This window comes from Kogia breviceps, chromosome 19 (genome assembly GCF_026419965.1).
Source record: "Kogia breviceps isolate mKogBre1 chromosome 19, mKogBre1 haplotype 1, whole genome shotgun sequence".
NCBI lineage: Eukaryota > Metazoa > Chordata > Mammalia > Artiodactyla > Physeteridae > Kogia > Kogia breviceps.
The window spans coordinates 15,842,824-16,128,190 of record NC_081328.1 but is presented as its reverse complement, the minus strand read 5'-3'; the positions used below and the strand labels follow the sequence as shown (position 1 = coordinate 16,128,190).

Genomic DNA, 285,367 nt, shown 5'->3' with positions numbered 1-285,367 from the left:
TGCTCCGCAACGGGAGAGGCCACAACAGTGAGAGGCCCGCGTACAGCAAAAAAAAAAAAAAGGGGTGGAAATGGCTGGACTTCCCTGGTGGCACAGTGGTTAACAATCCGCCTGCCAATGCAGGAGACACAGGTTCGAGCCCTGGTCCGGGAAGATCCCACATGCCGCGGAGCAACAAAGCCCATGTGCCACAACTACTGAGCCTGTGCTCTAGAGCCTGTGAGCCACAACTGCTGAGCTCTCATGCCATAACTACTGAAGCCTGTGCACCTAGAGCCCGTGCTCTGCAACAAGAGAAGCCACCACAATGAGAAGCACGCCCACTGCAACGAAGAGTAGCCCCCGCTCACAGCAACTAGAGGAAAGCCCTCGTGCAGCAACAAAGACCCAACACAGCCAAAAATAAATAAATTGATTAAAAATAAAAATAAAATTAAAAAAATAATAATAATAAAATAAGTTTAACTAATGTCCAATCAGTATGCCTTATGAATGCTATAGTTTCCTGGGTATTCTCATCTTCCTGTGCTTAGTATAAAGGAAATTGCTTATCTACACAGAAATCATATCACCATACTTACCAGTTATTTTCCCAATCAAGAAATAGTCTTAAAGATAAAAGAAAGGACATTTACATACCCAGTTAAATATCTGTCTAATTAGACAAGAAGCCAAGAAACCTGACACTCCAGGTCAATACCAGACACCAGATAAACCCAATCAGATGGCAGTTGCCATATAAGCATAGTTGAATTTAATGTTCAATTGTTAATCCTTTCGGGGTGTTATTGCTTTACCTCAGGGGTTCCCCAAAGCCCTAGGCTCTGCCTCCCCATCCAGGTAAGATCTTTATCTGGCTGGCAGCTAGCTTTGACCCACTTATTGGAGCTCACACTGGCAGTATCTTGGTTGAAACTGGTGATGAGCTGAATCCTGCGCACAGGTGTGTTTTGTTGAGTCTGTACTGCATTTTAGGAAAATGTGAGCTATGTCCAGTTAAACAGAGCAGATGGATTATAAGAGATTTTCTTATCTTCTTACAGAGACACAACTTACACATTAGTAAAGGAATTAAAAAAAAAAAAGGACTTCCCTGGTGGTCCAGTGTGTAAGACTCCAAGCTCCCAAAGCAGGGGGCCTGGGTTCGATCCCTGGTCAGGGAACTAGATCCCACATGCCACCACTAAGTCCTGGAGCAGCTTAAATAAATATGTAAATAATTTTTTTTTTTTTTTTTTGCGGTACGTGGCCCTCTCACTGTTGTGGCCTCTCCTGTTGCGGAACACAGGCTCTGGACGCGCAGGCTCAGCAGCCATGGCTCATGGGCCCAGCTGCTCCGCGGCATGTGGGATCTTCCCGGACCGGGGCACGAACCCGTGTCCCCTGCATCGGCAGGCGGACTCTCAACCACTGCGCCACCAGGGAAGACCTAAATTTTTTTTTTAAAAAAAGCCTTAGGACAAAGAGAATAGGAGAGAAGACAAGAAATTTCAAGATGTTTTTGGGAAGGCAGGAGAGTGATAAAGGATCTAGCAGAGCAGAAGAAAATAGAAACTAAAATGCTTGCAGAGGGGAGACTGGTGAGAAGAGGGGGATTTCCCCCTAAACCCCTAAGATGTCAAGGCTACAAGGTACAGTACAGGGAAGGTCTGGCTGAGAGTGAAGACAGGGGGATTAACGCAAAATCTGTAAGACCACCCCCATCCCCAAAATGTAGACTAAATTAATTTAAAGGGCTCCAGGAAGAGGAGAGGGCAAGGATGGAAGCACAGGACTGAAAACAGGGGGATCAAATACTTGACAAGCGGTGGGACCCTCAGCTTCCCCTTCTTCCCCATTCTTGTCCGCTCCCAGAATGCCTGTAACCAGGTTGTTACATCTTAGGTAGTATATTAGGGATTCTCCTCTGGGAAACCAAAAAACCCCACAGAAAAACCCTTTATATGAGGACATTAGGGAACTTGGTAAGAAAAAAATCATCTCCTTCCCCATCAGGCTAAGGAGCCACCTTCAGTGAACAAAGCCTGTTCCCATATGTAGTTTCCAGTGAGACTTTTAAAGCCTCATTTTAAAATATAAGCAGGAAACCAGTGCACACCAGACGTTTTTAGACACCTCAGGCTGTAAAGGAGAAAAGGCAAACAAAATGCAGGGGAAAAAAAGAGAAAAAAGGATCTCTGAGGAACAGAGGAAACATAGAAAAGAGACCAATAATTAAAAGTTTTAATTAATATCTCAGCTAGGTAAGGGAAGATCTTATAATCATACAATGAGATTAGGAAGCTCCAAAAAAGGAACAGAGAACAGGTAGAAGTCCTTGAAAATTGACCATATGATGGAGAAATAAAACAGTCCAAAGAATAATTGGAAGTGAAATCAAGAAAATCTTCCAGAAGGTAGAACAACAACAAAAAAGAGATGAAAAAGAGGAAAGAAAAGACTAAGGAACAAATCCAAATATCCCAAAGCTCCCTCCATCCCCTGAAGTACACCGGGAGCACACTGACCATGGCCTTTGGGGACAGGGACACTTGGATCTTTCTAGTCCTCCTGAAAATGGCACCAGTCAGAGCTGTGGTGGCCTGTGCATCATAGTAGAGAGAGGGGCAGCAGTGACCAGAGATCCTAGAAGTCACCTTGAATTACAGAGATCACATTCTAAGCCTCATTTTAAAAATTATTATTTAAATATTATCAGTTTATTTTTTTATATAGGTACTACATTAAATATTCAAAAGGTTCAAAGTGAAAAGTCTCTTTCCCACTCCCATCCCCTAGCCCTCCAGTCCCCTAACTGGATCCCATATCTCCCAGTTTCCAGTAACATTTTCCTATAAGTCCACATTTTCTCCAAATACCACTGGGTTTGTATAAATAGTCTTGTTCAAGGTATCTTGAGCTTTCACAAACTCTCCCCTCAAAGTCCTTCCAGCTTCTGCCCACTGACCTGTTCCAAAGCAATTCCACATTTTTAGATATTTGTTATAGCAGCCCCCAAATCTATATTAGTTATCTAACACTGCATAACAAATTAACCCAAAACTTAGCAGCTTAAAAAAAAACAGTAAATATTTATTAGTTCATGTACTTTCAGTGGGGCAGGAATTTGGGCACATCTTAGCTGCTGGTTCTGTCTCTGGGTCTCTCATGAAGCCATAGTCAAATGTCAGCTGGGGCTGCAGTCATCTGAAAGCCTGACTGGAGCTGGAGGATCCTCTTCCAAGATGGGTCACTCCCATGGTTGTTGGCAAGAGGCCTCAGTTCTTCTCTACCTGGACCTCTCCATAGGGCAGCTTGAGTATCCTTATGACATGTCAATGAATTATCCAAGAGAGAAGAAGACAGAATCCACAATGTCTTACGTCCTAGTCTTGGAAGTCACACACCATCATTTCTGTGATGTCCTACTGGTGTGACTAACAAGTCAGCCCAAAATAGCCCATACAGGATGTGACTACCAGAAGGCTAGAATCTGGGGGGGGATCTTGGAGCCTGACAATCATACCTTCCCCAGAAGCAAACAATGTCACTAACCTCTTATATGTCCTTTCAGAGTTATTTTATTCAGAAACAAGCAATTATAAATATATGTATCTTTGCTTCCCTCCTTTAAACAAATGGTAGAATACTACATATACCATTCTGTACCTTGGTTTTCTCACTTAAAAATACATCATGGTGATCATTCCATATTATTATTTAATGCATGCCTACTTTTTTAAAATAAATGTATTTATTTTTATTTATTTTTGGCTGCACTGAATCTTTGTTGCTGAGCGCGGGTTTTCTCTAGTTGTGGCGAGGGGGGGCTACTCTTCACTGCGGTGCACGGGCTTCTCATTGCGGTGGCTTCTCTTGTTGCGGAGCATGGGCTCTAGGCGTGCAGGCTTTGGTAGTTGTGGCCCTCGGGCTCAGTAGTTGTGGCTTGCGGGCTCTAGAGCGCAGGCTCAGTAGTTGTGGCACATGGCCTTAGTTGCTCCGCAGCATGTGGGATCTTCCCAGACCAGGGTTCGAACCTGTGTCCCCTGCATTGGCAGGCGGATTCTTAACCACTATGCCACTAGGGAAGCCTGCAAGCCTACTTCTTTTTCACATCTATATAGTGTCCCACTGTATAAATGAAGGATAATTAATTAAACCAGTCCACTATTGTGGGATGTATAAGCTAGTTGGAATCTTTTTTTTTTTTTTTTTTAAGAGCAGAACCTGGCTCACATACTTCTAGTCATACAACTTTAGTCAAGTTACTTAACCTCTTTGAACTTGAGTTCCGTCATTTGTAAAGCAGGAATTTAAAAAGTCCCTCCTTCACACCTCACAGGGTCATTGGAAGAATTAAATGAGATCAGTATGTAAAGCAAATAGCACAGAGTCTTCACTGGGCAGTGCTTGGTCGTGTGTGTTGTCTTCCTTTTTACTGTAATGAGCCCCCAGAGCCTGTCCCTGCCCTGGGGAAGTGCTTTCCTATTTCCAGTCCCACATACTGGTGTCTGGCTTCACCTCCTGGCTCAGCAACAGGAGGTTCAACTGGAAGAAAGGACTCCAGCGTGCTCTCCAAGGGAGCCTGTAGGGGGCTCTCTGACTGCTTCTCACGCCCTTGTATTGTCACACATTTGCCACAGGGCCAGCCCCGGCTGTTTGCCTCTCTGACACTGACCTAGCTGGCAAGGACTGTAGAGAAAAGTCAGGGCTGAGGCCTGGCACATCCTAGGGATGTTACCGCAGAGCAAACGTGGGTTTGCTGGCTGGGTGGATCCCAGTCAACAGGGAGATAAACGGATTAAAGACAAACAGGTCAGAACTCCCTGCCATGGAAACAGGAAGAAGGCGGGCTGCTGTGTCTGTTTGGGGTTGGTTTATCACCTATCTATCTATTTAATAAATAAAACAGCTTTAATGACATATTCATATGCCATGCAATTCACCCATTTAAGTGTACAACTCAGTGGTTTTTACTATATTCAAGAATTGTGGGGGCTTCCCTGGTGGCGCAGTGGTTGAGAGTCCGCCTGCCGATGCAGGGGACACAGGTTTGTGCCCCGGTCCGGGAGGATCCCACATGCCGCAGAGCGGCTGGGCCCATGAGCCATGGCTGCTGAGCCTGCGCGTCTAGAGCCTGTGCTCTGCAACGGGAGAGGCCACGACAGTGAGAGGCCCGTGTAACGCAAAAAAAAAAAAAAAAAAAAAAAAAAAGAATTGTGGGGAATTCCCTGGCGGTCCAGTGGTTAGGACTACGTGCTTTCACTGCTGAGGGCCTGGTTTCGATCCCGGGTCAGGGAACTAAGATCCTGCAAGCTTTGAAGCATGGCCAAAAAAAAAAAAAAAAAGGTTGTGCAACCATTGTAACAATGTCATCATCCCCAAAAGAAACACCATGCCCACCAGCAGTCACTCTCCCCTTCCTATCCCCACCCCTCCAGTCCCAGGCAACTGCTAATGTACTTCCTGTCTCTATGAATTTGCCTATTCTGAAAAATTTCATATAAATAGAATCCTAGACTATGTAGTTTCATGATGTTTTCAAGGTTCATCCATATTGTAGCATGAATCACTGCTTTATTGCCAAAGAATATTCCTTTCTATGCATGTACTACATTTTGTTTATCCGTTCATCAGTTGATGGGCTTTGGGGCTGTTTCTACTTTTTGGCTACTATGAGTAATGCTGCTATGAACATTCATGTACAAGTTTTTGTGTGGACATGTGTTTTCCTTTCTCTTGGGTATATATCTAGGAGTGGAATTGCTGGTTCATATGGCAACTCTATGTTTAACTTTTGGAGGAATTCCAAGCTATTTTCCAAAGTGGCCGTACCATTTTACATTCCCCCCAATAGTATATGAGTGCTCCAATTTCTCCACATCCTCACCAACACTTGTTATTATCTGTTTTCTCTATTATAGCCCTCCTAGTGAGTATGAAATAGTATCTCACTGTAGTTTTGATTTGCATTTCCTTGATGAATAATAATGTTGAGCAGCTTTTCATGAGCTTATTAGTCATTTGTATATCTTTTTTGGAGAAATGTCTACTCAGAGCCTTTATCCACTTTTAATTGGGTATTTTTTAAAATTGTAGATTGTAAGAGTTCTTTACATATTCTAGTGGGGGGGGGTCTTATTTTAATCTTTTTTTTTTTAATCTTTTTGAAATTACTGTTTCCTCCGTCATATGCATAACACTAGAGCAGTAACATGTTTGAATGAAGAACACAAATAGATGGGTTTATCAGGATGTTAAAGTGTTTGCAATCTGGTGCAACATTATGGGAGCCCTAGAGACCACTGGAAGCCAGGAGATCCAAACAGCAACTTTAGAAGAATCTGTTCAATCTCAGTAAAGATATTTCCTTTGTGTGTTTCTGTGCCTTCCTTGAATGGAAGGAAACAGAACTGTTCTACTACCTCAAGTCCACATCCCCAAGGGGAAATGACTCTGCAGGCAACAGCAGAATAGAGGCTATGGGACATTCCACCGTGCAACGGACATCATGATCTAGAAAAGCTTTCATTATTTCAGGCCTTCTCATTTCATTTCAATAAACATTTAATGAGGATTTCTTATATGTCACAAATAGAGATACAAAGATGAATAAGTCATGGAGGGAGAAATGGACACAAACAAAAGATTTTTCAATACTGAGTGAACAGACATTGTCCAAAGCATGCTGGGAGTGTGGAGGAAGGGGCAATGCCCTTTGTCAAGAAGGGGTACTGGTGAGAAGGGAGATTGGGAATTATGGTAGCTTCACGGAGGAGATGGTGTTCAAGCTGGTCTTGAAGAGTGAGTATGAGCTTGTCAGGTGAACAAGGAGAGTTAACAGCATGTGCAAGATCATAGAGGCATAACAGCGTGGTGAACTCCTCCTGTGCCTTTATAATGAATGGCTTTTGGATGAATCCATGAATTCCTATAGAGGAGTTTGATTCCAGCTCACCTTTAGGTTCAGAGTGGATGTGTTGAACAGAAGGATAGGGCTAGGGAAGAGAGTTCACCCCAATGCAGGATGGGGCTGTCTGAGAGTTCAGCCTGATTCCTTAGTTTTTAAGATCCACGCTGGCTTGGATCCAGCCCATACAGAAACTCTCAGATGGAGCATCATTCTATCTCCTGCGAAAAAGTCAGGGACAGGCGCCTCTAACCGCAGAGAGGGGTGGGTATGGCACCATAAAGGGGATTGGTGAGTGTGGAAGGCAGGGGACTCAGAAGACACACTGTGTTTGCTCTACACCTGTTTGTCCTTACATCTAACCTAGTGTCTACAGACTTATAATGAGTAACTAAATCAATGACGTCAAAGCTGTACTCTTGGTGTAAAACAGGTGCTTTTCTTCAGTCTGAAGTGCCAAAACACATTCCATTGCCCCTGGACCCTTGTCCTCAGGAAGCTGGTAGGAGGCCAATCACAGTTTTCCAAGAAGTTCCAGGTGAGCTGCCAGCTGGTTGTGAATTTAGTCCCTGCTTCCCTTGTCTGGATTTGACCTGCTGCCCTAGGTGTGTGTTGCAGTGTGAGAGCCTGGTGTGTCGGTCAGGAAGCTTCCTGATGTAAGTCACTGAAAGCTCAACTCAAAATGGCTTCAACAATCATGAAAAGTATATTGACAGAACAAGAATTCTGGAAGTCAGGTGGTTTCAGAGTTGGTGAACTTACCAGTCAAATTGGGTCATCAAGGACTTAAGTTCTTTTGCCATTTCATCTTCAGTGTACTGGCCTGTCCCCTTCAATGTCATAGGTCAGCTCCCCTCATGGTCCTAAGATGGCTGCTGCAGCTCCATGCTTCACACTGCAGATATCAATGCCTAGCATTAGAAAACATCTAATTCTCGCCATTCACCTCTCTTTAGGAGCAAAGTCCTCTTTTTTAGGACTTTCCCAAAAGTCCCCAGCAGACTTTCTCTCACATCTTAATGCCTATAATGACTTCACATACCCCTGCCTATCAATGACAGGCAAAGGGGCAGACTACTTAGAGTCTCTGACCAATCAGGATTCAGCCCCTGAGGAGGCCAGCCTCCCTTGAAGCTACCACCACTTAGATACCCAATTAAAGCTGAGGTCTGTTGGGTAAGCAATTAACAATGCTTTGCCACACACAGGTCTCTGGTGGGCATTGCACATACTTTATAGGCTTTTTGAGGAGGACAAACTCTTCCACTGGAGATTTATCTGCATAAAGTAAATCTATTTTACTTCTACGAGTTCTGTTCTGTTCATTTTCAACAGCTCCTTCTCATTCCTCAGACTTTTAAGTGTCCCATTTTGAATGTCCCAGCTCTGATAATGTCAATATCAGTTGTTTTTACAAGTATGATTCTGCATTTGTGTCCTGTAGGCTACCATTTGTGATGCCTTGTTTCCTTATGTGTTTATTGATTTTTCTCAATTTTCTTCTAATTTATCTATAGAAATTCTTTGAGCCCAAACCTAAAAGTGGGTTCTTTCAGAAAGAATCTGTGCTTGTTTCTGTTGGGCACTGGGGAACACTGTCTGCCAAAGACCACTGTACAGGGACTTCCCTGGTGGCTCAGTGGTTAAGAATCCGCCTGCCAATGCGGGGGACACGGGTTCGAGCCCTAGTCCGGGAAGATCCCACATGCCGCGGAGCAACTAAGCCCGTGCGCCACAACTACTGAGCCTGCACCACTCTAGGGCCCACAACTACTGAGCCCGTGTGCCACAACTACCGAAGCCCGCGTGCCTAGAGCTCGTGCTCCACAACAAGAGAAGCCACCGCAATGAGAAGCCCACCCACCACAATGAAGAGTAGCCCCCGTTCCCCGCAACTAGAGAAAGTCTGCGTGCAGCAGCAAGGACCCAACACAGCCAAAAATAAATAAATTTAAAAAAAAAAAAAGATGATTCTTTAAAGAAAAAAAGATCACTGTACATCCTCAGTTTGAGGTTTTAAAGTTCAGGCTGCATCCCTGGATGAGAACCAGCTTGGGCTTCAGATTTCTTGGGGGGCGCTTAGGGAAGGAGTTCCCTACTGTTCTCAGTGCCAAGGTTTAAGACAGGCTATTTTGCTTGTAGACTGCTGGGGGCGGGGTGGCATTTTTAATTCATCTTTACCATGAGGGTGTGGACCTTTGGGACCCTGTATTTGTGAGGGGCTCCCTCACTAAAATCCTCACATTCTGCAGGCCCCAGAGCCTCGCTAGGTCATGAATTCAGTCAAGTTCAGCAGATCTGGCAAAGCCCTCAGGGTCTAAGCTGCCTTCAGTGCTCTTCTCTGCTCCTAGCCTGAGGATTTCTAGCTTTCTGGACAGTTCACAGATACTTTCCAAATGATACTGTTACTATTTCGTTGTGGTAATTGACTGCTCAGTGGGGAGAGTCAGTAGTTAGCTAGTCTGCCATGTTACCAGACACGCAAGCTATTTTTCTAACTCTAAACTCATATTCATCGGTTAACAAAAACTGTGAAAGAAAGATTTAAGGTGAAGGAGCCCTTTGGAAAACTCAATTTTCTCTTTTTAAAAATGTGTATTTTTAACAGGCAATTGGTCCACATAGTACAACACTCAAAAGGTACCATAGGACATTTAGTCTATTTGGACATTAAAGTTTCCTTTCCACCATCCCCTTCCCCAGCAGCCCCTCATTTCCCTCATCTTCCAGAGACAGTCTGTACACATATAGAAATTACACATATTCTTCCCCTACTCCATCTCCTTCTTTTAAAAAAACACAACGGATGGCAGGCTTTCACCTAACAGTATATCTTGGAAATTGTTCCCAACTACTACATAAAGAGCTTTTTCATCCTTTTGTATGGCTTCATAATATTCTGTTATATGGATAGTATAACCTACTTAAGCAGTCCTCTATTTTTGGACATGTAGGTTGTTCCCAGGCTTCTAAACAGTATGATAATGAATAACCCGGGGCATATATCTTTTTATGCTGCATGAATATATCTGTAGGATAAATTCATGAAGGGGAATTGCTGAGTCAAAGGGCAGGTTGGTAATTTTGATAGAGATTACCATATCACTCTCCATAATGGTTGTTACAATTTGTACTTAATTCCAACATCAACATATAACATGTGCTATTGATCTTTGTCAAGCTGATAGGTTAAACACAGTATCTAATAAAGAAGAAACAAGCTTCTTGGCATCCTAGAGAAGTAACTAGTAGGCAGGAGGCCTGAGAAAATACCGTGACCCCTGTTGACCCAGAAAGCAACTCCATCAAATCAACTCCTGGGATCTCCAAAGAGACAATAGACTGGATTAAAAATTGGAAGTATTGGGGACTTCCCTGGCAGTCCAGTGGTTAAGACTCCACGCTTCCACTGCAGTGGGTGCACACGTACAACCCCTGGTCAGGGGAACTAAGATCCCGCATGCCTCACAACGCAGTACATCCAAAGAAAAAAAAGAAAGAAAAGGAAGTAGCAAAGAATCTTGGCAAAGAATTCTCTCTGACTTAGTCAGATAGAAGATTAAAAAAAAAAAAAAAAATTCTAGTCTTCCTTCCTAAAACAAGTTCTGATAAAAACCCCTAAACATCCAAAGTCAACTAAGTACAGACACTTTAAGGCAAAAGAATTTCCCTGTGTCCTGCCAGGAAGAGGGATGTTTATAATCTCTGCACTGGCTAACATAGTTACCCGAAGAATTAGCTTCCTTTGTTTTAATTTCTATTAGGTGGGAGAGCATAAGGGATTTTCTAGACCACAGCTATCCCAGTAGAATTTTCTGTGATGCTGGAAATGTTTCATATCTAAGCCATCGATATGGAAGCCATTAGCCACGTCTGGCTATTGAGTCTTTGAAATGTGGCTGGTGTGACTGAGGCACTGAATGTTTAACTTTATTAAATTTTACTTAATTTAAATGTAAATAGCCACATGTGGTTAGCGGCTACCATCTTGGACTACACAGTTCTGGTGAGACAAGTTTAGAGTTTTCTTTTGCTAAGAGAGATGCCCATTTTTACTGGGTCAGGATGCTCCAGACTGCAACGTCTGGTAATAAATGGGGTTGTCTTCTAGACTTTACTCCAGATTTCTCTTCTCTGCTCAGGGCCTACTTTCTCCTCAACTCGTTGCACTTCTAGCCCTTCTCCTCAGACTCTCCCCGCATCATGCCCCTTCTGACCTGCTCCAAGCCATCCTGATTCAGGTTCATTTTCTTATCTCTCCATCTTCTTGTTCACCAGCCATCTTGGCTATGCCTAGAAGGCCTTCCTCTTCAAAGCCAGACATGCTCTGCGAGATATGTTCTTGAACAAAGACATTTCACTTCCTGTGAGAAACTATGTATTCAGCGCATAAAGGAATATATTGTTCTCCTCAGCACACTACACTACACCTTACTCAACAGCGTGGTTTTCCTCATGAGTGCTGTGTTCCCTTCCCTTTATGATACAAGAGGTTTTCATGGTTCCCATGTTGGCTTTTATCTACCTTTTGACCTTTGAAAATGGAGAGATTTACCTAAACGTCCTATAAGGCCCTGAAATGAGTAAAGTGATTCTCTTGGGATCCCATAACTCTCCCCCCCGCTCCTCCCCATCTCTCCCAGGTGCACCTTTGAGGCTCTTCTTTTTTTTGTTTGTTTGTTTTTTTTTGTTTGTTTGTTTGTTTTGCGGTACGTGGGCCTCTCACTGCTGTGGCCTCTCCCGCTGCGGAGCACAGGCTCCGGACGCACAGGCTCAGCGGCCATGGCTCAGCGGCCATGGCTCACGGGCCCAGCCACTCCGCGGCACGTGGGATCCCCCCAGACCAGGGCACGAACCCGTGTCCCCGCTTCGGCAGGCAGACTCTCAACCACTGCGCCACCAGGGAAGCCCGAGGCTCTTCTTAATTTGAAAGTCTCTTTGATCTTCAGCCTAAGGGTAGAAGGAAGGGCTCCAGGGCTATAAACTGATGGGCAGAGATTTTTTTTTTTTTAAAGAACCATTTTGGTTTTGTTTGTTTGTTTCTTTTTGTATTTATTTATTTATTTTTGACTGTGCTGGGTCTTCGTTTCTGTGCGTGGGCTTTCTCTAGTTTCGGCGAGCGGCGGCCACTCTTCATTGTGGTGCGCGGGGCCTCTCACTATCGAGGCCTCTCTCATTGGGAGCACGGGCTCCAGACACGCAGGCTCAATAGTTGTGGCTCGCGGACCTAGTTGCTCCGCAGCATGTGGGATCCTCCCAGACCAGGGCTCGAACCCGTGTTGCCTGCATTGGCAGGCAGACTCCCAACCACTGCGCCACCAGGGAATCCCTGGGCAGAGATTTTGATTCTGGGTGTTTGATGATGCACTTCTGCCAGCTTTCTCTGATGGGTGTGTGACTAGCCTGGGGGCCCCAGGCCCCAGGTAGAATCTAGCCTACTGTTGTGGCCACCAACTCAGGAAGGCACTCCCTCCACCTTCTTTATGAGGTAGTCACTTGTAACCTTGGGCCTCACGCACAACTGTTTTTTAAAGGTAAAAGAGGTGGCAAGTGGAGTGATGACTTAGGGCCAATTTTTACCTTTCATTTTCTGTTCCTTCTAATTAGGAGAATCAGTGGGATCCAGGATCTCCAATTATTGCAGGACTCTGCTTCCTGAAGGGAAAGAGTCAAGGTCAAGGTGTTTTGCCTTCAATGCAGACTATCTGCTGTAGTCCAGTAGAAATTCTTCAATGATAGCCTTTTCTAGCTCTGGTACTGATACTCTTTTACTTGTGTTTTATTCCTTTCTTTCAGGAACTGGGGTTGCAAGGTGGTATGGAATTTGATGTTAGCCTTCAAAGTCACCATCTTATCCAAAAGTACTAATACTTTCTTTCTTTTTTTCTCTAATTCATAGAAAAGCTCTTTAAGTTTAAATCAGATACTCATAACATTTTGAGTTTTGACCATGTCTGGAGAAAGGGCCTACTCAAATACATATACTATCAAAACCTAACTGCTATAGCACACAGGGAGACAGGGTAGCATTGCCTCTATTTTCAAGAAAATCTTTGGATTTCTTTACTCCTCTTCTGTTAGGGGGGAAAAATGGGTTTGGAGAAATCTGAACAGTTCCCAAAAATAATAACCAGTTGAAAATTCCTTTTGCTACAGTTTTCTCAGGAAGCCGAGCAAGCCTTTCCATTTCCTAGCTGGTCCCTCGAAGGTCAAAAGAACAAGGAATGTTCGCAAAGGCATCTTGTTTGCTTTTGTTCCCACCAGCCCTTAGATCCCCTGGGAACACCAGACTCTAATAAGCAAAATAATCTAAGGAGAGGAAGAAATAGCAAGCACCTTTTAGATGGGATGCACTGCAGCCAGAACGTTGACCTGGGGATGGCTTTGCACCACATTGGTATTTTGAACTTGGAAAAGTTCCATCTGTTTGGTAAATGCATAGATTTTTTTTTTTCATTTTACCTATTGACCCCCTTCATTTAAAAAATAAAAAGAGTTAACAAGATTTAACTAAATTTTCAAAACCCAATACACATTTTGGCTTTATATAAGTAATTTCCATTTAAACTTTTGATATTTATTAAATATAATTGTATTGCCTTTTAATTCTAATAGCTAACATCAAGTATTTTAGAAGTAAAATAAGGGACTTTTCTGGTGGCACAGTGGTTAAGAACTCACCTGCCAGTGCCCGGGACATGGGTTCGAGCCCTGGTCCAGGAAGATCCCACATGCCGTGGAGCAACTGAGCCCGTATGCCACGACTGCTGAGCCCACGTGCCACAACTACTGAAGCCCGTGTGCCTAGAGCCCACACTCTGCAACAAGAGAAGCCACCGCAATGAGAAGCCCACACACCGCAACGAAGACCCAAAGCAGCCAAAAATAAATAAATAAGAAGTAAAATAAGTACTTTGAAAGTTTATGAAAAGTAATTATTTTGATTTTATACTTTATCTATTTATTTTATTTTTATTTTTTACTTTTGGCCATGCCACACAGCATGTGAGATCTTAATTCCCTGGCCAGGGATTGAACCAGTGCCCCCTGCAGTGGAAGCACACAGAGCCATTGGACTCCCAGGGAATCCTCCTTAATTTATATTTTGATAAACTATATTCAAGTTTTTTACACTTTGGATACAATAAGAACATATTTTTTTAATCCTTTAGGTCATTACTGTCAACAGAACACAACTATGTGAAAAATGTTGATTATCACAATTTTGTTATACTTTTGCTGAAATGAAGGTACAAAGTACAAAAAATAAATTTCATGAAATAAATATAGAATAACTTACAAAGTATGCCTGCTTTATCTTATTACTCTCCCAAACATCCCTGACCCATCAACTGAACAGCAAGACAAGAGTTCCAACAGCTATTCTTGGTCACCTTTGATAATTTACTGATTTGGGCATGTAAAACTATAGCTTTACATGTATTTTTCAATAGTGCCATTTCAAAGACACAGTTGTCAAGACTGGAGAGTGGAACACATTTTATTTAGCAGTGTGTTCACCTGATCTATGATTTTTAACATTTAGGCATAGGGTGTGTGGGCCTCTGTGAGTGCATTAGTCCCAGGGCCTGCAAATGTCAGGGGTGACTCTAATCAGAGCTTCCCCAGGGATCATGGCGCGATCTTCTGCACTCAGCTTATCTCTTGAGGAGGAGTTCTTCTAGAATTCTAAGAAATATCATTTCTTCCACCACCTTACACCTCAAAGACGATCTATTTCAAGTCTCTTGACCATCAGGTTCTAGCTGTCACATAATTTGCCTTTTCAGTGTCATGCTCTCCTATCGAACCAGGGCTGGGACCTTCCAGACAACAAATTAAGAACAAAACCCAGTAAGAACTGAAGAGCTGGAAACAGGCTCTAGACACCTTGCTCTTTCAAGTGAGGTCCTGGGAGCAGAAGCATTGGTGCTCTCTGGAAGCTTGTTCGAAATGCAAAACCTCAGGTCCCACCCCAAACTGACTGAATACGAATATGCATTTTAACCCCCAGTTCATGGGTGTGCCCATGAGGGTGTGAGAAGCACTTCTCTAACTCTGGACTGAGAAAATTAGAGAAAAGGTGAGGAAGTCGGGGGGGGGTATGGGGGATGGTGACTCCGGATCAGCTAGATGCTTGGGGAGGGGCACCCATGGGAGTACTTTGTCCCGGGTTTCACTGACAGCAAGGGCACTCGGGTGGCAGCATAGGAACCCAATGTGATGACTGGGCCGCTGGGCCCCAGAGTGGGGAGGATGTACCAAAAGACATTTTAGGATGTCTGCCCACGCACTCTCTCTTCTGGGGGACTGCTGTCCCTAGATCCAGCTGCACTGGAGTGATCATGTCATAAACCGTGTGATCCTGAGTCCCCTGGTTATAACCCATATAATCAGAGATACATCTCAGGTCCAAAGGGAGCTAATTCATGGTCTGGTCAGTGACCTGACTTGTGGCCTAGCTGGAATATATAAGCTGGGCCATCAGATTCCTCTCTGGGGGGTTTAGGTTCGTTAAGGGCAGGGAGGTAGGCGTTCTGGCAAGTTATAAAGAATTAAGGTTGGGTGGCCCTAACAGGCCATGTGCAGGCCTAAAGTATGAGGCAATGGAGACACTGACTAAGCAGAGGAAGTTGGCCAGAAAAGAAAGTGGGAGAGGAATGAAGGAGATACGCACACGCGCAAGGGGACAGGGGGCAGCTGAGAAAGAGAAGGGGGTGAGAGAGCAGCCTGAGTTGCTGCTCTTCCTCTAACCCATGTTTAGTTTTTCCAGGTATAAGTCTTTGATTCTAGCAACCAACAGACCCTTGACTAGAAGAGTAGGTGAATTAATTCCTAGTAGTCTAAACCTGAGTATGCTGAGGCTATTGAACTATAATCCATCTGTTAGAGTTGGCTCACAAATTGGAAAGAATGAAAAGAGTGAACTTTGGTGGGTAGAGATTGACCTCTGAGGACCGACATCTAGGTGTTTGGGCACTCAGTTTAGTACTCATGTGTAGCCTAGAGATCACAACAGCGTGTCTTATTTGCCGTTACTTGGCCTGTCTCTCTGTTTTTCAAAATTGGAGGAAAATGTTCAAAAGTCCAACAGAAAGCTCAGATTAGGGATATTGCTGGTTAAGTACTTATTTCGAGCTTGGATTATCCAAATCATTTTTGTTAATAAGGTCTTAATATTTGAACATGTTAGAGGAGATTAATTAGGGAGGTTTAAAATAATACTTCAGTAGCCGTCTTGGCTTGAACCTAACTGTGTCCACCACTGGGCTATTTAGACATATGTGGCCGTGGGGGTGGGATAGTGCCAGTAGGGGCTCCGAAGGAGTCTGTTCTTGGGGCTCCATTTGTACAGAGTCGTTGAAGAAGGAGCATGACCTTTGCCCACGCCAGCAGAGGGGGTCTTGGGAGGGGAGTCAACACTGCTCTCTGAGCGCTAGGGAGAGCGGGGCTTCCAAAGATGCTGAAAGAGCTGTTGTCCCTAAGAAATCGGAAACAGCAGGGCACAAACAGCAATGTTTTGATGTCTGGGTGACCTTGAAATGCGACAAAAAAGGGAGGAGGGGTTCCCCCACTTCAGCAGCAGAGCCTCACGTGGGCCTCTGGGCACTGAGGGCAGCAGTATGACTCAGACACCCCAAGCCTGCTGGGCGAGCTACATTCTATTTTAAGTTGGCTCTTACATGTCACATGACCTTGCTTTGTTCATAGTCTACAGCAGGGGTCCCAAACCCCCAGGCCACGGACCGGTACCTGTCCACGGCCTGTTAGGCACTGGGTCGCACGGCAGGAGGTGAGCGGCAGGTAAGCAAGCGAAGCTGCCTATGCCGCTCCCCATCACTCGCGTTACCGCCTGAACCATCCTCCCCCTCCTCCTCCGTCCACAGAAAAACTGTCTCCCACGAAACTGGTCCCTGGTGCCAAAAAAGGTCGGGGACCACTGGTCTGCACATTTAAACTCTTGCCTAACACCTGTTTGTTGTTTTTGTTGTTGTTTTCAACTCCTGATGTCACGCATATCCCAAATCTTTACTTGTCTACTTGTGTCCAACAGGACTTACTATTGTGATCTCTTATCTGGTCTCCCTACTGCCATTTTTGCTCTCCTACATTCCATGTTCAGCAGAATAGCCAGCAGGAACTTTTACAAATGGAAACTTTCTCTTAATATTCCAATGTCTTCCCATCATCCTTAGCACAAACCAAATCCCTCACCCGTGTAGTCTGGCCCCTCCCCATCAGACAACCCCTGCTTCTGCTCTCCTTGCTGGTTTCACTCCACCCCTGTGGACTTTCTCAAACACCTTGGAGCTCCTCAGAGCATTTCTGGAAACTGGTCCTGCTGCTTGGGGCTCCTCCTTCTGTCAACTCAAATGCTACCTCTATTGCTAAGCCTTTCTTGACCCCTCTGTCTAAGATGGCTAGCTCTCTGCTGAAGGCACTTTCTATTATCTCCTTGTGTTTATGTTTTCATTGAATGTGTCACTATCTAGAATTTCCATGTGTCTGTTTCTTCTTTGTTTATTGCCTTACTCCCTCCAGTACAATGAAAGCTTCATGATAGCAGAGCCCTCATCTGCCTCATCCGCTGCTATATTGCTAGCACCTAGAACAGTTTCGGGGACACAGCCGGTGCTCAGTAAATAGGCATGGAAAGCACAATTTAACTCCCTCCTATGTCTGATCTCCCACTGGTTGCTTAGATCACATGCTTACATTTGCTCCTCTGGCTGTGGAGGTTCCCCTCTTATACCTGCTTATACCACTTATACATGCTTCTGGCAATTCTGATAAACTACTCAGATCAAGCCTCATCCCTGGAATTTTCTCTAGTCCCGGAAGACGAAAGCTAATGGATGGTTGACTCTGTGCATTTAGAGTTTTGGTGTTTGAAATTATTCCTATTCCACACCCACTTGACTGCAGAGAAATCCTTTCTGCCAGTACTTTGCTCTGTCTTGCACTTCTCTGCATGTTGACTCTGTTTTCTAAGATAGCAGACCTGCTTACTGGCAGCACCTGGGCCTCATATCCGAAGAGGTCCCCGCCAGCCAGATGCTGGTTCTCTCCTAAGTTCCCATTTGAAAACTCCTAGGGGAGGACTAGCCTGACTTGTGTCATGTGTCCACCCTGCATCAGCCAGCTGTGACAGGTGGACTGAGTCCCACAGCCCAGGCATGACCACTGGCGTCCACTCCTGAGTCTCAGGGCTATTTTTGGAGAAGGGAGGCTTGTTGTGAGCTGGGAATCTACCCCGGTCTCTGTCTCTTACAGTGGCCCCTCCAGCCTTGGCTGATAGGACTCACAGTGGATATCTTGACACAAACGGAGCCAGTAAGAATCCCTCTCTTAGAATTTTGAATAATAAATTAGTGTAGGGTAAATCAACTTCGTTGAGGCATAATGTACATACAATAAAACACACCCAACTTCAATTCAAAGAGTTTTGACAAATGTACACACCCATGAAATTTACCACCATAATCAAGATATAGAATATTTAAATTATCCCTCAAAGTTCCTCATGCCCCTTTGTAATCAACTCCTTCAAACCATACCTAGGCAAACACTCATCTATTTTCTGCCGCTACAGATGAGTTGGGCCTTTCCTAGAATTTGGTACAAATGGGATCACACAGCATGTATTCCTCTGCACCTGGGTTCTATCATTTGGCACAATGCCTGTAAGATTTCTGCATGTTGCCGCATCTATCGGTAATTTGTAGGACACCCAGTTTTGGTCACAAAGTAACAACCGATCAACAGACAGAGAGGAAAGAAGCCAAGATACGGAGGGAAGTAGAGATGGAAGGCCACAGGGTCTAGAAGGGCTAGAGAGTAAACTCAGAGCCTGGTTCTAAAACAAAAACTTTAAAAAACCACCACCACTACCCAGGAAAGTACAATACTATCCCATTTATCAAAACAAAGGGGAGGAAAAACAAGCCCATACATAAGTGTATTTGTCTAGGCAAAGGCTGGAAAGATACATACAAAGGGGTTAATTGTGGTTATCTCTGGGTGGTGGGATTATGGGTCTTTAAAAATATTATTTTTGCTTATCTAAATTTTAAAGTTGCTACAATCAACAAGGGTTATTTTTACTTTAAGGGGAAAAAGTATCTTTATTTTCAAACGTGCAGCTTTAAAAATCAGGCCGGGAAAGTTCTCAAATGCTTGACATTTTTAAATGATGCAAAATGTTCCTAGTTACATTTCAAACCTCTGATGTGGCAGTTACAGCTCTGCTGCAGTTGTTCAAAAGCAAACCTTCTGAAATAGGATCATTTCTGACCAATTATTCACTAAGCTCGGTTATGTTGAAGGCCCTCTTAAGGCCTCTCAAATTCTAACTGTTCTATTTGTGGGCTAAAACCTTAACCCAGCTGTCCTTGTGATCCTTGAGCCTGCGGTCAAGTGGAAAGGATTGTACTTCCATCATTCTCAGAATGTGGGCCAGCAGAATCACTTGGGCTGGTTATAAAAATGCAGAGTCCTGAACTGCACCCCAACATACTGACCCACAGGCTTTGGGAGTGGAGTTCAAGGGTGACTTTTAACAACCCAATTAGGCTATTCTGAGACACACTCAACTTTGAGAGTCAGTGTGTTCACTTCTGACCAAATAAGCTTAGTTCCTCCCCTTACACGGGCTTCCTAGGACTCCCACATCTAACCAGCTGATCTTCACCTCAGCTCTGCCTCTGCTCCTAGGACTAATCATAACCTCAGGCAGAAGAGAACAGACTGGTATTGATTCTGTTTTGTTTCAAAGAACTGTGTCCTTTGCTTTCGTGTGTTTACTCTCTCTTGGGGATACAAGCACCACCACCCCTACTCCTGAATCTTGGGCCTTTGTGGCGTTCTTGCTGTCTGGGGACCGCTTAGTGTCTAACTGGTTTGTTGCCTGCCTTCACGGACATCCTGTTATGTCCCAGCCAGGGCTTCTATTGTTTTGTATTACCTGTCTCCTGGGAGACCCTGATAATTTGATGACTGCCATCCAGACTTGACCCTTCTCTGTTTGTGCTCATATGGAGAAGGTTCAGTTCTCCTCCCCACCCATCCACTCCTACTCCTGGTCTTTGTTCTGTACTGGTGACTGTGCTAATTTCTAGATGCAAGTCCCATTCTGCTGACTGGATCCTAAACGATGACAAGAAGGAGATTGGCTATAATAACTTAGATTCCTCTTGGGCTCATCCTTCCAAGTGCAACAATGGATGTTGAGCATATTGAGTCTTCCTGGGTCTTAGTCAAGTTGTCTCTAATTATTCTTAGAAGATTTTCTGGGTGCTGCTTTATCTGTACTTGCCTTGTCTTCATTTCTTATTTTAAGTTTTAATGATGGCATACATTGAATTTGTCAAGAATAGAAATAGTTGGACTTCCCTGGTGGCGCAGTGGTTGAGAATCCACCTGCCAATGCAGGGGACACGGGTTTGATCCCTGCTCTGGGAAGATCCCACTTGCCGTGGAGCAACTAAGCCCACAAGCCACAACTACTGAGGCCGTGTGCCACGACTACCAAAGCCCACGCATCTAGAGCCCGTGCTCCGCCACAAGAGAAGCCGCCGCAATGAGAAGCCCGCGCACCGCAACGAAGAGTAACCCCTGCTCGACACAACTAGAGAAAGCCGGTACACAGCAATGAAGACCCAATACAGCCAAAAAAAAAAAAAAAAAAAAAAAAAAGAATAGAAATAGTCAGTAGAACATCAATGATCTATTACTATAATGTCTATATCACAGTTAAAATCCAACTAGTGTTGTTTTTTGTTTTTTAAGTCAACTCGATCAAAGTCCACTACTTCAGAATCAATAGCCTCTTTGAAATCATAGTAACACTTAAATATGGTTAAAACTCAAATTCAGAAGTTTGGTTAGTTGAAAAGCTTAATACATTTCAGACTTGTCCAAATAGAATTACCAAGAGCAAAATTTAGGGTTTTTCTTACAGAAATACAGTGTACTAGAATTACTAATACTAGACAGTTGTTAGAAAATCTGGAGTCCTGAGATGCAGAAGATTGTGTCTTTCAAAGATGGCTACACAATATCTCCCACCTCACATGCTCCTCTCCCCTCAAGGGGCATTCTTGAATTCCTCTCCCCTTAAATCTGGGCTGGTCTTCATGACTTCTTAAACAATAGAATTTGGCAGAAGTGAAGTTCTGGGATTTTCAAGGACAGGTCGTAAGAAGATTTGCACTTCTCTTGAGATGCTTGCTCTGGGGCAAGTCAGCCACCATGTAAGAAATCCCACTCTCCTGAAGCAGCTATGCTGTGAGCAAGCCCAAGCGAGGCAGGTGGAGAGAGACAGCCGTGGTGCCCGGCACATAGCTGCTCCAGCCATGCCAGCCCGGGTACCAGACACGTGAGCCAAGTTGCCATCTTGAGCATGAGGCAACAAGGAATCCAGGCCTATTTCAGACAGTTTTCCTGTTGTTCTGCTGCCTGGTTAGAGGTTTGTGTCAAATTATACCACCATTGGCCATTGTGGCCTTAACGAGAGTCCTAAGTCTCCACGCATGCCAAGTGTTTCCACTTAAGTGTTTTGATATGCTTTTTGCCCCTTCAAGAGCTCCTGTGCTGAGGGATTCCTGGTTGACTGAGCAGCAGCCATTCCCACATATCCATGGTTGGCTGTCAGGGATTTTCAGATGTTGATGAACATAATGGACTGGAAACTGCTAGGCAGCTTTTTGCAACAGGAATCCACCTTTTCTTGGTCCTCCTGGGATTCTTCTCTGCTTTACCATCAGCCGTATGGAATTCTGCTGAAGCTCAAACCACAAAGCAAAGGGCCAATTGCACACAGAAGAGATCGCATTGCACTAAGAAGATTTCTGATACTCTCATTGAGGTCATGGGGAAGCTGTCCTACAAAAGTAGCTGATCTGGGGCTGCCTCCTGAAGGACAGCTTTTAAAAGCATTTCTATCTGGCTTTAACCCTTGAGGCTACAGCTTGAGGATTCACCATGGCCACAAAATAAACACAAATGCTTATTTCCTAAATCAGAAATAACTACAGAGGGATTACCTGTTGGTCTAACACAGACTACTTTGCAAAATAACAGCCCGCTTTGGGGTTGGTTGAGGAGGTTGGACTGTTAAATTTGCAGGGGAGAGGGTGTTGTGACTCCTATTAGTATCTTCATCCTTTTGTTTCTTTTGTTATATTCTTTAGTAACTTCTTGAGGCAGTGGATGGGGTTAGCTAGTAATAGAAGGGGTTAGCTCAGGGTTACTTTTTGCTTCAGTGTGGGCTATTGTTGAAAGACCATCCATACCCATTTAATGCTATGCCAGGGCAGCAGAGAACATACAAGAAAGCTTTGTTCCTAGCTCCCACCAGTATTTACTGGGAAGACTGTGGCAACAGAGGCAATCTCTAGCCAATAGAGATTTCTTAGCTTGGGAATTCAGATGCTTTGAAAATAATGCAATATGGAGGAGAAAAAGAGGGTCTCGTTTTACAACTACCTAAATAATTTACTTAAAACAGACACCCAAATTTGCTCACCTTTGTATCTATGCTTTGCTCTATACATTGAAACTTCTGTTCATCATAACACGGGAGTACTAGTGAGTGAGAATCACAGTGGTGTTGTCTTGGTTTTCCAAAGACAGCACCACATTTTAAAGGCGCCGGTGCAAATATTTAAAACTGATTATACAGCATGTTCCCCTTGAGAGGTACATCTTGCATTAGAAAAGTCAGCTCAGGAAGTCTAAGGCTTCAGAGCAGAGAAAGATGTTGCTTGTATCATAGCGAAATATGGTCAGTGTATAAGGCACTGCTTATGTCAAAGCAACTGAGTAATACCACAAGTTAAAAAGAAAACAATTTGCTGATTCACTGCATCCTGAATCAGAATTGCAAACAGAGTTGGTTTTAGTGAGCACAATGAACCAACGGAGAAACATGGAGAAAGTGTTTGCTACTCTTTTGTCTTTTTTTTTTTTTCCCCAAGTAGGGATAAATGGAAATTCTGGCCATGGTATAACTTGTAGGTTTTCCCTGAGTGCTTCCCTACTCTCCCTCCCTCTGCTGAAGCCCAACTAAATGAGACTATCATTTTGGCTTTTATTGCCTGAAGAAAGCAGGGCAGCCCAGCTAGCCTAGGAGTCCAGCTCTGGGTGTTAATCCCCTAGGTGACCTTACATCTTGCTACTGAGACCCCACCTGCAAACTGCTCTGATCTTTGAGAGCCTGGATGTCATGGAGAGACGTGCTAAGCTTCTGTAGGATATTTGTAAGATTATACGTCAATGTTTCTGGGATATTCAGAAATTTTATTGGTGGTATGTTTTCTAGTTCACAGTGAAATCATAGCATCCTTTGCTATTTAACAATACAACCAATTTGCTTATTAAATTTGGCTTTCAGGGCTTCCCTGGTGGCGCGGTGGTTGCGAATCTGCCTGCCAACACAGGGGAAACGGGTTCGAGCCCTGGCCCGGGAAGATCCGACATGCCGCGGAGCGACTAAGCTCGTGTGCCACACTACTGAGCCTGCGCTCTAGAGTCCGTGAACCACAACTTCTGAGCGCGTGTGCTACAACTACTGAAGCCCACGCGCCTAGAGCCCGTGCTCTACAACATGAGAAGCCACCGCAGTGAGAAGCCCGCGCACCACAACGAAGAGTAGCCCCCACTCGCCGCAACTAGAGAAAAGCCCGCGTGCAGCAGTGAAGACCCAACACAGTCAAAAATAAATAAATAAATAAATAAAATTTATTTTTAAAAATTGGCTTTTAAAAACTCATATGCACTCCTTGAGGCATTGCAAAATAAAAAAAAAGTCACAGAAACACTTCTAATTTTCAACCACTTTTAACAAATAGGGGCACATACAGTGCCTTTGGAAGGTGAGCTCATTAAATCTATGCATCTATAGAAATCTTTGCAGTTAATGGGCCTCATACTCCATAAGGTGTACAGTACATGGATAAATGAAGACATTGGTTCTTATGACAATCTTGCTGAGTATAAAAAAACCATATAGTAAAGAAGTGCTGGAGGAAATCTCCACCATCACCAACCCCCCCTCAACCAAAGACGAATGCCCTATGGTATTCATTGTAAAAAGTAGAAACACTCTCAGAGGTGTGAGGTCTGCAGAATGACTGAGGCATAGAATAATTGAGGCAATACCCATAACACAGAAAGATGAGCTCACTGAGAAACTGAGCCATGCGGCTGAGCTCTGCCAGAACCCCCCCAAAACCAGGAAGGCAAGAAAAATGGGGCATAGCTTAGGATCCAGAGAAAAGAAGTCTGTGAAAGGGGTTTGATAACTCCTATTTGTCCGAAGCAGAAACACTTAAAAATTATTTTTAAAACTTCCTGTAGGGCTTCCCTGGTGGCGCAGTGGTTGGGGATCCGCCTGCCGATGCGGGAGACGCGGGTTCGTGCCCTGGTCCGGGGGGGTCCCGCGTGCCGCGGAGCGGCTGGGCCTGTGGGCCATGGCCGCTGGGCCTGCGCGTCCGGAGCCTGTGCTCCGCGGCGGGGGAGGCCACAGCAGTGAGAGGCCCGCGTGCCGCGAAAAAAAAAAAAAAAAAAAAAAAAAAAAAACTTCCTGTAATTTAAACTCTTCCCTCTCTCTACCTTTGTGACACAATCACTGTAATTCTTCAAGTCATCCAATTTTTATACAAAGTATTGGAGTGGTTGAATGCCATTTTATAAGTTAGATTGATTTCCTTCACATGGTTTACAATTTTGCTTGCTTTTTGTGTTTGATATGATCAACTTCTACTAAGTTCATTTTTATAAAGACATAATTTATGGGGCTTCCCTGGTGGCTCCGTGGTTAAGAATCCGCCTGCCTATGCAGGGGACACAGGTTCGAGCCCTGGTCCGGGAAGATCCCATATGCCGCGGAACAACTAAGCCCTTGTGCCACAACTACTGAGCCTGTGCTCTAGAGCCCGTGAGCCACAACTACTGAAGGCTGCGAGCCACAACTACTGAAGTCCACGTGCCTAGAGCCCGTGCTCCGCAACAAGAGAAGCCACTGCAATGAGAAGCCCACGCACTGCAAAGAAGAGTAGCCCCTGCTTGCCGCAACTAGAGAAAGCCTGTGCACAGCAACAAAGACCCAACGCAGCCAAAAATAATAAATAAATAATAAATAAATAAATTTATTTTAAAAAGACAATTTATTTTGGATGAGTTTTCCTGTAGTGGAGATTTTTATGACTATCTTTTGTTTCCTAACTTCTGTTGACATGGAGAAATCTGGGGAGAAACAGATACAATGGTTTTTGTTTGGGGGGGCTTTTTCTGTTCTGTTGCTTACATCCCATGTCGTACAGTGGAAAGAATGATGAACTTCATCTATGAATACCTTAGGAGAAAAAAGGGAGACTTGAACTTAATTTATAATTAAAATTTAAAATTTAGGTATAGTCCTTCCTTTTATATGACTTTCCCTGAAAAAAAAATAGAGAGAGAGAGAGTTATACTAAATGGAAACAGTTTGTTCATCTAAAAACATTAACTTCTGGGCTTCCCTGGTGGTTAAGAATCCGCCTGCCAGTGCAGGGGACACAGGCTCGAGCCCTGGTCCGGGAAGATCCCACATGCCGCGGAGCAACTAAGCCCATGCGCCACAACTACTGAGCCTGCGCTCTAGAGCCCGTGAGCCCAATGACTGAGCCCGTGCACGACAACTGCTAAGCCTGTGCTCTAGAGCCTGCGAGCCACAACTACTGAAGCCTGTACACCTAGAGCCTGTGCTCCACAGCAAGAGAAGCCACTGCAATGGGAAGCCCACGCACCGCAACGAAGAGTAGCTCCCACTCACCGCAACGAGAGAAAGCCCGCATGCAGCAACAAAGAAACAACACAGCCAAAAATAAAATAAAATAAATAAATTTATATAAAGAAACAAAAAACATTAACTTCTTGGCTCCACCATAGCACTTTTCTTAATACTCAAAATTTCATACGTGTCCAGCTTCACCTACCCTCTACTGAACAGTATGCATTGTTCTTGCTTGTTAAATAGTGTAAACAGCAATTCTTAAATTCCACTGTGGGGCTTCCCTGGTGGCGCAGTGGTTGAGAATCCGCCTGCCGATGCAGGAGACACGGGTTCGTGCCCTGGTCCGGGAAGATCCCACATGCCGCGGAGCAACTAAGCCCGTGAGCCATGGCCGCTGGGCCTGCGCGTCCGGAGCCTGTGCTCCGCAACGGGAGAGGCCACAACAGTGAGAGGCCCGCATACCGCAAAAAAAAAAAAAAAAATTCCACTGTGATAACAGAGAAACTTAAGCCTACCTACTTTAAAAAAAAGTAAAACCACAATTCACCTAAATGCCAAGAGGTAAGAAAATAAATCAGATTACTACAGAGATGATTCATTTGGAGGCCTTTCGTTGGTTTTCTTTTAAATGAGGTGGTGATTGAAAATGAGAAGGCTCTGAAGTAAAAGCCTAGCTCTGCTATCTTTTATTAAAAATTTAGGGAATACAATTTTAGAAACCTCGGTTTATCCAGCAGTTATCTTAATTTGGGCAGTAGAAAAGGAGTTGGGCAAATATCCCTGATGATGGACTTCTAGGTAATTTCCAGAAATGAAATACCACTATTCTTCTTTTTTTTTCCTCTTACAAGTCATTTTTCCCAAAGTACACATGGTCCCAGGATTGTTAGATGACTTTTCCATTGTTCTCTTAGTAAGGGGGCAGGATGCATACTTGAATCCTGAACTATTTATTTATTATTATAATAATAATTACTCAAAATTCCCTCCCTGTATGTTTCTGGCTAGGGTGAACTACAAGAGACATTTTTACACAGATCTGGGGTTTGGAAGCAAAGAAGCAACCACTTTTTTTCTTTATAAATTTTATTTCTGTATTTATTTATTTTTGGCTGTGTTGGGTCTTCGTTGCTGCATGCGGGCTTTCTCTAGTTGTGGTGAGCGGGGGCAACTCTTCGTTGCGGTGCACAGGCTTCTCATTGCGGTGGCTTCTCTTGTTGTGGAGTACGGGCTCTAAGGTGCACGGGCTTCAGTAGTTGTGGCGCACGGCCTTAGTTGCTCCGCAGCATGTGGGATCTTCCCAGACCAGGGCTCGAACCCGTGTCCCCTGCATTGGCAGGTGGATTCCTAACCACTGTGCCACAAGGGAAGCCCCAAGGAGCAACCACTTTGTAGTTCACATTATTGCTTATCTGCTGGCTTACCTTGATGGCATGGGACAGTGGCTGGACCTACAACTGCTCCACCTTCCCCTGAATCATTCTCCAGCTTTTTCAGCTCCTGGGCTAGATATATAATGAAGGGGACAGCTTCTCCCACAGGCTATCTATACCATCAAGGTTAGAGGCAGTGAGAAGTGACATGGTTTCAGTCTGTCCTCCTGGGGTTTTAGCTCATGCTTGTAGGTTCCAGGTTGTACTTGCTTTTCCCTACTTTATATCTATCTTCCCTTCCAGGCTGTCTTTGCTGAAGTCTTCAAGCTCCAGGATTAGGTGTGATCACAACAGCTTTACAGAGACTGCTTAAAGAGGCCCCACAATTGTGTAAGATTAGATATGATTTACATCACACACACATGCGTGCGCACACACACACAGCTCCTAGTGCGTTCTGATCCTTCTGTGCCTGTGGGCTCTGAGTCTCCGACTGGGTCCTGGCTGATTGTATTTCACTGATTTTATTATAGTTGGGTAAATGCATTATCTTCTTTGGATTTGCACTTCCAAAAACTTTATCATTCAGAATAGTGTACTGCAGGTTGGTGATGTACATTTTGTACTTTGAAGATGAACTAATCTCAATGCCTGAATTCTGAAGAACAATAAACTTGATCAAATAAACAGCTTGTTCACATCTTTAAGCTTTTCACAATTGCCTAACTTATAAACATTGCTCTGGGACAAAATAAAAAGATAATATACACATTCTTCTTAGAAATAGGGAGGTAGACATCAGAAGAGAACCATTTAACCAGTTGACCAGTTGCCTCTGGGTGGCAGGAAGTGATGATGAGCGGGAGCCAAGGGCCTCAGGAGATGTTGCTTTTGGTAGAAGACTTTTTAAGCATCATTTGACTCCCTAAACTAGTTGAATGGAATATTTTGATAAAAATAAGCATTGTTACAAGAAAGTTTTAATAAAAAGCCAAGTTCTGTCCACCTATTTGTAATAGGGCAGGCAAAAAGAAAGGAAATAGTGGACTTCTCTGGTGGTCCAGTGGTTAAGCCTCTGTGCTCCCAATGCAGGAAGGCTGGGTTCAATCCCCGGTTAGGGAAATAGATCCTGAGTGCCACAACTAAGAGTTCACATGCCGCAACTAAAGATCCCACACATGGCAACAAAGATCCTGTGTGCCACAACTAAGACCTGCAACAGCCAAATAAATAAATTAATTTTAAAAAGAAGAAGGGCTTCCCTGGTGGCGCAGTGGTTGAGAATCCGCCTGCGGATGCAGGGGACACGGGTTCGTGCCGCAGTCTGGGAAGATCCCACATGCCGCAGAGTGGCTGGGCCCGTGAGCCATGGCCGCTGAGCCTGCGCGTCCGGAGCCTGTGCTCCGCAGCGGGAGAGGCCACAGCAGTTGAGAGGGCCGCGTACCACCAAAAAAAAAAAAAAAAAAAAAACCACAAATAAAAAGAAGAAGAAGGAGAAGAAGAAGAAGGAGAAAGGAAATAGGAAAGGTTATCGTTTGAATTGGACAGTAGAATTTAGTTCTGGAGAGGTTCCAATACAAGTTGAAAGGAAGGTCAAGTTTGGGGAGGAATATGAAACAGTAAGATTTCAAGGGGTAAGACTTCCTTCTTTAAGACTCATTTGCTACAAAAAGAAAATCTTGGCAACAAGTGTCTCTCCTCCCCAGCTCTCTGCCTTCTCTTATCTGTATCTTGTGAGCTAAATGAATGAAAATTTAAGAAGTTATTGAAACAAGATAATACATTGAAGCAGCTCCTTTCAGAGCCATGTTTCATGGACTTGAGGAGCCTTGAGTTCTGGGACTGGTATAGTAACGGCCATAAACAATAATTTTCACTTAAGAAAAAACTTTGATTCCTCTCACGGCTTAATTATATTTTAGCCTCATTTATTTCCTTTTCGTGACTCAAGCCCTTGGATTTCAACTTCTTGCCAATTCTTCCACATCCTCAATTTGACCTTTCCCTTAGCATTTATTATTTTCCACCCAAGTTCACATATAGAAACATAATTTGGTAATATTAGGACTAATTTAAGTCAAGGCATTGGTGAAGAAAGTTAGGTAGTTTAACAATACCCTCCCCCAAAGGAGTAAATGCATGAGAGTTATTTTTAAAAGAGAAAAAAGATAAGGTTGGGAGGAAAACAACAAGAAAGACATAAAGAAAAGTTCATGGAAAATGGTTCCACTCTGGCAGAAGAAAAACAAATTGTATATTCAGCAGCTTCACTAGTCCTATTTCAAAGCAATAAAATAGTTAGGTTTTATCTTACTAATTCACATGTATCCATTTTAGAACTGCCTGCTCCTCCACCGTTCAGAGCTTATTCCTTAAATCATTTGGTAATTCCAGCTACATAAATTTCTGAGTCCAATGAGGCCTGAGAGCTGAATGAAAAGTATTACATTACTATCCGGCCTTTATACATAGTTTCTCCTTTTAGAGACATAAAGCATTTCACACATACTTTCTCTTTTATTCAGCAGGCATTTCTAAGAGTGGAACAGCAGGCTGCATACCCTAAGTCATGTGAACTGTCAGCAAGAGAGACTCAAATTCCAGACTTCAAATTCTGGACTTTTTCCACTGAACTCTGGCACCACTCTAGATCCAAATGATGTACTTTCCAGACTATGGTTCCTTCTGATTGATGACTGTTCATCTTCCTGATTCCTAATTCCCCAAGGGATCCCTCCTAGAGACCCTTCTCTAGGTCAATTTCATTCTGTTATCAACCCCTCTGGGTAAAAATCCTCCACTAGTTACAAATTCGGTTAATGTTTGTTCCTCCTGACTTCTCATCAAAGAGTTTCTACCCTGGCGTCAAGGGTCACATTTGCAGGTTCTTTCCTGGGATGGGAATTGTCTTGGCCTGAAGACAAGCTCTTTTACGAGACTACCTACACTCTTTAATTCCTTCTCACCTACCTCTACCTCAAGTTTTAATTCCCTTTGAGAGACGTTTGTTTGAAGTCACTTTTGGTTTGAAATCACTTTTTCCAAGAGAAGAAATCAAGAGCTTGGCAAACAGTGAGAGATTTTGTCTGTTGGCTTATTCACTGACTCAAGGACTTTCACTATTCCCTGCTCTGCGACTCTGAAAATAATTTCTTTGTGCTTTCAAATTGCCTGTCAATAAAACTGGAATCTCTCCGGTGATAATGACTAGTTTAAAAATATTTTAAAGCATTGATATCAGAGGGGGTCCCAACTTCTAAAACGTCATTTACTACCCACAATCCTTACATTTATTGACAAAGAAAATGATTAGAATGTGTGTGTGTGTGTGTGTGTGTGTGTGTGTGTGTGTGTGTGTGTGTGTAATAGGCTGTGCTGGGGGTGAAATGGTAAATGAATTATCCAAAATTAGTGATGTTATCAGACAAGCCATTTGGAAGAAGGATATGTCACTTGCTAGCTCCTCATGTGATATGGGTCCATTAACTTTTGGCTATATTTCAATAAATAAAATTGGAAGACAGAACACTTATTTCCCCATTTGAAGGTATTCCCCAGATACTTTACAAAACTTATGCATTAAAATATATGATACAATGGACCATGGAGATGGCAGCGCCATGGCTGAGGCAGTGTGAGAACTGTAGGGTGGGGCATCCATGGAAGTTGAAGGAGGAAATGTTTATGAATGACCTGCTGAAATGTGAAAAGAAGATTATATTCTCCAAGGCATCAGGCTGCTGGAGGACCTGCTGCCTAAAGGGAGCAAAAAGGAGCAATAGGTCTGTATCTTCTACTTGTCTGAGGGCACCGGCAGCTCAAGGAATGGGAAAAGACCCTAAGATATATACAGGGGCTGCTGCAGGCAGAGCAGTCAGGCTAAGGAGCTGAAGAGAGGAGAAAACTGTCTCTGTCTCTCCTCCCTCATCGTCTCCTGTCCCCCCACTCCCCGCCATCCCTCTCTCTATCCCCACCACGCTTCGCTCCTCATCCCAAGTCCCTCTGAATTCCTGCTTATTAAGATTCCTCCCCCTCCTCTCACTTTGGGCCCTTTCAACCTCCCTGTTAATCGTCTCCCTCCAAGCAGGTCACCCTCAGCCTCCGCTCACCTCCCCACCCCCTCACCAAAGGCCTTCCTGGTAAGATTTAGGAGCTGGCCAAGTCGATTTATAAATTATCTCTCAGCAAGGATTATTTCTACATCTGAAAAAAATTAGTTTACGTTGATTCTTAGCAGCATTAATTTGGGAATTTCAATTTTTTAAACCAATTTCTCAAACTTCGTCATTGCTCTAATCATGTCACAGTATGATGCAAAATAAAATAAGGGTCGAATGGTACATATGCAGGGAAGAGAGATGGAACAAGGGGCCTATAACACGAATCCACTTGTGTCCCTTTGTGAGGCGATGAGAAAACTAAGGAAACCCATGACTGGGCAAAGCAGGCAGAGATGGTAATGGCTCAGGATCCTATGATTTTTTTGAACGGTGGCAAAAATCAAACTAGAACCCAGGTCTCCAAATGTATAATTTCATGGTGTCAGGGAAGCACATGAGCTTAAGAAGTAGGAAGGGGAATTCACATTCTGGCTCTGCCTCTTAGGAGTGTGAGAATTGGGGAGTTACTTAGCCTCTTTGAAGCTGTTTCTCCTTCTGTGAAATGGGATACATTTGCTGCAGGATTAAATGAGCTAACCTGGCAAAGGCCAAACTGAGTTTAAAAGTCAGCCTTTGCCCCAGCCTCCTCCGCCCTTTGCTTGACAGCTGGAGCAAGCCACAAGGATTGCACAACTCCTGGATTCCCAGGTCACATCAAGGGAAGGAAGGTGGCCAAATCCTTATCAGGAATTTAAGCCTGGCTTGTTTGCCCCTGGCTGAAACTTATCACTGTGCTGGGATAATTCTCCAACCCTCTCTGGAACTCAGTTCATTCCTCTGTGGGATGAAGAAATAACAATCTATGCCTTTAAGACACGGATTAGATAAGAACCAATTAATGTTTATAAAATACAGTGTTACCCAAGGATGAGAGTACAGGGTCAAAATGCATTTTCAATACATGCTATTATAGGCCAGGGCAGTGTTTCCCAAATTGTGGAGTTTGAATTGCTGGTGGTATGCAAAACATTTTTTGGCTGCTGCATAAAATGACAAAAAATATGTAGAGAGAAAGTGACTCCCTTTCAATTGTCTTTAATTACATCAAGAAGTAATTCTCATTTGGAGTCTCTAATACTTGTTGTTTCTCTCTTTAAAAAGAGAGTCAACCTTGGGAGCCATGCCTTCGGCAAGAGGAGTAATTAAGCCGAATTTAGAAATATTTCCAAAGTTTTAATTTTTATGTTGGTGTTCTCGTTATAGCAAATAACACTGGTTTCCCATTTATGATAATGGCAACCTTTTTTCTTAAGGGTAAATGGAAGTGGTTTTTTAAAAATAAATTTATTTATATTTGGCTGTGTTGGGTCTTCGTTGCTGCATGTGGGCTTTCTCTAGTTGCGGCGAGTGGGGGCTACTCTTCATTGCGGCGCGGAGGCTCCTTATTGCGGTGGCTTCTCTTGTTGTGGAGCACAGGTTCAGTAGTTGTGGCTCATGGGCTCTAGTGCACAGGCTCAGTAGTTGTAGCACACGGGCTTAGTTGCTCTGCAGCATGTGGGATCTTCCCGGACCAGAGCTCAAACTCATGTCCCCTGCATTGGCAGGTGGATTCTTAACCACTGGGCCACCAGAGAAGCCCGGAAGTTTTAAAATACATTACGTATTAGAAAATTTTTAATTTTAAAAATAGGGAATTCCCTGGTGGCCCAGAGGTTAGGACTCTGCCCTCTCACTGCTGAGGGCCCGGGTTCAATCCTGGGTTGGGGAACTAAGATCTCACAAGTGGCAAGGCATGGCCAAAAAAACAAAACAAAACAAGAAAACTTGATTCAAATAAAAATATTAAGTAAATACTAACATAAATGATATGTGGATTTGGACAAATTGAAAAGGTAGTTTTCAAATGACTGAAGTTTGGGAAACACTGGCCTCATGGATGGGGAGTCCAGGGACCTGGATTCTAGCCCTGCCTCTGGTAGAAACCAACCTTGTGACTCTGGTGAAGCTGAGCCTCAGCATCTTCATCTGGAACTCACAGGGCTTGCTCAGTTGGTCCCTAAGGAAACTTCTGGCTCTAATATCCTATCTTTTTTTTTTTTTTTTTTTTGCGGTACGCGGGCCTCTCACCGCTGTGGCCTCTCCCGCTGCGGAGCGCAGGCTCCGGACGCGCAGGCTCAGCGGCCACGGCTCACGGGCCCAGCCGCTCCGCGGCATGTGGGATCTTCCCGGACCGGGGCACGAACCCGCGTCCCCTGCATCTGCAGGCTGACTCTCAACAACTGCGCCACCAGGGAAGCCCTAATATCCTATCATTTGAAATAGATGATTAAGACATTTTCTGTTCTCTGGTTAAGAATCAGTTGTCCTGTTTTCTCTCCGTAACCCCCTTCAGGCATTTGATACCTAATCGAAAAGAAATATGGATCTCCATTTTATTAACACTCATAAGTTTAACTTAACTAATGCATATGTTGTTCCAAAAATGCAAAAGAAAGGAAAGAATTCTTTGTAATGGAAAGAATACTGGATTTTGAGGGAGATGACATTCATTCTGGTCCTTAAATTTGCCATTTACTAAAAATGTGATCTTAGGTAACCTTAAGTTCCCTTTAGCACTAAAATTCGAATGAAATGCAAACAAGTCTATAAAAAGGAAATAGATCAGCTGAGAATTCACTGCCTTTCCTTTCTGACTGAGATATTTAATACCCCACAGTAATATTTTAATATAGACTCAGAGCTGAAAGGAGATCTTCATTTTTTTTTTCCCACTCCCCAAGGAGATCTTCATTTTAACTCTTATTTTGATACTAGCATTGTACTTGGTACATAGTAGGTAATCAATACATATTTAATGAATAAATAAAAAGTGGCTTCTCAGGAACATGAGGCCAAGAAGAAACACATTTCATCAGGTAAGAGTTTAATTAATTCAAAGGGAGTTAACTGAGCACCTACTATTTGGTGGCCATATTTGCCAAGCATTATACCTTTTATCTTCCATAAATAGCACGATGAAAAAGACATGGCTTCTGTCTTCTATTAACCAATGACACTTTGAGGGGAGATGGCATGTATACAAATAACCACAGTATGGTAAAAGAACTATAGTGCAATGTGAAAAGTGCCAGGCTCCTCATGAGCAGAACTGTGCCCCATCTTCATTATTTTACTAACTAGTTGTATGAATGTGAGACACTCGTTTGTAGAGTCAAATATCAGTTTCATCACCTGTAAAATAAGGTTACACTGTATGATCTCTAAGGTCCCTTCCAGCTATGAATCTGAAAATGATTCTATGCCTCTGAGAAATTAGTTTAAATGCTAGTCTCGAAGACTCCTAACTATACATTGGAGATGATTTCTTCAATACACTTATTTTTCCAGGTAAAAGTAAGAAGCAAAATCACACAATTTTTTTTTTTTTTTTTTACTGGCTTCAATCACAATTGCCTTAATCTTTGAACTCTCCTACCAGCAAACTTTCGAATTTGATTTCTCTTGATTTTTGTAAAGACAGTAATACGAACACTTGCTTTCTCAATTTACCTCAAATACCCTAGTGGGAAGTTAGATGAAAGATTCAATTCAATTCCATTCAACAAACTTCTATTGAATATCAATTATGCGCAAAATCCTAAAAATGACTCCAAGATAAAGAAAGGTCATGGCCCTCAGGGAACCTAAAACCAAGTAGAGAAAATGAAACATTTTCATTATAACAAGAGCATTCATTTCATAGAAAGGAAAAAACAAATTCAGAAAGTAAAACAATATGGAAGATTAAAAAATAACTTAAAAAGAAATGATGTGGAGGAGGGCTGGAAATCAGTCAGAAATTCCTCAGCCTAAAAGAAACGATGACCCATATGTTAGCAAGTAAAGGTATCAGTTGGAAGATCTTGCATTCAAACCCATTCCACCAGGGCAAGACTGGCTGGGGCCAGCAGCTTGAGTAGAGATAGCTTGTGAGCTGTCCGCAGGACTCTCTGGGTCCCCGGAGAAGGACTCAAATTCCAGCCAATGCTGGCACCCTCCAACAGAAGGGAGAAAGAAACAGCTGACTTAAAAAGTTGCCCCCAAAGTCAGGCAACTGAAGTTGAGAAGAGTACAGAAGCATTTCCCAAACAAAGAATAGAGGGGAGGACAAGGAAGAAACCCTTGCCTTTCATGCAGTCGGTAAAAGATAATTTTCTTCTCCCTCATAATCTCTACAGATGGTCACAGGCAGGAACATTCAGAAAAATGAAAATGCAAAGCTCTATCAGAGGAAGAGAAAAATGATTGATATGAGGAAAATCTCCATCACTGCATGGAATATTCCATTTTATACAGATTTCTCCTGAAGGTCCAGGACTGAGCTGAAGGATTGAGCCTGCGTGTACGTGCCCTTGAGTTTGGGGGTAAGGAAAGGAGAAGGGGATGGGGCTGAGTCAGCTCAGCAACAAGCTCTGGGAATCCTACAGAACACAGAGACAGGCTCTCCACTTACCCTTTTAGATAAAATACGATAATTTCCTATAGCCTGCCAGGAGCATTCTGGCTCAGACATAGATGAAGAAACATCTAGACTGGCTACCCCATTTTCCACACTTTGAGCCATTCTGGGTACAGTTGTAAACTAAGATCAACTTATACATCTTTGAAAACCTGATACTAACGTTCTGCTCATACCACACTGGCAAACACCCCACAAAAAATGTGAAATCAGGAAGAAAAGTGAAAAATAAGACAGCAGGATAAAAGTAGGGGCATTTCTAGACACTTCATCCCCAGCAAGACTACCACAGCCAAAAGGAGTTGCCTCCAGAATTTTCCTCTGAGCTCTATTATTTTTCCTGTATGTTCTACAACCATCAAGGTATCACTACTACAGTTTATTAATGCACATGTTTGTGTGTATAAATTATGCTTGTCCAGCTAAGTTCTGAGCAAATTCCACACTCTTCAATCCAGGATCCCAGACTTAACTCCACAAATCCCAAGATCCGAAACTCCTGCTCTAGGACCCAAGCACTGAATAACTTTGGGTGAATTCCTAGGCTTAGCCTGGGGGAGCTGTAGCAACAATAGCAAAAAGGTCCAAAAGGCAAAACAAACAGGCACACAAGCAACTTTCCTATTGCTTAAACAATGAGGCTGTTCTTAACATTTTTTTTGTTTGGTCTCAGTCAATAGTGAGTCAAAAGACTATGGCAATCTTTTTCATCTTTGAGATTTAACCACACTAGGGCACAATAAAACATCTGGGATTTTGGATGTTGGTTTGTTGTTCTGTTTTGTTTTGTTTTGTTTTGTTTTTCTGGTGGTGGTAGGCTTCAAACTCCTGTTGTACAATTATTAATGGGTTTCTTTTTTTTTTTTGCGGTATGTGGGCCTCTCACTGTTGTGACCTCTCCCGTTGTGGAGCACAGTCTCCGGAAGCGCAGGCTCAGCGGCCATGGCTCACGGGCCCAGCCGCTCCGCAGCATGTGGGACCTTCCGGGACCCGGGCACAAACCCATATCCCCTGCATTGGCAGGCGGATTCTCAACCACTGCGCCACCAGGGAAGCCCGGGTTTCTTTTTTTCTTTTTTTTTTTGCGGTATGCGGGCCTCTCACTGCTGTGGCCTCTCCCGCCGCGGTGCACAGGCTCCGGACGCACAGGCCTAGCGGCCATGGCTCACGGGCTTAGTTGCTCCGCGGCATGTGGGATCTTCCCGGACCAGGGCACGAACCCGTGTCTCCTGCATCAGCAGGCGGACTCCCAACCACTGCGCCACCAGGAAGCCCCCGGGTTTCTTTTTTTAAAGTCATGTTTGATTGTTATTTTAAGTAAACATTGCTTCCCTCTAGTTATAGGAAGGGAACACTTACTTTCTACTCTCATCAGGATATACATTCAGAAACAATATCCTGCAAGAATCCTTCCCAATTTAAAGCTAATTTAGAGGTTTGTCTGTAACTTCAGAGACAACCCACTTGAATTGTTCTAACTTTTGGTGAATATGGAGTCTCCTAAAACAGACCACAATTTTGAATTGGATAGATTCATAACATCAGGGGAATATACCTACACTGTCCATATGAGTAATGAGAGTTTAATTACAGGAGAAGCCCACTCTTCTGCACTATTAAATATTATGTATTCTGAAGAAGGAAAGGAAAAAAGCTCACCTCCAAATGAAGTTAAAATGACCTACAATGATGTGGTGAAAAGTTTATCTACATAGGAAAATATTATTTTATCATGAGAAAGAAAAAAAGCAAGACACAAAATTTTATATTGTATTCTACTCCAAAATTCTAATTATTTACATATAAAATGGTTATATTTATTGTCCTTGAACAAAAGAATGTAATAATTTTTGCTTCCCCTCTCTAATGCTTATGTACTTCTCTGTCAGTATAAGAAAACGGTGTAGAAAAATACATCCTTAAGAGATATAACTACAAATTGTGTTTGTAGTTATAACGACAAATTGTGTTTTTGTTGTTGTTTGTTTCTTTTTGGCCAAGCTGCGTGGCTTGCTGGATCTTAGTTCCCCGACCAGGGATTGAATCCACACCCTCAGCAGTGAGAGCATGGAATCCTAACCACTGGACCCCCAGGGAATTCCCAATGACAAACTGTTAATCCAACATTTTGCTGAGATGTGAGAAAATGGAATAAGACAGGATGTAAATTTTTTTAAAATTGTATTTCAAGATAGTAAATGTTGTTTCAAAAATTTCAAAAGAAATGACATCCACATAAAAAAATCATGACTAAATTACCCTTAGTAGATAGCCACACAGCAGCAATGTTTTCTGAATAACTCAAGAATGAGATTCAAGAGAACGGGTTTTTAGTGGTTGGATCAGCTTTGTTTTGGAAGTGAATGCTTTCCAGAACTTTTACTTATGATTTTGATTGTACATATACTTGATGTTATTTTTATGGCTCTTTGCCAATCCCTTACATTTTATGAGATTTTGATCTTTCACTTTTGCAGTTAGCTGGGATTATTATGTAGAAAAATAGTATCTAACACTTACATCTTACTCTCAGTATCTGACACTCTGTTGCCAGACCCTGTTCTAAATGTTTTTCTCATATTAACTCACTTAATTCTCAAAACTGTGAAGTGGGTAATACTACCATCTCCATTTTACAGATGAGAAGATTGAGGCATAAGGAGGTTAACAAATTTGCCCAAGGACACACAACTAGTAAAATTTTAAAAGCCTAGGAGGAAATGCACCAAGGTATTGATGGTGGTTTCTTGGGGTGTGGGGTTATAAAGGAGTGTTAAGAGAGATGATATGACAAGCTCTTGAATTAAGACAGTGGCAGCTGTTTTGGAACAGAGAAGACAGACTCCAGACCGTTTAAGAGAAAATACTGGCAGGGCTTGTGGACTGATTCATGCCACATGGGGTTGGGGGAGAGTGGCCTGAGTCTAAAAACACTCCAGCTTCTGGCTTGGGTAGGGGTAGGGAATATAACAGATGGAGCAGCTTTGGGAGAGAAGACTATGTTCTCAGTTGTGACATGTCAGGCTTTACTGTAAGTATCTGAATATGTAAATCTGAAGCTCAAGAGAGAAGGCAGGTCTGGACTTGAGAGTCTTCACATAGAGCTGGTAATTAAACCCCTAAGAGAGGTTGTCATAAGAGAGTGTGGAAGAAGAAAAACAGCTGTGGAACAAGAATAAAACTCTGGAGAATCCCAGCTTTATGGGATATGCAGGCAATAAGACAGCCATTCGGATTTGACATTATCATAGCAAATATAAATATGAAATGCCACGTACATATTTGCTTTTCATGGTAGGGTTCATTTATGAGAGACAAGGTAGCATGGAAGTAGGGCAGGGTAGTAGACATGTTTGGGTTCAAATCTAGCACTTTATCACTTCGGAGCTCTGTAACTATCGTCAAGTTACTAACTGTTGGTAAAATATAAATGATTAATACACTGCTCATACTGCTGTGGGTATTAAATGGGTTAATCCACAAAAGCACTTATATGGCACGGTGCCTGACATGTAGCATGGACCTAATAAATAGTACATATTATCACTAATGGGTATGCAAATCATACAATTATTTTTCATTCCATTGTCATACTTTGCCAGTTGAGGAAATGGTCTGGAGTAATAAACTAGCAGTAATAAACTAGAGTGGAATTAAACAATTGTACGAAAAAGTCACCCAAACAATTCACAGACACTCAAGAACTGGTATTTTCCATGAATTTGTTTGGTACAGTACATGTAAACAGAGGTAATAGCAGTTGGTTAGAAGAACTAGCAGGGACTGATAGAAATATTGGTATCTGAGCTACAAGACTGCATTAAAATTTTTCTTTTGTTCTACTATAAATATTCAACAACTAGCCCCAGTTATCTGGCACAGAGTAAGCCATCAATAAATATGGTGACTGAATGTAACAAAGTGATTTTTTTTTTTTAAAAGGAGGGGGGATGATTTCTTGTACCTGGTATTAAACATCTCACCATTGGAAGAATTATCCTTATGCAAAGTAAAAGATGAAGTAGCCATGCCTAGGTGCTGTCACTTGAGATCTCTCAAGAGTTTGGCTATGCAACTCCTCTCCCATCAGCATCTGCTGCATATTTGAAATTCCCAGCCTGTAGTCCTCCTTTGGAACTAGGTTTAGAGTCCACGGAAGAGCCAATTAAAATGCAAATATGTCATCTGTATACGGGAACCAACTTGGCTTCTGGCAGACACTGAAACGTTTATCAGCTCTGTTGTGTGAACGGTTAGCTGCCTCCCAGAGGCCTAGACCTTGGGCGCAGGAAGGGCTGCTTCTCAGCAGACACGGTGGGGTCTGCCTTGGCCAGTGGCAGGGACACTGCTGACCGCCAGCCTCGCTGCAGCCCCGAGGCAGGCCCAGCTGCAGGAAGCAGCCAGGACAAAGACAGCCCCGGGAAGTCTCATAGTGGGGTGGGACGCCATCATGCCCGGGTCTCCCTGTTCCTGAATTCGGGTCACCTCGGCCCTTCCGAAAACCGGCTGGCTCTCGTCAGAACGTTCGCGGCCGGACGTGTGGGTGCATAGCGATGTTCACTGTCTTCTCATTGTTTTCATCACTGCAACCTCCAGTTCCCCAGCACATGAGGGCCGGGGAGGTGGCCAAACCGAGTTAAAACCTGAAACGTCTTTTTTGTTCTTTACAGTTCAGTCAGTTTAAATTCCATGCAATCTTTACGCTGTGAGCTAATATGTATTATACAATTCTGTGTTTGCCTTTTCAAAGGCTCTTCAACTTACAAACACCATGCTGGGCTCCCGGCCGGGAAAATGAGACAGAATTAAAAAGCACAGTCGGTAAATTCCAACCCAGCGTTTGGGGCTGGACTGGGGCTGCAGCCTCCCCTTCCTCCTCCGCCCCTGCGCTCTTCCGGATCCCCCTTCGCGTCCCCAGGACAACGCCCGCGCGAACCCGGAAGGAAGGCGGGGCGCCGAGCCGAGGCCGTCACGTCCCGAACGTCGGGAGGCTGGCCATCGCTCTGTGACGTCACGAGGCACCGCCCCCGCTGCCCTGCTATCCCCCGCGGCACGCGCCATTTTGTCTCCAGTGTCTCGTTTGCAGTCGGTTGTGAGGAAGGAGGCGTCTTGGTCCGTAGGGGTGAGGAAGGGAACAGCATCTATTGTCTGTGTTTGACTCCGTAGTTTGGTCCGAGGCCTCCCGGAGCTTTCCCGGGGCAGTCGGCAGAAGCCGCCGCGACCGCCCCGCCCCTCCCCTCCGTCCCCGGGACCGGGAGGGACCCAGCCCGCGTCACGCCCCTCGGCGCTCGCCTTTCCCTTCTCTGTCGTTGCGTCCGCATCGCGCCCCCGGAATCAGACGGTGCCCCATAGATGGCCAGCTTTCCCCCGAGGGTCAACGAGAAAGAGATCGGTGAGGAATGGGACGATGGGTGAGGGTTGCTGGTGAGCGCGCGGGGGCTGCGGAGAGGCAGAGGCTCGGGAGGAAGCGTCTCTGAGTCTGAGGAAGAACAGTGAGCCGGGGCCAAGCCCTGGAGCGAATAGAAAGGAAGCGGCCCTGCGAGTAGGTGTCGCCGAGGGTAAATGGGATCTGCATTGATGCGGCGCCTGCTGTGCGCCTGGCACGGAGGCAGGCGGTTCGCGGATATTAGAGGCAAAGAGAACCTGGGCGCCGAGTGGCGAGGGTTGTAATGATTGTGTGGCCGGAGATGGACACGCTTCCCCGGGGACCACCCTCCCACCCCCAGTTTTCTCATCGGAGGTCCGCGCAGGGCTATTCTTCCGGATTTCTTCTGGCTAAGGGGCTGGGGCGTCGAGTGGGCAGGGGAGGGCTGGGCAAGTCTCCAGGACTCTTAAAAAAGTTTCCGGTGGGGAAAAGTAAACTTGTGTGATCTGAGCTGTTATGAAAGGATGGGTCTTCGTGTATACCAACAATTATAAGGAGAAATGCAGCCGAAGAAGTGCCATCAGCCTGGAAAAAGCAGTATTTTTAAAACTGGCATGGCGTTAAGAAAGGCAGCGGCTCTGGGGAGGAGACTCAGTTATCTCTCACTCAGAGGAGCAGGGAGGAGCAGGGTGGTTGGGTGGAGTGACCGGAGAAAAGCTGATCTACAGAAGAGCAGACTCTTGAAAAGTCTGTCTAGAAACTGGCTTAGTGGCCAGCCCTGCCAAGCAGAAGACAGGCCAATAGATGTTGAAGGTCCTGCGTCAGGACCTACCCACTGACTCAGTAGAAAGCACCTCACATTATTTAAATCCTCTCTCAAGGTACTATAACTGGAACAACTTTGGGGCGAGTTGCGGGTGCTGTGCATTGATCGCTATGCTTGTAAACCCTGAACTTATCAAGTGATGTTATACACCTTATTTAAATACATACAGTTCTTGGGACTTCCCTGGCGGAGCAGTGGTGAGGACTGGGCGCTTTCACTGTGGGTGCCCGGGTTGGATCCCTGGTCGGGGAACCTAAGGTCCCGCAAGCCGCGTGGCATGGACAAAAAAAAATATAGATAGGTAGGTAGATAGACAGTTTTTATTTAAAAAAAAAATAAAATAGATTTAGCATCTCCTCATACCTCCCCAGAGCCCAATACTGTGTGTTAATTAAATGAAAATTGGAGGTAGCTACTGAGCAGAGAGCCTTTGCATTTTCTTGTTCTTGAACTAAACGTGTGCCTTTATTGAGTCCTTGGAGGAGGTTTTCTAGAGAAAGGGAGAAGCTCTAGTATCCAAAAGGCCCTGTATCCTGTATGTGGGTGAATTTTTATACCTAGAGACAGCTATGAGTTAGAGTTCTGGACTTTTGTTCTCTTAGAGATAAGGTTGAATGGCAGGTTAGGAGGGGACTTTAACCCTGGTTTTAATGACTATTTTAAACATACAGTGAAAACAAAATTCATGTCCAATTTTTATTTTAACTGTGGAACATAAAACTCAAAAGTTCTTATGCTCAATTCAGTGCTATTTTTTTTCCTACTCACAGCAGTATTGCAGATGAGTGATCTGCCTTTCATTTATCTGTATTTTATTTCATCTTGATGAATCATTTTGAAAACTTTCCAATACTCTCTTCTAAGGGATGGATAGAGGTTCTTAGCATACCTGCATAAGGTAGAACCATGCACTAAATAGCTATTTTAATAAAAAAAATTTTTTTTGCATATTTGTCTGTTATTTCCTGGATATAATATAAAGTTACTATATAACTATATAAAGTTACTATATAGTATAAAGTTGCTATATTTAAAAGAACTTTGGCCTTTTGTAAGTTTTTTTTTAAACCCCAGGTTTTTGTTTCTTTGTTTCTTTTTTTAAAATATCATTTGAATACAAAGTTAAACACTAATATCTCTGCCTTGCTTTGTATCTATCAGTAAGGACTAACATTTTTTCTTGGGTATTAATTATAGCTGTTTGGTTTCTCAAGTAAGTACTGAAAGAGAAGGCAAGATTCCACGAATGATTAAAGAAGTCTCTGTGACAGGGAGTTATTGCCTAGAGCTAGTGCCCTCTTTCACAAGGTTCTGCCACAGATCCTCCCTTTCTAGTTATGAAATTGCAGGGAGGAATGTGAAGAAGGAGCTGAATCTGGTTTGCTTGGTTGAGCAGTGACTCAGATGATGTGTTACTACTGTGCGGATATTAATAATGTGGTGTTGTATCTAATGGCCAAGTTCCCATGGCAGGCAGCTTTTCCCTTATACAAGATCATTAAATCATAGTATCTTAGGATACTAACATTCAACAGTTACAGGTAGTATATAAAGGTTTAATTAAAATTTTTTCTTCATTATAAACCTTGTGCTAGTTTATAATAGTGTACCAATAAGTATTTAAATGAGTGTTTAAATTATTTGATTATAATGCAGTGATCATTTTATATGCCCGTTAACAAGCAAACACAAGGTAATTATTAGTTCAGTACTTGTTTGTATTTATTTGGCAGTATTTTTTTAGGGTGGCCCTATTTCTTGAAATATATATATATATATTCGAGAGTAGATTAGCTTATTATTTCATGGTATGTGTTATCTGAACCAGTTTTTTAGTTAATTTATTACCACCCTTTACACAAGAGGAGTTTTGTGATTGTGGTCAAGGTGAAAGAAGAAAAATACAGAGTGATCCTAGAATACGGATTTTTAAAAATGAGTCTTCTGTAGGAAAGTTAGTCTTGCTTATGCTTGCTAAAGGAGAAATGAGTTCTAGTCTAATTTACCAGATGTTTTTGAAGTTGAATGCAAGGGCCAGTCCTCTATTTTTTGAGATGGAAGTTATATAAGTATACTCATCTAGTTTAATCAGGGGCTTTCTCTTTTTAAGATAATGCTTGCATTTTTCAGTTGAATTTTAAAACTTGCTTCCCTTATTTGTGAACTTTGATTTTCTTTTTCTCCTAAAATTTGTGGATTTTAAAAGATAGATGTGGTTATAGAAACCCATGTTTTAAAAAAAAAAAAAGATTTAGGCATTGGTTGCAAATTCAGGGACCAGGCACATAAATGAAAGACTGTGGGCTTGGAGGAATATAGGGGACATGGGGCAGCAAGCCCTTTCAAAAATCATTTGTATGTGAGTATTTTTGTTTTTGTTTTGTTTTTTTTGGCTGCGCCGTGCGGCTTGTGGGATTCTAGTTCCCCAACCAGGGATTGAACCCGGGGCCTCGGTAGTGAAAGCCCAGAATCCCAGAATCCTAACCACTAGGCCACCAGGGAACTCCCTCATTTGTATATTTAAAAAATCATTCTACAGGCATAAGAGTGTCACCGGTTTGTGAATTTTGTATTAAAGTCATGTGATACAAGTGGGGCAGGGGTAGGTGGGGGGTTCTGCTTTGATTAAACCACACTTGAAGTATTATGTTTGGTTGAAAAAGTTCCACTTTTTTGAGGACCATTACTAACTGGAGTTTATTCAGAAAAGCATGAAGGTGTAGGTGGAGAATGGACTTGAAACCATGTAATGTAAGGGACGATTGAAAACTCACCAGATTTTATCCTGGTGAAAAGATTTAGTTGCTGATGTCGTGGCCGTCTTCTATTTATGAATATCATGTGAGAGCAGGATCAGGCTTATTCTTTTAGATCATACCCAGTACTGAGTGGGTGGAGTGTCACGGAGGAAGATTTTGAGTCATCAAAAGGAAATTTTCTGATAATTTCAGCTGTGCCAAAATAGATGCATATTTATATTTATGAATATCATAGGAAAACAGACTTCAGTTTTGCTTTGTTTTACTTTTTAAACCATAATCTCATTGTTAATGTATCAAAGAACTGGGCAAGTAAATATTTATTTATTTATTATTGTTTTAAATATTTATTTATTTTTATTTTATTTATTTGATTACACCAGGTCTTAGTTGCAGCAGGCAGGCTCCTTAGTTGCGGCTCGCCAGCTCCTTAGTTGTGGCATGCGAACTCTTAGTTGCCGCATGCGCGTGGGATCTAGTTCCCTGACCAAGGATCGAACCCTAGGAGCACAGAGTCTTATCCACTGTGCCACCGGGGAAGTCCCAAGGAAATATTTAAATCGCTTAAGAATGGGAGCTTAGGGCTTCCCTGGTGGCGCAGTGATTGAGAGTCCGCCTGCCAATGCAGGGGACACGGGCTCGTGCCCCCGTTCGGGAAGATCAGATCCCGCATGCCGCGGAGCAGCTAGGCCCCGTGACCTATGGCCACTGAGCCTGCGCGTCCGGAGCTGGTTCCGCAACGGGCGAGGCCACAACAGTGAGAGGCCCGCGTATCGCAAAAAAAAAAAAAAAAAAAAAAAAAAAAAAGAATGGGAGCTTATACATGTGCTTTCATATTCGTCCAATAAATATTTTCTGAGCCCCTGTCACATGCTAGGTGCTACACTCCCTGTTGGTGGAGCACACGTGGAGCCTGGAAGTGTCACTGAATGAATACATTTTTTGGGTTTGTGTATATATATCTGCTCTTGCAATAGGAGTATATGTGGTTCTCATTTGAACTACAGTACATAGAATATATTGATGTTTAGTTGTTGGAAACTTTAAGCCCAAAACATAAAAATAGACCATAGAGTTGAACACGCAACAGATCACAAAATAGATAATAGGGAAACTAAACTGAAGGTGACTTATAACTAAAAAGGAAGAGTAGCAAAATTTGAAATCAAGACAGACCCAAGACAGCAGTGGTGATAGACTGATTAAGATCCTTTCCCTGGTAGCGCAGTGGTTAAGAATCCACCTGCCAATGCAAGGGACACCGGTTCGAGCCCTGGTCCTGGAAGATCCCACATGCCGCGGAGAAACTAAGCCCGTGAGCCACAGCTACCAAGTCTGCTCTAGGGCCCACGAGCCACAACTACTGAAGCGCGCGCGCTAGAGCCTGTGCTCTGCAACAAGAGAAGCCACCACAAGGAGAAGCCCGCGCACTGCATCGAAGAGTAGCCCCTGCTTGCCGCAACTAGAGAAAGCCCATGCGCAGCAATGACGACCCAACGCAGCCACACACAAAACAAAAACAAAAACATCCTTTTCCAGTATTGAGGAAATAGCAGCTACGTTTGCATTTGCACATGTACAATAGGAATTTGTTGATTATCTTTGTTAAAGGAAGAAGAAAAATTCTCTGTACACTCATATGCCAGTTTAATTTTTTGATTTTATTTTAAAAGTAAATTTATTTATTATTTTTGGCTGCTACTGTTCGTTGCGGTGTGCGGGCTTCTTCATTGCGGTGGCTTCTGTTGTTGCGGAGCACAGGCTCTAGGCGCGCAGGCTTCAGTAGCTGTGGCTCGCAGGCTCTACAGCGCAGGCTCAGTAGTTGTGGCATGCAGGTTCAGTAGTTGTGGCTTGCAGGCTTAGTTGCTCCACGGCATGTGGGATCTTCCCAGGCCAGGGCTTGAACCTGTGTCCCCTGCATTGGCAGGTGGATTCCTAACCACTGCATCACCAGGGAAGTCCCAAATATGCCAGTTTTAGTTATGAATGCTAAGTTTAAGTCTGGCAACTAAATTTAAAATATATGAACTTGTTCTTTTTTTTTGTCCTAAAAACCAAAAGAATTACTTCCATTTTGGAGTCAGTTTGTGGCCCATTAGGAAGATGCTTGAGGACCACTATTTGAGAATCACAAATAACAATGCATTTTTTAAATTTGGTGGCACCGAGCAGCATGCGGGATGTTAGTTCCTCCACCAGCAATTGAACCCATGCCCCCTGCAGTGGAAGCACAGAGTCATAACCACTGGACCGCCAGGGAAGTCCCCAATACAGTGCATTTTAAAACACTGGTTGGGGAGGCTGGACTAAGTAACTTTAAGTTCCTTCTAGTTCTGAGGATTTTGTGGGGTTTGTGACTTGAAAAAGATAAGAATATTCATGTTTGACTTCATATTTTGACTAGACCGTTTTATAGTGCTTCCTTTTTTTTTTTTTTTTTTTAATTTAATTTATCGTCGGCTGTGTTGGGTCTTGGTTGCTGCTCACAGGCTTTCTCTAGTTGTGGCCAGCGGGGGCTACTCTTCGTTGGAGTGCGCTACTCTTCGTTGGAGTGCGCTACTCTTCGTTGGAGTGCGCAAGCTTCTAATTGCGATGACCTCTCCTGTTGCGGAGCACAGGCTCTAGGCCGCGCAGGCCTCAACAGTGTGGCACATGGGCTCAGTAGCCGTGGCTCGCGGGCTCTAGAGCACAGGCTCAGTAGTTGTGGTGCATGGGCTAAGTTGCTCCGCTGCATGTGGGAATCTTCCTGGACCAGGGATTGAACCCCTGTCCCCCCCATGACAGGCGGATTCTTAACCACTGTGCCACCAGGGAAGCCCCTATAGTGCTTCCTTTGAGTAATGATATAAAACTTTATTTTATAGTGGTTTATGGTTTTTGAAAGCTACAAACTTTTTGGAAGATACTTTTCCTGCAGAGCAACTTCAGTTTCTTGCATTTTATTTATTTATTTATTTGCGGTACGCGGGCCTCTCACTGTTGTGGCCTCTCCCGTTGCGGAGCACAGGCTCCGGACACGCAGGCTCAGCGGCCATGGCTCACGGGCCCAGCCGCTCTGCGGCATGTGGGATCTTCCCGGACTGGGACACGAACCCGTGTCCCCTGCATCGGCAGGCAGACTCTCAACCACTGCACCACCAGGGAAGCCCATCTTGCATTTTAAATGTTAGTAATTTGAGGAAAACATAAGGCAGTGCAAAAGTCAGGATTTCGGTAATTGCTAGCCCTGATTGATCATTACATTATTGTTATTTGACCAGTTTGGTTTTTTTTTAACTTTCTTAAAAAGCTCTTGATTTGGGAAATTTTAGGAAAATCACTTTATCAAAACTTAAAGATGTTTATTCTCATTACGGGGTCTTCACACCACACATCGCCGCTCAGAGGGTAGAATGCAGAACTCATTGTTCCTTGTCTACATAGAAAAAGGAAATACTTAGTGGAGCTGAGTGGATCCCAAAGTAATATGGATGCAGTCTCAAATTCATTGTTGGTTATATATGATATCCTTTTTTTTTTTTTTTTCCTTTTAGTGAGATCACGTACTATAGGTGAACTTTTAGCTCCTGCGGCTCCTTTTGACAAGAAATGTGGTCGTGAAAATTGGACTGTTGCTTTTGCTCCAGATGGTTCATACTTTGCTTGGTCACAAGGACATCGTGCAGTAAAGCTTGTTCCGTGGTCCCAGTGCCTTAAGAACTTGTAAGACTGTTTTCTTTTTTGTATCTATCTGTTTGTAGAATTTATTTTTTTCTCTGTGTGGAATAATAAGATTATTTTGATATTTAAGATTTTTCCTTTGAAGACTGTTGTAAATGCATTTTACTCATAAGCTGAATATATTTGTTGGAAAATTTGTGGGAAGAATTGTCTGGCCTTAATATATATTATAGAATACTTTCTCAGATACTTCAGTGTCTTTAAATTTTTCTTTTCCATATATCAAAAGGCAGGTTAATTGTGCCTTGGTAGTACAATTTCTAAAATGTATCTACTAAATTTAATCTTTCCCTGCTTTTGTGTTTAGTTCACCTTTATGGTTTTCGTCATTAATGTCCTTATTATGTATTACTTTGAGTCTAGAATGTATGGGAATTATGGGGTTTAAGATAGTTTTCTGGTGTCAGCTTCACAATATCTTAATGTTCTCAGAATTTTTTGTTTTTGTTTTTTGCTTGTTTATACTTTTGGGTTAATTAAAGGAGTCCTAATTGAGATAGGATTTCTATATCAATGAGGATATATTAAAACAAATTTGAAAATTTGAAATGAATAAATTATAAATTGCTTTATTGTTGAACTTTTTCTCAGACACTGAGGATTTCTTTTAGTCTGAATTTATTTGGTCATGCCCATGTAGCTTGTAGCAACTTTTCCTCTTCCCATCTATAAGGATTCTTGTTGTTATTCAGCATCACTATAATAATATTGAAGTTATTTTAACAAACACTTATCATTATCATTATTTAGTATTCACACGAGTCCAGAGTAAATAATAACTAGATTTCAATCTGACCTTTTTTTTCTACCCAGTCTCTTGCATGGCACCAAGAATATCACCAATTCAAGCAGTTTAAGGTTGTCAAGACAAAACAGTGATGGTGGTCAAAAAAATAAGCCTCGTGAACATATTATAGACTGTGGCGATATAGTCTGGAGTCTTGCTTTTGGATCTTCAGTTCCAGAAAAACAGAGTCGCTGTGTAAACATAGAATGGCATCGATTCAGATTTGGACAAGATCAGCTACTCCTTGCCACAGGGTTAAACAATGGGCGTATCAAAATATGGGATGTATATACAGGTATGGAGTCATAGTTTTGAAAGCAAACCTAATTATCTTATGATGCAAGCATAGCTCATAGGCACTGGAGGAATACATAATTTGAGGATTTTAACTCACAGAGAAGCAAGAATTGATGCTATGAATGTATCTTTATATTTGGCCTAAATATCATCTTCAGCTCATAGTTTTAATTTAGGAAAATAGAGTTCATATTGCTTGATCACTCTTCAGAGAATATTATAGTAGGAAGGGCATGTCTAAGGAATGTTTAGTTAATTATCACTTATAAACTGGTAATTTAGTTTATGACTCAAATTGCAAGGTGTTTTCTTATATACTTTTTCAATGATTGATAGCTTAGAGGCTTTCAAGGTAAATCTGGTTTTCAACAATCATTATCTAACCTCTGGAAAGTTTTAATGACGTTTTATCTAAAGTTTAACCAGATAGGTTGAGAAGTTAAAGTCTTTGGGCAATTAAAAGTAAATGTGGGGGCTTCCCTGGTGGCGCAGTGGTTGAGAATCTGCCTGCCGATGCAGGGGACAAGGGTTCGTGCCCTGGTCCAGGAAGATCCCATATGCCGTGGAGCGGCTGGGCCCGTGAGCCATGGCCACTGAGCCTGTGTGTCTGGAGCCTATGCTCCGCAATGGGAGAGGCCCACGTACCACCAAAAAAAAAAAAAAAAGTAAATGTGTTGTGGGAATTCGCTGGCGGTCCAGTGGTTAGGACTGCAGGGGACATGGGTTCAATCCCCGGTCAGGAAACTAAGATCCCGCAAACCATGCAGCACAGCCAAAATAAAATAAAATAAATTTTAAAAAAGTAAATGTGTTGTTCACTACCTAAAATAGTTTCTGGCTGATTGTATGTACTCCAAAATTTAAAAGATTTTTTTAAAATGAGCATTAAAACTATGTACATTAGAATACAGCAAGTGATACTAACACTGAGTGGGGATAATGAATCAGTAAATTTGATTGAATTCTGGGAAAACATTTAAGGTAAGCACATTGCTTTTCATAGAAAAATAAAACTATAATATTAGATGAATAAAGTACCTTTTTTATTGAGATTATGTTTAAAAATTTAGGCTGTTATAGGATAACATGTATCTTTGGGGGAGTTTGACAGTCCATTCGTAGTCTAGGCCAAGTAAAAGAAAAGGAAAATTTTGATTTTGTATTTTAAAATCATACTATACAGAGATTTTTAAATGATGTAGATTTTCTTGATATTAAATTGACTTGATCCAGGAGTTTGTTCACATTTCAGGAATTCCCTTTTAATTTTTCTAATTTAGGCTTTGGTACCTTGGAAATAATCCATTTTAAAACAATGTAAATAGTGAATCTTTAAAGATAATAGTAAAGGCACTAGTAAATAAGTCATTTTACACTTGGTAAAACTAAGGAGGTACCCAGATATTTCTTTTTTTTTTTTTTAATGGTGATCTCAACCCTATTTTTTTAATATGGAAGCTGATTAAAATTATTAACATTGTCTCTTTCCCGCCTTCCACTGCATTTAGGAAAACTCCTCCTTAACTTGGTAGATCATACTGAAGTGGTCAGAGATTTAACTTTTGCTCCAGATGGGAGTTTGATCCTGGTGTCAGCTTCAAGAGACAAAACTCTGAGAGTGTGGGACCTGAAAGATGATGGTATGTCTTCCTTTCTAGGCTGTGGAAAAGAATTAGTTTCTGGATATTACTACTGAGAGGTATTACGAACACTTGGGGCATTTGACATTAAAAGTGACATGATCAAAGTTTCCTTTTCTCTGCTTAGTCCTTTGGTCCCTTTCCCTGTACAGATCAAACAAAACCATAAATGTGACCCAGAATAGGAGCCAGCAGTTACTCTAAGTAAACAATCTGATATTACTCAGGAACTAACTACACATATCTGTATCAACTATTTGAGGACAAAATCTGGATCAGTCTTACAGTTTTATTTGAACTGGTCTGTGTTTTATTTCCTTTATATTGGGGAGGATTATTAATTTCCTTCATTTGCTTAGTGAAGATTTAAGTAGATCTTGACCTAACAAAAGATATAACTTAGTAATTAATAAAATGTAAATTCAAACATGATTTATACACCAGAATTTATAGGATGTAAAGACTAATCATAATAATAAGTTGGATAGTTTTAAGTAAGAATTATAAAAAGTAAGAGATTTGCCCTCCAATATAGTAAAAGGAATATCAGTGTCAAGTTTTAGCTTTTTCGGAAACATTGATAATTGTGATCCTTTTACAAAGTTTTGGAGAGTCTACCTTGTTTGAGAAGACCTGAGATGAGCATCTCTTCCCCCTTCTTAGCCTCTGATGAAAGAGTTTACAGTTTTAACTAAAACCATATATTTAATTAAGATCTGCTAGTGCTCTACCAGCCTCAAGCTGGAAGTTGACAGGCTTGTTTGGGGAAATATAGCTTAAATTGAATGTAGTAGAAAACAAACCCCTCAGATTTGGAGACTTGTTTCAGCTTATGGGTAATAACCATTGCCTGATAGAATGATACACTAATACTATTACCAAACTATGTGGCACCTCTTCTGCATTTATCAATTCTCTGATTGCTCAGCTATTGAGGGGTGAAGGGATCCCAATAGTTAAAACATTTGAAAATTAAATTTTATTTTCTTTTGCATATCATATGGAACTTGCTCTCTCAACACACTTTCAGTTGTAAATCAGCCGACCTTTTCTTAAAGGGCCAGATGGTGAATATTTTACACCTGTGGACCATGCTATCTCTGCAGTAGTTACTCCACTCTACTGTCAAAACAATGGGCATGCTTGTGTTCCAGTAAAACTTAGGTACAAAAATAAGCAACTGTTGTATATTGCCAACCCCTGTAATAGATTAATCACTGCCTCCGCAGAAGTTTGTGATTCTGCCATTTTTGAAATGCTGCTTATTTGAAGTAGATTCTAGGGTTAACCCAGGTATTTTCCTTTTGTTCAGGAAACATGATGAAAGTATTGAGGGGCCATCAGAACTGGGTGTACAGCTGTGTATTCTCTCCTGACTCTTCTATGCTGTGTTCAGTGGGAGCCAGTAAAGCAGTATGTGTCAAAGTTCTTGTATACTTACTGTGAATTGGATTATAATAATGTGTGCATAATCATTTTAAATCTAAGTAACCTATTAAGTCTGTGCTCGGTGTCTTGAATATCTTAAATGTGTTATTTCATGATGGGGGAGAATTTGCATGAGGGAAATTAAATAAGTATAGTTATTGATTGTAAAGTGAGAAATTGGATTGTTTTAGTTAGAGATGATATTCATAAAATGAGGGGTATGTCAATTTTATTTTTTTTCTAAGATCTAGGAGAGTTTATGTGCTATAGAAGAGATCTAGTCCAAATGTTAAGACATTCCCTTGCTAATTATTTTCTTCTCTGCTGTTCTATTTTTTTTTTTTTTTTTTTGGTCCAGTTTGCTGTTTAAAAAGTTTTAAGTCCCAGCTGGTCCTGGACATTTAACTGAAAAACAGTAACTTAAAAATCTAATAAGAATAAAAATAATAATCATGTGTGTCCTGGAGTAAATTTCATCTAGATTTGATATGATCTGTCTTGCATAGCATACCTGTAGACAGATTAATTATAAAGTGACTCTTAAGAGGGTTGTGCTTATTGATGAACCCTCTTTTAGTTAGTTATCTACCAGCTCTGAGTTATTATAGTTAAAGAGATCTTATTAGCTTCAGGTGTTTATGAAAATGATTGAAGTCCAAATACATGTGATGATCACAATACACTATGAATTAATGGGGGGGGGGTGGGAGGCTGGTTAAAATGCATTTTATTTAGCCAAGAAGTATGTTAAAATGATAGTTGCAAATGTTGGCAGTTTAGAAAAAAATATTCAGTTCTTTAAAAATCATAAGAAGAGCAAAGCTAGATGTTGACATTGCGATTTTAGGCTGTGTGTTTTCCATATGCTTCTTGCTTTCCCTGTCACAGGTGGTGGCAGCAATATTGGTGTGATTGAGGTTATGCTGGCACCACTCGCACACAGGCGCACAATGGTGTTAGCTGGGCAGAAAGAGTGGCATCTCTGGCTACCGGGCTGGGGGCGACCTTTACCATAGGATGAAGTAACCTTGCATTCGGCTGCAAGGTGTACTGTACGTACACAGGTGCTGGTCGATGTCCACTTTCTGCTTTTCTTTCTTTCTTTTTTTCTTTTTAAAAATAATTTTCCCCACAGTGAAACCAACTGACTCCTCCGATGTAATTGATCTTCCAGTCTGGTGGAATTGGGAGTCTAACATGTGAAACCAATTTAATGTAATGTAGTTGGCTTTCAAATGGTTTCTCTGTGCTATTTTTTGGAATTCTTTGAGATACTAGAGATACCTTAAGTCTTTGATCCAATTTAAAATTTGTATTTATTTTTCTTTGGAAATAATATATTGTGTCTGTGCAGAAAAACGTAGCAAAAAGGATTGCTTTACTCCAAGAGGAGGAGAGTTTGTCTTATTAGGATTGTAATAAACCTCCAAGCTCACGTTTAATATAATAGATTGAAGTAAACATTAGAATCCTGTTTAGAGCTATTCTGCACAGTACAACTACTGATCTTTAGAATCTAAAACTATGTGTGAACTTGTACTAAAGTAATTTAAATGTTTTCTACTTAAAATGACTAATGATTGTGGTTGGTTTGGGAAAAATAAGATTGGCAAATCTTGATTCACAGAAATGTTGTTAATTGTATTATTTTCGTAAATTAGCATTTTCATTTTGTAATGTGGTTTAACATCCTTGTTGTTTGCCAAAGAAATTTCATTTGGCTGTGAAAAATTCTCTTTGCTTGCAGTATCTGTTTCTCTTCCTAGGCTCACGTTGGTGACCCAAGCCTATTGTAAACAAGTGATTATCTCAAAGGGAGATGCCAATGGAGTAACAATTTGTTAACCTTATATTTTCTGTCTGTATATTTTTTAAAAATTTGGTAGTTTCTGGAAAAAAAAAAAAGAAGGGGGTTTGTAGTACTTAACCCTATTTATTTCTGTATATTTTAGTTAATTAGTTTTTGGAATAAATGGATGTCAGTATAACTTTGTGGTTAAATTGCATTGCCTTTTTTGTGTTTAGGCTTATTTTTAAATTAACATTTAACAGAAACATTTGAAATAGAATTTGCATGTTTACTTTAATTAACTTAAAAACTGATTTTAATCTTTGACTATGACACTGAGCATATTCTTTCATAATTATTCACAATTTATAATGTTTAATTTAATGTAATCTTAATTAAATTTAGCAGTTTTAGTTTAAGATGTGCCATTTTGTCCTCTGCATGTCTGAATGAAGCTATAACATTTGCCTTTTTTTGCAGGTGTTCCTTTGGAATATGGATAAATATACCATGATACAGAAACTAGAAGGACATCACCATGATGTTGTAGCTTGTGACTTTTCTCCTGATGGAGCATTACTGGCTACGGCATCTTATGATACTCGAGTTTATATCTGGGATCCACACACTGGAGACATTCTGATGGAATTTGGGTGGGTACAGCATGATTTATTTTAGTCTGTAATTCATCTCTACTATCAGTATAGCTTTTAAGAAGTCATGGGGATGATTAGAATCATTAACATGTGAAATCTAAAGTTACAGTCTGTCATAATTTAAAATTTCGGTATCATTTAGGCCCTTTAATAATGCATCTAAATTCTACAAATAAATTTGACTTTCTTGATACAGATCTTATTATCGTTACTTAACAGTACATGACTCTGTAGAAGTGGTAATTATATTTAGAGTTTCGTGTTGGGGAAACATAGTTAAAACTAAAGTTGGACTTAGTATTAAACCACTCTGTAAGAAGGAGATTAGTAATTAGGTTTAATCGCTTCATTTAAAGTAGATAGACTAGCTCTGCTCAGTCTTCTCAGTTGTGTTTGTTAAGGCCACTTTAAACATTATTCCAAAGACTGATGTACTTTGTACCTGGGTAGTTTTGTTTCTTGAAGTGACTCTCATTTCCACTGAAAACATGTCTTTGACCTCAGGCACCTGTTTCCCCCACCCACTCCAATATTTGCTGGAGGAGCAAATGACCGATGGGTACGATCTGTCTCGTTTAGTCATGACGGACTGCATGTTGCAAGCCTTGCTGATGATAAGTAAGTGTGTGAATTACAGCTTGAACTATTTATTATTGTAAAGATTTCCTTTCATTCTTCTACTTAATAAAAAACATTCTTAAGGATGAAAAATATGGCCTTTCTGCAGTTTGGGTTTTAATGGCCCTTTTTCTAGACAAGACCTTGGGAGATGCTGATGTGTCTTAAAGAATATTGGCCTGAACAGTATTTATGTAAACTAAAGATAATGCGTGCCTTTCCCTGTGTTCTTTGTTTGTTAACTGGTTTAGGCAAACTGGGTGCATTTTTAATTAGCTTTTTAGCTCAGCTGACAGATTTTCTTAGTAATATCTTATAAAGGTTGAAACAGAAGGACATTTTCAAAGTGAAATAAATGATTAAAACAGAGTCATTTGTATCCACTGAAACTGAGACTATAAAGATGAAATGTCACATGAGTGAGATGTGCTGCTTATTAGTAAGGAGAAACTAGATGTAGCCATTCCATTTTCTCATACTTTTATCAATGTGCGTGGATATAGCATTAAGCAATTTGGTCACATCAGTTCAGAAAGTGGCTCATTACCATCTTTCTAGAATGTTAGCAAACATATGGGGAGAGTTCTTTATTTGCCAGCAGTCATTGTTTTCTTATTTGTTCAGCTAGTTTCTGACTATCAGTTGTCTGCTCTTCCTAGACACACACAGAGAGAGAGAGAGAGAGAGAGAGAGAGAGAGAGAGAGAGAGAGAGAGAGAGAGAGAGAGAGAGAGTTTTGTGACTTTTAAAAGTTGCTTTTACCTACTAGATAATCAATCACTGTACGATTTATTTCCTTTCCAGAATGGTGAGGTTCTGGAGAATTGATGAGGATTATCCAGTGCAAGTTGCACCTTTGAGCAATGGTCTTTGTTGTGCCTTTTCTACTGATGGCAGTGTTTTAGCTGCTGGGTAAGTGATTTTTCTGTTTTCTTTTAAGAGGCAATTTAAGGTGGCTTTTAGTCAAAGCAGCCTGTATTTTATTGTCAGTAAATCTTCCATAAGGGCTGTTTATAATATTACTTTGTCATAGAGGGAGATCACTGGGCAGGTCTCCTTAATTAGGTTTTAACGTGCAGTTTGTGGCTCTAATTCACAGCCTCGGTGGTAGTTGTTTGAGCTGTGGGATGATGAAATACATGGATTTGTGTGACTGAGCTTGTGATTTGTTTGTTTCTGTTTAGGACACATGATGGAAGTGTGTATTTTTGGGCCACTCCAAGGCAAGTCCCTAGCCTTCAACATTTATGTCGCATGTCAATCCGGAGAGTGATGCCCACCCAAGAAGTCCAGGAGCTGCCGATTCCTTCCAAAGTTTTAGAGTTCCTCTCCTACCGTGTTTAGAGGATGCTGTCTTCCCTAGTATTAGGGACTGACAACACACTTTACACAAACCTCAAGCTTTACTGACTTCAAGGTTTAGGAGATTTATTTAATTTGATACATTCTTGTATTGCATTTTGATCAGTTGAGCTTTTAAAATATTATTTATAGACTTAGGAGAAATATTTCTGAACATATGAAATGTAAATTTTTTTCTAAAATGTAACTGTGAAAACATATACATAAATGTATATATTTCGATATAAGCTGCTGCGTGTTGAATGGACCCTTTTGCTTTTCTGATTTTTTTTTTTTTTTTTTTTTTTTTTTTGCGGTATGCGGGCCTCTCAGTGTTGTGGCCTCTCCCGTTGCAGAGCGCAGGCTCCGGACGCACAGGCCCAGCGGCCATGGCTCACGGGCTCAGTCGCTCCGCGGCATGTGGGATCTTCCCGGACCAGGGCACGAACCCGTGTCTCCTGCATCGGCAGGCGGATTCTCAACCACTGCGCCACCAGGGAAGCCCTGCTTTTCTGATTTTTAGTTCCAACATGTATATATTGCTTCAGTAGAGCCACAATATGTATCTTTGCTGTAAAGTGGAAGGAATTTTTTTATTCTGGGACAATGAGTTAGATGGTAAATACTGACTTAAGAAAGCTGAATGCCTCATAACAAAATGTGTATTTGGTTGGTGGGTGGTCAGACAACTGACCTTCAAGTAAAACAGCTTTTGTCTAGGGAAGGATTTTGTTTTCCTTAGGAGTGGCATCTGAGAGGTAGAATTTGAATGTGACATTATTAAATGAAAAATAGCCAGGATATAACCAGGAAAAAAGGGTGTCTTTTTTTTTTTTTTTTTCCTAACTACTGCTGTGGGCCTTAATTTTGGAAAGCAGCTTGCTACTTTAACCCCTGTGGTATAAATGAAATATTATAATAAATTTTAGTCAATTTGAAAAATCCATCTACTGCATTATTGCTAAATATTTTGTTGTTTGTACTAAGGGACAATTGTTTTAAGACCGTGGTGGGTTTTTTTGCTTTTTGTTTATTTTTTACACATATCCTATGTTTCTGCAGGGGATAATATTGGTGACTTGCCAAAGAGAAGCAATACAATTAGTATATCTGCTTTTGCCTTCTGTTATTTATCTTACCTGCAGATATTAAGAATGTATGCATTATGTAAAATGCTTGATTATATATTTTTGTTGAGTTTTTTAATTAAACACTTGTAAAAAAAAAAACCACTATCGCGAATGTTTCTTAAATATGTTGGAAGCACCACAAGCAAATTAAATAAGGGTAATGAAGAAATAGCACAACTGTAGGGCACTGCTTGAGAGTTAATGCTTCATGAATGCTACCACTTTTACTTGGTTTGTTCTTGGAGAACTGTTGCAGAAATGCTTACTTTAAAATAACTACTGAGCAAAAGAAAATTATGATCTTTTAGGGGACCTAATAGGCTTATAGTAAACCTTTCTGGCTAAAAGTAACCATAAGAAAAAACTCTAGTGGTGTGGGCCCTTTGAGGAGGCAAAATGAGGAAAACTTTTATTAGCCATGTGTACCATTGAAGACTTTTCTCCACTGAGAAACTGTTTTGAAGTTCTTACAAGTTGCCCTTTTTGGGGTGTATATAGTTGCAGGTTATAAATTTAAAAGCCAGTGGAAAATCTACCCAAGTTACTTCTTGAGAATCACCTGTATTATTTTACAAAAGCATCTTATCTTTAAACGTGTTGTGATTTTTTTTTTTCATTTTACTTTAATACATCTACTTTACAAAGCAATAAGATACCAATACTCTTCGCACCATTAAATTATTTACTCTCCAACCAACATATCCAATTAGGTAAAAATAGCATTTGGGGAAGATAACGTTCTCTGAGAAAGCCAGAATTGCTTGCCATCTCCCCATGAAAACCATAGTGCAAGATGAAAGGAAGATTGCAGAACATAAGTAGAAACACGCTTACATTTTCCGTATGTCTATCAGGAAGAAGTAATAGCAGGATGGTAATGCTTTAGACTGAGTGACCAAAGGAAGGTGGGGAAGACATGATTGGGATACTAACATGGGTCAGATTCTAGCTACATGATTTTAAAATGGTACTGCTGCTTTCTCTCATGTCATTTGGAGAACTGACAAGAGAGCCTTTATGTTCAGATTTCATTTCCTGTTTTAGGACCCCATAGGGGTGCCTGTGAACATAGGAAAATGCCTCTCACCCTCAGTAGCCAAGCAATCTTTTCACAACTTCAAATGACTTTTATGACCTGTAACTTGATCTGAGGTTGGCAAATCTTAAATTTAAGGTCCTTGAAATTCCCTGCCTGCTTGCAATTGAGGTAAATTTGGATTTGATTGGTTTGCCCTGCCTTCAGGGCAGCAAGACCAAAAAAGGCTGGACTGCAACTGTAGCATGCTTATGGGTTGAAGCAGCATCTGACTGGTACAGAGGACTTGGCTGTTGGCCAGCCAATACAAGGTTAAGAAAATATAAAGAATGAGAAGTAAAACATTGTCTCATAAGCCAGAAATCATAGAGATGGTGAATCCAATCTCCAGATTAACCGGAATGGCTTGTGGGTGACATTTTGTCCAAGTAATTCTGACCAAGTTCTGACCTAAGTCAATGCATTTTAACTACAGAATGTTTAGATAAAACACAAGCAATATCGACAGTAGAGGGACTTCCCGGTTTTGCAGTGGTTAAGAATCCACCTGCCAATGCAGGGAACACGAGTTCGAGCCCTGGTCTGGGAAGGTCCCACATGCCGCAGAGCAACTAAGCCCATGCGCCACAACTACTGAGCTTGTGCTCCAGAGCCTGCAAGCCACAACTACTGAAGCCCGTGCGCCTAGAGCCCGTGCTCCACGAGAGAAGCCACTGCAGTGAGAAGCCTGCACACCGCAGTGAAGAGGAAAAAAAAAAACCCTAGACTGTCAAGAAAAAAATCTACAGTAGAGTGATATTTGGGTTTACTGTCAAGAAAAAAAATCTACAGTAGAGTGATATTTGGGTTTACTATTGTATGTCGGTTTCAAAATCATAGATAAAGCATCAGTTGGAGTACTGGTTTTTTTGGTGGTCGAGTGGTGAAGAATCCACCTTCCAATGCAGGGCACGCGGGTTTGATCCCTGGTGGGGGAACTAAGATCCCACATGCCGCCAGGACCCGGCGCGCTCTGGAGCCTGTGCACCACAACTAGAGAGAAGCCCGCGTGCTGCAACGAAAGATCCTGAGTGCCGCAACTAAGACCTAACTAAGCCAAAAATAAATATTTAAAACATTATAAATCCTTTGCCCTGAGAAATGAGAGCTGTTGGTAGTGACAGTAAAGTGCAGCCAGGAGAAAGGTCATCATTACCACGGTTTATGGTAAAATGTTTGGGAAGAATGAAGATCAGTTAGCAATCTCAACGCGCTCTTTCCTCTGTAAAGCTTGCCTTTAGCCAAAAGCAAAATGTCTGGTCTGAATCAAGTATAAAATGACCTATTTATATTACAGATGTTTGGGTAGCTTTGTGTGGTTGTGATATGGCATTCTTAAAGGTTTATTTTAACAGTTGAGAATTCAGAAAATAAAAAAAAAAGATTGAATGAGGCTAGGATTGGGGAAGGAAAAATGAATTAATTCAATTTTGATGAACTCCAGCATTATTTTCCTTTTTAGAGACTGCAACTATGATTATCCTTGTGGTTTCTCTTTTAGAGATACGATAGAAATCTAGGAACTTTCTCCACCTGTAATACCACAGAGAAGTTGCTCTTCTGGTCTCAAAATAAACCCTAAACTTTGTTTAGGAAAATCTGTAATACAGTGATGATGGTGATTTTTGTTGTTTTGTTTTAAATAAGGCTGAAGCACTAATGGCTCTTTTTAAAAGTTGTTCTCCAAAAACAAAGCGTGGACCATAGAAATCAAGTGTAGGTCAGGAATAAGATGAATGACTTGCAACGAAGATAGATGAAGTGGCGACGCCAATAAGTTTTGTGTATAAGTTTCGCAATTTTTGATTAATAATGAAATGTTCTTACAGAAAAAAAAATAAGGATGAATATTCAAAGATACCTGAGAAGGGCTTCCCTGGTGGCGCAGTGGTTGAGAATCCGCCTGCCGATGCAGGGGACGCGGGTTCGTGCCCCGGTCCGGGAAGATCCCACATGCCGCGGAGCGGCTGGGCCCGTGAGCCATGGCCGCTGAGCCTGCGCGTCCGGAGCCTGCTCCGCAATGGGAGAGGCCACAACAGTGAGAGGCCCGCGTACCGGAAAAAAAATAAATAAATAAATTTAAAAAAAAAAAAAAAAGATACCTGAGAAAGATAATGATATGAAATAGAGCCAGGAATGAGGCTAGTATAAAATGGAAACCATAAAGACACATTTGCACTAGGTGAACATACAGATACCCACGTCTTTGTATTCCTCAACAATCTCCTTGCCTCTAAGACCCCCCTGCTAAGATGATTTGGCATGAATTCTATAGGTTTTGAGCTCCCTCTTCAGTGATACCAGTTGAGCTTAGAAACGGGAACTGTGGGCCAACTGTGTTGCAAGAGTCAGCAGCCACCAATTCAAAGGTGTCCCCACCACCTCCTATTTTTTATGACATGAGCCTATTTCACTCAGTTTCACGACATGCCCAAATCTTGTAGGTATGTGAATTTATGAGCCAGACGGTCTCTCTCTGGTGGTCACAGACAAGCTACCCCAGCCCAGAGTGGTCTTGCCCCTTTCTTTCTTGATTTCCATCCATCTTAATTTCCACACCATTTGCTTGGCTTTTCAGACATGCCCTATTGCTGGTTACTTCTTCTTAGGGGTTGGTGCCCCATTTAGAAATGCCTCACACTTAGTGGGGGCTCTCAGTGTTCTCCCACAGGGCTCTGCCCCTGGCTGGCATTTGGGTCACAGTGGCAGGTTGTTTGTGCCTTGGAAAGGAGAGACTGGCCCCTGATCAGCAGGCGTGGAAGTACCCCCGGGTTGGGGAGTTGGGATGGGAGGCAGAGCGCCAGCCCATCCAGCCTGTGCTGCATGGAGAAAGCAGTTCTCTCACACTGGGGCATGATGTTCAACACATGGCGAAGACTCAGCCCTTCTAGGCTTGGCTGCATCCAGCCTCAGATCAGGAGGATGTTCATATGGTAGGTTGGCCCAGTTTCTCACCCCAGGGCCAGCTGCCCAGAGGACTTTGCAGAAGTGCGGGCTAAGGCATCAACTCAAGAAACACTTGGGTGATTGCTGGCTTGACTGCTTAATAGCGTGTAGCTTTCGGAGTTTTGAAATTTAAAAAATGCTGTAATAGTGCCTCTCCTCCATGAGTGGTGTTTAGCTTTATTTTCTGCACAGTGTCAGGTATGCGGTAAGCATTCAGCATGTGTTACTACCATTTGTTGAGCATTGGCTGTGTGCTCATTGCTATTCTTGGTGCTTCCCAACGATTCTGAAGTATTATTATCCCCTTTTTATAGCTATGGAGGTTCAGAGAGACCAACTCACTCCCCAAGGTCATACAGCTAAGAAATGAGATCCAGGATTTATTTATTCTATTTTAATAAATTTATTTATTTTATTTATTTTTGGCCGGGTCGGGTCTTCGTTGCGGTGCGCGGGCTTCTCATTGCTGTGGCTTCTCTTGTTGCAGAGCACAGGCCCTAGGCACGCAGGCTTCAGTAGTTGCAGCACGCGGGCTCAGTAGTTGTGGCTCACAGGCTCTAGAGCACAGGCTCAGTAGTTGTGGTGCACGGGCTTAGTTGCTCCGCGGCATGTGGGAGCTTCCTGCACCAGGGCTCGCACCAGGGCTGGAACCCAAATTGGCAGCAGATTCTTAACCACTGCGCCACCAGGGAAGCCCAACATCCAGGATTTAAATTCCTGTTACTCTGCCTCCAGAGCCCTGTCTCTCTCCAAACTGGCCATGAACAGACACTAGACTTTAGGGAAGGCACCCACTCAGTCAACCTCAGACTCCTAAGTTAGTCCCTGCCTGTGCTGCCAACCCCCTGGGGTTAGCACGGAGGTCAGGCTTAACTTCTCCCAACACACTCCTCCTTTCCCTGGATCATGGAAAAAATGAACTAGAAGGAATGACTCCAAATAAAATTTGGTGATTGAAACCCACGCAGACAAGAAAAATGATTGTTGAGCCCTGTACTTTGCCCTGTGCTTTGCCCACTGCTTGGGGAAATTACACTGGACATTGGTTAGTTTTTCTCCCCACACTGTTCTCCTTATGAACTTATCTCAAACAAATCATTTTTATTGCCCATGGGAACAGTCCAACTCAGGCCAAAGCAGGAAGCAGTAAAGCAGTCACTAAAGGTGAGAAAGTCAGCTGATCTTGGGACTTCCCTGGTGGCGCAGTGGTTAAGAATCCACCTGCCAATGCAAGGACATGGGTTCGAGCCCTGGTCCGGTAAGATCCCACATGCCACGGAGCAACTAAGCCCATGCACCACAACTACTGAGCCTGAGCTCTAGAGCCTGCGTGCCATAACTACTGAAGCCCAAGTGCCTAGAGCCCATGCTCCGCTACAAGAGAAGCCACTGCAATGAGAAGCCCGTGCACTGCAACGAAGAGTAGCCCCCACTCGCCGCAACTAGAGAAAGCCTGCGTGCAGCAACGAAGACCCAACACAGCCAAAAATAAAAATAATAAATAAATAAATTTATATATATATTTAAAAAGTCAGCCGACCTTAAAACTACTGGCTTTAAAGATCAACACCAGGTCAGGTTACAAATTACCACATCCAGGGGAAACCTGAGCCCCTCGCACCAGCTGTGTGCACAAGGTTAGACACGCTTGCCTGGAGCTGGCCCAGTGGGAATACCAGCAACGAGGGTGGCGTTGGGCCATGTGGAAGAGTTATCCAGGTCAACTGACACAGATGTGATGGAAGGAGCAGCGACAGTTCACAGCCAGGGAGGGCCCAAGTCAGGAATAAAGGATCAGATCATTCTTACCATTCATGGATTGAAAGCTATACTTTTATCCCTCCACATTTGAACATCTCTGAAATTGGGATGTATTTTAAAATCGATCTTGTCTTTAAATTTTTTTCTTTCTTAAGTGGTACACATTGATGGTACAGATTATAATCAGTGGCATCCAGGATTTGATGAAATAAAAGTCAGTGGTATTTACATACAAGTAAAACATCCGTGAGATGTTATAATGTCAGGAGTAGAAGACACCAGAAGCCGATGGTAAATGAAGTGTGAGACTCAATGAGGCAGGTGAAGAGGGATCCATCAGCCCTCTCTGAAAAATGGCTTGACAATGAAATCCAGCTAACAAAAATCTATTAAAATCGCAAAATAGCTAACATTTATAGACATTTACTATGATCTAGGCATTGTCCTAAGTGCTTAACCTGCATAATTTGATCCTTGCAACAACCCAATGAAGCAAATTTTCTTACCCCCATTTTATAAATGAAGAAACTGAGGCATAGAGGGGTTAACTAACTTGCCAAAAAGCCACCTGATAGTAAATGGTGGAGCCAGGATTCAAACTCAGGCTTTCTGACTTCAGGTCCTGGAAAAAGGAAGGTAAAACACTCAATGTGCAAATTGAGCACAAAGTTCAACTTCAAGCTTCCTGGCAGGCAGAGCAAAATAGGATCTAAAAGTAAATATATGCTCAATAGAAATAAATCTCCACATGTACTTTTAAAGTGATGTCTTCATAACTTCACTGTTTTGAAAGACAAATGCTCGTGATTTCTTCACGTCAAGCTACATGGAAAACTACAAAGTTGACAAAAACTGCATACTATTTCTCCTCCTAGAAATGACATAGAAGATCCCATGCCTGGTATCTCATTTTGTATTGGACTGGCCAGAAAGTTCGTTCGGGTTTTTCCATACGATCGAACGAACTTTTTGGCCAGTCCAATAATTGAGAGGAAGAGGGGCAGGGGTCAGAGAGAGAGAGATGTGGAGCATCCACCTGGAACTTTTCTGTAGAAAGTGGGTCACTTTGGCCTGTTTTCTAGGCACTAAATAATTACTGAAAGGCCATTGACACATCCTCAGACAAGTCCAAGGCAGAGTCTGGTTATATACCTATGAGATCATAAGCTTCAGAGTCAAGAAATAACTTGGTTTAAAATCTTTGCTCTAATATCTAATTGATACTTCGTAATTGTGTGGCCTTGGGCAAGTCCCTTGACCTCTCTGAACTTCCTCTTCCTCACCTGCGAAATCATCCTAGTACCTCAAACCCAGGGTTGGCAGGATTATAGGAGAACAAGCCCCAAAAGCATTTAGCATGGGGCCTAGCCTTCAGATAGGGAACTGTTACTATGCCTAAAAGAGTCCACAGAAGCAGGGGCCTTGGGTGGTTTTGATTATGCCCTTCCCCCAGGCAAATTTGAGGCAAATCAAATTTTTTTTTAGCATGTTGAGCCATTGTTTTTAGTTTTTTTAGTTGTTGTTTTTTTCCTGAAAGAAATGCCAAAGGCCTTAAAAGCAGCCACACCCCACTCCAGGCCTCATGTGACCAGTCAGATGATCAGGGAGGGCTGAGAGGCAGAGAAGTGGAGCTTGGCTGCCTGCCCCCAATACACAAGCCCTGGAACCCAGGGAGGAGCCTCCTTCTACTGCAGGGGAAGGCAGAGCCTGGGCGTGGGGGTGGAGGGCGGTGAGGAGGCTGCAGCCCCAAGAGGCAGAGGGTTTTGCTGGAACCAGTACTTGGGCTGTGGGCAGAGACTGTCAGAGGACATTGTTTAGCTGCCTTGGGTATGGACTGATCAGGGCACAGAACCACCCTCTTGGGCCTGATTCCTGCCTCTGCCCAGGCAGTGGCTGTCCTACCCTGGCTTCCTCGACATCCTGGGCCTCCTTCTATCCCCGCACCTGTCATTCACAAACTCATTCATTCATTCTTGTCTTCCTTTCTTCCTTCATTTATTCACTCAGCATATCTTGAGCACTTGCCATATGCCTGACCATGCTGGTGCCGGGGATAACAAGACAGTCCCTGCCCTCCAAGAATCCTGGTCTTGAAAGCAGATGAAAACAAATTTGCAAAACTAAACAGCTAAGGAAAAAAAACCTCATAATTGCTTTAATTATGGGCCATAGGCAGGATCACTATTCACGGCCTTATTCAGTGGGTTTATCACTGGAAGCAACAAAAAGAGTTGGTTGACAGCAGAGTCTGCAGCCAAACTGCCAGGGTAGGCACCCCAGCTCCCTACTAACTAGCTGTGGGACCTTGGGCAGGAACTGAGATTCTCTGTGCCTCTGTTTGGCTGTCAAATGGGGATAATAGTAGTTATGAAACCGTGTATCTCAGACTGGGACTTGAACCAGCCAAAACCCAGATTGGGACTTGAACCCACGGTCTTTTAACTGAGATCACACATCTGGTCTCAGGACTCAATGAAGCTCAGTTTCTTGATGTCTCAGGGCAGAAAGAATTCAGTGAGAGACAAAGGGACAGGTAAGAAGTGGCTTTATTTAGAGAGAAACACACTCCACAGAGTGTGGGTCATCTCAGAGGCAAGAGCGGCCCGTGGTATGGGGTTGTCGGTTTTTATAGGGGTGGGTACTTTCATAGGCTAATGAATGGGAGGAATATTCCAGCTACTTTGGGGAAGGGGTGGGGATTTCCAGGAATTGGGCCATCGCCCACTTTTTGACCTTTATGGTCAGCCTTGGAACTGTAATGGTGCCTGTGGTTGTGTCGTTTAGCTTGCTGATGTGTTACGATGAGCATATACTGAGGCTCAAGGTCTAGTGGAAGGCGACTAGTCCGCCATCTTGGACCTATTTTGTTCTAATCAGTTTATGTCGTGTCCTCGGGTTATGTCATTCTTTTAAAGCTTGTCCCCTGAACCCTTCCCTCCGGTTTCAGTGACATCCTCATAGGGTTGTCATGAGGATTAAAGGATTTAAGACTGGAATAGGGGCTGCTCTCTCCTTCTGAGATAGCCCACACTCTGCCTGTGGAGTCTGTTTCTCTTTAAATAAATCCACTGCTTACCTAAAAAAAAAAAAAAATAAAAGACTGGAATAGGGCCTGACATATAGCAGTGTAAGTGTTTCAGTCGGTTTTCTTTACGACGCTGCAAGTTTTTCATATAGCAATGGGGTTCTACACCCACCCCTCCCAAGCTCACAGCGAGCATGCCCCATGGCCTTCCCCAGAAAATGAATGAGCTATGTTGACCGTAAGAGTTACTTGTGGAATTTTGGAAAAAGTACCTGCTAGGCCCCTTCCCTGGACATTCTGAGTTGGAACCACAACCCAGGTGTCAATGAAAAAATGTTGCCTGCCATATCAGTAAACAAAGGATGTTGCAGCTACCAAGCTATCACGTTACAGCCGCTGCCCGGATGGTGAGCCCTGAAGGAACTCAGAATAGAAACAGGATGCCCGCCAATCTAGCAGACAGACACTGCAGCCACCCCCAATGGTGCACCCTGAGGAGACTCAGGATGAGAACGCACAGACTACTGGCCCTAGAGAGCTAAGGTGCATATCAAAGGAATGATTTTAGTGAGCCCAGACTCTTGCCTCTCCCCATAAAGAGAAAAGTGCTAAATTCCTTAACTTGAGACATCTGGTTTTCTTTAATTAACAGTAATTGTTTTAAGTTCTGACTACCTGGTCTTTGTTGCAAAAACTCCTATATATCCTAGCTTCCCCGTTACCTCTTCGGAGTGTGATCTGAGAGTCCCGTCTCCTGGGCTTGAAGTCCACGGTATGTCTGCCGAATAAGACACAATTGTCGGGCTTCCCTGGTGGCGCAGTGGTTGCGAGCCCACCTGCTGATGCAGGGGATGCGGGTTTGTGCCCCGGTCCCGGAAGGTCCCACATGCCGCGGAGCGTCTGGGCCCGTGAGCCATGGCCGCTGGGCCTGCACGTCTGAAGCCTGTGCTCCGCGAAGGGAGAGGCCACAACAGTGAGAGGCCCGCGTACCGAAAAAAAAAAAAAAAAAGACACAATTGTCAACTTTTAGGTTGTGCCTTTTTTTTCAGTTAACACAGGCCACATAGAAGTATGTTCCCAGTTGAAAACCACTGATCTGGTTCAAACCCCTTAATTTTACTGAAGTCAATCAACTCTATCAAGGTGAAGTCAGCAGCAGAGCCGAGACCGGGAAAGTGAGGGGCTGTTTCCTTTCACTCTTGGTGTTGGAACCATGGCCCCAGCGGTCCTCACAGCAAATAGGACCCTCAAAAGGCGGGGCGCGTGGGCTTCCCTGGTGGCGCAGTGGTTGGGAGTCCGCCTGCCGATGCAGGGGACACGGGTTCGTGCCCCGGTGCGAGAAGATCCCACATGCCGCGGAGCGGCTGGGCCCGTGAGCCGTGGCCGCTGCGCCTGCGCGTCCAGAGCCTGTGCTCCGCAACGGGAGAGGCCACGGCAGTGAGAGGCCCGCGAACCAGGCGGGGCGCCATGGGGGAGAGCACCAGAAACCAGAGAGGATGCTGGGAAGCCACAGAGGATGCTGGGAAACCAGAGAGGATGCTGGGAAACCAGGGAGGATGCTGGGAAACCAGAGAGGATGCTGGGAAGCCACAGAGGATGCTGGGAAACCAGAGAGGATGCTGGGAAACCAGGGAGGATGCTGGGAAACCAGGGAGGTTGCTGGGAAACCACGTAGGGTGGTGCTGTTATCCTTCCCATGTCCTCCTTACCTGGCTGCCTCTTCTAGTTTAAAGCACACTCTCTGGCCCCCTTCTTCAGGGCTCCTTCCTTAGGCAGCAGTAGTGCCTGCTCGTGGGCAGAGCAAGGCCTTGGGACAGCAGCCTTTCAATGGCTGAAGGATGGAAGGGAAAGATCAAGGGGCCAGAAAGTCTGTGTAGGCACAGATCTTCTTCGACTTACGATGGGGTTACCTCCCAATAAACACATCATAAATTGAAAATATCCTAAGTAAAAAATGCATTTAAGGGCTTCCCTGGTGGCGCAGTGGTTGAGAATCCGCCTGCCAATGCAGGGGACATGGGTTCGTGCCCCGGTCCGGGAAGATCCCACATGCCGCGGAGCGGCTGGGCCCGTGAGCCATGGCCGCGGAGCCTGCGCATCCGGAGCCTGTGCTCCGCGACGGGAGAAGCCACAACAGTGAGAGGCCCGCGTACCACAAAAAAAAAAAAAAAAAAAAAAAAAAAAAAAAAAGTTAAAAAAAAAAATGCATTTAATACACCTAAACTATCGATATCACAGCTGAACCTAGCCCAGCTTAAACGTACTCAAAACACATATTAGCCTACGGTTGGGCAAAATCATCTAACACAGCCTGTTTTATAATAAAGTGTTGAATATCTCAGGCAATTTATTGAAAACTGTACTTAAAGTGAAAAAGTGAATGGTTGTCTGGATCCAGAATGATTGTAAGTGCATCGGTTATTTATCTTTGTGATCGCGTGGCTGGCTGGGAGCTGTGTGGCTGCCTTGCCCAGCATCATAAGAGAGCATCAGACCACATATTGCTAGCCTGGGAAAAGGTCAAAATTCAAAATTCCAAGTATGGTTTCTACTGAATTTGTATTGCTTTCACACCATCATAAAGTTGAACCGTGTAAGTCAGAGACCATCTGTATTTGTGTGCATGGCTAGAGACCCAGAGTAGGAGGGCAGGCAGGGCCAGTCGCCCGTTCATCTCTCCATCCAATTGTTATGATTCAGAAAGTGTCGGGCGTTTCAAAGAAGGAAGGCTCTAGATGCAATGCAAAGTTTGGAGGATGAGTCAGCATTCACCAGGTTGGGGTGAGGGGGGTAGTAAAGAAGCTTCTAGGCATTTTAGGAGAAATGAAGCAGTAAAAGCCCAACAGTGCAGTTACAGGGTTATTCTGCTTGTCAGCTATGTGACAGCTGAGGAAGAAGGTACCAGAGAGGCAAGGCAAGAGGCAGGGAGAATGGAGAGGAGCTGATGACATCATTAACATTTTTTCCACTTTGCTACATAGAATTAGTTATTATCATCTATAATCACTACATGATATTTCAGAATGTTTTGGCTTATTCAGTGATAATAATAATAGAATATTTACGCTCACTTATACTTCACATATTTTACCTTCTTTAATTCTTTTGTTGTTGTTGTTTTATTTTTATTTTTATTTTTTTGCAATACGCGGGCCTCTCACTGCTGTGGCCTCTCCCGTTGCGGAGCACAGGCTCCGGACGCGCAGGCTCAGCGGCCATGGCTCACGGGCCCAGCCGCTCCACAGCATGTGGGATCTTCCCGGACCGGGGCACGAACCCGTGTCCCCTGCATCGGCAGGCGGACTCTCAACCACTGTGCCACCAGGGAAGCCCTATTTTTATTTTTTAAATTCTTTGTGCCACACGGCTTGCAGGATCTTAGTTCCCCAACCAGGGATTGAACCCGGGCCCTGGCAGTGGAAGTGCAGAATCCTAACCACTGGACCACCAGGGAATTCCCTTGGTTTTTTAATTTTTAGATTTTTCTTTATTTAAAAAATTACTTTCTTAAAATTTTTTTTTAACTTTCTTTAATTCTTACAATAATCCTGTGGGAATGGCCCAACTCTAATCATCATCCTCATTTTACAGAAGAGGAAACTGAGGCATGGAGAAGAGACATAATTTTCTTTAGGTCACACAGCTAGTTAGTGGCAGAGCTGGGCCTTGAATCGGGCAGGCTGGCTCTTGAAGCTGTACCCCTAACCACTATGCTGCATCTCTTGGCTCCACTGGCCTTCAAACTTTTCCGGAGGGCCCTCTTTGAGCCTGGGCTTCACGCGTAGAAGGAAGTCCCTGTATCAAAGGAGCTTTCAGTCTAACGAACAATTTCCCTCTGGTTAGACATTTAAGCTTGCTCCCTCTTTTCTCCTATTAAAAATAGCTCCCAGAAAAACAAAGCTTTGATAATGCCGAAAATGGACTAACGGGTCAAAAGTTTTACTTTGCAGCTCTTTTGCATGCTGCCAGCTTGCTTTCCAAAAGTGTAGATTCCATTTAAACCACAGCAACAGCATGTGTGTGGGTATGATGACTTCACTGCAGCCTCACCAGCACTGGGCGTTATCTTGTCCAAAAAATGTTTGGTACCCAGCATGTTCAACAGGCAACTGCTTCCTGCTGCGGTCCGCATTCCCAGCGCATCCCTGAATGAAAGGAAAAACTCATGAAAGATTATTAGCCCATGGAGAAGACAGAGGACCCGTGCAGACCTGTGAAGAGAGCCAGACTCATGGGGGGTTTTGCCTTTAGGCTGCGAATATTACTATCTTTTCATTTGTCGAATATAAAAATGTATCCTTGAGGCAATAATGGGACTTCAAGAGCAAGAGGTACAGGCAGAGAACGTATAACCTCGAGCAAAAGTGTGTAAGTGAAAAAGGAAAGAAGGTGGATGGACAGATATCACATTTCCCCCAAAACATTTCACCAAGAGTAAATATTCCCCTTCATCTGATGGCACCAACCTCCCTCCTACCCACGCCTCCTCTTGCATCTATCTCATTGTATTGTGATTGTTTCTGCTCCAGTCTTGTGACCAGACTGTGAGGCTAGATCTAAGGGCAGGGACATTTTCCCACCTAGTTTCCGGGAGTAGACAGTGATACCCAGTGAGTGGCTCAAGGGTCCCCAAAAGAAGGTTCTCTGAGAATGATCCGTAAACTGTTCTGAACACCCTGCTTCCACTCCCCACCACCATAGATGATATTGATTGCTAACTCTCAAGGTATAGTCATTCTTTTTTTTTTTTTTTTAAATTTCTTTTTGGTTGCATTGGGTCTTTGTTGCTGCATGTGGGCTTTCTCTAGATGCAGCGAGCAGGGGCTACTCTTCGTTGCGGTGTGCGGGCTTCTCGTTGTGGTGTCTTCTCTTGTTGCGGAGCAGGGGCTCTAGGCACACAGGCTTCAGTAGTTGTGGTGCGCGGGTTCAGTAGTTGCGGCTTGCGGGCTCTAGAGCACAGGCTCGGTAGTTGTGGCGTGTGGGCTTTTAGCTGCTCCGTGGCATGTGGGATCCTCCCGGACCAGGGCTCGAACCCGTGTCCCCTGCATTGGCAGGCAGATCCTTAATCACTGTGCCACCAGGGAAGCCCCAGTATAGTCATTGTGAGAAAGAAGAATCACCTGCACTCATTTTTTTGTTGGGGAGGGGGATGGGCAGGAGGGAGGCAAAGCTCTTTAAAGCCATGCTGTGCTATCACAGGATCTGGGGAACACACAGTACTGGGGAGAAAGTGGACCCAGGTTCATGTTCTCTATTTTTCTTTTCTCACCCCCAGCGCTTGGCCCAGAGCTGAGTGGGCTCCATGAAGCCCTGTGGCTTGACTAACTCACATCAGTCACTCAAAGCCACCTGAGTGGACTGCGGACTGTGCATTAAGACAATAAGCAGGGCTTCCCTGGTGGCGCAGTGGTTGAGAGTCCGCCTGCCGATGCAGGGGACACGGGTTCGTGTCCCGGTCCGGGAAGATCCCACGTGCCGCGGCGCGGCTGGGCCCGTGAGCCGTGGCTGCTGAGCCTGCGCGTCCGGAGCCTGTGCTCCGCAACGGGAGGGGCCGCAGCGGTGAGAGGCCCGCCTAGCACGCGCACACACACACACACACACACACACACACACACGACAATAAGCAGACACACTCCCAGCAGAGCGCTGTGGCAGTGGGGAGGGTTTGATTTGCATTTGGAGACAAACTATGTTTCTCTATCTTTGTCTCTTCCTTAAAAGGAGGGAAATGGAAATGTGTTACCAAAGCTAGGAGGCAGGGCCACTAGGCTGCAAAAGGGAGGCTTTGTGAGCCCCTGGTGGTCCCCACGGTTGGACAGTTGTCAGTTCTGATGGCCTGAGGGAGGTGTTTGATGCCAAAAAAGAAATTTGGGGGAGGAGGTCAGGTGTGCCAGAAGGACCCCAGGGTCTGTGCACAAAGGCAGAAACTTTAGACGGGGCTGCTTCCTGGCTGGAGGGTGAGGGGCAGGCCAGGGAGCAGGGGAGGCCGACATCTGGAACTGCTCCGTGACTTGGCTCCGTGCAGCCTGCCCTGCGCCTGTCAGCTCTTTGCCATCACAAGCTTTTAGAGGGAGTAGCAGAAGCTTGCACTTCCTTTGCTATCACAGTTCCACTTTTAGAAAGTTATTCCCTGCAGATGTGCCTGAGTAAACCACAGACGTGTACTGTAAAGGTAAAACCAGCAAACTCCCTAACTGTCCATCTGAGAAGGCCGGGTTAACCATCTGTGGGATGTTAGGAGCCTGCACAAAAGGAGATAAAACTGTAGGAAGAGAACAGAGCAAGCTCTAGAATGGTATGCTCAATTTATAGTTGAAAAATCTCGGAAGGATTTACACCAAGCTGTTAACAGTGAGATGTCAGTTGGGGGGGAATTGGACTTTCATTCAGATTCTATTTTATATACTTCTGTCTTGTTTGGACATTTTATAGCAAACAGTTTTAAAAAGTCAATTTAGGACTTCCCTGGTGGCACAGTGGTTGAGAATCCGCCTGCCAATGCAGGCAGGGGACACGGGTTCGAGCCCCGGTCCGGGAAGATCCCACATGCTGCGGAGCAACTAAGCCCCTGTGCCACAACTACTGAGCTTGTGCTCTAGAGTCCGCGAGCCACAACTACTGAGCCAGCATGCCACAGCTACTGAAGCCCACATGCCTAGAGCCTGTGCTCTACAACAAGAGAAGCCACCACAATGAGAAGCCCATGCACTACAGTGAAGAGTAGCCCCTGCTCGGCGCAACTAGAGAAAGCCCACGTGCAGCAACGAAGACCCAACGCAGCCAAAAAAAAAAAAAAAAAAAAAAAAAAAGTAAATTTAGGGCATTCCCTGGTGGTCCAGTGGTTAGGAATCCATGCTTTCACTGCGGAGGGCCTGGATTCGATCCCTGGTCCGGGAACTAAGATCCCACAAGCCGCAGAGCATGGCCTAAATTAATAAGTACATGAATAGTCAATTTAAAAAATGCTAAAGACAAAATTCTGCCTTCAATTCTGTGAACAGGTCATCCTAGCCAGGGCGCAGAGCACCAAGCTGCTTTCCCCTTTATTCTGGCCACATTCCCTACAGTGGGGAACATGGGGGGCTTGAGAGCTAAGCCCTTCTGCCACTCTGCCGTGTTTCCTGGCACATAATTTAGCCCTTCTGTGCCTCATTGTGTCCACACGTAACGCAGGCAGAGGTGACACTGCGTGAGCAAAACTCAGTGGAAGAGAGGCCTTGCAGCAGCCTGACTTCATGGCCAGGGCAATGTGGCTTCAGAGTCAGACTCAAGCTCAAGCGGGGGAAGGAGGCAGGAAAGAGAGAAGGAGAGAGAGGAGAGGAAGAGTTCGTTTCTTCTGGACTCAGACCCTCCTCCACCTGACTCTCTCGCTGACCTCCCTGCTGGTATGGGAGGTCTTCGTGTCACTTGGGCCCAGAGCTTCCTTCCCTGACGCTGCCCCCAACTTCTCCAAGGTCCCGTCTTCCTGGGTCTCTCCAGCCATCTCCAGCTAAACAGACCTGGGCTGTACAGGCTGCTTCTAGCTTCCCTAAGACTGTGTAGCTCACACCTATGGACCAAGCGACAAAAGTGTCCTCTTTATCAGCAAAAAGTGAGAATTTTGGAGAGACAAAGAAATGCAGACTGCAGAAATCCCAGGGCAGTTTCAGAAGCAGAGGGAAGACTGGATGGGCTTGAGTGGGCATGGGAGACCGGTGGCCACTGCAGCCTGGGATACAAACACAGACCCCAATGAGTAGGATGTGGGCTGTGTGTGGGATGGTGGGAGGGGGGTGACAGGGTGAGAGGGGGTGTCAGAGCCAGTCAGAGAGGTGGATCCCAAGGGAATCCAATGCCAGGATGAGGTGTCCCAAATCCAGCAGCTGAACTTGAGATGCAAAGGGGAGGCCAGTGATTTGGGGACCCACCCAGGCAGGCCCAGCCTCCAGGGTCTGAGATCACACATTCTGAACTCCTGTGGCTGTGGCTTTAGAAGTTCCCTAGAAGCTGCCTGTCAGAGTGTCTCCTGACCTGCCTGGCACTTGAGGGACTCCTCAGATATCTGTCACATGAGCGCACCAGGAAGGAAATGGACATGCCCTTCCCACTCACATCCTGTCACTGGGCCACTGGTGCTCAACCGCAAACAAGGCCACCGGCCTGACCCAGTTTCCCCGCTGTGCCAGCCAAGCCCGAGGAGCCGCAGATGAGGCCAGAGCAGGAGTCCAGGGTGACTCCGAGGCGCCGCCCGGCGGCCCCGTTTGCCCTCCTCTCCCATCCCCTTGGACGCGCGGCGTTTCTGACTTTGGCCCCGGCCGTGACTCCTGTGACTCATCTCCGGGAGAAGAAAGGGGACTTTGTGGTCCTCGAGCTGGCCCGAGGCTGGCGCGTCCCTTGGGCAGCACCGCCCCCCGGTGGCCGCGTCGCCCCGGGGGCGTAGCCCAGCTTCTGCCCTGCGGGCCCTGCGATCGGGAGCCCGGTCCGCCCCCGTGAAAAGGGAGGGGGATCACCACCTTCCCGAGGGTGTGGGCTGCGTTCTGGGTGAAGCCTCAACAAAGGATGGAATTGTTCGTGCAGCGCTCGGGGAAAGGGCAAGCTCCGGCATCCCGGATCCCCGCTCGTGGGGAGCCCTTTTACAGAACGGGGAGGGGCCACTGCCCTTTTCTGGTGAAAGCCTGGCTTGGTTCTTGCTTTCCGCATCCCTGAAATCACGTGTCTTCTGCATTTTAAAAATAGATGCGAACATCTGCAGTTCCCCTTTTGTGAGTGGCCTATTCATATCTCTTGTCCATTTTTTCTATTTTTTTTTCTCGTATTGATTTTTAGAAGCTCTCCGACATGTTGAGTCTGTCACGTGCTGCAAATATTTTTCTAAGCTTAGAGTTTACCTCGATTTTGTTTTTAGCGATTTTTGACACATACACGTTACATTTTTATGAGGACCTTTTGATGTTTTGCTTTATTCTTTCCCCCTTTGCTTTCTGCTTACAGGACTGTTTCCATCTGAGTATCAGACAAAAGATTTCCCTAATTTTCTTCTAGAGTTCGATTTTTTTTTCCTTTTCTCCCCGTCCCCGCCTTCCTCCTTTTTTTCCCTGCTCTTCCTTCTCCTTCTTCATTAGCTTTTTTTTTTTTTTTTTTTCCAATATTTATTTATTTGGCTGCGCCCGGTCTGAGTTGCAGCATGCCGGATCTAGTTCCCTGACCAGGGATTAAACCTGGGCCCTGCATTGGAAGTGCGGAGTCTTAACCACTGGACCACCAGAGAAGTCCCTTCATTTGCTTTTAAATCCTGGAATTTATTTTGCTATAAGGGTGAAGTAAAGATCTAAGCTTATTTTTTTCCAAATAGTTAGCTAACTTTCTAAATACCATTATTCAGCCCTTCTCCTTTAGTAGAATATTTCCTTACTGTTTTGAAATACCACCTCGACTATAGAATAAATGCTTGGGCCTGTTTATGTTCAGGACCCCGAACCTTATACACAATTCAACGGGTATAGACTTCTTAAAAAAAAAAAAAAAAAGTACTAGACCACTTCTCATGGATTTAGGACATATTCACATTCTTTAAGATCCAGATAAAAATGCAGTCCTGAGTGAGACATCTGCACATGAAAACTGGATGGGAAATATTTCATGTAAAAGGACAAGAACATTTTGGGGAATTCCTTGGCAGGCCAGTGGTTAGGACTCCGTGCTTTCTCTGCCGAGTGTGTGCCCAAATTAAACAAACGGACAACAAAAGTACAAGAACATTTTAAATTCTTATAATTCAAAACGCCAAGCCTTCCTCCAGAATGGCTAGACTAATTTATATTCTACCAGAAGGGTATGAGAATGCCTTTTCCCTATACTCATGCCAAGGTTGAGTATTATTTGTAAAAAATGGGTCCCAATTTGAAAGACAAAAAAATACCACCTCGTTGTTCTGTCTTAATTTACCATTCTTTGCTGCTGGGGAAACCCTTTCAGCAGGACCACCTGGGCAGGGATGGCAACTGACCTGTTTCCTCACCTGAGGTTCACCTGAGACCTGCCTTTGCCTCCTCTCTCTACTCCTTATGGATAGGTGACCATGATATTTTTTTAAATTGAAGTGAAATACACCTAACATTAAATTAACGATTTAAGTGAACAGTTCATTGGCATTTAGTACATTCACAGTGTTGTGCAACCATCACCTCCATCTAGTTCCAAGATATTTTCATCACCCCCAAAGCAGACCCATATCCATTAAGCAATCACCATCCATTCCTCTCTCCCCACAGCCTGGTAACCATGAATTTGCTTTCTGTCTCTGTGGATTTAACTATTGTGGATATTTTATATAAATGAAATCATACATTATGTGACCCTTTGTGTCTGGCTTCTTTCTTTTAGTGAAATGTTTTTGAGGCTCACCCATGTTGTAGCATGTATCAGTACTTTGCTCCTTTTTATGGCTGAATAATATTCCATTGTATGGCTATACCATAATTTGCTTCTCCATTCCTCCACTGATGGACCTTTGGGTTGCCTCCATTTTTTGACTGTTGTGAATAGTGCTATGAGCATTCGTAGAGACGATGATTTTTATGAAGTAATAATTGGGGAGCAATCTGACAAAGCCAGTTTTCTAATCTGTGACGTTTTTAATACGAAAATTGCATGGTGTTGTAAACGTAAATCAAATTTTGACATACATTTAATGATATCAATTTTATTGATTTCCAGGAATGCCTGGGTAAAAAAGAAAAAAAAAAAACCCAAACCTGTAGAGAGTAGGAAAGTGAATGAAAAAAAAAAAAACAAACCTGTAGAGAGTAGAGAAGTGAATGAGCATTTGTTGAACACTGATGTGCTGGGTCTAATACTGTGCCGGTAGCAGAAGTTGCCCCTGGGCCACCTGGAGTCACCTGCAGATAGTAGGTTGAGGAGGGGAGCTTTGGCATCTCTGCCTCAGGACGTACCCCGGATATGGAGCCCACACAGGGGCAGCTCAGAAGTACCAAGGAATTGCCAATACCCCAGTTGTGACCCTCAACTAACGAGGAGCATCTTTACCCCTCTGCCATATCCTGATGTGTGTTCTATGCAGCCCCTCAGAGGGTCCCGATGGGAGTGACCCCAGTTGCCCACAGGGGTCACTTCCTCATGAGTGCAGACTTCAGGGGCCTTCCTCCCTTCCCTGTCTCCCCTCCCCTCCTTCACCGCATGTTGGATTTCCGACTCCTCCCCTTGTTTTTTGTGTGTTTGTTTTGTCTTTTACCTGGAGCAAATTACTCAAACCCTGTGCCTTAGGGACCTCATTTATAACATAGGGCTAGTCCTAGGACCTGCCAGGATGAGGACAAAGTGAACTAACACGTGTGAAGTGTGTGGATAGTGCCTGGCACGGAGTATGTGCTCAGAATGTCAATCATGATAATATAAATAGGACCAGCATGGGCTGTGGGAAATAAAACACACCTGGCTTCAGTTTCCTCATCTGAAAGGTGGATTAAAATGCCTCTTTTGGAAGATGAGGGTGAGGAGTTTTACATAACCTATGTAAAAAAGCACAGGGCCTGGCCCTAGGTGAGGCCCGTTGCTGGGCAGTCCAACCACGCCATCTTTATCTACTGGCTGTGCCATCGTGAGAGAGTGACCTCCACCGAGCTGGAGGAGCCAGTGCTGGGGCACAGGCGAGATGGTTTCAGAGTCCCTGGCCGCTTCCTCCTTTATCTCTGGAGAATGGTGTGACCTCAGGCGGGTTATGTCCCTGAGGCCCTTTTAGGGGATGGCTAAATGCCCTACTGGCTCTAAAGATCTAGAGAGTGTCCTGTCCTGGGATGGACACACACACACACTTGGCAGAGAGGAAGCATCTGCGTGTCTGCTGGGCCACTTGAGTCACCTCCTGGAGCTGTAGGCCCCAGGCTCTGTTGGCCTTGCAAATCACCCCAGAGATGAATAATGAGTCTGGAAAACTTTTCCAGGCATTTTCATGTGTGAAAAAGCTGTTTTCTTCTTAGGCCCCTCCTCCCTCTTTGTCACTTTGCAAATGTCTGTGGTTGTCTCGCCAAGTCCTGGAATCAGGCCACATCTCCCTGTTGACAGCTGTGTTGAGGGGTTGGGGGGAGCCTCGGAAGATCAGCCTGCCCCTTCCTTTCTCACTGCCCTCTCCCCAGCTCCTGCAAGAATCTAAGTAACCCAGAGGAAGAAGTAAACAGCTCACGGTGTTTTACAGGGGTCATAAAACGTGGCTCCACCCTCCAGAGAAAGTCGAGATTGGGAAGTAACCGCAGAACAGATGGGGCCTGGGGAGGGGGCAGCACCAAGTACGGAGACTTAGAGGAAAGTGGCGGCAGGGACTGAACGCGCATGCGCAGTCCATCCTCTGGGCTCCGGGCCCCAGATCCACGGGCTGGGTTTTCTCTCAGTGGCCAGGCATCTCAAGGGGTGGGGAGGAGACACAGAAGTTTCTTTTCTACAGCCATGCCTCATTTCTGAGTCCCTTTTCCATCAGGCAGGTGGGGGAAAAAGATATCACTTCTTCCTGGAGTTACATCCTAGTTCTGAGATCTTAATGCAATAACGCGTGGTAGGAGGATGGCGTTTTGGTTCTCGTGAAACAATTCCCAAGTCACTTCTGAGGTTCTTCCGCCCTGTCCACAGGCCCCCCGTCTGCAGGGCCCCATCCGTCACTTCCTCAGGGTCACTGTCACAGCCCAAGGGCATCCCCAGACCATCCCCCCGGGCTCTCACTGCCTCCTGGGGCCTCTGTCATTCCCCTTCAGGCCACGGGACCCTCCTCCTGGTTCTGGACCAGGGCCCTCTCCCCTCTGCTCTGGCCGAGGTGTCCCGAACAACTGCATGAGCCACATACATTAATATATACATCCTGTTTAATCTCACCACGATCTCCTGATACTATCCTCATTTTATGGATGAGGAAACTAAGGCTTAATAAGGTGACGTAAGTAATAAGTGTCCTTTCCACCTGTATACCCACACCACTTTGTGAAAAGGGGTGCATGAGTTGAGCAAACAAAAGCCTCAACTTTGCTGTTGTTGTTACACAGACGAACTCTTTATGCAAACAGAACTTCCACGGGAAACCTGAAAGTGTGTTTCTGCTCTGGTTGAAGGTGACTGGTCCGAGGCTCCATGTACAGCCTCCTCCTCCCCCTCCCCCCTGGGGGGGCACCTGGGGCATTTTAGTGATGTCCCAGGCCCAGGAGCCATCTGGTCTGTATGGCCTCCAGGCTGGCTCTATGGTCAGCCCACAGACCTGGATGGGGACATTTCTTGGTGCCCAGCCCAGTGGATTTCCTTGGAAGACATCAAGTTCATGGCACACGCAATCGTAACTTACCGCTTTGTTCTTCCTTTGAGACTGCCAGGCCCCAAGCCTTGGACACTGTGTCAGGGCCAGATCTATGGGCTTCTGAGAGGGTTTGGAGGCTGGCCCACCCTCGCTGCCCAGTCTCTCCACTGCATCCACCGCAATCAGCAGAGGCTGCATGGGGCCAATTGCCTTAAATAAACGTTAATCCTGCTCAGAGCTAGATTGACAGGGCCTTTGGGAAGGGCCAGAAGGAACAGGGCTATAATTTATCCCCTGAGACTGTTTCTGATTTTGTATTTTCCTTTTGGCAAATCTCTTCTTTGAGGCTGCTGCTATCTCATCCCATTTTATTCATAAAATGGATGTTTCAAGAAACACTAATAGCCCTTGGGCTTCCCATAGCTGGTCATTTCATCCATTCCCTCACTAGATAAACATTAGGTGAGCACCTACTGAGTACCAGGTGCTGTGCTAAGAACCGGGGACGCAAAGGCAAGGAAGATGCATCTCCTTCACAGTCCACAGGTCATAGGTCACAGGTCACAGTTCATGCCTCTGTGCTTTTCTAGCCCTGGGAAATTGTAGTGGACATTTGCTGGCCCTTGGCCACTCAGCATTCATTTCCCCTAACAGCTCTCTGGTTTCCTTTCCCATGACCTGCCCCCCTCAAGCACAGCCTTGCTGAGACAATGAATCACGGGAAACTTGCCCTCCCCTCGTGTAAATCAAAGGGGTGTCTGGAGGTTTTCTCAGCCACAGCTATTCCTCTCTCTGCCCCAATAAGACCAAAGCCTGGAGACACGGCCCAAGGCCTGCTAGTCAGACCCCTTTCCAGGACTTTGAAACAAGGTTGGGAGAGACAGTTGGTATATTCACCCCAGCAGCATAACCTAACTGCCAAGGAACTTCTCTTCTGCTTCCTATACTTCTTCCAAACCTAGTTCTCCAGCCTTCTTATGGATTTGGGGGACCTCCCAAGTTTTCTTTTCTTTTCTTTAAGACAGCCAGAGTTGGTTTCTGTTGCTTGCAATTGAAGAACCCTGACCAGTATCCCAGGTTCCAGCTGTTATGTCAATTGCATCTAACTTGCTTGCCACATCTGTTGCTGAGCACCTATTCTGGGCCAGGGATTGTGTATACATCGATCTGGAGGAAGACTGATAAGCAAACAGCTAGTGTTTAAACTATGAGAAGTGTCCTGGAAGCTCAGGGAACAAGGGAGGAAGAGGTCAGCTCCACCTGGGGGCAGGAGGAAGCCAAGAAAGCCGGTCATCCAAACGGAGTTCCCTGCTCTGCCCTCTCTCTCCTCCCCTTCCTCAACCTTCCCAACACAGCAACTGGAGGGATCTTTCACAAATCAGATCAAGTCACTGTGAGCTCAAAATCCTCACTCAGAGTACAAGCCAAGTCCTACGAAGGCCTACAGACCCTATATAACCTGGCTCCCCAGCAAAGGACTGTGTCTCCTAATCCTGTGCAGTGGGGCAGGGCCACAGGTTCAAGCTCTCTCCAACCAGAGGGAGAGAGACTGCCAGAGAGACTGTTTGTTTTTTACTTTTAATTACGGTAAAATACACATAACCTAAAATTTATGAATTTAACCATTTTCAAGTGTACAGTTCGGTGGCACTAAGTACACTCACATTGTTATGCAACTATCACCACCATCCATCCACAGAACTCTTCAGTTTGTAAAACTGAAACTCTATACCCATTAAACAATAACTCCATTCCTCCCTCCCCACTCTGTCCCTGGCAATTCTTCTACCTCTGAGAATTTGACTGCACTAGGTACCTCATATAAGTGGAATCTTATAGTATTTGTCCTTTGGTGACTGGCTTATTTCACTTAGCAGAATGTCTTCAGGGTTCATCAATGTTGTAGTGTGTGTCAGAATTTCCTTCCTTTTTAAGGCTGAATAATATTCCACTGTATGTATATATCACATTTTGTTATTCATTCACCTGCAGATGGACACTTGGATTGCTTCCACCTTTTAGCTATTGTGAATAATGCTGCTATGGGACTTCCCTGGTGGCACAGTGGTTAAGAATCCTCCTGCCAATGCAGGGGACACGGGTTCGAACCCTGGTCCGGGAAGATCCCACACGCTGCGGAGCAACTAAGCCCGTGCACCACAACTACTGAGCCTGTGCTCTAGAGCCCGCAAACCACAGCTACGGAAGCCCCAGCACCTAGAGCCCGTGATCTGCAACAAGAGAAGCCATCGCAGTAAGAAGCCCACGCACAGCAATGAAGAGTAGCCCACGCTTGCCGCAACTAGAGAAAGCCCATGCGCAGCAACGAAGACCCAACGCAGCCAAAAATAAATAAATAAATAAATAAATAAATAAATTTATAAAAAAAAAATAATGTCGCTATGAACGTGGGGGTACAAATATCTCTTTGAGTATCTGCTATCAGTTCTTTCTGGCAGACACCCAGATCAAATGAGGAAGCACCATACTGTTTTTATTTGTTTTGTTTTGTTTTTGGCTGCACCACACAGCTTGCAGGAACTCAGTTCCCTGACCAGGGATTGAACCCCGGGCCCAGTGAGTGAAAGCATCCAGTCCTAACCACTGGAGCGCCAGGGAAGTCCTGACCACCATACTGGTTTTGACAGCAGCCACAGCATTTTGTATCCCCACCAACGGTGCACAAGCGTTCCAAGTTTCTCCACCTCCTTTTCAATGCTTCTTGTTTTTTGTTTTTTGATAATAGCCATCCTAATGGGTGAAGTGGTATCCCACTGTGGTTTTGATTTGCATTTCTTTTATGATTAGTGATATTGAGTATGTTTTCTTGCGCTTATTGACCAGTCCTATATCTTCTTTGGAGAAATGTCTATTTAAGTCCTTTGCCCATTTAAAAATCATATTGTGTGTTGTTTGGTTGTTGATTCATAGGAGTTCTTTATATATTCTGGATATCAACCCCTTATCATGTATAGAATTTGCAAATATTTTCTCCAGTTCTGTGGGCTACCTTTCCACTGTGTTACTTGTGCCCTTTGACGTACACCATGGAGAAGATTTTAAAGGGTTGGTGGAAGTCAGCCAGTTTGGGCAGCAGTGGAGCGAGAGGAAGCTGTTTCCGTCAAAGGAAACAGCCTGTGTAAACACGAAGAGGAAAGAAACAGCAAAAAGTAAGTAGTTGAGTTTTGCTAGAACATGTGTGCAGGGGGTAGGAAGTGGGGAGAGGTGAGGCTGGAGGAACAATAGGCCAGCTAAGTGGCTTGGAGTCTATTCTAAGATGGAGCTACTCAAGGAGTGGTCCCAGGACCCCTGCCCCAGCATCACCTACCAGGAGTTTGTGAAAAATGCACTCCAGTTGCTCCAGCTCTGGCCTACACTGGGCTGGGGCCCGGGGATCTGGGCTTTAACAAGCCCCTGGCATTATTCTCACGTTCGGTCAAATTTGAGCGCTGTTCCAAGGGTAATGAGCAGCCACCGAGGGGTCAGGCTAGGCTGATGCAAAGATGACTTGGGCTGTAATTCAGTGTCCTCCAGCCACTCCATGTCCACCCCCACCCCGGCCACCTCCATCCGTCCAGCCACCCACCCCCCCAGCACCGTATCACCCCCTCTCCCCCTAGTCGCCTGACCCTCTGCAGGGTCCGGCGTCAGAGGCCGAGGGCACCCCCCCCCACCCTCCGCGCTGCCGAAGCCAGGCCCACATTCCTCTCACTTCCTGCCATTGTCCCGGGTTCCTGTGGCCGCGACTCTGCACTCGCCCGGGGCCTCCTCACGGCCCCGGGGAGCGATGACTCATTTCCCTTCTCCCCAGTGACATAGTCCTGCGCCCAGTTTAGCCGGCCCGGGCTGCGGCCCGGCACGCTCCCCGCCGGCCTCGATCGCCAGCACTGCGAAGCCCTTCTCGGCCCGCAGGGGGTGCCCGAGCCCGCAGCGCCTTCCCCGGGCGCCGGAGCCGAGCCGGCTTCCCTCGGCTGCCAGGACTCAGCTCCCCCGGCCGGCGAGGAGCCGGAGAAGCCTCTGACCCTGCTCTTCGCCGCCCTCTGCCCGGAATCAGACCCCTGACGGTCACGGATGGGGAAACTGGGACCTGGGGGAGGGGGTGTGCCTTGACTAAGGCAGCACAGCCCATCCTGGGAAGCGGGGAATGGAATTCAACACTCTCGCCCCACAGACCCGCCGGCATTAATTTTACCCTTCTCGCCCCCCCACCCCCCACCCCATGGTGTTTCCCGTGCAAAGTTTGCAGACAATAATATTTCCCAGATTCTGATCATTTGTGGGCCCTGAAACAAGGCCACCCCTGGAAGCAGCAGGAGCGGAGGGCAGCTGGGGCTCCGCTTGGGAAGCAAGTTGATCAGTGGTGGCTTTATGACAGTGTGGTGCCTTCATATCTCCTGTGGACACTGAAGATTTGTTTTTTTAAAAAGTCAGCATTTTTTTTTTTTTTTTTTTTTTGGCCTGCACCGAGGACATTCGGGATCTTAGTTCCCCAAGGAGGGATGGAACCCGTGCCCCCTGCACTGGAAGGGGGGATTCGTAACCACTGGACCGCCGGGGAAGTCCCCCAAAGTCAGCATTTTTGAAGTGGGTGGTTGAGTTCTGGGAAGCGTACTTCCAAAGGCGGAGCACCTGTGAGACACCTGCAGGGCATTTCCAGAAGGTGCGCAGGAGCTGCTGGGGACAGAGCTGGAGAAGGCCGATTCCTGTTATGTGTGGCCCTATGTCTATCAATGGACTGCTGGGGGCTTGGAGGGCTTGCGCTAACACAGCTAGTGGGGAGTGGGCTTGCTGTCCCTGGAAGTGTTCAAGCAGGTGCTGGATTAGCACCCTGGGCGGGTGGCATAGTTGGGGTTTACCTCAGGACGGGAACCTGGGCGAGGTGGACCTCAGGTTGTTGCTCGGAGGCATGAACAGCAACGCAAAGGGCATCTCTCAGACCTTCCATTCCTGGTCCTGCAGCCATGATGCCTTGAGAGCAGAGGCTCAGGGGAATGCAGTGTGCTCCGCTCCCGAGCCTTCTGGGGAGTTGTTCCTGGCTGGTCTGCATGTCCTGCTGAGGGGCGGGATAGCTCTGACCGGAGCCTGCCGTCCTGCCTGGCGGCCTGGCCTGCCCTCTGATGACACAGTGAGCAGCAGAGGAAGGGGCCTCGCACGCTCTGGAGTCACAACCAGACCTGAGTTCAGATCCCACCTCCACCACTTCCTCAGCAAATCCTCTGACTTCTCTGAACCTCAAGTTCCTCAGCTATAAAAGGAGAATGAAAATATTTACTTAGAGGTGGTGCAAGGTGAGGTGTATACAATGCCTGGTGCGGAGCAAGAGCTGAAAGAACATCCATTCTCTCTGACTCGCTTTAGTTCAGGGCCCAGGATGTGCCCTCTTGGGAAGAGATTAGAACATTCCCGAAAAGAATGCTGAATGTGGAAAGGGTCTACAGGTGACTTTAATAAAAAGCCTTGCACTTTTTCCCTGCCCATCTGAAAACTCTTTAACAGTGTATGTGGCTGAAACACAGCTGTCCTTGGGCAACTCCCTTGACTTCTCCAGTCCCAGTTTCTTCCCTTTTAATATGAAGACAGTGGGAAAGGGATTCTCAAACACCTGCTAGCAGGTCCTGTCAACATTCTTCAATGTGGAAGAACTTTGTAAACCATCTCAGCTTTAGTTCTCCAAACTAGCTGAATCTTTCCACCTGGGCAGCTTCCACCCTGCCTGGATTTCTTAACAAGTCAGGAGTGGTGGAAGGATGTAGGTTTTGGCATCTCACAAAACTCAGAATCCTAGCTTCGCCATTTGCTTGCTTTGTTTGCTAACCTCGGAATGAGGACAATAACAGCTCCTTTGCAGGGCTGCTGGGAGAGTTGAATGGGAACGCATGTGCCCGGTGCTCTCACTTATACACTAGGTGCTTAATAAATGGTAATTAATATTTGCATAAAGTGCTTAGAGTGCTGTCTGGCACATAGTTAAGTGCTTTATAAATGTTTACTAAATAACTAGAAATGTAGCTAGATTAAAACAGACATATATAAATAGATATGTGCATAAATAGATATAGAGATAGCAGCTAGGTCAAGCTCTTCCCTTCTATACCTCCCAGACTTCTTCTGAAAATTTGTCCACCAACCTCCTCCCCTCCCAGTCTGACCCCAAATTTCTCTGGTCGCGCCAGTGAAATTCAAGGTTTGAGGGCTGTAAAAGATGGTTCTTACTCACAAAGAAGTTGCAGATACTGAAAGAGAGGTCCTTCCGGCTCAAACCACTCATCCAACTGCTATCATTGGAGACCCCTCCTTTGTGATAGCATCTTTTAAGAAATTTACTCACATAAACTCTTATTTGTGTTCCCCCAACAGCCCCAGGAGGGGTGGTAAGGATAAAGATTAGGCACTTGATATCACCAAAAGGAACTGGAGGGACATGAAAAGTGCTGGGTTTTCCCCATCCAAGCCCCAACCAGCCAGCCTTGAGCCATGAGGTCAAATCATAATAATCACCACTATTTAATGGATGGTCAACACAGCTTATCTAAAGTTGATAATCCCATTAAGTCAGCATTAAACACCCATTTTACAGCTGAGGAAACTGAGGTTAGATGGGTAAAGTGACTCAAAGTCATTTAGCCAGTAACTGTCAAGTAGGGATTCTAGACCCAGGTCTGAGGACTCCAAACCCATTGCAACTGGACTCTGGCATCCTGACGCTCTGCTGGGGGATGGGGGAGAGAGGTCTGGTGCTTCTTCTGAGTGGAGCTCAGACCAGATACCAGGACAAGAATATGAACAAGGTCCACTTGGGCCCATGCACTCACTTTCCCCAAATCTGAATTCTGCCTCTGTGCCCTCGGAGGCTTGAAGGGCTGTGTCAGAGCAGCAGAACCACCTTTAGCTCTGTAAAGGGATTTGTTATGGCCTTTGATATTACATAACTAATTGCGTCAACAGTCTCTGTAAAGCTGCTCTCTTCTCATCTGATGATGAAGCTTTAGGTCCATAGGGCAGGCATTTGGGCAGAGAAGACAGATGTAAAGTGGGAGAGGGGGAGGATAAGCTGGAACCTGAGAGGATGGACTGAGACCAGTGCTAGTTCTTCTTGCCTCTGACCTTGATGATGGAGGTTTCCTACAGGAGAAGCTGACACTCTTTGTGGAGATGCTAAGCACAAACCTGGCCCAGGAGTCTCAGAAGCCACAGGATGGTCTTGGGACAGCTGGGCAGTGGCAGGTGGGACAGCTGCCTCACTCATCAGGGTCAGCCAGCAGATAACTAATAACTTGGGTAAGTTACAAATGTGCCTGTCTTGCCCTTCTGGGCATTAAAAAAGTTTTTTTTTGTATTAGTTATCTATTGCTATGTAACAAATTACCCCCAAACCTAGCAGGTTAAAACAATCTAAGGTCATTATCTTACACAGTTTCTGTGGGTCAGGAATCTGGCAGCACCTTATCTGGGTAGTTCTGTCTCAGGATCCCTCATGAGGTTACAGTCAAGCTATCAGCCAGGCCTGCAGTCAACTGAAGTCAACTGAAGTGGGACTGGAGGACCCACTTCTAAGACGGGTCATTCTCATGGCTGTTGGCAGGAGGCCTCAGTTCCTTGCCATATGGACCTCTCCACAGGCATGCTTGAGTGTCCTCCTGGCATGTCAACTTACTTCCCCAGAGCAAGGGACCCAAGAGAAAGCAAAGCAGAAGCCATGATTTCTTTTATGACCTAGTCTTGGTCATCACAAACCATCATTTCTGCCATCTCTTATCTGTTACAGTTCAGCCCTATTCTGTGTGGGAGGAGAATGTGTAAGAGCGTGAATACCAGGAAGTGGGGACCACTGGGGCCGTCTTGGAAGCCACCATGAGGGACATCAGAGTGTCCTGATGTCACGGTGTTGCTGGAATCAAGAGGCCCCAGGGAGGTTCACCAGAGTGTCCGGCCTTCCCAACTATCTGGAGAGTGCTTTAGGTTCATGGACCTCCTCCCATGTCCTAACTCCTCCCCACAGTCCCCAGCACCGTGCTGCCTCAGCATCTCCACTCGGAAATCCAGGAGGTATCTCAAACTAACATGCCCAACACTGAACTTCTGACTTTCCCCCAAACCACCTCCTCTCATGCTTTTTCTAGTTGTGGTGAGCGGGGGTTACTCTTCGTTGCGGCGCTCAGGCTTCTCATTGCGGTGGCTTCTCTTGTTGCGGAGCATGGGCTCTAGGCACGCGGGCTTCAGTAGTTGCAGCACGCAGGCCCTAGAGCGTGTGGGCTTCAGTAGTTGTGGCTCACAGGCTCTAGAGCGCAGGCTCAGTAGTTGTGGCGCACGGGCTTAGTTGCTCCGCGGCATGTGGGATCCTTCCAGACCAGGGATCGAACACGTGTCCCCTGGATTGGCTGGCGGATTCTTAACCACTGCGCCACCAGGGAAGTCCCTCGGTGCAAAACTTTGATATCATCATTGCTCTGTCTCATTTGTCATGCCCAATCCATCAACAAATCCTGTTAGCTCTACTTTCAAAATATGTCTGGGATCCACCTACTTCTCTGCACCTCTGTTGCTGCCACCCCGACTGAGCCCCGTCCTTTTTTTTTTTTTTTTTTTTTTAAATTTACTTTTGGCTGCGTTGGGTCTTCGCTGCTGCACGTGGGCTTTCTCTAGTTGTGGTGAGTGGGTGAGTCTGGTCTTCTCTTACCTGGGTCAGTGTGATGGCCTCCTGACTGGCCCCTCTGCTCCTGCTCTGTAGCGTCTGTCTCCACACACCAGGTGAGATGAAAAGCAGGTGAGGGAAGGCCCCACTGAGAAGGTGACCTTTGAGATAAAAACCCAAGGAAGTGAGGACGTGAGCCCTGGCTTAATAAATGAGTCCTATTAAACCCAGCAACCCTCACACCTCCTACACACCCTGCCTATCTTCCCTGATTTACTTTCTTCCACTGTATTTTCCATCTCTCACCTGACTTACTTCGGGATTTGTTCACTGTTTCCCCTCCGGAATGTAAGCTCAGCCAGGGCTGGGATTATTGTCTGTTGTGTTCCCTGTTGTGTCCCCAGAGCCTAGAGCAGTGTCAGGCAGGTGCTCAGAAAGTACTTGTTGAATAAATAGCAGGTCCTCAAGAAAAATTTTTCAAAGAATAAATGGAGCATGATAATAATGTACTAACTTGCCAGCTGTGTGGCATTAAATGAGTCACCTCCCCTCTCTGAGCCTTGGACTAGACACAGGCTCATCCTCACGGATGTGGTTGCCTTAGAGTGGGCTCGGGGCTATGGGGAGTTCTAGATGCAGTGGCTCTGCTGCTTGCCATGGTGAGACCTTGGGCAGGTCACTGAACCTCTCTGACCCTCTGTTAAATGAGGATAATCATAATAAACAGCCTAAGACATTGTTATACAGATGACATGGGCTTAGGGACAGGCCCAATAATTGGCAAAGAATAGGTCTTCCCAGAGAGGAAGATGACTTGTCCCACAAATTCCAAAATTCTTCCTGCCCTGGTCATGGGACAACTGTGCATCCAAGGCTCTTGGCCTCTGGGATTTTCCAGAACCTGGATCAAGACCTGCTATGATTGCCAGTATTTTTCCGCAATTAAAAACCAGTCCCTCTGGGGACTTCCCTGGTGGCACAGTGGATAAGATGCCGCACTCCCGATGCAGGGGGCCTGGGTTCGATCCCTGGTCAGGGAGCTAGATCCCAAGTGCACAGAGTTCGCATGCCACAACTAAGGAGCTGGCGAGCTGCAACTAAGGAGCCCACCTGCTGCAGCTAGGACCCGGTGCAACCAAATACATAAATAAATATTAAAAACACACCAACGAACCTATCCCTCTGAGTTCTGCCCCTGACAGTCAGGGAAAGATGCACAAAGGCTCCCAGGGTGGCCCTGTCTACTGAGAGACTCTGTCAGGAGACGAAGGAATTCAGAGGACGCTTTACCTTGTGTGACTGCATCACCCACACACGAAATTACTGAAATCACTCTTTAAATCTGGAGGCACCTTGGAAATAAGTTTGTCCAGAGGCTGCAAATTGGCAGCCACACGCTGGATGGGACTCAGGGACCTGATTGTTCCGTTTGTCCTATACCTCATTTTGAAAACAACAGAATCTGAATGCTTGTGGATAGTTCGGAAGAGTCAAGGCCTGCAGACCCCACCACACCCTACGGCCTCACACCCAGCCAGATGAGCATCTTTGCTTTGTTTTCGTGGACCCCTGAGGAGCCCATCTGTGTGCTTCACAGGTGCGAATGCAAGAAGATGACTTCTTGGAAAATCATCTCAGCCTCTTGGCTACCAGGATCATTTTGGGCTCCTATCCAGCCAGCGGTTAAGAACACAGTAGCCTGTATCATCTGCTACCATGGAGTTGTCCCCAGGCCCCTTCTCTATGGTTCTTGACCTGCCCCCCAATTTTTCATACTCACTTCCTACTCATGTCCACTTTGGTGTAACAGGAGTGGAGCCAGTCTGGCTCTTTCCTCTGCCAGGAGCATCCTCTCTCTGTAGGCTGCTTAAGGCCCCTGGTTCTGTATCACCTCCTTTGAGAAGCCTTCCCTAACTGTCCCCCTGCCTTTCCCTGGTCCCCAGGCAGCCTGATCTGGCCATGCTGTTGCCTGGACAGGGGCCTGTCGTGACCCCTTTCCCTCTAGATTGTACTGATTTCTTTATGGATCTGCTTCCCGCGTCGGACCGTGAGCTTCGTGATGACAAGGGCTGTATATTACTTAGCTTGTGTACCTAGGGTGTAGCTGATGTGGTTTCTCAATGAACGGGTCCTGAGACTGTAATAAAAGAGTGAATTAATAAAGGAAGGAAGGAAGGAGGGAGAGAAGGAAATAAAGAAGAGGACTATTAGTTAATTTGCCCTTTTCCTACCACCCATTTGCCTGGCAGGGTCCCACCGCTGTCAGCGTCCACCCCCTCTGCTGGGTGTGTGTCAGTCCTCCCATCTGAGGATCTGGGCCTGGGCCGGCTGTAATTGACATTCATCTCACCCCATCCCCGAACATAGCATTATACCCAGCTTCTGCTTGTTCTAGTTTTTCATTGTTTTTGTTGTAAATTTCATGATATAACCTACATGCCCCCAAATGCAAATTATCAGTGTACAGTCAGGCAAATTTTCAAAGTGAACACACCCATGTCAGTAGCACCCAGATCAAGAAAGAAGGTAAACAGCCCTCCTTGTGCCCTCTTCCAGGCACTGTTCCCCTGCCAAGGGTCACCATTATTCTGGCTTTTTTCACCATCAGTTTTCCTGCCTTGTATTTTATGTAAATATGATAATATATTATATGGTTTTTCGAGTCTGGTTTCTTTTACTTAGTACTGTATTTATGAGATTGATTCATGTTGTGGTTTAGTTATCCTTATTGCTATATAATATTTTGTGGCACAAATATGCCGTAATTTATTCATTCTGCTGTTGATGGACATTTGGGTTGTTTCCAGTTGGGGGCTATTCAGACTAGTGCTTTCATGAGCATTCTTGTACATGTCTTGGGGGGCATGTGTGCACCTTCATGTTGGGTATCTACCTAGGTGTTGAGTAGCTGGGTCACAGGCAAGGTGTATGCTCTATCGTAGTAGAGACTCGCCGTTTTCCACAGTGGTGGTGACAATAGTCGCTACAACCCGTAAGGTTTGAGAGTCTCAGTTGCTCCACATTCTCACCGATGCTTGGCATTACCTGTCTTTCTTTGCCCAGATATTCTGGTGGGTGGATTATTTCATTCTGACCACAGGCTCAATCTCACTGGCAGTCTGCTCCAGCTCTCTTCAGTTTGGGATGGATTCTGGAGAATGAGCTTCTCCGGTCCTCCACTCTCGTCCTGCAGTTTTGAGCTATAGCTCGTGTCTACCCCTGCAGATCTATACCAGGCTTCTCAGCTGTGTTTCAGGACTCTCTTCCATGAGGAGGGCTCCATCCTCAGATGATATCACCCCATAGAGTGTGGACTACCAGGGAGGAGGATGGGAAGGCAGAGGAAAGCCACAAGGAAACTTTGCTTCAAATCCTGCACGGGCCCTTCCCAAGTAGGCATGGCTGCAGCTTACTCAGTTGGCCACCTGTGGATCCTTCTTAGGTGTTATATTCAAAACACTGAGTAGGCATAAAAATAATTAAATATAAGAGCCAAAGCTATAACACTCTTAGAAGAAAACATGGGGTAAATCATGACCTTGGATTTGGCAATGGTTAGACATGACACCCAAAGCACAAGAGACCAAAGGAAAAAAATAGATAAACTGGACTTCATTAAGGTTAAAAGCTTTTGTGTTTCAATGGATACTATCGAGAGAGTGAAAGACAACCCATAGAATGGGAGGAAAATATTTGCAAATCATTTATCTGATAAGGGGCTTGTATCTAGAATACACGAAGAACATTTGGAACTCAATAATAAAAAGATAAGTAACCCAGTTAATAAATGGGAAATGGACCTAAAGAAACATTTTTCTAAGGACACTATACAAATGGCCAAGAGGAACATAAAAAGATTCCCAACTGCATTAGTCATCAGGGAAATGCAAATCAAAACTACAATGAGGTACCACTTCACAGCCACTAGGATGACTGTAATGGAAAAGACAGAGAATAACAAGTGTTAGTGAGGACATGGAGAAATCAGAACCCTCATATACTTCTAGTGGGAATGTAAAATGGTGCAGCCATTTTGGGAATCAATGTGGCAGTTCATCGAAAAGTTGAACACAGCGTTCCCATTTGATCCAGCAATTCCACTCCTAAGTATATACCCAAGAGAAATGTAAACATATGTCCATACAGCAACTTGTACATGACTATTCATTACAGCATTATTCATAATAGCCAAAAGGTAGAAACAACTCAAATGTCTATCATTGAATGGATGAGCAATGTCCATAGTTGCAAGGATGTCCATGATGAATGGATAAGCAAAATACTTATCTATACTTATCTATACTTGCCTATCCATACAATGGAAAATTATTTGCAAATATGAAACACTGAAACATGCCACTACATGGATGAATCTTGCAAACCTTATGCTTAAGTGAAAGTAACCAGTCACAAAATAACACATACGATTCCATTTATATGAAATGTCCAGAATAGGCAAATCCTAGAGACAGAAAATAGAATAGTGGTTTCCTAGGGCTGTGGGAGATGGGGAGATGCAGGGTGACAACTAAAGGGAAATAAACCATTTGGGGGATGGTGAAACTGTTCTTAAATTGTGGTGACTGTTGAACAATTCTGTAAATGTACTAAAACCCATTGAATTGTGCACTTTAAATGTGTTGAATTGTATGTTATGTGAATTATACCTCAATAAAGCTAATACAAAAAATAATAAAACAGTGATTTGAAACCCTCACTGTTGTTCCTTGAGGAAAGACTAGAAGGGAAAGTAGTGGGTTAAATGGTGGCCCTCCCATATGATATGTCCACATCCTAACCCCTGGAACCTGTGAATGTGACCTGATTTGGAAAAAGGGTCTTTGCAGATGTAATTAAGCATCTAAGGATGAGATCATCCTGGATTATCCAGGTGGGCCCTAAATCCAAGACAAGTATCCTAATAAGAGACACACAGAGGAGAGAGGTAGAGAGAAGACAAGGCCATGAAGATGGAGGCAGAGATTGGAATGATGCAGCCCAGGAACCTCTGGGGCCACCAGAGACTGGAAGGAGCAAGGAAGGATTCTCCCCCAGAGACTTTGGAGGGAACATAACCCCAGCAACACCTTGATTTGTCCTTCTTGCCTCTAACACTATGAGAGGATAAGTTTCATTGTTTTGAGCCATCAAACTTGTGGCAATTTGTTATGGCAGCCCCTGGGAAACCAATACAGGGAATTACTGTGATAATGCAGCAGAACTTTTAAGAGCTTGTTTCCCCAGCTGTCTCTCTCTTTCTCTGTCCTTCTGAACGTGCCTCTCTGCGTCTCTCTCTTTTTGTTCCTTCTTGTGTGGCAGCGGCTGCCAGTCCCCCCCTCCCAACCTCAGCTCTTTCCACGGAAACCTAGCTGGGCCACAGCAGCTGCCCTGCTTATCCCTAAAGCCCAGGATGGATACGGGCTGAGCCAGAGCTCTCCTCAGCAGTGGAAGGAATCGGCGATCGTGAGTGGCCATCCTTGTTTCTCCCGTCCAGATCTTTCTCAGGAAACAGCCACCTGGTTCCCCAACTGCCTTTTGAGTCTTCCCTTTCCCTCTTTCCCAACATCCTCTCCATCACTTCCAAACAACTGTGGAATCAGCCCAATTCTCTCCACCCCTTGCTTCTCCCTGGGTTCAGGCCACCAGCACCTCCCTCGGACCACTGCACCATCTTGGGTGTACTGCCCGGACGACCCATCCATCTCAGTCCATTCTGGCTGCTATAACAAAATACCAGAGACTGGGTGTCTTGTAAACAACAGACATTCATTTCTCACCGTTCTGGAGCCTGGGAAGTCCAGAATCAAGGTGCTGGCAGATTCAGTGCCTGGTAAGGGTCTGCCTCCTGGTTCATGGACGACCATATTCTGTGTCCTCACATGGTAGAAGGGGCGAGGGAGCTCTCTGGGATCTGTTCTTTAAGGGCACTAATCCCTTTGATGAGGGTTCTGCCCTCGTGAACTAATCACCTGCCAAAGACCCCACCTCCTGATACCATCACATTGGGGGTTAGGATTTCAATATATGAATTGGGGGGAGGGGGGACACAAACTTTTGGTCGGTTTTTTTTTTTTTTTTTTTTTTTTGACCACGTCACGCACAGCATGAGGGACCTTAGCTCCCCGACCAGAGATGGAACCCGTGCCCTTGCGGTGGAAGTGTGGAGTCCTAACCACTGGGCAGACAGGGAATTCCCAGCACTTGGTCTTTGACACCATCCTTTACACTTCAGCCGAGCAGAGTGTTCCAACACTGCAAGTGTGAACATGCTCCACCCCACCTCTTACCCCTTCAGTGCCTTCCTTCTGCTCTAAGATTATATCCAAAGTCTTTAGTATGGTTTGTGGGAGTGCCTCCTCCATCCTTTCAGCCTCATCAATGCCATACAGCCCAGGCTCATTCCTCACACATACGGCTATGACAGAGCTTGTCCTCAGAAAGCTCATAATCTGAGGATCTAATTCTGTTGAATCCTACAGTAACCTGCTGAAATGAATATTATTAATCTAAGTTGATTAGGATGTTTTTGTTCCAAATGACACGGGACCCAACTCGAGGCTTGAGCAAAAGAGGGAACGTACTGGGTTACATGACTGAAAGGTTAAGGGGGCATATCTGGCTTCAGGCATGGCTGGATCTAGATTCAACAATGCCTCCTGGACCACACTGCCCTGGCTCTTGTCTCTTCTCACCTTGAGGTTAGCAGCATGTGGTCACCCCAGCATCCCTGTGGGTCCTCTCACAGTCACCATCTGGCTGCAGGTTCAGATCCCTAGAGCTCTAAGGCCAGTGGGACAGCAGAGACCTCTTTTGGGGAGCTCCTGCAAAAGCCCAGCCACTCACCCCCAAAAACCAGCTCAGGTCACTTGTATGTCCTTGAGCCCGTCACTCCAACCAGAGGGGGGTGACGTCCCAATGGTCGAGGCTCTTACTAAAAGCTCCAAGCCCATCCAAATGTACCACTGAAATGAGGTGTGGTGCCCCCCCTAACCTCATGGATGAGAGCAGGGGAGGGGTGGACCTTCTAAGTGGAAATCAAGGGGTGTTGCTCTAAGATGGGGGCACAGAAGCCAGAGAGGCAGACAAAAAAGGTTTTCAATCCACTCTGTTTCAGATGTAGGGGCATAAGGTACACAGAGAGGTAACTGACACACCAGGTCACACTGCTGGTACCTGGAAGAGTTAAGGCTTGAATCCCGGTCTGCCTGGCTTCAAGTGGCTCCTTGCACAAAGCCACCTTGCCCCGGGGATAGCCTTACACACAGGAAGGACCATGCAGTCCCTACTCAGAGGCCCTTCTTTGGTTTTTTTATTAGCTTTTTTTAAAAAAAGTATTTATATATTTGTATTTGGCTGCGTCAGGTCTTAGTTACGGGGTGCAGGCTCTCTAGTTGTGGTGTTTGGGCTTAGTTGCCCCGTGACATGTGGGATCTTAGTTCCCTGACCAGGGCTCAAACCTGTGTCCCCTGCATTGGAAGGTGGATTCTTAACCACTGGGCCAACAAGGAAGTCCCCAGAGGCCCTTCTTTTAAATCATAAGGTGTAGGTCTGTCCTTCTTGTGAACTGGGATTTGGTCGGTGACTCCGTAAAAGGAAAACACTGCATTCTTTGCCCTGGGAGTCTTCCTCTATCTCTTTTCTTTTAAGAAAAATGCCTCAGGAGGGATAAATTAGGAATTGGGGATTAACATATACACACTACTATATATAAAATAGATAATCAACAACAAAGACCTACTGTATAGCACAGGGATCTCTATTCAATATTCTGTAATAAGCTATATGGGAAAAGAATCTGAAAAAGAATAGAGATATATATATGTATAATTGAATCACTTTGCTGTATACCTGAAACTAACACAACATTGTAAATCAACTATACCCCAATATAAAATAAAAATTAAATTTAAAATAACAAAAACTGATACCAAAAGAGAAAAAAAAAAAAGAAAGAAAAAGAAAAATTGCCCTCCCTCCCAGTCCTTCCGGCCCTTGCCAAGGATCCTTTGGCTCTAGACTGAGCTGCTGCTTTACCGATGAGGTCAATTCGGCAGCAGCTACAACTCAAGAGTGTCTTGCGGAGCAACGCTGTGACCTGAACAGAGTTCCTTGCAAATGATCAGGACAGGCCCAGGAGCTGCTGGCCTCCCCTCCTGGGCTTCCTCTTCTGCCTGCATCGCCATCTCTCCTACCAGCTGGAGGACAGACAGACGGAGCAGCCAGGAAAAGCACAAGACAGTCTGGTGACTGAGCACACACCAGGCTCCCGTCTCTGAGCCCGGGGCAGTTGGGCCTTCTCCATGGGACCCCGTCCAGCCCTCCATCACCCCCTGAGCATGGACAGCCTACACCCCAGGCACGGCAATTCCTGTTCAGCTTCCTCTGCTGAATTGCTTTCTACCACATTTGGTGGTAGAGGGGTTGAATAGTGTCCCCCTGAAAGATATGTCCAAGTCCTAACCCCTGGTACCTGTGAATGTGACTTCATTTGGAAGTAAGATCTTTGCTGATATAATCAAATTAAGATGAGGTTACACTGGATTAGATTGGATCTTAAATCCAGTGACTGGTATCCTTATGAGAAGAAGGGATTTGAGGGCAGAGACATACACAGAGGCAAGAACAATGTGAAAACACAGACACATAGGGAGGAGGCCCCGTGAAGATGGGGTCAGGGATTGGAGTCATGCATCTACAAGCCAAGGAATGCTGAGGGTTGCTGACAACCACCAGAAGCTAGGAAGAGGCTGGAAGGACCCTCTACCGGGGACTTCAGAGAGAGTAGGGCCCTGCCAACACCTTGATTTTGGACGTCTAGCCTCTGGAGCTATGAGAGAATAAATTTCTGTGGTTTTAAGCCACTTAGTTTGTGATAATTTGTTATGGCAGCCACAGGAAACTAATGGGGTAGAGAGAGTTAACAAAAAGGTACTGGTAGCTTAGAACCACAGAGAGACCTAGACAATCATGAGTTCAGAGAAATGGTTGTTTACATGTTAGCTGTGTGAACTTGGGGAGGTTACTTCACCTCTCTGAGCCTGGACTTCTACATAGTGATTGTCAGTAAAGTTTAGGAGCTTGCTAGAGCTCTTGGCTGGAAGAAGAGAAGATGGGGTGGGGAAGGGAGGGGAGGGTGAATACAGTCTTTAAACATTTGAAGGCTGTCATGAGGACAAGGCACTCATCTGTTCTGTGTGACAGGACCCTCAGGGGAGAAGTGAAACTGAGGAAGAGCAGGACTGAGTCAGGGAAGAACCTTCTATCAAGGAGATTGGCCCAGTAGTGGCAGGGGCTGCTGGGAGAGGTAATGAGCTCCCCATGACTAGAGGAGATGATGAAGAGGCCAAAGGACCGACCATCAGTGAGAAAGCCGCCCATCACCCAGAGTGACCCTCCGCTACGACACAGCCAGGATTTAACCCTGAGCTGCCTGACTTCAAAGCCCATTTTCATTAGCTATTAACCTCAGCTTTCTTACCTATTAAATGGTGGAGACATCATGAAAAGTCACTGTTTGAGGCCCTTTCTAGCCCTGAAGTTTTCTTTTTCTTGTAAAACTCGTCATGTTTTTTTTTTTTTTCTTTTAATTTACAGGGTAATTTTATTTGATTTTATTTTTTATTGAAGTATAGTTGATTTACAGTATTATATTAGTTTCAGGTGTACAACGTAGTGATTCAGTATTTTTATAGATTACACTCCATTTAAAGTTATTACAAAATAATGGTTATATTTCCCTGGGCTGTACAATACATCCTTCTCGCTTATTAATCTTATACACAGTAGTTTGTAGCTCCTAACCCCCTTCCCTCTCTTGCTGCTTCCCCCACCCCTCCCCCCACTGGCAACTGCTAGTTTGTTCTCCATGTCAATGGGTTTGTTTCTGTTTTGTTAAATCCATGTGTTTGTTTGTTTTTTAAATTTTATTTATTTATTTATTTTTGGCCACACTGCAGTGGCTTGTGAGATCTTATTTCCTCCACCAGGGATTGAACCTGGGCCCACGGCAGTGAGAGCGCAAAGTACTAACCACTGGACCACCAAGGAATTCCCTGTTTTGTTTTTTAGATTCTACATATAAGTGATAACACGGAGTATCTGCCTTTCTCTGACATTTCACAAAGCATTATACGTTTAGGTCCATCCACATCGTTGCAAATGACAGAATTTCACTCTTTTTTATGGCTGAGTAATATCCCATAGATTGCTTTAGGTAGTATGGACATTTTAACAATATTAATTCTTCCAATCCAAGAGCACGGGATATCTTTCCATTTCTTTGAATCATCTTCAATTTCCTTCATTAATGTTTTATAGTTTTCAGAGTAGAGGTCTTTCACCTCCTTGGTTAACTTTATTCCTAGGTATTTTATTCTTTTTGATGTAATTTTAAATAGAATTGTTTTCTTGTTTAAACTCTTCACGTTTTAACATCTTCTAGTTTCTTCCACAGGTCATGGGAAGGTTTCTTATAGTAGAAACTTAGATTATTGATTTTAGATCTTTTCTTTTTGTAGTGCATGTATTCAATGCTATAAATTTCCCTTAAAGCACTGCTTTTGCTGCGTCCAATAAATTTTGGTATTTTGTACTTTCATATTCATATAGTTCAAAATATTTTAAAATTTCTCCTAAGGCTTCCTCTTTGACCTGTGTGTTGTTTAGAAGTATGTTGTTTAATCTCCAAATACTTTGGGATTTTCCAGCTATCTTCCTGTCATTGATTTCTAGTTTAATTCCACTGTGGTCTGAGAACATAACTGTAAAGGAAAAGGATTGTATCTTGGGCATTGTGCATGTTTCATTGTAGGGGCTCTGGATTCTGTTATATTCTCAAAATGTGTTGATATTTTGTTTTATTAGGCAATTAACTTCAAACTCTGCTCTTTGGATGGCAGCCCAAATCTCAATTCAGTTTCTTTTTCCCCCCTCAGCTGAAGTCACTTCCATGCATGTGTGGTTCAGGGATCAACTGGAGGTTTGAACCAAGTTTATGCACAGGACCTAAGGCTCTCCCTCTTTGGCTAAGGCTGCCGCCTTCACTTTCTAGTACCTGTGGTTGATATGAAATTTGTCCTTTGGTTCTTCAAGCTAGAAAGACTGCAGATTTTCTATCTGTGCTGTTTTGGCTATGGTCTGCTCTCAAGTTCAAAGCCATAAAAAATGGTTAACTTCTCCCTTGTTGTTCCCTTTTCCCCGATGCTACTTGCTTTTATTCACTCTCCAGTGCCTTGAGTGTGTGTGTGTGTGTGTGTGTGTGATAACAACTGTTTTGTCAACAGTTGTTATCTGCGGGAGGGTCAGTTCAGTAAGATCTCATTTGGTTACACTGGAAGAGAAAACCCCAAAACCAAATCGTAGAGAGGTATCATCCCCAGGTCATGGCCACCCAGCCAGCAAATTGAAGAATCAGCATTCAGACCCTGGGCTAACCCGCTCCAGTCCCTGTATGCACTTTTTATTATACGGATCTGTTTTCCACCCCTTTTTTGCCAACCGAGTCCCAGAACTTCTTAATGTTCAGGTGACAACGGTGGGGCTTTCCAGAGTCACTGACTTTTCCTTTGCATAAAATCAATTCCAGTCAAGAAGGGGATTTTATTTATATGGGTTTGGGGTTTTTTATTTTTGTTTCTGGGTTTGTACATTTTCTGTCCAGAGAAAGAATTGTGATCAAAGTGTGTCAGCTTTGAAGTTAGAGCTCTCTTCCAATCCCACCACTGACTTTCATGTGACCTTGGGCCATCCCTTCAGTGTCCTCAGCTGTAAAATGGGGGGAAACAATAATATTGACCTCAAAAGGTCGTGGTGAAGGTTAAATGAGATACTTCATATAACGGTCAAAGCTCAGTGCCTGAGAGACAGTGAGCACTCATCTGTGAGACTCGCTAGAGTTTTCTCCTACACTGAGGTAGTGGTGGCCACAGTGGGATGCTACAGGAGGTGTTTTCCCAAGAGATGGTGCAATAAGGACCTGGCCCCTGAGAGGATGCTGCTGACCTCCCTGGTCGGGCAGGGCTTCTGTCACCTCAGCCTCAGTGGCACAGGAGCCTGGAGTGTGGTGATTGGGTCCACGTTTGTTGGAAAAGACACCCAAACCCAGGAAGATTTCACCACCACCTGAGACTGTAGCAGAGCTGGGAGGTCAGGCCAGCTCCCTGAGCTCCGCTCCCTAAATCAGCGATGTGTCCACTCTGGTGAGGTGCCCACTCCCCTCTCAGGCTGAGCCTCATGAGCAGGAGGTGGGTGCATGGGTGGGAGGGCTTCTTGGAGTCCAGGGGCCCAAGAGGAGGGGGCTGAGAGCACTGTCACAATAGGAGAATCTGAGGAAGAAGTTTCCGTTGTAGTCTTTTCCAGCAAGGGGGCTGGAGCCATGTCTAGAAGGGACACAAAGAGAGGCGGGGAAATTGCTGCAGGAAAAGGAAAGGCACGGATGGGGGAGTAGGGTCTGGTGAGTGGGAAGGGAAGGGGGGCAGGAAGAAAGCAAGCAGCTGTACCTGGGGCTGGTTTGGGCCTGGACACAGGCCCGCAGGCGGCAGCCGGAGCAGCGGTTGCCAGCCCCTCCTGGGGAGCTGGCACTGCATGGCAACAGGAAGAGAGAGCAGGGAAGGGTGCTGGGTGGTGGGGAGAGGCTCTGCCCACCCATCTCTGCTTTGCCAGGGCAATGCCCGTGCATGGAGCCCTGAACACGCTATGCTGTTTTATCCATCAAACTTACTTAATTTTCAAAAAACCTCTGCCCAGACAGCTACTTGGGGTCTCTTTTTTGTAGAGGTGGATCACGAGGCTCAGAGAGGTTAAATGAGGAGCCTGAGGCACCACCCAGCATGTCGGTATAGAGCTGGGATTCTCCTTGCCCTCCACCAGCTGCCTCTACCATCCTGAGCTGTGGCTTGGCTGGGTGTGGGGAGGGATGGGGACCACAGACCAAGGTCTTCTTGGTCTTGTTCCTCTGCCCACACCTGGCAGGCTCTTCCTTTTTTTAAAAAATACTTTTATTTATTTATTTTTGGCTGCGTTGGGTCTTCGTTGCTGCGCGCAGGCTTTCTCTAGTTGCAGCGAGCAGGGGCCACTCTTCATTGTGGTGCGCGGGCTTCTCATTGCAGTGGCTTCTCCTGTTGTGGAGCATGGGCTCTAGGCGCACGGCTTCAGTAGTTGTGGCACGTGGGCTTAGTAGCTGTGGCTCACGGGCTTAGTTGCTCCGCGGCACGTGCGGTCTTCCCAGACCAGGGCTCGAACCCATGTCCCCTGCATTGTCAGGTGGATTCTTAACCACTGTGCCACCAGGGAAGTCCGACTTCCTTTTTTAAAAATATTTTAAACTTTTTTGGCTGCGTTGGGTCTTCGTTACTGCACACAGGCTTTCTCTAGTTGCGGCGAGCCGGGGCTACTCTTCGCTGTGGTGAGTGGGCTCCTCATTGTGGTGGCTTCTCTTGTTGCGGAGCATGGGCTCTACTTGCGCGGGCTTCAGTAGTTGTGGCACGCGGGCTCTAGAGCACAGGCTCAGTAGTTGTGGCGCACAGGCTTAGTTGCTTTGCGGCATGTGGAATCTTCCTGGACCAGGGCTCGAACCCGTGTCCTTTGCACTGGCAGGCAGATTCTTTGCCACCAGGGAAGTCCTGGAAGCTTTTCCTGAAAACCACTCTCTCACATCATTTACTCATCCATTCATCGTTCTTGAGTTCTAGGCTGTGCACTGGACCCTGGGGAGACCACACTGAGCAAGCTAGAGGTGGTCCTTCCCTCCCAGAGCTCGCAGGCTTGTGCGGTCCCTGAGGAGATTCAGAGTGATCTGGAGTAAATTTTAAATCCAGTCTCCCCGGTGCCAAGTTACACACACGCGCGCGCACGTGCACGCACGCACACAAGAGTCCATCGTTCTTTGAGTGGCATGGCATATTAACCTACTTTAGCTCTCAGCCTGGGCCAAGCATCTCTCCCCAGCCACCAGGGGGCACTATACGGTCCGTGCGCAGGATTCCGGGGCTGGAGCCTAGGGTGATGGCAGGCCCTCCAGCTCTGTGAGCCCCGCCCCTCAGGGATTTGGGGGATTTCTTCCCATGTGAGCCTCACGTTAGCCTCTCGGGCCACCATGTCTCTCCTCTCCTGCTTCAGCCCTGTAGGGAGAACCTACCCACCTTCACGATGCCGGGTCTTGATGTTGTCACAAAGCCACCCAGAGGCGCTTGGATCAGGCCTGAGCCCCAACTCTTAGCTGAGGTCGTGTTTTTCTCCCACAAGCCTCCAGAGTTCCTCATGCAGACACCCTCTCCCTCTTCCATCCCTCCTTCCCAGGCCCGAGTGTCTGTGGTCACTCAGGCTCAGGCTGGAGCGGCTGCTGCCCTCAACCAACAGGCCAGTTTCAAATCAGGCAGTTTAGGTGGGGAGACCCCAGTCAGCGGAAGCTGAGGCCAAGGCTCTCTTCCTCAAGCTGATGCCCTTTTCAGTTGCAAACCTTAGAAACCATGAGGTGCAATGGATTCAGCTCTTCTAGCCTTCAGTGGTCCAGGGAATCTGTGTTTGAGGGGAGGTAAAAGGAAGACAGACCTGGCAACTGCATGCCAGACGCTGTGCTGTCGGAGCTCCTCAAAGATGTTCTCAGTCCTGTTAGTGACTCTGTCGTGGGACTATCTTTATATTTTACAGGGTAAGAAATGGAGACTCAGAGAGGTTGAGTAACTTGTCCAAGGGCACACAGCTAGGAAGTAGCAGATCTGGGATTCCAGCACCTGTGCTCCTGCCCCTTCACCACATTGCAGGGGCTTCTAGTGCCCCCATCCTGCTCCCTGGCACTGTAGACAGCACGGTGCCCTCCTCCTATCCCAACCTCCCAAGCTATTAGACGTTGCTTCTCATCTTCTCCTCCACTTCCCAGCAGGCAGTCAGGGCCGCCTTCCTCCCTGGTGCTAGGGAGGCTTTGAAAGGGAAGCATAGCACCTTCAGGCCACAAACAGGCCAGGACTCCCTGGCCCAGGTGACTCCAAAGCAGAGTTACAGGGAGGGCTGAAATGACCTCTTCTTGAACCAAATCACCCAAGTTACAGAGATGCTGGACCAGAGCCAGGGAAGGAGAAAGAAAGCTAAAGAGATGGCTTGGAAAATGAAATGCTCTGATGGGTGCCAGGGGCCTCTGGGGCTGTGCACGTGATGGGAAGCCAGATTTCTCACTACCCATTCAGCCCCAGCCATCGCTGCTCTAAGCCTGGGTTATAAATAGCTAGGAATATAAATGTTGGGTAGGGAGAGCAGAGTCCAGCTCACTCCTGGGCTGAGAAACATGGAGTGGGGGTGGGGGACAGTGGCTGGTCTGGAACCAGATTTGAGGTTTGCTGGAAAGATCTGTGTCCTCCAGCAATAGCTGTGAGAGAGATCTGGGGCCTGAGTGGCCCTAGGATGGAGGCCTCCACAGGACCCCGGGCTTCACGTGCACCCTGCTCTGGGTACCCAAAGGTGCTTAACTCCATCCTAGATGACCATGGACGCTTCACCAGGGTGAGGATGCCCCAAGGTCCCTGCTGACGAGAAGGAAACTCACACACACTGAGTACCTGCTAGGTGTTGGGCACTGGCATATCATGATGCCATAGCCGAAATGAATGCATTAATAACAACCACTTCTGGAGTAGCTGCCACATCAGGAAGTATGTTTAAGCACTGTACACACAATGATATTATTGTGTTATGATTGTTAATGTCAACAGTAACACAATAACAGAAACTAAAATCTCTTGAGCATCTTTTATGTTTCAGGATCTGGCTTAGGCTTTACAGAGTATTTACACTACCACAGCCAGCAGCATCACCAGGCTGCCACTGTTGTCTAAGTACAGCTGCTGTGTTCAGCATTTATTAAAGACTGTTGTCTGTCTAGTTTAACTTAATTCTTACAACTACCTTATGAGGTAGGTAGTCTTACCCCCATTTTGCACATGAGGAAACTGAGGCACACAGAGATTAAACGACTTGCCCAAAGTCACGTGGCTAGTAAGTAGCAGGTGGAGATTTGAATTTGGGTCTCTGACTCCAAATCTTTAGCTCTCCCCATGACACATCCCTTTCCAAGGGAACAGATGCTGAGAAATGCTTTTTGGATGAATGAATGAATGAATGAGCAAAGGAACATGTGTCTGCCAGAGGTGATGGGTGGCATTTCCAAGCTCTGAGAGGTTAATCAGGTTCAAGGTCACAGAGCCAGACAGCAGCGAAGTGGGTAACGGGGTGTGGCTCTGGGCTCTTGGTGTCAGTTTCCCTCGCAATCCTTCTTGCTGCTCCCAGCAGGAGCAGCCTCTTTTTGGCAACCCCTGTGTCCTTACTCATCCCTAGGGTCACGGGGGGTTCTGATTTCCAGACTCCATTCCCACCCTTCAGGGAGCCTGGCAGGAGGCCCAGGGCTGGGCCCGCCCCTCCCCACTCAAGCAATCAAGGGCAACCGGCCAACCAGTCACGGGAGAGTTGTTTTATTATCTCTCCCTTTTCTCGAGGCGCTTTCAGCTGGAGGGATCAGCGCTCCTGCTGAGCGGGGAGGTGTTCCCTGGGGCCTCCAGACTGGCTGGGCAGCCCCTTCCCACCCAAGCCTTCCAGGACATCTGCCACTGAGGGTCTGTGCAGTGGTGTGGGGACAGCTTTGTGGCTTTGGGCAAACCAGAGACCCTTCTCCGGGTCTTAGCTTTGACTCATCCCCCCAGAAGGGGGGATGGGGGAGACCTTGATGAAGGGTCAGCAGCTCCCCTAGCCTCACTCTTGCTTGGAAGTAGAGGGGCAGGGAAAGAGTCGGGGCCTCCTGCCAGGCTCCCTGAAGGGTGGGAAATGAGTCGGCCAGGAAATTAGAATTTGCTGTTAATCCAAGCATGAGTAAGGGCAAGACTGTTGCCAAAAAGAGGCTCTTTCTGCTCCAAGTAGCAAGAAGGTTTGCGAGGGAAGCTTGTGCTGAGAGGCCGAAGCCAGGCCGCCTTACCTGCTCTGCTGCCCGCACCCCCCCACACCCTGCTCCCGTTTCCTAGGGAACGGACCCCTCCTTCTCCCCTCTCTCAGTCATGCTTTTCCAAAGGGTGTCTACACACCCTGGCTGCACATCCTCATCATTTGCCTTTCACCTCTTGCCATAGAGCTCTTGACCCTTCTCTCCTGTCCCCTGTCCCTGGTTCCATCCGCTGTGACCTCTGTGGCAGTTGGCCTTTCTGACCACGTCATCACTATTGTAACGCCCCACCCTCCTGTCTTCCTCAGATCTCGGATCTCACTGGCTGCATTCTCTCCATCCCTTCCCAAGTACTCACTCTTTTTTTTTTTTTTTTTTTTCTTTTTCGCACCTCGGGGCTTGCGGGATCTTAATTCCCTGACTAGGGATTGAACCTGGGCCCCGGCAGTGAAAGCTCCGAGTCCTAATCACTGGACTGCCAGGGAATCCCCCCCAAGTACTCACTCTTAAATACTTAAATACTTTGTGACCACCTAGAGGGGTGGGAAAGGGAGGGTGGGAGGGAGACATAAGAGGGAGGGGATATGGGGAGATATATATATATATATATATATATATATATATATATGTATAGCTGATTCACTTTGTTATAAAGCAGAAACTAACACACCACTGTAAAGCAATTATACTCCAATAAAGATGCTAGAAAAAAAAATACTAGAGTTCGCCAAGACTGTGTTCTCATCTTTCTTTCCCAGCACTTCCCACCCTCTCCAAGTCTCTCATTCACTCCCAAGCCTTAACAAGACCCCTAAGACTCAGCATTCAGCCCAACATCTCTCTCCTGAGCCCTGGACCAAGAAAAACTCCAATCTCCCCACATTTTCTGAGGATGGCCCACAGCCCCTCAGATTCAAGATGTCACAGCTTGAACTCATCCTCTTCCTCCCCAATCCTGACTGCGTTCTGAAGGCGCCGTTGTGCACCTGGTTGCTAAGGCAGAAACATGAGATGCTCTAGGTCCTTTCTCTGCCTCCCACTGCTTCCCAGACCCCTCACCCATAGTCAGAAATGCTTGAAAGCCTCTGCTCTAGCCCCATCGTTGCTCAAACTGTGTATGTTTAATGACCAAAGGAGCAAATGAATGGACTGGCCTGGCAAGGTCTCCCAGTTTGCTGGATATCTCAGGATTCATGGCATTTCAGCTCAGAGAACAGTCCCTCCAGCGGCAGTAGCTGGAAGAGCTGGAATGCTTTCTATTGCCCACTTCCTTTCAGTTGAGATTCCAGGTTGGCAGCTTCTCTTCAGTCTGGTCTCTGTCTTCCCAGGTATATACCTTGACACATCAATCCCTGGGATTTCTCTGTGTGAAGGACTGTGAAGAAAGTCTGGTTACACCAGGTCAAGTAAAGATGAACAGTTGCCTTTATTGCAGGACTTCTCAGAGCCTTTAATATACTAAGGGACACTGTGAATCTCGAAGAGGGACATAGAGCTGGCATCACTCTCTAATTTGTTTGAACACCAGACCTTTCCTCAGTCATATTGGCCAAATGGTGGGAATAACTCAAATGTCCTCCAGCTGATGAATACATCATCAAAATGTGGGATACCCATACAATGGAATATTATTCGGGCGTAAAAAAGAATGAAGTACCAACACATGCTACAACATGCTGGACTCTGCAAATATTATGCCAGGTTAGAGAAGCCAAACACAAAATACGACATATTATATATGACTCTGCTTATGTAAAATGCCCAGAATAGGAAAACCGATAGGAACAGAAAGTAGAAGAGTGGATACCTGGGGCTTGGGAACATGGGGAATTAGAGGGTGATAGTCGCAGGGCAGAGTTTCTTTTACAAGTGATGAAAATGTTCAAAAATTTATTGTGGCAATGGTTGCACAACTTTGGATACACTAAAAATCATTGAATTGTACAGTTTAAATGTATGAAGTGTATGGTATATGAACTATATCTTAATAAAGCTGTTCCAAAACACAAAAAACAAAAAAGCCTTTCCTCAAGGAGCTTTTTGAAGGACTGGTGTTCTAAGGAACTTACTTGGGAAACAAAGATCTAAGTCAGGCCAGCTGGGTCCCCCTGGTGGCCTGGAGGACAAGGTTCACCTGCGGCTCTTTTTTCTTTTTCTTTTTTTTCTTTTTTTTGGCTGTGTTGTGGCATGGGGGCTACTCTTCGTTGCAGAGCACGGGCTCTAGGCGCGTGGGCTCAGTAGTTGTGACTTGTGGGCTCTGGAGCGCAGGCTCAGTAGTTGTGGCTCAGGGCTTAGTTGCTCCACGGCAAGTGGGATCTTCTCAGAGCAGGGATGGAACCTGTGTCCCCTGCGTTGGCAGGCAGATTCTTAACCACTGCGCCACCAGGGAAGTCCTCACCTGCGGATCTTGGAACTTCCCCAAAGGAAGTCAACATGGTTTTCTTTGTGAAGAGAGCCAGAGTCAGAATAAGTGCCCTGCATCCTTTCATTCCCTCCGGAGGGCGCAGGGACAGAGCCAAGGTTGATCCCCGTTTGGGACCTGGGCAGAGAGGACTGGCCCTTCGGTGCTCGATTACCAGCCTCACCTGGGAGCTGGCAGGCAGGGCCATGCTGTCCCATAGGCGACCTCTGTCCCGGTGGGGAAGCCAGCCCAAAATAGCACGGGCTGGGACACCATTTGGGAAACCAGGTGGGAAAGTCTGGGGCTTGGGAAGAAGCAGATGTGGATTTTGTTCCCAGTTCTGCTGCCATTCTGTGTGACCTTGGGTGCAGTGTTCAGTCTGGGTCTGAACTTTCCCACTTTGGAAAAGAAGAAATGAATTTCTGCCCTTCTCTCTCAACAAGTCTTCTGGGGGAATCCAAGCTGACGACTGTTAAGGTTGAAAGGGCCCCTGATGCTTGAATCTGCTCTCTCCTCTCCCCACCGAGCAGACCTGCTTGAAGCCTTGCAGTGCTAGGGAGCTCACTACCTCCCGTTTCATTGTTCAGTAGCTGTGAAAGGTCACTGGGCCCTCAAACCTCCCTTGGTGCCAGGAGGCTACTCCCCACTCAGGGCAAACTTGCCCATTCCGGCTTGTTCAGGACAAATGTCCTGCTCCATTCCAGCTCCTAGCCTGTCGCTTACCTCCCTGGTCTGGGCCACCTGTGCCAGCCTCCTATCACCTCTCAGGTGAGATGCCTTGGCGGCTCCCCTTCCCATCCAGTGGCGAACCCCAGGCCCACCCACCCCCTCCTAACTGCCCACCCTCCCCAGGAGTGCAGCACTTTGAGCTGAGCACAGGCCTCCAGCACAGCCTAACCAGGGCAGCCTGGCCACAGCAGGGCCAGGCAGGGCAGAGGAGCATTACCTGTCTACCTTCTAGAATCTACCTTCTATTGATGCTTAGATGTGTAAGGTCACAGGGAGCAGCATACCCTTGGCATCTAGGAATGCCATCCTCCTTAGATGTACCCCTGTGGCACCACTGTCTCCCTTGTTCAATGTCCTGATGGGTGTGAAGTCCTATCAGATGACACCCCCAGGATGGCTCCCTCTCTCACTGTGTGAACTCACCAGGTCCTCCTCTTCACTCCCTAGACCCCCAGGCCTTCATTGGCTCTTCTGTGCATTGATAAGTTGGGTTCTGCCACTGGCAAGCCTCTTTGGCTCTCCAGGGCAGCCCAGTGCCCAGGATATCCTGCCCCCTACACTGGACATCCTTGCTGTGTTGGGGGGTCTAGCCCACCACATCTCTTGTCTGGCTGGCTAGAAGCAGCCGAATGCCGCACCTGGCTGCTATCTCATGAGCCACTGCACCATAGCGTGTTTATTAGGACGGTGGGAGCTCATTTTGCCAACTTGGAACCACAGGAGCTGGCTAAGTTTAGAACAAGGCTTGAGCGTGAGGACGACCTGTTCCTTTTCCTTCTGGCAAAACACGAGACTTGAGCTATTCTTTTTATCTTCATTCTCCCAGACAAGTCCTAAGCTTCATTTACCTCTAGATCTGCCTTCTCCCAACACAAACTCCTCTGTAATTAAGTGGGGGGGAAACACCCCCGATCATCCTAAGGTTGAAAAGCAGCAGATCATTGGAATGTTTCAAGGAATATAACACAGGCTCTGAAAAAATAGATGCTTTTATACTTCAAGCAGATGTACCTAACCCAGTTCCTGTGGATGGGCTTCATGGAACACAGGATTCCCTGAACTCTTGGCTGAATGTGCTTTTCCCTGGGGAAATGGTTCACAGGTTTTATCAGATTCCCAAAGGGGTTCGTGACTCTTGCTAAAAATTACACATCTCAGATTTAGGAAAAGACGACCATCCTGTGCTTGCATTGCAGAGTCCTCCCTAGCTTTGGGGTTTCCGTTATTAAATATTAGATGCCCTCTCGAGATCAGCACTGGGAATGAAATCCCCAGGACCTGGGTCAGGCTTGGTTTGAAGAAACCGGACTGTTGGAGGAGAGAGGTCTGGAGCATTCGATCTGGTGGGTAGTGAAGTCACCAGTGAACTTGGGGAGTGGGTCAGATGGGCCAAGGCGAGTGATTCCAAATTAAGAGGGTAATAAGAGGAACTGAGAGGCCAGATGGGATGTGCTACCAAATCAGACACTGAGATGGGTCCAATATTAGCACTTACAGGGCCAAGTAATGTTGGTCTGTTAGCTTTCATTTATTCCATTCACAGTGATTTGCTGTTTTCCATTCTGGAGAGCATGTACTTTAGACTTGATGGCACACACTTATTCTTCTGTTGGCTGCCTTAAATCAACTGAGTTCTTTCATGTCCCTTAATCTCACTGCCCTAAACTCAAATGTTCTGCAAACATGGAGTACATGGCCTTGACCTGAAAATTCATGTGAATGTAACTGAGATCCTACGTAACTGGGAAGGTAAGCCTGCTGTCAAAAGAAAATAAGTGATTAAGTGATTTATTCAGGTGTCAAATGCCTGTGACTTTTCCCTTATCTACAGCACCACCAGGCCTCCCTCCTCCCCCAAGAAGTTAATAGAGAGTTACATGTATCCTGCCAAAGTCTCCAGGGTGTGAAACTGGAGGAGTGGGAGAGTTACCTAGCTAGTATCCATTAGTGGGCAGCAAATTAGTCCATGTGCTAATACCTCTGCCTTCCATTGTATAATCTGGCCATTTAACTGATGGCTGCTGTCTGCATTAAGGCCTAGACTCCAAACTGAGAGCTGCCATTTGCGTGACCTCGGGAAGTCACTAAACCATTCAGAACTTGATTTTCCTAACTTAAAAAATGGGGAGGGGGCTTCCCTGGTGGCGCAGTGGTTGAGAATCTGCCTGCCAATGCAGGAGACACGGGTTCGTGCCCTGGTCCGGGAAGATCCCACATGCCGCGGAGCAACTAAGCCCGTGAGCCATGGCCGCTGAGCCTGTGCGTCCGGAGCCTGTGCTCCGCGACGGGAGAGGCCACAACAGTGAGAGGCCCGCATACCGCAAAAAAAAAAAAAAAAAAAATGGGGAAGGTCTTCCCTGGTGGCGCAGTCGTTAATAATCCACCTGCCAACGCAGGAGACACAGGTTTGAGCCCTGCTCCAGGAAGATCCCACATGCCACGGAGCAACTAAGCCCGTGCGCCACAACTACTGAGCCTGCGCTCTAGGGCCTGTGCTCCGCGACAAGAGAAGCCACTGCAGTGAGAGGCCCGCACACCGCAATGAAGAGTAGCCCCCGCTCTCCACAACTAGAGAAAGCCTGTGCACAGCAACGAAGACCCAATGCAGCCAAAAATAAATAAATAAATAAATTTCTTTTTAAAATAGGGAAGATGATGAATCCTTGCCTGTACACCCTAGAGAAGAATTTGAGAGGTAAAAGAACTCACACGTATTGACAATCTACTGTGTGTCACGCGTTCTGCTTACAATTATTATCCTTTTTTAAACTTTACGATCTTTGAAAAAATCTCCCAGGATTGCTATAAGCGCCCGCTAAAACCAAATACTCAACAGATGTGAAGTGAGCACTTTATTCCAGGTCCTGAGGATACAGCAGTGAGCAAGACAAAGGCCCCGCCTCGTGGAGCTGATATTCTAGCAGAGGAGATAGGCAATAAGCAAGTAAATGTGTACAATGTCAGGCAGTGATAAGGGTAATGAAGAAAAATGAAGCAGAGGGGAAAGAGGGAAAGGAGGATGTGTGTGCTGTTCCCGGACAGGGGGATATTTGAGCGGAGAACTGAGGAAGTGAAGGAGCAAGCTGGACTCTGGGGGGAGACAATTCCAGACAGAGAGACCAGCAAGTGAGAAGGCCCTGAGATGGGGATGTGCCTGGCTTCTTTGAGGAACTAGCCGTCACTGGGGCTGGAGCAGAGCAATGTGGGGGTGAACGTTATGGGGGAAAATTGGTGAGAAAATAGAGACCCCAGTCAGGACTTCGAATACTAGGACCATGGATACAAAAATGCACGGTTGACCCTTGAACCACACAGGGGTTAGGGGCGCCAATACTCCTCTCCCCGCTGCCACACGCACTTGAAAATCCTCGTGCGCTATCTCTGTCTCAAAAACAAAGGGATTGACAAATGACTCACTCAAAGGCGAGAAGCTGAAACAGTTTGGATATTTTCAGGTCTCAAACTCTAGTTGTTTTGATTCCACATATTGTGATCTCTAATCAAACTCAAATTTTTCCCTACATTTAGTTAACTTAAAGATCTGTAAAACGGGGACTTCCCTGGTGGCACAGTGGTTAAGAATCCGCCTGCCAATGCAGGGGTCACGGGTTCGAGCCCTGGTCCAGGAAGGTCCCACATGCCGCGGAGCAGCTAAGCCCGTGCGCCAGAACTACTGAGCCTGCGCTCTAGAGCCGGTGAGCCACAACTACTGAGCTTACATGCTACAACTACTGAGGCCTGCAGGTCTAGAGCCTGTGCCCCACAAGAAGAGAAGCCATCGCAATGAGAAGCCCCTGCACCGCAACGAAGAGTAGCCCCTGCTCACCACAACTAGAGGAAGCCAGCCTGCAGCAACGAAGACCCAACGCAGCCATAAATAAATAAATTTATTAAAAAATAATAATAAAAGAAGAAAAGGCTTTAAAAAAAAGATCTGTAAGATGAAAATACAGGTACTATATTTATTGGAAAAAAATCCTCATATAAGTGGACCCATGCAGTTCAAACCTGTGTTGTTCAAGGGTCAATTGTACTGCAAATAGTTAAACACTGCGCGTAACAGATGCATCTCTCCATTTATCTGTCTTAGGAGTCTTTCAAACTTTTCAAACTTTTGTATATTTTTGAAGAGGTATATATTTCATACAGTAAAAACCTAGATTTTTAAAGTACCATCCAATGTAACCATCATGCAAATCAAGGTAAGAACATTTCCATCACCCCAGAAAGTTCCCTGGTGCCCTTTTTTCAGTGAATATCCTACCCCCCAGAGGCAACCGTTGTTCTGATTTTATCACTAAGAGATTAATTTTCCCGGTTCTTGAACTTCATATAAATGGAGTGGATTCATACAGAATGTGCTCTCACGTGAGGCTTCTTTTACTCGGCATAAAAGGTTTGGGAGATTCCTCCACGTTGCCACGTGTATCTGTAATTCATTCCTTTTCATGGTTGAGTAGTAGTCCATTTCCCAACACCTGGAATTGTTGGTCTTTTTACTTTTGAGTCATTCTCAAGGATATGAAGTGGTAACTCATCATGGTTTTAATTTCAGTTACCTAATTATGAAAGATGCCAGCACCCTTTTTATTTGCTTACTGGACATTCGTATGTTTTCTTTTGAGAAATACCTGTTTAACTCTTGTATGTATCTTTTAAAAAAATTGATTTAGTAAGACTTCTTTATATGTTCTAAATATGAGTCCTGTGTCAGATTTATCTGTTGTGAATATTTTCCCCCAGTCTGTGGTATGCTTTTTTACTTCCCTAAGTGTATCTTTTGCTGTTTTTAATTTTGGTCATGACAAGCTTACCAATTTTTTTAAATACTTAATCCTTTAGTGTCCTGCCTAAAGAAATCCCACGATCAAGAAGATATTCTCCTATGTTTTCTTCCAGAAGCTTTATAGTTTTATCTTTTACATGTTGGTATGTGATCCGTCTTGAATTAATTTCTGTATGTGATGTGAGGTAGGGGCAAAGTTTTTTTCCCCTATGGATATTAATTTGTAGAACATGGAAATCTATTTGATGGAGTCTCACACATAAATTGTCCTGGGTAAGTTATGCTTGTCCTACTCTCTGTCTCCCAAAGTTGATTATCCAGCTTCCTGTAAAGCCCCGGCTTGGAAGATAAAATGATGACAGTGAAAGAAGCAGATCCCTAGTTGGAGAACAGAAACGTCAGAAAAAATACCACCTGCCCATCTGTAATTTTGTCCAGCCTTTAGCTTTCCTCATTGTCCAAGCTGTGTTTGCCTTCCTATGGCCAGAGCCAATGAGGGCAGAGGTGAAGGGGAAGACAAACTTGGAGCTGGATGATAGGAAACACCGGAGCAGTGGCTGAGAAAGTCCCACAGAGCCGAGCCAGGCTTGCTTGGCAGCTGACTGGTTCTTTGGGGCCCTTAGCAGGAACGCTAACTGCCCATCCTCTCTGTGTCTCCCTCCTGTGATTTGCGGAGGCCGGGAATATGAAATCTCAGAGGTGCGATGCAGACGACTGGGTCTGTGGGCCAACCCCTCCTCCTACGAGGCTAGAATATCCTCTGCAGCATTGCAACCTGTGATCTGGGAACAAGGTGGGTGGGAGGACCAGAGCTAGCTGAGCATTGACTCCGCAGCAGTTATCTTCATCCTAGGGGCTGGCGTATGTTATTCATTCATTCATTCCTTTGTTTCATTTGCCCTACCGCCTTACGAGAAAGATTCCTCCTGATTTTACAGATGACGAAGCTGAGGTTCCAAGAGGTTAAGTATTTTTCCCAGGATTTCTCCACTCATAAGGGGGGAGAGTTAAGATTCTCTTTTCCACTGTCCCCTCCGCTGCAGCACATTTCCACTGTGCTCCAGCCCTTCCCAACCACTTGCTGCAAAGAAGTCAGACCACTGCATGGCCACAGTCTTTCATCCTGAGGAACTTGCAAACAAGCAAAAAGAAATACATATGGTGTATTCCCCATTGACGTTTTCCCCCCAAATAACCCCGGTTTCTTATGGCACCAAGAGCCTTTCAGGTCCAACGCAGGCATTTTGTTGTATCAAATAAAATCTAATATAAAATTATTTTGGACATTCCTTTGGACTTAATGGACTCAACCAACCCTCTTGAGATGCTACTGAAGAATCAGCAAGCTCTTTGCACACTGCCATACGTCTTAGTCCATCTGGGCTGCTATAACAAGAAGACCATGGATTGGGTGGCTTAAACCACAAACATCTAGGGAAGCCCCCATGTGTGCACATTCGCTCCAGAATAAGATCTGGTGTAGCCCCTGGTCAACCAAGGCCCACAGAAGTGTTTCCTCCAAAAACAAGAGGGGCTGGTGCCCCAAGGTCTAATTTAAGACATTTCCTTCCCCAACACAGAGAACAAGGAAACTCTGAAGTTTACATTTCTTTTCCCCTAAGAAGAAGTTTCAAAAAGTCTCAGATACATGTTTTAGACAAGGCTCAAGAGTAAAGCACTGGGCTTCGGGCCCCCTTCCCCTCCTTTCCCCTCTAGGGATCTCTGCACGTGGAAAGTTGTCCGCAAGCCCAGCCCCCTCGGGGGGAAGGCAGAAGAGTAGGAGAGGCCGCCCCCTCTCTGGGGCTAACCCCAGGGTGTAAGGTTTAAGTTCTTCCATTTGTCATTTTCCTGTTATACCCACTTCTGTGCCAGGCTTGGTAAAGGATTGCACTGCTTCTCAGATGCCAGTGGAGGCTCAGAAAGAAGTAGCGCAGGGTCACACAGTTAGTGGCAGGCTGCGCTGGCTTCCAACCCAGGCTGGCTGGCCCCGGAGCTTCGAGCTTTTCTGTTGAACCAGCAGCCTTTCCTGTCTTAAGTCTTTTCATCCAGCGAGCCCAGGGCTCCCTCACTCTTGCCCTGAAGGAAGCTTCCTCTTGTCTACCCTGAGTCTCTCTTGCTGTCCCTCTTGCTTTGCGTCCTCTGCCTTAGGCGGAGACGCTCACTCCTCGGGCACTCTCGGGAACTACTGACCACAGCCATTCTCTCTCCTTCCCAAAGCAAGAACTCCATCCTCAAGGCCAGCGGTTTCAGATAAACCCTTCATTCCAAACCTCTCCCTGCTATCACTTTGTGTTTCAACACTGGCTTCTCTCCACCTCCTCCCAGAGTCCTCCTTGACCCTGACCGGGTGCCGCCGTGCCCCCTACACTCCGTGTGGCTTTTTCCTCCGTCTTAGCAATCACACAGGCTTCATCATCTAATGTTTCAATCCTGCTCATGGAAGTCATGTAATTCAACCTGTTCCTTCCAACTGCTCTGTTCTAGTTCCCGGAGGCCCTGCATGGGCATGTCCTAGAGAGGTGATATTTTCTCTCTGGCTAGGGTAATGGCAAGAATGAAAGTTCTCAGGCCTGAAAGATGGGCATTGAATTCTGCTTTGGCCACTTACCAACTCTGTGGTTTTGAGGGAGTTTCTGACCCTCTTGGAGGGTCAGTTTCCTTGTCTCTAACTCTCTTCTCCTTGGACTCTTATGAGAAGTAATTGGTATAAGTGTTTCATTCATTCCAAAAATATTTCCCTTTTGAGCGAGTGACATGCATTGAGTATCAAGCACTGTGTCCCCACCTTTAGTTTAGTAGCTTACAAGTAAGCAGGTAAGGTACCTCCTGGCTGTGTCTGACATGCACCAGGGACTTAGAAAATGTGCGGTCCCTCCTACCTCTCCGGACCGGGAAAGATCTCTTTACATTTATTTCACTGGAAAATTTCCCATTTCTCTGCAGTTTCCCAGGAGCAAGCCATCTCCGGTGTGGTTTTGCAAATTAGTACATCCCTCTGCAGATGGCAGGCCTGAGATCAGAGAAGTACACCCCGGCTACAAAGTCACACGGCAGGCTGCTGGGTGGGTGTCAGGGATGGCACCAAATTGAGTTGGAAGACTCTGTTTCCCCTCCCCTCCCTGTCCCTCTCCGTCCTGCTTGGATAGTTCCAGGCCTTGCTGAGTTCCTGGTCTACCCTCTCATCTTCTCCATCCTGGTGTGCCTACTTTTCTCCAGCTTTAGTGAAAAAGAGAACTGATTAATCTGTGTATCTGGGAAGCCCAAGGGCAGGCAGGCAAGGCTCAAACATGGTCTTAGGGCACTCTCTGTCTTTTCTGCTGCCCTTTTACAGTCCCCAGCTGACCTTCATGTAGCAAGAGAGATGTTCCATGGCAGCCCCAATTCTGTCTCCTACTCACTTAACACGTCTGTGGGAAAGACCACCTTTCCCAGTAGATTCAGCACAAAACTCCAGGGACGGCCTCTGACTGGTCCTGCCTGATCACATGCCTGGTTCAGAAGCATCAGCTGTGCAGGTAGGGTTGGGTATTCTAATGGGGTGTATGTCTACCTTTGGGAGCTGGGGTGAGCAAAGGGCAGGGTCAGCTCCCCAGAACCTCACAGAATGCATTTCCTCCCGGAAAGAGTGGCGTGTTGCCAGAAAGGAGGAGGGCTGTCGGACAGGCAAAACCAGCAGATACGGCCCATCGATGCCTTGACTTTCAAAGCCTCAGTTCTGTACCCACAGCTGCTGGTGGTACCTCTGCCTCTTTTCAGAGAGGCTACAGGGAGAAAAGAGCGTGGTTGTTGAGGTCAGGTGGATCTGGGTACAAACTGTATTTGTGACAAATTCCCTGGTGGTTCAGCGGTTAGGACTCGGCGCTTTCACTGCCGGGGCCTGGGTTCCATCCCTGCTTGGGGAACTCATATTCCACAAGCCGAGCAGTGCGGCCCCAAACAAAACCAAACCAAGAACAAACAAACAAAAAACAAACTGTAGTTGTGTACCCCAAACTGTGGGTATGGAACTGTGTGACATGAATCAAATTCCTCAATTTCCTCATCTATAAAATGGGGATAACAGTTCCTACTTCACAGACTTCCTGTGAGTATTAAACAAGCCACCAACCACCAAGTCCTGCACTTGGTGTACATGAGATAGTTATTCTACGTCTGATCTCCTCGCCTTTGGTTCCTGACCTCCAGCTTGCCTCCTGGGTCCCAACTCCTGAACTCAGACCAGGTCTATCTGTACTTAGGGGCCCACCCTCTCCTCCCGCCTGGACTGAATTCACAGAGGCACTCCCTGTGATGAAGTGGCAGAAGTTCTTACCAGGACATGATGCACGTGGTTTTGTGTCTGTCTGTTGTTTCCATCTTGATGGAAAATGTGCCGGTTTTACGCTGTCTCCGAACAAATAGAATCTTGACGTATGTGAACCTATGAACATACATAGAACCTCTATTTATGTGCCTGATTTAATTAATTGAGTTTCATGTTCTATCATCTTAAGAATGCTGCATTTCTTAGGGATGGAACTTTCCCCTTCCTCTCTCTCTCTCTCTCTCTCTCTCTTTCAACCAATACTGCCTTAGTGCATGTTGTGCCCCTGGCTCTGGGCTAGATGCTGGGGGTCTGCTGGTGAACAAGATGGACACAACCCCACCTTCACAGAGCTGAATGGCTAGCAGGGGAGATATATATATATGCCTTTTAAGTGTAGCTGACAGGACTGCATTGGATGTAGGGAAAAGAAAGAGAGGAATCAAGAACGATTCCAGTTATACTCCAATAGAGATGTTAAAAAAAAAAAGAGTAATAGAAAAAAAAAAAAAAAGAATGCAATCAGGGACTTCCCTGGTGGCACAGTGGTTAAGAATCTGCTTGCTAATGCAGGGGACACAGGTTTGAGCCCTGGTCCGGGAGGATCCCACATGCCGTGGAGCAACTAAGCCCGTGCGCCACAACTACTAAGTCTGTGCTCTAGAGCCCGCGAGCCACAACTACTGAGCCCACGTGCCATGTCTACTGAAGCCTGAGCTCCTAGAGCCAGTGCTCTGCAACAAAGAGAAGCCACCAGAATGAGAAGCCCATGCACCGCAACCAAGAGTAGCCACAACTAGAGAAAGCCCATGCACAGCAACGAAGACCCAACGCAGCCAAAAATAAATAAACAATTAGTTAAAAAAAAAAAACTTAAAAAAATATATATTAAAAAAGGGACTTCCCTGGTGGCGCAGTGGTTAAGAATCTGCCTGCCAGTGCACGGGACATGGGTTCGAGCCCTGGTCCGGGAGGATCCCACATGCCGCGGAGCAACTAAGCCCATGCGCCACTACTACTGAGCCTGTGCTCTAGAGCCCATGTGCCACAACTACTGAAGCCCGTGCACCTAGAGCCCATGCTCCACAACAAGAGAAGCCACCGAAATGAGAAGCCTGTGCACCACAACAAAGAACAGCCCCCACTCGCCGCAACTAGAGAAAGCCCACGGGCAGCAACGAAGACCCAATGAAACCATTAAATAAATAAATAAATTTATATTAAAAAAAAGAATGTCAGTAGAAAAAGACAATAAACTCTTCTCAAATGGTGGCATTTCAGGGCCCACAGTTATCAGGTTGTGGGTTGTGCTTACGGGATGGAGGTGGCACAAGGGAAACTTTTCAAGTCTTTGCCTTCTGCCTGGGAGTAGGTCAGTGCTGTCTCTACTTCCAGTAAAGCAAGTCCTCCCGGGATATTAAATCCAGCTTGAGAAAGATCTATCTATTAATTAAATTGGCTCATTTAATTCAACAAAGAATCATACACCTTGGGAGCACTGGGCTGTGAGGCCTCCGTCCCTCCCTCCCTCCCTCTCCTCCTCCCTCACTCCCCCCACCTCCCTCCCTCCCACCCACTCTCTCTGTCTTTCATGAAGTAAGTTACTAGAACATGTCTGTGTACAAAAGAGAATAACAGGGCAGAAAGGGAGAAGATGCGAATGCAGAGAAAAGCAGGATACTTCCTGGAGTGGAGGCCACAGGCCTGCGGGAGGGGATGGATCCAGAGTCCACGCAGAAGGTGGCTGGCCTTAGACTGGTTACAGGAGGAGAGGCAGGGAGCATAGGGACAGGGCAGAAGGGCTGGTAGATTTGGTCTGATGGCTTCTAGCTTCTCAAGGAAGGATGAACCAAGGACACCCATTGAGGAGTGCAGGGTGGTTTGTGGAGATAGAGGAAAGCATGGAATAGCCATCTCTGAGAACAGGAAAATGAACTTTCTAGGAAAGGTTGGTAGGCTTGCCAGGCATGAAGAGTGCCAATTTGAGGTTTGTGGTCATGAATTTAAAGCGCAGCCGTCAGCAAGGCTGCATGCTTTTCCCCGGCACCCATCAGCTGCTCTGGCACAGGCTTGGAGAAAGTGCAGGGTGGGGTTTTACGAGGGCTGGGACTTGGCCAGGTGCGTATGGTGGGAAGGGAAGGGCACTTTATGGAGGGGGTTCGCTGGGGAGCGATAGTCGTGGGGGGGGTGGAATCTGCATGGGGTAAGGAGGGAAGAAAGGCCATGAGCAGGTGATAGTGGAAAAGGTGATCATGGAAATGGATGGGGGTTATGCTGAAGCACAGGGGCGGAGAGGAAGCCGGGGCCCACAACAGAAGACCTGAAGTGATGGGGAGATTTGGGTACAAGAAACCACAAGGTGGGGGAGCACACGGTGGACCCTGATGGCTTCAGAAGGACAAGGATTGGAAGTGGAGGAGGATAAATGGCTTGGACAAGGTAACTGGGGGCCAGGAGGGCACCCACATCACCTCGGGGCCTTCCCTGGACTGGTTTCTCCCTGCATCTCCCGGAACAGCCCTCTCCTGCCAGGTGGCCTGAAAAGCCCATGACAACTTGGGTGTCTTCAGTTTCAGGGCTGAGACGGCCATTGGTCAACTTGGCTCCTTCCTGTGACCTGACCCAGAGCTGGTTCTGACCACACGGCGCAGGTGCCGGTGATGTATCCTAGAACGAGCACCTAAGGCCACAGGGGTCAGTATCCCTCAGCAGAGGCCCTGGTTTCTTCACCTGTAAAATGCAATCCATCCTTTGCTTATTCACACACATATTAAGCACCGCTGTGTGCCAGGCCTATCTGCTTTATTTCATCTCCCTCTCTCGGCCACCCTGGAGGGAGACATTATTATCCTCACTTTTGCAGAAGAGGCAGTAAAAGCTCAGGGAGGTGAAAAACTTGCCCAAGGTCATATAGAGTCTGTTTGAGCCCAAGAAGCCTCACTATCCAGTCAGGGAAACAGGCAGAGAAAGAACCAAAGATATGTGAAGTTGCAAAGTTCGGTGGGAATACGGAAGTTAGAAAGATTGCTCCTATTGTGGGAGAGGGGTGGCGGGGCATGTGAGCTAGATCTACACGATGAACAGAAATGCATCTGGGGAGATGGAGAGAAAGGGCTGTGGGCACGAGTGACAGCCTGAGCAAAGGCACGGTGACATGACTCTCCACGGTGTGACCCAAGATTACTGAGTAAAGGCAGCAAATATCAGCAGTTGAGCAGGGTTCCTAACCTAATCTGCAGCCCAGGGGTTCAAGGATACGCTTAGCGGGACCCACAAACCTCCTGAAGCTGTATCACAATTGTGCGCAGATGTGTGTTACTCTTTTTAAAAGAAATTTATTTATTTATTTACTTTTGGCTGCTTCAGGTCTTAGTTGCAAGGGATCTTTGTTGTGGCATGCTGGATCTTTTGTTGTGGCACGCTGGCTTCTCTCTAGTTGTGGTGCATGGGCTCTGTAGTTGTGGCGCGCAGGCTTAGTTGCCCCGCGGCATGTGGGATCTTAGTTCCCTGACCAGGGATCGAACCCACGTCCCCTGCATTGGAAGGTGGATCCTTTACTACTGGACCACCAGGGAAGTCCCCTTGCATTACTCTTTTCTGGAGAGACAATTTTATTTTCATCAGATTCTTAAGTTGGGGGACATTGACTCAAAAAACCTTGGGTAGCAGATGGGCTTGGAGAGGTCTGTAGGGCCTGGGAATAAAGGACCTCATAGGCCTTCTTTCAGGAATTCATACTTTGCTCTGAGGTCACCAGCGGCCCATGGGGAGCAACCTGGGACAGGCCTCAGGAAGACAACACAGGCTACTACGAGCTCAAATCAAAGTCCTTTAATAAACGATAAAGCGATGTACTGTTTATTGCTCTATTCCCAGAGTCTGGCACAGTGCTGAACACATATTGGGGGCTCAGTAAATATTTGCTGAATGAATGAATGAATAAGAGCACAGGAGTATGTAATAACAGAGTTCATCTCTCCAGAGCAACTCCACAAATTCCCTGGACAATTTGACTGAAGGTGAAATCCAGGAATCCAAAGTTCCCCCTGCACTGTTCTAGGTTCTAAGACAATACTGCCTGAGTCCAGAGTTGTGGGTAGATGTGGGAAGGGGGAGTGGGCGTGGCATGTGAGGGCGTGGCCGCACCTGACTGAAGGGTAGGGCTCCTCCCACCCTTCAGTACTGCGGAGTATCTTTGGAGGAGCAGAGGATGGCCAGGATGGCCGAAATGATTTCTTTCCTCCTTCCACATTCAGCCCATCGGCTTGTGCTGTTGACTCTGTCTCCAAAACGTGTCCTCCATCCCCCCTCCTCCCCCTGCACCTCACCTGGGCCACTGCAGCAGTCTCAAATCTAGCATCTCTGCTTCTGACCCTGCCTCTTTACCATATCCACTCCCCTTGTGGTGGCCAGAGGAATCTTTTATTTCTTTTGGCTGTGCCGCGGGCTTGCGGGATCTTAGTTCCCCAACCGGGGATTAAACCCGGGCCACGGCAGGGAAATCCCGGCATCCCAATCCCTAGGCCACCAGGGAACTCCCCAGAGGAATCTTTTAAAACACTTCGCAAGGAATGTGGTTTTCTTTCCATGTACTTAGAGAGCTATACTTCCAAAAATTTAAAATACATTCAAGTTACGCGGAGATCTTGCTAAAATCCAGGTTGTGATTCAGTTGATATGGGGTGGGGCTTGAGACTGCATTACAAGCTCCCGGGCGATGCAGTAATCTTGGACCACATTAGGACTAACAAAGACTTAGAGAAAAATCCAAACTTCCTGTCCACGTCCTAATTTATCTGGCCTCTGCCCAGCATTCCCACGTCATCTCCAACCCATTTTTCTCTTGCATCATGCTGTAGCAATACCGGCAGGCCTTCATTCTGTTCCTGGAGTGTGCCAACTTGCTCCTGCCTCAGGGCCTTTGCATGTGGTGTTCCCATTGCCTAGAATGCCCCTTTCCGAGAGCTCCAGATGGCTGGCTCCTTTTCTTTATCTAGATCTTAGTTCAATGATCAGCTAGACAGTACTTCTTTGACCACTGCATCTGATGAAGCACCTCATCCGCTGGGAATTTGCTATCACTATTTGCTTTTTTCCCCCTTCATAGCACTTATCATTCTGTGAATTTATTTTGGCAATATATTTGCATTGTTAGTTACCTGTTAACTTGTTAGTTACCTGTCTTCATTCTCACATTTGTTTCACGGGAATAAAAACTTGGTTTTTCATGTTTGTCGGTCTATTCATGAATGTGCTTGTATGGCTGCTGGGGTGTTGAGATGCAGGTAGGGGAGTCCAAGCTGGGGAAACGTAGAGGGATGCTAACAGAGGTGCCTAAAGCAGAGGGGAGGGAGGAAGGAAGAAGCGAACTTCCTATACTGAGGGTGTCACAGAAAAGGTCTCAAGAGCTGAAGCCAAACCTCAGAATCATCACCTGATAGATGAATTCATCTCACTAGAGGAGACTCACTCTGGAAGGTGGGGAAGGAATTTATTATGAATTTATTTATTGAATAAATAAAAATAAATATGTGGAACCCTTACTTTGTGACCATCATTTGCATAACTATCTCTGTTCATCCTCACAACATATGATCTCCATCTTGCAAATGAGGACCAGGGCTATGAGTTAGGAGACTTGCCCAAGGTCATACAGTGATTCAGAGACCACGCTGAGAACCCCAGGCTCTAAAACAGCTCTGAAACGTCACACTCCCAGCCCCCTTCCAGGCTTTATGCTGTGCACAGCACCTGTTACCACCTAACCCACTGTGCATTCTCTTTATTTATTTTCTGTCTTCTCACACCAGAATATAAATTCCCAGAGGGTAAGGACCTTTGTTTTGTTCACTACTGTTTCCCAGAGCCCCAAACAGGGCCTGCCACATAAGTAGACACTTAGTGAATGCGTATGGAATGTTAAAAGGATGAACGAAGGAATTATTTTAAAATCCTTGCTTTCTGTATCTCTAAGAGGCAGTTCTGTGAACAGGTGACCGACAGGACACCCAAACCCAGTTGAGAAGGCTGGAGTGCGTCTGAGATGAAGTGGGAAGGCAAGCTGTGGCTTACTGAATGCTCTCCACCAACCAGAAGGAAGACTGTGTCCACAGAAGAGGAATGTCTGCATGCCCTGGTGGGAAAGTAGCCAGGGATCTGGGGCTTGTCCAGTCTCCAGCCCTGACACCATTGCCATAACGGCATGGGTAGGTGTGGATGCCACAGGCTGGCAGTGACCCTTCGCTGGATATGGCTTCCACGTAAAGTGGCCCTGCAGAAAAATGTGTTGACCAGGCCCCAGTTACAAGCCTGCTGTAACTGCATAGTAGGCATTTATCAGGAAACCTCTTGTGCATTGAGCGGAGTGAGCCAGTCACTCAAGCCTGGCAGCTCTGGCTGCTGAACAAACAGAGGTTCTGAACCAACCAGGCTGCAGCCTGGTTATGGATCGTCACTCGAGATAGTTCTCCCGTTCTGTGACCTCTCTCTGTGCCAAAGAGTCTCAAAGTTCAGCCCCCAGACCAGCGGCATCAGCATCACCTGAGAACCTGTTAGAATGCAAATTCTCCAGCCTCATCCTCGGCCTACTGAGTGGGAACCTCTGGGAGTGGGGTTCATCATTCTGTGTATTAACAAGCCCTCCAGGAGATTTTGATCCACTCTCAAGTTTGAGAGCCACTGTTACACAGTTTCTCTTTCAGGGCATAGGACCTGTCTTAAGAATTCAGGAATTGGATTGCACAGCTTTATGGAGGCCCTGCTGTGTGCCATGCTCTGTATTTGGCTCTGTGAAGAGGCTACCAAGATAAATTAGCCAGCTGCTTCTGTAGCCAAGGAGCTTAGGAGAGAGATTTCTTCTGGTTGGCATATGTTGGAAGTATGGATGTGTGGGACCTTTGATGAGAGTCTTGTCTATTCAGTTTAGGCAGATAATAGAGCTCAGGGGAAGTGGCAGGAGGTGGGAGGGGAGGGTGAGGGATGGGGTGGGGATGGAATGCTGAGTTAGGAGGCACAGAAAGGCACAGACAACTACCAGTCCAGGAGCAGTATTTCACCCATGCCCACTGCTCAGGTGTGGCGGCATGCTTAGGTCTGAGGTTGAACAGTAACAATTGCTAACATTTTATCTAGTGCCTACACGTGGCAGTAATCAATCTAGCTGCTGTACACACATTAACTCATTCTTCACATGAACCCTATCAGATGGGTACTATTATCACCCCATTTTGACTGATGGGGAAACTCAGACACCCAGAGGTGAGCCAACTTTGCCTAAAGTCACAGCTAGGCAGTGGTAGAGGCTGTTTGAACCCGGACCGTCGGTTTGCTCTAGAGTGCTCCCAAACGCACGACAAATCAAGGTGTCACCCCAAGCGTCTGGGCTGGCCTGCTGGGCTGAGGTGGCGAAGGGATGGGACCCTTATATTGGTGGGTAAATAGCATCTAGAAGAAAGCTCTACGTCTTTCCAAGCCTGAGCCTTTCCTCTGGCGTAGACAATTGAGAGTCCAGTACTTTGAGAACCACCTACAGGACAGACAAGTACCTTAGGCCCCTTCCCACTAGATGGCGGCCCCTAAACCCACACAGAAATTCTGAAACCTCCACTGTCCCCGTCTTCCAGAGTTCCGCTGCGGTCGAGGAATTGCAGGCTGCGGACCTTCTTCCCGTCCAAAGGCCCTCCGGCTCTTACCTCGCCTCATCCGGGGGGTCGCGGGAAGTTCCCAGCCGGCGGAGGGATGGGGAGGAGGCGGGGGGTGGGCGGGGAGATGAGGCTCCTCAGGCTTCGGGCGGCGGGGGAGGAGCTGGCGCGGAGCAGCCACTCCCGGGGCGCAGAGGCCGGGCGCTCCCGCACGGCCTGTGCCCACAGCGGAAGGGAAGGCCGGGACCTAGGGGCACTGGAGCCGGCGGGGACCCCGAGGGCGCGGGCGGCGGCAGGTGCGAGGCGCGGACTACAAGTCCCAGCATGCCCAGCTGCTCTGACCCGGCCCCCGCTGCCACTTAAAGGCTCCGGGAGCCTCAGCCGTCGGGTCGCCGCGGCTTTCGCTTTGCCGCCGCGGTTGGGCGGGAGGGAGCGGCGGGCTCGGTGGCCGGCGGGCTCGCGTCCTGGCTCCGGCAGCGTCGAGGGGCGCTCTTCGGCCAGCCCTCCCGGCTCAGGGATTCCCTTCCGAGGCGCCCGCGCCCCCGGGCTCCCCGCCTCGGCCACCCCGCGGCCCCGATGCCGAGGCATGGATAGAGCGGCGCTGCGCGCGGCGGCGATGGGTGAGAAGAAGGAGGGCGGCGGCGGTGGGGACGCGGCGGCCGCGGATGGGGGCGCCGGGGCCGCGGCCAGCCGGGCGCTGCAGCAGTGCGGGCAGCTCCAGAAGCTCATCGACATCTCCATCGGCAGCCTGCGCGGGCTGCGCACGAAGTGCGCCGTGTCCAACGACCTCACGCAGCAGGAGATCCGGACCCTGGAGGTAAGGGGCCGCGGCGCCGGAGAAACGGGGGCCTGCGCTGGGTCTGAGGAGGCAGGGGTCGGCGGCCCGGGAAGCGCCCCGGCGCCTCCCTCGGTGCTCCAGGTCACTCCTTACTCAGTTGCATCCTTGAGCCCGGTCACCTCCTTTGCGTCGGCCCGAGGACCCGGGACCAGCCCCTCACCTTGGGCGGGATTTGGGGGGAGGGGCGTAGTGGGACCTGGGAGGGAGGCTGGAGGAGCCCGCGGGCGGGATGGGCGGTGCACGGACATCCCCTGCCGCTCCCCCCCTCCGCCCCCACCCCATTTCCAGCTCGCTCGGCCGCAGGACTCATTCTCCCACTGAGTCACGTGCTGGACTTTTCCCTGGGTGACTGAGCCCAGCAGCTGTGGGCCGGGGTGACTGGGCGGGAGGAGGTCCCCCTGAAGTGTGAGCGCAGGCCCGTCGTTCTCTGCCTTCCCCTCACGCCCCAGACTTTGTCTCGTCTCTTCCTTTGCTCTCCTCCAGGTTCTTGTCTGCCGCTTATCAGTGTTTGATGAAACTGCATTTTTGCCTTTCAGACGTTGAGTGCTTCTCTTTCGCACTGCCACAGTATTTCACTGCTCTACCCCCCGCCCCCCCTGCCATTGGACTTTGGTTTAGGAACAATTATGCTGAGGACCAAAGGCTTTGATGGGAAGATGACACTATTTAAGGGGTTTTCTGGTGGAGACAGCCTCCAGTGTAAAGAAGAAATAAGATACGCGGGCCCTACTGTCTCAAATTATAGCTGGGAAGTGCAGTATTAAAAGCATTTGAAAGAATCAGCCAAAAGGGCTGTTGGGTTCTCAGAAGGGGGAGTCTCCCCCTCCCCCATACATAATAGAGGGAAACGAGTGCATTCCCAACTTGCTTTTGTCCAGAGGCTGGGAAGACTGTGAAATTCCAGGCACCACTTAGTAGCTGCTCTGCCTCTTTCCACCTTGCACTGTCACATCTGGCCTGCTGCAGATCTGGAGATGTTTTATTAGAACCTTAATTCCTCATCCTAAACCCTCCTCACCCTCTTATTGCTGATTGCCTCCGCTAGCAATCATAGGGCCAGCGGATGATTTGTGGCAGTTATTCCAAGACCCAGTCCTGTGTGCACACCACGAGCCTGAATCCCTGTTTGATCCAAAATGCTCAGAAGTGACTTCTTCTTTTTTATTAATTAATTTATTTTTGGCAGTGTTGGGTCCTTGTTGCTGCACACGGGGTTTCTCTAGTTGTGGCGAGTGGGGGCTACTCTTCGGGCTTCGCGTTGCAGTAGCTTCTCTTGTTGGGGAGCACGGGCTCTAGGCGCATGGGCTTCAGTAGTTGTGACTCGCGGGCTCTAGAGCGCAGGCTCAGTAGTTCTGACACACGGGCTTAGTTACTCTGCGGGATGTGGGATGTGGGATCTTCCTGGACCAGGTCTCGAACCCATGTCCCCTGCATTGGCAGGTGGGGTCTTAGCCACTGCGCCATCAGGGAAGTCCCCTTGGGAGTGACTTCTGTCCTTCAGTTTTATTTTCTTAAAAGCTACAAAACCAGGACATGGGAAGCATCGAATCAGTGCTGGCTATTATTATTTTTGTTACAGTCGCTATAGCAGTTTCGACCAGGGTTTTACTTAAAAAACAAACCAACCAGCACCCCCCCGCCCGTCCCCACCCCCCACCAGTCCCTCCTGCATGCATGCTGCTCTTTTCCAAGTGGTGAGAGAAACTGGTTTCTTGAACATAGCCGGGTGTGTTTGCCCAGCTAAGTTCAGTTTTTAAACGGACACAATAGGGGGCCTGTGTGGCTTCGTTCTGGGAGGAGGGGTCGTTGTCCGGCAGCATGTGTCTTGTTGGACCGCTATGTTGTTGGGATGAGAGAGCGTTCTCTGTTGCCTCTCTTGGATTGTCCCCATGTCGCTCTGAAGTGCTCTTGGTTTGCAGATTGGACCCGGGAGAAAAAGTGCGGCTCTTTCTCTGGAAATGGCTCCTTGCCTTCTCTGTACCCTGCCTTCCAAAGTCTCTCATTTGTACCAAGGTGTGGCATCAGGACACTCCAGAGCATCCCCTTATTTAGGTCTCTGACCTGGTTTATTTGGTAGCCTCCCTTCTGAGTGTTTATTGGATGATCGGCTCTGGCAGCCAGAAACCCATCCAAAGGTCCAAAGGGGATTTGCAGTGGGAACGGGAACAAGTACCCAGCTCCCTGTCCTCTCCACTATGCTGTAGGTTCAGGTCCACCCTACTCCCTGAAAAGGCAGGACCTGGGCTGTTTGGGGGAATGGGACTTTATACCCCAGGATCTAGTTCCCTAGGCCTCAGCCTCCTTACTTTGAACAGGGAGGTTGGAGTGGGTCTCTGTGGGCTCCTGTGGCTCTAAATTCTGTGGTTTAGTGAAGGGGCCTCAGTTGGGTTGAATCAGATGTTTGTTATACACACCGCTGTGTAAGAATATCCATGATTAAGAATTGTTCTAAAATCCAGATTTACCAGACTGATAAAATAGGGGGAAAGTTTATTACTCAAAGAATCCTGACCTGTGGGGCAGTGTGGCAGGCAGAAAGCCCATGGCTTGGAAATCTGGTCCTGGTTCTATCTGTCTGACCTTGGTCAAGTCCCATGACTTCTGAATCTCAGGATTCCCCATCTGTAAAATGGGCATGAGACTACTTAAACCCGCAACCTCGTCGTGAGTCTGTAAGTCCGCATGCTTTCTACCAAGAGATTCTGCCCGCGAACTTTCCTCATGAGGGTCCAATGCATTCATGCCACAGGCCACATTTAGGGGAAGGCACTTTGACAACTTGATCTTATTTCCTAGAGGCGGATGAGACAGGCCAGGAAACAATCCCAGCCGCCTGTGCTGAGCTCAGGCAGGGTAGTGGTGATGTCCATTCTGGCTTTCTTTCCTGTTCTGCAGGCTCCTCTCACATTCCAGGCCAGGGCCCCCAGAGACAGGACTTGCAACATTGGATTCCTGGCTTTTGAAGAAGGGGCTGACCAGAGGGCTTGGCTTACGCAAGCATGCCAGACTTACAGAATCTGAGGAACCCCAGCCCACCCTGGTCCTCATTGAGTAAGCACTCAGTGAGGTGCCTCGGGAAGTCCCTGACCTCCGGCGCCACTGCTGGAGCCTGATTGTAGGTCGGATGATGTCTGGGGGCCAGCGTGTCTGGCTGCCCTTCCCTCCTCCACGCAGTGGTCCAGCTTGGATCCAAAAGAGTGGAAGGAGCCAGGGTGTAATGTCTGCCTTCTACCTGCCAATCAGTGTGCTGGACCCTTCTCAGTCTCCGAAGATTTCCTGGAAATCCACCAACCTTCATCACATGTGTATTTTTTTCTCTTGATGTGAGAAGCAGAGGGGGGTAAACTCTGAACCCAGAGTCTAAATCTGGAAACAGAAGTTGGGAGGCCACACCATCCCAGCAGAACCTGCTGCCCTATCTCCATCAGGCCCTGAGAACTCCACCGAGGCAAGGTGGAATGTTCTCATTCCCCAGATGTGCTCACACAGGGATACCCGGCTGGCCTCACAGCTGGGCCTGGAGCCCCACGCCAGTTCATTCCCTCATTTGTGCATCCTCTTTGGGCCGAGTCTGTGCCGGGCAGTAGGGAGACAGTGGTGCCTCACGAAGATGCACGTTTTGTGGGCACTGTAACTTTGCCTTATCCTGCCAGCCTCCTGGTACTTTGCAGAGACAGGCCTTGCCACACCGAGTCTTTCCATCTGGTGCTCTTGTGGAGAAAAGTCCCTCCTAAGCAAGCTGACCTAGAGAAAGGGGTCCCCAAAGGGCCTCGACCTTTGCTCAGCTCTGCGGTGGCAGAGGTCAGAACCCTGTGGTGTGGAGGGCTTGAGCTCTCCCTGTGGTCCTCTCCCGTGCCCCTCGGAGCGCCTGGATGGTGGAAGTGCTGGGAAAGGAGAGGGGTGCCATGGGTCCTCACAGAGCAAGTACTTGGGGCATGCATGGACGTGCATTCACTCAACAAACCTGTAGTTATTACTGATTTGCCTGATGAGCTGCTCACTGCCACCCCCCTGGCAAGGATTCTGAGGTAGGTAGGATGTTTTCCTGGTGTTTGGGGATGCTTTCAGTCTAATGGGGGAGGCAGGCAGGCAAACAGTAGTGACTCCAGTACCGTGGCCTGCTGAGAGCGGTTTGCAATTGGGAATATGACCGGACGGTTGTCCAGTCCAATTCCTGCTTTTCTGGGAAATATTCCCAGAGTCTTGGTGGCGACTTGTCCCACGTCACATGCCCCTGGCAGAAATGAGAGTGAAGCCTGGGTTCCCTCTCCCCACCCAGCCCCTGCCTCCGAGTGGGGCTTTTCTCTGCTTTTGCTCTACCCCGTAGTTTTAACCTCCTGCTGAAGGCTTTCACTTCAGCTGTCCCCGGAGGGAGCCAGAGCTGGGGCACTGTTTCCCTTGGTGTCTGCTTTCGCCTTGGCAGTTTTTTTCCTGGTGAAACTTGCCACCGGCGATCCTCGGAGGCAGTCTGGAGAGGGACCTGTAGTTCCCGAGACTGGGGAGGCCTGCGGGGCGCTGGAGGGAGGCCTTATCAGATCTGCAGCCAAGGTTAGCCTGAGTGCCAGGAGGCCTCTGGTTTGCTGCCTGGAGACAGTGATGGGAATGCCTCCTTCCCCGCCAGCTTAGCTCAAAATCCAGGAAAGCCGCATTCCCCACTGCAGGTATTCTGCACCTGCCTGGCCGCTGTGGTCCCGAGAGGGACCGCAAAGGCCCTGGTCCTTGGTGGCAGTGTCTGCAGTGGTTGTGCTGGTGGTGGGAAGTAACAATGCCTGTGGCCAAGTCTCTCTCAGCTATGCTTTATAAAAAGGACATCCTTTCAGAATAGGCTGATTGGAATCTTTTTCTACATTCAGTTCAAAGGGAAAGCTGTGTAGAGGTGCATTCGGGGTCATGGGAAGGCCCTTCGAGCATAGTGAGGGCAGACGTGGAACGAGGAGCCCTCTCGGTCACCTGTTCTGTGCTAGGCTTTTGGCATATGTTCCCCATTGAACGCTCACGTGGACCTTGTGAGGTTTTCTCCCCATTCTGCGGATTAGGACATTGCGGCTCAGAGGGACTGAGAGACTGAGTTAGTAGGTGGTGGAACCTGGGTTGACTGGTCTTCGGTACTCATGTTCTGAACTTCACAACAGCTTCTAGAAACCATAGTGGAGGGGACGGTTTTTGGTCAGGGTTGTGACGGCTGAGCCCAAGGAATTGGCCGGTAACAAAAAGGGCTGGCCCAGGGCCACTTGGTGGCTCAGTTCCTGATGACCGGGCCTTCTGGTGGCCACGCCAGGCTGTGCAGCCTCTGAGCTTGGGCTGGGGGCCGCTTCCCTAAAGTGCAGGCCAGCACATCCTCAAAGATGGGTCCCTGTCAGCGAACTGTGATGCAATCGCTCTGTGTTGGTCTCATTCTGAGAAATGAGAAGCTGCCTAGAGATCATCTTACTCATAATTGTTTTAATGGATACCTGCCTTATCGTCTATGCGTAATTCCTCTGTAAGCACCACATTCTTTACCTTTCCAGTTGTATTAAAATATTTTAAAATACACATAATGATCTGTGCTCACTATTAAAAAGAAAATTCAATTGAATAAAAGAATAAAAACCACCCATAATGCCACCCCTCAGAGTTAATGTTAATTCTTGTTAACATTTGGCTATATAAATTCTTCTAGTGTTTTTATCCTCTACATTTGCATACAAATGTAGACGGATGGGGACTTCCCTGGTGGTCTAGTGGATGATAAGACTCCATGCTCCCAATGCAGGGGAACTAGGTTCCATCCCTGGTCGGGGAACTAGATCCCACATGCATGCTGCAGCTAAAGAGCCTGCATGCTGCAGCTAAGACCCAACACAGCCAAATTAAAAAAAAAAAAAAAATACACGAATGTATTCGTGGAACTCACCATGCTCATTGCCTTGTAAATGTCTTCTGTCTGCACCAGTACCCACAGATATGCACCGTCACTGGTCGTGGCTGCATCGGGTGGTCATATCATAAATTCATTGAACCTGTCCCCACTTGTCAGCCATTCAGGGTGTTTCCATGTCTTGCCATTATAAACCTTGCTGCAGTGAGTGCATTCCTAGAAGTGGAATTTGCTGGATCAAAGTGTATTAACACATTTAACAGCAGCCCTATTCTCTGAAATCTTTAGGGCCTGATATATTTCCCCCACCCCGCTCCCCAGCAGGAGTGCCAGGATTTACAAAATGGCAGCCTTCATGCGTTTACCCCTTTGCCGTTGGATCTGTGTCCCCCTTGAGGGCGAGGAGTGTGAACAGGACACAGGACGTGGGCCCCGTGGCTGCGGTTCTGGGTTCTGCGTCAAGGATTATGGATTCTAGTTTTGTGGTTACCCGTAGCAAGGGGGGGCCCTGGACTGACCATTTAGAAAAGGGATCTTTCCTTGCTCCCATGCAGCAGAGCGGGGGCTGGATGTCAGGGCTCTGTGTCCAGGGACTGGTCACCTCTGGGCAGTGCACAGCCATATGGTGAAGTTTTCGTCACTTGAGGCTCATGAAAGGCATCTCAGTGAACTGTAAGCTCGGTTTCATCACCAACCACAAATATTGATCAGAGCACTGTTTGGGGTGCCTTGGCTTTGAGGTTGATTTAATAGAGTCATGGGTTCCTAAGGTAAGTGGGCTACTAAGGTCTCGGAATTCTCCTCTGGTCCAGCCCTCTCATCTGCAGGTAAGGAAACAGCGCCCAAAGGGGAAGTGACTTGCCAGGAACACATTAGGTTATTAACCTAGTGGAGGAGAGACAGGGGCTTATAAAGGAGCACTGAGTGGGAAGTCAGACCTGAGACCTCACGCCCTGGAGTGAGACATTATACCACCTTCACCAACGGCAAAACAGCAGCCTGCTATCCCACTCTCCTATGTTGGGGGCAGGGGGAGGGGGTCCTCAGCCTCAAGGCATTTCCTGCAGGAGGAAGCAAATGGGTTTGTTTTCCCAGCCCCATCTCAGTGTCTTAGGGACCCTGGGGACTGGAGAGATTCTTGGGGAGCAGTCTGGGGTGTCCAGTGGGTGGGGCCTTTTCTGAAAGCCAGCTTGCCCAGTGGGCTGGCTCAGCCCAGGTGGCCTGTCCGAATCTTTGAACCTGACCTGACTGTACTTACAAGGGCTTCTCATCCTTCCAGTGAAAGATCCTCTGGGACTTGGGTGGGTGAACATCTTCCCCTATAAGGGTTGGGTTTATGTCCTAAATTTGTGCAGATTTTACATTCAATACCACGATACATTACACAGTGTTTATTTACCATTTTGCTTCCAGAAGATACAGACTTTTAATCCAAGGTCTTTGTGTCCTTATGACATTCTCCCCTGTTCCAGACCCCAGGTGGGGATGCAGAGCCATACCCTGGGGACGGATGTTGGGATCAAAAATGCTTTGTCATTTATTCCCAGTTAACGATTGTTTCTCATCCGCATTGAAGAAGTTTTAATTCAAACTGCCGCCACATACAAAACCTATATATTTATATATATCTGTATTTCTCTGTCATCCTGGCCTTGGTGGGCAACTGTGTGTTTTAACTGGGCAGATTGCCTTTGAAAATAATGGAGCTGAAGTCATCCTGTTTGCTTGCCGTTTTTCTCCCCCCTTTCATTTTTCCGCCTTCAGAATAATTGCAAGAATGAATTAAGAGTTGTGCTCAAAATTTAAAACAGGGCCAAGGGAGAAAGCATAATGCATTATGTGGAATAGACCAGCCATGGTTAGGAAAAATAACTTTTCATACAGCATAAACGGTAGACATGAATCTGCAATATATTGATCATGAGGAATTTGCTTTCTCCAAAGCTGATGAGATAAGCTGCTTATAGAGTGGTGGAGCTTTTCTTTGACCAGGCACCTGGAGGTATTGAGTCCCAATTGAGCCAATTCATTTGGGTTGGGTTTTGTTATGGATTAGCAGAACCAGCTTCATTCATGGTATGCAGAGTTTTGCTGGCCAGAAAAAGGAAGTTACAGGCCGTATTTAAAAAGTGACCCGAGTGTTCTCATGCGTGGGGCACGATCCCCTCCTCCCAGTCTAGGACCCTTGAAAGGGCTTGCAGCCTTTCTTATACTGTATTCTGCAAGATGCTCTTGTGAAAGAAAGCTTCAAGTAGCTGCATCAGCTATTTTCCTCCTGGTGATTCCTGAAGATGAAGATTAGTGTTTTAAAGGCTCTGAGAAGTCCTGCAGCAAGGATTCCCAAACTTACTTGTCCAGGGCATCTTCTCTCCTCTGAACATAGGTGGGAAAACATGAACGGGGAAGAGACAAGAAATGGTAGGTGTAGTTTCAACTACTGTTGTTTTTATGATACTGAGGTTCCATTTGAGGTTCCAGTTAAAATCGGGTAGGTTGAGGAGACGCTAGTGACTCCATACACTTATCTAGCTGTGCAAAGTTGCCTTTTGTCAAGGGAGGTACTTTCCAAAGGGAGACAGATTGTGTTCTGGGTACCACACTACCCACTTAGAGACAGATTTCACTTAATCCTCCCAACAAGATTAGGAAGACGTACCCAGAGAGGTTTATATGTCTGGAGTCCTCGAGTGCTACCTCTTCCTGACCCCACTGGCCAGTTAGCCCGGTGCCAAGGGCACACTCCCTCAGGGTCTGCCAGGAACCTCCTGACCCCAATGGTGGGCAGCAAACAATCCAGGAGAAATGCAAATGTCTGTGGGTGTGTTTGAGCCTGGGGCTGTGGAGGGCAGGGGAAGGGCTGGGCTGCAGACGAGGAATGCTTTTCGAAACAAAAAAGGAAATACTGGCTCAGAATGGAAAGGAAAGGAAGCAGCTTCCTGTTTCTGGTGTTGGCTTTTGAAAGGAGGAGCTCTCTCTAGCTCCTTGGCCAGTGGAGGCCTGGGCTGGCTGGGACCACTCGTACACTAGACAGACACACGGCTCCCACACTGCTGCCTGAGGGCTCCGAAATAGAGGCCGGGTCCACCCCTTTTCATTTTCCCCAGGTAACTGATCAAATGGATGTGTGGTTTTCAAAATGAATATCTATACATGTTATTAAATAGATGTGTCGCAATACCTGACATTTCCCGAGAGCTTACTGCATGCCTGGCCCCCTTCTTAGGAGTTTTATGTGACATTTACTCCTTGCAACGACCTTGTGAGGAAGGCTCTACTGTTATTCCCATTTTACAGATGAAGAAACTGAGGGTGCAGAGAGGTTGAGTGACTTGCCCAGAGTCATAGAGCCAAGGAGAGACTGAGCTGTGACTTGAGCCCAGACCGTTTTAATTACCCGCTGGCACAGCCTGATTTGCATTTACAAACTCCTCATCCACCTAGAAAATCTGTTTGCGCAGAATAATTTTTTTTAAAGACCCGTGGCTTTTGTCTGGCTCCAGAGGGCAAGCCCTAAAGCCTGGGTCAGCCCCTTGGTGATTCTTAGGTGAAATGCCTGCGTCTGAGTTTTCCATCTTTAAAAAAAACTTTATTATGGAAACGTTCAAACATGTACATTGTTGAGCCACCACTACTAAGCCTGTGCTCTAGAACTCACAAGCCACAACTACTGAAGCCCGTGCACCTAGAGCCCATGCTCCGCAACAAGAGAAGCCACCGCAGTGAGAAGCCCGTGCACTGCAACAAAGAGTAGCCCCTGCTCGCCACAACTAGAGAGAATGCCCGTGCGCAACAACGAAGACCCAATGCAGACAAAAATAAATTAAAAAAATTAAAAACTAAAAAAAATAAAATTTCCCCTGAAGCTTACTGTGGCTTCTGGCAGCCCACACATTACAGGAAGGTCATCTGGTTCTGTAAGCTGACACTCCCGCTGCAGTGAAAGCTGTTCTCATGTGGCAGAGTCAGGGAATGTCCACAGCCTTGCTTATTCCCACAGCCCCACCTGAGACTGACCCTACAGAGTCACACGGCGACAGTCTCGACTTCCAACCCACTCTTCTCCATATTCTAGTATCTCCTCTTCTACTTTTCTTAAAATATAAATTTATTTATAATATTTGTTTATTTTTGGCTGTGTTGGGTCTTCGTTGCTGCGAGCGGGCCTTCTCTAGTTGTGGCGAGCGGGAGCTACTCTTTGCTGCGGAGTACAGGCTCTAGGCACGTGGGCTTCAGTAGTTGTGGCACGCAGGCTCCAGTAGTTGTGGCACGCAGGCTCAGTAGTTGTGGCTCACGGGCTCTAGAGCGCAGGCTCAGTAGTTGTGGCGCACGGGCTTAGTTGCTCCGCAGCACGTGGGATCTTCCCGGAGCAGGGCTCGAACCCGTGTCCCCTGCACTGGCAGGCGGATTCTTAACCACTGCGCCACCAGGGAAGTGCCTCCTCTTCTACTTTTCCTCGTTGCTTTATCCACACGTCATGAGATGAGTGTATTTCAGCTAACATTTACCGAGCGCCACGGTGTGTGCGCCCTGGGAGGAGAGTCGGTGAGTACAGGCAGACCCTGTCTCCAAGGAGCTCCTGGCAAACCCTCATCTCTGCGATTCTGGTCTAAAAATGAGGTCCAGTAGCCACGAAGGGGCTTCCTTGTCCTTCATGGTTCTCATGGCTCTGCTCAGTCCTCCTGAAGCCTGGTCTTGCGCGCCACTCTTAACATTTCCCTCTTCTGTGGTCTCTTGCCCCCAGCAGATGTGGTTTTCTTTGTTGCTTTCTGTTGGTTTCATTTTGTTTTGTTTGGGCTGTATTCTCCCAAGTGTTTCTCAGTGTGTTGCTTTTGGCCAGCTGCTTCAGATCTTTGAGTTTGGCCTCTCAAACACAGTCATGATGTCATTATGGGAAAGCACGGTCTTGGGCACTTAGTAGGACATTGAGGGCTGCATCAGGACTTCAGGGTGTGCCTGGGTTCTGGGAAGAGAAGGTCACAGTCACCTCCTGACTCTGTTCCTTGCTAGCTGTGTGACCTGGGGCGAGTTCCTTAGCTCTCTGAACCTCAGTTTTCTTTTTCGCTAAAAGGGGATAAGAATAGGTTTATTTTAGACTCTTGTAGGAGTTACTGAGGTACAGAAAGTGTGCTGGATGGTACTTAGAAGGGATTCAGTATTCAGTATTTTTTTTAACCTCCTCTCACTTAGTATTATTCTAGAACACTTGTCCATGTTTCTCTGTTATCTTCCTTTTGGCCCTTTTAATAGCTGTATGATATCTCATCCAGTGGGTATGCTGTAATTTGCCAAAACATTTCCCCTGTTATTGGACATTTTGGTTCTTTCCAGATTTCTGCTGTTATAAACAATGTGACTGGAATCATCTTTGTACAGGCACCTCTTTAGTTTTGTTCCTATTCTGAATTCATTTCCTTGGGATAATTCCCAGGAATGGAATTACCGGGTCAAAGAGCATGGATATTTTTTGTGATGGGAGTTGCAAAACTGTCCTCCATTTTCTGTTTTTTGAATGATAGCTCTCTTAAAATTTGTACTCCTGGTTGACTACCTCATTTTTTGCTTTGTAATCCTTTTTGGTCTCTGTGCCTTTCCTCTCCTACCTGGCCATTTTTGGGGGGCCTTGTTAAATCATTTCCCATCTTCCTTTTTTTTAAAAAAAATCTTTATTGAGTTATAATTGCCAAATAAAATTGTAAGACATTTAAAGTGTGCAAATCATTCCCCATCTTGAATTTGCTATTTATTTCTATCTTCTGCCCATTCATTTATTGACTGTTTATTGAGCATGTACTGTGTGCCTGGTTTTAAGTACTGGGAAAAGAGCAGTGAAGAAGACAGAGCAGTTCCTTTAATGGAAAGAGAAAGATTAAAAAAACAGCCAATAGATAGAGAAAAGTGGCCTGAGCAAAAGAACACTGCAAGTGGGTTAGTGATGGGGTGGGGAGAAGGCTGCTGCTTTAGATTGGGTGGTCAGGAAAGCTTTCTTCCGAGAGAAGGTTTGAGCTGAGTCTTAAAAGATGAGGGGGCAGTAGTAGACTTGTGAAAACCCTGGGTGAAGAGTATTCCAGGCAGAGCAACCAGCATGTACGAGAGCCCTGAGGCAGAAATGAACTTGTGTTCAAGGACCAGAAAGGAGGCCAGTGTGCCTGGAACACAGTGGGAAGGGTGGTCCATGAGGGCTGTGGTCCGCCATTGCCTCAGGGAGGTTGCCTGGGGCTATGTCCCTCAAGTTGGGCCTCAAGAATTAATGCAGTAATTCAACAAATAGTTGTTGCACCCCCCAGTTATGCGCCAGGCACTGTTGTGGGATATGAGAGTGAATGAGAAAGTCAGCTCAGCGGGGGCGTTTGTAGATGAGTGAACTCATGGAAGGCACTGGTGAGGTGTAAACGGAGGCCCACTGTGCCGCCCGGCCGGCTCATCTCTGCATCCTGAGATGTGCGGGGACTCGGGAGATATTTCTTGATTTGAACCAAGCTGTGCTCTGCGCTTCACCGTGGCAACTGAAACTCGGTTGTCTGCGGTTAGGTCTGGCAGTCTCAGCCTGCCAGGGAAGGGGCCCCAAGAACTGAGGCTGCCAGCTCAGAAGTGGGGCTGCCGATATCAGGTATGAGTATCTAGGCACCCCTTATGGGAAATGAGCCTGCGAAATAGACGTGGGAAAGCCCCTGTTTACCGTGCTGCTCTGCCCTGCCACCCCTCCCGTCCCCGTCTTCCCTGAAGGGGGACTCTGATTTGTCTCTCGTTGGAAATGTAGACTTGGGGACTCTGCGCTTGTCATCATTTTCTTCTCTTAGGGTGGGGCAAAGAGAGGGGGTTCCCAAACTTTGGGACAGCCGATGCACCTAGTGAGCTGTGACCATGTGGCAGTTCCAGGAAATGGACCTGGTGGAAGACATTGGCTGCAGTTTTGTTTGGAGGTGAGTCATGAGGACAGGTGCTCTGATGCCATTGAATCGGGGCCAACTTTAACCAGGCCCAATCTGCTCCTTGGGCTCCTTGCATGTGAACTTGTGGCCAGATGGGGAGGGAAGGCTGGATCCTAGGAATATAATAACTCGGGCTCCCCACGCCCTCCTCTCCCAGTCATGGCGAATCTGAGATAGACTCGCCCAGTGTTTATAGGAGATTTCTCAGTTGGCTGCTCGGTAACGGCAACCTTATTAACCCACTCTGGCTGGGGGAAGTAAGGCCCAAGGTCACAGTCATCTGTGGAGCTGGGGTTCAGATCTAGAATCGTCTGATTTGACACTTGCGTTCATTTCATTGCATCCTCTCAGAAACCCGTTTGACCTTGGGTCTTGTCTGGAGCAGAGAGAGGTCAGCTTTGGTAACGCTCAGCATTTTGGAAGAAATCATGCTATGTGGAAAAGGGTCTGCAAATCTCTCCATTTGTATGCCGTTTGGACGGGTTTACCTCAAAGTTGTAAAGAGGACGAGATGACCACAGCATCAGAGTCCAGACTAGCAGGTGACCATTTGCAGAGGTGGACGCTCCTGGCTGGGGAGGAGGGGGAGGCAGGTTCAGAGTGAAGGCTCTTGCCCGATTCCATCTCAGAGAACTTGGCTTCTGTTTTGAAGCGCTCTGGTTAGAAAGGATAATGTAGTTGTTAGCACTGGGCAGTACTGGGGCCTGCGGGACAGGACGTGCAGGCACGGATGTCTTTTAAATGTTGGTGAATCTTAGGAGAAAGAAGGTGACGAGCCCCCGGGGAGATTCCCTCTGGTGGCCGTGACTCATCCTGGCTGAAGGGACTGAACAGAGCAAGGAAGAATCCATCAGTGAATGGAAACTTGTCTTTTTAGGGGACTGGAAACCTTTTCTGTTGTGGTTGGCCTGGTGGTTTATGAGGAGAGGTGACCATTTGAGACAGAGCGCTGGGCCACTCTTGCAGCTGCATCTTTGACAATTTTGAGAGTTTTAGGAAGTAGTTCTAAAAAGAAAAGAAAGGAAAAGAAAAGAAACCAAAAGCTAAAGACATCGTTACTTGCAATACCCGTGTGCAGACTGCCATGTGGGCTGTGAGTTGCCAGGTGATTAATGGAAACTGGCACATTGGCACCAGTTCACTTGGACCCTCCCCCACCTTTTGTGGCCCCTGAGCTGGAGGGGGCTTGTGACTATTCTCAGAAAAAGACTCAGGTGGCCTCAAATGACCAGACCTTGTCTTGGGTATCTAACAGCTAAAACTAAACTTCCTCTCTGGCCCTGTCTGGTTTAAGCAGTTTCCTGGCCTGGCAGGATTTGTTTTCTTAGCACCCGTCTCGTCAAAGTCCCAATCACACTTGTCACAGCAAACTGGCCCCTGCCACCCTGTGGCTGCCAGAGGAGGCAGTCAGACACGCTGTTCCCCTGGGGAAACGGAGCCAAAGCGGCCTACTGGGGTCCACTGTCTGGGCTTGCCACTCCTGTCTTCTCTTCCCCATTTTGATCACAGGATGGGTGCTTGGCCCTATTCTAGAAAGCTCTGCTGGTTCATGGGCTGCTTCTATTTGGAGGAAAGGCCAGGTGGGTGAGCAGCAGCCGGTAGCAGTAGGTAAGAGCACAGGTTCTGGTGCTTGATGACCTGGGTTCAAACTCTGCTCCTTTGCTGGCTAAGCTTGTGTGTCTTTGGGCAAATTGCTTAACCTGTCCCAGCAACAGTTTTCTCATCTGTTAAGTGGAGATTATAATAGAATTGTTCATAGTAAGTGAGATGAGCCATCTAAAGCACAATGCCTGGCACAGAGTAAAAATCTTTTGATATATTATATTACTGTTTTTATTTTTTCAACAGGTATTTAATTAGCATCCACTCGACACCCACTGTGGGGTGGCCACTCTTCTAAACGGGGAAGTAACTGAACAAAATTGACAAAAATGTCAGCTCTGTGGATTTGGTGTTAGGAGGAGACGTTCAGACCATAAGTCAATGAGTGAAATATGTTGTTTGTTAAATGGTGAATGTGCTATGGAAAAAACTGAAAGCTGGAAGAGGACTGAGGCAAGGAGTGGTTTAATTTTAAATGAGGGGTCAGGATGGCTTTGCAGAAAAGGTAATGTTTGAGTAAACATCTCAGCAGGGTGAGAGGGACTCTCTGGGGATGTATTTGGGGAAGAGTTTTGGAAACTGAGGTCCAAAAAGTGCAGAGGTGGAGGGAGTTGCCTGTGGTGCTGGGGCCGAGTAAGGCTGAGAGGTGCCCTGGGTGAAACACCTAAGCGGTGCAGCCCTCAGGTGACCTTGAGCCAGACATCTAGGAGCAATGGGGAAAGGGTGATGAGAACAGAAGGTTGTGAAAGGTACCAGGGCTACATGTGGGCTCCTCAATGGGCCCAGCCTCCATCCAGTAGAATCCAAAGGGATTTTGAAACTCAACCCTCATTTCTTATTAAAAAATGGCATTCGGGGGTTGCTACTCACTCACCTGCTACCAAAAGCCCTGTCGCCGACTTATTGAAGGTGCACTGCTTCTGACCACATGGGCGGGTGGCAGGGCCCTGACTGGGGCCCCCTGGGGCCCTGCCACCCATTAAGGACATTATCACGCAGGCGAGCTGCTTTCATTCATTTCACAGCATTTGCTGAGCAGCCATGGTGGTGGACCATGCCTGTACCTCCTGGTATTACCTTGCTCATTTGTAACCCTAGGACGACAGCTACTCCTGGAGTCAGTCCATCCTTCAAGGGAGCTTTCTTAAGTCAATCATTCAGTAGAAGAGAACAGCAACATTTATGAGGGTATTTGCATTATCTGTAATACAGAAAAAAAAAAGAAAGAAAACAAGGTGTATTTGCATTATCTGTAATACAGAAAAAAATGAAAATAAGGTAGATGTCCGGTGGCAAGGGGATGGTTAAACATACCGTGGTATGCAGCACACGATGGGTTGTTATACACACAGCCATTAATTATGAAGACTGGGTAGAAACATGACCATATTTATATTACGTTAAGTGAAAACATAAAGAGTGCAGAACTACAAATGCAGCCTTTGTAGTTATGTAAATATGTAAAACTATGTCTGCAGATGGAGAAAACTAGAAAAGAGTTGTGTGTGTGTGTGTGTGTGGAACTGTTTTTGGAAAAATTCCATTATGATCGTTATTATTTTCTTTCTTTTTAAAAATATTTATTTATTTTATTTTACTTTTGGCCGCGTTGGGTCTTCGTTGCTGTGCGCAGGCTTCTCATTGTGGTGGCTTCTCTTGTTGCGGAGCATGGGCTCTAGGCGCTCAGGCTTCAGTAGTTGTGGCATGTGGGCTTCAGTAGTTGTGGCTCGCGGGCTTCAGTAGTTGTGGCTTGTGGGCTCTAGAGTGCAGGCTCAGTAGTTGTGGCACGCGGGCTTAGTTGCTCCGCGGCATGTGGGATTTTCCCAGACCAGGGCTCGAACCCATGTCCCCTGCATTGGCAGGCAGATTCTCAACCACGTGTGCCTGCCACTGACCAGAGAGCCCTGCCCCCGAGGTCACAGTCTGATGGCTCGGCCCCCTCCCTTCTCAGTGGTCAGAATCAAAAGCTAGCCACGTGCTGTGATGCAAAACTCACACCTTCTGGAATAAAAATGAGACTCGGTCCTGCAGCTTCTCCCCCAGGGCCTTTGTGTAACTAGTGTTGGAGTTGGCTGAGAAGTAGAGAAGTTTCCAGAGCTGCCATGCCTCCTGAGGGAAGTGCTATTTCTAGCAAGCAGTCCCTATGGGAGCAGAGCCTGCCTGGTACCCGGAGGGCTCCCCACATCTTGGCTGCCTGACTTGATCCCAAGTCAAGATCCGGCCTTCGAGGGAGCACCCAGTCCTAGCTGCGAGGCCCTCTGAGGGCGGGGCCGTCCCAGAAAGCAGAACCCCTGCTGTGGGCTTTATCTTCCGGGTGCCACACACTCACAGCGCAAACACGGCCCGTGATCCTGCCCAGGAAGCCGGTGGTTGGCTCAGAGAGACCCGGGTGGCAATGTTGACAACCACTGATGACCTCACTGCCTGCACGCTGAGAAAAGTCCTCTGGGTGTCTGGAGGGCCATTGGTGGTGGTGAGGAGGACGTTTGTGACCGTAGCAAGCATTTACTGAGTGCTATCTGTTCTGGGCTCTTGGACAGCACCGAGAATGCCCTATTCACCAGTCCTTGCAGGGCCCCCAGGGTTGGTGTAGGTTTCACCTCTGCTGCATGGGGGGGGGCGGAACTGAGGCTCAGAGAGGTGGGTAGAGGTGGGTGAGCCTCCTGAGGTCACACCCATGGGTTCAGAGGTCTAGCTGGTTACAGAGCCCAGGCCTTGGCGTTTTCTGTGTCACTGCACACTCATCGGGGGAGAAGTGCCAAATCTGACTATGCAGTGAAAAATGCCACCAGCGCAGTGGTTAAGAATCCGCCTGCCAGTGCAGAGGACATGGGTTCAGTCCCTGGTCTGGGGAGATCCCACATACCGCGGATCAGCTAAGCCTGTACGCCACAACTGCGGAAGCCCGCGTGCCTAGAGCCCGTGCTCTGCGACAAGAGAAGCCACCGCAATGAGAAGCCCGCGCACCGCAATGAAGAGTAGCCCCTGCTCACCGCAACCAGAGAAAGCCCACGCGCAGCAACGAAGACCCAACACAGCCAAAGATAAATAAATACATTTATATATAAAAAGAAATGCCACCAGGACACCCGTCTGCCTCCCCCTCCCCCTCCCCGCCCATGCCTCCCAGAATGCCCTTGCCTCTCTGCTAGACACACCAAATGCTCTGGAACAGCCTCCGGTTCTGCAAGAAGGGTGACTGGCGCGCTTTTGCTTTAAAGGAAGGATTTCCTGTCTCTTTAAGGACAAAGACTGCGTGACCTCTTTTTCCAGAAGCTTCGGGGCCTCATACAGTGAGTGCTTGGCACAGAGTAAGTGCTGAGGAATTAATGAGGGTGTATTGTAACCTCACAACATTCCTAGAGAAATCATGTGAATCAATTGAAAAGGCCGTCTAGTGCCGGAGATGGGAATATGGCCTCTGGGGTCAGACAGCCTGGGTTTGAATCATGCCTGTGCCATGGACTGTTTCTAACTGTGGGCAAGTTATTTTGCTTTTCTGGGTGTCAGTGTCCTCACCCGTTCCGTGGGGACATCAGAAGACCCCGTGAGGGCTGCTGCGAGGATTAAATGAATCGTCACATAAAGTGCGTGGAACGGATCTTTGCCCACAGTAAGCACTTGATAAAAGCGAGCTGTCGTTGTTGCCTGCTCTTATGTTATTGTCATGCGTGAGAGTAAGGAGAGCCCCCCAGCTGGGGGTTTGGGTTCTTACCCTTCTCTGTGGCTTCAGGGTCCAGACTGAAGGCCATCAACCTACCTGCCCTTCTCCGCCCCATCACGGGGCTCTGCTGGTAGCGTGGATGGGGGTTGTCTCTCCAGGGAGATTAGGTGCGTGGCGGGGGGCGGGAGAGTCTTGGGAGAGCCAGACCCGAGTCCCGGCTGTGTTGTCACTCTGTGACCCTGGACGGGTCCCATCGCCTTCAGGGAGCCATTTCCTAACGTGGGAGATGAGAACGTTATGGAGTCATTCCCAGGGTGACGAGAGTGAGATCGATGCCGTAAGACGCAGGGTACTGCAGGTGCTCGGCAGACGTCCCTCCCCCATCCTGGAGGGCAAGGGCCCCTCTCACGCTGGCCTGAGTTCCCCAGAGCCTGGATCAGTGGGGACAGGATGAGTGGATGGCTGGTTTCTCTCTGCTCGAAGTGGAGCTGACCTCCACCCACCTCTCTGTGCTCTGTCTCTGCCCGTCCTGAGGCAAGTGTGGCGAGGTTGAACGGGGCTCTCTGAGTGCAGGTGACAGAGATGGCTGCTCTGAGCTGTGCTGGTCCTCACCCGGCCTTCCCTGTTCAGACCCCCTCCTTTCCCTCACAAACTCCCTGTCCTCAGGCTTCCCTTCAAAGGGGGTCACCCCAGGCCTCTGCTGGGGCTTCTCCTGCTGGGTTCCACTCGGAAGGAGGAAGGGCTTCAGGGGGACGTGAGCTGCAAGCCCAGGAGAGAATGGCAGCCCTGGTTTCCGAGGCCTCTGCAAGCACAGGTGCGGGGAGAGCCCAGTGCAGTCGGGGTGTGAGGATCACTGTCTGATGGAGGGGCAGCCACATCGTGCAGCCAGCCGCCTGACGTGTGGGGTAACTGCCGGCGCTTGGGGTGAGCTGTGCCGCTGGGAGCATCAGGGTCCGGCGACATTCTCTATAGGACACTGGCTGTGCAGGCAGGCTTGGAGGGTGTTGTGGAGAGGCATCCAGAGACTGGAAGCCTCTTTGCCTTCCTTGGTGTGTGTCCGTGTGTGTGTGTGTGTGTGTGTGTGTGTGTGTGTGTGTGTGCACACGTGTGCACCTGTGTGTGGGTAGGTCTCAACATAAATAAGACCTTGGTTGGAAGTTCAGGGAAAGATTTAATGATAAAAGATTCCTTTAAAAGATGTTTAAGGGCTTCCCTGGTAGCGCAGTGGTTGAGAGTCCACTTGCCGATGCAGGGGACACGGGTTTGTGTCCCGATCCTGGAGGATCCCATATGCCGCGGAGCGGCTGGGCCCGTGAGCCATGGCCGCTGAGCCTGCGCGTCCGGAGCCTGTGCTCCGCAACGGGAGAGGCCACAACAGTGAGAGGCCCACGTACCGCAAAAAAAAAAAAAAAAAAAAAAAAAAGATGTTTAAGTCAGCTCTTGTCAGCCCTCTGCTGAGAACCCTCCAGAGACTGTCTTATTCTACCTGGTGTAAAACCCAAAGTCCTAAGTGTCCATCAACAGGTGAATGGATAAAGAAGATGTGGCACATATATACAATGGAATATTACTCAGCCATAAAAAGAAATGAAACTGAGTTATTTGTAATGAGGTGGATAGACCTGGAGTCTGTCATACAGAGTGAAGTAAGTCAGAAGGAGAAAAACAAATACCGTATGCTAACACATATATAAGAAATCTATGAAAAAAAATGTCATGAAGAGACTAGGAGTAGGATGGGAATAAAACACAGACCTACTAGAGCATGGACTTGAGGATATGGGGATGGGGAAGGGTAAGCTGTGACGAAGTGAGAGAGTGGCATGGACATATATACACTACCAAACGTAGGGTGGATAGCTAGTGGGAAGCAGCCGCCATAGCACAGGGAGATCAGCTCTGTGCTTTGTGACCACCTAGAGGGGTGGGATAGGGAGGGTGGGAGGGAGGGAGATGCAAGAGGGAAGAGATATGGGAACATGTGTATATGTATAACTGATTCACTTTGTTGTAAAGCAGAAACTAACACACCATTGTAAAACAGTTACACTCCAATAAAGATGTTAAAAAAAAAAAAAAAAAGCCAAAATCAAGGTCCTGGTTTCTATCCTTCCCATCGCTCTCTCTGCCCCAGCCCTATTGGCCTCCTTTGTGTTCCTTGAACACGCCAGGCACATCCAGCGTTGCCCTGCAGCCTTTGTCCCTCTTGGAATGCTCTTCCTCGGTTGCCCATAGGGCACGCCTCCCCCTGCCCCCCCCTCCACCCCTGGGGTGAGTGAGGTCTTCTCTGACCACCCTCTCATCTGTCTGTCCCCTGCCCAATTTCATTTTCCCCATCCACACACACTGTGTGGTTTTACCTGTTGATTGCTGTCTCCCCTGTCTAGAACGAAAGTTCCAGAAGAGTAGGGATTTTTATCTGCTTTATTCACTGATGTATCCTAATACCTAAATAAAGTAGACTGGAATCCTAGTATTCAAATGAGTGAAAGAAAGAACAAAGTAAGTTATAAAGAAAACTGCCAAGGCCTAGTGCAGTTTGGCCATCAGAGCCCAGTAGGATCCCTTGAGTAATTTTCCAGTTTTGGAAAATTGGAGTCGTTGTACCACCAGTCAAGGACTCGAATCATCTCTTTGTGTGTGTGTGTGTGTGTGTGTGTGTGTGTGTGTGTGTGTGTGTGTGTGTGTGTGTGTGTGTGTGTGTGTTCTTCTTTTGTGTCTACCAGGTTAATGCTGGATGTGCCCCAGGCTTCTGTGATTACATTTGTATTAATCCTCTGATGTCGATTTACAAAACAAAACAAGCTTTGAAACAGTTTTCCTCACCTCTTTAGCTATTGTTGTGGGACATTATATCTTGGCTTTTTTGTTTTGTTTTATTTTGGTCAAATATACCAGAGATATTGGACTGAATCCTTTACCAAAGTCCTGTAGATTAGATCCTCAGTTTTGTTTAAAATCCAAGTAGGGGGCTTCCCTGGTGGCGCAGTGGTTGAGAATCCGCCTGCTGATGCAGGGGTCACGGGTTCGTGCCCCGGTCCGGGAAGATCCGGTCCGGGAAGATCCGGTCCGGGAAGATCCCACATGCCGCGGAGCGGCTGGGCCCGTGAGCCATGGCCGCTGAGGCTGCACGTCCGGAGCCTGTGCTCCGCAACGGGAGAGGCCACGACAGTGAGAGGCCCGCGTACCACAAAAAAAAAATAAATAAATAAAATCCAAGTAGGTTTTTTCTTAAACTGGATATTTTCTTTTAAGGTCTTTAATGGAATTCTCACACATTTTGTGTTCAATGTGCTGCTGTGATTTACTTTTTGGACCACTGAGCTGGGAGGCTGGAAACCTGGGTCTGCCATTACTGGCTTTGTGATCTAGCATCCTTGAGACTCAGTTTCTTCAATGTGTGCGACTGAGGGACTTGGACTGGCTGATTTCCTCTGAGATCCCTTTCAACTCTAATGCTATGTCTCATGGACCAAACTAATAGAGATCATAATGTAAGTTCATAGCACATATGCAGCTTATGTTAGCCATTGAAAGCATGCGGCACTTGGTATACATGATACTACTTATGTCCTGGGGCCCCTCAATCTTGGATCAGCCTCATGCTTTGCTGTCCACAGGGTTGGGGCCTGTGGAGCCACCATCCTCCTGCCTGGCTCCCGGGTAACTGGAAGCATGATGTACTGAGGCCATGAGCATTTGCAAGGCTGGTGTACCCCGTCCCACCCTAACTCACCCATGTGAGGGTTTACCTTCAGCCTCCCGCTTCATCCAAACTGTAGATTTTATCACCAAAGCTGATTTGGTTTGGATCCTGAGTGCTACCTGTGTGCATTGATTGAATTCCTTATGTTGAAACCTCAGTTTTCTCATCTGTCAAATGGGGTCAGTAATTTCTCTCAGAATGATTTTGAGGGTTCAATATGACAATACAGGTCCACTGCGTAGTTGAAAGCGTAAATATTACTGATGCTGATGATGATAAAGAAGAAGTACTCTGATGTGGGGGTAAAGACTATCTCCAAAGGCTGAAAAGATAACAGAAGCTTGGGAAACCTGTAATCTACAAAACTAATTTTTTGAGTCAGAACTGCGTTAATGCTACTTGGCTATAAAGCAGGTCAAAAGTCAGATGGGATGCCAAGGAAACCTGGGGAAAGCCAGGATTCATTTGTGTACGCGGGTGCCTCAGTGTACATGTGGGTAGCAGGCGGGGAGACACTGGCCTGGGGTGGTGTGGCCCCTCAGCCCCTCCTGGGTTTACAGGAGCAGGTCCTGCTGCCATACACCAGCAAAGAGAAGGCTCGTCTGTCTCTCTGGGTTGCTCAGGCTGAGAGGGGGCCGGGCACTTCCTTCTGGGCTGATTGCTCTAGGCTACAGGGACAAGGAACCTGTTATTTAGGTTCCTCAGATGCAAGTTCAATAAAGTTCTGTGAGTGTAGGTACAGGGATTTGGGGTTAAGGACCACTGAGGATTTTAAAAGAATTTGGCCCCAAGGATGTTAATTGCAACATTATATATACTGATGAAGAATTGCAAATACCTTAAACATCCATCATCCTAAACATACAACCTCGGGATATTGTGTAAGTGAAAGCAGAGGACTTTTAGTTAGATCTGTTGGCCTTTAATAACACCGAGAACTTGCTGTGAGGAATTACTGCTTGAAAAAGCGTTCACAATATACCATTAACAGAAAAAAACAGGTTACTAAACAATATGACTCAAATTAATTATTAAGAATGAAATACGTGAAGGAAAGAGAAGGCTGTGCGCATGCTTGTTAATGGTGGGTGGCTTCCCTCTGAATAGTGGAATAATAATTAACCTAATTTCTTCCTGGTGCTTTTCTTTTCTTTCCCATTTTTTTTCCCCAGTAAACATGCATTTCTCATGTATGTGGGAGGGGAAATCATGTTACAAATATAAAAATATTTTAGTTGGATTTTCATGTACTTTTAAACGTGACAAAAATTTCTCATGTTTCATTTTTATGCCCACTGTAAAGTTTTAACCATTTGGTTACCCAGACCTTGTCCCCAGCTTAATACAAATATCTGCTCAGATGATGTGGCTTGAGCCTACAGATCAAGAAATAGATTTTTTTTTTTTCAAATGTGTGAACTAGGAGCTTGAGAATGATGAGGGATAAATGGAAAAGTTCACAGAGCAGCTCGTTGACGGGTTCTTTGAAGTGAAATGATGGGTTCTTAAAAATAATCTAAAACCAGGAAAGAGAACGTTAGATCCTATCAGCTCAGTTATGAGTGACATAAAAATAACAGACAAGTGCTTTTCCCCTGTGAGTTTACGTGTCATTTCATTCTGAAATCATTGGAAGGAACTGGTTTAGGCGAAATTCTTCTTAAGGGAACCATTTTCGAAGGTTGAGATGCATCAGAAAGGCAGTGTTGCCCAAACCCCCCGCAGGGCTCACTCCCACAGTTCCAGTGGTCATGAGTGATGGCATATAGTCCACTTCCTCCCCAGGAATTGCCTTCAGCCGAAGGGAGCTTCCTCTCTCAAGGTACCGCCGCCCATCCAAAGATGGGCTACAGAGGCTGGCCCCTTGCCTCCATCTGGGGCAATTCCGACGGTTCAGCTCCAGAGTTCCGGGGTTCCCCACGGGTCTGGCTGGGGTCTCTGTTGCAGCCAAGTCATACAGAGCCCCACTGCCCCGGCCTGCTTCCCTGCAGGCAGACCTCCATTTCAGAGTCTGCTTCTCGAGAAACCCTACCTCAGGGCCCCGATTTTACAGTGAGTAGGTCGTGGAGAAGGAAGTAGGATGCTCCTCCCAAGCACTCCTGGCCGGCATTGCCTCTCAGGATTGTAGTCTGGTATCTCCTTGCCCTCTTGCCCCGTTTAGAGCAAGTGGCTTAGATTCTCGAGGTCCCCAGTGAAAACTGAAGGCGGCAGACATGGGTGGGGGCCGGGGAATCTGCTCACCTCTCCCCGTGCGCCTCCCCTGACATCTACCTCCTGGGCCTGTTGACAGTGGCTGCTCCCAGAGGCTGGGACAAACTGCCTAGCTCCCCCTCCAAGGACTTGTGGGTCTGGACCTGAAGGGTGTCCACCTGTGCCCAGAGCAGATCCGTGCTTCTGCTGAGGCCAGAATCTTTGGCAGCTCCTTGCCCGGGGCTATCCAAGCACCAACCTTTACTGCTGCATAGATCTCAAAAATGTTACCAAATCAAGTGGACTTCTCTTGATAAGCAGACAGACAAAAGGAGGACTGTTGCTTCCTTAGCATTTGGTTGGGGGCCACTCCTCCTTCCTGCAGGACCCAGTTCCACCTCTTCAGCATGGCATTGCCTGCCTCTTGAGCCTCCTGTCTTCTCCCTGTCCCCACCCCTGGAATCCAGTGCACATTGACCTGGGATCTCCCTGAGTGCCTTACTGTTTCATGCCTTTCAGCCTCTTCTCCCTGGAATGCCCGGAATTCCCCTTGTCTCTGACGGCCCCTCTCATCTGTTTCCTCTTTCCTGTCCTATCTTCCCCAACAGGGAATGTGCTGGGCCCTGAGCAGCTCCTTCTGGAGACTTCCCCTGTCTTTGTTGCTTCGCGGCCCCCTGCCCTAGGTACTCTGGAAACTTCTCTCCTGCCCTTTCCTTGCTGTATTGGCATGGTCCATTTCCTGGCTGGATCTCTGGTCTCCAGACTTGCTCTGGCATACGTACCAGGAAAGAAATATTGATCATGGGTTCCCAACAGAGGTATTTTCACGTACAAAGTATATACACATACTCTGTGCTATTATGGCACGTCTATTACAATAATACATCTACAAAAATAGACAATTGAAAGGATGAGATACAGAGTTCTATTTCCTTCATGCAGCCCCCTCTGGGGGCCTCTGGCCTGGAATTCTAGACTGAGAACCCTTGGTTGGTGGAGGGACGGTCAGGGGTTGTGTCTCCCCTGCATCCTCAGTGCCTGGTACAGATGGGGTGGACTCTACTTCACAGAGAGAAGGTAGTCTTTGGGTGTGGGAAGCGGACAGTGCAGGGCGGTTTGGATCTTCTGATTGTCCTGACCAGTCCCAGTGTTGGAGGCCTTTGTGGGGAGCCACTGCCCCTCCCCCGCCCCTGAGGGTTCTATCCCGTTCACAGATTCCAGAGGGTGAGAATAACAATACTGATACTTCTCATTTATTCGGTAAACATTTATTGAGCACCTAATGTATGCCAGACGGCATAGTTGTTTCTCCTACTCTACCGGGAGTGGTTCCTCGCATGTGTAAACTACGTCTCAAGATTTTTCAAGACGTTTACGTGACAATGTCCCTTTAATAATACTCCCCTCCCTGTGGGATTTAGGGGTTTACCCCACTTTGACAGATGTGGAGATATCCTAGCGAGGATAGAGAATTTCCCAAAGAGGGCTAGTGGCAGAGCCTAGATTAGAACCTGCTTTCCATGGCCTGCCCACTTTGCTAGCCCCATAGCACCGCCCCTGCCTGCTAGAAGGGCTGGCTTGGCCTCCACAGCAAGGTGAGTGGGGAGAAGGTCCACTGCCCCTCTGGGCCCTTGAGGAGCTGGCTCTCCGTCAGTGGGGGTGAGTGTGCCGAGTCCCTTCTTGCGTGTATCCTCCTGGCCCAGGCTGTCACCCTGGCTTGGTGTCAGCGTGTGGGTCACCGGGGCCCTTGGTCTGGAGCTGAAGCAGAGAGGGAAACTTCTCGGGTGGATCCTGGGCTCTTGATTTATTTGGAGCTCCTGGGGAGATTCTCTCCCTTCTGAGGTGGGGAGGGAGCAGGAAGTAACAGGCCTGATTGCCCCCTTACAGAAAGAGGAGATTTAGAGGAAAAGCCCAGATACCCCCATCCCTACCCCACCCCCACCTGCTCTAAGGGTCGCTCCTGTGGACAGGGCTGTGTCTCTCTCACTCAGTGCATGGTGAATGGGCTTTGGAGCCTCCAGACCTCACTTTGCCATTTGCTGGCTCTGAGACCTTGGACAAGGTTCTCCCCCCAAAGCCTTGACTTCCTCCTCAGTAAAATGGGCTAACAACAGACTCTCCCACAGAACCTCTGCGAGGGCTAAATGAGGTCCTGTGTGCAAAGAGTTTAACAGCATGCCGGGTATGTACATTAAGCTATAGAGTAAACGTTCTCGGGTTGTTAGCTGTTCTAATTACCTTCCGTGCTCCCGGGGTGGCTGGCTTACAGCGGGGTGCTATTTGTAGAACAGAATATGTGAATCAGGTTTGTTAGCATTTGTTAAATAAGGAAGTATTAAAATTTGGTTGGAGTTGTTTCTGGCCTTCAATAAGTGAAGCAGGCATGGTGGATTTTAGGATCCAGTTTTCCTAACTCCCCCTGGCTCTGAGGTTTTATGATTCTTCTGCACAGCCCTTAAGATTTCCTTCAATGTAAACACACTGACAAGGGTGGTATTTTTACAACCGGCATCTGGTTTGGCTCCTGGTGTCCACCGCTGGCTTGGGTCTGGGATCTAAGGCTGTTGAGCTGGTCGGTCTGGTGCCTGGTTGCTGGCGTGAAGACATCAGGGTAAGTGCTTTTTCCCCCCAGATGTGGTTATGACTGCAGCGTGGCCAGAATGTGGAGCTCCCCCAGCGGCTTTGCTGGGGGGTGGTTTTCCAGGAGGTTGACTGCTGAAGACACAGGAGAGGCCGTGCAGCTGACGGTGCCTGGAGTGTCAGCACGGGAGATGGGAACCTTGAAGTCCGCCCGTCCGTGTGCCCACAGGCCGCAGGCAGCTCCAGAGCTGGAGGCTCCAACCTTGACCGTGTCCATCACTCCCATCCCGGGCCCCTCCCCTGATTCTCCCTGCCCTGTCTGTGACTGAGGTGGGAAAGGGGGCTGCAGGAAGGTGTGACCGGGCCAGGCAGGTGGAGCAGCCTGGGAGCTCCTGGCTGAGAGAGCAGGGGTGGAGGACCCTGACCTGCACCTGGACACTTGGCTTGGCTTCCTGAGTCTGCCAGCCCCATGCTGTGTGACCATGGACCGGAGCTCTGAGCTTCTGAGTTGCAGCTTCTTCAGCTGTGAAATGGGGAAACTGGCCCCTTGGGTACTTTCCCAGTCTGTGATGCTGAAACACCCTGGAGAACTGCCAGTGACTGGTATGGGTTGTTTTTTGTTTTGGTTTGTTTTGTTTTTTTGATAGGCAATTCATGCCTGTGGTAAAAGATACTGAAAAGTTACAAAAGCATAGAGAGTCAAAGTAAACCTCCCTTGTGCCCTACCCTACTGGCTCCCTCAACCCCAGTTTCCCTTCTCAGAGGCATTCACTTTGAAGTTTTTAGAGATTTTCTGTGCATATGCACCCATAAGTGTACACACACGTTCCCACCTGTAAAATTTTTAGTTTTGAAACAGCATACATCCAAAAACATGTACACAATGTATGTACAGTCTCAAGAACGAACACCTGTGGACCCACCACTCAGGTTGAGCGTGCTATTTATGTTCTTCTGTATCTTTTTTTTTTTTTTTTTACTTATTTTATCTGGGGTATTGCTGGACCACCAGGGAAGTCCCTATCTTCTTCTTTTGAATAGCTGTATAACATTCCTTCTATATGGATGTGCCATTATTTTATTTTATTTATTTAACAATCCCTCTTGATGGATATTCAGGGTGTTTGCAATCTTTTGCCATTACCAACAATGCTGCAATAATTCTTCTGGCTTCCAGGAACTGACATTAATCAAAATATGCTGTAAGAGGTCCAATTGCATCAGCCTCCCTGACCTGTCACTCGTTTACAAAACAACATGGAAATACTCAAAGCAGGGAAGCTCTGCGTGGATGGCTCTGGTCTCCTCACACTTGGGTGGCCTGTGCCCCTCTCCCTGCGCCTTCCAGGAGCCAGCGTTGCCTGTCCGTTGCCACACTTTCCCGGAATCCCCTCGGGGTCGGGTCTCTGGGAGAGCACGGGATCCCCCGCTGGCTGGGGGCTGCCACAGGCGCTGGAGAAGTGTGCTAATGAGAACTCATCTGCAGGCTTCTCTCCAAGCAGAAAAGTTCCTTTTCTTTTGATTAGGCAAAGTCGCTGCGAGGGGCCAGGGTCTGTGCTTCTGCTTTTCTCCATCTTCAGGGTCTGTGCTTCTGCTTTTCTCCATCTTTCTGCAGATGGGAATGAAGCAGGGGAGCCGGTTTGGGGGTTCAAGGCCAGGCCACTTGTGTTTTTGAGGCAATCTTTTTCCCTTTCCCTTTCCTTCTCCATCTGCCGCTAACTCATTTCTTCTTTCCCATTTCTCTCTCCCTTTTTGCTCTTTTTCTGCACCCCCACACCTCCGCCTTTGGACCAAAATTCCGGGTAAGTGAGCTTGTGCCGCCATCCACACGTGCAAACTTTCTGGCTCTTCTTTCCTTTCTCTCCCAGTTCTGAATGTGGTCGGGCCACAGCGTAGAAGTTGAGGGGTAGTAGATGCTAAGGTCAGAGGTCACTGAATTGGGGGTAGCAGCCTTGGCTCCTTTCTGCTGCTTCTCTCTCCTGTTGAGTGGATCTTCTGCCCCTGGTCTCTTTACTTCCTCCTTCTTCAGGGTGTGCGGCCGTGAAACGGGGAGGGCAGACCTGCCCAGGAGGAGGCCCCAAAGAGTCAGGAATATGGATGATGACGGCCTTTGGGTTTGGGAGGCGAGGGGCTGGGAGGCGGCAGTGTCCTCAGGGAGAAGAGGAGGTGCAGGCACCTTCTCAGTGACACCGTTCCCTGGGTTCACCAGCCTGGGCAGAAAGGTGACGACCCAGAAGCTTCTCAAATAAAGTTGGTTCAAAGAGGCCAATGGGCCTAGTTCTGGAAGCACATTTGTATTTGTGGGTCCGTGTGCGTCTGTGTGTTCAGGCCCCTCTCTGGAAGGTAGTAAAAGTGCTGATCAGGTGTGTGGATTCCGGAATCGGGTCACCTAGGTCTGTCCAGGCTCCACCTCTTGTCAGCACACTGGAGGGACCTTATAAAAATCTTTTCTACGCCTCAGTTTCTGCATCCATAAAAGGGGGCCGTTGAAGCATTAAATGAGATTTTCCTTGTAAAGCATTCAGCACATAGTAAATGCTGCATCAGTGTTAGCAATTATGAATATCTTTTAGGTGGTTTTCAGACATTTCAGGCAAAGCAATCCTCCTTTCTTTCCCTAGTGAAATCTTCTGTGGAAAGCCAATTTATAAAGAAAATGGAACGGAGTGGTAGTGGTTGAGCGGGTGGGATGGGGGTGGTGGAAGGTGGGCAGCAGAGGCCCCGAGGTCTTTCTTCTGGGCCCCTGAGCCTCTTTCCTGTGATCCAGGGAGCGGCTTGCATCTCTTGGACGTAATCAAGTTGTGCAAATTGGCACTACCTTTTTGGATGGTACTTTTTGACAGTACTTATTAAAACTGAAAATTCCTCAGGATTCAGCAATCCAAGTCCTGGGAATCTGACACCTATAGAAACCATGGCGTGTACACATACAGGTATATGCACAAGGCTGTTCAAAGTAGCACTGTGATTACAAGTAAAAGTTTAGAGACGCCTAAGTCTAGTAGTAAGGGAAAGAGTGAATCAATTATGAAATCCTATATAACTGTAAAATAGACTGTCTCAGAAAGAGTTTCATGACATATGAAGTGTAAAAAACATCAGATGCAGAACGATATATCTGGTGTATTCCTATTTTTTAAAAGCGTGTGTGTATGTATTTATACCTCTAGCTGTAGATACACACAGGTGCACGAGAACCCCATCATTCCTTGGTATAGGAACCAGCTGGGAAGGGCCCCCACCGAAATGTGAACCTGACATTCAGGGGATGAAGGGGAGGCGGGTATTTCTCACTTTATGGAGCTCTTCCCGGTCCCCCAGAAGACTAGTACTTTGGGTAGGTTTGCTTTGTAGTTGGTGTCTTCCTCAGAATTAAAAAGAGGTCACCTTGGAGGTAAGAAAACGGCTCCACGCTAGGTGGTGGGTTTGCCCAGAATCACACAGGTCTTTGCAGGAGGAGCTGGGCTGCAGGTGCGGGCTCTGATGCTACGAAAGCTGGCCTGCTGAACGGGGCCCCCTGGCTCCTGCCTTGTTTTTCCCCTCGGCAGGCTGGCTCTGTGGGCCGCGTTCCTGATACACTCTGCTTGCCATCTGTTGAGGAAGCAGTTGTGAAGCTGCTGGCAGTGCCTCCCCGCCATGCCTAATTTAACAAGCCACCCTGCTCTCAGTAGGCCTCGCCCAGGCTAGGGGATCACCTTCAATTATTCACAGGGGTCAGCCACCTGATGAAACTCCTTTGCTGGAGACAGATGGTGCAGACGAGCAGATGCGTGGTAGTTCGGAGGAGAGGAGAGACTCCTTGCGTGCAATAGCAAGGAGGGGGTGGCCTCAGAAGAGAATTTCATGAAGCATCTAGGAAGGTAATTTTAAACGCTGATAATCTTGAGGCCGTGGTTCAGAGGTGAACAAAGCCGAAGACAGCCGGCCCCGTACACGGCAGGCACGCTTTGCTTTCCTGTTAGTCTGAGGAGGGAGGGGTCAGTTTAGCTCACCTTTGCATTGCTGAGATCTGTTCAGAGCTACGGCTGCTTGTTCCTGGTGCCGGCTTACTCCCCTAGGAACCATCTGTGGCATCCATTGGCCAGCTCCTTCTCCAGAGTCACTGGACCTGAAGCTGAACACTGGCCCTTCCTCTGCCCCATCCTGTAACCTTGGACAAGCCACTTCTCCTCCCTTGGGCTGAATTTCTAACACTCCTGTGATCTCTTATAGCTCTAGAACATTCAGCGAGTAACGTGCTGTACATGTCGTTTGCAGGGAGAGTGTCATGAGCTGGACAAGAGGCCCCGAAGTTGAGGCACCATGCTTTAGTGGATCTGCCAGGCGGATCCTGAGCGGCCACATCTGCACTGAGACTGGCCTGGAATCGGGAGGAGGTGGGACACGTTTTGAGCCTGAGTTCCCCACCTGAGAAATAGAACTAACAGTACTCGCCTTGCAGGATGATGAGGATTTGTGAAAATATGGTTAAGTTCCTGGCACGTGGTGGGTGCTCATTAACTGGTATTATACACTTAGTACTTGGCATTCTGAACCGCGCTTTTTCTCTTAGCTGGAAAATATATGCCATGGGGGGTGGGGGTGGGCATTCTCTTGCTTTATAGATGCATAGAAAGCATTGGCCTCACTAACCTTTCCCAAAGCAGTGTGTGCGCCTCCATCACTCTGATTATGGCACACATTGGGCATCTACTGTGTGCAGTGCACGTGACGACTCTGATCGCCTTTAATCTTCGTGAAACCCTATGAAGTAATAGGGAATCTTATCCCCATTTTATAAATAAACAGATCGACGCTCTGGGAAGTTAACTGATGTACCCAAGGTCCCACAGTCAGTAAAATGGTGAGGCTGGGAACGGAGCCATATCTTTCAGATCTTAGAGTCCTCATCCTTAACCATTACATGTGCTTTTCAGAACAGGGGGTGTATTAGGGGATCAAGAAAAAGCTCTTGGACTGTCAGACGGGAAGTCATGCCCTTGAATCCCTTCAGGTGGTAGATTTTCTAATCACAGACATTAACGATCAGCCCCATACAGCGCTCCTGGCTTGTCAGACCCTGAGGTGGTGGATCCCGTGTCCCACATGGGCCAGATGATTCAGTTTTGTCTTGTTTTTTTTGCAAGTGACCTTGAATTCCCTAAACCCCAGGGAAATGTGTTCTTAATTTGCCCTGTTCACAATGCTGATTTTTTTTCCCCCTCTAACTCAGATTTAAATAACCCTTCCTTCTGTGTTGTCATGCACTTAAAAAGCAGCATCATAAAAAATCCCAACCCTCAACTGTCTGTAATTATGGGGTACAGTGGTGAGGGAGGGGCACTGAATGGGAAATAATGGGATCTCCGGAGCATTTTAAGTTGCACTGGGCATGTTCAGTAGCAGGGTTGGAGACTTTTGCCTGCTGCTGGGCCAGTTATAAAGCAAAGCAGCCCCTGCTTCAGCCAAGATTGTGGCCTGTTGAATTTTCGCCCTTTAATTTGGTGCCCCTGAGGGTCCCATTCTGGGTACCATGGACGGGGGCTCTCATCGCCTCTTCCGCTGCCTGGCTGAGGCGACACTTGGGGTTCTTGGGGAGGTTTGGTTTTGTCCCCACCGTTCGAGGCGGCTGCCATCAGTCTCAGCCTTTGATGTCTGCCAGGGTTTGGAGCAGAGGCCTGGAAGCGCCCGTGGGTCTCTGTGGAGTGGAAGCCACACTCCTTCTCCCCCTCCTCTGTCTGACTGTGGGGTGGGGTACAAAGAGCTACCCCGAACAAGGAGGGATTTTTTTTTTTTTTTTTTGCGGTACGCGGGCCTCTCACCGTTGTGGCGTCTCCCGTTGCGGAGCACAGGCTCCGGACGCGCAGGCTCAGCGGCCATGGCTCACGGGCCCAGCCGCTCCGCGGCATGTGGGATCTTCCCGGACCGGGGCCCGAACCCGCGTCCCCTGCATCGGCAGGCGGACTCTCAACCACTGCGCCACCAGGGAAGCCCAAGTAGGGTGTTTTTTTTTTTAAGGCCCCCAAACAAAGACCTAAATTTTGAGAGTGAAATTGCCACGGGGGTTATGTGCGGAGTATAGAGAATCATTCCTGGGGAGGTGGGCTGGTGGGGGTGAGGGACGTAGGAAGCACATTTGCCTGGCTCTCCAGGTACGTGGGCCTGTGGGAAGGGAGGAAGGGAAGGCACAGGCAGGTGGCAGTAATTTGGACGCCCGCCTCTGAGTGAGGTTAATAGAATGCATCTATCCCGGGTGTTAAAGAAATGAGTGAAAGGGATGGGTTTCACTTGCCTGGGGTCGCTGTGCCTGGTCAGCGGCCTTAACTGGACCTGGGATTGCCACGTGTCCAGCCGGCCTCGACTCTACAGGGTTAATGTTTTCTTAGAGACCTGTTCAGGGACCAATAGATTAGATTCCTGAGTGCTTTTGATTTACGTTTCAAAGCAATCAAGAGCGGGAAGGAGATTTCTGGCATTTGCGTGCTGTTTAAAAGCTGAATGGCTAACAAATCCTGATGGAGCTGTTCCCTCCCGGAGGAGTCGATGGCCTTGTTATGGAGACTGCTCTGTGAGCACCAGCGGGCGGTGTCCCTTCCAGGTCGTCCAGGAAGCCAATTTTGGACCCTGGCTGCTGACTCAGTGTGGCCTGCTGGGTGGCTCCCTGCTCCTGGGAGGCGGCCCTGGCAGTGTCCCTGGGCCCAGCCCATGAGCAGGTGTCCCAGGTGATCCTGCCCAGACACGGCAGCAGGAGGGACAGAGAGAAGGAGCTCCGGGCAGAGCGGGACCGAGGAGGGCGCCGCGGGTAAGCGGGTGGCCGGTGGGGAGTGAGGGCGCAGTTGTGAGTTGTCTCCAAGTGGGGGAGGCCTGGTTGTTTCCTTTATCTGTGGGGCAGGGAAAGAAATTGGAAAAGCTGAGCTTGGTTTTGGAGAAAGTGTCTGCTGGGAGCTTGGTCTCAGCAGAGCAGAAGCTTCTGGCCTTTTGAAAAGAATGCGCAGCTTAGAGGCGGAGGGGATGGGGTGTAATCAGGGGCCCGATCCTCTTACTTATCCCCGCCGACCTGCCCCCGCCCAGGTCTCTTACTCCACTGGCCTTATCCAGTGTCTTGTTGGTAGAAAAACAGTCTATATGTGTCTGTGTATCTAACTCAGGAGGCCAGGGAGCCCCTCACACAGAGTGGGTGAGGTGCAGCGGTCATCTTGGACCAGGAGTTCGAGGACGTGGGGCTTCGTGTCTAGCCCGATGATGACTTAGGCCTGGTTCCTTGGTCTCCCTGGGACACAGCCCCCTTCTCTGCTCTCAAAGGTAGAGATGGGCAATGAGAGGGCAGCTTGGTGATTCTTTCGTTTTTGTTTTTTTATTAATAAATTTATTTAATGTTCGGCTGCGTTGGGTCTTCGTTGCTGCACACGGGCTTTCTCTAGTTGCGGTGAGTGGGGGCTACTCTTCGTTGCGGTGCGCAGGCTTCTCATTGCGGTGGCTTCTCTTGTTGTGGAGCCCGGGCTCTAGGTGTGCGGGCTTCAGTAGTTGTGGCTCGCGGGCTGTAGAGCGCAGGCTCACTAGTTGTGGCGCACTGGCTCAGTTGCTCCGCGGCATGTGGGATCTTTTGGGACCAGGGCTCGAACCCGTGTCCCCTGCATTGGCAGGCAGATTCTTAACCACTGCGCCACCAGGGAAATCCCTTGGTGATTATTTCTAACAACCCTTCTAGCTCTGAAATCCTATGAACAATGCTGTCTAGTAAGACTGCCTCCACCAGGTAACACATGACTGCCAAGTGGGTATTTTAATCAGTGTGACTTCAGAATAACAGGGCCAGTTCTCACAGAGGGCTCATTGCTTCGTCGATCATGCAATCCCCGTGGAACCTGAGTTGATGGCGGGGCTACAGTCGGTTCGGTTTTCTTGGAGCTGTCTGACACTGATCAGGCACAGACATTCTCTTCAAAGCCTAGAATCATCTTATTTATTTATTTATTTATTTATTTAATTTATTTTTTTTTAAATTTTTTTTTGCGGTATGCGGGCCTCTCACTGTTGTGGCCTCTCCCGTTGCGGAGCACAGGCTCCGGACGGCGCAGGCCCAGCGGCCATGGCTCACGGGCTTAGTTGCTCCGCGGCATGTGGGATCTTCCCGGACCAGGGCACGAACCCGTGTCTCCTGCATCGGCAGGCGGATTCTCAACCACTGCGCCACCAGGGAAGCCCATCTTATTTATTTATTTATTTATTATACTTTTTTTGGCCGCACTGCACACAGCATGTGGGATCTTAGTTCCCCTACCAGGGATTGAATCGGCACCCCTTGCATCGGAAACATGGAGTCTTAACCACTGGACCGCCAGGGAATTCTCTAGAATATTCTTAGTTTTTCAGGTGGGCTCATATTTGCCCATTATAGTTGGTGAAATTTTGTTTTCCTGTGTTGCTCCTGGAAGCCCAGAGGGAAGAGTTTGGAAAAATGTGTCCTTTTTGGAATGGGGTACCATTGCCTGTAAGGCTAATTTATGGCTGGGTCTTATGTGGGCCTATAGCAAATGTTTCTGGAACCTTCTGGGCTCTGCCCACTGTCCTGTGAGGAGCCCCAGGCTCTGGCTTATTGGGACTTCATGGGCCAGTGGTCAGGCTTTGCATTTTGCTCTCAGGATGGGCCTGTCTCTCCTTTAGGAACTGCAGCATGAACAAGTCTTATTCTGAGCCAGAGACTGAGGCCAAGGGTGGTGTTTTAGGTTTGTTCGAGGGGATGCGTCATCTCTAACCACCCAGATAGGACTGGAAAGAGACAGCCATGATGCTTTTGTGTGTCTCCAATTCTGTTTAATAAGATGTGGGGGGAGAAGGATACATATAAGAGATACTTGTGGTTAATGAAACCCCCATTTCTCCCCAAATAAGAAAACCTGATGCGTCGAGGCTTGTGGCTGATTCTGCTGGATTTAAATCTGTCACAGCCAGATTTCCTGGTCCTCCTTCCTTGTCCCCCTGGACAGAGGGGAGGCCCCGGCATGGTTTGGGTGCTGCCCAGCTGGGCCTCTGGCTGACAGGGCCCGAGAGCAAGAATTCAGGTTGAGACCTTGTGGGTGCCATGGTAACCAGCACGCGAGGCTTGGGGGACCTGAGATTAATGATTAAGCCCTTCATGCTATTTCAGATGAGTCAGTGGCCCTCAGCATTCCCAACCCCCAACCAAACTTGGGGACCTTTTACTTTGATAGACCTTCCCACTGAGTGAAGATGAAAAATGTCTTAGAGGGGGCTTCCCTGGTGGCGCAGTGGTTGAGAGTCCGCCTGCCGATGCAGGAGACACGGGTTCGTGCCCTGGTCCGGGAAGATCCCACATGCCGCGGAGCAACTAAGCCCGTGAGCCATGGCCGCTAGGCCTGCGCGTCCGGAGCCTGTGCTCCGCAACGGGAGAGGCCACAACAGTGAGAGGCCCGCATACCGAAATGTCTTAGAGGAATACTGAGGGGCCAGCAGGGTGGAGGTCGGGAGCGTGGCTGTCAGTGGGGCAGGTGAGGGTGCCGGTAGCCGCAGGCAGGCTGGGTCATCTTCTAAAGGCTGGGAACGCTGGACGCGGCCACCCAGGCCTGCCCTGAATTTCAGCTTCTGTTTAGAAAGTTTTAAAAGCCCATGTGTGTTTTCATTTTTCTGTAAACAGGAAGCATCAGATGCAGACTGATCTGGTATTTTCGAGGGGGGCAGTCGTAAGTGGTCCTTTCTTCCCTCCCATTGGGAAAAGGGGATGAGCAGATATTTAGTCTTCAGCTCTTTTAGTCACACCTTTGTTTTGTTTTGGCCGTGCCGTGCAGCGTGCGGGATCCTAGTTTCCCAGCCAGGGATTGAAGCCCGTACCCCCTGCAGTGGAAGCGTGGAGTCCTAACCACAGACGGCCAGGGAATTCCCCGCACCTTTGTTTTATATGAGGACAGCAGACATTCATCCGGGACTTGCGGGGTGCGTTCCTGATAATTCCATTCCATCCCTTAATATCTCCACGGAGGTGAAGGACCAGCAGCCCCCTGCAAGACACTGACGCGGGGAAAGGTTGAGTAACGAGCGTAGGGTTGGGCAGTGGGCAGCTCTGGCGTGTGGATGGGATTTGTCCTTTTGTCATTACAGGGCCAGCAATCCCAGTGTCTTTCAGGTCTCAATATGGCTGTCCTTTCTAGAAAACTCAGCTGAGAACAAAGTGCAGGGTGGGCACCCCAGACGATTTCAGGGGATGCCCAGATGTGGCATTAACTATCTTAAATCCCATAACAAAGCAACTGTCTCCTCAGAGCCCCCTTCCCGGCTTTCAGTGGCCTCCAGGCGAAGGTCTGAACGCCATCTCCGTTTTTAAAAAGCAAAGGGCCGGATCATGAGGAAACGGGCCTCTGGATCCCAGGCTTCCACAGGCAACAGGGTCTGCTAGATTTAATAATATTGTTTTGTTTCGATGAGACTTTTTTTGTGGAAATCTTCTCTGTCTGGCACAGATAATGGTGTCCCTTAATGGCAATAATAATAATTTTTTAAAGAGTGAATAGATTTAATAAAAGAAAATCAAATAAATAATAGCACTGGTGGTATATGCCGGAATTGAACAACATTTGAGAAACCCTGCTTGACTATAGCAGCATTTATGCCAGGAGGAAATTCAGTGACCGAGAGGGAAGTGCACCTTTCTGGAAAGTCAGGCACAGTCAACGCATGCATACACGCAAGACTGTCAGGGTGGCAGTTTCTTTCAGGCATGGGCAGACAAGTTTGTACAGGTTTTGCTGCAGGAGAAGGGGAGTGTGTGTACGTATGTGTACGTGCTGGTTTTTCCTTCAGCAGTAGTATTACTTTGCCCTCAAAGATGCCTCCTGACCGGCAGGCTCTACTTATACGCAGCTTGGTGTGACAGTTCTGTCTGGGTGATTTTTAACCACAGGGAAGCAGCCCGGGAGGTTTCAAGGAAAAAGCCCAGTTGGCCAAACCCCATTTTTAAACTGTGTCTGATGTCCAGTTTTCCAGACAGTCTGGTGGTTCTCAAATGTTAGTCATTACCAGTGTCACTTGGGGACCTTGGTGGGAGACAAAGGCTCTGGACCTGCCCTACCCACCCAGCGGGGCCTCTGTGTGCTGCAGGTAATCCCGATACACACCAGTGTCTGAGCTTGTGGTCCGGTCACAGGCTGTGGGTCCCAGCTCTGGCTGCCCGTGAGAGTGACCTGGAGAGCTCTTGAAGATTTGAGGCCTGGACCCCACCCCAGAGAAGCCCAACCAGAATCTGTGGGGCTGGGGCCTGGCATTAGGATTTTTAAAATGCTTCCCAGGTGCTTCTGCTGTATGGACCAGTGGAGTGGAGACCCACTGGCCTCAGTAGAGACTTTGGGGGCAACTTTTTTTGTTGTTTTTTATAGTTAATTAATTTATTTTTGGCTGCGTTGGGTCTTCGTTGTGGTGCGTGGGCTTCTCACTGCAGTGGCTTCTCTTGCTGCGGAGCACGTGCTCTAGGCGCACGGGCTTCAGTAGTTGTGGTGTGTGGGCTTCAGTAGTTGTGGCTCATGGGCTTAGTTGCTCCGCGGCATGTGGGATCTTCCTGGACCAGCGCTAGAACCCGTGTCCCCTGCATTGGCAGGCAGATTCTTAACTACTGCGTCACCGGGGAAGTCCTGAGGGCCACTTTTTTTTTTTTTTTTTTTTGCGGTATGCGGGCCTCTCACTGTTGTGGCCTCTCCCGTTGTGGAGCGCAGGCTCCAGACGCGCAGGCTCAGGGGCCATGGCTCAGTGGCCATGGCTCACGGGCCCAGCCGCTCCACTGCATGTGGGATCTTCCCAGACCGGGGCATGAACCCGTGTCCCCTGCATCAGCAGGCGGACTCTCAACCACTGCGCCACCGGGGAAGTCCTGGGGGCCACTTTTTAACCACACCTGGGAATGCTCATGATGAGGAAGCAAAGGGCTGCATGAGGCCTTTACAGAAATTAGTGTGTCTGCAGAGAAAACCCACAGGTCTGAGTTCAGGTTTTGGAGGACTTCTGCGAAAAAATGGAGATAGGAGGCCAGTAACCCAGGGTGAGAGGGAGAACACATCAACCTGTTAGAACTGGGTCAGGGGGGCTAACAGCTTCAAAAAATGGGAAAGGCATCGAAAGGGCTCTTGAGAATTTGTTCAGAGCGAGAAGAGCAAGGGCACGGTAAGCTGCAGCTCGGCCAAGGCAATGCAGCAGGGAGCCCCGGGAGTGGAGGGGAGCAGGGCGGCAGCTCACGTGGCCTTTCTGTTCTGTTAGGTCCCTGGGCAGCAAGGGTGAGCCAACCCGGAGTAAGAGAACTGAGGCAGAGATTGGAATGGAGACGGCCACAGAGCACTGGCTGCTTTCTTTTTTTTTTTCTTTTGGCCACACCTTGCGGCCCGCGGGATCTCCATTCCTGGACCAGGGATCGAACTGTGAACCCATTCCCCCCTGCAGTGGAAGTCCAGAGTCCTAGCCTCTGGACAGCCAGGGGAGACACCCCTCTTTTTTTTTTTTTTTCCCGGCTGCTTTCAATGAGGCTACCCCATCTCATCCTGGGCACTTGGGAACCTGGTCATCCATCATTGTTGGTCAATTTAAGGAGCTTTAAAGGGAGAGCCAGGTTCCTGAAGACTGGGTTGGGAGTTGGGGAGATTGTCCCTGCTTTTAAGAAGTTAGGAAAAAGTGAATTCTAGAAACCATAGTCCGGTGAGCTTGGGCTCCATTTCCAAGAAACTTCCCAAAACCATGACAAAGCAGCTGTTTTGTGAGCAGGTATTAGAGCCCAGTCTGGGTCAAGGTGATAGCCACTTTTTTTTTTTTTTTTTTTTTTCCCAGAACAAGGCACGCCAGGCTGGCCTTTCCTGTTCTGGTAGGTAGCTGACTGCCAGGTCGGGGAGCGCCTGAGGCCTCTCGACAAAGCATTTGGCCAAGCACCGGTGATGTCTTCTTCGTGGGCAGCCGGAGTCTAACGCATCAGTGAAAATCCTCGTGGAGAGATGCGGAAATGGGAACTGGAGGGGCTACAGCTGTATGTATGGCTTCAGAGTCAATTCATCAGCTGCCCCTCAAAGCAGAGGGGGCCCCTGAGATTCGATGTAGAAGGGGTCTGGTGAGGCTTTCTCCTTGGAAGGGGGGGCAAGGGGGATTTGAGAGTGTGACAAGCATCCAGTTCATTTAAGTTACCTGTCATTTGAGGGTAGTCTGGGAGGGTTGGTGGAGATGGAAGAGGCTGAAGTCATCTGTTGTGTCTGTACCACCTCTGCCCTCATCTTGCTGGTGGATCTGGGTCAGTCTGGAGGAAGGCACATTTTGCATCTTTGCAGCACTTGAATAGAGGCATGATTCCTAAAGGCCCAAGGTAGAGAGCAATGAGCCAGCGTGGGTGACCATCCAGCTTATAAGGAGTACAGCGGGCCTTCCCTAGATGTGGGTTCCATGTCCACGGATTCAACCAACCACAGATGGTGTACTGTGTTTTCCATCCCCGGTTGGTTGAATCCATGGATGGGGAACCTGTGGATTTGGAGTGCTGAGTCTGGAACTTGAGCATCCATGGATTTTAGTACCCACAGTGGGCTCTGGAGCCAATCCCCCGTGGATACTGTGGGACGACTGTATAGGGTCGGTAGGCTGACCTGCCTGAAGGAGGTTTCCTGTAGTGCTGTGAGTGTAAAGCTTTGCACTGTGTCAGAAGGCTCCTAGAAATGGTACCCTTGAAGCCTGCCCTTTAGCATGAGAGTCAGAAGTGGCCCTGGTGATCTTGGAGATGATGAAAGTTGAGGCTGGAGAGGTTAAGTGACGTTCCCAAGGCCACCCAGCCAGTAAGTGATGGCTGTGCAAGTGCACATGGAACAGTCTAGGTTTGACAGTGTGAACAAGACGGATTTCAGTTGCCGTGTGCTCCAGAGGCAAGGAGTGCCTGCCTGCCAGCAAAGCAAAGGTGGGGCCTTGGGCCACGCCAGTCAAGGTTTGATGTTCAGACGTCATCGAAGCTCCATCCACCTGGACCAGCTAGGCCTCCTCTGACATTCATGTTCTGTTTTGGGTACCACACTTTAATTTATTTGGTTCCAAGTTAGAAATTGTTTTTAAAAGACTATTGTAAAGTTCTAGTAGTAACATTGTAACAACTGACAAGTTAGGAAAAATTGGGGGCTACATTTTGGAAGGATGTAGACAGACCGGATGATTAGGGTTATGGAGGTATGAGAAACGGGAAGAAAAGGCCTAGATTGTCCTTCTGCAAGGAGGAGGGGAAAGGGGGCTGCTGGGTCATGGTTCTGACCCTGCCAGGTCTTGGCACCAGCCTCTTCACGTGGCTTAACTCTGAATCCCTGACACAACCTTACTGAGAGATCACACTTAATGAACCTCCAGGATGCAGAATGCAAACCAGAGGGTATACATATTATGTAATAATAGTCGCTGGCAGTTTTTTGAGTCCTTCCTATGTGCCAGGCATTGTGCTAAGATTACAACTTGTGTGAGCTCCAAGCTGCAGAATTCAGACCAAAGGCTGTGCAAGTCTGTAACAATCATTGCTGATGTTTGCAGAGCCATTCCTATTATGCTAAGCAGCTCTTGTACATTATCTCATTTAATCCTCATCGCAGCCCCACAAGGCAGCGTTTAGGTTTGTTCTGGTTGCTTTGGAGGCAGGGCCTTGATCAAGGCTATAAAGTACATCATCATCATCACGGGAGTTATTGTAATTTTCATGCAATGATCACTGAGCACTTTCTATATGCCAGGCACTGAAGAACACTTTGCATCAATTGTCATTAATCTGCATAATAACTCTATGGAGATTAGGGGATTATTATCCTCATCTCGAAGTGGAGGAACTGAGTATCAGGTTGGCCCCTATGGCATATCCATGCTAATTTCATGCAGATTACTAAAAGGTGTCCCTCAGGTGGACCAGGCCAGGGCTCCTGGTTTGGTGAGAATAGGTGGGCTGGTCTCCTCCCACCAGCCTGCCTCCTGGTCTGGTGCCTTTAGTGTAGGACTCAGACTGCACAGCTGTAGGCGAGGGCGCTGAGGAGCTGGTTAAAGCCACATAGGAGGAAACGGCAGAGCTGGAATCCCAAGCCAGGTCTGCTGATTCTGGAGCTCATGCTTCTAACCAGTGCCGAGGAGAGAGAACCTCGTGCTCATCGGAGACTTCCAGGTGGATGGGCCCATCCTTGGGCTGGTCCTTGGAAGTGATCCCAAGAGACAGGTGGGCCATCTGTCAGGATGGAGGATGGTGGCCTCAGTGACTACTAGGGGCCCCTCTGCCAATTCTGAGAGCCTGTGATCCAAGCAAGGCATTCGTGTAAGCTTAACGTCTTCAAATCTGCCATTTCTCCTCCATGTTCCCCTCTTTTCCTTTTGCTTAAAATCAACTCCATCCTCTCCTCCCCTCCCCCTCCCTCACCCCACCCTCCAGCCCAGGGTGAAAAGGCTACCTGACTCTCGTGGGGGCTGGGTTGGGGATGCTGGCGGGGGGTGGCTCGAGCTGTGTGCAGCCTCACAGTTGGTCACTGCAGCCCGCAGGTGACCGCATCGCTGGCCGTAGCCCTTCTCCAGGAACACCCTCATTTATCATCTCTCAGTGTTTGCCCACACTTGAGCATCAGCACGTTCTACCTACACTGTCTGGCATAATGCGGACACAGGTGTTGTTTGACTTTAGGCGTTGGGCGCTGGAGTGCGAGTGGCAGGAATTCTGCAGCAGCCTCCCAACCTAGTCTTGGACTCCTGCCACCGGGGAGGCAGGAATGACCTTGGGCCGAGTGACTGAGTGACTCTCTGCTTTCTTGGGAAGAAATCTATGCCTGGCTGTTCCCGTGTCTTCTCTTGGGCAGCGACGCTAGCAGCAGCGCTGGTGGTGATGGTAATACAGTGAGTCTCTTCTACTCATAGGCAGCATTGCTGCCGGCTTACCCTTCCCATGTGCCAGGCCCCGTGGAGCACTTGCTGGTTTAATCCTCACAATGACCCTTTGAGGTGAGTACAATGATTATTCCTAGCAATCAAGAAACCTGTCTCTTGGGCTTCCCTGGTGGCGCAGTGGTTGAGAGTCCGCCTGCCGATGCAGGGGACACGGGTTCGTGTCCCGGTCCGGGAAGATCCCACATGCCGCGGGGCGGCTGGGCCCGTGAGCCATGGCCGCTGAGCCTGCGCGTCCGGAGCCTGTGCTCCGCAACGGGAGAGGCCACGGCAGTGAGAGGCCCGCGTACCGCAAAAAAAAAAATGGAAACCTGTCTCTTAAGTTAGTTCCGAGTAGTATATCTTATGGGAAGAGGATGTTATTTTCTCTTGAAGAGAGAGTATGCTTCTTGTAATTCGGAAGCAGAGGTTTTCAACTGGGGGCCATTTGCCTTCTAGGGGACATTTGGCAATATCTGGAGACATTTTTGGTTGTCAGTTTGGGAAAGGGTTTGGTATTGGCATCTCATGGGTAGAGGCCAGGGATGTTGCTAGGCATCCTATAATGCACAGGACAGCCTCCCACAACAAAGAATTATTCATCTCCAGTGTCATTAGTGGGAGGTTAAGAAATTCTGTTCTAAAGAGAATAAGAGGGACTTCCCTGGCGGTCTAGTGATTAAGACTCCACGCTTCCACTGCAGGGGGTGCGGGTTCTATCCCTGGTTGGGGAACTAAGATCCCACGTGCCATATGGTGTGGCCAAAAAAAAAAGAAAAAAGAGAATAAGAAACAGTATTATTCACTCTTTCACCCAGTTTGAGATCATTAACTCCTGTTCAAACTCCAGACCCTGCCTGTGGTCACTGGTGCAGGTCACCGCCTCTTTCTGGCCCTCCCACCGATGATGTGGGAGGGTTGCACTTTCCTACCTCCTCTTAGGTGGAGATGTGACTTGCGTTGGCCAAAGAACTGTCAGCAGGAAATACGACGGTACTTTGATGTTGAAACCTTCAAGAGCTCAGGTGCAGTTTGCCACATTTCTTTCCCCTTACGATGGCAACCATCAATGCTCCCAGCTTGCAGAGGCTCCTTCAGCCTGTGTCTTGGAGTCAGGAGGCCCAGGGGAGAGCTCCTGGTCGACTCACATGGACGTGCAGGAAGAATGAGAAATGATCTTTGTTATTTAAACCACTGAGACTTGGGGGTTGTTTTATTACCATGGCAGAGCCTATCTGATCCTGACTGACGTATTCTAAATAGAACAAAAATAAGGAGAAGTTAGGATTTGAATCAGGCAGGTGGTATGTGTTTTTGTTTCTATCTGGATACTGATGCTGGCTACTGAAGCATCAGGTGTTTATGGATTGCTTACTCTAGTGAAGATATTGTGTTCAACCCTGTGGGAGATTTAGAGATGCTGGCAGATTGATTGCTTCATAGAAGGAATGGAAGGGAGTTTAGAAGATCTGTCTGGCCCATCTAGACCTCTTTGATGTCTAAAGAGGTTAAGTGACTTACCCAATCATCTGAGTCTCCTAGTGGGGTCAAGAAAGCCTACCCAGACTGTGGCTCTATGAAGCTGTGCTCACCCAACTCAGTGAGTAGTTTTCAATCAGTTACTGGTCTCTGAATGCTTGGAGGACAAGGTCCACCTATACTTGCCTAGGGCCTCATGAAGCATCTGGCACAGTGATGTTTTTGAGTGAGTTGGGTTGGGTGGGGGGGTGGATAGGGTAGGAAGTGAGCAGTGCCATGATGGGGCACAACTTGGAGGGCTCTGAGAGCTCTGGAGGAAGAGATGACCTGAAGTGGCCGGCAAGGGACACAGAGCCTGCTTTCTGGGGCGGGTACCAAGTAGGATGGGGCCTGAGTAGAGAGGAGGGAAGAGCTGGGCGTTTCTCACTTTTCTCTGGGTTTCAGATACGCAGGAAGCACCCCAATCCTTGGGTCACCATGAAGAAGGAATACTTTAGGGTGGGGTGTCCTCCTTTAGCTGGTCCCGGAGAAGGCTTCTGGCCTCCCCGGCATTGCCTGGACAGCTATCACCTTACCTGCGCAGCACGTGCCCGGGGAGGGGGTGTCACCTCCAGGAATTGCTCTGAAGGCTCAGGAGTTGTGCTCGTCTCCCTCAGAGGCTTGGGGAATGATCACTTAGTGCCAGGAGCCGGCTTATCCTGGCGCAGAGCCAGAGCCCTTCCCAGCAGCGCAAAACAAAGTCAGCTTGACTCCTGCTCCCAGGCACCTCAGCGTTCCCGTCCACAGAAGGGGCATCGTCGGGAGAGCTCACCCGGTCCGCCTTTTGCGGAGGTTGTCATATTGGAGGGTTCTGCCCTGTCAAGCCAGTGAAACGCCCTTACAGTGAGAAAGGGGGGAATGACAGATTAGTCTCTTGCCACTCAACTCAGATCTTCCCGGCACTGGAGCCTGGAGCCTGGCGGGGGTTGCCCCTTGCCTGGCAAGACTGCCTTTCTCACAGTACCTGCAGGCGCACGGGTGTGTTTCCTGTAAATCCGTCCCCTCCCCCTTCCACTGCCCTCATTAATCCAGGAGGGATTGGATCTTAATCTGCGAAGGTGCCAGCCGTCTCCACCTCAGCTGTGTGATTCACGCAGATTCAGGCAGCCAGGGGGTTATTATTGTTATAAGAGAGTCAGTACAGCATAGAGGCTTAGAGTTCTGCTTGGAGCCAGACTGCCTGGGCTGGAATCCCAGCCTCGCCTCGCCCTAGCTGTGCGGTCTGGAGCAAGTTATTAATCTCCCTGAGACTCAGTTGCCTTATCAGTATAACTGGGTGATCAGGGCACCTAGCTCAGCTGGGTTGCTGCGGGGGGGGGTGGTTCGGATGAGCAAGTCTATTTAGTATATGTGCAAAATGCTCCCAACAGGGCCGGGACACCATAAACGTGCTAGCTGGTAATATTTTTGTACCAGGTATTGGTGTCACCAAGGGGTTGCCATCAACCATGCCTCCTCCCAGCTCTTTGATGTAAACAATTGTGTTTGCAGTCTTACTCGAAGCACCATGCAAATGTAGTTCAAGCCTCAGCCCCACCTGCTGCAGGGCTGTGGGACTCCAGAGCTGGGGGTGACCAGGACAGCCACCTGCATGGTTTTCTTGGTACTTCTCTCCTTTTTTTCCTCTTTCCTAGAAGATGGCTGCCTTTAAAAGAAAAAATGGTGCGTTGCACAAACAGCATAATAATGTTAAAACAAATAATTGCCTTACTGCCCCTGACCTAATTTGAACTGTTTTCATATCTCCCGGTCTCCTCCTGTCCTTGTCTGTAGCAGATATGCACCTAGTAATAGTTAATGGACTTAAAGAGCAAAGACACTTTTTGATGATGTGACACCCCGCACCCCCGAAAATAAAACACACCGGGAGGCAGTAGAATAGTAATACATTTGGGGCCTGGGGTCTGGTGGGCTTTGGCTAGTGTGGCCTTGGCGCTTGCTGACTGGGCCATCTCGGGCAAGTTAATTTGACTCTGGGAAGCCGTGCTCTCTCTGTCCTGTAGCAGGGGAGTAATGCTAACCCAATGGACTTTGCCACAGTCATGGAAAAAAGCAGTGTAGGTAAAAGCTCTAGCTTTGTGTGGTGGTTTAACAAAGCATCCTTTTTGTTAGAAAAGCTGTTCATGTTCAGAGTTTTAATGGCTGCCTGACGTTTGGTTGTCTAGTTAGAGCCGAATTTGTCCCCTCTGGCGGCAGCAGTGTTGGGGGCTGGCAGCTGGGAGCCCCTGGAGTCAGATCTCCCCCTTTGTAGTGGGTAACTTGGTGTTCGTCTAAGACACGGCCCAGAGCCCTGCTGAGGGTCAGCCGTTATCTGCTGTCTCCCCTTCACGCCCCCCAACCTCTAGGCTGGATCTTTCTCTTCTGTGGGTCTGGGTGTTAGTTCAGCTCCCTGGGGGATGGTGTCTTGGGTTCTGCAGGTGTCATGGAAACCCCCAAGCCCGAGGAAGAAGGAGGGGAAACCTTTTTCATAGGCAGACAAACAGGTATTTCCTGTCAGCCCCCAGCTGTCTGAGAAATCAGCCCCCTCGGGAATTCAGAAAAAGGAGCCCCACCCAGGGCACTCCCCAGCCGTGAGGGCCTGCAACTCCCAGGATTTAATGAAGGAGGACAGCTGCACCATCCAGTAGAACTTTCTGCGATGATGGAAACATTCATTCTCCTCTTTCCAATATGGCAGCCGTTAGGCACACATGACTGTTGAGCCCTAAAGATGGGGCTTAGTCCAAATTGGCATGTGTTCTAACTCAAAATACGCGGCAGACTTAGAAGACAGCACAAACAAAATAACTGACAGCAGCTCCTTCATTTTTAATACTGATTTTGTGTGTTTTATATTTTATGTGTTGAAGTGATGCGTTGGGTATGTTGGGTTAAATAAAATACCGTATCGTTGAAACTGATGCCATCTTTCTCTTTTTTCACATGGCTACTAGAAAGTATAAAATTCCGTAGGGACTCATGTTGTACTCTGGTTGGACGGTACTGTTCTAGAGCGTAAGACTGGCAGCTGCCGTCCTGCCCGACGAAAGGCTGACTTGGCTTAGAGAGGGCAGAAGTGAAACCCACCTGGGCACCCACCTAGTCCCCCATGCGCCCAGTGTCTCCTGCTCCTGGACCTGCCAGGTGGGTGACACCTCTGGGGTCTTGGGCGCAGGAAGTCAGGTCACTGAGGGAACTTCTCAGTGGGGCTGAGTGGCCGGCTTAGGGTGGACCTTGGGAGGTGTGGACACGGGCTCCCGCGTGTCTTACTGGACATGACTTCATGAGCCCTGGTTGGAATCCTGGTTCTGGGCAGTTAGAATAATGGCTACCATTGACTGGTTGCCTGTGATGTGCCAGGCCCTGTGCCGGGCACTCTACCATCCCACTGAATCCTCCCACCTGCTGGGAGGTGCCATGGTGCCCATTTTGCAGATGAGGATCACCGAGGACCTAAGTAGTAACACTGGTCCGGAGTCCTGCTGTTTGCTACGTGCCGGAGCTTATAGTGAAACCCCCATCTGACTCAGTGTCTTGCTCTTTGCCCCACACCACTGCTCTCTGGACTCGGTCCCTCGGTCTCCTCTGACCCTCAGTTTCATGACAAAAACAGAGGGGCGGACGCTTCCTCACAGGAGGTGCAGGAAGGGCAGGGGGTAAACTTTCAATTCAGGGTGCCCATCCTGGGAGAGGACATGTGTGCTCGTGTCCACTGGGCCCTTCTTTCCTGTGTTAACTGAGTTCGGGCCTGAACTTTGAACAGACCCATCAGACAACCCAGGTTCCCAGAGGCTGGGCAGCCAGACCCCAGGCCCCAACACATCTTCTGCAGAGCGAAGGGGGAAGGCCCAGGTTTCTGTGTTCCAGGCCCTTGGGTACAGCCCTGCTTCCTAGTCAAGTACCTTTTAAACACTGAATAAATATTGGTTTAAGAGGCCAGAGCCCTCTATTAGGTGTGTGTTGGGGAGAAGGCGCAAACCCCAGCCTTGGCCTCCACCCCCTGGTCCAGGGGCCGGGAGTAGGGGTCATCATGTAATCTGAGCTTGGGTGCCTGAGGAGGCCGGCACCTCCCCCATCTTCCTCCTGGCAGCTAGGGAATTGGGCAGTCCGTCTCCACAGAAGTCCACCTGGGCCACTTCCTCACCGCCTGCTCCACCCTGACCAGAGATAACCTTTGTGGATTTTCCTCTTTCCATGGACTTGCTGTCCTTCCTTCTGAGGGCCGTGAGTCATGGCAGAACCAACAGTCCGGGAAGACCACCCCTAAGTACCCTGTGAAGGTGGCAGAGGCTGCCCTCCTTGATCTCAGTGACCTTGTACAAGTCACTTCACCTCCCTGAGCCTCCCTTTCCTCATCTGTAAAATGGGAATGTTGGTGGTGATGAAACACACCCCAGAGAGTGGTAAGGATTAAGGGAGAACATGTAAGAGGGCGTGGTGAAGAACTCGAGGGCCATGTGAGGGGTCATTTTGGATAGTTTCATGGACATCTGCCAGACAAAATGGAATTGGAAAGAAAGAACGTGGGAGCCTAGAGTAAATCTGAGCCCTAACACTCAATAGCTGAGTGGCCTTAGCTTACCGTGACCTCCCCTCAGGCCTCAGTGTTCTGGTCTGTAATATGGGGTTGTTGAAGAGGGTTTGAATGTGACTCTGTGTGCCTGGCGTGTGCACGGTGGATGCTCCGTAGCCCCTCCATTTCCCCAAATGCTCGGGCGGTGCTGTGATCGGCTTAGCTGAAGGCTGTCGAGAGAATGCTTGCTTAGCTTCTTTTTAAAGTGTATAAGTACTGTTTTCTGCCTGGCTCATTTCTTTGCAGCAGATGAGTTTTAATCCTTTGAGCATCCCGCAGCGCCTCCCCGGCACACTCCTGGCCCAGTGTTACCTCTGTATTGACAGCTGTTCTGTCCCAGTAACAACATGGCATCTTAATAAATGACAGAACGCCTGCACACCCGTGATCTTCACAGCTGTCCTGACAGTGGGCAGGACTGCCATTGTCCCATCTTAGAAGACAGGGTCTCAGAAGGTGGGGGTGATCATACCTGTGTACACACAGCCCTTGGAAGAATAATCTAGAAGCTCTTAAAAGCAACCAAAAACCTTGCCATCAGCCTCTTTGCTGTTGGTTTCTTGCTTAGAACAAGAGTGAGAAAGGAGGGATAGAGATTTTAGTACATCTTGCCGGTGCGGAATGGTCGGCTGTGAAGAGGTGAACAGGAAGCATGGTGCGGGGACAGCTGCCTGGGGCTGGAAACTTGTCATCCATAGACCACCTTTAGGGCAGATACTTTAGGGTAGGTACTATTGAGGGTGGATGGCATCATGACGACTCAGCCCCAGGAAGGGTCTCTGCTTTTATTTCCCGTCCAGTCTGAGTGCTTTGAGGACTCTGGGGGTGCTGGCAGGTAAGCACGTGGGAGTGGCTTTGCTGCGGGAAGGGGGTGGGGTGGGGAGTGGGGGGCAGTGGAGGGCGTGCGGGGGACTGCAGGCTGCCTGTACTCTGCTGGGAAGAAGCTTAACGCCCATCAATGGGTGGAGGTGTCGGGACGCACTTGGAGACTAGAACTCAGGAAGGAAAGTCAACAGCCTGCCCCCTGGAGCTCTCAGGGTCCACTCATCAGGGGCCTGTGGAGAGCTGGGCAAAATTTCCAGCAGGACCCCACGGTGGGGTGAGGAGTAGTCCCTGGACCAGCAGGGCTTGGCTGTGGCTCGGTTGAGGTATCTCAGTAGAGGGAATGTGTGATTTAAAGATGGCTTGGTCATCCATGGAAGCTTAAGAAAGGGGAGGGGTCCTGAGTCAACCTTGGCAGTGCCCAACAAAGTTGCCCAGGGGAGAGGGCACCCCGGCCTTTAGACTTCTGTGTGTTCCATCGCTATGCTGCTTAGCTGCAAGCATCCTTCCCCCACCAACCCTTCTTTTCCCCCTCGATGCCACTAAATATGGCCGTTCTCAAACTAGGTGCTAAGTAAGGACAATTCTCTTAGGAGACATTTGCTTAAGTGTGTAAGCCTGCCCACCCAAGGGGAGAATACACTGATTTATGCAGACTTTCTAGGATAGTAGAACCCGAGGTGGCAATTTCTTACTATAAAACAATAAAGTGGCTTTATGCAGGGTATAACAATCTTGTGCGTGTTCAGTTAGCTTGGGCCCCCTCTCAGGGCTGGGAGTGAGCCAGACCCTGGACCCCAGTCTCCTTGTTGAGGTGCTGAGCACGGACTGGGCTCTAGCCTTTGCTCTGATGACCCAGCCAAATGCCCATCTCCTCCTCCCATAGTGACTTTTCTAGTACTTCCTTGTTTAGATAGCCATCGCTAATCTGTGGAGTAAATATGTGTCCCAAACTGTTTCCTTCCTCCAAGGAGCTTACAGTTCCGGTTTGGGGAGATAGAGATGAATATTCTGGAGACATCCAGGGAAGGATGAGATGTCACAGCACTGACATGGGCACCCCTCCGTCTCTGAAGAGAAAACTGGGTTTGTTATCTAGACATCATTCCTTTTCACTTTTTAAACTGTTCTATTGCACAGTATAACACAGATTCAGAAAAGTACACAAAACATAAGTGCACAGCTCGATGCATTATCACGAGGTGAACACCCTTGTAACCACTGTCCAAATCTCTAATGATTAGCGATGTTGAGTATCTTTTCATGTGCCTGTTGGGCGTGACTTTTATAGTAGTCACTTTCTTGCTTCTTAACGTAATGACCTCAGCACTAAAACACACCCCTAAGCACTGTGATTTAGTTTTGCCTGTTTTTTTGAACTTTCAATAAGGAGAATCATTATGCAGTCTTTGGTTCCTGGCTCCTTTTGCACAGCACTACGTTTGTGAAATTCATGCATTTTTGCATGTAGCTGTCATTTATTCATGTCCATTGCTATGTATCACTCCATTGCGTGATTTGTACAATTTTTGTATCCATTTTATTGATGCACATTTGGCTTGTTTACCGTTTGGGAATGTCACCCCAAAATGCTTCTGTGGTCACTGTTGGACGTGTCTCTTGGTAAGCCAGCGTGTGCGCACGTGTGCGCGTCTACATGCTTTCCGGTGGTGGAATCACAGCATCTCGTTCTGTCCGCACATCGGCCTTGTCAGTGTGTGAGGAGGCTTGGCTGAACTCAGCAGTATGGGAAGCTTTGTTCACTGTCCGGCCTCTGTACCCCTTGGATTGCCTCTGGGCTTCTACTGGGGCCACATCACCTTTCCAGGCGTTGTAGGATCAGGGCACTAAAGCTCATGTATGCTGCACGTGGGTAACTCCACAGGTGGCCTGTGTGAGTGGCGTGTAGCAGCCTGGTCAGGGGGGCATGCAGGCAGTGTTGTGGGCACAGCCTGTCCATCACAGTCCTCCAGGGGGACGTGAATTCCTAGCCCTGTAAGCTTTGGTGTCTGCAGGCCACGTTTCCTCCTGAGTGGCTTGGGCGCCCTTCCAGCGTATTGAGTGGAGAACGGTCAGGGAGGCTGAGGCCTCAGCCGAGTCTCCTGGCTGCTGCTTGCAGTGCAGCTAGCTCTTAATGTTTTTTCATAATCAAAGCAGAAAGGTCCCATTGTGGCACTAACCCCTTTGCCATAAAGCGCTTTTTGTTTCCTAACAAAATTCCAAGTTGCAAAAGCAAGTCAGCTTAGCAAAGACACAATACCAATTAATGGCCATTTGCCACTTGCAGCAGCTAGGCAAGCTCCTAGTAAGTAATGGTCAGCCAGCCTGTGTTTTATTGGGGCACCCCAATGACACAAAAACACTTTTGGGGCTTCTTGGAAGAACACAGTAAGGTATTAGTAGTCATATTATCAACCTGGGATTATAATCTGATATTAATGTGTCACTTAGGGTTCACTTGGCTCCATGTTTAGAAAATCTAAATAACACTGGGCTGAACAAGGAAGGGAATTATTTTTCTCATGACACAAGAAATCCAGAGGCAGGCAATCCTAGGGCTCCATGTTGACTCCTTACATCTTTTTGCTCTATCATCCTCAGCACATGACATTTTCCCTCATGGTCTCAAAATGGCTGTTGTATCTCTAGGTGTCACATCTGCATTCCAGGCAGGAAGAAAGAGAGAGGGAAGCTGACTCTTACCCATTTTAATGAGGGAAACTAACTTCCTGGAAGTACCAAGCAATAGGCTTCCCCTTACATTTCATTGGCTAGAACTGGGTCTTATGGCAACCGCTGGTTGCAAGGGTGTCTGGTAGCTGAGCACATTGTTCCTCTGAACAAAATCAGGGATCCCCACAGTTCAGGAAGAACGGGGAGAATGGACATGGGAAGGCAGCTAACAGCAGGTGCCACAATTTCATAGATGCCGTAGGAAACAAGTGTCACATAAAGTAAAACTTTTCCTTGGTTACAAACTTATTCCTGTGAGCACCAAAGTGTATTTTCATCATTTTTAATGGTTCAAGAAGGCACACACATTTTCTTCAAAACAGTCTAATGACATTTTTTCCCTGTGTGGCTGGGAGTCTAAGCACCTCTGTTGAGGTGTGGTTTGACAGGCTGTTTTGCCCCTCATATAGTGGTCCCAGAAAATTATGCTTTTTAAATCTTGGGTCTGCTTTGTAGATTTGTTCCATTTCTTCTGTTATTGCTATCATGCCTTGTGGTATCTGTGCATTTACCTCTAGATACCATGGTTCTCACCTTTACATTTTCTGCTTTCTGTATTCTGTGAATACACACCTGGTTACACCAGGTAACCAAACATCATAGAAGTACCCAGGGATGGAGGGAGGCAGCTCTGGGTGAGAACATGAAGGACTCCAGGTTAGCTAGGCTATAGAGTCTGTTTTATCAGCTCAGAGGCATTTGATCTCTTCTGGCCTACCAGATAATATAATTAATTTTATTTTATTTATTTATTTTCTTTTTAAACTTTTTTTTGGCTGCGTTGGGTCTTAGTTGAAGCACGCAGGGTGTTCGTTGAGGCATGCGGAATCTGTCATTGCGGCGCGGGCTCTTTGTTGTGGCGCTCGGGCTTCTCTCTAGCTGTGGCGCGTGGGCTCCAGGGTACATGGGCTCTGTAGTTTGCAGCATGTGGGCTCTAGTTGAGGCGTGCGAGCTCAGTAGTTGTGACGCATGGGCTTAGTTGTCCCGCAGCATGTGGGATCTTAGTTCCCCGACCAGGGCTCGAATCCAAGTCCTCTGTGTTGGAAGGCAGGTTCTTTACCACTGGACCGCCAGGGAAGTCCTGAGAATTAATTCTTACACTTAAAAAAACAACAACAACAGAGTGGCATTTCCAGTCATATCCTCCAATCAAGGTGATATTGGACAGGTGGTTTTATGTGGCTGACTTAATGCTAATTTTCACATCACTACTCAGAGTAACTCCCTCCTTGCCTCACCTGTCCCTGGGAATGTAAAGCCCCATTTTACAAGCACAACATCTATAGAACCTGGTTTTATCTAACTAAGAGACCTGTCACATCCAGGCAGAAACCAAAGGAGAAAATCAAGGAAGGGTGGCTGTGTGATTTTGGGTAAGTTACCTAACCTCTCTGTGTCTATTTCCTCATCTGTAAAAGGAGGATAATAATAACTGCCTTGGAGTCGTTGTACGAGTCAATTAGAATGAGTGAAAAAATGGACTAGTGCCAAAGACACAGTAAATGCTCAATAAAGAGTAGTATTGTTAATATTGTCATCATCATCATAGCTGGGTTATGTTCAGTATGGGGTTGGGCCACTTGGGAAAGTATTTGGAAGGATACCAGCCTGAGTCATATTTACCTGATGACAGAGATAAGTATTGTTTGGACAACACGGGTAACCAAGAACAGACAACTTGATGTGTTTTTCTGTTGTTGCCTTTCCATGACAGTGCAGAGTAGAGTTTCTTCCTTCTTTCCTTCCAATAATTATTTTTTATATCTGATTATAAAACTACTATGTGTTCATTGTGGAAAATTTGAGAAACATAAAAGAAAAATTTTAAATCACTCTTACACATTTATGTGTGTGTGTGTGCCCACGTGTGTGTGTAGACAGAGAGAGAGGGACATTTTTAAAAGGTGGGGGCTTCCCTGGTGGTGCGGTGGTTAAGAATCCTCCTGCCACTTCAGGGGACACGTGTTCGAGCCCTGGCCTGGGAAGATCCCACATGCTGCACAGCAGCCAAGCCCGTGCGCCACAACTACTGAGCCTGCGCTCTACAGCCTGCGAGCTGCAACTACTGAGCCCGCGTGCCACAGCTGCTGAAGCCCATGCGCCCAGAGCCCATGCTCCGCAACAAGAGAAGCCACCGCAGTGAGAAACCCGTGCACCGCAACGAAGAGTAGCCCCTGCTCGCCGCAACTAGAGAAAGCCCGTGCACAGCAACGAAAACCCAACACAGCCAAAAATAAATAAATAAATTTATTTTTAAAAAACGAAGTAAACAAGACGGGGCCTGGGGCCCTCGAGGAACTTCCAGTCTCAGAGTCAGAATAGTCTCTGGGGGAAGACTTAGAAAATCAGTTGTTAGGGATGCTCTCAAGGATGGGGCGGGGGGTGGAGGTTAGTCTTGCTTAGGGGTGGGAGGGGGGGCTGGATATGGAGCCACAGAGGCTGTGTAGGGGGAGGGGCATTCCAGGTGAGGGAGCCTTGGGAGCCAGGCCCTGGTGGTGTGAAACAGCTTGGCTGGATTACGTTAGCAGCAAGATGAAGCAATAGCTACACCTTTTCATTTCTCAAGCCATTCAATGCTGGGTGGGGAAGTTCCACTTGTGAAATTTGGCGTGAACTTGAATATTCTTAAAGTGAAAAGAAAAGGCCGAAGGTACTTGTTTTGAAAGCACCTGAAGGTTTTCTTTCTGTACTTTCTCTGGGAAGCATAGATGCTCCCCCAGAACATCAGAGAAGCCGTGTCTAGTAATTCTGGTGTTTGCAGTCCACCCGCTCACCCATCCCTCCATCCCCCAAGCGCCTAGTCTCTTACCAGGCCTTGTGCTGGGCACCCAGAGCCCGCCCTTGTTGGGCTCCCACAGTGTGTGGAGAGAGGTGGACGTCTAGGTGAATAGTTGGCGTTCTGGGCTGAGTTCTGTGGGAGAGTGGAGGTGGGGCAAGAATTCCGTCATCAGGAGTGGGGCAAGCTTAAAGTGTGATGCTGGAGGGGGAGAAAAAGTGTATTGGGACCTCCTTTCCCCCAAAAAAGCATAGTCTTAGCAGGGCCGGGGGGTTTCCACATCCCTCAGCTGTGCAGCCCTTTGAGGGAGCTACGGTTACTTGGAACCAGCCCTGGCTGGGGACTCTGTGCTGGGACACATGTATCATTCACCCAGCATAGCATTTTAGGGCCAGGACGTCGGGGCTCAGGTGTGGGGAGTTTGTTCAGGGTCACGTTGCCTAGAAGTGGCGGGACGGGCATTTCCCCCAGGCTTACTTGACCCTGAAGCCTTGGGCTGCAGATCTCGCTTCTGGGACCTGCAAGCTGCTGCTGGGGGTGATGAGAGTAGCGGCTGACTAGAGGCCTCCCCCCCAATAGTAGCTCGTGTTGGTCAGCAAGTGGAAACCGGCTGGGGTTCCGCTGCAGAAGGCAGCCCCGATGACTTGGACATGAGGTTTTTGTTTAATCAAAATCATAACTTACCTGGACAGCAGCCCCCCACCCCTTAACAATCCCTAGTCTCCCCCCACCCTTCAGTCACGGGAATCCGGAACCTCTGCCCTCCTCTGCGCCCTGGTCTCCCGCTCTCCAAACGTGGGTCCAGGCCTGCCCTGTGGCTCAAGCGTGAGGCAGCGCTCGGGTTGAATCAACCACTCCCTTAGGGCTCCCAGAAGCGGGAAGACAGGAAATCCCTTCGAGGTTGTTGTGTTCAGCCCCCGTCCTTCCCACACCCATCTTACAGCCGAGGAAACTGAGGCTCTTTCAACCGCAAGCATTCGGCGCCTCTGTGGTGTCAGCATGATTTCCTCTCTGACTTCCCGGCCCAGGCAGGTGTGATGCCAAGAACGTGTGACTGGGATGGTGATAGTCTGGGCCACACGGAAAGTCACAAGACTCCGGCTGTCCCAGGGTGAGACCTCCCTCCCCCGCACAGCCCTGCTTTGGACTCCTGACCCAGGCAGGGACTGAGGTTCCTGCCCCGTGGGTCCCGCGGTGGGAGCGGCCAGGTTGTGGGGGAATTTTTGACATGGTTCAAACCAAACCGAACTGAACAAAAAAGCAGGAGTGCTACTGAGCTTTAGGATTGTTTAAACCCTAGGCCTGGGTGGGGGATGAGGGCAGAGGAGGCGGGGGGGACTCAGCGCAAGGGCCACAGGAACCTCCGTGGCACAGGCTTTGAATCCGGGCTGCACGGCCTCGGGAGAAGTTCTTTCTCCAGGGCAGCCTCAGTTTCCCCATCTGGAAATGGGGATACTAACTCAGCTTCACGGGGCTGCCGTGAAATAAAGGGAATGAGGTCCGGTGATGACGGCGATGGTGCTTTGCGGGTGGGAGAAGGGAAGACCCCTCAGCTCACGTTAGGCCCTTGGCTGAGCTTGTCATACGCAGTTAATCCATTTCACCCTCACACCCCCTCTGAGGTCGGCGGCACTGTTCCCACCGTACAGACGCGGAAGCGAGGTTCCGAGAAGTTACGTTACTTGCCCGAGTTCACACAGCAGAGTGGAGTTTGACTCCCCAGTCCTTTCCACCTTGCCACGACACAGTTTCCATTCCTGCGCAAGATGGCCCTGCATTATGGCAGCAGAGGAATTTAGGTCACACGCTGGGACACAGTCCCTGATCCAGGTGGTATCTGTATCTCGTCGCAGGCCAGCCAGTAGCAGAATGCAGGAGGTAAATATTATCCTTGGATGGTTCGTGTACCTGTGGAGGAGGGAGAAGTAGCTTTTTTCCCCTCCCCAGGACGTTGCGTTTGGAAAGCTTGAACCTCTGAATCTGTGGCCAACGGTATGATCAGAAACGAAACAGGTTAATATCTGGAAGGGCTTCGGGCTGTGCCTGGCCCATACTAAGTGTTTGTTAGATAAAATTAAGGTAAATAAATAAATAAGTAAAATGCTAATGCCACCTCCTTGGCCCCAAAGTCTCCCTGTCTCGGCTGGCTCTTCCATCAGAACATGCACAGTGAAGCTTTGTTCTTTTGCACCTTTGTCTGAAAGCAGCCTCTCTGTGCCTGACTCACAGGCAGGAGGCTGTGCTGCGCCGGCCCAAGCTTCCCAGGCTCTGGGCTGTCTCCAGCTCCTGCTCTTTTCCACCAGGGGCCTCCCTGAGGGGGAGGTGACACCCTGTTCCGTGGACGGGTGGGGATGCCGCCCGCGCCCTGTGAAGGCGACCTGTTTCTCCTAACCCGCCCCCGGGAGGGGGCATCCTTAGCCGGCTGAGAGCAGGTAGAGAGAGGGAGAGCTTTGGAGATAGTGGATTCCTCATTTGCCTGTCTTCCTAACTGGACTCTTAGAGAATTCTGCCTTAAATCATTACATCCCTGTGAAAAGAGAACAGGTACTTAGGGGCTATGTGGCCTCTGTCTGCTCCCTGACTTGGGCAAGTTCTGGGTCGTACCGTGAAATGGGATACCCAGCCCCCCAAGCACCACCACCAGACCAGTGTTGACCACAGTGGTTCTTAATCCTGTCTGCACATTTGAATCACCTAGGATGCTTTTAAAACTTATGGATGTTGGGAGCACGACCCCAGAACAGTTGACTTAATATCTCTGGGGTGGGTCCTGGGCATCTATTCCTATTTTTCCTTCTGGTGAGGGAACCCACAGAGAGGGTTGAGAGCTTCGGCTTGGAACGTGAGAAATCACCGGCAAGAAGGAGGATGAGTTGGCGAAGACAGCTCCGGTTGAGGCAGATTGGGTTAGAACCGGGCCTGCAGTGGTTGGGATTATGATAACTGATGATAAAATATCTGCGCATCACCCAAGCTGGTTGGGAGACCAAGCTTAACGTCACCCCTTCCAGGAAGGCTTGCCAGAGTTTCCCAGCTTGTGTTTTATCTTCCCCTTCTCCGTACTTCTTTTATCTCGCACGCAGCAGTCAGCCCTCCGTGTCCACGGGTTCAGCGTCTGACTGAACCACAATCATTTTATTCAAGGGACTTGAGCATCCTCGGATTCTGGTAATCTGGCGGCGGAGGGTGTCCTGGAACCAATCCTCCACAGGTACCGAGGGACGACTGTATTTACTATCGCCGTCTTTTCCCATAACATCACAGTTATGTATTTGCTGGGCCGTGAGCTTCCTGGGGCAGGCTCTGTGTGACAGCCATCATTCTAAACCAGTGAGTGGGCAGCGCAGGTGTTCAGTAGGCATTTGTGGAGCAGGAGGGTGGATTCCCACCTAGGAGCCTCTGTCGCCTTTCGTGAGCCCCTGGGTTAAGCGAGTCGAGGCAACTGCTTTCTGTGTTTGAGGCAAGTCCAGATAAAAAGTACACGGCCAGGCAGAGTTGGGAAAAACAAGACTGGGAGGAGGGGGCAGGGGCTCCGTACTTGATCCCGACTTCATCCTGTGCAGCCCCAGCTCTCCCTCCCCACCGGCCCTCCCGCCCAGGTCCCTTTCGCAGTGGGCAGATCCAGTGTGTTTGTCACGGCTGGAATCTGGCTTGTGTTTGGAAATAAACAAGCTGGCCCCTCTCTCTGCCTGGAACTTTCCTTTATCGGGAGATACAAGCCACCACCCCAGAGATGAGAGGTTTCCTTCCAGCAGCTGGAGAACTCCGGGGAGAAAAGGGAGGGCTCAGAGTGGGCCAGGCACCTCTAAACTGTCCTCTTCTGTCTTCATGTTGGTATTTGGGGAAAGCTTGAGCGAGTGGGCTTGATATGAAATGATTTTAGCGGGGAGGTGGATGCGGAGGACTCCCCCTACCCCAAATGCTGCAGGAGGGAAGTCTGATTTCATCTTGCGGGGAGATGTGATACAGGGAGAGTAATGTATGCACCCGCTCTGAATGTTGGCTGCCCAGCTAGATCCTTTTTGCAGGGTGACCCATCCTCACATAGCAGCCAGGCAGCCTTTTGGGAAGAGGAGCTTAAGCTGAGGGTCTTCCTCTGTTTCTGCTGTAACTCACTGGGAGTATTAGGACACAGGCAGGCGAGGGCGAGGGGGTGGGGTGGGGGGATCGTTATGAATGAGAATGGGAATGAAAGTGTTTCCTGCCACTGTCGTGTAAGGTAGGAATCAGTGGTTCAGGAATAAATATGGCATGGCTGGGGGGAAAGACCCCACTCTCACACAGGGCCAGGGGGAGCATGAATTGGTACAGCTACTCTCAAAAGAAAGCTGACTATATGGTAAAGTTAAGGATGCCCATGTCCTACAACCAGAAATTTTACTTCTAGTGTCTGTATTAGAAAAACTATCAGCACAGATGCTCAAGAAGAAAAAGATAGGGATGTATACTTTAGCATTTTTTTATTATGAAAAGCTGGGAGCTTCCTCAAGGTCTATCAGGAGGGAAATATATCAACAAATGATGGTGTATTTACATAATGTATAGCAATTCAGAGGTTAAATCTAACATGAGTCAGCCTGGTTACATTTAAGAGAAGGACTGGTGAAAAGTCAAGTTACAGAATATGTGTAGTCATCATAACCATTTCTGTAAGTTAAAACAATCAAAACGATGTACCCAAACTATAAAATCCTAAACAGGAAGAATACCCACCAGCTTCGCCATAGTGGCTGCCTGTAAGGGCAGGAGAGGAAGTTAAAAGGCTCTAGGAGGGAGTGTAAGGGGAATTTTAACCTCATTTATAATGTTTCGCTCCTGACTGAAAATGTCTGAAGCAAATGTGTTAAAATGTTAACATTTGTTAAATCTGGTAGTGAATGTATATTACGTTGCACTCTAGTTTTTGAAATATTTTATTTTAAAAGTGAGAGACACGTTCCTGTGAGAGACACGTTCCTGTCATTTAGTTACTTATAATCTAGTGGGGAAAATTGACAAATAAGCAGATATGAATGTTGATATTATTGACCGAGACTGCTTTGGAGGGAATATTAGTTAAAATTAAGTTCAGCTTCATTCTCAACAACATCAGCAAAGTAAAATAATCATGACTCAAGCAAGTTTTTCTTATACACCAAAGAAGTCTGGAGGTAGGTAGCCCAGGGTTGGTGTTGTGGATCCATAAAGCCATAAGGAAGTCAGACTCCTTCCAGCCTACGCTTTGCCGCTCCTTGTCCTCATGTTCCAAGATGGCTGCTAGAACTCCAGCTGTCATGTCAACTTTCCAGACAGTAGGTTGGATTGAAGGGCCGGAGGAAGGAAGTGTTCTTTAAATATTCTTTTTGAAATGACCACTTGACTCTTTCATTTACATGTCATTGGCCAGACATTAGTCATACACCTACGCCTAGCTGTGAAGGAGGCTACAGATGGGCCAACTAAACCTCAGCACTCTGTTAGGAAGAATGGAGAATGGGAAGTGAGAGGCAACTAGATGATGCTGAGTTTGAGGTGCCTATGGGCCATGCAGTCAGGCCATCCATTTGGGAGTTGGATAGTTGGGTCTGGAGCTTGTGAGAGGGGCAGGGTTCAGAGTTTCTGGTTCGGAAGGCATCAGTAGGTAGGTGGCGGTGGGAGTCCTGGGAAGCAGGCTGTTGAGCCATCAGAGGTAGAAGGACACCTGGGAGGCCAGAGGCAGGTGTCTGGGAAGAGGACGGCCTCCCTGTGCCAGATGCCCTCGTGAAGTCGAGCAGGGTGAGCATGAAAATAAGAAGGCTGAGTCTGAGGGCTTCTGCAAGAGCAGTTTCAGTGCAGTGGAGACACCGAGCCAGATGGAGGGGTGAGAGAATGTTTCAAGGCCTTTGGGCCTGAAGGGAAGTGTTTTCTTAAGACCAGAAAAACTTGAATGAAGTTTGGGGGCTGAAGGACAACAGGACCCCCATCCCCAAACCCACAACTGCCTTCTTCAGGGGGAAGGAGGTGACCGTGGGAGGTGATGAGTTCCAAGTGGGAGGAGAAGTAGGTTGAGGGAGTTCAGGCCGGGGCCCTCCACTGTCTCTGCATGGCGGCTTGTAGCACATGAAACAAGTGAGACCCAAAGAGCAAGCAGTTAGGCAGGAGCAAGAACAGGAATTCTAAGCCATAGGAGGGAGGTTAAAACCCCAAACTTTGAATGGCCTCAACTCCCTTGCACATTCAGTTTTCTTCAGTAGTAGCTATAGAAGCAGAGGAAGATAAATTACCCAGGATCAGGAGGCAAAGGCTGGGTCTCAGGAAAAGGCAGGAGGCTGGAGCTGACCTTGGCATTCTGGTGCCTTCTTCATCTGAAAGAATTTGGGGTATTCGGGGCCAGGGATACCCCAAGTAGGCTGACAAGAGAATTTTGCCTAAATTCTCAACTTCGTGGTTGAACTGGAGAAATATAGACGGGTTCCAGAGAGAATGAGAGCGGTGCCATCCCATGCAGAACTGTTTCTGTGGAAGGTGGGGTCCTTACATCTGCTGCACACAGGTCTGCTTTGGAACTGGAATCTGACTTTCTTGTCCATTTCCTCATTTTGGACACAAATCAGACCATTTAAGCAGCATGAGAACAACATTAATGCTGCAGCTATGACCAAAGTCTTCTTTCTGGTCATCACCACCTTTAGAAGAGAGAAATATTCATATTTTCTGCATTTTAGGACAGATATTTTTTCATAGTTTACTATTTCTGAAATTGGGATGCATTATACACTGGCTTTCATATAACACTTGTTTGTATTCCCCAAATGCTCTTATTGCATAGATGGCGTATCTTATAAATGAGCATTCCTATCTCACCTGTGTGCATCCAAAATAGATTTTGTTTCCTAGTTGGTAGAAAGGGCTGTAAATTTATAAACTTCTGAGAGAGAGTTGACGGGGGCCCCTGGCCCCGGGGTATTAAGTAGGTGCTTTGTATAAGTTAACTCAGTTCATCTTGGGGCTTCCCCGGCTGTCCAGTGGTTAAGACTCCGTGCTCCCAATGCAGGGGGTACCGGGTTCAATCCCTGGTCGGGGAACTAAGATTCTGCATGCCGCACAGCATGGCCCCAAAGAAAAGCAGACAAACAAAAACAATTAACTCAGTTCGTCTTTGAAGGAGACTGAAGCTCAGAGGGGGTGCAGAACTTTGTCGAAAGTCACACAACTAGAAAATAATGGATCCAGGATTTAAACTGAGCTGTGTCTCTAAAGTTCAGCTATTTTTCCTCCACAGACAGACCTGTATTTCTTTACTTTTGACTTCTGCTATTTTCTAAGTCTGTGATGCCCCCTTCTCCTCCCACTGAAATCCCACCTAACATATAACGTTATTCTTTCATTTGGAATAACATTATAAAAATGTCACATGTTGGGCTTCCCTGGTGGCGCAGTGGTTGAGAATCCGCCTGCCGATGCAGGAGACACGGGTTCGTGCCCTGGTCCAGGAAGATCCCACATGCCGCGGAGCAACTAAGCCCGTGAGCCATGGCCGCTAGGCCTGCGCGTCCGGAGCCTGTGCTCCGCAACGGGAGAGGCCACAATAGTGAGAGGCCCGCATACCGAAAAAAAAAAAAAAAAAAAAAAAAAAAAAAAAAAAGTCACATGTTCTTTGTAGCAAATACAAAAAAGTAAAAACATCAGAGTAAGAGCCTATGTTTCCAGTGTTAAAGTTTTGACATACTTATTTTGCTACAAAATATAAATTGACCTCAGTAAAGCTGAAAAAGCGACTTCCTTGGTGGTCCAGTGGTTAGGACTCTGCGCTTCCAATGTAGGGGGCATGGGTTTGATCCCTGGTTGGGGAAGTTCCACGTGCCGCGGGGGTACAGCCAACCGCCCCCCCCCGCCCCTCAAAAAAAGAAAAACAGTAAAGCTGAAAAAAGAAAAATAATGCTTTAAAATTAAAAAAAGGTAAATTGGGGTATTATACTGAAAATAGGTTTTCTTGAGTTGTTAACTTGCTATATCATGGACATTGCCCATGTCATTAAATGTTCTTTGAAAATGGGATTTTTTTTTTGTTTTTAGTTGCTGCATAGTTTTTTGCTATGTAAACATATCAGAATTTAGTTGCCCACTTCCCCACGGTTGGTTGTTTTAAGTTACACTTCCCTGAATAGCCTTCTGTTCACGCTTAATTGTTTCTTTAGGATAAATTCCTAGAAGTGGCCTTGCTGCCTCAAAGCATGTATGCCTGTTTGCAAAGCTGCTGCTGCAGTGTCGTATTTCTCCGCTGCCCTCCAGGAAGGCTGTACCTACCGCTCAGAGCTCCGCGGCAGCCCAGCCAGGGGACCTTTGGGAGTCACTCTGCCACCATCGCCAAAACCCCGTTTGTTTTCATTTTGTACTTCCTTGCTTATTATTAAGGTGGAGAGAGGTCTGTTACGATTGCCGGCATCTGTAACTTTCTTTTGAGATAAGCGTATATACTTCCTTGGCTTATCTTCCTGACCCTTTTCTGGACTCCCACTCATTCTCCAAGATCCGATTCAAAGCCCACTTTGGCCATGAACCCTTGCCTGCTACCTGTCATTTCTCTGAAGCTCGGAATTATTTTTATTTTCTCACCCCCAAATTCTCACAGCAGCTCGTATCTTAGAACAACTTGTCAAATAGCCCTTTGCGTTGTAACTTGGTATCTTTGGCCCCTATTAGAATCTAGTCTTTAGGGTGGGAAACGGGTCTTAACTCATTTCTGCATTACCTGTAGGGCTTGGCATAGTGCTGGATAACCAGTGGGTACTCAATATTCTTAAATGGATGGATGGACACACACTGTTTTTTTAAAAAAATTCTTATTGGAGTAGTTGGTTTACAATGTTGTGTTAGTTTCAGGTGTACAGCAAAGTGAATCGGTTATACTGTACATATACATATATCCACTCTTTTTTTTTAGATTCTTTTCCCGTATAGGCCATTACAGAGTTTTGAGTAGAGTTCCCCGTGCTATACAGTAGTTTCTTATTAGTTATCTATTTTATGTAGAGTAGTGTGTATATGTCAATCCCAGTCTCCCAGTTTATCCCTTCCCCCCCGCCATGCCCTGGTGACCATAAGTTTGTTTTCTACGTTTGTGACTCTACTTCTGTTTTGTAAATAAGTTCATTTGTACCCTTTTTTTTAAAGATTCTACGTATAAGTGATATTATATGATATTTGTCTTTCTGTGTCTGACTTACTTCACTCAATATGACAATCTCTAGGTCCATCCATGTTGCTGCAAATGGCATTGTTTTGTTCTTTTCTACGGTTGAGTAATATTCCATTGTATATATGTATACATCGTCTTTATCCATTCCTCTGTTGCTGGACATTTCGGGTGCTTCCATGTCCTGCACACACTGTTCTTAAAAACTAAATTAAAAATTTTGGTGAAATGAATTTAATGCCATCTCATCAAATTGTTTTCTTCCCTTCCTCCTCTTTCCCTTTGGAATCAGTGAGGTTTTGAGACCCATCAGGGCAGGTGGAACAACCAGCCATGCCAGTCTTTGTGGGAAGCCTGGGTGTGGCGGCCCTGAGCAGGGTTCGGTTTCAGGTAGGGCATCAACGCTGGCTACCTACCCAGACCTTTTCCTTTCGCTGGAAGAGAATCACCACCCGCCCCCTCCATTTTCCTCTTTTGACAATTTAAAACGTATTATTATTATCAGTCGCCTTATAAAATCGGTACCTGGTCATCATAAAGAACATTTGGAAAACAGAAAAGTAGGAGAAAATGATTCTCTGCAGCCTCCCCTCTCACACTCAACTCATTTGGCGGTTGACGTTTCTTTTAGATGCGTTTTCTAGGCAAAAATGTTTTGTTTGTGTTTTTTTCCCCCTACATCTATCATGCAGTTCTTTTTGTCCTGCCTTTGTCCCTCAATAGAATAACACAGAAAACTTCCCGTGTTTCTTGTAAACTTGTTCAATGGTTTTGTAATACTTTAAGTGGTTTTACCGTAACCTACTCAGCCGTGCTTCTGTTGTTAGGTCTTTGGGTTGTTCCCCTCGTGTCACTCTTGTGAACAGGGATGGACAAGTTCAGCCACAGTGTCTCCTCGTGTTTCTTTAGGGTGCCCCCAGGCTCGCTGACCTGTACCAGCCCGTCCCCCTTAGTCTCCACCTTTTGGGGCTAGTGCCCCGTTTGCCTCTTGGTTTGTTTTTCTCAGTATCTGTGTGTAGCAACCTAGTTGAGAAATGGCTTCCTTTTTCAGGAAGAAAACTCAAGTGCTTGAGCCTCGGGGAGACCGCACAAGAGTGCCGAGTCATGCCCAGTGAGGGTCAGGGCCTGGGCGCTGCACAGCAGCCCTTCCTCTCCTCCTAGGCCCTGGGTTGCAGAGGGTGCAGGGGAGGGGATGCTGAACCTTTTGAGGAGCCACTGGCCTCAGACCTGGCCAAGCTGCTCTCCCTGACTGTAAGTTCTGGTCCCCATTCTCCAGGCCTCGTAGGAGTTAATAGTAAACAACTGGGTCTGTTCTCAGGCTGGTCCCAGACTTGCATCCTGAATGGCAGATCTGCTCCCTGCATTCCCTGGGCCAGTCCAGGGGGGCCGCCGGGATGGGAACAGTCCTGGTGTCATCTTTGGTGCCCTGCTCCTCTGAAGAGCCACTGTCCTAAGGCCAACTGTCCCTACAAGGGGCTACAGTCACAAAGGTGGCATGGGCCAACGGTCCAGGGCCTGGACATGGAGTAACACCGCCGGGTTCACATTCTGCCCCTGACAGTTACTTTATCTCTGTGTATTACTTTCATCCCCACGTGGGGATAGTAATAACATCTCCCTCCTCCCATGAGATGAGTTAGCATGTATAAATTTCTTTAAATAGTCCCTGATTTGCTAAATAAAGATAGAGAACTGGAGGCCCAGCCAAGCTTGCTCACACAGCAGGTTGAACCCAGGCCTTCTATTGTCCAGTAAGCGGGAAAGAGCCCTGCATGGGAGCCCGGGGGCCTGGGTTCTGTCCTGGCCCTGCCTTCTAACTTTCTATGTGACTTTCACCAAGTCACTGCCCCTACCACCTGGACCTCAGTTTTTTTTGTCAGGTATCCATCTGCATGTGTGAGATGGTCTTGAAGGCCCTCCTCATCGTGGAACATTCTTGGATTTTGTGGTTTAAAAGGATTTGTGGTATCTCAAGAAGGGTCCGGTCCTGCCAGTAGCCCCCCCTGCTTGCTTCTCAGCCCGGGCTGGCTGCAAAGAGTGGTGGGCAGAAGATCCAGAGCCCTTTAGGATTTTCCCAGATTTTTCTCTGTGCAGGTGAGCTCTGCTGCATCTGGGCAGGGAATGAGAATATCTGGGTCACCTGGAAACAGGCCATGGGAGGAGCAGCCTCCTTGGGAACGCGAGCCGTGCGCCGTCCCGCCTGGCGCTGTGGCTACGCTGCCCCTGCTCTGCCGGGCTCCGGCACACCCTGGCCCTCAGGGCTCCTTGCCCCCCAGTTCTGTGTGTGAACAGAACTTATGCCTTATGCAACTCTGTGTGCATCTTCTCTGCCTTGAGTGGTTACATCAGAAAGCCAGATACGCAGAGCTCCTGCTGCGATCAGGGACCCAGCAGTAGGCTCTTGCTCTGGTTCTTTCTGTGGACAGGTAGGAGGGAGTAGGATGTGGTGGGCCGGGCCCCTGAGAAGGGAGGTGTGTGCTGAGGAAGGGGGTTGAGGCTGTTGGATTCTCTCCTGGGTTCCGCTGCTTCCCCGGGCCTGCTGGCCAGGTGGCAGAGCCTCGCCTGGGTTTGTGTGCGGTGTGGCAGTGATGTGTCTCTCTGCACAGTGGGAAGGGTCCTTGTCGGAACTGTGGGTTTGGGCTGGGATGTTCTGCTGTAAGGTCAAGCCCAGCGTGGGGCATCGGGCCCCCCTCCCGGGTGTAAGTTGGCTCTGGCAGGACCAGCTCGGTGACTTTGGGTTGGCTCCCTGAGCATCTGGGTCCTTGTGTAAATGAGAAGCCTCCTACCAGGATGGCCAGCATTGGCCTGGCTCACAGTAGGTGCCCCAAACACCTGAGTCACTCGTGGAGGTAACGTAGCCAGGGGGCAGAGTGTGGACTCAGCAGTTGAAGTACCTGGGTTCAAATCCTGGCTCTGCCACTTCCTAACTGTGTGACTTGGGACTGCTCCTTGCCCTCAGTTTACCCTCCTGTAAGATGGGGACAGTGTTAGGACCTCTCTCCTCGGTTTTTGTTGTTGTTAATGTATTGAAGTATAGTTGATTTACAATGTTGTGTTAACGTCGGCTGTACAGCAAAGTGATTCAGTTACACACGTATATATACTCTTTTTCATATTCTTTTCCATTCTGGTTTATCACGGGAGATTGAATATAGTTCCCTGTGCTCTACAGTAGGACCTTGTTGTTTATCCATCCTATAGCTCACCGATTTTTTTTTGTGTGTGTGTGTGGTAGGCAGGCCTCTCACTGCTGTGGTCTCTCCCTTTGCGGGTCACAGGCTCCGGACACGCAGGCTCAGCGGCCATGGCTCACGGGCCCAGCCGCTCCGCGGCACTTGGGATCCTCCCGGACCGGGGCACGAACCCGTGTCCCCTGCATCGGCAGGCGGACTCTCAACCACTGCGCCACCAGGGAAGCCCCCTCACCGATTTTTTTATGAGGATTAAGTGGCTTAATGTATATATGAAGCACTTAAAGCAATGCCTGCCACATGATAAACACCTTGGCGGTGTTAGCTATTATTATCTGATTTCTTCAATAAGTTGTGGTCAGTTGATTTCTTGGGCGGTTGGCAGCCCACCTGCTCTGTTTATTTTGAGATGGGGCCCCTCTTTGCTCAGCCATAGCTTGCCCAGGGTGGCAGGTATGCACGTGTGTGTCTTTGATCTGTGTCACCCCTGCCCCTGGCCTGCAGGGCAGCTCCCATGACAGCCCGTGTGCCAAGCCCTGTGGCCTCCACGGCTGCCCCTCGCAGGTCCTCCCGGGCTTGCTTCACTCTGCTGTTCACTCCCCTCGCTGGGGTTCCTGTCACACAGGCCCGCTTGTGTGTTACCTGCACTTGACCTCTCAGGAATAGAACAGAGGATCAGGAAGGCCAGCCTCTGGGGTGAGTGTGTCCCAGCCTCACCTGACCTTGTCCGCATTTGCCCCCTTTTGGGGGAACACATGAGTGTAGCTTGGGATTTGCCATGTAAATGGACTCACTCGGAAACATGAGCAAGAATCTTAAAGGAATCAACAAGTCAGAGTTTTAATTACTTTCCAAGACACCAAGACACATTTTGTAGTAATAAAAATGGCTGACCATGAGTATTAACAACCTACCAGGCCTCGGTGCTAAGCACTTTACATCTCTCACCCGTGAAGGTAGTACTGTTATTCCCCCATTTTACAGATAAGGAAACTAAAGCATAGAATGGCTGAGTAACTTAAGGCAACTGGACAGCAATAGACCTGGGATTTGAACCCAGGTCTGACCATCCCTCTCCCTACCGCCTCCGGCCGGCATTCCTGGGATAGCTCAACAGTGACATTCTGCTATCTGAGCCCTTTCTCACTCTCCACCAATGACAGTGTCAGCCCAGCTGCAGCTGCGGGGACCGCACAGGGCTTAGGGGCAGAGATCCTGTATCTTTGGGCCTTTGCGTGCTGGAGAGGGTAGTTCCAGAGCTGCTGTCACCTCGACCCCACTGCAATTCCATTCCCGGGTTCCAGGTCTGATTTCTTTCTTATGTCATCTAAACCCCACATTTCCTCATCTTCCTCTGCCCAGATAAAATGGTCGCTTAAGAATGAGTGCCGGGCAGCTTTTATAACAGAGGAGGCTGTGGGTAGTCGCATGGCCGTGGCAGGTCCCTGGTGAAAAGAGGCGTGAACGCCCTTGCCAAGCGCCTCCCAGCCTTCCTTTCCTGAGAGGCATCTGAGGGGTCCCAGCTGGGAGTGGCCCCAGTGGGACTCAGTGTTTCAGGAGTGCTCGGTTTTAATCTATTAACTTAAAATAATTTTGTCCGCTCTGGGGGGTTGGGGGAGGGGTGAGAGCACTGACAATTGGACTCGAAGAGCCTGGGTGTGAAGCTGGTGCCTTAACACAGTAAACATCCTGTGGCCTGAGGCGTGTCACTTCACCTCTGAGCCCTGGTTTCTCATCTCTGTAAATGGAGACGAGGGTGGTCCTCGTGGGTCTGTGGGGAGGGTCGGATGGGATGATGTCCGTAAACTGCGACGTGCAGTGACCAGGCGTGAGGCATCCGCACAAGTACCCATAAGCTACCAGGTCATCTCATTGGTGCCCTGCAAGCTAGAAGGGGCAGTCATGTCCCTGGTGGGGCATCCTGGTCTCACCTGAAACTCAGCTTGGTAATTCGATGTCAGAGGTGTTGCCCAGACCTTGATAGTACAGAATGGATTGTAAAAGCAGGGGTAGTGCTGACACGCCCTCTTGCTCAGAGCTATTTGTTTCTACAGTCGGTTCTTAGCCCTGTTCCGTGGGAAGCCTGCAGACACGTCAGCAGATCAGTAATCGACCCCTGCCTTTGGACACTCGCTTTCTGAGATCTCCCCCAACCCCCTGTCCCGGGCTTCCTGTCAGCCATCAAAGCCACGGCCTTACCCACGATTAAGGCCCCAGAGAAAGGAGATGGGAACAGATATTTGCTGGGTGCCTGCGGCACGCCAGCTGCTGAGCACGTCTTATCGTTTTGTCTTGACAGTGATCTTTGGAGGCCGATCTTCCACCTCATTTACAATAGAGGAAATAAAGGCTCAGAGATGTTGTCAATGGCCCACAATCCCTTAGCTGGTAGGAGGTGGGGGTGAGATTTGAACTTCAGTCTATCTGACTCTCCATCCCCATGATCTTTCCAAGGAAGATAGGGGAGAGCTCGCTCTTTCTCTTGCAGGAACATCTGGGCCTGCTCTCCTTTAAGGGGTGGCAGCTTCCTGCCCTGCGTGCGGGCCGGAGGGGGCTGGCTGGAGAAGCTCCTCCTGGGCCTGGCCGCTCTGGCAAGTGCTGCCTCTTTCTATCTGACCCCCTTCTGGGGGCTTTGGGAGGAGCTGGAGATGGAGCAGCTGGGGCAGTGACTTTTGCTCCTGGCAGGTGCGGGGCACCCCTCTGCCTGGGAGATGGGGAAGGGGCAGAGCTCAAGCCGGGAGACACCTGGGCTGAGGTGCCTTTTCCAAGTCGGACCTTCGGGCCCGAAGGCTTCTGATAGGTAGCCGGCCCCTCCCCCATGAAGCACCAAGTTCTACTAAGTCAAACACATGTTGACTCATTTGCTGGAGAAACTCAGCTCTCAGGCTTCCTGCATTCCAGGGTGCTGGTATGCCAGAAATTCCCCAGACAAGGAAGCAGGGAAGTCTTGTCTTTATAGATGCTAATAAAACATCTCTAGAATCTGCTCCTTCCTTTCCACCCACACTGCCACTGACTAAATTACCTTTTGTTCTCTTTTGCTGAATTGCATTGGCTCCTTAATTGACTTTCCTGTCTCTGGTTTCTCCACACCCACTTCAGTCTGTCCTCTACATGGTTTCCAGAATGATCATTCAAAAATCCAAATCTGACTACGTTTCTTCCTTTGCATTCCTCCCCACGCCTGCAAGATTGATTGCAGATTGCCTTAGTGTGGCCTTCCAGGACTTTCCAGAATCTTCTGGAACCTTCATGAACTGGCCCTGCCCCCTGGCTGACTTTGCTCTCCCACCCTTCCCCATCCCCTCTAGTCTCTAGCTACTTGCTGTGTAGGTCCTTCTTTTTAAAAGGTTCTCTTGTGACTCTGGCCCTTGCTCATGCTATGTCCCCCACCTGGGTGCCATCCCTGCCCCTTACCCTCTGTCCGTGTGCCACACCCCACGCTCCACCCTAACCTGTTGAGCTCATCTCGGGGATTATTTCCTCTTTGATGCTGCCCCACCCCACAGACCCAGTCCCGTTGGGATCACACAAACCTCTGTGGCAGCACCCAGTGGCTGTCCTGGTCTGGAGGGCCCGAGGAAGCCCCGCGCGCACACCCGGACCTCGGTGAGGTTGGCTGGGCTCTGTCGGCACACCCTCCCTCTCCACGCGGGCTTGGGGCCTCTCCACAGGGTCTCTCCATCAGAGTGGTCAGGGCTGCAGGAGACCCGTCCTCTGTTCTGTCCGTCAGAGCACCACAGTCCTGCCCAGATTCAAGGGGAGAGGACGCAGATCTTAGAGGGGAGGAACAGGAACTTCTTGGCCATCTTTAATCCACTGTGGTGGTCTGCACTTGCCTCCTGGCCTCAAGTGATCCTGTGCCTGTCAGATGGGGAGGAACAGCTCTCACCATGCCCTGCCAGGAGCAGGGCTCCTCCAGCCATTCTTTTTCTCTACAAATGCAAGACGCTGCACATCCTGCTTCACCCCACCCCCACTGTGTGCACCCCTGGAAATTGGATCGTCTTGTATCTTCTAGGGGCAGGGGGGTGCAGCTGGGGGTTGTATTCCCAGGCACTCAGCATCCACTACATCAGGCAGGTGATTAGAACAAGGATTCCTCATCTCTGTACTTCTCCCGTCAGGTTAAATGTCCATTGTTACTTCGGGTCCTGTGTAATGGATGTGAGGGTACTATAAGGTATCACATCTGGGGGTATAGTACCCTAGGTTCCTTTTTCAAGTATATGTAACTGTCTAAGCCTCAGTTTTCTCATTTGTAAAATGAGATTAATAATAGTACCAGAGGATTAATGTGGCTATTAGATGAGGCAGGACCCATGAGGTACATGGCACAGTGCCTTGCACATAGGCATATCCAATTAAAAACACTGGTAGACAGTTGTGGTGAAAACGTCCTGGAATACAAAAATTACCTCAAAGTTGTTCATAGGCCTAAATCAAAAAAAAAAAAAAGAAGGGATAAAACTTCTAGAACATAGAAGAACATCTTTGTGAAAGTGGGCTTGGCAAGGATTTTTTAGCTAGGAAGTAAAAAGTACAAACCAAAAAAGAAAAAAAATTGATACATTGGACTTCATAAAAATGTAGCTGCTCTTTAAAATTTGGAAAGACTTTTTTTGGTAATTTTATAAATTTATTTATTTATTTTTGGCTGCGTTAGATCTTTGTTGCTGCGCGCGGGCCTTTTTCTAGTTGTGGCGAGTGGGGGCTACTCTACGTTGCGGTGTGTGGGCTTCTCATTGGGTGGCTTCTCTTGTTGCAGAGCACGGGCTCTAGGCGCGCGGGCTTCAGTAGTCGTGGCACACGGGCTTCAGTAGTTGTGGCTCGCGGGCTCTAGAGCGCAGGCTCAGTAGTTGTGGCGCACGGGCTTAGTTGCTCCGCGGCATGTAGGATCTTCCCGGAGCAGGGCTTGAACCCGTGTCCTCTGCATTGGCAAGCGGATTCTTAACCACTGCACCACCAGGGAAGCCCTGGAAAGACTCTTGGAGGAATGCTTTTGGATGGCACATGGTCCCAAGAAGAATGGCGAGATACCTTCTTTATCTTTTTGTAGATTTTCTGGAAGCAGACAGGAAGCCTTAGAAGGTTTAGAAGGAGGTTTGAGACAGTGCAGCCTTAATAAACGTTAGCAGGAAGGACTGCTTTCCGTGGCAAGTTACAGAAGATGTGACTTCCACAAACAGGCCCTTATGTCTCTCCTACTATGAGAAGTTTGGAGTAAGGTGGCTCATGTGTTTATCAGCTGAACAGTGGTGTCTGTGTGGTTCTCTGGATAACTCTTGGCAATTCTAATCTTCAAAGCCAGAAGGGGGGCTATGGGAAACCCCAGAGACCGTCCCACTTGTGAGGAAAGCAAACACTTTCCCGGCATTTCCAGCAGACATGCCCTCGTGTCTCATTGACCAGAACTGTCATACATAGCTAATTTCAAAGGAAGCTGGAAGTGGGGCCCAGATCATCACAAGGGCCGTGCTGGGACCCCATCCTAGGTCGATTACATGGACGTAAAGTGAGGGTTGAGAACCGATGACTCAGAGCAGTTCGTCACCGGGCACAGTGCTGCCCCAAACAGAGTGGGCCTGTGAGTGCAGCAGGAGTCAGGCATGGATGTCAGATAGGTAATGAACAGCACCTAACGCAGCACCCATCATGCCGGGGGACTTTGCCGTCACATTAGTCCACCCCTGGTATTCGAGGAGCTCACCTGTCCTTGCCCCTTACGCCCTGCATAGTCCTCTATCCTTTTCCCTGATGGTCTCAGTTGCTAGGCAAACAGTCATGTTCCTGGAAAAGAAGACCTATCTCCCCAGTATATGGCACGACTCCTGCTCATAGCAGGTGCTTTCAGATGAGAGTTTGAAGTGTCTCACCTTCCCCCATCCCTCCCTTCTAGTGGCTTCCAGGCATCAGGTCTTCAGGGTAGGTAAGGGAGGAGGTCCATTGGCAGAAACCTACCTTTGTCATTAGGTGCAGCCTCTGCCTTTTTTCCAGGCCTCTGCTTGATAATTCACGCCCAGGCCCCCTACGTGTGCGGTGTCAGGAAGTCTCTGGGATTATGTCTTACAACTGAGGGGTTGAGAGCTAAGTCATGCTCTGTGGGCTGCTGAACTTCAGAGAGGCACGTGGAGTAAGTGTTTGAACTGGGACAAAAGCTGTGTCGATTAAGGGTCTAGTTTGTGGGGGACACCACCCCTGTGGCTCCTGACACCTGCTCTCCCCCCGGTTTCCCAGCAGACACACCAAGCGTTGGGGCCATCAGGGAGGCTCAGAGGGTGGGAATACTTGCTCCCCTCCGTTACCTCCCTCGGTCCGGTCAGATCTCTCTGCGGACACATCTGTCACCCCCACTCGTGTGAGCTCCTCAAGCTTATGCACTAGGTTGCTTATGGCCATGTCACCGTGCCTCTCGTTGCCAGGCGACGGGAACAGCTTTCCCAACGACTTGTTGAATGAGTGGATGATGCACAGAGGCTCTCCTTCCTTCCCTCGTGCCTTCGCTTCAGGCCCAGGGCGGTTAAAGGTTTAAAGCGGGTGTCTGGCTTTCTAGTGATTTAGTCCAGTTTGTCCCCACAGCCCCTAAGGACCGCTAGTTCTAAAAAACCCATGGGGGTACTGGGGGCTCATAGGGTTGAACTGAGGCAGGAAGCAAACCTGCCAAGGCAGCCCTGAGACGGTTCCTTTACTGGCTTTTGAAAGCCAAGGTTGCTTCTTTTTTTTTTTTTTTTTTTTTCCCGCGGTAGGCTGGCCTCTCACTGTTGTGGCGTTGCGGAGCACAGGATCCGGATGCACGGGCTCAGCAGCCATAGCTCACGGGCCCAGCCGCTCCACGGCATGTGGAATCTTCCCGGACCGGGGCACAAACCCGTGTCCCCTGCATCGGCAGGCGGATTCTCAACCACTGCGCCACCAGGGAAGCCCCAAGGTTGCTTTCTGAAGAGCACATTCATTTGGGCCACCCTTGGCTTCTCAGGTGGGAGCTGTCTTAGGATATTTAGGTCAGGGGAATGCCTTCCTCTTGAAAACCTTTCCTGCTGAGTCTCTAGACCTCGGCGGAGCACGAGACGGGATGGCAGGTGCTGCCGAGGAAACTCGGGGCCTTGGCTGTCCAGCCTGGTCGGGCTCAAGCTCCATCTTTCCCCGGAAGCCTGCTGAGTGCTTCCAGACCACATCAGTCCCTCCTTTCCTGCCTACGTAGTTAGCCCCAGAGCAACTAGGATGGAGGATGCCATCTAATGGGGATGCTAACTGCACAGAGGAAATTAACAAGCTCATCAGTGCCTCTGGGCAGGGTCTCCTGCACCCACTGCTGTGCTGGCCCCTGGTACTGACACCCACCAGGGAGGCCAAAGCCTGATCCTGTTTTGTCTCAGCCTGGGTTTGAAGCTCCCATCTGCAGCTGGTTGTCAGGCTCCAGAGTCTGCAGCCCCAGTGGAACTGACAGAAGGGGTCGGGAGGCCCTGAGTTCCCAGCTGTGGCCCTCTCACCCCCGGCCTCCTTGGGAATGGCTCCACTTGTGGTCTGGGGCGGACTTGTTTGTTTGTGTTTGAAGTTCCCCGACTCTGAGTTTAACGTCAGGGCAGGGTTGCTGGTGGGAGGCTTGGCGGGGAGATTGTCTCTGCACAAATGCACGCGTGTGGCAGCTTCCCCGGGAGGGCATGGGTGTGGGACAGAGAGCGTGAAGGATGGCTGGTTGCGAAATACCCGGCTTGGGAATTGATGTCACTTTCTCCTCTGCTCGCCCCATTTCCCCTGGCATGCTCGCCCGTTCTGCCCCTTGCCAACTAATGGCAGCCCCACTGGGTACCCTCGAGACCTCTGCGAGGCTCGGCGGTGCCAGGGCCGAGGGCTGCCGCTGACACTCTTGGAGCTGAGCACCTGGCCTGGCCTGTGCGGGGAGCCATGAGCTGCGTCATGACCTCCAGAGGCCTCCTTACAGTCTCACAAATCCTTTTGCAACACGTTGGCCGTGGCAGCCAGACCAGACTGCTTAGCTGGCTGGGTTGGCAGGAGGTCCCCAGAAGCTCACTCCAGCTTTGGGGAGGAGGTAAGCGAAGTCAGGGGAGCAGCCCGGGGCCTGGGCGGAGCTGGCCGGTGCCAGGGAAGGAGTAGCAGCTTCAGGGACCGTACAGGGAAGGCTGGAGTAAGTCCTGAGAGCTTTGGCGACTTCCTGAAGCTTGAGACGGGTTAGACAGGGACCTGGCCCTAGCAAGGACTGCTGTGGACGTCCTCTTAAGAATATATAGTGTGGCCCACCGGAGAAGAGAGATCAGGGTCCCATAGGTGTAGGTGAGCTGGAAGCTGGTCCAGAAACTGTGCCTGCTGCCTGGAGGGCTGAGTGAGCCGAGGGGAAGAGGGTGGAGGACATGTGGAGGAGGACCCATCCAGGTGCATCTCCTCATTCTGCAAAGCATGCCGGGGTCTCCTCGAAAGGGGCGGCCCCTGATAGCCGTCAGGGTGGTGGCTAGTTTTAATGAATTCAGAGCTGGTTTGGAGCCAGGGATTGGGTGTAGCCCAAAAGGTGGATACTTGTACAACAGGACCAGAGGTGGTGGCCCATGATGGCTGGATACCTTTGGAGAGTGTAGGGCAGTCTGTGACTTTTATTCTGAGGACTCACTGCCTGGAACAGTCTGGACGTGGCTGGAGCTGGGGCTTGGGGCCACAGGAGAGGCAGACCCTACCCACTGCCATCCAGCTCGTGCCGGTCAGGACAGCTCAGATGAGCAGCGGCTCCAGGGAGTCGTTATTTGGGGAGACGGTGTGGAATATAGAAACAGGGCATTGGGTTGGGGTCTGAGTCCCTTCATGATTCAAAACAGTTACGGAGTTCCCAGAGTCTCGGTTTCCTCACCCGTAAGATGAGAATAATAAAATACACCTTTAAGTCTCATGGGTTCATTAGCACGTGTGGTTTGACTATTGGTGAGTGACCCTGAGTGACAAGCTGCACTTGTCATCGTGCTGAGGCTGGACTCAGAATCGCCTGCTGCTGTTTGTAGGCTGGGTGGGCGGGCGTCCCTCAGCCAGTGAGTGAGCCAGGCAGGCTGCCCAGCGCTCACATCTCGACATAGTTCTTCTCTCCCATCAAGAGTCTGGAAAGATCTGTGACTTTTTTGGTTATACAGAACTCTTTTGTGGGAAAAATGATATGCTTAGGAGCTTTGGGGTTGTGTGAAGGTTGGGACACCACTCTTGTACTGCAGTGCTTACCTCCTGGAATTTTCATGGAGAATCCAGGGAGAGAAGGGGACAAGGTATTACATAAATAGAAGAGCTTATCATCACTACCAGGGTTGATAACAAAGTGTTGACGTGATTTCCGTAATTGAGAGAGCCCACTGCTGTACCTGGGAGTCTGGTGTCCATCTCCACCTGTGCCTGGGATTCATTGCCCATTTATATTTCACCATCTGTCACCTCTGACCCGCCTGCCCTGCTTGAGATGGGAAGTCCTGGAACCCTGAGAAGGCAGTGATCTTCTCAGGGTCCTGCAGCAGCCAGTGGGGTTAGGGTGACAACTGTCTTGGCATCTGGTCACTTCTATAGCCTGGATCACAGATCACCCATAGAAGAGACCTCCCCATCCCAGGCCCTGTGTTTCAGGGTACAGCTGACTTTGTTTGCACAACCAGTTGTCTGGAAACACGTGTTTTCCGCAAAGGTGCAAAACCCTGGGTGAGAAATCATCCACGCACACAGCCGCCGCGTAAGGCCTCTCGTGTTCCTGCGCCCTTACAGCTCTGGGAGCTGCTTCCTTTTCCCAGGGAAGTTTTTCTCTTTCAGTGGCATGTGCTTCGGGAGATCGGACTGGTGTCTGCTCTTCGGGGGTGTCTGACTGGCCTCATCTCCATGGAAGGGATGCTCAGGGCAGCCTCCGTTTGGCAGGCCTGTTTGGGAGTCACGCCAGTGCAGCCAGGGCTGGCAGATGATATTTGAAGTAGATCAGGGTGCCAGGCTGGGGTGCAGGTGCGTGTCTGGGCAGGCGGCTTCCCCAGAGTCGACGCAGCTCCACTCCGGCCACATCATCCGGTGCTAATGGTGGAGGTGTGAGCGCTCCAAGGAGAAGGGTTGCTCAGGTTTCTGAGCAGGTCAACCTGGGAGCGGGGTCTTGGCCCTCAGACCTTAAAATAAACATCCCGGCTCTGTGAGTATCACCAGCGTTGTCCTGAAGGCCATCGCCGGCATCTGGGTCTTCTTTAGCCCCATCTCTGAAATGGGCATGACCTCACCTGCGTTCTCCCTGTCACCCAAGGAGGTTGTAAGAGAACCTGAAGACTTAGCTGGATGAGGACACCACCCACCCAGCCTTCCACTGAGCATGTGTTTCCTTGTGCCGGGCACTTTCTGAACATTTTACCTCCATGTTTTCTCATGTAAGTCTTCACAATAGCCCTTGGTGGGAGACATCCCCACTTTAGAGGTGGGGAAACTGAGGCTGACAGGTTAAATCTGTGTTCACCTGCTGAGGGAGGGTGGCGGCGAGGGGCTTTGAGGCCAGGTCCCTCTGTCCCCAGAGCCGGAGTTTTTCCTCAGAGCTACGCCGCGTCTTGGATGTGCTTGGTGTAACCAAGGGTAATGTTCTGGGCCTGTTGTTCCAAGCACTTTCATATATATTTGGACCCCAACTTCCATAAAATGTTACCCTTTTTATAGTGAGATTGAAGCTGAGCTAAGGGGGATTTCCCCAGGAGCCTTGACCATAAATGTCAGAGCTGGGACCAGAGCCTAGATCTTTCAGCCTTGGACACTTAGTGAGCGCCTGCCGTGTACCCTGTCTCGGTGATACCCACCGATTATTTGCAGGCTGACACGATGCTCTTCTGCTCCTTCTTTAAATCAGGTTGAGTGTCAGGGCAGGGACAGGATGCACACCCATGAAGCAAAAGAGTATCAGGGGTGGAGGAAGACTTTTGTTCTAGCCCCAGGTCCTCGCCTGTGGCCAGAGTGCTGATGGCTCTTTCCCTCTTGCTGCTGGTCCCATCGCTGAAACCCCCAGGTGCTCTTCTTTCTGAAGAAGTTATATCTTGCGGTTTTGTGGTTAAGAGAAAATGACGCTACCCATGAAAAGACCTCACGGAGGCCCCTGGTTCTGGGCCGGCAGGTCCTGCTCCGGCTTGTCTGGGAAAGTAGCCCCTGGGTGTTTCTGCGACTGCAACCAACTTTCTAAAAAGTGAGAGCAGCCGTATTTTTGCTCAGGTGGGAGCTACTGCACGCCGGGCACCTCCTTAAGCAGAACCCAAATCTGCAGGTGTCGTTTCTTCTTTACGAGCTCTAGTACACCGGTCCCGCGGGCGGTTGGGTTGCAGTGCACCCCGACTCATCCCCTGTCCTGGTCCCCGCACAGGTGGCCAGGCTTATGGGTTGTCAACTGCGTGCAGTGACACGCAGTGTCACTGCGTGTGAATTTACACTGCGTGTAAATTCTGCATGGTCCTACCTATGGGCCCCCTCTGGGCTGCCTAGTGGGGATCTCTAAGAGCCTTTATTTTTATTTTATTTTTATTTTTTTTTTTTTGCGGTATGCGGGCCTCTCACTGTTGTGGCCTCTCCCGTTGTGGAGCACAGGCTCCGGACGCGCAGGCTCAGCGGCCACGGCTCACGGGCCCAGCCGCTCCGCGGCATGTCGGATCCTCCCAGACCGGGGCACGAACCCGCGTCCCCTGCATCGGCAGGTGGACTCTCAACCACTGCGCCACCAGGGAAGCCCTAACAGCCTTTAAAGAAAGAAACTGCTTGCTCCGCTTTGGGAGAACTCCCCCTGGATTTTGAGACTCTCGAGCTCCTGAGCCATCACTTGCCTGATTGGCATTTGTTTTCCACTGTCATTTTAATAAACATGTGTGCGTGTCGGGGCTCCAAAATGTATTGTGTGTTTATTTGTCCATTCATTCAACTAAGGTTTTACAGTAGCAGACCACATGCCAGGTGCTGTGCTGGCTCCTGGGGATCTAGTGGTGATCAGGTGATCAAGACCACAGACCAGGCCCCTGGCTTCAGGGAGTTTCCTGTCTAAAGAAGGAAGCAGACAAGTAAAATATTAGAACTGCGCTGTGTGATCTGATGCAGGAGAAGGGCTGAAGGGCTTGGTGAAGTCTTCCTGGAGGAATGGGATATCTAAGCTGAGTTGTGGAGGCTGAGAGGTCATTGGAATGAGCCTTCCTGGTAGAGGGCCAAGGGCCAAGGGCCTTGAGGCTGAAAAGGGCAGGACATGTTGGCAGGGCTGAATGCGATAAAGCCCCCAGATACTGGCTCGTTGTCAAGGCCAGGTTGGCTGATCTTGATGTTGACCTGTGATGGCCAAAGTCTTAGCAGAATGGATGGGTTATTAATTGGCTCCTAGGGGTGCAGCCCTCGAAACACTCAGGCTGTTGACGGTCCGCCCTCTTTGCTGCTGATGTTAGTGCCAACAGCCTGAGCTCTTTGGTTCATGCAGAAAAGAATGGTTTTGACTTTGCACAGTTAATTGATTTATTGCCTTGTCTTTGGTCAGCAATTTGACGCTGTGGTTTGAGAGCAGTTTGGAGTGGAAGGAAGCCCTGGCTGTGAGAAACCTTTCAATGTGGGGATAAGGCCCCTGTGTTTTCTTCCCTCCTTCCTTCCCCAGGCATCTTTGAGCACGCGTTACGTGCCAGATGCAGTAATAGGCGTGTGGGGACAGTCAGATGAGGTGGGCACGGTCCCTGCCCTGATGTGGAATAATGGGGGACGAACCTAGTCTTTGGGGGTGGTTTCCGTACTATAATTCAGCCCTCCCAACCAACTGCAAGCTGGTATAATCCTTGCTGTTGTACAGATGAGAGAACCAACACTCAGAGATGTCAATGCACTTCCCCGAGGTCACATGGCTGTTAAATGGCGGAAACTAGATTTGAACGCAGATTCTGTTCAACTCCGAAGCCTGTGCTGTGTCCACTGCCCTGGGAGCTCACATCTGTTGGGGGAGACCCAGGCAGAAGTTCAGACATGAACCCCTCTGTGATAGGCGCTACCAGAGAGGTGTAGACAGTGTACTCGGAAGGGGAGATGAGGGATTCTAATTAGCCCAGGAGGTCTTGCCCAGGCCAAGGACACTGTGGCTGGAGGAGGGAAGGATTTCCTGCCAAAACAGTTTGAGCAGAGGCCTGGGAGTAGGGAAGTACAGAAGGTATTTGTGGAATCCCTGGAGCACCCAGGTTGGGTGGAGAGAGGATGAGCCTGGAAGAGAAAGTTGAAGCCCTGAACTTGGAATTGGCCTCTGGTCACGTTGGGAGAGATGGGTCAGAGTGGGACATGAGTGCCTCTGCTTAGCCCCGTAGAATGAAAGCAGCACTTGTGTCTTCACATTTGTTAGCTTTATGCTCTACAGATGTTCCCAGGGGCCTAGGTTCCATAATAGGACAGCACATAGTACACTTCTTGTGTGGCAACCCGGAGTTGCCAGCCTCGGCAGAGAGCGTTCCATAAGCAATGTCTGCTCACAGGTAGAAAGCCTCAGCAGAGAATGTTCAATTAGCAGTGTGTGCTCTGGGTACCTGAAGGGCATGTGGTGCAGGACTGCCATCGGGTTTGCCTTTGTCTAGGTTTCACTAAACATCAAAACGGTACAATGAGTGGAATTATTTTTGTTCTGACTCAGTGTTTCCTCTCTAGCAATTGTCCCCACTTACCACTGAGCTCCCTAGATAGCAGGACTTAACAGAGCTCAGGGCTGCGGGAGAGGGCCCGTGCCCCCCGAGTCTAGCAGATTGTGAGCCTGGGACCAGATACATTTCTGGGGGAAACTTCAGAAAGACTGATGTAGAAACAATGGTTTTGTTGTCATTATGGGTCTCATTTCACACCTCATACCCCTCTAGCCATACGGGTTCTTTAACTGGGGTCTGTGGATAGAATTCAGGGGGTCCATGAATTTGGAGGGGAAAAGAATTGTACCTTCTTTTTTTTTCATTAACCTTATCTGAAATTTAGTATGTTGTTCAATTTGAATGGAGGCCACAAGGCTCAGCCATCTTAGCAAATATGTGCGGCTCGGTCACCAGTAGAAATCACAGCTGTTTTCATGTCACATGACAGTTGTGGGGCTATCTGAAAAAGCAGTTTATACACTTGTCACAACTTCAAAGGTATGAGACCCGTTGCTAGATATTGTTTGATGCTTTTTTTTTTTTTTTTTTTTTTTTTTTTGCGGTACGCGGGCCTCTCACTGTTGCGGCCTCTCCCGTTGCGGAGCACAGGCTCCGGACGCGCAGGCTCAGCGGCCATGGCTCACGGGCCCAGCCGCTCCGCGGCATGTGGGATCTTCCCGGACCGGGGCACGAACCCGTGTCCCCTGCATCGGCAGGCGGATTCTCAACCACTGCGCCACCAGGGAAGCCCTGTTTGATGCTTTAATAAAGAAGCTTATAGTACTCTATCACAATTTTAAGTAATATTTTGATAAGTATATTTAAATAGAATTGATTTCATTTGTAATCCTAAATGTTCTGTTTTATGGATTTTAAAGCATTATTCTTAGAAAGGGACCAGGGACCTCCCCAGACCGCCAAAGAGGTCCATGGTCCCAAAAGTGGTCGAGAGCTCCTGTTTGAAATTGGGAGGCTTTCTAAGTATTTGAAGTTTTAAATTATTAAATATCAGTAATTATTTTTTAGCATCGCAACTGTGCTAACAAAAAGAATCCTTACTCTTTAGGGAAAATATACTGAGATATTTACAGATGAAAGAAAAAGGAATGAATTAACAAGGGCAAAAACCCTGAAGGGGGCAGCAGGTCCTGGGAAGTGGCTCCAATGGCAGGGTTCCTTTGTCCAAGACTTTGAAGGTGGTGCCTGCCTTTGGGGGAAGCTCTCAACGGGTGCCTGGGTCGCTGGGTCTCAGCCGAGCCTGGTCCTCTTTGGGTTGTGCGCTCATTTCCATCTGTTCAAGTCCACTCCTCCTTACATCAGCCCCCGCTGCACCCGCGCTGCAGGTCTTGCCCCTCTGCATCCGTCAGCACCCGGTTGGTCGGGGCCCAGCGTTTGTCAAAGAGAATACCAGTCTGACTTTAATTTACCCTTAGTTTTTTGAAGTTTTAGCCTTTTGAGAGTCTTTTGAAAGCTGTGGACGCGCTTCCCTGGAAAATGCACAGATTCACATGTCTGAAATTTGCATACATTTCAGGGATGGGTCTTGGTGGACCCAAGTCAGGGACCTTTGCCAGCCATGCCACAGCCCACAGGCTTGGCCAGCACTCACGGTGTGTGTGCTATGTGCCAGGCACACACTGAGTGCTTCATTTCTTCTCTGCCCCCCAGAGAGGGAGGTTCTATTGTTACCCCCATTTTCTGGAGAAGGAAACTGAGACTTTCCTGGGGGCAGGGTGTTAAGTAGCTTGTCCAGGGTCACAGGGCTAGGGTGTGTCTGAGCCCTCAGACCCCAGCCCAGACAATCTGATTCTAGGCTGGAAGCAGCCTAAGTGGAAGGTTACTCATCCTCCCCAAACTCCCATGTCTTCTACATCGTCCGTCGCTGATGCGCCCCTCCTCTTCCCCTTCCCCCAAGCAGGAAGCCCCTCTTCCGTTTAACCCCGTTCCGTCTTCTGCCCAGTCTCGACAGTTACTCTTCAAAGAGCGTGGTCCCGAGGGGGAGGCCGTGCCAGCCAGCCTCGGGTGGGGTAACGGGTGATGGGTGGTTCTCTAGGGTTTCCTGCTTCACACTGTTTCCATGGCAGCAGAGGGGGCACCTGGCAGGCCCCTGTCCTTACCACATGGCTCGTGTTTGCCAGAGCTCCCCATATCGTGCTCGGGGCTGCCATGTACACGTGCCCGGAATGAACCCACTTTTCTTTCCTGGACTTGCCACAGGCAAAGCTGGTCCGGTACATCTGCAAGCAGCGGCAGTGCAAGCTGAGCGTGGCTCCCAGCGAGAGGACCCCGGAGCTCAACAGCTACCCTCACTTCAGCGACTGGCTGTACACCTTTAACGTGAGGCCGGAGGTGGTACAGGTACGTGGGCCGGGCTGTGGGGATTGGGGTCTGGGCGTGGGGCATGGGGGGGTTAGTCAAGCAGAGGGACCACGCACCAACCCGAGGACCAGCTCTACTGTGGCTAGTGCTCTATACTCAGGAAAGGGATGGGGGGGGGGGGTGGGATGGCAGCAACAGGAGGGCCTCAGGGTACACGTGGCTCTAGTATGTGTCCTGGGTGCCGTCGCTTTATGAGCCAGACAGCCTGACCACACCACTCATAGGTTCGCCATGAGGACAGCAGCCGACATTTCTGGAAACGTCAGCTGTGCAACAGACACTGTGTTAAACACTCTGTGCAGAGAATCTCACTTCATTCTCACAAAACCCTGTGAAGGAGCTACTATCATTATTGCCGTTTTATACTTGAGAAAATCAAAGCACAGAAGGGTCAAATAACTTGTTTAAAATCATACAGCTAGTAGATGATAGCTTGGGAATTTGGAAGCAAGGGTCTGAGTTTAGTTTTCTCCTGTAACTGCAGTAATATATTCTTTTCCTTCCTTTGTTCTCTCTTGCCATCCGTCCAACCTCCCCACCCACCTACCCACTAACTAATCAACCAGTTTGCATGGAGAGTGTCAGGGGTCCAGGACAGCTCTCACGGGGCATCAATAAATCAATGCTTGGCAGGCGTGATTCACCCAGCCAGGTCTTCTAAATCCTTTATTTCTCTCCTAAAATTAAAAAGATGGACCCTAGCTATTGTTTTAAAAGTAATATGAATTCATTTTTTACTTCATTCATTTACACTTTGGAAAACAGAAAAGGGAGGGGGAAAATCATATACGTATTCCCACTACACAGAGAAAAATCTGTGATCATTAAGATTTTGATTTTTCCTTCTAGTCTTTTTTTTTTTTTTTTTTTTTACCCTAATAGTTAAGTCTTTAAAAAATCTCTAGTGGGTTAGACCTGTGCTGTCTAGTAAGGTAGCTAATATTGTGACCTTGAATGTTGCAAGTCCACAGTGATTTCAAAGATATAAGTTCAAAGATGTGCTGAATGAAGACCTGATACAGAAAAAAGAAAGAGAAATGTTAACAACTTTAAAATTTTAATCTGTTGAGATGACACTATTTTGGATATATTAAGCTAAATAAAATGTGATTAAAATTAATTTCATAGATATTTACTTTTCTAAATGTGGCTGCTCAAAAATTAAAATTTAAGTGTGTGGCTCGCATTATATTTCTCTAGGGCAACACTGGTTTAAACCATCCTGAATAAACAATTTTTTATTTTGCTCTTATCATTTGACCTGCTAACCAGCCTGTTTTTTCACACTTAGTAACCCCCAGCCTTTTTTTAAGTGGATGCATAATGTTGAAGCGTATGTGCTGTAGTTTACCAGGCAGAGGTTAATTCCAGTTGTTGACTATTATATATAACATGGTGGTTAGTATTATTTAGGAAGCTATTTGTGTATTTAAGAATTCTCCCTAGGAGAGATTCCAGGACAGGAGGTGACATGAGCATAAAAGGTTTGGGAAGGGGGTGGAAGAAGATAGGAATGAATCGTGGGGACCCACAGGGGAGCTCTCAGCACCTTACATGCTCCCAGCCCTGGCCCCGGCCCCAGTGGCCCTCATATTTGTGACGTATGCCAGCTTTTAAGAAACTGGCAGAGGGGCTTCCCTGGTGGCACAGTCATTAAGAATCTGCCTGCCAGTGCAGGAGACACGGGTTCAAGCCCTGGTCTGGGAAGATCCCACGTGCTGCGGAGCAACTAAGCCCGTGAGCCACAGCTACTAATCCTGCGCTCTAGAGCCCGTGAGCCACAACTACTGAGCCTGTGTGCTGCAACTACTGAAGCCTCTGCACCTAGAGCCTGTGCTCCGCAACAAGAGAAGCCACTGCAATGAGAAGCCCGCACACCGCAAGGAAGAGTAGCCCCCGCTCGCCACAGCTAGAGAAAGCCCACTCGCGGCAACGAAGACCAAGGCAGCCAAAAATAAATAAATAAATAAATAAAATTTTAAAAAAAAAAAGAAAAAAAGAAACTGGCAGAAAAGAGTTGGTCCACGTGAAGGTTAAGGGAAACGGTTTTGTGAGCTGGAGGTACCTTGGGCATTATTAACAGTTCCGTGTACGTGTAACACATAATATGTGTAATGCATACATATAACAACGCATAATATGTATAATGAACTTCACCTCTCTACATCTCTCCATCTGTCGCCCCACCCACCCATCCCCACCTGCCTAACAGTTTTCTGCCATACAGGAAGGAGATCCAAACATATAATGGTTGATCCAGGGTGACAGATTTAAAATCATGGGCTTGGAGACTAGGAAGAACTGAATGGTCCCTCCAGCTCCCCAGGCCAACCCCTAAAATTTCTCTAGGGGCTCCCCACTCCTCCCTAAAATCTCAGGATGAAGCCGTTTCCCCTCACACGCATGTCTGTAGCTTAAGTTGGAGATACTGGAGCCTCACGAGGGCAGTGACTTGCCCAGCATCTCATCAGTGTTATCCCTACTTGGCTGTGAGGACCACCGGGTTCAGAGTGGCCGAGGGGCTCTATGACGGTCCCAGAGCTAGTAACAGGGACAGACTTGAGGTTCAGACCTGGGCCTGCTGGACTCCAAACTGTGCCTTCTCACTTCCTGTCTTGGGCCTGAGACATCGCTGGCAGATGGCTTTGCTCCTCAAGGGGTTTCCCTCAGATCTCCAGAGATGCGAAGTGTGCAGGAGACCCAGCCCCACCCATGTCAGTCTTTGACACAGGAGCCAGCTGTGCCCAAGGCAGAAGCCAGTACCACGAAGGCTGGCTACGGAGGCTTTTTTGGCCTCTGAGGAGCACTCTGGTGGCAGCCGGTACAGGGGTCTCCCAGCCGGGCCCGGAGGTAAAGCAGATCCTGAGTCAGGGGATGTTTGAATCACAAAGTCATGCGTGATAATCAGAACTGGGTGGTAAATGAGGGGCGAGCTCCTTTGTGCTCAGTGGCCAGACAGGCAGGAGAGCCCAAGAGCAGGTGTATTTGGGAGCCAGGATGCTACCTGGCATGGAGCACTGGGGCAGAGTCTGAGCAGAGAGCTGTGTGGGGATGGCGGGCTCGGGGTGAGACTGCACGAGTGTCTCCAGTTGCTCAGTGACTCTTGCCCCAAGACATACTGCAGACCCGCCCACCTCCCTCCATGTCTCCCTTCCCCCACTACCATGGTGCAGGCCCCCATCCTCTCTTGCCCAAACTCCTGCAGCAGCTCTGGAGCTGTCTCCCTGATTTATCATTCACCTGCTTCATTGCATTTTCCACACAGCAGCCAGAGTGCCCGCGAGGAAACGTAAATTGGCTCACGTCACTTTCCATTGCTTCCCACTTCTTTTTTTTTTTTTTTTTTTTTTTTTGCGGTATGCGGGCCTCTAACTGCTGTGGCCTCTCCCGTTGCGGAGCGCAGGCTCCGGACGCGCAGGCCTAGCAGCCATGGCTCACGGGCTTAGTTGCTCCGCGGCATGTGGGATCTTCCCGGACCAGGGCACGAACCCGTGTCCCCTGCATCGGCAGGCGGATTCTCAACCACTGCGCCACCAGGGAAGCCCCCCCACTTCTTTCTGAATAAACACGAGACGCCTCACACGCTTTGACCTCTGCCCGCCTCTCTCTGGCCTCATCTCGCTCACCCTCCCCTTCGCTCCCTCTGGTTTGACCTTTGCACCCACTCTCCTGCTCTCTGGAGTGCTCTTTCCTAGGCTGATCCCGTGGACATCATTCTAGTGTCAGGTCTATTGTCACTTCCTCCAGGCAGTCTTCCCTGATGATGCGACCTAAAGGTCACTCCTATCTTTCATTTTCGACCAATGCACCTTGGCTGATTTTCTCAAGGACACCGATCACTTTCTGGAGTTTGTGTAACTTATTTGTTGCTGGTGGTCCGTCTCCTCTCTCCCGCTGGAGTACAGGCTCTGGGAGACAGGGACCTGCCTGCTCTGGTTGTTGATCACAGAATCCCCTTTGAGTATTGGGCCTGAAGTGATGACTGTTTGAGAAGAAAGGAGGAAGGGTGGATCTCATCATGACATGGTGGATGTCCCCTGAGTCAAGGGTTTGGTCCTCAGTGGGTGGTGACACAGCTGATTCCAGGGTCTGGCTTTTCAAGCCTGTAAGATAGACCACCCTTGGGACTATAGCCCCAAAGATCCATCTGCCCAGTGATGCCCGGCTGCCCATGAGTCAGCCTCTGGAAAGACCCCTGGGAGAGTTGGTGCTCCCAGAGGAGGGGGCCTTCTCCAGGAAGGCCGGAGCCCCAGGGAGCCCTTCTGACATACGGACCACCTTCCATTTATTAAGGGGTTGTGCTTCCAAACGCCTGACCAGTCTCTTGCTGGGAGGCCTCTGTAGGCTGTTTATGGGTCTGCACCATGACGAGGGGGCTCCTGGGACCCCTCAGGGTCTCCTGCTCATTTTGCCTCAAAGCTGACATATAGAGAGCACACCTGGCGTGTAGTACAAGTGCTGTGGATGCACTGAGTCCTCGCCCTCTGCCACGTCTCTCTCCTGCCTCTTAGAAATGCCTGGGTTCTTGGCCCGGCTCTGGGAACCTGGCCAAACCCTTAACCTCCCTAAGCCTCAGTTTCCTTCTCTGTAAAATGGGGGAGTAACCCATGTGCCATGTGTTCGCTGAGGCCATTGTGAGGGTCAAGCACTTCGAGGCACTGTGGTGTTCGCTGGGGTGGAAGAGGGAAAAAATTAAGGCAGTTTCCTCACCCCATTCTCAGCCGCCATTATTCCTGAGTGAGCGTCAGACCCAACACAGACTGTTGGAGGCTTGTACAGCAGGCAGCTGTAAACAGCCATCAGGGGGGTGGATGGAAACAGGGGCCGGCTGGGGGGCAGTTTTCTGAATCAAGAGGCAGAGTGGGAGTTGGCCGAGGGCTTAAGACAGAAGGCAGCACATGGGACCAACTGGAGCCGGGCCCAGTGTCCGCCTCCCACCTCCTGCTGGTCCCAGGGGCCACACATGGTCATCCTTAGCGCCATTGGCCTCCTACTGCCATCTCACCATCACCGGTGGGCTGGAGGAAATGAGGCCAGAGGGGCTGGGGAGCAGGAGGAGGGCAGGCCAGGCTGCCTGGGTTTTAAGAACAACAAGGAAACACTGGCCGGGTGTCACTCCATCTTCCCCCAGACTCCCCAGACCCTTCTTCTCAAGATCAGTCTTTTTCTTCCCCCCAGATGTCATGTCAGTTCTTGGGCTATGGGCCAGAGTGTCCTGAAGGTTGGAAAGAAGGCTGTTTCCTTTAGAAATCCCAGCCCCTTCTGACCGGGGAGGAGCTGCCTTCACTCGCTGCGTTCCTTAGAGTTTCTCCTTGCCGTGGCGGGGCGGGGACAGAGTTAGAGTAGCTCCGGACCTAGGCCAGCCCTGGGGCGTTGGCCTGTCTTGTTCTGTTTCTTAACCCCGGCAGTTGTGTGGACTCTGACTGGCACCCACCCTACCCTGCTAGCTTTCAGCCAGAATTGGTTCTAGAATAGGTGCAAATTTCAGAAGCCAAAGTTCCAAACAGCATGAAAGCCCCACGCTTTTCCAAAGCTGACCTCAGAGACAGAATCCTTTGACTTCTGAATGTCATTGAAATCATTGTTTATTTTCTTAAATAAATGTTTTATTTTGGAATAGTTTTAGATTTACAGAAAAGTTGCAGAGAGTGCAGAGTTCCTGTATGTACCCAGCTTCCCCCATCATACGTTACCAGGGTACATTCGTGGAAACTCAGAACATGGCATTGGTACATGACTACTAATTAAACTCCGGACTCTATTTGGATTTCACCAGGTTTTCTATTATTGTCCTCTTCCTGTTCTAGGTTCCAATCCAGGGTACCACATTGTTTTTATTCACATCCAAATTTCCTTTTCTTTCTTTTTTTTTTTTTAAGATGCTAAAATGGGATCATAGAATATATACCATCCTGTGGGTTTTTAGTCTGAATCTCACCTCTGGGTTAGTCCATGCAAACGCACCTCATTCTTCTTTAGCAATAGAGTAGGAAGAGATTGGATTTCTCTGTGATATCTTAGGAATGGCTGTGTTGGAGGGGTGCCCACGTGTGCACATAGAGGCCCACACAGAAGGCATCAGCTCATGCCCAGAAGAAGCCAGGTGCCCAGCAGCATGGCACCTGGCGTATGGGAAGCCCTGGCAGATATTTGCTGGTGAAAAGCGACTGAGGAATGAGCGAAAGTCACAGTGGGATGGAGGCTGGGGGTGCCAGACTTGAAAACGGGGTCTCTACCTGTCCTTTTTCTGTCTGGCTTTTTGGGGAAGGGATCAAACTCCATGAAGTCTGGCAATTTCCTTGTGCTGAGCTATGGGGGTGCATTGGTGCAGTGAATGCCCCCAAGATGATTTGCCCCAGGGCTGCTACCCGAGGCCTCTGGGGATGGTCTTTGTGTGATGGGACTTGTCTCTTCAGCCTCTTTGAGTTCTCTGCTGATCTTGAGGCTTCATGGCTTCGTGACTGGGGCTCTAATTTTTCCCCCAGGAAAATACCTGCACCATACGTGTGTGTAGCCGTGTATCCATGTATAACCTCCTCCTTCCTTTTCAAAATCGCCTTCCCAGGATCTGGGCCTCTAGGGTTATCTAAATAGTATTTCAGCTTTGTCCTTAGATTGTGGTCACCAGTTTGTGGCCATACAGTTTCCTGGAAAGAATGTCCTCCTGCTGGATGAAGAGAGGGGACGGACGTGGAAGTGGCCGCAGGGCGGTGTGGCACTTCTGGGTTTCTGGCGTGGACGAAGGGACTCTGCACCCTTCCTCCTCTTCCCACTGGGGACACATCTCAGCCCTCTGCGGCTCCAGAGCCTGCTGCAGGCACTCTGACCTGTGTGACCACCGAATCCTCTTCTCCCTCCTCTGTGGGTGCTGGAGACAGGCAGCTCTGGAGATGCCTTCCTGTATTCACCCAACCATCAGTCCTTTGTCTAGAGTGACACTGTCCAATAGAACTTTCTATGATGCTAGAAACATTCTATTCTGCCCTTTGCAGTGTGATAGCCACCAGCCACATGTGACCCGGCAGGGGACACTTGAAATATGTGTAGTGCGACGGAGAAAGTGAAATTAAAATTTGTTTCTATCATATTGAATTTTAATTTAAATAGCCATTTGGCAGTTGCTGTGATTTGGGCAGCACAGGTCTGGAGGCCGTGCTAGTGGGGCCGTGTGCTGAGAGCCGGGATGCTAAAACACTCTTTCCCCAGTGCCAGGAGCTCTCAGGCTGGGGGGAGATGCACGATCAACAGCTGGCACCGAGCGCCCGGACGGAAGCCAGCCTGGGGTCTGTGGAAGCAAGCGGGCACACCCACCGTGGGTGCAAGCCGGGGGCTAGCCTGGCGGGAAGGGGAAGGACACACTAGACGGAGGGAGGGAACAGGAACCGTGAAGACCCTGGGGTCTGGGTCTCGGAAAGCTGGTGCCGTCCTCACAGGAAGTGTTTGCAAAGGGCTGGTCCGGGAGGAGATCGGGGAGGAAACAGGGTTGGTTCGTGGATCTCTCCCTGAGTGGAGCGTAGGGGTTGGGGTTTTATCTGGGAGATCATGGAAGAGTGTGTGCATGAGAGAGGAAGACAGAGAACATTAGGATTGTTTGAAGGAAAGTAGAACTCCTCCTAGTGAGAAGGCTGGATTCATCGGGGCTGAGGGGTGGGGTGGGTGGAAGGTGAGACAGTGCCCCTGGCTGGTGAGGAGTGGGGAGCCGGTCTGGACGGTTGGGGGGCCTTCGGGACGAGGGAGTGAGCAGGAGACTGAGTTTAGAGGCGGGGCCCCTTCCCCGGGCATCTAGAGTCACACACTGTGACTATTTCCACCCCCTTCCCCATCTATAGGTTAAAAACGAAAAATCACAGCTTCATGTTCTGGCTGCAGCTGGGGAAATGATTTCAGAGCCTGCTGGCATGGAGCCATTTTTTTTTCTACAGCAATTTCCCTGTTGGTAGTTGTTAAAGGAAGGGCAAGCGCTGGCTGGGATCAGTGCTAGCAGGGAGCGTGGGTGATGCAGAGGCTGGATTCCACGGGCCACAGGCTCCCCGGATAAGGTCTTGTTGGTGGCGTGTTTTGAACTGAAGATGCAGGTGGGTCTGGTAAGGGGTTTTTGTGGTGGCCCCGACGAGGCAGGTTTCTCTTTCCCCTTTCCTCCGCCCGTGCATTCCCATGTGTAAAGTCAGGCCTTTTCCTGGGGATGGGGAAGAAAGCTGTCTGCCCTCTGCCACAGTCTTGGTTTCCCATTGGCTGGGAGTGGCTCTAGCTCTGTGGGCCCCGGGATGTAGGCCTTGTGGAGAGGGAGGCTGCGTTAAGATTAGACCAGAAGAGTGAACAGGTATTTGGCTCCCGGGTTCAGCTTTAATAGACATGAATCCTGCCACCCTCGCTCCTAGCGGCTCCTCACATCCCTCTTCCCGTCCCCACCCTCTCCCTTTGGGAGCCAGAGGCCCCGCCATCCTCACCGCCTTGCTCTTTGGCATCTGGGAGCCTCCTCGGAATGCAGCACACACCCTCACCCAGTCCCGGGCAGGGATCCAGGCCAACAATCAGCCCCACCGGCCTGGGGCTGCCGCCATACTGAGGAATTGAGATCTTGGGCGCTGACCTCAGTACCAGCCCAGTGCGGCTGGGAGGTGGAGGCCTGCGTGGTGGACTGGCCTGTGGACATCACCCAACCAGTCGGGAGAAGACCTAAAGTCGGGATATGGGAGGAAGAGGGCAAACTACAAGGCAGCATTTTATAGATACCATCCTCTTTAATCCTTATACCTTGGGTGGGGGGTGGGGGCCGCGGGAGAAACACTATGATCCCCACCTTATAGCTGAGCAAACCGAGGCTCAGAGGTGTTGAGTGACATGTTAGTGTCACACAGCGAGCCGATAGGCAGGTCAGGATTCAAACTCACGTTCCTGTGACTCCAAATCCAGGCTTCCTTCCCCTGACAGATTTTTGTCATCTGATGTCTTACCCAGAATAGCTCAGCCTGGGGCTATTGTATGTAGTTGTGCAATTGAATTCATCTTTATTTCTTCCAATCTTCCTCCCTCTCCCCTCTCCCTCTCTCTCAATCTCTTTCTTTCTTTTCTTTTCTCCAGCCTTTCTCCCCTCCCCCATTTTTCCTTTCTCTTCCTCCCTCCCTCTATCCTCCCTCCTTTCCTCAATCCCCTCCTTTCTTTTCTTTCCATCCATTTCTTCTACATCCAATGATCACTCACCTTGTGCCAGGTACCCAGGTTGATTACCACAGGGGATTCATTGACGAGCAGAGTGCAGTCTGCCCTGGAGGGCTTACAGGGTGGTGGGATGTACACGTCTCCAAATAACCACGGGGCAAAGCAGACTGACGTCCGAGGGAGGACAGGATGAAACATGGGGGGGGGGGGGGACACACAGAGCTGAGGGCGTGCTCACGTTTTCTCCTATTTGTCCAATCATGCGTTCGCCCAGTGAACGTGCACTTACCTCCTGTTGTGTGCCAGATGCTGCTCTAGGCATTGCCTGTGAGTTCCTGTCCTTACAGGACTTGCAGACATCACTCTCTCCCATTGATGAAGTGATTTATTTTTCTGATCGTGAACCAAAGTGCCCTCTTTTAAGCTTTGAGTGAGGAGGAGTGCCTGATTCCTAGAAATCTGAAAAATCATGAGATGACTGCTCTCCTTAGCCCGTACTGGTTGGCATTTTTGAATGGTAAGCCCATCTCTTCAATCCTTTAGATTTCTGGGCTGCCAAGCCCAGTGAAAACTGACGAGGCCGAAAAGTCCCATGTGGGCAGGGACCTGGCTGTCTTGTTCACTGCTCTATCGCCAGGCCTGGCATGTAATAGGTGTTCTTGTTGAATGACTGAATCTAAATAAGATTATCCAAAGAGTTTTGATCTCTTAGGTCTCAGGAACTCTCTCATCTGAGCTAGTGAAGGTTGAATTGCAAGGGTCTCTGGGGAGGACTTTGGGGGCTGCCGATGGCCTGCTGTGGCCTGGGGTTCCTGAGCTGCCTCTGGTTTCCACTGGCAACGGGCTGGACTTGAGCAGGACTGTGTGCCTGTCGCCTCCTCTGGGGCCACTAGCTCCTGGGCTGTCAGCTGTCCACCTTCTCCAGGGACTGCCTCAAAGGCAAAATTGCTCTAGAACAGATCTGCCCAGCTAGATATTGGGAAATTCTTGTGTCAACACCACACTGTTTTAATTATCTTAAAGCAAAAAGTCTCTTCTCTCATTACTCTTCTTTTTAAAAAAAAAAAATCAGCACATAAATTTAAGTGGTCCTTGCTTCCAGCTATATGCCTTTGGACAGGCAGCAAGATTAGAAAGAAAGATCGCTTAAGAGCGTGACCTCTGGAATTAGACAGCCCAGACCCTGCTGTTGGGAGGCGGACATAAGCTTAACTCTGCCACTTGCCAGTGGTGTGACCTTGGATAAGTCCCTTACCTCTCTGAGCCTGTTAACTCATCTGTCAGCTGCTCTAGCTAGAAACTGAGGAGTCATTTCTGATTCCTTCTGCTTCCTCCACCTCGACATTCAATTGACTAGCAAACCTCACCAGCTCTATTTCCAAGTATATATCCCCAATCCATCTATGTTTCTTTTTCACCGCCGCCACCTCCCTAGTCCTAGCTACTGCATGGAGTTGTGCAGTAGCACCTACATCACTCTTTGTATCACTCTTGCCCTTCCCTCCATTTCATTGTTCCTGAGCCAAGAGTGATTCTTCTTAAAACCCCAATCCAACCACCTCACTTTCCTGAGTACAGTCCTTCACTGGTGTCTTGTTGCTCTCAGCATACAATCCAGACTCCTCCTCACCATTACCTTCAAGGCTCTGGAGTATTTGGCATCTGCCTCCTTCTGTGTGGCCTCCTGCCCCTCCTCACTCTTCCCCTCATGTTAGGACAGGTCTGGTTGTTTCCTGTCATAGCCCAGGGCCTTTGTGTATTCTGTTTCCTCTGCCTGGAAATTTCTATACTCATGGCTAGCACCTTGTCATCCCCTGACAGGAGCTTAAGAGTCAGCTCTTCAGAGAAGCCATCCTGTCTAAAATTAGATGCCCCCGCCCCCCGCCGCCGCCCCCCAGCCATACCCAACACTTTGTCTCAGTATGCTGTTTCCTTTTAGCACTTATTCACAAATCTCAATTATGTATTTTAGTTACTTTTGAATTTGTTTTTTATTGTTTCCTAATAGGATATAAGCTCCCTAAGGAAAGAGACTATATTTTTTGTTCGCCGCTGTATCCCCTGTGCTGAGTAAGGTGCCTGGCCCACTCTTGCTATTCAGTAACTGTCTATTGATTGGACGGATGGATGGATGGATGGGTGGATAAATAGGTGGAGGATGACATGGTACCAGGGAACTTAGTAAGCACTTGCTAAGTAAAAGCTATTATGTTCTCCTACTTCTAGTTAGAACTCTTCTGTAGCAAGTTCCAATATAAACTGGCTTAAAGAAAACAGGCTTTTATCAGCTTAGGTAATAAAAGTCCAGGGAAGTCTGGATGCAGGGGCTCGGATGATGCTATTAGAGCTCACTTCTCGGACAGGCCCACTCCGCATGGCAGTCATGAAGGGCACAAGCAGCTAAGCTTCACTTTCTTTCAGCATAGTAGTGGTGTTTCCTATTGAGAGCTTCTTACCCTAGAACTGTAGCTGAAAAATCCCAGGGAAGGCTCTGATTGGCTTGGCTTTGGTCATGTGCTCATATCAGAACCAATCACAGAGCTAACAAGACAGAGAACTCCAGTTGGCCCAAACTAGGTCTTAGGTTCAGCCATTTGGCAGAAAGGTGGGGAGCCTGAAGGGTCAGGGCCACCTACACTTGGGAATTGGGTCTTGGAGGAAAGAGAGCCCCACTGACAGAAGGATGCACAGACACACACTCTCACTCCCTTAGATAACAATAACTGTTGCTACTGTAGCCCCCCATACCCCACCCTCACCAGGGGCTCTCCATTGGGATGGGTCACCTGGCTTTCCCCTGGGGGGGACCTTGCAGTGACCGTTGTGCCCACCTTTCCCAACAGTGAGCAGAACTCCTCTGTCTGTGTAGGAGGCAAAGGGCCTCAGGCTCAGAGGTGGTTCGTCAAAGGCCCAGACCCTGGCAGGGGTTCTGCAGAGATCATGTTTCTGGGATATAATAGGTGAGTCTATTCTTCAGTTTTTGTTTTTAATAACACTTCTCATTTTCTTCACTATGATAGTAATAAATATTTATTATAGAAAGTATAGAAAAGCAAAGAAAATAGGTCATCTGTAATCCTGCACAGAGGTAATGATTGCTTCTTGGCTTTTCAGGGTGTTTTAAATTTTTTTTCTTAATACCCAGTAATTTATATGTATGTTCCTTTTCAAAATGTGAAAAGTATAGAAATTAAAGAAAACAATACTGCTGTTTATTGATGGTTTACCTCATAATCTTACTACTAAGAGGAAATGATGGAAACATTGTGGTGCATTTCCTTCCAGTTGGCCTTTGTTGGTTGATTTTTCTTTCCTTTTTCTTCTTTTTTAAATGTCATTTATTCGTGAATTTATGCTGTGATTCTTTAGTGAGTGTTCCCAGTGTGCCTGGGACTAAGCTGTGAGCTTTACATGGAGCATCTCGTTCAGTCCTCCTGATAACCTGCTGGGGAGATGTCTTATTCCATTCCATTCTGGCTGCTGTAACAGAAATACCGTACAGTGGGCTAGGTAGCTTAAAAACAACAGAAATTTATTTCTCATCGTTCTGGCAACTGAGAAAGAAGTCCAAGATCAAGGTGCCAGCAGATTCAGTGTCTGGTGAAGATCCACTTCCTGGTTCATAGATGACCGTCTTTCTGCTGTCTCTTCACATGGCAGAAGGGACCAGACAGCCCTCTGGTGTCTCTTTTATAATCAGGGCACTAATCCCATCCTAAGGGCTCCACACTCATGACATCCCAAAGGCTCCACTAATATCATCACATTAGGATTAGGTTTCAACGTACTAATTTTGGGGAGAACACAAGTGTTTAGTCTGTAGCAGGAGGCAATGCTTTTATCCCCAGTATAGGATAGAGATAGAGAAACTGACAGTGTCACTTATCCGAGGTGACCTAGATGGTAGGTGGGGGAGCCAGGATTCATACCCAGGAAGTCTGGCTCCAAAGTTGGGGTCACAACACACACACTTTAAATTCTCATGGATGGGACCATGGTTGTATATTCCCTCTGTGATGCCTGAGCATCTTTTAAACAACATTAGTAACATTTTCTAAAGCTAATTACAAGTGTTCATTGTAGGAAATTTTGAAAATATAGAAAAGCTCAAAAAAGAAAATAACCCACCCCCACAACCCCGCCAGCCACTGCTAGCCAGCCATATAACTTTGTACATTTCTTTTTTCCAACTACACATAGTCAAGTTCACTATTTTTGGTGTACAGTTCTATGAGTTTTTGGTTTTTAAGTATATATTTTTAAATTTATTTTATCTTTGGCTGCGTTGGGTCTTCACTGCTGTGCGCGGGCTTTCTCTAGTCGCGGAGAGCAGGGGTTACTCTTCGTTGCGGTGTGCGGGCCTCTCACTGCGGTGGCTTCTCTTGTTGCAGAGCACGAGCTCTAGGCACGCGAGCTCAGTAGTTGTGGCTCGTGGGCTTCAGTAGTTGTGGCTCGCGGGCTCAGTAGTTGTGGCACACAGGCTTAGTTGCTCCGCGGCATGTGGGACCTTCCCGGACCAGGACCCGAACCCGTGTCCCCTGCGCTGGCAGACAGATTCCCAACCACCGTGCAGCCAGTGAAGTCCCTTCTATGTGTTTTGATAGCTGGTAGTTTGTACGGCTCTTCCTTTGGGTGTCTAAACCACCCAACCCCAAATCTGTGAGAGCAGCAGGGGCATTGGAAGCAATTGGAGTTTATGCGGCGGTGGGGTTTCCCCAGATGATTCACCGGGAGGAGGGAGGTGATCGTGCTCCTTGTTGACTCAGGTCAGACTCTTCGGAGGGGGGCAGTGAGGCAGGGGACACCTCTCTGCAGCCTGGTATCCCAGATACCCTGGGTGCCTGGCCCCCTGCCCCATACCCGGCCCCCTGCAGCGAGGCCCACTGGAGCCTCCGTGTCTCACACCCAGCACCTGCTTCGGGAGGTATGTGCTGACTCCCCAGCTCCCCGGCACAGACTATTTTTGGCTGTAGTGACTGTTCACTACAGTCATGAAAACAGAAACTCCCCTCCCTCCCTCCTTCCCTGGGACGCCGCAGCAGGGAGCAGGGCAGCCAGGGACCCTGGGCTCGGGCCCCTCGTCATGCATTGCCTGTGGAGCTGGGTGATGGCCAAGGCTACAAGGAACACGGGCACCCCAGCACCCGTGCTGCTGCGCGGAGCACAAAGCCTGGACCAGCGCGGGCTGGAGGGTTGCGAGGTAGGCACTGGGGCCTGGGATCAGGTGGCCTCTGCGTGAGAGCCTGGAAGGAGTGTGTTTGGCTGGGCTCCGGGTCCGTGCTTTGCTGTCTATAGAACACATCTGGAGAAATCAGCATATTGGGGTAGCAGATGCCTTCCACTTCATTATTTCATTCCCTTTCTTTTTTGGCCGTTAGGTGGCTGGTGGGGACCCGTCGGAATCTTACCGAAATAGATCTTCCCCTTCTAGTGAATGGTTTTGGGCCCGTTCGTGCTCTTGGTTGGAACAGGGCACACACTTGTTTTGAGCCTACTTCTTCTGCCAGGAGCTTAAGAAACCAGCGTTGTATGGGCAGGCCCGGCCCTGTCTCAGTGCTTCTGGTCAACCAGATAAGGGGGGCCAAGCCCTATAGAGGCTGTGAGTGCTAGCTTTGGAGGTACATGGACCAGGGTCCAATCTAGCCTCCATCGCTCACTTGCTGTGTCTTAGGTGAGTAACCTAATCTCTCTGAACCTCACTTCCCTTAGCAATTAAGCAGTTGTGGCCAAGCCACTTCGCAAATGGCCATAGTACCAGGAGCTGTTAATTTGTGATGAGGTTGGTTGTGAAAAGGGGAAGCATGTCAAGAAGCCGAGTGAGAATCAATGTGCCACAGCCCCGGGTGGGTCTTAGTGCTCAGCTCAGAACCTGGGTATTTGGGTGTAGCTGGTGATGTGCGATTTGCTTCTTCTTTACAAAAATAAGAAAGATGTGTCACTGAAGTGGGCACGGGTCGGGGTGGGGGAGAACATGGAGCCGAGGATTTCTGCCCACCCGCCATCTTTTGAGTCACCAAGACATTAGGGACTTGCCAGGCTCCGGGTGAGGCCATGAGCCCAGAACCCCACTGCCTCCAGATTCCAGAGGGCTCTGGAGCCATGAGGTTAGCGCGTGGCATGGTGTCCCTTAGGCCAGCACCTTCGGGAAAGATCCTCAGGGCAGACCTCAGGGAAGTCTTCCCTTTGGCTCACCTCTTAGAGCAGCTCAGAAAACCTGTAAAGGAATGACAGCTTTACATCTGGGTAAGGAAGGCCCACCGTGGAAAATGGTGAGCTCTCCCAGGGGGCGGTACCTCCTGGTGTTTGTCCCCGGTGTTGGTCAAGGTCACCAGGGCCTTGATCCTGGTGCTGTTGTTCTGGGTGACCCAGGCAGGTCCCCTCCCCTCTCTGGGCCTCGGTTTCCTCCTTTGTAAAATGAGTGTTGGACTAGAATGTCTCTAAGGGTCCTTTGAATTCTGCCATTGACCTTGGCAGAGAAAGGGTTTTTCTCCTTCTTTCTTCACCAGCCTCGTGAATACCCGTTGGCCCCTTCATGCCCTCAGCCTCTGGTGGCTCTGGCGATGGCCTCCTTGGCTTGAGTCCTGGCTCCGTTGCTGCGATGGGGCAGGAGTTGTTTACAGGGTTTCTGGAAAACTACAGAGAGGGGCTGCCTCCCTCCAGGGTCTCCCGAGAGATCTCAGTCTCCCGCTTGGCCATTGTGGGACAGCTCTGAAACAATGGGCCCCTGTCCTCAGCCAAGTAGCCTGCCTCTCAGGTCTCCAGCTCTGGGCTCATGTCCCATAGCCTGGCTCATCCCCCCCTCCCCGCCCTGGACAGACAGACTGATAAACAGCCCCAAAGGACAGACAGTGCGCCGAACACGGGGACGCGCCCCTCTGGTGGAGGGGTCTGCGATTTGTCTCCTGGCCCTGCGGGAGGGCCCACCAGACCACTGCCGGGGCCAGGCATGTGCCAGGGCCCCGAGTGAAGTCGCTGTGCCCTGAGGCCCGTTCGCCAGTCTAGGTGCTCTGCCGCGGGGCGGGGCAGGGGTGGCCTGACTGGCTGCACTCAGAGCTCTCGGGCTGTGGATGTGGAGGAGACAGAGTAGACTTTCTGGGAATCCTCACTTGACTGGTACGTTTGTCCAGGGGAGAACTGGAGGCAGGAGACAGCAACGAAGCCCGCCGCAGACACGGTCACACCTGAGAGCCCCTGCTTATTTCTGTCGGTGCCTTTACCCCCACGAGAGCTGGGGGGGGTGCGTTTCAAACCGGACCCTGCTCCCTGCACCCTCTGCAGAGGATCACTGGGCGTCCCGGTTCGCCGGGGCTGTCGTCCTGGGCGGTTCCTCACAGCTCTCCTGCTTCACGTCTCCAAAGTTGTCCCCGTTGGGGTGGTCCATTGCACGCTCACCACCCCGCTCCGGAGACCCTCCCCTTCACCCAGCTGCCGGCCCACTGCCCCCCTGCTCGTCCACCTGCTGTATCAACAAGGGACGCCACGAGGGCCTGCAGGTCTGGGGAAGCTGCTGCCTTGGAGCAGGGCTGAGGTGGTGACAGGCCCCTGACCCCTCCAGCTTCCCCAGCTCTGGCCCCTCCACACTGCCCTGCTCGTACAGGGAGGGACTCCCCACCTGCCTGTTCCCTAGAAGCCAAGTGTCACCCAAGGGCTAGTGTAGCTCTTTGGCTGCCGTCAAACCATCCCCCTTCCTACCCGGACCCCAGTCTTTCGTTGGAATATTCTCTTGTTTGTTTTAGAGTATTCCATTTTTGGTTTGAGTTTTACTGTGGAGTCCAGTGGAGAGTCTAGTGGGTTCTTTCCCACAGTGAGCAAGCATCCTGGGGGTAGAGAACCCCCTGCTACAGAAGCCCACCCGTCTCCTCTGTCCATTTTGGGAGTAGCGTGTATTGGGGGGAGCACACAGCCCCAAACCTGGGGGGGGGGTGTCTGGTGTGTGTATGTTTCTCTAATCCTGGTCATCTGGCCATCTTCAAACAGCATCCAGGAGGAGCAGTTTTGGAAATGTGTGTTGATGACACAGAGAAAGGTGACAAAATGTAGGCTGCCTAGATGGCAGATGTGGGCCTGCCTTGCCTCCCGCTGTGTTCCCCTTCTGCTGATTGTGTGCTGGGATTGGATGAGGAGAAGACACGTCAGCACAGGGGGAGGCAGACAGGAAGGAGCAGCGAGACCCAGGGCCACCGGGGGATGGAGGCCAACATAGTTAACGTGTGTTTGTTGCATGGCCGAATGACCCACGAGGTCAGGGGTTGCTAGGCTACAGCCTATGGGCCAAATCCAGCCCACCACTGGTTTTTACACAGCCTTTCGAACTAAAATATGGTTTTCACATTTTCAGCTGGTAGGAGAAACAAAACAAAGCAAAACAAGGCTATTTCTCGCCATGTGAAAATGATATGAAATTCAAGGTTCTGCGTGCATACTTAAGGTTTCATTGGCACAAAGCCACAACCATTTGTTGCCATATTGTCTGTGGCTGTTTTGGTGCCCTGATGGCAGAATTGAGTAGTTGTGACAGAGACCATATGGCCTGCAAAGCTGAAAATACTCACTCTCTGGACTGTTCAGAAAAAGTGTGCCAATTCCTGCACGGGGTACCTCGGGATTTATGGGAGGAAGAATGGGACCTGGGAGGCAGCCACAAGACAGGCTTTCCCGGAGGGTGGGCCCAGCCCCCTGGGGTGATGATGGTGGCTGTGGTGAGAGCAGATGCTACCAGAAGCTGGAGACCTGGTCCCAGGCAGAGTTGGAGAGCACCCGCCTCCTCCAGAGGACAGGAGGGGGGCTGAGGGGGCCTGGCAGGCCCACTGAGGGGATTGAAAAGGAATGTAGAGAGAAGACCCACTGGGAGGCCTCCTGCAGCTGCTTTTAACCCCGCAGCTGGAGCTCACCCCAGCTGGGCATAGGAATAGGGCACAGCGTGGAGTCTGGAAAGCCAGATGTGACCTGTGATGCCAGGTAGACTCTGGCCTGGGAAAAAGATCTCACTTTATAGAGCAAAGAAGTGGGCAGCAGTGCAGGCAGAGTCAGCTGGATGTGAAGAGGCAGAAGTGGCCGTGTCTCAGCATCATCAATCAGGCTGTGTGGCCTTGAGCAAGTTACCCACCCTCTCTGAGCCTTATCATCCATCTCAGGCTGTTATGAGGACTACATGTGCTGACCTCTATAGTTCATCTAACAGAGTGCCTGGCACCCAGGAGATGAGTAATAAATGCTCATCACTCACCCTTTCTTGATCCCCTTCTCCTGCATCCCTCCACCTCCACACCACTTTCTGAGGCTTTTAAGCCCAGACATACTAATGCGTAGGCCAGAGACAGCCACTCCCTGAAGGATCCACCAGGCTCCCCGCTCTGTGAGCCACTACCCTGCCTAGGAGGGAGGGAGGCAGCAGTGTACAGGAGAGCATATCTCCTGGGACATCTATGAGCTTGAGCTAGGCTAGGGTTGGGTTGAAGGAGTGTGGGCTCATGAGAGGACAGGTCTGCCTTCTCAGACCCTTTCTGCCCTGGGCTACTTTAGCCAGACTTAAGGCGCTGCAGCCTTCTTGCCTGCATGGTCCTCACCCCCAGAAATTTTGATTTGATTGGTCTGAGGTGGGGCCTGGGCATCAGGATCATTTTTTAAAGCCTCCCAGGTAATTCCAGGGTGCCACCAGGGTCAAGAGCCACTGATCTGATCTAGCCAAACCCACTCATTTTATAAATGATGAAACTGAAGCCCAGTGAAGGGGCAGGAACTAACCCAAGGTCAAGAGGGTTCCAAGGACCAAGTCTGATCCTTTTTTTGCTGTACTGGTCAGCTATCTGGGAGGTGGTAGAGAGAAGCCCTCCCGGGAGGGGCTAACTTCTCCCAGGAGGGGCTTTTTCTCATTTTCTAGGGCTGGGATAGTGACTAGGTCCAGGACTGGTCCACAGACAAAGCCAGTATCCCCAAGCTGTCCGCTGATCTCCATGGAAACCCCAGGAGGCGCCTGACCCAGGCCCCTACTGCCTTAGCCCCTCCTGTGCCTCCCAGAATATCCAACTATTATTATCCAAGTCTCACCCCTCCCTCTCCCTCAGCGTCAGCGGTGGTGAGGAGGCAGGAAGGAACCTCCATCAGGTTCTCCTTTGCCAACTGCAGGCATGGGGGCTCCCGGCCTGGGCTGCCATAGGAACCCCTAGCTCCTCTGCCTCTTCTGTCCTAGCCCTCCCACTGAGCCCTGGCCACAGAGGGGTGTACAGCGTCCCACGTCGCCATCCACACGGTTCTGGGGGTCCACCTCTGGCCTCTCTGGTGGGACCAGTTCCCAGGCAAGCATCTGTGGGGAAGGATCCTGGCCCTTGAATTAAGCCCCAGCCAGGGAAGCTGGCGGACACCTCTGCGCATATGCACCAGAAATCCAGGTTCGGCCGATGGACCTTGCGTGCTGGCTGCACTGATTGAGACGGTTACTGCCGTGACTGACCCGTGCTGCGCTCTAGGACTGGACAGAATGCTAGACGGAGACACCAAGTACGGGCTTGCGTCTGTCTTCCTTCAGCCCAGGCCTTCGCCCGAGTTCCGTCCTGAGCTGCCACAGGTTCTCGCGGCACGCGGTCCACACACAGGCTGTGAAGCCCATGGCATTTCCACGGCCCACCTGACCGGCCACGGCTAGGGGGATGGCCTTCAGTGTCAGCCGGCACAGGTTGCTAAGTATAGACTCCAGGCAGCCCCGTGGCTGCTGGTAAGGCCTGGGACACCATTTGATACCCAGCCTGGCCTGGGACACCAGTTGCCGTCAGCAGCTGGGGTGGGTGGGGAAGGGCGCAGTGTGTTTGGCCCAGCCCGTCCCCACTTTCTGCTGCAGACAGCAGAAGCAGCAGTGTCGTGATCACAGATTGGGAGTCATCTCCACGCTCCACTGTCCTGCCCTCTAGTTATTATCCGAAAGGATAACGTCATGTCACCTGCCGGAGACGCTGAGTCGTGGCTCGAGGGAACGGGCAGAGGCGGGGAGCCAGTGTGCCCTGTCCTGTGGCCCCTCTGCCTGCCTCCGCGCTCACATGCTGACCCGAGGCTGGGTGGACCCAGGGCATCTCCCATAGCAGGCTGAGCAGCCATGTCTTCCCTTCCTGGTTTCCAGTTCACATTTTCTTCTTTCGACAGAAGCTGGGGTGGGGTGGGCAATAATTCTCCTTGAAGCAGTGTGGACGCTCAGCCTTGGTCCCTTCTCCAGAATGCCAGGGTCTGGACGCCTGGCTTTGAGACAACTTGGCATCTTCGTGTGACTCCAGGCAGGTGGAGGCCCTCCCACAGCACTGGGGCCTCTCAGACCTGAGAGCATTTCTGGGCGGCTTCACCTGCTGGGTTGTCGACAGGCCCATGAGTTCACCGTCAGCAGGCAGTGAGGCTCATTCCCTAATTTGCTTTCTTTTCAAAAAATCTATTTGTTTGGCTGCGTCGGATCTTCCTTGCAGCATGTGGGATCTTTATCGCAGCGCTCGTTGGGGGTGCATGGGCTTCTCTCTAGTTGTGGCATGCAGGTTTTCTGTTCTCTAGCTCTGGCCCGTGGGCTCCAGGGCGCATGGGCTCTGTAGTTTGTGGCACCTGGGCTCTCTCGTTGAGGCGCTCAGGCTCAGTAGTTGTGGCGCATGGGCTTAGTTGCCCCGAGGCATGTGGGATCTTAGTTCCCCGACCGGGGATCGAACCCGTGTACCCTGCATTGGAAGGTGGATTCTTTACCACTGGACCACCAGGGAAGTCCCCCTAACTTGCTTTCGGTTTAGAGATTATCCAGAACAATTGTACCTGAATTACTCTGGTCTGAAATAACTTCCTAACTCCGACTTGGCTGTACCTGTGACAGTGAGGGGAGAATCACATCCACGCGTGAGGTTTGGTGGAGTACACAGGAGGGAAGGGGAAGCAGCCCCTGCTGCCTTATTCCCATGGGGTGGACTGATCCCTGAAGTCTCAGGGGAGTGAGAGAAACTTTCCAGCTCATTCGAAGCTGTAAGGAAATACCTTTTTTTCCCTTTTTTTTTAAAAAAAAAGGGAATGGATTTGAACATATTCTTTCTCTTTGCTTGCTAAAGACAAAGGACTTCCATTTTACAGTATATGTATATGTACATATTTTTTTTCCAGAAAGCCGGTAGAAATTAATTCCTTTAATTTACTTTGAAAAAAATCATTTTCCCCAAGATAGCTGCTGCATCCCAAGGCTTTGCCCAAGTTCACGAGTGAAAGTGGGGAATAGTTGAAGGAGCTTTGGGACCCAGCACACCGGGGTTTCAGTTGTGGCCTCGCCATGTATTACGTTGCACTGCGTGAGGTCACTGAGCCTCAATAAAATGGGCTTAACAGCATCTCCTTGCTGAATTGTTTTGAGTGGAGACAGGATACAAAGCCCTGGACGTATTGTAAAGCACTAGCAAATAGTTTGTAATAAGAAATGTAGTTATTATGCTTGAGAAACTGAAACTTGGTGTGGGCAGGGAGGAAAGGAATATAAAAGAAAAAAAAAATCTGAATTTGCATTGTAGTTAGATTGGGGATTGGGTTCGTAGGCTTGTCTTTGTCATCATCAATCCACCTCTGTCCCCAAATCAAGCAGATTCTGGAATCTCCACTTTCCGTAGAACTGCTGAGTCATCACAGCCTTGGGGAAATGCACATGTGTGGGTGAGAACTGAGGGCACCCCGGGGAAAGGTGGAGGGTTGTTTTGTGAAGGTCAACATCACTTCCATTTGCTCTCCCCTGAGGATATTGTCAAATAGCTTTTCATAGTGAAATGAGGGCAAAAGATGTCAAAATTGCATTTCAGTGAAGAGTGTTATTGAAGACAATAGAGGAAGACACATTGATTGAACAAAAGCTTCTGCCCTGGGACCATTATCTAATCAGCCTGCTCTCTGTGCTGTTCTTATCAACGGTTCATTTTATCGTCTGGAAGGATTTCTGACAACCAGGGATTTGTCCAAACCAAGGATGAGCTTCTTGGTGCTTTGGGGTATCTGTTTATTTCTAATTTTTGGTGTGAGTCATTCTAAACAGCCATGAGATTCTTTCCCACAACCCTGGAGATTGAAGGATATACATACGAGACACAAAGGTGGGGAGAGGGGACACGGCCAGACACCAGGGGCCACATGCCAGGCCTCAGATGTGGCCCCACCCCCCAGGTGTCACAAAGCCCCCAAACCATTGCCCTAATGACTCATAGCCGGTATCTTCATCAGGTTCAGTTTTGACACTTGAGTTTAAGATTTATAGCACCACGGATTGACTGACCATAACTTTGCTCTCGTAAAATTAGGCACAGCTTGCTAATAAAATCAATGAAAATCAGCTTAGATCAAAAACTGCAAGCTTATATGAATCATTTGACGTGGGATATTTGGCCTTCCCTGTTATAGAAAATCTGGAAACTCCAGAAAGGGGGGACAACACCCACACCCCCCGCACCCCCAAGCTCACCACTGGTCCCGTAGCTCTTTGAGCTTTCCCTCTGCTGGGCCATATCTTATCGCATTGCAATAACTTATTTTCATGTCACTCCACAAGCCACTTGAGGCCAGGACGTGTCCCGTTGTTCTGAGCTCCAGGCTCCCTACCACACGTGGCTGAAGGTAATCAGAGCCGGAGGGGTTTCCTCACTCCTTGATGAGAGGAAAGAGTGTAAGCTTTGGAGTTAGGCCTTGATTCAAATATTCGCTCCCTGTATTCATTTTCTTTGCTGTGTAACAAATTACCACGAACTTAGCTGCTCGAACCATCCCTCCTCATATGTTAGCTTACAGTCCTGCAGGAGGGAAGACTGGATGGAGAGGTCCCCACGGGCTCATCCAGCTTCCCTGCTTAGCCTCCTGCCCGGCCAAAGTCGGGCTGTCAGCTGGCCTCTTACCTGGAAGCTTTGGGAAGAAAGTCACATCCGAGTGCGTTCAGGTCTTTGGCAGAATCCACTTCCTTGTGGCCTCAGGCCTGAGGTTCCCTTCTTGCTGGTCAGCCAGGGGCCACTCTGTCTCCTCGAGGCCACCTCATTCCTTCTGTGTGGCCCCTCCATTCTCAGAGTCTGCACCAGTCCTTTCCATGCTTCGGGCATCTCACGTATGTCCGCTACCTTGAAACCTTGGAAGGGTCCGGCTGAGAATCGGATAAAGCCGGCTAGTGAGGACCTACACAGTGCTTGGCGGGGGTTAATTCTTTGTAGTCCTTCTCTCCATAAGCCAATTTTATTTGAAACCTATTTTGTCTGATTCGGAGACAGCAAAATTGTAAAGGGCTATCTTTATCTGAAGTACTTGTCATTCTAAAAAGTCGTGGTGATTCACCATTCTCCTGTGTAGAAGAATAAATAAAAAGAGACGAGAAGGGAACGCGCTCTCATCAGAACTTTTCTGCTATTTTTCTTCCTTTTCCCCCATCCCCAAGTTTTGGCATCTCTGCTTCAGCTGCTGTCTCAGAGCGCTGGGGGCGGGGGCCAGGGTTGACTGCTGGTGTCCTCAGACAAGTGGTGGCTCCGGGTCAGAGGCCAGCCCGTCAGCAGCTGGCCCCTGCCACTCAGCGGGAGGCTGGCCCCGGCTGGGAGGAGGATGACTGCTCAGCCGGCTCTCCGCCTCTCTCGTGCTTCCTCAGGAGATCCTCTGCGAGCTCACGCTGGATGCCCTGCTGGACATGAACGAGGCTAAGGTGAAGGAGACGCTGCGGCGCTGCGGGGCCGGCGCTGAGGAGTGTGGCCGGCTGCAGTACGCCCTCACCTGCCTGCGGAAGGTGACAGGCCTGGGTAGGTAGGACCAGCCCCATCGTCTCTCTCTCTCCTTCTCCCTTGGCCTGGACACTGGACTTCTCTCCCAGGCTTGGCCTGGTTCCCTGGGCACCAGGGCTTTTGCTGGGATGGATGACGGGGTGGGGCCAGCGTGATCGGGGTCTCTGGGCCAGCTTGGAACGGCCAGGGTCCACGCTCAGAAAGCGCGTGATGGACCTGACCCGAGGCAGAGGGCTCTCCTGAGACAGAAGGCTCCCAGATCCCAACTGGGCTGGCTTTAGTGTGAAGCTTTAGCCATTGATAGGATCCCCGGGCTGGTCTGCTGGGCAGGGCTGCGTGATTTGCTCGCTGTGGAGCACCTCTGCGGAGCTCTGTGACTCTTGTGTAGTTTCCTGCAGTCCAGCCCCCTCCCTCGCCTCTCCCTGCCCTCTCCCTCCCCTATCCCTGCCCTCTCCCTCCTCTCCCCCCCCCCCTCCATCCCCATCGGCCAGGCAGCTGGGCTGTGTGCTCAAAAGGCACACGCTGGTGTGGGCTCAGCCTGAACCAAGTCTGAGGAGAGAAACGGTACCTCGTTTCATCTGTGAGCGTGGACATGGCTGCCTCAGGCGAAGTGTATAATCCTGGCATTATGAATAATGTTCCTCGGGAATTACTTGCAGGCTTTCTAAATCTTGCCCTGGAAACAGCTTCAAATGCCCTGACTTAACGCTCCCATGACCACCCAGATAAGCCTTTAAAATGAGCCTAATGAATGGCATTTGCTCCATTTTTTAATTCGCTGAGCCACTTGTCTTATCTCTGGCTGCCTGAAGCTTAAGGAAGGCACTGAGGTTTATATTCTACTTGATTTTTTTTTTTCCCAGAGAGGACTGTGCTTAATTTCTTCCCTGGCCCCATTGTACCAAGTCTTCCTCTGAACACAGAGCCCAGAGCTTCACTCAGTTGGGAAAACCTCAACACATCTGGCCTCTGGCACGTGCCATGGAGTGAACAGGACAGGGACATGGTTAGCAGTCTTGTCCCCACATTTTACAGAGAAGGAGACTGAGCCCAGAGAGGGTAAGGGGCTTAACCAAGGACACACAGCAGTGGGTGGCAGAACTGTGATTTGAGCCTCAGCCTTTGCCACCTGTGCACATTTCACCGTCTTTTTTCTTTATGTCAAGAGAAAAGAGATTTCTGATGGATTAATTTAGCCACTGCTGTCAGTCACCTTCAGACAACAGTCAGAAAAAAAAAAAGAAAAAAAGTACTTGCCACCCAAGCTGGGAATCTGGAGGACCTTGTCAGCCCTCCCGCTCTATGCCTGCATTATAAACAGTTGTAGAGGAGCCAGCCATTGGATGGTGGTGACCCCCGCGTGTTAAGGCTGCTGTCTGTCCATCCTGGGTGCCAAGATAGGAAGATCACTAATTTACGAAGCACTTCTTATGTGCCAGGCACTTGACACGCATGTGGCAACATCCTTTTAAGAGGTGGTGGTGAGCTCCTTTTGTAGCTAAAGCATCTGAGCACTGGAGGCCCTGGATGAGTTGTCTGGGGTCCCGCACCTGACACGTGGCAGAGCTGGGCTTTGCACCCAATTTTCTTCCTCAGAGGATGCTTTCTCCACCATGTCCCCGAGGAGGTCCTGGGCACAGAGTCTATTCCAGGTGCTTCTTTCTCATTCCATCTTGGCTTGTGATATACCCCTACATCGCCAAGAGGGACGTGCCACACCCCAGTCCAGGACACAGGCAGGCAGATGGGTCTGCCCAGCAGTGGCTGCACTTCGAGTGTACCTGCTGGGGGCTGGGTGGGTATCTGTGATCACTCTGTCTCTCAGGTCATGCATTCAGAGTCTTCATGGCACCCGGCAGGGCCAGGTGAGAGCAGTCAGGCTGCAGTAAAGATAGACTGTGGAATTAGACTGCCTAGGCCTAGCACTCTGCTCAGCCACTTAGAACCCACGGGACCCTGGCCAGTTATTTAACCTCACTCTGCCTCATTTTCCTTATGAGTAAAATGGACATAACAACAACACTTCCTCTCATAGAATTGTTGTGAGGATTAAATGAGTTAAGGATAAGTACTTAGTCTAGAGCCTGGTGCATAGTAGGTGCTCTTTTCAGTATTAGGCCTGTGGGGTCATGGAAAATGTAGATGTCTCTGGTCTTAAGAAAGGTGATGAAGGATGTTTCTTTATGCCAGTGGCTGGTGAACAGGAGAAGATCATGCTTGCTGATACTCCCCATCCTTCATCCATGGCAGACATCACTAGTCAATCCCTGAGCTCTTCCTACTTAGTGACTCTAGAGTCATTCTCAAGCAGCCACTGCCATTTGACTGGTGTTGGCATGCACAACAAGAGCCATTTGCCATCCATGAGCTGGCTCAAAGCAGTGGTGATTAAATAGACGATTTGAAGAATTGAGGGCTTGTTTCCTTTGGTGGCCGACTTGCCCGTGGATCCATGGAACTCATTCTTTCATCCCCTCAACAAGAGTGTGTTCAGTGCCTCCTATAGGCCTGTTTATAAATTAAAGAGTAGGTCTTGGCCACAGTTCTAAAGGAGCAAGCATAAAGGAATGCACAGACTAACTCATTCTCCAAGTTGATCCATGAATAGAAAGTCACCATGCAGTGAGGTAGGAGGAAGGGCGTTTGAGGAGGGGATGGAATGGACAAACCCTAAGAACTGCGAAGGATAATCCCTCTCCACCATCCCTAATAGATGGCTCTGTGGGCTCGGCTTGACCACCTCTGATGTCAGAGAGCTCATGACCTCTGAAGGCTGTGCCGTTATAGGTTGTTCAGCATTGGTAGCCTTGGGGGAGGAGGCCCAGTGCTGTGGTTGAGATCGAGAGCTCGGTTCCCATCCCACTGCTTACTTAGCTGTGTGACCTTGGCAGTGTACACAGCCTCTCTGAATCTAAGCAGCCTCACCATGCATTTAGGAAGACAGGGTACAACTCACAAAGTAGAAGGATTATAGGGTGAAAGTTCATTTTGCCTTGAGTCAAAATCTGCCCTCCTGTACTTTCCAGTCGTTGATAAATATGAGGAGGGAGGTGTCTTCTTCCCCACAACAGAGTCTCTGTAGACGGGGGTCCTTTCTTCCTGCCCCTACCCCTTTACTATCTCCCCATTTCCTGTAAGGTCAAACCTCAAGCCCTTGGCAAGACATCCAAGGCTCCTCCGGAGCTGGCCCCAGGTGGGCTGACCCTCCAACTTCATCTCTTGCCTCTCCCTGGCTTGTCCTGACCTCTCAAGTCATGCGGGACTCGGAGTCGTTGCCGGAAAGTGCCGTGTGCTCCCTGCCTTTGCATGCACTGTCCCCTCTGCCCGGTACACCTTCCCCACTTCTTCCCTAGCTGGCCCAGCCCCGTTGCCACCTCCGCTGGGAAGCCCCCTGACCTCCAAGCTACTTAGGGTCCTCCTCCTCTGTACCCTTTCAGTCCCCATGCGTCTCTGCGTCAGCACACAGCACGCCGTGTTAAGTGTCCGTCACTCTTACTGGACTCCTAAAGCACCACGGATGTGTCTTGTTTTTATGCCTTGACACCTGGCATAAACTGGAATGAATCGGACAGGCCGTGTCACTGAGTTGGAACCCCTAGAGCCTCCAGGCCTCAGGGGCCTCAGGCAGAGTCACCACGAGGACAGCCAAAAGTCACCCACAGGCTCCTCTCAAAAGGAAGTGGCTATTGCTCTCTTTCTAGCTGCATCTCTTTTCTAGTAGATTCCCAGGGCAATTTGCTATTGGGAGGTCGGTGCAGCCTCTCTTCCCGATGATTGAATGTTCCTGGAGGGGAGCTACCCCTTCACACAGCCCAGCTTCCCTTCCCTCTTAGAGGTCAGTCGCCACTTCCCTCTCTGAGGTCACCCACTTTGGGGGTGGGTTTCCTCGCCCGCTCCCCACAGACCTGGCAGCAGGAGCCCTGCGTGTTCCCTCTCTGGTCCTCATTTTCCTCTCTGTCAATTGGGGACAGTGATGTCTACGCCGGTGCCCCCGCAGTCAGCCAGATAGTGTGAAAGATAGTGTGTGCGCACCAGTGGCCTTAAACAGGTGAAGGCCGTTTAAGAGGCTGTTGGAGCCTCCCCTGAGGAACTGTGATCCTGCGTCCTGGCCACCTCCCCCGTGACTCCCTCCAGCCCCAACCATCTGTGACTCGACTTCTTGGCCCGCAGGCGGGGAGCGCAAAGAGGACCCGGGCTGGAGTCCGTCGGATGCCCGACGGGAAAGTGGCTCCGGGCCTCCCGTGGACAGCCTCTCGTCAGCCAGCCTGCCCTGGCCCCCAGGGAGCTCCCAGCTGGGCAGAGGGGGCAGCGGTGCCCAGGGCCCACGCTCCGTCTCCGTGTCCGCCCCGCCCACCTCGGACTCCCCAAACCCCGGCCCCGGCGAGGGCGTCGCGGAGCCCTGTATCTCCCTGCACACCGGCGGCCGGCTGGCGGCCCGCGCTCTGCCCAGCTTCATAACCCCGCCGACCACGCCCCAGCTCCGGCGGCACACCAAGCTGAAGCCGCCCAGGACGCCGCCCCCGCCCAGCCGCAAGGTCTTCCAGCTGCTGCCCAGCTTCCCCACGCTCACCCGGAGCAAGTCCCACGAGTCTCAGCTGGGGAACCGCATCGACGAGGTCTCCCCGATGAGGTAAGCGTTCCTGCCAGGCAGGTGCTGACTTTGCCGGCTACTGAAAGTTCTGACGACGGTTTTCTCATTGTAAGGGTCACGCAGGCTCGATTTAGAACGGACAAAAATCAGCCCACGTAGAAGCTGCAACATGAAAAGTGAAAGACGCTCCCATCTCTCAGTCCGTTCCCCAGACTACCTTATCAGTTTGGGCCGAATCCTACTAGGTTTCTTTTTGAACACACACGCACACACACGCACGCGCGCACACACACACACGCACACACGCACACACACAATGATACCATGTGTCAGCCAAGTTAGATTGGGTTATGCTGCAATAACAAACACGCCCAGATCTTTGGGTCTTAAAATAACAAAGATTTCTTTCTTGGTCATGCTACCTGTCCACGGTCAACCTCATTTCAGATTCCAGGCTGGAACATTGTCTAGAACATCCCACTGTGGCAGAGGAAAAAAGAACTTTAGATGTTACAACCGAGTAATTAAATTCTCTTTCCCGAAAGTTCCACTCACCATTTACGGCCCTACCCGAACAATGGAACCGAGAAATGTCATCCCCCCATGTGTGCGGAAGGGGGAATTAGAATATCCTGCTGAAACCACTAATGATTATCACATACTATGTACTCTGTTCTAGAACCTGTTTTTTTCAACTTACCTTTATTTCTGAGAATTTCATGTCAGTACATCTTGAAATACCTTACTCTCTTATTTATTTATAAAAAAAATTTTAATCTGTTTATTTTATAGGTAGTAACAGTCACATACAGTATCCAAAAGCTTTGTAGCTTGCGTAGAGCTTTGTAGAGTATAAAGTCACCCCGTACCGTTTTTCCTTTTCCTTTCAGGAGCCAACCAGTTTATCAGTTTTGTATATATCTATAACTATTCAAACTACCTAATCTTTCTTTTTATTTTATTTATTTATTTTTTTTGTGGTACGCGGGCCTCTCACCGTTGTGGCCTCTCCCGTTGCGGAGCACAGGCTCCAGACGCACAGGCTCAGCGGCCACGGCTCACGGGCCCAGCCGCTCCGCGGCATGTGGGAGGCAGACTCTCAACCACTGTGCCACCAGGGAAGCCCCTCATCTTTTTAACTTTTTTTTTTTTTTTTTTAACCTCTTTCCAGTGTATAGTTTAACTAATTCCTCCCCTCTTGATGGACATTTAGGTCTTTGTCCTTTTGCTATTACAAAAATCACCCTTGTCAATATACCCTTGTGGACAGGGCAGAAGGGAAGGAGGGAGTTTTCTTTGGGTGCCTCTTACCTTCTTGTACTTCTGAGGGTTGGAGACGTGGCCCCTCTCCTGATATGGTCTTTTTTTGGTCTTGCGTGGGCTTGTTCCCCCATCCCAGTGCAGGCTCTCTTGGGTCCCTTACGGGATGGATCCTGGCCATCTCTGATGGTTTTGAGCGTGTGTCACCTAGGGAGAGAAATCTACCTGTGACCTACCTGCCACTCTCGATCCGGCTGTCCTGCTGGGGCCTGGATCCTCCCTCCTCCCCCCACCCCCCAAAAGCGCTGAGCCTTCCTCCCCCTCTGGATCTTCTCTCAGGAAGCACAGTGATAATGACCATGTGGACACAGGGACATGGGTCCATCAGAGGGCATCTCAGTGGGCAAAACCCAGTGCATCTCTTTCTTCATTTTTTTTTCCTTAAAAGAGTGTTAGGAGGGCTCTGGTCTCATCCCCAGCTCTGGGTGGAGAACAGAGCCTCGGGCAGATGACACCACTTCCTCAGATCCCACCGTTGGTGAGCTGGGCCTTGGGCCCTGAGATTCGGAGTCAGGTCCCCACAAAGCCACCCAAACTGGCACTGACATGGGTGCTCAGGCCACCCTGCTGCCCTCAATGAGCCGCGAGGGTGGACTGAGTGGCCTGGGTTCCCAGCTCTCTTCGTCCCTGGGACAGCGGCACCCCCGGGAGGCATCGCTCAGGGCACGTCCTGGCCTGGCCCTGTTTGGGGGCTGCCTCTCTGCTCTTACAGCTGTCCTCCTCACCTCCTGCCCCAGCCACTTCCTCTCTGGTTGCCTGAGCCCCCCTCCTGCCTGGGCCGAGCACCCCTCCTCCCAGGGCTCTGGGCAGGGCTCCCACACCTGTAGGCACATGACCTTGGGAGACTGTGAGCCTGTTTCCTCAGCCGTGAAATGGAGTGAACTCTAATTACCATGCAGGTGGCTGGCGAGGCTTAGAAAAGCTAATGTATTAAAGTGCAGGGTGTAGCTCCGTTGTCCACTGGTCGGGGGCTGGGGGAGCTACCTCTAGCCCTTCTCATTGAGGAATGTTCCCCGGTCACTCAGCCAGCCTGGCCCTATGCCCCAGGGGCTCAAAGTCCTCATCCAAGTATCTTGCCTGCTCCCGCCCAAGGGCTGATGTTCTGGGGAACACCAGGCCAGTGTAGTGACATAATCCTACTTTCTGTCTTTTTTGTCTCCTGCAGGTTTGGTAAGAGTGATTCATTTTCATCCCCTCTGCCACCCAGGAGTCCTGTTTGTGTCGCTGTCCCCATCAAGGGTGGATTTCTTCGACCCTCTCTTAGTCTGCTGGCCTTTCCATGGTCCAGAAGCAGAGGTGCTGGGCAGGAAAATAGCTCTAGGACAGGGAACCTTCAGATGACGAGGTGGCCCAGCCCAGCCAGCAGCTGCTCTGAGAAGCTGAGACCGTGAGAGCGTCACAGTCCGTGGACAGCCCTATGGGGGGGCCCCACTTGCACCTCGCTGCCCCCCCCAGGTGACCTCTGGCAGGGAGTGTTTACAGGCTGGGCTGCCATGGTGATGCCTCGCCCCCGGGAGAGAGGCACTGTCTGTCCGGTGTAGGTGGACGGTAGCCGTACGCAGAGCCTAGCTGACATCTCGGGGCCCCTCTGTTCAGGAGAGGAACTTCCATGGAGGCAGGAACGTGGTTGGCTCTGAGTGAGGCCCTGAGAGATCGGAGGGTGTGACTATCCCCTTGGGAGGGGATGAGGATGCCTAGGCAACCCCTGAGTCCCTTTTCTACCTCTGGGTCGAGAGCTGGTTCTTGCACGTGGCTGTGCTGTGGGGCATCCCTCTCCAGAGTCAAAGTAGAGGGAAGTGACCTCTGGGGGTCTGCTTTTGATGGTCTCGGTGGAAATGCAGAGACGTCTGGCTTTTGCCTGAGCAAAATAGCAGCTTATTTTTGTACTGTACTGAGCTGGCTAAGCAGAGTGAAGAGGCTGTCAGCAGGGTCTTAGACATGTGGAGGGGCAGTGACTTTGCCAAAATGGATCTGACTGCAGGACCACCAGGGTGAGAAAGGAGGGAGGGGGCACTTCCCTGTCCCCAGGGCACAGGCAGAAATTCCCAGGGCCCTTCACAGAGGCTTGGAGGAGAATCCAGCACTTGCATCCCTAGGACAGCCTGGCCCTGCCATCTTCCCAGTTGCTATAGTAATTCAGGGACCATAGCAGTGAGGCTGCTTCCCCAGTTTTCCAGCAAGGCAGAACGATGCCTTCAGGACCAGTATTTCATCTCCATCAGGGACAGCCTCATCTTACCTCCCTCCTATCCCAGGCCTGTGGCAGACATTACAAATCAATCGTAGGTTGCATTCAGAGATAGATGGTTAAAATCTCATTTTCCCGTAGTCTGTTTCTCCTAGACTGGCAACCTAACCCCTTTTAGACCCATGTGCTTTGATGGCTTTGTCTACTGACTGGGGTAGGGTGGCCCTCACCCCCAGGACAGAGTTGGGAAGAGGCAGCCCCATGGCAGATGTGCTGGCGAGATTGTGGGTTCAACTATCAGGGGGTGGCAGAGGCCTTTTGTTTCCGATCAGACTCCCCTTGGTGTAGGAGGAAAAGTCAGTACCTCCATCACTCCCTTCTCCTGTGGCTGGGTGTGTGGTACTTGGCCTTGAGTGAACCATCACTTATTGAGCACCAGCTGTGTGCCAGGCCAGCATGGGGTGGAAGGCTGACTCAGAGGGTATGAGATGACCACAGATCACTGGGGCACTGTGTTCCTGACCTTTCTGGGTCACAGATCTATTTGATAATTGGATAAAAGTGTAGACTCTCTTTCTAGGGGAAAGCCCACATCATTCCGCTTACCAGTCCAGAGGGTTCCCAGAGCTCCTGAGGGTTCCCATCCATGGGCTCAGTTAAGAACCCCTGCTCTAGGAGGAGATAGGCAGTGCTGAGTATAGGCAGAAGGGAGGGTGGGGAGGAGGGGGGTTGCCCTGGTGGAGGAGGGGAGATGGGGTTAGACATGTGGGCTGCTGGTGGATGGACAGATTGCTTCCGGCTGCTCCTCTACAGCCTGACCTATTATACCACGAACACCAGGGATGCCTGTTCTTATGAGGAAGCCAGGATTGGAGAGAGAGGCCAGGGTGCCCTCTAGGAAGGCAGGCAAAGCTCGTGGCCTGAGACTTCCCCAGAGGCTCAGACTGAGTGCCCGGCTGGGGCTGGACCACGTGGGAGCAGGTAAAGCTTCACCTCGTCTTCCCTCTACCTGCCGGGCTCTGGCAGTGGTGGCTCTCAGAGCAAAATTCCCAAGGCGCTTGTGACTGGAAAGCTAGGTATGCCACATGGCCGACCAGCCTCAAAACCTCTGCTAAGGGTCAGGCCGCTTCTACTCGCTTACCAAGCAGCAACCAGAATTGGTGGCCTGTGGGTGCATCCACAAGGAAGCGCAAGAGACGGGGTGAGGGGGGGGAGTGGAGCTGCTGTCCTCACCTTGGCTTTGCCTTCTGCCAATGCTAGAAACCTCACAGGGACCATTTCCGAACCGTCTGCGGAGGCTAAGTGGTACCGTTTGTTTGCGGGGGAGCCCAAGCGTGTGGGTGACCACACTGGCCCACCTTGGTCTCGCCTGGCCGTCTCTGTCTTGATTAGATGCAGGTTCAGGGAACTGTCCCTCTGCCATATGGTGGGTCTCCGTACCGCCCTAGCCTGTGGTGTCTGCGACAGAAGGTCGCAGGCACACGCCGTCCCCAGCAGGGCCCCCTCAGCCTGCCTGACCTGGCCCCTTTCCCCGCAGATCTCCCGCATGGATCCCCACAGATGGTACGAAGGGACATCGGGCTCTCGGTGACACACAGGTAGGCCCCCCTGGGCTGGGGCGGGGAGGGGGCACAGAGCTGGGCTGGGACCTATATATGCCGAGCCTCCACCAGGGGGGTCGCTCTTCATTGCATGGGGAGGGGCTGTCCCGACCCCCGTCTCTCAGGGCTCTTTGCCTCTGGTCTGTCTGTCCATGCCTCTGTGGACACGGCCCGGCACCCACCTGGAGCCCCTGCCTGTCACCAGCAGCCTTTGGGACTTTCCTGCCCCTCCTGGGTCTCTTCCGCACTCTGCTGAGGGAAAACACAGGTCCAGGAGAAACAGGGTCAATGGCCCACGGAGGAGGGGCCGAGAGCGTCCTCTGGGTCCAGCACGACATCAGTTACGTGGACATAACTGGCCACACATCAGAGCCCCGTGGAACTTGCTGAAACTCCAGACCCCATCCCTAAGGTTCTCGGGTTGCCAGTCTGGATTCCAGCAACCTCCGGTGACTCGCACTCACGCAGCCGGCGTGGCTGATGTGGACCCCATAACGGGGACAGCCCAGCGGCCTCGGCCTCAGCGCTCGTGAGGCTGGCGTGTGCTGCCAGCAGCAGCTCCGGGCGGCGTCTCGTTCCGCCCCCTGCTGTCCCCCACTGCCTGTGGCCAGCAGGATGGTCCCTTGGGATGCGTGCTCTGGCCGCCCCATTAAAGGATGCTGTGAACACAACAGGGCCCACTCATTTCCCCCCCGGAGCGTGAGCTGCACTCCAGCCGGTGTGGGAGGCCAGCCTCAGATCCTCACCCGGCGGTGCAGCCTCGGCTCGCAGGAGACTTGAGTAATTTGCCCGAGGTCACGCGGCCACCGAGTCGCTGCTTGAGCCCCGTGGCTGGCGCCCAGGCACCTCTGTTGAGAGCCTTGGCAGGGCCGGGATGCCTGTACCCCAGAGCTTAGGGGAGAAGAGTCTCCGGCACCAGGGGAAGCCGTCTGAGTGAAGGTCTAAGAGCCTCCCTCTGTCCCACCCGGTGTCCAGTGGAATCTTCCCAGCCGTGAGAGAGCAGGACCTCTCCTGTTCCCTCTCCGCTTGGGGGCCCCCCCATCGCCTGTCGGCAGGAATCCCTCCCAGCCTCAGTTTCCCCCTCTGCGGCTGGGACTTGCTCTCAGTCCTGTCGTGAGGATAAAATGGGGTGAAGTACACTTGAGCCTCACGCGTCCAGCCCCGGGGAGTGCTGGGTATATAACTAGCCGGAGAGAGGCCGACTTATCCGAGGGACACCAGGATCAGTTTTGTTTCATTTTTGCCGTGGCTGCACCTGGTTGCACAGAGGATTTGCCAGCTGGACCCCGAGTGTTTCCCAGGCTGCTGCTCCCTTCCACCCGGGCAGCAGTACCCCTCTTGTCTGGCATGGCCAGGCTGCCCTGCCTGCCTGGGTTCCGGGCGTGGGTATGGGACATCACGGTCATACCCTCTTGGTTTTTCTAAATTCATGATCCGGGTCTCTCTCGACAAGAAGCTCTGAAGGTTTTTGGTCTAATCGTGAGGGGAGAAAACTGTTCCATGACGCTCACCCAGCCCCTTCCACCTCCCTGGCACCTGCCCCTTCTCCGGCAGAGCCCCGCCTCTCATTTCAACCTGCTTTCAGGACTTCCTAGTGGAGATCATCTCACTTACCACTGAGCTGCTCCCCTTCCCCCCATGTTGACATGAGAGGAGATTAAAGACCAGAGAGAAGGAGAGTGTGGATCCCAGGGTGGCCGGATCGGGGCTCCTTAAAAAGCATTCCAAGGGGGTGGGCGTCTTTGTCCTTGCCCCACAAGCTCCCATCTTTTTTTTTTTTTTTTTTTTATGCTGTACGCAGGTCTCACCGCTGTGGCCTCTCTGGTCGCGGAGCACAGGCTCCAGACGCGCAGGCTCAGCGGCCATGGCTCACAGGCCTAGCCGCTCCGCGGCATGTGGGATCTTCCCAGACCAGGGCACAAACCCATGTCCCCTGCATCGGCAGGCGGACTCTCAACCACTGCGCCACCAGGGAAGCCCCACAAGCTCCCATCTTGGCTGAGTAGAAACAGCGACGTTCACGCCCACAGTCTAGGCTCTGCACATTTATACAGCACACGAGCGATCCTCCCCAGATCCCTGTGAGGGGAGAGTGTTGGCCTCATTTGCAAAGGCTTTGACCCGTCCCACAGCCAGTAGTTGGCAGGATTCAAAGCCCGTGTGGTCGGACCCCAAAGCCCACGCTTTTCCCCTCATTTTCTGGCCCAGGGGTCTCTTATAGAGCAGTGCTCTGGTTCAGAGACCTGGGGTCCCGGGTCACACAGGGACTGTGTGACCTCAGGAAAGTCACCTAACCTCTCTGAGCTGGTTTCCTTGCCTGTGTACTAAGAATCCCAGACCTGCCTAACTCCCAGGGGTGGTCACTCCCAGGAGTAAGCTAATGTTCATGGATGCATTACAAACTGTTCCCCAAATACTGTTGCTGTTTGTTCTGTTGTTACTATGATATACAATGCTTTTAAAAATCTAGTCCTCCAAAAATGTGCGTTCTTTCTGCCCTTAGGCCTCCCCACCCTATGAATGGACCTTGGACTTTTTCTCTGGAGGATACCACCCACTCTATCCCCATCCTCCTTTCCAATATATCTTTTGTGGTTTTTAAAAAATTTATTTAGTTTGGATTGAAATACATTTATAATTCAAACCTCAAGAGGTCTGAAAGGGTACATATATGACAAAAGTCCTCCTGCTGCTGTCACCAGTCCCCAGTTCCCCCTATAGGCAGATCTTGGCAGTTTCTTGTGTGTCCTTCTGGAGATATTTTTATATAAGCAAAGACATATGTATATTCTTCCACCTCCTTTTTTGTTTTCACACAAATACTGCATACATTATACACACTGTTCTAGCCTTTGCTTTTTTTCTTTTTAAAATCGCGGCATAATTTATATAGAGCTAAGTACACAAATAAATTCTTACATATGTATACACCCACATATACCACCCAGAGGAAGACTCAGAGCATCCACATCCCAGAAAGTTTTCTTTGGCTCTTCCCAGTCCGTAGTGCTACCACCCAGAGGTACTTTTCACTTCTGTCATCATAGGTTCGTTTTTCCTGTACTTGAACTTCATATAAGTGGAGTTGTGTTGCATTGTACCTTACTTTTTTCACTGACAACATAATTTAACGATCATTCCCTATTTGTGCAAAAAGAGCTTCCTTGTTTTATTTTCCGGCTGCGTGGTATTCGGTTGTGTGCATGGATCATACTTTATGCAGTCAGTCGCCTGTACACCTAAACGACACAGCTTGTTTCTTGTCTTTTCTGCCACAAACGTGCTGCAGTGAGTAACCTTTTCAGTACATCGTTTGACACCCGTGGGAGTATCTGTTGGATGAATTCCTGGGACTGGAATCGCTCTGTGTGGGCACTTATGGTTTTGATTGCTTTTGCCAAATTGCCTGCCAGAGAGCTGGCATCGGTGACCACACCAGCTTTGGGACTTTGGCAATGAAGACTTTGTGACTAAGAAATCTGAATGCCTGGGGGAAGCAGTGGCCCCTGGGTGTGCCTGCCCTGCATGCGAGAGGGTGCCCGGGCCTCTGGGATGGAACCAAGTCTCCTGGTCTCTCTGCGGCTTTGTGGACCCTTCTCCATCCTGGCCCCTCTGAGCATTTCTGTGTGTCCACCCCCTGCAGGTTCTCCACCAAGTCCTGGCTGTCGCAGGTCTGCCACGTGTGCCAGAAGAGCATGATGTTCGGAGTGAAGTGCAAGCATTGCAGGTGATGGGCGGGGCAGGGCAGGGGTGGCAGAGGGGAGCAGACTCCATACTTTTAGTTTAGTAATAGTGTTGCTACTTGATTCTTGATCTTAGGTCAAGTCGGAGTTCAAAGGAACTCCTTTGAGAGTTCCTAGACCTATTCATAATCTCAGCACACCAGGGAGTGATCAGCCCTCTCTAGGAAGATTATAAGGCACAGCACTCTTAGAAGAAGGGAATATTTGAGGTGGGCTCTGAAGGATGAATAGAAGTTTACCCAGTAGACTAAGGAGGAAAGAGAATTCCAGGCCAAGAGAGCATCTTGTACCAAGGCAGAGAGGAATAGCAGGACTGTTCTGGAAACTGTAAGGAGTTCTGAAGTTTAGCCTTACGTGTTAGCACACAAGGAATGGGGAAATGGGGACAGGGAATGGTAGAAACAGAGAAGTGGCTCATGGTACTTACAGAAGAGAGTGAGGGGAGAATGTAGATTCTATACACATTCAACCTTTTTTCCTACTATTGTGGTTTCTGGTAGGAAAGAAAGGCAAGGATAGTGAACAATGTAGGGTGAGCAGAGTCTGTCCCCTGCTGCCTGGCTGCCCTCACCTTATAGAGGATGGACCTGGAGTCTGCTCCCGGTCTGCTTCGCCCCTGTGTTGCTCTGTGACCTGAGGCAAGGTGCTTGACCTTTCTGGGCCTCATTTTTGTGAGGTATACATCTGGGAAGATGATTCCAGGTCTCTCTGTCCATCAGGATTTTGCTCCAAGAATCTGAGTTAGTGTGTATAGTTAAAGCATTTGGGCTCCTGCCAGACCGTAGGTGATGGGTCTCATGTGTGCCAACTGGTTAAAGTGTAGTTAGGAGAGTCATCAGGAAAACGCAAAGGAGATGCCAGACCTTTCTCACCAGTCTAGGTCTTTTGTGGCTTCTGGCCATTTGGCTTTAAATTGGGGACCTCCAGCTCCCTTTCAAGTAATACCTTTCATGCGGAGAGCACAGGATAACCTCTGAGCCCCAGGCTCTCCTGCAATTGCAGTGAAGTCGGTAGAGCCCCAGCCTTCAGCCCATTTGATCAACGAGAACCCCAAGAGGGGGTTCAGCAGGCAGAACCAAACCAAGAATCCAGCTCTTTCCACTCCTGCCATTCTGGTCCTCAGACCACGTGGCCTGTGTAGGAATGCAGCAGGAGGGGCTGCCCCTTGCTTCCCTGGGACCCTTTGGTCATGGAAACATTTTCCTTCTGATTCATCTCTTTTAAGGTCAGACTTGTCTCAAGCTTTCTGAACACGGGTAGAGGGTCTCCTTTTGTTTAGAAAAGAGAAACCGCTGTGTGACCCACAGCAAGTTAATATGGGTGTACTCAAACCTGCTTTGACGTGAAGGTTGGACTGGTGATAGCAGGAACATGGTCTCACTCACCAGACAGTAGCTGCTATAGTACTATTAACATCAGATGTTCTACACACTTAAGCTAATGTTTGTTGAGACATTTGTGGGAATTGAGGCAGTCATGGTTGAGTGTTGCACAAAACTTCCAGGCAGAGCTCCTGAGCCCCTGTGTGTGTCCCGGGGTCCCGTGTGGCTTTTCGTGCACTGACCCCGCCTTCTTTACCAGGTTGAAGTGTCATAACAAGTGTACAAAAGAAGCCCCTGCCTGTAGAATATCCTTCCTTCCACGTGAGTGTTCTACCCTCCCCCCTTCTGGATTTGGGGGGCATCTTTCTTGAACCTGTTTCCTGCTGATGGTTACAATGCCCCTCTTTTTAAACAGTACCCAGGCTTCGGAGGACAGAATCTGTCCCGTCGGACATCAACAATCCGGTGGACAGAGCAGCTGAGCCCCATTTCGGAACCCTCCCCAAAGCACTGACAAAAAAGGTATGATGTTAGGCGAACCCTCACCCAGGGTTCCGTTCTGTGAAGCACCCCCAATATGGAGGTCCAGCGGGGAAGCATGATACTGCAATCCGCGGTGTGTGGCCAGAGGGTGGCCTTTAGGGCTCCCATATTTAGCCACTTTGTAGATTTCACATTTGTGTCCAAATCTTAGTTATGTGCCCACACCCCGCCCCCATTTTGAGCTACCGTTTCCTGAGTACTTACACTGGGTCGGGAACTTTTTCCATTGGTATCTCATTTGATCCCCACAGCAGTTCTAAAAGTCACGTGCTGCTATCACCTCCATTCTTTTTCTCTCTTCGGCCGCTCCCACACGGCTTACGGGATCTTAGTTCCCCGACCAGGGATCGAACCTGCGCCCTCGACAGTGAAAGCGCAGAGCCCTGACCACCGGACCGCCAGGGAATTGGGTATCACCTCCATTTTACAGATGAGGAGATTGAGCCCGGGGTCCCCCGTGAATGAGAGGCAGGCCCAGAGTGCGTGGGTGCTGTGAGGTTGTGCTCCCGTCGGGCCCCTGACCGCCTGCCTTGGCGGCTGGCACACAGCAGGCAGCGAGGCCACATTCGTGTTGAATGCTGAACGAGTAAAAAACCCCGTGAGGCAGCAGCTGACGCCCCTGCTGTGGAGACAGTGCACCGTGTGGCTCAGAAGGGTGGGGTGATTCATCCAAGGTCACACAGCTGCTGGGTCGGGGCTGGGATTCAACCTGCCTCGAGCTAGCCCCCCGCCCTGGCTGGCCTGGCCTGACCGGGATGGAGGGTCTGGCCTGGACGTGTGAGCGGACAGAGTGAGGGCCAGTGGATGCAGCCCCCTCCCCCCTTTAGCTTGGCAACAATAGGCGGTGTGGGCGGTCGCTGGACGGTGAGGCCCACTGCATGGCTTTGATGGATTCCAGAGTCTACCGTGCATCCCAGAGCCTTGAGGGCCTGTAGAGCAGAAACCGGTTGAGCTTAGCATCTAACCCAACGTGGACCCAATGTTTTTGACCAGGAATCCCTCCCCAACCCCCTGAGGAATTGGTATGTGGTCTGGGAAACACTGGTCAGGCCCAGGGTCCCCCCCCCCGATGTAGACTCAGTCCCCCCAGTAGCCCTCCCTCCCTCAGGTGGTCCTCTGGCCTTGCCAGGGCCCACGCCACTGAATGTCCTAGCCGGCAGCTCCCCCTGCTCAGTGGAGGGAGCGCTTATTAAGCACCCACTGTTACCACCCACTAAACAGAGGCTTGTCAGAGGCTGAACTTAATTCATTAAAAGACCCTACTCTGTAGCCAGAGCAGAGCCAGGCCCTGGGTGTATGACGAGCAGGTGTGGTCCTTGCTCTCGGGGGACACACACGGCATGGTGGAGAGAGAGTCTTCAGAAAGCCGCCCAAGACGCCTGCAGCTGACAAACCGTAGTTCAAGTGCCCTAATGAAAAGTGCTGGGAGCCATGGGAGGATAAAGGGGAGGAGCACGCCCCAGCCAGGACTGGGGAAGGGCTTTGGGGAGGAAAGGACGTTTGAGCGGAAATAAGAAAGATGGGAGGAGCCCTCCAGGGGATGGACGTTGAGGTACGCATCTCCCTGTCCCGCTCTTCCCTTGAATATTAGACCCATAAAACGCCAGGACGCCCTGGCTGACCTCCTCCTTTTTAGGTGGGGAGGGGTGGGGGGCAGGCGGGGCTGGGCGGTCCCTGCCACTGCCTGTGTCTCTGGTCCTGCAGGAGCATCCTCTGGCCATGAACCACCTGGACTCCAGCAGCAACCCGTCCTCCACCACGTCCTCCACGCCCTCCTCGCCTGCGCCCTTCCCGACGTCATCCAACCCCCCCAGTGCCACCACGCCCCCCAACCCCTCGCCCGGCCAGAGGGACGGCAGGTTCAACTTCCCAGGTACCACAACTTGGGGCCTTCTCGGGCCTCAGGGGTGGGGTTGCATGTCCCTTCTCTGCACACCCCGGCAGGCTCAAGGTCAAACACTGCCGCCAGTAAGAGCACTTGCCGGGAGCCAGGCTCCGTGCCGAGCTCAAGAGCATCACCGTATTTAAACTGCTGTGATTGCACCCATTTTACAGATGGGGACGCAGGTTCAGAGGGAGCAAGTGGCTTGCTCTGAGCTCTACAGCATGTAAGCTGCAGAGGTGGGATCAAAGCCAAGTCTGATGTAAAGCCTGGGTTTTTTTTTTTTTTTAATTTATTTAATTAATTTATTTTTGGCTGCATTGGGTCTTCGTTGCTGCGCGCAGGCTTTCTCTAGTTGCGGAGCTACTCTTTGTTGCGGTGCGCCGGCTTCTCATTGAGGTGGCTTCTCTTGGTGCAGAGCACGGGCCCCAGGCACACCAGTTCAGTAGTTGTGGCTCATGAGCTCTAGAGTGCAGGCTCAGTAGTTGTGGCGCACGGGCTTAGTTGCTCCACGGCATGTGGGATCTTCCCGGACCAGGGATCGAACCCGTGACCCCTGCACTGGCAGGCGGATTCTTAACCACTGCACCACCAGGGAAGCCCCAAGCCTGGGTTCTTGACCTGATCCCAACGCTGCCCTCCCATGCATGGGGTGGCTTCTCCTGGGCATCGTTCACTCACTCGGCTCTTCTGAGCTCCCAGGAAGCAGGACAGGCAGCACGGGGAGCTGGGGCGGGCCCAGAAGGCTGGGGCGAGGGAATCCGGAGCTCTGTGGCTTACCTGCTCTGTGATCTGGACAAGCTGCTTAAAGGGGCGCTTTCGTTCCCTTTGCCATAAAACGAGAGACCATGTGAGGCTGGAGCTAGGTTATCCCCCTTGTATGGATGAGGCCACGGAGTCCACCGGGGAGTGCATGCCAGAGCAGAGCTGACCTCTGACCATGGCCCCGGCTGCCCCGGGTCTATAGGGACAGGGACCCCGCAGCTCAGCCAAGCCTGGGGTGTCCCACCTCCCCAAGGAGCAGAGCAAAGCCCACTCACCCATTCAGGATTGACCTCCAGCCCTGGCCTCCCAGGAGGCTCCTTGCAGTTGGTCTTGGCCCTCGGTGTGTTTCAGGTGGCAGCTTGCGGGACGAGGGCGGCTAGGATATTCTAGTTTGCTCCGGACCCAGCCAGGCCCACTGCCAGCTGCAGCCCGTGGAGTGCCAGGCCAGGCCCCACTTGTCACTGGCCCCTGGGGCTCCAGGCTAAGGAGGACAGAGGCACAGCTCTCCCTGTGCCAGGGGAGCCCTGGCTGGGGCTGCTTGCAGCTGGCAGGAGGCCAGGCAGCCTCTCTGGGCCCATCTCCCCAGGGTCCCAGGGACTTCTTTGGGGGGATGGTAAGACTTTTAAGAATCTTCCTTCTTTTTTCCTGCCCCTTCACCTTAACACGCATGTGGCTGGACATCTCCCGACATTAGTGCGTCGTCCCGAGCCCACCTCTCCCTCCCCGGAGGCCCAGCGAGGGCCCCTGCGCCATCCCCTCCTCCTGTTCTGCTCTGTCATTGTTATGCTCTGAAACCGGGCCTTCTGCTGAACGTCCTAGTTTGGGTTTTTCTGAAAGGAAGGGCCTGTTTGAAAAACAACAGCCAGTGAAAAAGTCCTTTGTGTGATGTCAGCCAGAGCTTCTCAGCTTTCCCTGATGTCCCCAGGCTGGCCTCACATTGTCCCCTGCACAGAGCCCTCTCTCTCCAGGATCTGCTCTTTCTCTCTGGTCATGGGCTGGGCTGGGCTGGTCCGGCTGTTAAGGTGGGATGGGACCTCCTCCTACCGCCCACCCACTCTGTATTGTGGGGAGCATTTCTGTGTATCTCTGAGGCTAACCCTGGGGCGAGGTTATTGTTTTGGATGGTGACTTTTCGCCTCAGCACCTCCAGCTGTGAATGCGGGCCGGGGGATTTTTCCCTGCTGCACACAGCACTGTTCGATGTTTTCAGAATCTCAGTTTTTCTCCCCATTGTATTTTGCCCTCCTGGGCTTATGCGTAGTTCACAGAGGTTCTAGAAGGGGGCCTGGGAGGTGAATGGCGTTGGCCAGGGCTCTGCAGCCGGGTGTTCCCTGGGGCTGGGTCTCCAAACCCCAGCCCTCCGGTGCAAGTTCCTTTACTCCTGGGGTCTCCTGCTAATAACTGCTTTCTCCCAGCTCTTTTCCTCCTTCCTGCATGGAAGCTGGGGCAGGGCAGGTGGGGAAGGGCTGCCCCAGCCCTATAACCAGCCCTTCTCCCCCAAGCCCCTGCCTCTGTCCCCTCTTCTGCTGCTGCATTTGCTGTTCTGTGTGTGACTTACCTGCTCTTCTGTTTAAAGCTGCCTACTACATTCATCATAGACAGCAGTTTATCTTCCCAGGTGAGTCCTTTGCATGGTTCCACTAACTGCCCCTTGACGTGACCCCCTCTGTCCAGCCCTCTCCCTGGGTGCCTTGGAGGTACCTGAGTCTCACACCCACCTATTTTGAGAGCTGACTGTCTGTTGAGGCTGGGCAAGGGGGGAGGTGGAGTAGCCTTGAGGCTGGCCCTTCACAGGAGCCGTGCCTTACTGGGAGGACCCTTGGCATCCATCCAGTCCTTCGTCTTGCAGACACTTCAGGCAACTTGTCCAGGGTCACACAGCTAGGAGGTGGCAGAAACCCAGTCTGCAGAATAAGGGGAGAGGATCTTTTGCTGATGTCTTATGAGCATCTGACAAGATATCTTCCTCTATATAATGGCAGGGAAACTACTACCCTGTCTTAGAGAAGGGGACGCCAGTTTGGGAAGGTCTGCAGCCTTCTCTTACTCGGGGTTGGGGCCCTCACCTTCCAGAGTCTTGTCACACAACGCTATCTGCTGGCAATTGTTGGAAATGCCTCCAGTGCAGAAAGTTTAAAGAAGAAAACTTTCAACGAGACATTCTCATTGATTCCCTTCCACAGAAATTGTTTTGTACACCTTCTGTGTGCCAGCCTTTGCATTTCACCATATTCCTGCCCTTAAGGAGTTTATACAATTAGTACTTATTTCTCTAGCTGGAGACGACAAGCAATAGTACACGTAATCTGCAACTTTAATTCTGAATTCAGCCATATGAAGGTTCTATGTGTTTTAGACAAAGACTGTAGCTAATTTTTTTTTTTCTGGATTAAACAGGTCTGTCTTGAAGTCCTGGTATTTTGGTTATTCCAGGCTTTTCTGTTCCCCAGCCCAGCTCCATTAGGGGAGTGACTGGGGACATCTGTCAGTTCTTACAGGCGCACCCCAGTGGTTTTGCAGGCTGTGCAGGCTGGCTGGGGTCAGGGCCAGGCTCCCTGAGCTGCCCTGTGGCTTCACACCCATTTTTTCCGTGGTTCCCCTCCAAGAGCCTCCCTGGTTACTACTCTAGGGTGACGTACAGGGGAGCACCCTTGAAAGCATGGGGAAAACGTGTGGCTCTTCTTCCAGAAGGGTCCGTCTTGCTCTGAAGGTATGTCAGGGGGGAGAGGAGGGAAATATAGTTCTATTAAAACAAATGTGGACATATTTGGAGCAGAATGCAAAATGCACCCTTAATATTTAAGGACAAGTATGAAGCTTCAGAGACATTTTGCCTCCCCCCAACTTGGGGTGTGGTTTCTCCCCAGACCCCCACCTCCCCACGTCCCTCCGTCCCCGTGCATGTGTTTATCTTCTGTGGCAACATGTGGGCAGCGTTGGGTGGATGGAAACACCAGGCCGCCCTTGACAGTCTGCAGACACAGTGTAGTGGTGTCTGGAAGAGCCTTAGAGGAGGCTTCCGGGTCTAGGATTCCCCAGAAATTATACACAGGTTGTTGGGTACATGTGTGCATTTCCCTGATAAGAAGGCCCACGACCTCTATCAGACTCTCCAAGTGTGATAGGGATGTTGAGAAAGCTACAGGGGTAGCCTTGGAGAAAGCCCAGAGGGAGGTGAGGGAGGTTTGCTGGCTGATGGGAACGTTCTTTGTCCTAGAGAACAGGGAGAGGCCCTGATTAGTTTAAGCCACTGCCACCTCCAGTCTCTTTTTTTGCTAAAAAGGGGAGCAAGGGGCCCACCCAGCCCTGGGGCTGCCAGCCTCCCCGAGTGCGATTAGAAGGGACCAGAGAGAACAGAAAGAAGCCAGCGGCAGAAGCAGCCGTAGGGCATTTGGCCTGTAACACGTTGGCTCCACACTGGGGTGACCATCTGTCCTGTGTTCCCTGGATATGGGGCTTTCAGTGCTGAAACTGGGAAGGCCCCAGGCTCAGGGGTCAGTGCCAGCTGCCCAATCCTGGGGCCCCCGGCGTGTGGGCCGTGCATTGCTCTCTGCCCAGAGGCTGCCCCACCAGCCACCCAAACCCTGAAGCTGAGGGGACGGGGCCCCTGGTCCCCACCAGCTGTCCCCAGAGGCTGTGCCAGGCACCACGTGACACTAAGGAGCCACCTGCGAGTCCGGCCTTTGGCCTCTGCTGGCCCGAGAGTCTCCCCACTCGCAAGGGATGTTGAAACCAGCCCCTGCCTCGGAGCCGAGGAGGAGGGTCTGGCCCACACATCCGGGAAAGAGCAACCCTGTTGCTTTTACCGCTTGCTTGTCTGGGGCGGTTTGGCCACGGGGCGGTGGTAGTGACTGAGAAGTCTCAGCCTCCTCCCCCACTGGAGTCCCTTCCCAGGGCAGAGCTGTGTGGGCAAAACCGAGGGCCGTGGAGGCTGCGTCCGTGTTCTGTTTTAGGAAAAGCCCAGAGGACGTGGCCCCGGAGCACGTGTGCAGCCCAGCGAGGGGCTGCTGGCGGAGCACGCTCAGCCCTGCGGGTGCTGGCTTTGCAAACACTGTGTCTTCCGGGGGAGCGGAAGGGGGGTCTCATGCCTCATATTTGTTTTCTGTTTCCTCCAGACATCTCGGCATTTCCTCAGGCAGTCCCATTCGCCGAGGCGGACAGTTCCCGGTAGGCAGCCCTGCAAAGCTTTCTCCTCCTTGGGGACTTGTTAAAGCTGGATGCACATCCTTGACCGCCTCCCACCTCCGCCTTTAAATCTCTGACCCTCCCATTCCAGACCTTGCCATGTACCTGGGCGGCCAGATGGGATATTGCCTGTGATCTCGTGAACTCAGCCGTAGGGTTTTAGTTGCCTCATGTTGGTGCAGTCAGCACGGGGCGGGGCAGTCTGTGAGGCAGGAGCAGTCTTGTGATCCGGGAAGGCCGGGCAAAGGGCACTCGGCGTTAGAGAAACCTAATTATATGGCTTCTGTTTATGGAGCCCTCCCTGTGTCAGGCCATGCTGAGTACTTGGCTCACCTTTTTTTGTATAGTTCTCAGCCAGGTGTAAAGTAGGTATCATCCTCAACATACAGATGAGGAAGCCAGCTCAGAGAGGTTAAGCAATTGCATCCAGTCACACAGCTCAGGGAGCAACAGAACCAGTTCTCAAGTCGAATTCCAAGTCCTGTGCGTGTGCTCAGAACCCCACACTGGTTGTCAGATTCGAGAGGGCCTTGACGGTCACTGCCCACCCGCCGGCCCCTACCACCCCCAGATTAAGTCTGGAGAAGGCCAAGGCCAGAGAAGGGAAACGGCGTCTGGTCCTCGGCCTCCTGTGTGTTTCCACAGCATCCTGACTGCCTTTCCCACGGCCAAGTGGGTCAAAGTAGGGATCCAGGCCTGGTGCCCCTTTCTCAGACCTCACACGGGGAGTCTGAGACCTGGCCTCGGGGTCTCTTTGACAAACGCTGTTTTACCCTTAGGCTTGAGAACCAGCCCAAAGCAGATGTGTCCGAGGATCACGAAGCGGAGGTGAGTGATGACGACACGCAAGCCGTCGGCGGTGCATCTCTCTCCTCTCTCGCCGGCTCGGCACGTGGACGGGTCTGGGGAGCCTGTGGGCACCGGGCCCTGCTGAGGGCCACCTCAGGTGCCCACCCGCCGCAGCAGACTCGAGCAGTGAACGTGGCAGGGAGAGCAATTGAGGGTGCCACGAAGCAAGCTTCCTTCTCCCTTTCCGTGTTTTGAGGCTACAGTAAACGCTCCATTCCCATGGTTTCACCCCCAGCCAGAAGGCCTGGGCCCCAGCCCGGGAGACTCTCCTTTGGTCTGTCCGGGGTGGGGCCGGGTGTGTGGACTTATCAAAGATCCCCAGGTGATTCTGACTGTAGCTGGGGCCAAGAATTGCTACCTTGACCCTTGAACCAGTGTCAGCCGAGCAGTGCAGTGGCTTAAAGATCCTGAGCAGACGGCAGACTGATTTATTCCTATACAGAGGAGAGTCAGAAACTGTGTGTTTAAACAAAAGCATAGCCAGAAAGGGTGAATGCAGTCCCGTTCTTCATGCCAGGGGATGTTAATGCTCTCCCCCAGCGATTAGATGTCACTCATAGGTGGGTCTTGGAACATTAGCGGGGAAAAAGGGCCAAGCGCCGTAGTCTGTGGCTTAGGACGTTGAGGCCGTGCGGTGCGAAGTGACCTGCGTACTATCCACAGCAAGCCCCGCAGAGCTGCGGCTGGAGCCCGGGCTTCCTGACCCCAGGCCCCTCTGCTCCCCGCCTGCCCGCAGGGCTCCTGCCCCCTCTATCCCCTCCTCCTCTCCTTCCAGGCCGAGGAGCCCGAGGCCGGCAAGTCAGAGGTCGAAGACGACGAGGACGAGGTAGACGACTTGCCGAGCTCCCGCCGGCCCTGGCGAGGCCCCGTCTCTCGCAAGGCCAGCCAGACCAGCGTGTACCTGCAGGAGTGGGACATCCCCTTCGAGCAGGTAGAGCTGGGCGAGCCCATCGGGCAGGGCCGCTGGGGCCGGGTGCACCGCGGCCGCTGGCACGGCGAGGTGGCCATCCGCCTGCTGGAGATGGACGGCCACAACCAGGACCACCTGAAGCTGTTCAAAAAGGAGGTGATGAACTACCGGCAGACGCGGCACGAGAACGTGGTGCTCTTCATGGGGGCCTGCATGAACCCGCCGCACCTGGCCATCATCACCAGGTAACCCGGCCCCGCTCTCCCCGGGGTGGCCGCCTCACCTGCCCCTTTCCCTGGGGGCCCCGTTTGTGTGGACACCCCGAGGGCATGGAATTTTCATTTAGAGGGGTACAGAGAAGAAAACCAAAAGTGAGGTGTCATTTCTCCATCATCTAACCCCATCGACATTAAATAAGTAAATCAGTGAAACGATACCTGAGAATAGAGAAAATTCAAATGTTCCAGAAAAGTCTAAAGTGAAAACCAGTCTCTTCCCACCCCACCCGGGTGCCTCTCCCCAAAGGTGGATACTGTAAACAGTTCCTTATCACGCCTTCCATCAGAATAAAAAAATTTGTATGCACTCATGTTTTTAAACTATTTATCTCTTTGATTTGTAACTATTTATGCGTTTGTAAAAATACACACCAAAGAGCCTACTGGTTACCTCGCCTTCTTCACTGGAGTGCAGGTCTGAAGTCTACTCGAATCTTAATACCCGCAGAGTGTTCCCGTCGCGCCACGTAGCAGAACCTCCCGTGGTGTGCTGGTAGATGTTTAAAAACCAGCTCTTGGGTGGTGGTGAGGGAAGCTCTAGCATTGATACATGGCATCTGTCAATTCCTGTGGTGTAAACACTCTCAGCACAGTTGATTTCAAGTTACCAATATGGTGTCACTGAAAGTGGAGTGGAATTGGGTCGAGTCCCACACCTGGGCTCTGGGTTCTCTCTGGAACCCGATCGCCGGTCCTCCCCTGATTTATCTCAGCAGCCCTCTTTTACTGGACACTTTGTCATCATGAACATCTCTGTTTCCATATCTTGGTGAACTCTGGCGGTACGTGTGTGGGGCTGGGTCAGAGTGCACGTATGTCACGTTTTGAGGTACATTAGAATCTGCTGAGGGGGCTGGAACACAGAAAAGCAACCATCAGCCGATATTCCAGACCTTGAGGGTCCAAGAATCTTATCTCCTTGGAGATGATTCCTAAAAAGTAGCCCCTGCCTCAGATGGCTTAAGTCAGCTTCTCCCTGGAGCAGGGGAATGAAGCTACACATTCTTTCTGGGTCCTTCCTCACTCGGGGTTTTAGGAGTCGGTACAGGTGGGGACCACAACATACAAGCCCCTTATCTAATAATCACTCTGACATGGCTGACAGCCAGCCCTCCCCTCCTGCACACTCCGCATTGTAATAAAATCCCTGTGATCGGAAAATAACACGATCCTGAAAATCATTATGGTAAGCCCAGAGCCCCGATGCTGCCTGGTTATAGCCTGAAAAGGCCAGATTCTTCCCTGGCTGCTGAGTTTGCGTGGGCGTGTTCCTGCCTCGAACTTCCACAGAGGTGGGCTGCTCTGAATTGCCAGGAGGCTTGGTGCACTGAGTTTCCTGTTCTCAGGTGGGCAGGCCCTAGGCCTCGGGGAACCGGTGTTCTTGCCCACTCGGGCCGGGCCCCCGCAGGAACGGGCATCAGGCTAGTTAAGCATGAGGGATTTGGGCACCCAGGGTCTAGGGGACAGAGAGAGCCCCCTCCCAAGGCTGGTGGGCACAGCTCTGCCCCTGCTTCTCCCCGGCTCCAGAGGGGCTTGGGTTGGGCTGCACAGGCCCCAGATCTCTGCCTGACCCACCACTCCTCACAGCTTCTGCAAGGGACGGACGTTGCACTCGTTTGTGAGGGACCCCAAGACATCTGTGGACATCAACAAGACCAGGCAGATCGCCCAGGAGATCATTAAGGTGAAGGGGCATCCAGCTGGCTCCAGAGTTCCTGGCTGTCCCCCAGTCTGTCTGACCATATCAGGGTAGTGGTGGTGGCTTCCCTGTCTTTCCCTTTAGGTGGGGCACCTCAAGGGTGGGACCCCCATCTCCTTCCCTCTGTCCCTGTCTTGTCTGCTGGGAGCTGGACACCCTGGAGAAACTCGGTGGGTTTTAAAGACAGATGGCTTGAGTTTGAATCTTGGTCACACCAGTTGTGTGACTTCGGGCAGGTCGATTAGCCTCTCTGAGCCTTTGCTTCCTCCCCTGTGAAACGGAGATGGCAGTGTCGCCTCCCTCATTGGATTGGTGCAAAGGTAAACTGGGATAATCCATGGAGAGAGCGTTGGGTCCAGGGCCAGCGCTTGGTGAGAGTCTGTTAGAATTGATTAAGGTTTGGGACAGGGGTTCTGCCTTAAAGTTTCCAAATCCAAGTTTCATGAGGACAGGCCTTCAGGCTCAACTCAGGCAGCCTTTTTTTAAAAAAAAAAAAATTAATTAATTAATTTTTGGCTGCGTTGGGGCTTCATTGCTGCGCACGGGCTTTCCCTAGTTGCGGCGAGCAGGGGCTACTCTTTGTTTCAGTGCACGGGCTCCTCATTGAGGTGGCTTCTCTTGTTGCGGAGCATGGGCGCTAGGAGTGCGGGCTTCAGTAGTTGTGGCACATGGGCTCAGTCGTTGTGGCTCACAGGCTCTAGAGCGCAGGCTCAGTAGTTGTGGCGCACGGGCTTAGTTGCTCCGCGGCATGTGGGATCTTCCTGGACCAGGGCTCGAACCCGTGTGCCCTGCATTGGCAGGAGGACTCTCAACCACTGCACCACCAGGGAAGCCCCTCCTTTCATCTTTTTAAAGTAATTAAACAAAAATGAAAGAAAAGCTTATTTGTTGCTTTATTTAGCAACAGACAGGCCCAGAGAAAAACTAGATTAGTGCTGGATAGGGCTTCCTCTTTCCCGGTTCTTGTTTTTGCAGAAAAGCTTTCTCTTACCAGCTCCCACCAAGTTTTTGTCCCTTTCCTGTTGTTAGTCTTTCCTACTTTTCTTTTTTCTCCCTCCCTCCTTGCATCTATAGTGTGTGTGTGTGTGTGTGTGTGTGGTTGGAAAGGAAAAGATAAAAATCTCAGTGACATTTATGAACACCAAGATTTCCACGTGACATTTCCATGTGGCTACACTAATGCATTAAACTTTTGCAGCCCCCCAAACCCAAATATCACACTTACGCCTTCATTTGTAGTCTGTCTCATTGCAGAGAAGTTGGAGGGAGCTGCAGAGCGTCGCACCTGCTCTATGATGGCCCCAAACCCGCTGGGCCCTGCTCCACACTCTGCCCAACTCTGCCCTCTTCCCCCAAATTGTTCTCTCTCCTTATCGTCAGGACACTGTGGGAGTCCGGTTGCTGAGTTAGGTTGAATGAGCCATCTGGAAGATTCCAGGGCAGAAGAGAAAAGTTGTTCAAAGGTTTTGGAGCTGCAGAGCCAGAAGCTTCCTCTCTGCTGGCTTATTTATTTTCCCCATCCCCCTTCTTCTGAGAACTTCTAAACCACTTCCTGTTGTACTCATCTCTGATATTTTGAGGCTCAGAATATAATAATGGGGCCTTGACCTTTGGTTAGAGGGCTTGGGGGCCACTCTAGAGGCATTGTGAAATTATGGGAAGGAAGGAAGGTTTGTGTTCCAGACCTGGGCACTTTCTATCTTCTGTCTGGCCATTTGAGGCTGTGACACCTATTTTATAAACAAGGCTCAGAGAGGTACAGGCACTTATCCTCAGTCACACAGCTGGTCCCTGTTCAACCCAAGATGGGATCTTGGCTCTCTTTGGTCACTGGGGAAGCCTCGTGCCTTGGTTTGGTTTGGGAAATGGGCAGACATTTTAAGAAGGATCGTTTTACATTCAGGATGGCGTTTTGGGAAAGAGCAAGTCACTCTTTCCTGGAACTCCCTGCTTCCGTTGCAGGATGACAGCTCTCAACAGGCCTGAGGGAAGTGGCCACAGTGGACCCTGACCCCTCCCATCTCTTGCAGAAGAGCACCTGTCTTGTGTAAACTCTTCTCTGACGCGCTCCAGCCCCGCTCGGTCTGAGCTCTGGGCTCTGCTGAGTTCTGTCTGCTTCTGCCTCACAGCTCATTCTCCTATTTCTTAAATGTGGCTTGCTGTTTACCTCTCCCCTCCTCACCCCAAGATACCTTTAAAGTCAGGCAGAGTTCTCACATATGAAGCACCCTTGATGTGGGAGATTGGGAGATGGGTTGACACGTGCCTCTTTCTGAGCTGGCAGGGATGCCCGTTTCAGTCATGCATCTTGTACAGTGCCCGCCTTCTCCCTCCCCGCTCCCCGTTCCCAAGAGCATCAGAGCATCAGGGTACCTGGGAGTCCTGGGTTTGGCCTTGGATGAGATCATGCCTGCATCAGGTCACCCACATGCCATGCACCTGGCAGTGTTCAGTCCAAATAGAGCGTTGGTTAGAAATCACCCAGCCCTGCCCTGTCACTTGGCAGGTTGAGGAAACTGAGGCTTAGAAGTCGAGTCCAAGGCCCCACAGTGAAGTAGAATCTGGGCTGGATTTCCGTCTTAGTCCAGGACTTCTACCGCAGCACAGGTGGTGGGACCACCTGAGTTCAGGGGCTCCCTCTATGGGAATTCCTCTCTGTTCCCCAACCCTACCCCTTGCCCAGCCTGAGGGGAGAGGCCAGCAAAGCCTGAGAGAGACCCCAGATCACTCAGGTCTTGTGTAACTTGACACAGAGAGTAGCATCCCAGTGAACCTTTATATACTTCCTGACCCCCAGCGCCTCACCCCTCGCCCCTCCCACACCTCCTCTGAGGATAAGCTGGATGCCGGGGGCGGTGCGCTGACACAGCAGGAGCGCGAACTGGCTCAGATCTCAGCAAAGCTGCTTAACTGCGGTGTGGCCTGGGGCAGGTGGCTTCCCATCTCTGAGGCTGGCTTTCCTCCTCTGTAAAAAGGAGACACTTACACTGCACAGGGCTGTGAAGATTAAATGAGGGGGTGGGGTAGGGCATCCCGTCCCGCTCCGGGCCCGGCCCAGAGTAGGAGCCAAGTCATTCGTCATTCATATCCCTCCGTTCCTGACGTGAGGCTCGCTGTCTTGCAGGGAATGGGGTATCTCCATGCCAAGGGCATCGTGCACAAGGATCTCAAATCCAAGAATGTCTTCTACGACAATGGCAAGGTGGTCATCACAGACTTCGGGCTGTTCGGGATCTCAGGCGTGGTCCGAGAGGGACGGTCAGTTGGCCTTGGGCATCTGGACAGACTAGGGGGGAACTGGGCGGTGCTGGTGGGCCTGAGGTCCAGCCGAGGTCTGGGCACTCACTGTCTGTTACTGCGGGGCAGCCCTCCCTGTAGAAAAGGCCAGGTCTGCTCTGGTCCTGCTCTTGTGTTCCTGGTCCAGAATCAGGTTTGGGTGACACTTAGGTCACTCGTAGTGCTTAATTCTCAGGCTGGCCCCCGTGGTGGTTGGGGCCCCTCACTCACATTTTCCCTGTATGCTCACCGACTTGGGCAGGGGACCAGGGTTCACGTCCCAATTATGAGGAAGAGCGTCAGGTTCTAGTTCCGCAGATCTTGAAGGGGGAGTGGGGATGGGGAGAAAGGCTGCTTCCCAAGCATCTGGACCCCAGGAGGGAGAGCGGCAGCCCCAGGCCAGGTTGTAAGGCCCACAGGCAGATCTGATCTCCTGCTTGGAGACGCCTTCACGCTCCCAGGGTAGAGGATCAACACCCTCAAGTGCAGCTCCCTGCCGATGCCTGTTCTTGGCCTGCTTTTCTAGAAGAGCCTGATTATCGCTCCTCTGTAACATTCCCCCAAAGCGCAGGTGCCTTGGCAAGTGCGTGACGGGTGTGCTGCTTTTCTGGGCCGTGGTGGGTGGTGTGCCAGCCCTGGGGCAGATGTTTGCCCTGCGGGCCTCTTTGCTGCTGACTGAAGGTCGTGTCCTTGCCCTGGCTTCTTGGCCTCCAGGCGTGAGAACCAGCTGAAGCTGTCACACGACTGGCTGTGCTACCTGGCCCCCGAGATTGTGAGGGAGATGACCCCCGGGAAGGACGAGGACCAGCTGCCCTTCTCCAAAGCGGCTGACGTCTATGCATTTGGGTGAGGACGCCCCTGGCATCTCTCCGCCTGGGGCTCTGAGGCCAAGTGTGGCTCAAAGAGAGGGTCCTACTGGCCACGGGGGGGCAGGGGGGGGGTGTGCTTTGAGCCTGGATCAGCCACTTGTTCGGGCCAGTGACCACGTCCTTGACCTTCTGTTTCCCCACCTGTAAAATGGGAAGAATAAAGTACCTCCCTGGTAGAGCTGTTAAATGAGGAGTAAATTAGCTGATTGTATAGAATGCTTAACTCTGGGTGTCATTCCCACCTGTTGCCCCATGAAGGCCTCTCACCAGAGCTAATCAAGGACTGTCCCTCTGGGAGAACAGGGAGTCCTGTCAGCTGTGCCCCACCAAGAGCTGGGGTGCTGACCGATAGAAACATAGAAATATAGAAACATAATATGAGCTAGATGTGTAAAGTTTTCTCTTAGCCACATTAAAAAAGAAAAAGAGGGAATTCCCTGGCGGTCCAGGGGTTAGGACTCAGTGCTTCACTGCAGGGGGCCTGGTTAGATCCCTGGTCGGGGAGCTAAGATCCTGCATGCAGTGTGGCCTGGCCAAAAAAAAAAAAGAAAAGAAAAGAAACCGGTGAAATCCGTTTCAATAGATATTTAACTCAATATAGCGAAAATATTATCATTTCAACGTGTAATCAAAATAAGAAATTAACATTTTCCCCCACAAAGCTTTCAAAAGCTGGTGTGTGTTTTACACCTCAGTTCCCCTCCCCACATTTCAGTTACTCAGTAGCCCCATGGGGCCCCCAGGTTGGACAGGGTGGGTCTAACGGAGAAGGTCCCATCCAGATAAGTCGAGAAGGGCCAAAGGGGACTCGGAGGGTCTGAGTGACGGCCTCATCCCGTAAGCTCTCGGGGGATCCTTCCCTCACGGGTGGTCTCTTCCTGGCCTGACCTTTAACTATCATTTCCTGAGCACCTGCGTGTGCCAGGCCCAGGGCTGGGCATTCCTGTCACTCCTCAGACAACCTTGGCCATGGGGCAAACACCCCACGGAGGTGGAACGGTTGTACCGGGATCTCTGTCCGGAGCCCGTGCTGTCCGAGACTTCCTGCCACAATGTGGGAGCGCAGGGCCCCGGGAGGGAGTCAAGGCGTTCCCGGAAGGCAGGAGGGGGTGCTGGGTCCTCCAGTCGGGCTCCTGGCATCAGGGCAGCAGGCGCCTCCGGGGTGTGAGCTGAGCTGAGCCGTGCTGCCAGGGAGCTCAGGCCACGTGGGTGGGTGGTCTCCACAGGACCGTTTGGTATGAGCTGCAAGCCAGAGACTGGCCCTTGAAGAACCAAGCTGCGGAGGCCCTGATCTGGCAGATTGGAAGCGGAGAGGGAATGAAGCGAGTCCTGGCCTCCGTCAGCCTGGGGAAGGAAGTCACCGTAAGTAGCCCCCCAGGCCCCTGCACTGGGAGAGGAAGGTGGGGTAGAGGGCAGGCGGCCGGCTGCCCTTCCTTCACTCACCTGAGACGTGGGACCCAGAGGCAGATGGGTGGCAGGCAGGCCTCTTTGCTGCCGGCTAGGAGGTCTGTGTCCTTCCCCACCCCACTGCTAACCTTTAAAACGAAAAATTATCCTTAAAAAAAAAAAAAGGACAGGAAGGAAATAAAGATAATGGTTTCGACTGAACTATGCGATAAGATAATAAAGCCTGTACGTTACTTACTAGAAAGACGATAATAACACATTTCACTGCATAAAGGACAAACAGTGGGGTTGTTGTCGTGTCAGATCTTTCTCTTTAATGTTATTCTCGACCGTTCGAGAACAAATCAAGGTTTCCACGGCAAATCTGTTTTCAAGATGCGGTCGTATGCGATCGTAATGCGGTCGCTGGCCTCACATGACTGAATATCATCAATGGTATCTCTGCATTGCAGTTTGTAAGTTCCCCCGCCTGGCACAGTGATACATGAACGAGCCCGGGGGGGGGGGGGGGCGGTGTTCTCAGCGCCCTCAGTGGTTACCACGTGCTCGTGAGTCAGATAGGCCTGGAGCAGACAGATGCCAGCCAGGATGTTGATAAGTAGCCCCAGTAGGTACCTGGGCAGCAGAGCATTGAAAACGTCTGGGGGGACCAGCCGGCACCCATCCAGGTGAAGCGCTAGGTAGGCTGTGAGTTTCCCGGCAGCGTCACCATCTATCTGCCCTGTTGCATGAGCGCCTTCCGCCTGGTGGTACGTGCAGGCCTGTCTTCTCCCTTCTGAACCGAAAGGCCGAGGGGTGTGCTGTGTGCGCACGTGGATCCGGAGAGTAGGCGGCGGAAGGCCAAGGCGAGAAGGACTTTGCCCCGACTCGGGACCGTCAGGACTCCCATCGCTGCCCTGTACTCAGTCCTTCTCGTCTCTCCCAGCCTCCACTCCTGTAACGCCCCCAGGCTCCTCCTCCACTGCAGCCTGGCCAGCCCTGCACACCTCGCGGGCATCTGGCGTTTCACCTGTCAACACGCCGCCTTCCGCTCTCCATTCCAAACATCCGTGACCCCGTTTCTGATCTCTTTCCTATGACCTTTCATCCGTCTTTGTAACTGCTTTTCCAGGGAGGTCGAGGAAGGAAGGAGGGGAGGGAGGCCCATGCCCTTCATCTTAAGGGGAATTGTGAGAGCTCCTCTCAAATTCAGTTATTTCACGGCCCTACTCCAGCCATGGCCAGTCACCTCAGTGTCGGCAGGAGAGGGAGTCGACCACCAGCCGGGGGGGCGCTCGGGAACACTCAAGGGACCCTGAACAGTGCCCCGGCCGCGCCCGCCTCGCTCCCGGCCAGCTCTCACGTCCTCCAATGCCGGCTCGCTTTGCAGGAGATCCTGTCCGCCTGCTGGGCCTTCGACCTGCAGGAGAGGCCCAGCTTCCCGCTGCTGATGGACATGCTGGAGAAGCTGCCCAAGCTGAACCGGAGGCTCTCGCACCCCGGGCACTTCTGGAAGTCTGCCGAGTAAGTACCCCTCGGAGCCAAACCTGCAGCCAGGCGTCTTGGAGGGCACTGTCTGCTCTGTCTGCCCGAGACTTTGATCTGGGGGCACCCCCCGAGCTGTTTATAGCCAGAGGTGACTAGTCCCCTTGCCCAAGGGATGTCGGGATTCCACTCATCACATTTATTTAGGAGACTCTTTCATAGGCCAGTGTCTCCCGTTCTCTGTGGAAACCTCCACATCTCTGTTATCAGCCCAGTGCTGACGCTGGGCCCAGGCTAGGCCCTGACAAGAAGGTTCTGCCTTCTATACAGCCCAGCGTTAGCCTGGGCTCATAACAGCTGATTCATTTTGCTGTGCAGTAGAAACTAACACAACACTGTAAAGCAACTATACTCCAGTAAAAATCAATTTTAAAAAAAGAAATAAAATTTCTGGTTTAAAAGGTAAAAAAAAAAGAAGGTTCTGCCTGGAAGGGGGCCAGACAGAGCTTCACCAAAACCAGCCGAGCAGCTGTTGCTTAAAATGGCACAGAGTTTTCTAGCCACCTGTTGCAGGGACCGCACCGCCCGGGTTTATGTGCTGCTTTGACACTGGGAGCCCATCTCCTTTCTGTGCAGTCATATAATCCTTGGCGGCCCTCCGTGCTGCGGTGGTCTCCACTCCTCTCTTCTGAGTTCTGCCTCATTCCCTTTTTTCTTTGTCCCTCTGGCTCTCTCTTCCAGAACATTCAAAAACAGACCTCCTGCCCTGCCTCTGCAGGAATCCGGGCAAGTCCTTCCTTGTTCCCAGCCTCAGGTTCCACAGCTTTATAGAGCAGGAGGGTAGGCAAACTTGTCAAGGGCCACGTGGGAAATAGTTTAGCTTTGCAGGCCGAGAGGGAACCTCGAGTGACGGCTCCTTGTCACTGGGATTTGCGGGGTGCCCAGCGGCGTGCAAAGCGACGACACCGCCACGTACCGTCTTTGTCACAATGACCCAGCTCTGCTATTTGCCTCAGGAGCAACACAGACCCACAAACTTGCGGGCTGGCTGGTTCTAGTAAAACATTACTTACAGATGCTGAAACTTGAATTTCATGTAATTTTCACAGGTCATGAAATAGTCTACTTTTGATTCCCCCCCACCACCACCACCCGATCATTTAGAAAGGTAAAAAACATTCTTAGTGTGTGGATTGTACAGAAACAAGAGGCAGGTCACACGTGGCCAGCCTCCTGGACAAGATGCATGGCTTTGAACTTTAAGGTGTAAGGCGATTTCTGGAAGTGTCATCTCCCACAGGCCCAGGACATAGAACAGATAAAGTGGGGCTTCTGTTGGTGGGAGCCGGGCAGTGGCAGGGGGCGAGAGCCTGTCTAACCCCTACACCCAGCGTAGCCTCCGGAGAAGCGACACCCGGATCTCACACCTGCCCAAGTTTGTGGTGGTCGTGGCACTCCTCTTGTTCTAGAAAGAGCCAGAGAGTAAGTATTTTAGGCTTGCAGGTCATGTGGTCTCTGTCACACGTTCTTTGTTTTGGTTTTTTAATTTTTTTTTTGACACTGTAAAATGGTCACAACTTTTTTGTAGCCAGATTTGACTTACAGGTGTAAGTCAGGCGCCAGCTCGTTTTGAAAGTAAACCAAACCAGGCTTCGAGCTGCAGGTGAGGAGAGGCCCAGGCTGGGTCAGCGCAGCGGGGTGCAAGGAGGAGAACTTGAAGAAATACAGCAAAGTTGGCAACTTAGGCCCGTTGGAGGGACAGTCTGACGAATGACGATCTGGGGTGAGGGAATGCTGTACCTTATAATGTGAGATTAGATTCGGTAGTCTGCAACTTAAGATGGGTCAGAGTCCAATACAGATAGGGGGTAACGGGTGTTGCCATCAGAGGCGTGGGTTTTACCGGACGGTTGCTGACAGCTGTGCCACACCTGAGGCGACAGGCCAGGGCCGGGCCTCCACCAGCACGGAGTTGATAGTTTAATTAGGATAAAGACAAGCAGACGTACGCTGTAAGCCCTCGGAGCAGGACGCTGCCTGGTCACCTCTGTGTTCTCAGCTCTAAGCACACTCCCAGGATGTAGTAACTGCTCAATGAATATTGGACGGGTGATAGGGACGATGGCAATGTGCTGAGTGCCGGGCAGAAACGCAGCTTCTGTGGGCACACTGCCCACCGGGGAGCTTGAGCAAAGGGTCTCCAGAAGAGAGGAGTCGTGGGAGCTGGGTTTTGGGTGGGAGCCTGGGCGTCCCCTGGACTCTCAAGAAGTTCAAGGGTCTGGTTTGTCAGACCTTGGGCAACTCGTTTAGCACACCAGACCCTGGTTTTCTCCTCCGCAAAAGCGAAGGCCGCGCTGGGGACGGGGCGTGGAGGAGGGGCTGAGGAGTGGCGCGGGTATTCAGGAGAAGATGATTCCGGATTCCCGAAAGGCCACAGAGTCCCACGTTGCCATTCCACATGTGGGACCCTGAGTCAGAAATGGGGGTTGTCTCCTGCCCAAAGTGACCAGTTTTAGCCCCTTCTAGGAAGGAATGCCAGCATACCTCAGTGAGTCTGTACCACAGCTTCCTGTTCATGATTTTTACTTCTACACACTCAAGCCTCTAATTCTCATTTTCTCTTTTCTTTTCCATCGGTCTTGTTGCTTTTTTTTTTTTTTAATTTATTTTCTGGGGGGGGCGGTGGCGGATCTGCTGGCCTGGCCTGTCGTCTCCCCCCCTCCCGCCACCCTGATTCCTGTGGCCCTTCCTCCACCCGTCCACACTGGGTGCCCATCTCCATCACCTGCCGGACCGCACTCCTCCCACGCCTGGCAAAATGGTTGCGGGCGCTCCCAGGCGCTGGCGGAGCCGCTACTACGGGAAAGGACGTTACGGTCACCCTGACTTTAAGAACAACTGTCCAGTCCTGGAGGAATAGTGTGTCTTCTGCTGTTTCCCTGATTCTCTGCCTGTTTGCGGTTAACCCTTTGCACATCCTGCCTCCTGCTCTGTCTCTGCATCCAGCTTCCCCTTCTCGGCACGTTGCATTCCCATAAACGAAAGTGACACTCTGGCAGCTCACATGGCCACCGGCAAGGGCCCTGCAAGCTCGTGTTTCTCACGCTGGGCTGAGAGCGGACCCATGGCATGTGGCAGGGCCTCTGTCCACACGCTGGCAGACGATGGCTTATCCATGGTGGGGAGAGAACTCCGATCACTGGTCTGAGTCCCCAGGATCCCCTGTGGCCAGACTTTAAAGAAGAGAATGCAGGGAGCAGAAATAGTAAAACTCCGAGACGTTGATTTTGATGGTCAGGGGCTGAGGGACAGTGGGCCTGCTGGTCGACCTCTGTACAGAATTCTGTGGCCGTGTCCCAGGGGCGAGCTTGGGGGAGGCTCTTTGTCCCAGCCTCCCTTCCAAGCTGGCTCTGCTGCCAAAGCCTGGAATGGAGTGGGGATGTCCCTTTCTCTGTCTGCAGGGAAAGAGGGCTCCCTGCCCTGCGCCCTGGCCAGGCCTCGGCCGCTCCCCTGCCCCCTCCCCGAGGGCTCGGGTTCTGATGCTGCTCTCCCGTCTTCTCTTTCCTTCTGTAGGTTGTAGGCCTGGCTGCCTTGCATGTACCGGGGCTTTCTTCCTCCTAATCCACGCTCGGCACCGTGACTTCCACTCGAGCTCAAACGGCGATGCGGGCACTAACACGGGATGCGATCGCCGCCACTCCGGCCTTCTCTGCTGAGACTTCTTCTTTTGCTTTGTTTGTTAAAACTGGCCCTCGCCCCGCTCCGCGGCCTGAGTGTGCCTGAGTAACTGCCCTCCACGGAGGGTCCCCCTAACAGCACCCCCAGAACCGCCTTCCTGGACACAACTTCATCTCTCTCTAGCGCTTCTTCTGTGGGGTGGGCCTGTCTCCCTACTAACAGCTCAGTGAGAGAGATCCCCCCTCTCCCTGGTCCCCCAGCACACCGGCCCCCTGTGGGGTGTGTCCGCAGGACGGGGGCCGGGGTTTTGCTTGGCTTTTAACCCGCAGGGATCTTGTCCAACACGGAGTGGAATGATTTCAGAGCTGCCGGGTGGTCCCCTCTGGGGGGCTAGGGTTGTGACACCGCAGGTTCTGTTGCTGTGAAAGATACCAGCTCGGGAGGGCTGTGTCCCCGGCCACACACCGGGGAAAGCTGTCCTGAAGCAAAGGGGTGGGACCTGTCTCCAAACAGTTTCACTAGTGAAAACGTTTCTGCCCTCTCCCCCCCTGCAGCATCACTCCCCGTCCACAGGCCCAGTGCAGACGGAAAGTACCAGACCCCGAGCCGGGGTTCAGCAAGGGTGTGGCTAACAGGTCACCCACAGGTCCTCCACCGCTTACCAAAACGCAGATCCCTGGGCCTCCCCAAGACCTGAATCTGGGTGTCTGGAGGCAGATGCTGAGAACCCGCATCTCAGCCTGCTTCCCAGATGGTCCTGACGCACCCCGGCATTTGGGGACTGTTTCTAGAAGGAGCATGCAATGCCACTCTTAGTACTGGCGGCTGGGTTTCTCTTCCCTCCCAGTTTCACTCGGAGCAAGAGCTTTCCCAGCTGCCAGTGAGAATGAGCCTGCAGCGGTTACTGGGCACGCGGGGTGCTGGGGGTTCCAAGACGGACAGACCCCTGCCCTCCAGGAGGGGGAGTGCAGCTGAGGCTTAGCCCCCGGCCAGGTGGGACCTGGAGCAGCTCTTCCAAGGCCATTGGCCTGTATCATTCCCACTTCTTGGTGGGGCTGGGTCCTCTGCTGAGCTTCTGGAACTGGCCCACTCATTAGCTAATGCTGCTGCCCCAATTCTGATCAAGACCAGTGGGGCTATAACTCTTGTTTTTGTTCCTCTTTGCAGTATTAACAGCGGCAAAGTTGTACCCCGGTTTGAAAGGTTTGGCTTGGGCGTCCTGGAGTCCAGTAATCCAAAGATGTAGCCAGCTCTGCCGTTTTTCTGACATTGTATTTCTTTCTTAAATGGGTTTCTAAAACATCCGAACAACCATCGCAACAAAAAAACAACACTCTTCAAAACGCCAGCCATCCTCCTGAGTGCTGCAAACCAGGAACACAAGTCCTCGGTTTAGACTGTTCGTCCATAAAAACACTCGGGTCCCGGAGATGGAGCCACGCCTGCTGTTTCTTAAAATGACATCACCCACAACCAGACCTGTCCTGACAGACGGCAAATGTTTACATGTATGTTTCTGCAGAGTTGGACTCGTTGTACAATAGGTGATAATAAAAACCGTCTGTGCAGAGGTCACTGGCACCGAGGGCAGAAGTGGCTGTCCCCTCTGGAGGACCCTGTGGGAGTGAGGCACCCACACTGGTTCAGAGGAAGAAAAGCATCGTGTTTGTGGCTGTTCCCCAAGCAGGATGGTGGGGGGACCACAGGTTTGACCCGGCCTCTGCGTTGGCCCTAAATTCCATCTCCCCTCCTCCTACCGAAGGGCTGCGGTCCCTTCCTCCTCTTGCAGAGGACACCCTGACCAGGAGCCGAGCTGGATTATGAGGGTCGGGAGTTCCCAGAGAGCTTGGGTTCACCTTTGACCTTTGTAATCTAGTCCATAACTGCTGGAAAAAGCAGAGACATAAAATCCAAATAACATCCGGACTGATCCAGTGGTTCCCAGCCAGGGTTTCCAGTGCCTGGGAAGATGTTTCTTTCATGAAACCCACAGGGGAGGCACCAAGAAGATGGGACTAAGGGCTTTGGCTGTTTAGATACATCCCAGTCCCTGACTGACATTTGACCCCAGAGCTAAGGCCTAGCCCAGCAGCTGCGTACACCGTGAAGGCTTGATCCATGCGAGCAGGGAAAGCAGGGGGAGGGAGAAGTGGCAAGCAGAGGGTCCCGGAGCCCATCCTCCTGGCCACAGGGTGCCCTGGCCCGTCATCAATCTTGCCAAGGTTCCGGAACTGCCCACCTCTTCCAGCCCTCAGTCCTGTTGAAGCCCCGTAGCCCGCTGCTGACTCCTCCACTGCCCGTGTTCAGAGCTCTTAGCCAAGGTGGGACCCACGTGCCCCTTCCCGCCTTCACTGAGACCAGCTAGCAAACTCCCGACTTTAGAGTCTTCCCAAGCACCAAGTCAGGCCTCCTACTTGTGTCCCTTTGAACCAGAGCAGGGGCCGGGTTTGGGAAAGTCCAGGATATGACAGTGTCCTGCCTGTCCTCATTAGAAGCTGACACCTAAAGAGGAAACTTTCCAAATGGCAGAGAAGCCCTTCAGTGAAGGTTACGTCATCATATCAAGCTCCAAAGCCAGAGATGATCAAGGGCGACAAAAGTGGAGAGGAGGTTGTCTTCAGACCCAGAACCCGCGTCCACGCTCAGAGCCGCCGAGACAGGGAGGCACGTGGCCCTCCTATCCCGTTTACGTAGGCCCGTCGAGCCAGGCTCCCAGCCTGGAGTCTGGCGAAACATCATACGAGATGGGCCGCTTTGCGTGGAGGCTGCGGGGCTCCCTTCTTGGCTCTGGGCCAGGCACCCCTCGGCGGCCCTGCCGACAGGGCAGAGCCAGGCAGCCGTACAGGGTACCCAGGCCTCCACGGCCATCAGCGCCTCAACCCTTCCCGCTCAGGGTGTGGGAAGGAAGACGAAGGGGGCTGTAAACCAACTGGACTCAGCTCTACGGGTCTTTTCTCCTCTGTGGGACTCTTCGCGTCTCCCCATCATGCCTCTGGCCTCCGGGTCAGCCGCTCCTGGGATCTCCCCACCCAAAGCCACGTGGGGTGTGACTCCGCCTCTGGTTGTCAGGCTCCTCCCCCCACCCTGGTTTTGGCGCCTTCCCGGAGGTCACAGTTCATGCCTCTCACCTTTCCCCTCTGAACCTTTGGACGTGCCGGTGGGCCGAGGGGTGGGAGGGCAGCTAAGCAAGTCAGGCTCACCTCACGGCCCACAGAAAGGCAGTCTGGGTTTTGCTTTTTCTCTTCGGGGCTCTCACACTCTTGGGTCAGTTTAGAAAGCCTTCACGGAGCACCTACTGTGTGCAAGTGCAGGGGGCCCGGGATGGGAGCAGTAACAGTGCCCGCCTTTAGGGGACTCATGATTTGCCAGGAACCCTGAGGGTGGGACTGGGGCCACCCCCTTCCTCTCCAGGGCCCCGGGATGCCTCCCCACGCTCAGCCTGAGCCTCTGCACTGCCTGTCAGTTAAGAGAAGCACCTGAGGAACCCCCCCCCCAGGTGGGCCCCCCCTCCCTGTCTCTACTTAATTGACTGTGAATTGAGGTTAGGAAGACGTGCCACCCTTCCGTGTGCCCCCCCACCCATGCCCGTCTGCCTTGGAAACACATGAAGGACAGCAGATACTGTGAATTCAGCCCTCGCAGCCAACTGTGAAAGGGATGGAGAAAGCCGGGAGGCCTCCTGGGCGAGAGCTCGGGGGCTGTGGAGGTCCCCACGGGGTTCTGAGAGTGAAGCCCAAGATTCAACCCTTCATCTCCCCCCTCCACGCCACTTCCCAACCTCACCTCCAAAACCCTGGGATCTGTCCCTGCTGCCTTTAAACACGAGAGCCGCAACCCCTGCGTCTCTATGCAGCTCGAGGTCCTGAGCCCTGAGTTCCCCACCAGTTGTGAGTGGCGTGTAGCTGACCACTCCGTGTCACCAAATTGAAGGTGTGTGCAGGGCCTGGAATACCCCTCTGTCCTCTCACGGCATTTCTTTCTGTGATCGCCTAGGGGCGTGGCATGCCTTGTAAGCCTCTGGTGGTAGTGGTGGCCTGTGTTGTTCTGGGTGCCAGGTGGAGATATAAATGTGAAGCTGGTTTGAGAGCTTGTGCGACGCTGCCTGGTCGGCCAGGATTTCATCCGTGTGTGCAAACCCAGCATCTTCTGTGGCCACGAGGCACATACTTGCTTTTTTGAATATGATGTAAAATTTGTACAGTAAAAGTTTTTATATTTTCTATCAACTGCATTTGTCTTCCAGAAATGCTATTAATTTAAATTAAAACGGTTAGTGTTAACGGACGTGCGCTATCAGTTTTTTTGCCACTGGCAAGAACACGGTCCTGGGCCCAGCCTGGTTGTCTGGAGTCTACGAATAAAACTGTACCAAGGTGGGGCTTCCCTCGTGGCGGAGTGGTTAAGAATCCACCTGCCCTGCCCATCTAGGAGATACGGGTTCGATCCCTGGTCCGGGAAGATCCCACATGCCGCGGAGCAACTAAGCCCGCGCGCCACAACTACTGAACCTGCACGCCTAGAGCCCACAAGCCACAACTACTGAAGCCCACGCGCCTAGACCCCGTGCTCCGCAACAAGAGAAGCCACCGCGATGAGAAGCCCGCGCACCGCTACGAAGAGTAGCCCCCGCTCGCCGCAACTAGAGGAAGCCCGCGCGCAGCAACAAAGACCCAACACGGCCAAAAATAAATAAATTAATTAATTTTTAAAAATACTTGTACCAAGGTATCTGGGGCTTGTGTCTGCTTGGGTCGGTTCCAGGTGGGTGTGTGGGCGGGGAACTGCTCAGATGGACGGCATGGCAGGGCAGGAGGGGAGAGGGTAGGGTGCTTAGACCCCCTCTGGGGGCTCCTTCCAAGGAGAGAAGTTTTGCCTGCACCTCAAAGGCAGATATTTCTAAACAGATGGAGGAACGGAGACAGAAGAGCATGCAAGCCCATGTCGCACGGAGGAAGGTCGTCCAGCTCCCCGCAGGGACGGCCCATGAGCACACAGACCAGTCACTGTCTCCTCTGCCCGAAGGGCCTTTGCATTATGGAGGCCTTGGGGGGTGGGGAGTGGTCATGTATCTAAATCTTATTTCTAGGAGCCCCTCCTTGCCAGTGATAAAGAGAGACAGGTAAGCAGGAGGTCAGGGTAAGCAAAACACACGGAGACAAAGGGGGACCAGCGTCCTCTGAGCCAGGGAGGCGCTTTCTACACGTCATCTGACCTTAATCCTGTCCTCGCAGCAGCACCGTGGGGGTAGGAAACTGTTGCGATGTTTCAGCTGAGGAGGGTGAGGCACAGAAAAGTTAAGATATTTGCCCAGGTTGACGCAACTGGTGGGGGGCTAGTCCAGGACTTGGGTCATGGCTTGACTCCAGAACTTCCTTCTCATAGGAAGTTGGGCGACTTATTGGCCAGACATTTACTGAGCACCTACTGTGTTCAAAAGATGGTGCAAAGTGCTGGGACACAGATTAAAAAGTAGAGACCTTGCCTTCAGCCAGTGAGTGGCTCAAGGGAGGGGTCCCTCAGTCTGCCTGGCAGGCTTCAGGGAGGAGGTGACCTTGGAGCTGACCTGAAGGGTAACATGCCTGGTGCATATAAGCAGGAGGAGACCATTTTACTTTGAGCAAAGGCTTAGAGGTCCGGGAATACAGGGTGTGCTTGGGAAATGAGGAGTATTGGGGCTGTTTGTTGTCAAATGAACCCTGCGGAGTAGAAGGAATCTGGAGAGGATCCTGTAAATGCCGAGCCAAGGAGTTTAGGCTTTAACGTGGCAGCCCTGGAGAGCTATCGAACATTCTTGAGCAGCGTAGGGCCATAATCAGATTTATGTTTTAGGTATACAGGATGGATAGAGGCAGGAGGGGTAACAAACAGAACGTTGATCAGGTGAGTGGGAGAGGTGAGCTTTCAGGGTAATATCCCAAATGTGTGCCTTTGCGGGTGATGGAGTCATTCACTGAGAAGGGGAGCCTGTGGACGGGCGGCAGGGGGGCGGTTGTGCTTAGCGAGCGTCCAGGTGAGATCGGAGAAGGCGGAGGGAAGCCAGGAGATAGAGCCTGGGGCTGCTGGCTCTCACTGAAGCCCGTGTGGCTTTTCTTCCAGCTTCTGGTTTTGGAAACAGGTGGACCCACTTCCCAGCCTCCCTTGCAGTTAGGTAGGAATGTGGGACTGAGTCCTCCCCAATGGAAAGTGAGTGCCTGGCCCACAAAATACCCCACAAGCACCTCTCATCCTCTTTCCCTCTCGGGTGGCGGAGCGGAGGCCTCCCGGGGCAACTTGGGAAGCTCCGTGTTAGTGGAGAGCAGCATCCTGGCAGTCTGGGTGTTTGCGTGACTGGAAGAGGTCGCCTGCCACCTGCCACCTGCCATACCTGCCCAGGACTGGAACGTGAGCAAGAAGCAAACGACTGGGGTTGAGCCACAGTACATTTTGGGGTCTCTTGTAGGTGGGTTACACTAAAGTTATATTCTTTGGTAAAAGTAATTGCAAGCAGGTACTAAGACAATTCTGGACATTGTGCTTATCATAAGACACATATCTGATTTAATCCTCATAATAACTCTAGGAGGTAGGTACTCTTTTTTTTTTTTTTTTTTTTGCGGTACGCGGGCCTCTCACTGTTGCGGCCTCTCGCGTTGCGGAGCACAGGCTCCAGACGCGCAGGCTCAGCGGCCATGGCTCACGGGCCCAGGCGCTCCGCGGCACGTGGGATCTTCCCGGACCGGGGCACGAACCCTCGTCCCCTGCATCGACAGGCGGACTCTCAACCACTGCACCACCGGGGAAGCCCGAGGTAGGTACTCTTATTAACCCATTTTATAGTTGGAGGGACAGGCCCATAGAGGTTATATCACATGCCCAAGTTAGTAAGTGGCAAAGGCAGGATTCAAACCCAGACTTACCTGATTAATACCTGGAATCTTAAAAAAAAATGTGTATCTGTTAGATGTCTTTATATTAGAAAAGTCACTCAGACCCCTTGCAATGTCAAACATTACTGAAATGACAGGAAAAATGTTCAACCTCCATTCCCTACCACCTCCCCCCACCCCCCAACACCTCGTTCTAATCCCTGTCCTGAGATGAGCAGTGTTAAACTTGGAGACTTTTCTTCCTCTCTGCTGCATATAAACATGGTTTGGAGTTTGTGGTGGTTTTATTAAACAACGACATCACATACATGACATATATGACATATATATATTGGGTTGGCCAAAAAGTTCCTTTGGTTTTTAAGTAAAAATAAAAGACACATTTTTCATTTTCACCAGGAACTTTATTGAACAACATATTCCCCCTTCTTTTCCACTACCTTCTGCCATTTTCAGGCCACCTCATAATTCCGTCTTCCCAAAACTTTTAATCTTTTTGAGCAAAGAACTATTCCAGGTGCCTTTTACAGTCTTCCAGGGAATTGAACTTTTTTCCATTAAGGGAATTTTGTAAAGACCTAAATAAATGGAAATCTGAAGGTGCCGTGTCTGGTGAATACGGCGGATGAATCAGAACTTCCCAGCCAAGCTGTAACAGTTTTTGCCTCGTCATCAAAGAGACATTAGGTCTCGCGTTATCCTGATGGAAGATTTTGTGTTTTCTGTTGACTAATTCCAGACACTTTTCGTCGAGTGCCGCTTTCAGCTGGTCTAACTGGGAGCAGTACTTGTTGGAATTAATCATTTGGTTTTTCCAGAAGGAGCTCATAATACAGGACTCCCTTCCAACCCCACCATATACACAACATCACCTTCTTTGGATAAAGTCCGGGCTTTGGTGTGGTTGGTGGTAGTTCATTTCGTTTGCCCCACGATCTCTTCCGTTCCGCATTATTGTACAGTATCCACTTTTCATCGCCCATCACAATTTGTTTTAAAAACAGAACGTTTGGGCTTCCCTGGTGGCGCAGTGGTTGAGAGTCCGCCTGCCGATGCAGGGGACGAGGGTTCGTGCCCCGGTCCGGGAAGATCCCACATGCCGCGGAGCGGCTGGGCCCGTGAGCCATGGCCGCTGAGCCTGCGCGTCCTACGGGGCTGGACAGCCTCTGTCCTGCTTAGTTCCTGTTCGTGCCGATTGCTGGGGCCTGTGTTTCATTGACTAGAGCAAAGAGGACAGGGACACGTTTCCTATACCTATCAAAAGTGAGAAGGTGACATGCTAGACTGAGGGGCCCAGGCATTTCATCCAGCCCAGGTATACCCATTACTTCCCTGGTCCCTGTAGGCAAATGAGATATTCAGAATATGTGGGCACCCGCCAGTCAGAGGTGACGCTGGTCGAAAATGACCGGGAAGTCCACAGGTGCGAACTGGCAGAATATCAGCCCTTTTCTGAAGGCCAGTGGTCCTCCAGGTGGGGTCTCAGGACCAGCAGCAAAGCATCCCTTGGGAACTTGTTTGAAAGAGAAATTTTCTGCCCTGTATAGACCCTGACTCTCTTATGCCGAGCCATGAGCACAAAGGGGGAAGGGGAAGGTAATCCAGTGGTTACCATGGTTACCATGATTACCAAGAGCACAGCCAGGGTGGGAGGGGAGAGACACACTTGCTCTCCTGGCGGTAGTGGAGGGCTGTGTGGGGGGACAGGGAGAGACTTGTGGGAGGCAGACGGGCTGGGAGGAAGGACAGAGGAGAGAGGATGAGTGAGGCTGGGTTGGGTGCGGAGAAAGAGTCTACAGGGTAAAGGGCAAAGGCTCAGGACAGGGTCTAAGGGCTGGTCCCCTGCTTCCCCCCCCACCCCCACCCCCAGCCCAGTGAGGACTACCCACCTTAAGCAGAGAGAGGATGCCGTGGTCAGCCTCCGTGTGCCCACAATGCTCAGGGAGGCCAACCAAACAGAAACATTGGAGTTTGGAACAGAAAAAGGGTTATTGCAGGACCAGGCAAGGAGAACAGGTGGCTTGTGCTCAAAACCCCCAACCTCCAGGGTGGCTTTTAAGGAAGAGTTTTTAAAGGCAACATTGGGGGGTGAGGGCTGCAGGGGGCATGACTTTCTCCTGATTGGTTGGTGGTGAGGTAATGGTAGTGTTCCAGGAATCTCATTCATCAACCTTCTGGTTCCAACCAGTCTGGGGTCTGAGCATGTTACCATCCCCCTCCTGGGCAGGGGTCTTAATTCCTGCAGAACAACTCAAAGATGGTATCAGATTGTTATGTATATCCCTTGAGGAGGAACTAGTATGCTGTATTATTGCTGAACTGTTGCAGGAAGGGGGACCCCTTCCGGGGCCTAAGAGTGGGCTCTTGTCTAACACTTGGAAATGTATTTTCCGAGGAGACACACGTGCTGACAAAGCAAGAGACTTGATTGGGAAGGGGCGCCCTGGTGGAGAGCAGCAGGGTAAGGGAAGCCAGGAGGACTGCTCTGCCACGTGGTTCGCAGTTTGGGGTTTTACGGTGATGGGATTAGTTTCTCTGGCCAATCCTTCTGACCCAGGGTCCTTCCTGGTGGCGAGTGCATTGCTCAGCCAAGATGGATTCCAGGGAGGAGGATTCTGGGAGGTTGGTAGGATATATGGACTGGTGTCTGGCCTCTCCTTTTGACATTGCCCGAATTCTTCCTGTTGGTGGTGGCTTGTTAGTTCCTGTTCTTTTTCAGGACTTCCTGTCTCAAGATAACTCATGCAAATGGTTACTGTGGTGCCTGGCCAGGGTGGGTGGTTTCAGTCAGTGGCTCCCCTGACAGAACTATTGTTTCTTTTGGCCGCCACACAGCTTGCAGGATCTTAGTTCCCAGACTAGGGATCAAACCCATGCCCCCAGCAATGGAAGTGCGGAGTCTTAACCATTGGATTGCCAGGGAATTCCATGAACTATTGTTTTTTGATTGCTTTTCCTTTGTTTCTGCATTCCCTCACTTCCCTACTTAGTAACTGTTGAGTCTGCTCTTTGGAACCAAGGTTAAGCCTAGGAGACTAAAGTCTTTATTTTACAAACAAGCAGCGGGATGGGTTTTTATGATGTAAATAAAATCAAGTGGTTTTTTAGAAAATTTTAAAATTTTTAAAAAAGAAAGAAACAGGAGTCGCAGAGGGGCTTTTGTACCCAGGAGGGCCCCACAGAGTCCTGAACAGTTTCAGCTGGAGATGCAGCCAGCTCAGGTGAAACTGCCGCGAGAAGCTGCCCCCAGGTAGAGCCAGAACGGCAGGTTTCCAAAGTTTTCACCAGTAACAAAGACGCAAAAGGCTTGTTGTCAATTTATCTTTCGAATTTGTTGAAGGTTTCCACCTGCAAGATATTTAGAATATCTCACAGGGAAGGAGTGGCTTGTCTGGGTGTGTCTGCTGCATTTCTCACTTGCCAGGTAGGAGGTGAAACTCAGGCCAGGAAAGCTGTCCTCACCACCCAGGCAGGTGGAGAAGAAACTGACCAGGAGCAAACATGAGGAAGAGGGGCGCGTCCCCACCCCAGGCAGAGCTGCATTGTTCATCTGCGAAGGTCAGTGGCGGTCTGTGCCCCAGTGCCAGGATTATCTGCGTGGCAGAGTCTAGTCAGTTTGTAAGCATTGCCCGGCTGCACACCTTCAAGATGTGTTTGCTCTAGAAATGAATGAGCAAGGGTGGGAACTAGGAAATTTAATCATCAGCACTGGACATGCAAATCGCGCTTTGATTCCATTCTCACAGGACACATTGCTCCACGCGGTTGAAGGCTGGATTTGGCAAATTTAACTCAGATGAGAAGAGAATGTATTGCTGAATCTAACCATTTTGTGGGACTTAAAATGTTTAGGGGTTACTGTGGACAGAGGTAGCGTTTGCAAAGATTTGTACGTTTTCCCTTAAGCTTCAGTGGGAGGAACTAAGGTGAATCATTACCTTTTCACTGTAGTCTGTGCTTTCTGCTTCTGTGTCTGTGGTTTTGTGACCTCCAGGTTCCCCAGTTATGGGGACTTGGGGTGTGGCGGGGGCTTGTTTATAACTGTGACATTCAGGATATTTTCCTTAATTTTTTTTTTTTTTTTTTTTTCGCTGTACGCGGGCCTCTCGCTGTTGTGGCCTCTCCCATTGTGGAGCGCAGGCTCCGGATGCGCAGGCTCAGCGGCCATGATTCACGGGCCCAGCCGCTCCGCGGCGTGTGAGATCTTCCCGGACCGGGGCACGAACCCGCGTCCCCTGCATCGGCAGGCGGACTCTCAACCACTGCGCCACCAGGGAAGCCCGTAATGATTTTTGATATGACATCTGGCTGCGGGACTTTTTTCCTTTCTTGATAGGCCGTTTTTATCTTTTGAGGAAGTGCTAACCAGGGGCGATGGAAATCTGTTTACCCAGGGCCTGAGTGAAGGTGGGGGAAGTGGAAGATTAACCGGGGCAACTTGAGATCCTGGTGGGAGTCCCTCTGTCCTGCTCATCGAAGCTTCCACGCTGACTCGAAAGCAGTAGGGGGAAGGAGCCTTTGGCAAACAATGGCTGTGTCTTCAGCCCACTGTTTCACATCTGAAATCTCCTAATTATCTCTTTGCCCTGAAACCGCTTCTTTAAATGCTACTCCATTCAAGCAGGTGCATGGCCTCTGCAGGAGTAGATGGTTCCAGAGTTGGGCACCAGAGAGAGGACTTCCCTAGGGTATCCTGGCAAGTACTGGCAGGTGCTATAGGCTGGTTTATGGAGAAGAAGGGCAGGGAACTGCGAGCTGCCAAGATGAAAATGACAGCTGTTAGAAAACCGAAATTCCACTGAGTAGAATGGAAGATCTAATTGGTTTTATTCAATGATTCATGAATCAGGCAGCATCCTCTGTTGTAAATTGAAAGAAAGCGATGGGTTGTTAAAATAAATAAATAAAAGGAAGTTTTTTGTATTTTTTTTTTTTTTAATGGAAGCTTTCTTTATTTATTTATGTATTTTTGGCTGTGTTGGGTCTTCGTTTCTGCGCGAGGGCTGTCTCTAGTTGCGGCGAGCGGGGGCCACTCTTCATCGCGGTGCGCGGGCCTCTCACTGTCGCGGCCTCTCTCGTTGTGGAGCACAAGCTCCAGACGCGCAGGCTCAGTAGTTGTGGCTCACGGGCCTAGTTGCTCAGCGACATGTGGGATCCTCCCAGACCAGGGCTCGGACCCGTGTCCCCTGCATTGGCAGGAGGATTCTCAACCACTGCGCCACCAGGGAAGCCCAAAGGAAGGTGTTTATAGGCAGACGGAGTGTGGGGCAAGGGAGCTATTAACAAAAGCTAAGAAAAGACTGTTTCACACCCAGTCACCTTCTTTGGGGAGCAGGGCAAGGGTCAGTCATGCGGACTGCTTCCTCCTCCCAGGATGGAGAGGGCCCAGGAGACAGATTACCTCCTGGGTACTGACCAGAAAATTCCAGACTGGTTGATTAAGACTACACTCCTGAGGAAGTTCAAAACTACAGGTAGGTCAGGTATTACATCTAGGTTTGGTATCACGGGCTTTAGCAAAAGTGATGCCATTTTGAGCCTGTGGTTTTCTCTTTAACTATTCACCACTTTTGAGCAAACTCTCAGCCTAACCAAGAGACGAAATCAGAATGTAAGACATTATCATCACTCTCGGTTACCGATCTATAGTCCCCACAGCTTTGTTGACCCTTGGTGTGGTATCCAGAGGTCATGACGTTTTTGCTTAATCCTCAAGACATTTGTAACTGAAAAGGACCCTATGGGAGCTTCGGGGACAGCTGCAACCACCCCATGTCTGTAGTAAAACTTTAGCTTCCTAGGCCTTCCCCAAGTTCCAAGGAATAAATTTAATCAGAGAAATGAGAAAAGGCAGAAACAAAGGAAAACAGTCAAGCAAGACAAAATAATAATAGTTTAGCCATTAAACACAGTCAAGGACCTTTAATTCCCCCTCGAGGGCTATAGATAGTATTCTGAGCCATATCCTTTGAGCTGTTTTGCCGATATTGAAAGAGGTTTCAGGAAGAAGTTAACTGTATGCTGCCCACAAGCATGTAGACCCCAGGCAGGTTGGAACCAGAAGGTTGATGATGTTGACTCCCGATGACCTCACCACCAGCCAATCAGAAGATGTCCATGAGCTGATCACACACCCTGCAACCCTCTCCCTTATCCTGTCTTTAAAAACCTTTTCCTGAAAGCCATTGGGGAGTTTGGGTGTTTTAAGCACCAGCTGCCTGGTCTCCTTGCTTGGTGCCCTGCAGTAAACACTTTCTTTCACCACAACCCAGTGTCAGTAGATTGGCTTTACTGCACATAGACAAGCTCTTAGTGAAGGTAAATTCGATCTAGATAGTTATAGATAGATTGGAAACTTTGGTGATAAGTTCAATTGAAAGATTACCTTCCTTAGCAGTGGCTTGGGGGATACAGATGAGGGCCTTATCTTTCCAGGTCAATGCCAGAGGAAAGGAAAGGAAAAGAAGGAGAAAGGGTTTTATGTTTAGTTAAAGTATGAAGTCTTGATCCATCATCTCGGGCAGAAGCAGTCTTCCTGAATGTCAGTGACTTCTCTTCCTCATCAGTTTGATTTGGAGGTCTCCAGCCCTTGTACAGGACCAGGTGTTAGGTGGGTCTTCTTCAGTTGTGAGAGGTATATCCAAGGTTCAGGTCCCTGGGGCTTGACTGCCATCTGCGTAGTTGGGAGGACCTGGTACAGTCCCTTCCTAGGAGATTTAAGGGCAGTCTTTGCTCTTAGTGATTCCAAATCAGATGGTGGAAGACCAGTGGGAATGTTAATTTGTTGAGTCCTAGCCAGATGTTTGAAGAAACTAGAAGAATTCAGGACCCAGTCCAGTTTACAGGTATATGACAAAACCTCAAAGACAGTTAACAGCACTAGAATCTAATGTCTACAAAGGTGCAAATAAAATTATTCCATGAATAATCTAGTTTTTCCCAGCTGTCCCAGCTTAGAAGTGGCTTCTGGAACACTCTTGCCCATTGTACCAACTCACCTGGGTCCAGTACAAAGAGGCAGGGCCTGAGGTGTGTCACAAAGGAAATTGTCCCACGTGGCCTGGGACCCGAAGTGGAGGAGAGCAGGTCATTGGAAAGACAGAATGACCTTTCTACATTCTCTGTAGAAAACGTGTCAAATCTTCATCGCATGAAGAAGCAAAGAATATGAGAGTATGTGGCCCAAGAGTCAGAAAGTATTATAGTGCCAGGATATTAATTAATAATAATATTAGTTTCCTGGATTTTGTGATGTTTGGGGTATTTGTCAACTGCTACATTTCTAATATGGTGCCCCCCACAAAATTCACATGACCACCGTCACCCATTTCGGCCACCAGTAGTTTTTATTTATGGAAGTGGTAATGGTTTTCATTTATGATCATAACATAAAGTTTGCTTTTTAAATAAATGCATAAAGTTTGTTTAAAGGAAATTGGGAAGTAAGGCTGGTCCCAGGCTAGTCACACAAAGACTGAAGGCAAAAGCAGCTGTGTGTTTGGTTAATCAGCTGATATGACGCTGATCCTTTGCACGTCTGGTGCTAAATGTTTGCTCACATGGCTTCCCCAAGGAGGGAGTGTGACCCAACAGTGACTTTGAGTGCGCTGCATTCCATGGGGCTGCAAGTTCTTCTATTCCTTACCCCTGCCACCCATGGAAGGGGCACCACCGACCCTTCACAACCCACCTCCTCTCTGAATTCTCTCAGGGCCTCACCACATGCGGGTCAGATACGCGAGGACACAGATGGAATCTATGGAGCGCTCATTGTGTGCCGGGCATTGACTAAGTGCCTTACAAGCCTTAGCTCATTCAGTGCTCACCGCAACCATGTAAAATAAGTTCTTTTATCAGCTGCATCTCACAGATGAGGAAACACAGAAGCTTAGAGAGTGCTGAGAAGCAATACTTGCCACCCCAAATGTGTCACTTTGGCACGAGAATTCATTTAGGCTGATTCTTTTTAAGAAACATAAGATGCGAAGTTTTTGTTACCACCCCTCAACTGCCACAAAGTTTGTAGGAAAAGGGCCTGTTCCAGGAAAAGAGCCAGTGACCAGTGATATCTGCAGAAGAACACGGACTAGGTGTGGTGAGGGAAACCTGGCAGGGCTTAGAGATCAGAGTCCGCTCTACGCACAGCAAGCACTTATTTCCCAAACAATTACCCTCAACATCCTCTTCTGTCTTTAGCTGAAGGTGGTCTTTAAGGTGAGGGCTTTGATCATTATGGCGAGTTAGTCAGTTCTCCTGGGTCTCTCCCATGTATATGTGTTGTTAAACTCTTGTTAGATTTTTCTCCTGTTAGCCTGTCTCATGTCAATTTAAATCTTAGACCAGCCAAAAGAACCTAGAAGGGTAGAGGAAAATTTCTTCCTTCCTCAACATCCATGTTGTAACTTGTGTCAGAATTCCCTTCCTCTTTAAGGCTGAATAATATCGCATTGTATGTAGAGACCACATATTGTCTACCTAGTCATGCATCAGTGGACACTTGGGTTGCTTCTATCTCTTGGCTATTGTAAATAATACCATGACCATGGGTGTACAAATATCTCTTCAAGTCCCTGCTTTCAAT

General features: G+C 49.2%; 2 protein-coding genes across 7 annotated transcripts; both read left to right on the top strand.

Moving 5' to 3' along the window:
• Positions 1-40,655: 40,655 nt before the first annotated feature.
• WSB1 (WD repeat and SOCS box containing 1) lies at positions 40,656-57,135 on the top strand. Of its 2 annotated transcripts, XM_059047881.2 has the most exons (9): positions 40,656-41,027; positions 48,119-48,287; positions 49,119-49,387; positions 50,898-51,029; positions 52,342-52,442; positions 54,727-54,899; positions 55,407-55,520; positions 56,324-56,431; positions 56,704-57,135. In XM_059047881.2, the coding sequence occupies exons 1-9, from the start codon at positions 40,988-40,990 to the stop codon at positions 56,861-56,863; spliced, it is 1,266 nt and encodes a 421-aa protein (XP_058903864.1). In that variant the 5' UTR covers positions 40,656-40,987; the 3' UTR covers positions 56,864-57,135. The 2 variants fall into 2 exon arrangements, with proteins under 2 accessions (XP_058903864.1, XP_066878263.1); XM_067022162.1 differs by lacking the exons at positions 54,727-54,899; positions 55,407-55,520; positions 56,324-56,431; positions 56,704-57,135 and adding an exon at positions 53,346-54,445.
• A 68,728-nt stretch (positions 57,136-125,863) lies between these two features.
• KSR1 (kinase suppressor of ras 1) lies at positions 125,864-274,204 on the top strand. 5 transcript variants are annotated; one of them, XM_059047915.2, is made up of 21 exons: positions 125,865-126,293; positions 209,295-209,435; positions 233,221-233,368; positions 237,521-237,980; positions 240,427-240,431; positions 242,987-243,047; positions 246,694-246,777; positions 248,375-248,436; positions 248,531-248,637; positions 250,363-250,531; positions 252,882-252,923; positions 255,421-255,472; positions 256,270-256,318; positions 257,115-257,494; positions 259,115-259,211; positions 262,351-262,484; positions 263,217-263,348; positions 264,598-264,733; positions 266,148-266,281; positions 269,081-269,161; positions 271,088-274,204. In XM_059047915.2, the coding sequence occupies exons 1-21, from the start codon at positions 126,063-126,065 to the stop codon at positions 271,164-271,166; spliced, it is 2,784 nt and encodes a 927-aa protein (XP_058903898.1). In that variant the 5' UTR covers positions 125,865-126,062; the 3' UTR covers positions 271,167-274,204. The 5 variants fall into 5 exon arrangements, with proteins under 5 accessions (XP_058903899.1, XP_058903898.1, XP_058903900.1 ...); XM_059047916.2 differs by lacking the exon at positions 269,081-269,161 and having other exon boundaries at positions 125,864-126,293; XM_059047917.2 differs by lacking the exons at positions 252,882-252,923; positions 269,081-269,161 and having other exon boundaries at positions 125,868-126,293.
• Positions 274,205-285,367: the final 11,163 nt, after the last annotated feature.

Excerpts from the sequence above, each read along its gene's own strand:
- WSB1 (XM_059047881.2), top strand. The coding sequence starts at position 40,988 with ATGGCCAGCTTTCCCCCGAGGGTCAACGAGAAAGAGATCG. Across the intron at positions 41,028-48,118 it reads GGTCAACGAGAAAGAGATCG|TGAGATCACGTACTATAGGT; the intron begins GTGAGGAATGGG and ends TTTTCCTTTTAG. Across the intron at positions 51,030-52,341 it reads GTGGGACCTGAAAGATGATG|GAAACATGATGAAAGTATTG; the intron begins GTATGTCTTCCT and ends CCTTTTGTTCAG.
- KSR1 (XM_059047915.2), top strand. The coding sequence starts at position 126,063 with ATGGATAGAGCGGCGCTGCGCGCGGCGGCGATGGGTGAGAAGAAGGAG. Across the intron at positions 256,319-257,114 it reads CCGAGGATCACGAAGCGGAG|GCCGAGGAGCCCGAGGCCGG; the intron begins GTGAGTGATGAC and ends CTCTCCTTCCAG. Across the intron at positions 262,485-263,216 it reads GGCGTGGTCCGAGAGGGACG|GCGTGAGAACCAGCTGAAGC; the intron begins GTCAGTTGGCCT and ends CTTGGCCTCCAG.